At 47.8% G+C, this 225,475-nt stretch overlaps 10 protein-coding genes, 1 long non-coding RNA gene and 1 other non-coding gene across 26 annotated transcripts; 6 read left to right on the forward strand and 6 right to left on the reverse strand.

Moving 5' to 3' along the window:
• The first annotated feature begins 68,274 nt into the window (after nucleotides 1-68,274).
• Nucleotides 68,275-83,273, forward strand: LIG3 (DNA ligase 3). Of its 4 annotated transcripts, XM_052688615.1 has the most exons (20): nucleotides 68,282-68,352; nucleotides 68,571-69,120; nucleotides 69,781-69,918; nucleotides 70,902-71,099; nucleotides 71,538-71,689; nucleotides 72,571-72,737; nucleotides 73,342-73,419; nucleotides 73,534-73,702; nucleotides 74,269-74,424; nucleotides 74,838-74,969; nucleotides 75,699-75,778; nucleotides 76,236-76,323; nucleotides 77,047-77,124; nucleotides 77,742-77,865; nucleotides 78,255-78,397; nucleotides 79,199-79,273; nucleotides 79,863-80,009; nucleotides 81,067-81,241; nucleotides 81,900-81,991; nucleotides 82,705-83,273. In XM_052688615.1, the coding sequence occupies exons 2-20, from the start codon at nucleotides 68,589-68,591 to the stop codon at nucleotides 82,936-82,938; spliced, it is 2,958 nt and encodes a 985-aa protein (XP_052544575.1). In that variant the 5' UTR covers nucleotides 68,282-68,352; nucleotides 68,571-68,588; the 3' UTR covers nucleotides 82,939-83,273. The 4 variants fall into 4 exon arrangements, with proteins under 4 accessions (XP_052544579.1, XP_052544576.1, XP_052544578.1 ...); XM_052688616.1 differs by lacking the exons at nucleotides 81,067-81,241; nucleotides 81,900-81,991; nucleotides 82,705-83,273 and adding an exon at nucleotides 80,596-81,060 and having other exon boundaries at nucleotides 68,276-68,352; XM_052688618.1 differs by lacking the exons at nucleotides 81,067-81,241; nucleotides 81,900-81,991; nucleotides 82,705-83,273 and adding an exon at nucleotides 80,637-81,060 and having other exon boundaries at nucleotides 68,277-68,352.
• A 479-nt stretch (nucleotides 83,274-83,752) lies between these two features.
• On the reverse strand, nucleotides 83,753-108,304 carry RFFL (ring finger and FYVE like domain containing E3 ubiquitin protein ligase). 6 transcript variants are annotated; one of them, XM_052688625.1, is made up of 8 exons: nucleotides 106,455-106,583; nucleotides 98,207-98,340; nucleotides 93,445-93,629; nucleotides 89,345-89,749; nucleotides 87,973-88,056; nucleotides 87,433-87,640; nucleotides 86,504-86,527; nucleotides 83,753-86,252 (listed from the first exon to the last, which is right to left on the reverse strand). In XM_052688625.1, exons 3-8 carry the CDS (start codon nucleotides 93,622-93,624, stop codon nucleotides 86,071-86,073), a joined length of 1,083 nt encoding a protein of 360 aa, XP_052544585.1. In that variant the 5' UTR covers nucleotides 93,625-93,629; nucleotides 98,207-98,340; nucleotides 106,455-106,583; the 3' UTR covers nucleotides 83,753-86,070. The 6 variants fall into 6 exon arrangements, with proteins under 6 accessions (XP_052544585.1, XP_052544584.1, XP_052544583.1 ...); XM_052688624.1 differs by lacking the exons at nucleotides 98,207-98,340; nucleotides 106,455-106,583 and adding an exon at nucleotides 108,282-108,304; XM_052688623.1 differs by lacking the exons at nucleotides 98,207-98,340; nucleotides 106,455-106,583 and adding an exon at nucleotides 106,824-106,955.
• A 542-nt stretch (nucleotides 108,305-108,846) lies between these two features.
• On the reverse strand, nucleotides 108,847-112,838 carry RAD51D (RAD51 paralog D). Of its 3 annotated transcripts, XM_052688628.1 has the most exons (11): nucleotides 112,758-112,838; nucleotides 112,361-112,467; nucleotides 112,216-112,277; nucleotides 111,973-112,091; nucleotides 111,249-111,330; nucleotides 111,015-111,149; nucleotides 110,612-110,707; nucleotides 110,396-110,486; nucleotides 110,059-110,129; nucleotides 109,707-109,874; nucleotides 108,847-109,255 (listed from the first exon to the last, which is right to left on the reverse strand). In XM_052688628.1, exons 2-11 carry the CDS (start codon nucleotides 112,440-112,442, stop codon nucleotides 109,178-109,180), a joined length of 984 nt encoding a protein of 327 aa, XP_052544588.1. In that variant the 5' UTR covers nucleotides 112,443-112,467; nucleotides 112,758-112,838; the 3' UTR covers nucleotides 108,847-109,177. The 3 variants fall into 3 exon arrangements, with proteins under 3 accessions (XP_052544588.1, XP_052544586.1, XP_052544589.1); XM_052688626.1 differs by lacking the exon at nucleotides 112,758-112,838 and having other exon boundaries at nucleotides 112,361-112,731; XM_052688629.1 differs by lacking the exons at nucleotides 112,216-112,277; nucleotides 112,361-112,467; nucleotides 112,758-112,838 and having other exon boundaries at nucleotides 111,404-112,085.
• Nucleotides 112,839-114,011: 1,173 nt separating this feature from the next.
• On the forward strand, nucleotides 114,012-122,915 carry UNC45B (unc-45 myosin chaperone B). 2 transcript variants are annotated; one of them, XM_052688551.1, is made up of 21 exons: nucleotides 114,012-114,112; nucleotides 114,198-114,274; nucleotides 114,402-114,563; nucleotides 114,879-114,915; nucleotides 115,380-115,555; nucleotides 115,919-116,008; nucleotides 116,265-116,432; nucleotides 116,549-116,717; nucleotides 116,875-117,045; nucleotides 117,286-117,457; nucleotides 117,875-118,175; nucleotides 118,534-118,628; nucleotides 119,154-119,295; nucleotides 119,651-119,791; nucleotides 120,171-120,298; nucleotides 120,415-120,481; nucleotides 120,583-120,696; nucleotides 120,830-120,945; nucleotides 121,567-121,684; nucleotides 121,783-121,938; nucleotides 122,255-122,915. In XM_052688551.1, the coding sequence occupies exons 3-21, from the start codon at nucleotides 114,402-114,404 to the stop codon at nucleotides 122,519-122,521; spliced, it is 2,790 nt and encodes a 929-aa protein (XP_052544511.1). In that variant the 5' UTR covers nucleotides 114,012-114,112; nucleotides 114,198-114,274; the 3' UTR covers nucleotides 122,522-122,915. The 2 variants fall into 2 exon arrangements, with proteins under 2 accessions (XP_052544511.1, XP_052544510.1); XM_052688550.1 differs by lacking the exon at nucleotides 114,012-114,112 and having other exon boundaries at nucleotides 114,119-114,274.
• Nucleotides 122,916-123,178: 263 nt separating this feature from the next.
• LOC128083382 (schlafen family member 13-like) lies at nucleotides 123,179-129,806 on the reverse strand. The gene is made up of 5 exons (XM_052688549.1): nucleotides 129,694-129,806; nucleotides 127,189-128,300; nucleotides 126,623-126,751; nucleotides 125,201-125,924; nucleotides 123,179-124,911 (listed from the first exon to the last, which is right to left on the reverse strand). The coding sequence occupies exons 2-5, from the start codon at nucleotides 128,291-128,293 to the stop codon at nucleotides 124,017-124,019; spliced, it is 2,853 nt and encodes a 950-aa protein (XP_052544509.1). The 5' UTR covers nucleotides 128,294-128,300; nucleotides 129,694-129,806; the 3' UTR covers nucleotides 123,179-124,016.
• LOC128083385 (uncharacterized) lies at nucleotides 129,459-131,523 on the forward strand. Its single transcript, XR_008208057.1, has 2 exons — nucleotides 129,459-129,551; nucleotides 131,119-131,523. It is a non-coding gene; the product is annotated as an uncharacterized LOC128083385 (long non-coding RNA).
• Nucleotides 130,056-130,153, forward strand: LOC128083756 (Z30 small nucleolar RNA). The gene has a single exon (XR_008208174.1). It is a non-coding gene; the product is annotated as a Z30 small nucleolar RNA (small nucleolar RNA).
• A 688-nt stretch (nucleotides 131,524-132,211) lies between the features above and the next one.
• Nucleotides 132,212-134,691, reverse strand: PEX12 (peroxisomal biogenesis factor 12). Its single transcript, XM_052688552.1, has 3 exons — nucleotides 134,475-134,691; nucleotides 133,636-134,180; nucleotides 132,212-133,046 (listed from the first exon to the last, which is right to left on the reverse strand). The coding sequence occupies exons 1-3, from the start codon at nucleotides 134,598-134,600 to the stop codon at nucleotides 132,647-132,649; spliced, it is 1,071 nt and encodes a 356-aa protein (XP_052544512.1). The 5' UTR covers nucleotides 134,601-134,691; the 3' UTR covers nucleotides 132,212-132,646.
• Nucleotides 134,692-134,724: 33 nt separating this feature from the next.
• On the forward strand, nucleotides 134,725-199,279 carry AP2B1 (adaptor related protein complex 2 subunit beta 1). 3 transcript variants are annotated; one of them, XM_052688546.1, is made up of 22 exons: nucleotides 134,725-134,843; nucleotides 137,493-137,550; nucleotides 139,372-139,477; nucleotides 140,832-140,967; nucleotides 142,690-142,935; nucleotides 153,466-153,656; nucleotides 155,541-155,762; nucleotides 156,475-156,595; nucleotides 158,687-158,782; nucleotides 162,963-163,078; nucleotides 163,971-164,136; nucleotides 164,629-164,727; nucleotides 167,464-167,723; nucleotides 169,978-170,170; nucleotides 178,668-178,709; nucleotides 180,502-180,648; nucleotides 181,417-181,562; nucleotides 183,899-184,028; nucleotides 191,070-191,154; nucleotides 191,840-191,926; nucleotides 195,794-195,948; nucleotides 197,198-199,279. In XM_052688546.1, the coding sequence occupies exons 2-22, from the start codon at nucleotides 137,514-137,516 to the stop codon at nucleotides 197,270-197,272; spliced, it is 2,856 nt and encodes a 951-aa protein (XP_052544506.1). In that variant the 5' UTR covers nucleotides 134,725-134,843; nucleotides 137,493-137,513; the 3' UTR covers nucleotides 197,273-199,279. The 3 variants fall into 3 exon arrangements, with proteins under 3 accessions (XP_052544506.1, XP_052544508.1, XP_052544507.1); XM_052688547.1 differs by having other exon boundaries at nucleotides 134,775-134,885; nucleotides 137,492-137,550; XM_052688548.1 differs by lacking the exon at nucleotides 178,668-178,709.
• Nucleotides 199,280-200,692: 1,413 nt separating this feature from the next.
• RASL10B (RAS like family 10 member B) lies at nucleotides 200,693-206,887 on the forward strand. 2 transcript variants are annotated; one of them, XM_052689063.1, is made up of 4 exons: nucleotides 200,693-200,920; nucleotides 202,729-203,061; nucleotides 204,093-204,217; nucleotides 204,532-206,887. In XM_052689063.1, the coding sequence occupies exons 2-4, from the start codon at nucleotides 202,846-202,848 to the stop codon at nucleotides 204,800-204,802; spliced, it is 612 nt and encodes a 203-aa protein (XP_052545023.1). In that variant the 5' UTR covers nucleotides 200,693-200,920; nucleotides 202,729-202,845; the 3' UTR covers nucleotides 204,803-206,887. The 2 variants fall into 2 exon arrangements, with proteins under 2 accessions (XP_052545023.1, XP_052545022.1); XM_052689062.1 differs by lacking the exon at nucleotides 200,693-200,920 and adding an exon at nucleotides 201,049-201,385.
• GAS2L2 (growth arrest specific 2 like 2) lies at nucleotides 206,294-212,043 on the reverse strand. Its single transcript, XM_052689257.1, has 6 exons — nucleotides 211,296-212,043; nucleotides 210,386-210,624; nucleotides 209,638-209,745; nucleotides 209,269-209,365; nucleotides 208,561-208,798; nucleotides 206,294-208,434 (listed from the first exon to the last, which is right to left on the reverse strand). The coding sequence occupies exons 1-6, from the start codon at nucleotides 211,648-211,650 to the stop codon at nucleotides 207,351-207,353; spliced, it is 2,121 nt and encodes a 706-aa protein (XP_052545217.1). The 5' UTR covers nucleotides 211,651-212,043; the 3' UTR covers nucleotides 206,294-207,350.
• Nucleotides 212,044-212,985: 942 nt separating this feature from the next.
• MMP28 (matrix metallopeptidase 28) lies at nucleotides 212,986-222,740 on the reverse strand. The gene is made up of 8 exons (XM_052688726.1): nucleotides 222,654-222,740; nucleotides 219,556-219,635; nucleotides 219,051-219,193; nucleotides 217,406-217,627; nucleotides 216,336-216,581; nucleotides 215,981-216,130; nucleotides 215,558-215,725; nucleotides 212,986-214,324 (listed from the first exon to the last, which is right to left on the reverse strand). The coding sequence occupies exons 1-8, from the start codon at nucleotides 222,738-222,740 to the stop codon at nucleotides 213,930-213,932; spliced, it is 1,491 nt and encodes a 496-aa protein (XP_052544686.1). The 3' UTR covers nucleotides 212,986-213,929.
• Between the last annotated feature and the right edge of the window lie 2,735 nt (nucleotides 222,741-225,475).

The following is a 225,475-nucleotide window of genomic DNA, read 5'->3' on the forward strand; positions in this document are numbered from 1 at the left end:
GGGAAAGAGCTCATGTTACTCCATGATAAATGGAAGAAACTCATCAAGGCCCACAGTGCCAACCAAATGTGCTGAGCAGAGGCCCCATGCTGAGGGCGGAACGCTCTAAAGACAGCTGTTAGCTCACAGACACTGCCCACAGGCACGCAGTGAGCTCGGGTCACCAGTCACACCACTGCCAGGCACAGCTCAGCAGAAAACTTTGACAGAAAGCAGAACATGGCTTGTACTGAGCTCAGGGAGGAAGCTTCTGCTTTTATGTTTGCTTTTTAGCAACTGCAGCTCCCGAAGTTGTTGCTTTTCAACACCTGAAATGTCTCGATGAAAACACTTAGTGCTTTGTGCTGAGATCATTTGTTGCAATGAAAGCCTGCATTTTACTGAAAAGAGCAGACACTTTGCTGGCAGTTTTATTTCACTCCGACACTTAAAGCTCCCTGGCACTCGGTGGATACAGATCCTGTCTAGGTATGAATTAGAAGGCCAGGAACTCTATTCAAAAGGCTTAGAAGCCATCAGCAGGTGGATCGGAGTGCATTTCCTCTTGTTCAATGCATTTTTATTCTAATCCTGCTGTGTCTGTGAGTTTTTTTGTTGTGTTAGCTATAGTCAGATTTCCCCACGCCTATTTCAGCAGGAAACACTATTTCATCAAAATAAGCCAACTTGATTTTGATTAAATTTCCATGTTTTAAGAGAAGTCTGCTGATGGAAAGCATTTTGTAAAAATCAAAACAAATCTGGGAACTTTGAAGCTTGGCTTTTTTATTATGAATAATTTGGGGGGTGGGGAACCACACTCCTACTGCATTTTGAGAGCAAAGCACAGTCACCTGTAATTTCTGAACACGAAATGCTCTGAAATGCTGTGGCAGGGCGTTTTGATACAGCCCAATGATTGCTCCTAAAGGAAAGTGAGAGAAAACCACTCCAAGCCTCTAACTAGCTTTTAGCAGACCTGTTCCCCCTTGATCCAGGCAGCTCCTGGGCTCCCTTCAAGCGGTCAGATGAGATGAAACCTTCACTCACCAGCATTTTATGCTGCGCCACTGCTAGGATTGATTCTGTGGATGTGAAGTCAGAGTGAATTCCAAGTCACCAGAGCTCACAACATCTACCAAGGCATGAAGGAAGAAAGAAGACATTTGAATCAGATTCCAACAGCAAAACCTCCAGCAAGGGTCGAGCAAAGCAAGCTTTCTACAGCGAGTGCAACCAGCTTCTGTGCCTTCCCAGGTGGGTGTCAGTCCCACCTCCACTGCTCCATCCCAGCCCCTTTTCCTTCACACTGTGCCTCCATTCCCTCTCTGCAGGTCGCAGCTCACTGCCCTAAGAGCTGAGCACTGCCACAGCTCCGCGGTGCAGCTGAGCCAAACCATAAGCTCCAGGGGCTCCTTCCCCATCCCTCCGAAGCAGAGAGGTACGACAGGACACTGGGCAGGTTGCCGCGCTTCAGAGCTTCTGGAAGATTTTCTTGCCAGCCGAGGACAGGCTGTTGTCAGGAGCTGGTCGGGCCGGGTGATGGGGCCAACAGCTTTGCGAAGAACAAACAGGATAATAAACCCCTCTTAATGCTTACAGAGGAACTCGATCTGACCTTATCCATATGCAAATTGTGGTGCCGCCTTCTTCCCCTCTGAGGGCAGCTAAGTTGGCTATAAAGTGCCTGATAAGAGCAATGCATTTGCATCCCACCAGATGCTGTCAGGGGCTTCTCTCTGCTTTGTTCAGTAACTTAGATTTTATGTAAGTAAAATAAAATAGAGTCACGAAAAAAACCAACGGTCTCTTCTGATCAGAAAGCAGCTGTTTTGCTGACACCTGTTACAGAAGCTCAGTAAACTTTCAGACACCACCTCCCATACTCTTTGTCAGCAGCATTTGCCTCCTTGTTCTTTGCCATCAGGCTGTATTTGCATGGGAAGCAGCTGCTGGTGCTGAGGAATCCGTCTGTCCCAGCTGCTCCCTCCTCACCTGAACTCAGGCAGTCCTGCTTACAGTGTTTTGGGTGCCTGTGAGTTGAAAGCAGCTGAGAAATTTGAGATTGGAGAGAAAAAATAAAGGAAAAGTGAAAAACTGCGTTCTCCCATCATGCAGCCAGCTCAGAGCAGCTCCCTGCAGAAGGCTTCAGGAATCTGAGCGCAGTGTGCCACGCTACTTTTCTTTCCAAAATCAGAGGTGAAACACAGCCAGATCTGCCCACAGCAACTTCTGTGCTCTCCAGGGCCGTGCAGAGATTGCTGCATTCATGCAGGTGTATGCTTATCAACCCACACAAAAACTCCATACATCTGCACAGTTCCCCTGTCCATCACCCATTTCCTAAACTCTACCCAAGGTCCTACTGAGCACCCACTGCCCTGTCCCAAATGCCATCAAGGTGTAATGATGCTTGCTCCTATCTCAAGCAGTCAGCAGTCACACGAAGTTTGGAAGACCCAATCCATCGCATTCTGCTCCTACAGCATCTGATGTTCTCCTCAGAGGTGTGTTAGCCCACAGCTCTCAGGGGAAGAAATTGAAGAGTAAGTGCATTTTTAGGGTAAAAAATGAGCACGGTGTCTTTATGCAAATAGCCTTAAACTTTGGGGAGGGGCAAGAGGGAAAAAGAGGGAAGAAATCCATTTTAAAATCTTTCTGCTTCTGTTCTTTCTTCCTATTTATGTTTTCACTGTGGCTTTAGTGGCTCTTTAAAGATGTACTACAAAGCTTTTAATAAAAGCCAGAATGAAAGGCAGAATCCTCTTTAAGATCCTAAATCAGTCTTGCAATACGTGTCTAGACTCACAGGTTGCTAATACATTAACTTTTTAGAAGTGAGATATTGTAACACCCAGTAATCCCTTCAGCTGCTGCTGAATTCCCTGCCGAGGAGGCTGCGTGCTCCTGTTTGGATGGGAAGCAGCCACATTAACAATGACCCCTTTCAGAGCCATCTCACAGGCAAGTTGATCTCTCAAAGTACAGTTCATCGCTGTCTCTCGTTCATTTAGCCATCCTTTCCACCACTCTGTGAGCACTGACTGCTTTGCATCAAGCAACCACGGCACTCAACTGCACGAAACACACAGGAGTTCGGTCCTGAAGTTGGAAGCAACGTGCTGGATTTGGCACTGATCCCACCACAGCTTGGGTTACACAGCCATTCCATCTGCACTGAGCAGTAGTCACTCCTCTGGTCACAGCTACTCAGCTTCTCTTCCCATGGAATTCAATTTTCAGTGCTGCTGGCCTCAAAAACATGAGTCCAAACATGAGTCCAAACATGAGTTCAAACAAGCTTTTATTGGCCACGGCAAGCATATTCTGCTGTAATTGGCACATAGGAGACATACGATGGTTTCTAGGCCTAAATGTCATACCTATAAATTGTCTGCTGAGCAAAAGGAACAAGCAGCGTCTCAACAAAGTACGGATTTTATTCTTAAAAAGACCCAGAATTTCTCAGTCACAAGCAGCAGCCGGACGGCGCCTGTTTGCAGTAGAGACGCTAACCTGCCCACTGTTTGTCTGGAGAATGCCAAAGGCAAGAACAACAGGTCACTGAAAAATCACCTGGTTTCTCTGAACAGAAAGAAATTGGTTTTGAGCTCTCATCTCCTGAGACCCAGCTCCATGCTGCCTCTTCACCTCCTGCACGACCACAGGCAGCTCACTTCAGCTCAACCAACTCCTGTCACCAGCTGTGAAGTGAGGACAAGAAGAGCTTTGTTCATCCAGGCTTTTGTTTGACTTCTGCATGCAAACTGCAGACCCTGCAGGGCACACACTCTCTCTCTTTCCATGTATGTAGAACAGCCATTTTTTTCAATCACCAGCAAATGTTCCACAGCAGTCTGGAAGCCCCGAAGATGTAGGAGAGGTGTCTGGAAACACAAGAGAGCAGTACATTGCTCCCCTGTGCCGCCTGCAGCCTTCGGATGCAGATTCAGCTTCCTCGCTGCTCAACGCTGGGAGCAGCTGCCCCAGCAGCCACAAACCTCGGGAGCCCTGAGCAGACTGTGGTTAAATTTAGATTCTCTCTTCCCTGCTTCAGCTGGGCATTTCACAGACTGATTTCATTCCTCCCGTGCACTCAGTGCACTCAGAGGGATCCTTCATTCCTCTAGTCAGTTATTATCCTCCTGCAGGGAGAAGGGCCCTGTTTGTGCTGGGAACACCAGACAAGTTGTTCAGAGCAGAACGGTGAAAGCCGAGTCCCTTCATGGAAGCGTCAAGGCTGGGAACTGCTCTGCACGACACAGACTACCAGGAGCTGCATGCAGCACTCACTCCTGCTGCCAACCCTGCGACAAACCCTGCAGGGCAAGGGCCGGGCCCACAAGAGCCGCAGTCCCAATCCTGCAAGGGGAGAATTCCCCAGGAGGAAAAGCCAGCAGCCTGCCCTCTGCAGGGCCGCACCAGCCCTTCACAACCCCTGCGCAGCCCCATCTGCTCCTCGAGCTCTGCCTGCAGCTTTGCTTTCTGGAGGGCTCAGAATTATCAAACCAAAGCCTTCTTCCTTGCCAGATCAAGAAAAGCTCAACGAAACCAAAACATCTTTGCCCTGGGGCCACTTGACGCTTGCTTTAACTGTGCTACTCCATTAAGGATGATAGGATTTAAGTCTGACTGTCTGATTTGCATCAAGATTAATAGCAGCCGGTTAGCCATATTCCTTGGATATTAGCAGCAGAGCTTTTCTTCTGTGATTTCTCATTGTTCCTCACATGACAAACGACTCCGGTCTCAGCAAACAGAGAAGTTTGGCTATTACCAGCAATTGGATGGTCAAAAATAAAGAAGAGAACCCCATATCACTGCTGAGCAGCCAGACACCAATTAGATGCACTGCTTTTCAGGATCACCATGCACATCACTTTACCCAGGTTTCAACCTACGCTGTGAAGCAACATTTCAAAGACAATTAAAACATCATAAGCAATCATGTGTGAATACTTCTGAACGCAGCTACTAAATAAGAAACAATGACAGATTAGCAAAGGGAGAAATCATAGAGTTTAATCTAACCCTTAATGGGTGCTTATTATGTAAATGATTATCCCAATTTAGAACTAGCCACTTGTTACAGACTGGAACTATATCACAGCTTTTTCCACGCTGAATTCAAGGCTCAGTGGAGACGATGTTCAACAAGTTTATGGGCAGAGAATACAGAACCGAGACTGACCATTCCATGCCCACGTGGACAGAAAGTCACTGGAATATGCCAACAGCTGGTTAGCACCAGAACCCAGAGGTGGAAGAGTTTCACCTGGCCTCACAGCTGCTGCAGATCTGACGGGAGTATTTAGAGAAGCACTGCCTTGAGGGAGAAGAGCGGCTGTCTCTGACAACAGCAAAGGAGCCCAGGTCTTGGGGGATGCTGGCAATGGGCTCAAGCTACACAGATGAGAAGGCAGAGTTGGAGAGGAATTACTGGCATCACATTCACTGCGAGGAACAGGGAAAGACATTAACCAGGATGGTCAGGGTGCTGTCAGCACAAACTAGTTTTGCTGCTCCCTGCAGAATTTAACAAGGCTGGGCACCTTCCGTCAAGACTGCAGTTCCCAGGTGATGCTGCACATCCCCTTGGCCGGCTCAGCATCTCCCAGCCAGGCACTGCACCGAGGCAGCTGCCACTGCCCACCACGCTCCCAGCTGGCAGCTGCAAGGCCAGGAACCAGCTAACACCTCTGACCACAGTCTTACAGCCCCAGGACAAAAAGGGCCGTCTTCTCTGCACTCACACCTATAGCCCAAGGCCCTGCTAAAGGATGGAGTTCATTAGCTTCAAATTAGCTGCAGTGAAGCCAGAAGCAGAGGAGCACAGCGATGGCTCCAGCAGGTCTGGCCAGCTTTGGATCCTGCCCTCTAATTGTGGCCATGTGCACAAGCCTAGGAGAGGATATATGGCAGTGCTTAACTTTATATTAGAACGGGTAAGGGCTGAATAGCAAAGGGTCTAATTTTACATCCAAACCCTGCAGTGATAGAGGAGGAATTCAACGGAAGAGAAAGGGCAGTGTTCACCCACCTTTTACCCTCCTCTAATATTCTCTGTCTTCCCAGACAACTAATTCTGTTCTCTCAGGGATAAATCAACATCTTGCTCAGCTATTTTTCTCCTCCTCAGCTGCCAGGGTAGTCTCCTGTATTTGCAGCTAGTTCCCCTGACGGTCTGAAATTCACTCAATTACCCAATGCTTAGGTCTCGGACTCTGCTGCCTGCTTCTTCAGAGGGAACCCTGCCGTTCCTCCCTCAGGGCCTCTGACCTGACACACATTTCTTCTTAGTGAAGCTCACTTCATTAACCGAGCGCTACCTAACTCTCGCTTTATTGCTTCCGTCTTTGCTTTTTTGGCTTTAAGGTTTTCTAATGCAAAGGGTTTTATCAAAGCAGATAGTCTGCAGCTGATGCTAGTGCTGCAACAAAACGCTCTGCTAATTGCCAGCCATCTGGAATTAAGCTGTTGCTCTCTGAGTCCAAGAGTGGCTCTGCAAAAGGGGAAATCAGCTCCTGGGTGTCACTGCCTCACACTGGCCTGTGTCTGAGATGGAGGGGGCTCAGCCCTGGTGTCTGACATCGAAAAAAAAGGTAGAAAAGAGACAGCTCTCATTTGTATGAGCAACCACCCACCACGCCGGGCCAAATATTGCCACGGTTTTCAAAAAAAGGATTAATTTGTGCTTGGAAAGAGAAGATTAAAATGAGTAGAATTTACTGCACATACAGGGAACGAAGAAAATTAGAGCTGTTGTGTCTTCGGCAGTGGTTCTGCCTCCCCATTCCCAGTGGTACAACATTAACTCACACGCTTGGACACAAACAGGACACCCTGGGATAACAAACAGACCTGGACGGGCTGCCTCTGCAATACAGCTCACGTCTGAAGTTGAGAGATTGTTTTCCCCTCAGATTTGTCTCCCCAAAGGAAAATGGTTAATATTCTGGGGTGTTTTCTTTCTTTCAAGAGTATGTGATTTATATTAGTGGGAAAGGTCTGGAAGGGCACTGGTTTCTTTTTATGGTTGCATGTCCAGGCACTGATGATGGCAGTGGTGCTGGCAGTGGCTGAGGCAGTACGGCTGTCCCAGCTGCCGTCAGTCCTGCAGTGCAGCATCTTGCATCGTTCAGGGCAACCTCAGGAGGTCCTCAGTGCCTATAATCACCCACAAAACAGGGCAGAAACTTCAGTGTATGCTTGAGCCCCCTGAATTCCAAAAGCCCTTCATTCTAACTGACCAGCACTGCAAAAGTTTTCAGTCTCTGACTCCCTCCCACAGAAATGAGAGGTGATTTGTGCGTTTGTTTAAAGGCACAGCTAATTTTTGTCAGGTCCACCTGACAGCATCCATGAGACACTTCCACTACTCAGCACAGAAGGGGAAGAAATTTGCATCAGTCTTTGGTTGTGGGGGAGTTCATCATAAATCTCAGCTTACGGCATGAGCTACGAGCAGCTTCACCCCAAGGCCAGCCCTACATGTGGTACTCTGACCCTTAGCCTTAATGTGCTTATTAACACATCCTGCACTGCCTTCGTAAAAAGCTGCTAAAAACTAAAGGACATTTGAAACTGCTGTGCAGCAAGAAACACAAGTTTGCTGGTACGTGACTTGCAAAGAATTCTAATAATCACATAATTATAGCTACAACCATTCACTCTGATGCAGAAAGAGGTGAAATTGGATAAGAGAATTCTCTCCCTGAGGATCCTCGCAGCTTGCACACAGTGACACCACAGCACGGCTCCCATAGCCAGCAGAGGGATCTGGGGGCAATCACCAACAACCAGCCAACCACCAAGTGAGAGCAAGGGGCTGGCACCCAAGGATGGGATTTCTGCAGCAGCACTGGTCCGTCAGTGGAACATCTCTGAGCAGAGCCCTCAAGCCAAGTACCTCTTAGGAAGGCAGAAGGAAAATCAGAGCTTAATACGAGCCTCTAAGAGCCGGATGTCAGGTTTACTGCCAGTTGCTCAGTCTCATGTTTTCATTCCTGCTATGTTCCCAGTATTGCAGGGAGGCATACAACCCTTTGCTTCACTGGAAAAGGATGCTTTGGCATTTTTCCAGCAACCACAGCAAGCACAACGCAATGCAAAACACAAATAGCTTGAGACCATAACTTGAAGCTTCTACCCAAAGCCAGTTTGGGATGTTCAAGATTCTAAAGATGTTTTCCATGAAGAGAATAATGTCAAGTTGGAGATAGGCAGGATCAAAGATCAGGACATAGAGAGAAGTGACACATACCTATGTTTTGAAAGTATGAAGAACAACCACAGGCCAACATTTCTATTGGCAGAATGGACAGACAGACATTGCAGTGCAGTGTGAAATGGAAATGCTGAATGCTAACACAGGCATTGTCTGGACGCTGAGGGGACAAGCACTTCAGCATGTCTCATCAGAAAGCTCTTAAAAGTCAAAATCTGCTTTGCAAATGACACATGGATTTGAACTCTAGACAAGGTGCATATATTGAACAGAATTCTACAGTGCCAAAGGACCTCAGACACTTTAGGGCTTCCTGAACATGTCAGATGTGTTCTAGGTACCCCAGGCATGAGCTCTGACAACAGCAGGATCAGGACTGATCAGAACTTGCACTTGGTCCAAAATAGCATGGGAGGTCAGCCTGGAAAGTAGGGTGAGATAAAGCTGCAGAGCCAGCTGAGTAGCCTGTGTTGCTAAGGAGACACATTATAGCATCCTTTAGTTGGAATTTCCTAAGCAAAAAGGGCTCCATGCCCAGGAACATCACCGCAGCTCAGCCTAAAAGGGATGCAGACACCACTGGACCATCATCTGCCAGGCTGGAGCAGCGTCTCCCAGCCAACTGGACAAACAGAGCAAGCCTTCAGATGGCACCAAACCCACAGCCACACGTCTGCTGTCCCTCTGCGAGATGGCTTCAGAGCGGGGTTAGGGATGACATCTCCTGCAGTGCTGATGATCAGAAGTTCAACCCTGGCCCCTTGGTTATCGCACCGGAGACAGGAGAGAGGATGGAGGAGAAGGGCTGTGAAAAGGCCACCGCTGGCCAGATGGTGGGGTAGTTGTATGTGGCATTTCTGCTGGCATAGTAAACTGTGAGGTGTCTTCCACTTACTTCATGGCTGTTCATGGTGTTTGCTAATGATGCTGCCAGATCAGCTTCTCAGAGGATTTGCTGCAGAGGCTGCTTTGTGAAAGGCTGACGGCTTTCAGCATCGCTACTGGAGACTTCCTGGAGGAAGATGAGGTAGAATCAGGCTGAACTGTTTCCCTATTTATTACAGCAACTTCACATCGCCATCAGCAGTAACAAGTTAAGGAACGATGGACAACACCCTCAATCTCCATGGTGCCCCACAGGCAGCTCTCCCAGGGGACACAGCACACCTATGGCTTCATCCCTACCAACTCCAGCTCTTTCTCCTGTGCTTCAATCCCTGATTTGCACAAAATAAGAGAAGCCCACAAATCTATGGAACACAGGAGGCTGTAAAGAGCTCTGGAACTCAGCAGCTGCGGGGGCAGGAGGGTTCCCCTATAAATGTCTTTTAAAAATATTCTTAATGAGGACAGACACGCTCAGCGTTCACAAACTCCAGTATCTCAGTGTTATTGGTTACCATTTCATCTATTATTTACATGAAAAGATCTGAGAAAAAAAAGCGCTCTCTTCTGAACTCTTTCCATGACTGACTCAGCAGTTCAGTTTTTATGCTGGCTACTGTTTTGCTTCTCTTCTCCTTATTGCTAATTTCTTCAATTTTCCACTTAAAATCCTTACTTGCATGACAGCTCTGTCCAGCCTTAAGCAGATTTTCCTTGTCTTTCACTCCTATCTCATCCTTTCTTCACTCTTTTTTTTTTTTTAATTAAAACCAGCTTTGAATCAGGTCACTGAAACATTCCTTCCCCTGCCTTCTCCTCCTCCCCACGGAGCTCCTCCCACTGAAATCCTGCAGGACCCTTCTGCAACCTCGGCGCATCGCTGTCACAGCAGCAAGGCTTCAAGATGCAGACCATGATCCAGATCCACCCCTGGGTGCCAGCTGCTGTGCACATGGCTGTCTTACACTCCTCACTGCTTTGGCTATGAACCTGCTGCAGGGCTTACTCCAGATGGATGGTACTTGTGGTGTGTTAGTCTCAATCCCTTCGACATACAGCATTGTGAGTGCTTCACACTTGAAAGGCATTTTCACATCTGCAGAATTAGGATCAGACCCTTGTGGGAGAAACTGCCTGGTCTAAAGGCATGTCTGCACTTTGTGGAGGAACAGTTTTAACAGAAGTATGAGCCCTTCCATTTACACTACCCACTCTGCCCTGGCTTTCACTGAGAAAAGAGAAGAAAGCACTGTCAGGATGGCTCAGCTGGCATTTACCAAGATCCTAATGAGGCCCAGCTTTACACCTACCCTGACACAGCCTAAAGCACTGCTGCAGAGATTGTTAGCAGAACCGAGAGAGCAATGCCTCGTGAAAACATGTGCAAGTCAAGATGCCAGCAGCGACAAATCAAACTGGCACAAATCTGGGCAATGCTGCTGATTTCATGGGAGTCGCTCCCTGTTCACACGAATGAGTCAGCTCACTGTGTGGCCTTCTACATTTCCCAAGTCGTTCCAGAAAGATGGAGAAAGGATCCTTGCTATACTTTCTTTGCCTAATTCTGGACTGCTGTAGAGATCCGCTGAGGGTTGGGAAAGGGGGAAACAAAGGGTTACACAGCCCATTTATAAACTGAAGTATCAGTTGTGCTCATTCACTTGTTCCCACTCCTGAAATAGCTGTTTTGCAATATGACCAATATTTTTCAGCTCCATTTAATGCTTAGCAGGATCATGTTTGCATCGAGGTCACAAAAATGACTGCAGTGTGCTGGAGAGGGAGATCCATGCTAGCTTTTAGCTGTCTGTCATGTGTACTTGCACCATCCCAGCTGCAGCAGGGAAAGCCACACAGACTAAACTGATCTTGCTTTTCCCAGCTCCTCTGTAATCCTGATGCTGCTGTGGGAAGTCTGTTACCACTGGAATAATGGAACAGAAAAACATACAAGCATAAAGAGCACTTACGGCAGCATAAACATTTGTGTAGATATCTCTGACAGCAGCCCAAAATAGATACCTGGAAAAATTATAAGAATTAATAGCAAGCATATATAATCTTCCGCAAGCAGACTCCCTGTGGCTCAGGGACATTCAGAGCTGGACGCTGTATCCCTTGGCATTTCCTTTCCATTAATCAGACTAGAGTCCCTCAAAACTGCATAAACCACACTGCACGAAGGCATTCCTTACCAAACTACCAATGCAAGGAACAACCTCTCTTTGTCTCTTTTGGTCCTGGCACCCACAGCAGGAGGCTTCACTCGGTGCTTTTCAGTTCTGGTGCTGGAAGCTGCGGTGCTCATTCAGCCTCCCGCCCTCTCCAGACCACTCACGACTCTGCAAACCTTTCATAAACCACTGCCTTCAGTCCCCTTTCAGATGCAGGAGTCAGAGCTCCCCAGTCACTCCTTGTACTGAGGCCTCCGCAGACTTGTGATGACTTTCGTAGCCCTCCACTGAACCTCTCCCAGTTCTGCTAGATCCTTGATGAAATGAAAAGAACCAGAACACACAATAAGGTGGGCTGCCAAAATTAACTCGCTCAGCAGTAGTTCCCACATCCCTGCTGCATACTGCAACCACTTCTAGGGCACTGCAACAGCTCCTGACGTGCCTTTGCTGGGAAGAGAAGGGATGAAAGTGGAGGACGTATTTGATCTCTGCAATTGTTGCTATTCAGGAAAAGGGGCTGAACAAGTTCTTTCTAAGCAAAGGCTGAAAAATCAGTGCACCGCTCACAGAATGTCTCCCTGCAATCCTGGGCCTGTCCCCAGTCTCCATTATTTTGGGGAGGGAGAGAAAGCAGGAGACAGAAAAGGATTAGATACGCTCCACAGAGTAACCAGTGTGATCCAATTAGTGGCCCGAGCTAGGAACACGGCCACAGCTAAGAAGCAGCGAAGCCAATTGAACCCTGTCATCGTTCGCCTTTCACAACAGATGCCAGGTCTGGACTCCTCAGCACAGCTGTCCATCACTTAGCTCCCCACCGGGCACAACCGAGCGCAAAATCCTGGCCAGAGAGAGAAGCACAATCATTTACCGAGCACCACAAGCAGCAAGAAGCAGATGGACCAAACCAAACCTTTCCCCCCAACCCTTATCCACCAAAGACAACTGCTGACATCTTGCCAGGCGAACGAGAGGATCTCCAAAGAGCACCAGCTTTATCGGCTGACATCTGCAATCTTATCTGGTCTCTCTGAAAGCTCCTCAACTCGGGGCAACCTTCACCTTTTTGATTTCTAAAAGGCTTATGTTAAGTGATTGTTTCACTCTCCCTAGCATTTGTTCCCCTTTATCTTGGAGTCCCTGCTGCAGCTCACTGGCTTTTCTCTTTCTCTGTTCTACCGTGCATGCACTTGAAAACACTTTCATTGTAGGCAGAGATACTTGCTGCTAATTGATGCTTATTATTCCTTTTAAGCCTGTAATTGCTTTTTCTTGTCTAAATTTACTTCCTCTCTCCCCCCATTCCCTTCCTCAAACTGCTTTGGTTTTCTCCTCTAATCAGCCCAAATCCTGGTGTTGGAAAGATTATTTGAACAAGTGCCAAAGGTTTCGCTGTTGCTTTGACATGCTGGCTTTTCACATCTGTGGAGTTTACTTCAAATTCTTGAATATTTACAGCAAATTGGGTGGCCTGCCACCGGTAATCTCCCAGCTCTCTTAATGAGGGCAGATTTTAGGTGTCATCTCCATGCAGACTTTTGATTAGAAAGCTACAGAGGCTTCTTGGATTATCATTTCTCTCTTACACATCGAATCTCTGAGTCAGTTCTCTTGGTGGATAACGAAACAAATGAAACAAAATGCTGTTTTGTTTGTAACACACAGAGCATCAGGTCCTTCTGATGATCTGTTACTTCTTCCACGGGCTTTACTGGACTGACCAAAGGAGGAGGATAATGATCTTTCATGTTTTACAAACCCAGTGGAAGTCTCCAGCTCTCTTAACGCAGCCACCACGCTGTATCTACCCAGTGTTTAGGCCTGACCTCAACAGCTGCAGGGAGCCACACAAGCCATTCTTCCCAGCTTGTGCAACTCCCAGCAGACAGCATGAGAGCCACCCCAAGACATGAAGCAAAACCTTTCCAGCAATCGGTCTTCGCTCTTCATCTGATCTCGCCTCCAGCAACTGAAAGAGGAAGGGATGCAGAAGACCTGGAAGGAATGGTGGAGCTGATGAGCACAGGAATCTTTCCGCTGGCTTTGCAGGGCTGAGTAAGACAGAAACATCTTCCATGAGGAAGGAGGGTCAGAGCTGAACACAGACCCAGCTACAGAGGAGGATTAGGCTTGCTATTCGAATGCCTCACCAACCTGAAGAACTTGCATCCTGGAACCATAATCTTTCACCTACCTTATATCTATATTGCTGCATGAACACCACACAGCCCACTCCATGGGAGAAGCAGGGGAAACTGCCTGTGCCTGCACTTGGGAGTGCCTGGTGAGCAGCTCCATCTGTGCCATTTTAGACAGTCGGCCACCAGCAGCGACGCCACAGAAATATCTTCTGCACCTCAACGTGCCGAGCCAGAACAAGGAGGAACAAGAGCAATTACTGTCACACAAGAACGTTCACTGCTGGGAGTTCGCCGCACTTCATTTTAAACAAGTTTCTTTTGCAGCTCTAGTGACCTGAGGAGCCAGGAATATGAACACTGACAAAAGAAACAAATAAATAACGCATTCCAATTACAGCTTTAATAAGATGCTGGAAGTCCATGTGGATGCAACAGCAATTTCTAATTAAAAACATGCAATTAATTATTAACTTGAAAAAGTTCCAGTATTATTCCAGCTTGTTAAAATCAAGTGTGCTCTCACGTTGAATTCAAGATAATGATCGTTAATGCTCTGAGGTGTTTTTCTGTTTGTTTGTTACTAATCTTATCAAGGGAGAAGGTAATTTTTCAGAGAGCAAAACTGCTGCTGATAGGAGGCCATTAGGAGTTGCTCTATGGCTAATCACCCTCATTTGCTAAAATGACTGGCACAAGAGCCTCATCCTTCTTTAAAGGACTAGATCCTGCCTATTTTTCTGGATGATACTTTCTCTAAATCCTCTCAGATGCCCTTGTGGGCAGCAATCAACAAATCCAGGAAGGCCGTTCAGTCTGCAGCACCCACTGACCACAGCAGATGAGTCCAAGTGTGGCTTCGGGACTTGAGCTCTTCTATACAGGAAAATGTGGGTAGTGAAACCATATAGCACAGCCTAGGATGCAGCCTCAATCTGGGAGTCCAGGAGAAGAGCATGGCCAGAGAATACTGTGGGTACATTTTGCATCTCTGTGAGGAATCTCATTTTGGGAATTACTCAATAAACTCACTGCTAGAATGAGCTGAGCCCAAGCCCAGCATGAACCATGCCAAGAACTTGCTGTGTACCAGATAACTGCTCATGGAAAGGAAACATGAGACCAGGGGTAAGGAAGAGGGTTGATCATGTAATCAGTTAAAAAAAAAGTGATTTAGACACTTCCATGAAGCTCTGCCACCTGGCAGTCATTAGAATATTTGCCCTTGGATCATGAATCTGGCAGCAGAGAATCAAGTAGATCCTCCTGACACGTATAAAACGTGTGCAAAAAAAGTGGCGAAAGCAGTGGCTCTGGGCTGCTGGAATAGAAAGCACCCTCAGGAGAGGCCTGAGGCAGTGAAAGTTCGGAGTCAGACATCAAGAGCTTTACATTTTATTGCAGGGGGGCAGATCCAGCCCTCATGGAAGCGAGCAATTTCCAACTAACAGACAGCATAGCCTGGTGGATCAAAGATTGCGTTGGGGCTTAGGAAACCAAAGCTGATTTTTCAGCTCTCCCGAGTAATCTGGCTTCTCTCTATGCCTTAGCTTGAAGCGTAATGGAACAATAGTCTCCCTCTTTATGCACACAGCACAGCACCTGGCAGCTTGGTTCTACCATAATACAGTGGATATTAATAGAGGAGCTGCACTTCTGTATTTAGCTCCCTATTCTGGATGGAGATGAAAATGAGCTGAACTGTGAATCCAGCTAACAATGTCCAAAAACTCCCTGGGTGGAACACGGAGCGATGACAATCCTCAAAATGCCCGGAGAGATTTCCTGCCAGCTGAATGGCTTCTCTGAGAGAAAAAGGACGGCTTTAGGGGGGGGAAAGAAAAAAAAAGGACAGCTGGGAGTAGAGAAGCTGGAAAAATAGCCGAAGGGGTCTTTCCTCCCTTTCCCTATCATGCACACACCACTCAACAGCAACACAAAAACAACCACCACAGCAGCTTGTCTGGGCAAGATTATTTGGCATCGCAATTCTTGGGAAGCACTAAGAGCCTGTCAGCACTACACACAGTGAGAAAAGCAGGAAGAATACTCAGCGTGCCCTTTATTGATTAGAGTTCATTTCAGCCTGCATCTCTATCTTTGAGGTCAAGCGGTCACACAATCTGGAGAACTTCTGGAAATGCCTGAGTGTCTGAGCTTGAGGCATAAATGAGCCTTTCCTAACCTCCTTCCTTTCCTTCCACTACAAAGGAATAAAGAATCATCTGTTTCCCAGGGTTTGGGTCCGAGCCTCTGGGCTAGCGGTGATTTATTTATGGCAGTGTACATGACACCCCAAGTGCTAATGAGGAGGTGTTTTAATGAATTAGCCACCCTAACAAGCAAGAAGAGGAAAAGAAAAAAGGCAAATAGCAAGGAGACACCAGGTAAAACAATACAGTCTGTGAAGAATGCTTCCCTATCACCTTTCTTGTGCGCAGAAGAAGCACACAACTGGAGAGTTACCTGGCAGCACCCCAAAGGGATGTTATGTTAGATCAGGGCATCTTTCCCTGTAACTGTTCCACATGGAATTCAGAGAAATCAGAACATTTCACCCTCCCCAGCCAGTGCCCAACACACCCCACACAGCCAGAGGTTTCTGTGCATGCTCACAGACCTGGCTTTGGCAGCTGTCTGCAGGTGACAGAGGCTTTCTGGAAGCCGGCCCATAAAGTGATTTTGAAGCCCTGAGGTGTTTTCATGCCATGCGGTGTTGGGAGAAAAATACAGGACTCTTTCCTGCTCCCCAAAGAGAGCGAAGGCATGCCTCGCTGGTGGGGCTTGCTTACCTTATGTATGCACGTCTATTTGGGAACTTCCATTTGAGTCAGTCTGTGCAGGGTACAAAAATTATTCCTATATCTAGTAGAAATACCCACATTTCAAGAAGGAGAATAAAATCGGAAAGCTGCTCTTTTAGGTATGTAAGGGTGTTTACAGGCTTCCTGATTTCCCTGAGACAATCCAAAAACCATCAGAGCAGCACAGAACCTTGCAGAATCTCTAGCACATACTCCCTCTCTCCCCTACTCCTCTTCACTATGACCCATTTTCTTGATTTTCTCTTCTCAGATTGCAAGTCAAAGCATTTCGACACCCTGCCCTTTCCGAACACTGTGTGTCAGAAGATCTACAAGGATGGCAAATCACGTTTCCTTCTGTCTAATCCATGCAGGCAGCCGGACCACTTTCATCCACAACTGGGAGCCTCTGGGATAATGTCAGAACCAGGGTGTACCAGTGGTGGGGACCACGATGCGAACTAGCAGGCACACACAAGTGTGATACAGGAGGTGACCCAGACCTCTGTGTAAGTACACCTAAAAATAGGAAGAGATCATCCTGCAGGAGCTGAATTTAGCACTAGGAGAGGCAGAAAAAAAATCAGTTTGCTTTGAAGCCAGCAAGAGGAAGTCAGACTGACAAAGAAGATGCACAGAAACTGAGAGAGCAAGGCCAGATTTACACCAGAGAACAGCCAGGATCAGAGTCTGGGCCACAGTAATGGGTGTTTGCAGCACAGATGCCTTCAGCTTGGGTAAAAACCCTTAATAGCAACCAGGCTGATGTGCTTGTTAGTCTAAACCTGTATATAATCACTGACACCTCTGGTGCCCGGTAACCTGCCATTCTAATTTGGCAAATAAGACAAATACAGATGTTTCATCGTTGTAAAAAAGGAACGCATAAAGAGAACCATGCACTGGCATACATAAATACTTCTCTTAGATGCTTCAGATCTACTTGCTTTTTGTTTTTTTAAGATGCTTTATTGATTTCAAAAGCAAGATTCCTCCTTCCTGTATTCTTGCCACATGTGGCAACCACTCAAAACCACGAGGAAAACAAAGTGGGTTTGTTTAACACAAATCAAACAAGCATTTGCAGTTCCCAGTTCCCTTTGTGCAAACCAAGGGCTGTGTGGGATTTCAGGAAGGGGGGATTCAGGAGGCAGGCAGGCGCTCAGAGCAGCACTAACATGTTCTGACACCCTCACTCCTGTCTCCCATATGACAGCCTTGCACTATGCTGGAATTTAAACTGCTCAGGCCTTTTCCCATATGACACAAACGTGCACAGCTCCCAGGCTCTTCCACGGGCCCTGAGGCCCTGTGCAGAGGCACCTGAGTGCAGTCACTCAGGATGTACCCTCTTGACTGAGACAGAATGAGCTTCGGGGAAAGCATCCACATGTGTCCTGAGTGAGGCACAAACCGGGAGAGGTGAGTTCTGCTGGGGTCCCCTCCACCAGAAGAAGGAAAGACAAGGGAGATTTCTGCTCATCCCTCTTAACCCTGCCCCTGAGTAAGACTGGAGGGCTTTGAAGGAATCAGGAGGTGATCACAATATCCATGCAATACAGCAAGGATACAAGCTCAGGGTAAGTTCATTATAATAACCTGTACACAAGCAGTAGTAGAGTTTCTTACTGCAGGTACACAGATACATGAAGCAAAAGCCTTTCCTCATACCCATGGGCCTCACCATCCAAACAATCCCCCTTTTCTGAGTACAGTGTTCTTAAGACGGTTTAAACCCTTGTTATTTGTTATGCATCATTATAATCCCCTTCTTTAACTCTGCATTATTGGCAGGGATTTGAAGACTGAGCAGGCAGCAGACTTCGATCCCTCACTGAGAGATCTCGTGTCTCAGCAAAGCGGGCAGAGCCGTGGCTGCAGGGAGCCCAGGACAGCATGCAGAGAGCTGGCGCTGCGCGTGGTCCAAAAGAAGCAGCAGCCCTATGAGGCTGGAGCCAACCCTTCCCACAGCACCGCGTGTCACAGCTCCTGGGAGGCAGCATGGGACCAGCTTCTTCTAAAGTTCTCTTTGGTTATTTCTGAATTGGAGGAATTTTTCCCAAGAAAAAAGTAAGACAAGTCCCAGGAAGGAAACTGCTATTCTTTATAGAAAAACAACAAAGTGACTTAGCTAAAGCCAAGGAAAATTTAGCAGTATAAAAAGAAAAGCATCCTGTGAAATTCTAAAAACGTAGCGACAGATGTGAAATGACAGTATGTCTTCAACAAGTATATTTTTACAGCGGAATCTGAGAGGTCTCTGAACACATGAGCTTGTTCCCTCTCTGTTATCCAACACCAGAGCAGAAAACATTGGAAAGCCCTGTTGAGGCAGAGGAGGAAAGACACGCCAGTTTCTCAACGCAGCAATGAAGGCAGGGAAAAGTGAAGGAATCAGAGATCTGCTCCTCACTTTGTGCCCCTCAACCTGCCCAAATCACAGAGAATAGTTAAAGAAGCAAATCCTGAGATGGTTCAAAAAACAAGATAGAAGGGAGCTGCAAGCTCACTCAAGGGGGAAATCATAGCCCTGCTTCAGCTCCTATCAGTTGCTGGACAAGTCCTGAGGTAGAAGTGGAGCTCACAGCATGGACAAACCTGCTGCAGCCCTCCATGGCAGCAGGCAGCCCGAAATCCTTCAGAGAACCCTGGCTGAGCACCCGGCTGACCCCACAGGGGGGCAGCCACAAAGCGCCTGCTGGCCAGAGTTACTTGGCTGGTTTGTTTATGGTTTGCAGATAAAGGAGCAGGCGTTGAGGAAAGGTTTTCAAAGGCTAAATGCTTGATGCCCGAGCTTCTTTCCTGGCTGGCAAAACTATTAATTTATTTCCATCTTTTGAAGAGTACAGCCAGAACCCCAGCTGCTGAGCGTGACCAGAGAAGATGCGCACACAGAGAGAGCTGCAGCCATCACACACAAAACACACTGCAGAGAAAGAAGGGATAAAACAGTCTTAAGGGAAGGAAAAACAGGCTGGAGTTTTTCCCAGAGGGCTTCCTTGAGCTGCCCTCCCTCTGCGTGCTCAGTAACAGCTATAAGGTGATTTTGGACAAGATCCATCTTTGTGATGGCCGCTGACTTGTATGTCCCCACTGGCTCCCACTGTGGAAAGAGCCAAAGGGTGGAGAGGAGGAGAAAGGGCTGTAAGTTCCACATCCCCCTGCCACTTAAACACTGCTCTGCTCAGTACATGGGTGCTCTGGACTACAGTGATTAAGCAGCAGATGGTCAATCAGCAGCTGCATCAGGCTTTGGCTATTGGTGTTAATACACACTGAGGTTTCAGAAGGTCTCAGTAGAAAGAAAGGCAATAGATGTGCAGTGAGGCCACCTGGCACTCATCCATCTCCTCCCACCCCACATAAAGAAATGAGCAACAGAGATATAATCACTGCCAAAACAGGAGTTAGAGCCAGAAAATGTGCACCTCCCCTACCAAACTCATGACAAGACGCTGATCTCAACATGGAGTTCGAAGGATCAACTAGAAACCAGGCTCAAAGGCAATCAGTGCTCCAGAGCAAGGCTGGAGCTCGCTGACAGCAGTGCAGCATCCGTGCCTCACTGCTGAGCTTGAAGCAGGAAAGAAGGACAAATGCAAAGAGCATCTCTGTGCATTCCTGTCTATCCTGGTTTGACTTGGACACCAATCAAAGCCATTAAGAGAAAAAAGCAATACTTAGCCTACCTGTGCAACTCAGATAGGCACCTGCCAGAGATGAAAGAACACCACACAAAAGCCTGGACATGCAGCTAACATTGAATCTATGATGCTAAACAAATCAGCCCATGAGGTAATCCCTGACCTTCAGCTGCTGTAGTGTAAAGTCGCATTCCAGAACTATTCCCATCTGTACCTGACTGGTCATTCCTTACTACTGCATTCCATTGCTGAACCACTGCATCTCACAACCAGCTCTCCTTTAAGATTTACGGCTATGTGTAAGTTTCCATATCACACCATTTCTCAGTCTGGATTTTAGAAAACTATTCTGGCTTGTTCATGCCCTACCCTGCCGCATTATTCCTGTAAGTCTGTGCTTGGGGGCTTGCATTTTGGGTGATCCGTTATGGAGCCAGATGTTGGACTTGATGATGTTTGTGGATCCCTTCTGACTCAGGACAGTCTATGATTCTATACTGCTTGCTTCTTTTTATTAGATGGTGTAGGTTTTTCTCCTTTCAATGAAAGCAGATGTTCAATGCACATAAGCCCAAACTTCCCTTTGCAAACCAATGCAATGTCAGACTCTCTGAGCCTTTAGAGATGTGTACAGTTAGGCTCGCACTGTTAACAAAGCTATCGGAATAGGAGCTTCTAAACAAGCTGCACACGCTGTCTTTGATTTTGCATTTATGATCTGTACTTCAGTATTTGCTTTGTTGGAAGGAAAGAATTCAAGCAACACGACGGTGATCATTTCTTGTTACCCCAATACTGTGATATGAGTGGATCCGACTTCGTAATCTCAGCACTGTTAATACTGATTAAAACCAAATTATTTCACATTTGTATCAACCTTGGCAGCAGAGTCTCCCTTGTCCTTCAGTATTAGCAAACGAAGCTCTGAAGCAGCTGATGCCCAGAAAAGCGGACGATGCCCCCGGAGAAGGGAAAGCAAAGAGGCTTTGGGAGAAGGAGGTGCAGCAGGAGGTCAGAACTGCTCCTGAAGTCACTGATTTTTCACCGTGGCGGTGTCTGAACTTCTGCAGAGCTTATCTGTGCTTGTTGCTCACTTCCCTCCCAAGGTGCTTTATCCTTTGGATGCAGTCATTGCTGTAACACACCAGTATCACGCACAGCGGATTACGGTAATTAAAAAGCCTGCTGCACTCTTTGCTGGAGTAGGTAGCAACGCAGAGATGCTGTCACACACAATTCAGTCTAGAGCGAGGTGATTGCTGTCTACAAAACTAATACAACAAGATGAAAGGTGCTTTGTGCAGCCTAGGGATTATCTCCTACTACCCAAATCCAGCACAATTTGTTCAAATCCCCAGACCTCCTCCTTATAGCATATCCTGGGCTATTTACATTATATTTAGGAATAGAAACTGTTCCTGGGAAAGCCAAATAAAATCCAAACCCTAGTGTAACTACAAGACCAAGTTAAAAAGACAAAGAAGGTATTTAATAGCAGTACTGGTGTTTGCTGGCCACAACCACAGCCCTGTTGTGCTAGGTGCTGTGCACACGGGGAGTAAGACATCCCCTGCCTCATTGGCACAGACAGCTCTTAGATCCTCTAATCCTCGCTTTGACGAGACACGATGCAGCTCCTGGAAGCCCTGGGATTTAAAGTCCTGCAGAGGGGTCCAGGCAGCGAGAGCGGAGAAGGGCCCAGATGCTTCCTAAAAATAATCTATTACTGAGGAAATGCTGCTAAGCTGGGTTTTTTTGAATTGATTTATATTTCAAGTTTACGAGAGAAAAAAATAACCTTCAGTGAGTCAAACTGTTAGGAAGTCGCATCGTATTATTTCACCAACCAGCAAAAGCCCAGCAAAACATCCAGTCAAATGGATTCCTGTAGAAAAGGGTAATTTTTGCAGAACTGACATTGTTCTCCTTAGAAAAAAAGAGGATGGATGAAAAAGAAAAAAAAAGGCAAGCACATGTTTCTAATCAGATGAGAGAGGGAAAGGAACGCTTTTTACCACTCTGAAATTCAGTGTTCCTTGAGACTTCAGCATCTCCTGTCAGCAATGCTTCACCAACACGTGTCAGAGCTAACTGAAAGGTAAGAATTGTGTTTCTGAAAGAGCCACCTTTTCTCCAACTGAAATGTTTATTTTAAAAGATTCCATACATTTCAAAGCTGGGAGCAGTTCTAATAACTTTTGCCCTACTCTATCTCGTTAAGCAGATAATTCTTCAAGCCAGTGACTCTTGTCGTCCACGTACAGACTTTAGTAAAACAGAATCCCAATATCCAGTAGCAAATTAATGTTCTGGAAGTAATTAGAATCACAGAATGGCCCGGGTTGGAAGGGACCTCAAGGATCGTGAATCTCCAACCCCCTGCTTCACGCAGGGCCACCAACCTCCACATTCAATACCAGCCCAGGCTGCCCAGGGCCCCCTCCAACCTGGCCTTGAACACCTCCAGGGACAGGGCATCCACAGCCTCTGTGGGCAGCTGTTCCAGCTCCTCACCACGCAGACTGCATCTGGGGGCTGTCTTGTTTTTTTAAAATTCTGAATTAGGATTGCTAAGAGAAGTTTGAACACAGTTTGGAACAAACTCTGCATCTTATTCCCCCAAACAGCCCAACAGGAGAAGATTTGTCCAACCTAGGGCTGATGACCCTCTTACTACAAAAGAATATATCTATTAAAACCATCCAGAGGTACTGCTAACACGGCCATCACACCCTCACCTCGTAAAGCAGGTTTCTTCCCTGCTTTCTGTAGGCATGGAAGAAGAACTGAAATACAAAACACAGCTATCTGGAGGTACTGCTGTACCCCCAACACAAACATGAGACCTGCAGGACACACTGCTCTTTCCATGCCCATCTCATGCCTCTGGTTTCCCCCCTCAGAGAGTGCCCAGCTGCAATGAAATCCCAACCCCTCCTCCCAGACAGACAGGCTGCCCTGTGTGCAGCAGGGCACAGCCAGCCCCCAGGAGGCTGTGTGTAAGCAGGCCCTGTTATGTGGCTGGTTCCATAGGTTGCTGAGGAGCCTAAGATCCACGTGAGCAAGACAGACGAGCGAGCCAAATGCACAGAGCACTCTGAAGGAAATGGGAGCTGAAAGGATTCCATTGTCTCTTTGCTTCTTGTAGCGTCAGCTCAGCCTTGGTCTGGGGGTGGAGAGGAGGTCCCTCTGATCCACCAAATGGACTTTTGCCCACTCCCAGTGGAGCCTGCAGGTTCCAGCACGTGGCGCTCAGAGGCCGTCGCACCATCGGAAGCCAGAAGAAAGCGTAGCTCAAAGCCAGGGAAAAGGGCAGCAGAAATGAAGAGGTCTGATGAGGCGCAACATTATCAACTCCTGTTGTGACCACCGCAGACAGAACAGCCTTTGACACGCGATCTCTGGGCACCTCACTTGGTTGACTTTGACAAATGGCTCTCTCTGATTCTTAAAGGGGAAGAAAAATAATAAAACCCTACCCTTGGGTCATGCTAGCCATCCAACTTATAGATACCATTTATCACTCATCTGATAGCTTAAGCATATCTGCATAATAAGTTACACGCAACCAGAGAAGCTCTCTATATTTCACAAATCCTTAGCAATGCATTTTTTAATAGAAAACATCAATCCCAAGTAGCCCAAAGGAACAATCCTTCTTTAATCATCCACAATGCTAAGGACTAATTTCAGACAAAAGCTCGGCACTCCAAGTCACCCACACCATGTAATAATGCAGACGATTCCTAAACGCACAGGGAAAGGTTCAGTCGCCTTTTCAAAGCTGGATTGCAGATCCTGCGTTAATTACTACGGGAAATTACATCTCCAGTAATACTCAGCAAGGCTTTACAATAAATGCTGTCTGATCTATTCCTGCTCAGCCTTGAACTCTTTGTGGAATATTTGTAAATGTAATGGGTACTTCATTTCCACCGCTGCTCCTGAATAATTCATACAGTGGAAGATCCTTGCACGGCTCCGTGAATCGAGAGACTTGGGGTATTTTGTTCTCTATAGTTAATGGATTAAAACAGTTTTCTTCAGCTATGAAACCAGGTAATTTATCAGCACAGAAAGAAGCATGGTTCATACATCACTGGCTCAACCGAGAAACCCACCTGAGTGTAGGGATAGCGGAACTGAACAACTCACAAATTTTAAATTAAAAAACATTTTGAAGTGATTTTAAAATCTTGTCCGAAAATCCAAAGAAGTTGCAAAATTAAATGCTGAAGAACTGCTTTGGATCAGCCATTTTGGATCCAGGCATTTCATTCACACTCTGCTTTTTTTGTTAATTTCCTTCCCATGGAACAGTACATTTTGAAACATCATTTTGAAAAGAGAAAAAGAAATAAATCAAAACTCCTTTCCATTCAGAAAATGTCATAACTGGGAGCTCCAGCTCTTTCAAGATATTCCTCCCCAGCTCCCTTCCAAGCACAATTGTCAAAATCAGTAAGATTTCCTGAGCAATTTCTGTTTCATCAGAATGACATTTTTCAAGAGAAAACTGTTGTGACAAAAAAAAAAATCAAACCCCAAACCCAACAAAACTGAACATCTCTGATCCAATTGTCTTTGACAAAAGAAGATGTCTTGAAGACACAAAACCTTTCTTTGGGGGAGTCCCAGAACATCGGCGTGACACATCCAGGTTGTGCTTGTAAGTTCTTCTCAGGTAATCACAAAAGAGAAATGAAAACAGCCTGAAGCCCAGAGGCCAGAGATACTTCAAATATGTTCAGGGCCAAGCAGGGGCTTTCCCAGATCGCAGCTCTCACACCTTTTAACTAAGGAAATTGCGAGTTCCAACCTTAAAGCGCGTTGACAAGAATACTGATATCCTGTCAGTGTTCCTCTCTGGAGGTGTGCAATGGCTGCTCCAATGCAGGATTTGGTGTTGCAGCTCTTTCCATTTGTGTTTGTGCAATCTGCATTTAAATCTCTGGGTCCCTGCTCTCACGGCAGCACTTCTGCACCTCACCGACCTCTCAGTTCCCACCCGACCACTTCAGTTAGGACTGAGAGATGCTCAGCCTAGGAACAGCTGCACTGTCTCTGTACAATTAAGTTAATTTATCAGAAGAAAATTCAGAGCTGTCATACTTTGCTGGAGTCCTTAAAAGCTGTGTTTCCTAAGCTTCATTGTAGGGCACCACCTCCATTTTCTTAATGTCAGCAACAAATCTCAAATCACATGTTAAAAACGACTCTCCCTGCCTCTCTGCCAAGTGAAAAAGCCCATGAACTCACTTGGGGAGACCAAGTCATTTTCTGTTTGGCTCAGTCACCACCACTGGACACAAAAAAGATTCCCTGGAGCCAAATGTTGGTTTCTGTTGGACACCTCTACAACCCCTCCTCTGTGAAAGGACTGCACAGCTGTAACTCACAGCATGGGCACAAAGCCACTCAGGACAAGGAGACATTCCTCAGCTGGGGAAAGTTCACAGTTCTTTGGATTCACAAGGCAGAGGAGGAGGTTGTGCTCTCCCAGAGATTTGATTCTGCAGGGATAACAGTGGCAAACACAGTGCAAACTGCCTCTGTTTATTTCCTCCAGCAAAGCGGATGTGACTCCGATGCTCGGTGCCCACTTTCAGAGGAAGAAAGGGTCATTTCTGTGTAACCATTCTGCTGACCTTCATCTCTCAATTGGTGCAACCCAGGTTTGGGTTTTTGAAGCAATATGGTGTGTTTTGCTCCTTGCACCCATCTCTGAGCAAGGAGGGAGCTGAGCAATGCCTGGCAGACCACAGCAATGGTCTGTCCAACCAAAAGGTGCTACAGAGCTTATATTTTCCATGCTGAGCAGAGTTTAACCAAATTCAGAGCTCTGATCTTTGCCAGAAAAAAATGTCTTTTTTTGTCCCACATATTTGCAGAGTTCGGGGCAAAGACCGCCTAATGCAGCGTCAAACCTCATTGCTTCATATCACAGACACTGTGCTTTTCTTGCTAAGCCCTGCAGGAATGCTTCCCCAACCGATGCAGCAGGTCCTTAACCCACAACAGCCAACCTGAGCAGCCTCTGTGTGAGGCCGCCTCCCTAGCAGAAGATAACATACTTGCAAATCCCACAGCCTGTGAAGAAAACACCAAATTTTGCCGGTGATAAACAGCATAGCATCTGCCCAGCAGAAACAAGACAGTTGCTGAGACAGATAGCCCTACAAAACTGAGCACTCTGCTCCAATTTAATTAAAAAAGTATTTGGGAAAATGATAAGTGCATGATGGAGCTCGGAACTATCTAGAGTGGACATGAAGCTCTGCAAGCTTTAAAAAGCAATTAAGACAAAAATCACCATTAGTCTGGGGGCCAATACATGAAAAAGCACAACAGCCTCGAGGCATAACAAACAGGGGAGAAATGCCACCTCCCAGCCAGTGGTCAGCAGGGCTACTGGAGCATCTTCCTCTTTGAAGCCCAGGCTGAGCTGGTGTCCTGCAAGGCAGAGCTGTTCAACACACAGGAACACGAACAAGGACCAGATTTTTGATTGAGCTCAGTCATGTTCTGCTCTCTGTGGGCAGCTCAGTACAGTGTGTGACAGGACCATGATTTATTTACACGCTCTTGAAATTCTGGGGCCTGATATGAGAGAATGCAGGGAAAAGGATGCATGAAAGAAACAAAAGGGCCTCCTCCCTGTGCCAGGCTCATCAGACGTCTGCAGTTCTCTTATTCACCTACCACGAAGGGATGTGCATGAAGACAGACGTCAGCCCTGGCTCACAGGGGCCAAAGAGGACTTCTCTGTGACTCTGGTCCAGAATGAGGAATCAGTTGATACCTCTTCAGCCATTCCTTTTCTGCTTCCACTCACACCACTTCACCTTTGCTGCTCTTTTCCCCCCAGGGGGGAACTTCAAAGTAGGCAGAAGAATCATTAGGGCAGTCTGGAAATAGAGGTTTTCCAGGAGGCCTGTCCCACTTCCCCATCACCAACCCAGCAGTCCTGAGCACCAGCTCACAATCTGGGTACACCTCAAACAAGAGGCCACAAGGCTATTCTAAGTTCTGGCCACACAGTAAGCACATTTCTGCTCACCAAAAAAAAAAATATCCTTCAGCTGGTAAAGCGGGTCCCTCTCCAAGAAGGACACCAGAAGTACCACCTCTGCTGGAGCTGCTTTCCTAAACTGCTGTAGGGACCACAACCTGTTTTAGACAGTGAACAGTACAGCCTGGGATCCCAGACCACTGGACAGAATGGGAAACTGAGGCAAACGTCAGTGGGCGCAATCAGAGCAGATTCACCTAATAAACCAGTGGCAAAAAGAACAAAATACTCTCCACTTCCAATAAAGTGAATTTTGGCTTCTAGTTATCAATTGTACCACCATGACATATCATGAGAAGCCTAAAGCAGACTTCAGGCTTGTAAGATGACCCCTCCAAATGTCTGCATGATGCTATTGTGGCTGAAGACAACAGCTCAAGGACAGAGGAGAGAATCTGAAACACTGGATTTCCCACCTGCAGGTGGTTCTGGCTGTTCGTCCACATCCAATTTCACTGTGAACAAGAAATTGAACATCTTTGAATAGAAAAGCCAAGAATTCACTTTGGAAGCATGCAGTTCCTTGTTTCTGATAATTATCCAAAAAGGAAAGACATAAATAAATACGTGGTTAATGTGTTGTTTCTTTACTGCAATACAAAGTAAAAATTATAAGCGTCTCACTCAAATCAAAATAAAAGCATTTGTTTTGACACATTCCAGCTTGAAACGATGCTGGAAGAGATATATTTCCATTCAATGTTTTGATTTTGACAAAACTGTTTTCCAAAAAAAAAAACCCCATTTTCCTACGTATTTTCTGCCAGCTCCCAGAGGGATCAGTCAAAGCTTCCTGGAGCTCAGAGTCATTAGCAAGCTGTCACATAGCCGAGACCTTAAAATGCATTTGACACATCAGATCACAGTTCCATCAGACCTGGCAAGCGTGCCAGTGCTGGATCGTCACGTCTAACTCTTGGATCAGAGTCCATTAAGATTCATTTTCTTTCTTGACAGAGAAAGAGCAAGGAAATCAGTCTAGTTCATCCCACTCAGCCAAAACCATGGGCTCTTGTTCTCTGCAGAACTTCACAGAGGATCCAATGGCATTCCCATTGCACAAACAGCACAGTCACACCCAGACATTCAAGCCTTCAAGGTGAAGGAGAGCAGCAGTAGCCAAGACTTCAAAAGAAAAATCAAAAGAAAACAGCATGATATTTATAAAGAAACAGGCTCTTGGGGATGTAGAGAACACATCTCACTGCAGAGCCTCTGCCTGCTAATGTCCTGCTAGCGCATGCTGAAGACCCCATGTAAAGGCTGCAGAGGGCAGAGCATACCTGTGTTGGAAGAACAAAGGCTTGGAAGTGACCCATCTCCAAAGTGACCTCGTGTTTCCTACAGAGCTGAGTGGTTTTCACATTGGCTATTTAGATCACTGACCTCTCCAGCTGTTCTCTCTGAGTACTGAGATAATGACTTTCTGGGAAGAAGACTGCTCCTGCTCCATTAAGCAAACCTAAGGCCTTCACAACATGACCCTGCACCGAGTTCTCTTCTTGTAGTTGAAATAAACATATGTTCAAACAGCACTGATACAAGTCTGAGTCCAGGTGGTCACACAGGGCTGTTGTGCAGGCACATGTCCCCATTTATACACAGGTACTTTCAGTGCACGGCTTGCCTGCCTTTTTCAGAAAGGTAATCCCATTGGAGCTTTGTGGGCTTTTATTCTCCCCGCAAAATAGAGATAAGGTTGTCATCAGATAGAAAGCATCTCAAGGAGTGCAGTGTCCTGTACCTCAGAAATCAGACTAAGAACTCAGAGCTCCAGCTCCTCACACTAATCTTGCTTTCAGCAAACTGGAGAAACCTTGGCTGAGAAGCTTGTGAACTTCTGCATCCTCTCTGGGATCATCCAGCTTTCTCTTGTGTCCCAGACTCAGCTGAGACTGAAGTTTTATTAATACATAAGTGTCTCATTCCAGATATGGCTAAACCTTCTCTCTTTCCTCGCAATACAATTCACTGTTTTCTTTTCCTCACTATGAAGAAAACTTGCAATAAAAACAAACAAAAAGAGCAGGCATTTGTTAGTTTACCCAGCAATGCTGGAAATTACATCTGCACCACCCAGCTCCTCTGGATCATCATTACCTATCAGGGTATTTCAGTCAAGATTGCAGAACGCTTTATATCCATCAGGAAAGACTTACTGATCAACAGACACAGTTTAAAGCATTTTGGATGGGGAAGCACGTACATGGGAACACGAGCCTGAGCGCAGATGTATAAAATTGTAGGTGATCAAAGGTACTGCATCCAAGGCAGGATTAAAAGATGTTTAATACAGCTTTTCCCAATAAGCCTCCGAGATGAAAGAACTGCCACAAGGCCTTGCTGGAGGCTTAGAAATTGCTCTGTGAAATCAGCTGCAATTGGTAATTAAATGAAAACCTTGGGGGTGTTCTGAAGACTCTTTTTACAACATGGCATAAGGGAACTCATCTTTAAATTACGCAGACTTTTACCTTCCATGGAGAGCTGAAGGTAAAGCACCGCCCTGCTGTTGCCACACGTCTTGCCTCATAGCAGCTGGCTTCATTCATGAGCAGAGGTGGCTCCTCCGATCTCCCTGCGAGAGGGTCACAGCACACGGCCCAACAGGCTGAGCCTTCGGGACGTTCCTGCCTTACCAGTGTCTGCCCTCAATCAACCTAGCTGGAAAACAGATAACTTGAGAATCAGCTGTGCCATAGGGATCTGTCAGCGGGCCCCAGAGGAATTCTTCCTTCTTGGAAGCGCACAGAGCTGCTATTCAATTTGTTCTGCTACAGGAGGAGACAAGGGGAGGCAAAAGTTCCCTTCATTGACTGAGATGTTGAGCACAGTGGGGTGGGAAAGGAAAGTCCTGGTGCTGACAACAGAAAATGCCTGTGCTTTATTTAACTGAATATGATGGATGGGAAATTCTGAGCGTGCACAGGGAGATCAGAGAGGGAAAGCAGATCACAGCAGAAAGCACAGCCTTGGGGCTGCAGTACCCAACCGTACCTCAGGAGCCTGTGGCCTGCCTCCCAGCTCTGCCAACCACTTTCCTCAGTGGGCTGAGGCACAGCCCTCGACACGGCCCATTTCCCTTCTTTTTTCAATGAAAGCAATCAGTCTTTTTCTCTCTACTCACAAGAATGGATTATTTACTGTTCGTGCAGAGCTCCTAGGCTAATGAGGGCCATACACAAAGCAAACCTACTACTTTGCATTGCAGCTCTACATGTTTACATTGCTTGTTTGATGCAAAGTCCTTTGTTTCTTTTATTTCTGATGGCATGACACTACTACTTGGTGGGAAAATGCTCTTCCAGACAAAGCTGAATCTGCTGAAAAGTAATACTGGATACCCCATTTCCTGCAGAACAGATATGAGGAGGGCAGCCCAGCTCCTGGATAGCTCATCAGCTGCTGGAAAACAAAGACCACAAAAAAAAAAGAAAAAAAAAAAAAGAAAAAAAGAATTAAAAGAAGGCTCAATTAAAAAACAACAACAACAAAAAAGTGCTAAATCTCCACTGAATACGAGGCAGGTAGCCAGAAATAGCTGCCACTGGGAGAGATCGACAGCTGATATAAATAGTGGTGACTCATGGTGCAATGGGGATCCAGATCGGGAACAAATCTCTACCAGTTGCTCAGACAAAGCCTCCTACAGCCAATGCCTCTGAGTGGCACAGGCCGAAGTACCCTGAGGGATCTGCCAGTGCAGAAGCTGGGAGCATCTCACTGCTGGGGATGGCTTTGGTTTGTGGCTCCAGACAGAAGGATTTATGCAGAGCATGTGGGTACTTTCTTAGGCAGACGTCAGAAAAAATCTCCTCGCGTCAACTGCGCTGAACTGTGCTCCCTGCCAGGAGCCCCTCCTCGAGGGTCTCGTACCCACACACACATTCTTCTAGGTGAATGTGACCATACGTGTTTGCAGATTGGTGAAGCAGGTGAGTCTCCTTTAGTTTGCTGGTCTTACACCTCTTATCAATCAAACGTAACCACTACAAGGTTTTTCCAGCTGTCTCGGCCCTACAGACTCAGACTGAGGTTCTCCAGCACTGCAGGCACCAGCGCTCCAGTACTGCAAAACCCCGACCAGAGGACACGGCCATGCACACACCCCTGCTTCTGCCTGCAGTCAGGCACACAGGGCAAAGCCAAATCCATCAGAGAGGAAGGAGACAAGAGGGAGAGATGGAGTTCCTGAACATGAACAGACGTCCACTGGTGGCTCGAAGGCGTCCCTGGGATGGCAGGTGAAATGTTGACTCTCTGATGCTCGTAAATCCCTTCATTTCAGTTCTAAAGTCCTGGTAGCTATCCCAGGAGGAGATGCCAGCTCTTTGCATCCAGAACTTCCGGGCTCTGAAATTGCTTCCTGCCCTGTACTGATGCTGAAGTTAATCCCAGAGGCAGAGCAAGCCTGAGCAACAAAGAAGTGTGAGCCAGCGCAGGTAGGCCAGCAGCTGGGATATCACACAGGAATGGCAGTCTCCAACACAGGGACACTTTTCTCTTGACTGCTCTAATATTTTTGCCCCTCCATATAATTCTCTAATAATCACCCTATTAACAATGTTCCATTTGCCACGCAACTCAGGATATTAATCCTATTAGTTGGTACTAATCCTCTGCGAAACAAAATAGAAATATTCACTCTCTCATTTTCTCAGGGTAAAAAAAAAAAAAAGAAGAAAAAGAGAGAGAAAGAGTTGGGGAAAAGAGAAGACAAAGATGCTTTCAGAGGTTTGCTGTTTTGTAAGCTAATTGAATGGAACTGGGTCTCCTGTGGTCTCCATATAGGATTCTATTATCACGTAATGGGGTGTCACACACAGTCTGTTGATAAGAGACAAGCTGTCAGATTAAGCATTAACTATCATATTTGGAAACCATGCATTTTTCTACCTATTGGGGCATAAAAACACAATATCCTATTTCCCTTCTCTTCCCTATTACCTTCTTCCTTTACAACACACTAATTAAAGAGCAGGGAGGAGACGGGTTTGTGCTGCTGAGCCCAAGATAAACTTTGCTGAGTAGGGAAAAAGAAATGAAGTGAGCATCCCAGAGAACAGAGATCTCTCCTACAGGCTTTCATTTTTCTTCCCACCCCTTCTATTGCTGCATTTTTTTACTTCTGTGAAGAATTGCTAGCAGTTTCCATTTTCCCCTGCTGTACAAGGTGAGACTGGCACCTACTGGAACCCACCTGGAAAGGCTGAGACTGAGAAGGGTGAAAAAAACCCTTTTCTCAGCCTAGTTTAATCTCCAGCTTCACATCAGCTTATTTTTCCCACTTCATCAGACAAACAACCAAGCCAGCAGCCACAGCAACACTGATTTGAGACAGCAACACGCTGGAGTAAGGATTTGAGACTGCTTCATTTTTTAAAGATGCTCAATTTTTAAACTGTTATGTGGTAATTGAGAGTAACCATCATTACCACTTCATTTGTGTCAGTCTGTAAGGAGTGAACCGCAAGCACAGGTCCTGATAAAGCTCTGATGGTTATTCTGGGTCTCTGAGGCTCTTCACTCTTCTAATACAGCCAAGCACCTAATGGAAACAAGAGTAAACATCCCTCCAGGTACAACATCTATCTTCATTAGCTTTGTCTGCCCATCCCCCACACGCAGCAGGCTAGCACTGAGAACTTCCCCATGTGAAATGCTCATGTGCCAGTCTGGGATTTAGATTCAGACCCCCAGACTCTGCTCCTCCCATGACCACTGCCTTACTCTTTCCTGGCCCCCTGCAAAGCCCACTGTCTGGCCTCAACCTAGCAGCAGCTTGGCTTCATTGTGCCTCTCTCCCCTTCACAGCCCCTCTCCCCAACCCTAAACCAGCTGTCAGCACCTGCAGGCCAACTCCCACAGACCTGCAGTAAGACCCAGCCACGCACTGCTGGTCTCCAAGCTTGTGTGAGCCCTGGGGAGTACATCCCAAACTTGCCTGTCTCATCACCTTTTCACAAAGGTTCCCTGCTCTTTTTGCTGTGCAGCACACTGCATATTTTACCATTAAGTTCAACACACAGAGCAACAATCCTCCCAACTCAGAGGTCACCATGCCAAAAGCCACAAAATAGGCACTGCAGATTAAAGGCAAATAAAGGCAAAACAGGAGAGAGGAAGGGTTGCATGTCACAGTGAGATGTGCAAATATCAAGAAAGAATAAGAGAAGAAAAGGCAGAGAGCAGAGCAAACCCAGAAGAATTTTAGCCTAACAAAACACAGCTGGAGGGAGCCTCTCATGGACTGGAGGTGCCTGGATTGTAGGGCTGCAGCTCTTATTAAGGGAAAGTCCTCTCTCTATTTACACACTGCCTACCCTCGAGGCTGCTAACCTGAGCACATATGACTCATCATTACGAATAAAGCTGTCCCAACACAGGGCACCAGACACTGCTGATTAGCAAGTCTAATGCTCCCTCTCACTTAAAGAGCTGTGGTTGAATAGACTCCTGCTTGGTTTCAGAAACAGTGGCCTGTCAGAGACCTGTCAGCACCAGCAGACGAGGCCTGCTGGATGAGCTGACTCACGTCCCACATCTCCATTCTCAGGAGCAGCACGTCATGCTTCAAAAAATAGAGTTCAGTGCGTTGCAATTGCAGCGGCTGTACAAACATACAGACATTTGTTTGCACAACAGCTCTCCAGAGCAGCCTCGGCAGCTCAGCATGAGCCAGGTAGGGTGAGAAGTTCTTCTCTGCCTCCCAGATCAATCTGCCCTCAGCCAGGCTGGAATTGAAGGCACGGAGATGCTCAGAGTGCTGCCCCTGTGTCTGGGACTGCCAAAGGAAACTGAGACTCAGCGCTCCAACAGTGCTCCAAGGTGTCCTGCTGCCCTAAGGGACACATAGGTAGTGACCAGGAATGGGATTACACAGATGCAAGGGCTGTTACAGTATCTGAGAAGCTCCTCTGTGTTTACATCCAAGTACAATGGAGTCAACCGGGCTGACAGATAGCAGCCCTGCACTTTGATGGGAAGTGGGACAAGGAGAGACACTGGGTTTAGGGGAGTACATAAATGGACAGGCACCAGGAGCTCACTGCCTGGCAGCAATTCGTAGCCTGGCTCCGAAATCAATAGAGGCTGCGAGCACTCAGCAGTCAGACTAAGCCAGGTCTGTAATTTACTGTAATTCTGAGCTGCTAGATTACTTTCTTCAGGTTTTCCAAGAGGAATGGTTAGTCACAGCAGTGAGTTACCTCCTTTGAGTTACCCTCCTTTGCATACACCACTTTTTGTTTTTCTCCTTCTTAACTGCCACTCCAACTCCCCTTGTCCTCCCAGTGCTGAGGAGCAATGAGATTCTAGCCTTCCACCATGGTCTGGGCAACCTCAGTGCAGTTATCATGGGGTGGGGAAAGAAGATTTTGTTGGTTTTATGAACGTAACTTACACTCCAGTTTCATGGATGCCATTCCTGAGCTCTCCAGCAGTCACCTGAAAAGGAGAAAGCTCCACCGATGCTTCCAGGATCACCTTCAGCAGAACTGCCACCAGTCTTCTTGTGAGATCCCTATGGATTCAGTCAGTGAGGACCGAACACAAAAGTGTCCTGGATCAGCTTCTCACTCCTTTTTGACATCACACACTTGGGAGACCCACAAGCCTAAGATGAACTTCCTGAGACAGCGGTATCCTCCTCTATGATCCAGATTTGGGATTTATTGCTCCAAATATCAACATAGGCTACAGGCTCTCGCTTTTTGCAAAAGATGACGTATGGTTCTCCTGATGGTAGATGACTTTTCAGCCAGCTACCAGTACTGAGTTGTAGAGCCCGCCCAGCCTTCTTTTAGGAAGTAGAACTATCCCCAGTTCAGTTCTGTATTTGCACTGCCAGAAAACAGTAGCTGGCTATCTCACTGCTAGGAACAGCCTGAGAAAGAAAGATTTTGACCTCTTTCATCTTGACTGGGTCAAGGGAACACTGACTCTGGTGATGGATGGTTGACTGTAATTCCTGCCTACTCATTTAATCAGAGGGAACAGACAGAAGCATGAGCATGCTCAAAAGAGAGAGCAGCAGGCAGTGGTGGGAATCCCAGAGGCTCTACAGAGCAGGGAGGTGTGAAGGGAAGATGCTGGCAGGGGAAAGAGACACTGGGGGTATAGCTCTGTTATGAGGGTCCATGGGGAGAAACCTGGGGCTCATCCTTGGACGAGAGCTAAAAAACTAAAATCACCTCCGCCAGCTCTGCCATTTCAAGAGGCTGAAACAGTGCTGCAATGAAAAAACAGCCCCTAGAGTAGCATAAACCACAGCATGTGCCGCATCTTGCTTGCCTGCCCACGGGCAGCCTGCCTGCCATAAACACATAGGGGCATTCAGGCATGGAGGAGGAAGGAGGGGGTCCAGCCATACCCAAAGCTACTTTTGCAGTCTCGCAACATGAAAGCCAAATAAATCTGCTCTTACGGCAGTCTCCATCCATCAGCAGCCAACACAAGCACAGAGGTTTAAAGAGAGAATAGACTACATGGCTTCATTTCCTGCATAAAAAAGATGGCCAGTAAAATTTCCCCATTTCATCCCAATAATGTGCATCAATCAGAGCAGCACCCAAACTCTACCCTTAGGCTCAGCAGCCATCCTGTTTCCACAAGACCACATAGACATCACAGCATATTCCAATCAAAATCTGGTGAAGTGTTGAAGGCAGCTCTCCATACACCATCGTGGCATTAAGCTCAGCCACCCAGTCTGGGGACCAGTGGGTCAGAAAAACTATCCCAGCTAACAGAGGAGCAGAACACTGTATAGCTGACTGGGGGGGGGAACAGGAGAGGTCAAAATGGCAGTGCAGCATCTCTGGGCCCCTACACAGCCAGCATCGAGGCAGCTCCATGGCTGCTGTAGCAGGGAGGCAGCACGACTGAACGCATCCAGGCTGTGCTGTCAATGAACAGCCTGCTCCAAAGGAGACGGACGCATTGCGAACCAGGTTCAGGCCTGAAAGCTGATTTCTGATGTAGCAGGAGCACCCTCTAGTGGGAGAACAGCTTGCAGAAAGCCTTTAAAAGCACTACATCTATGCAGGCAAATGCAGTTTCAGATCTCCTAGAAAACGTACCGAAGGCGAGCATGAAACTGCTACAGAAAAGGCTTGAAAACACAGAGAATCATAACATTACAGAGAAATAGAGGAATAAAGTCTGATCATCACTTCCAGCGTTATTTTTTACTTTCCTGAGAAAGACATTAAAGGCACAGTGAAATCCACTGTTTCAAGCGTTTCTGTGCAGGCAGAGCGCTGGGTTGGAAATAAATAGAAGTCTACTCACAATCATGAAGCCAGGCCAAGACTGTTTAAATACCCAAAGGTCACAGAAAAGCCTACGGCTGTGTGTCTTAATCCTGCTTACTGCTTGAAAGCTTCTGGGTGTGGAAGTAGTCTGTACTCATGGAAAAAGCCCAACATATTTCCTGGGGCCATCAGAGCTGGTGAAACCATTTTCCTTTGGCTCATGGATGAAAGATTTTGCTGTTAGAGGAGGGGGGGGAGATGGGGCAAGGACTGCTGCATTGGACATAAGGGATGCTGAGGACGCTGTAAACTGTATACAGATGGGATCAATATGCTCTCCCAAGTGACCCACTCTAATATCACAGTGACACCGCAGTGACAGGTGCAGTATTAGAACCTCAATAGAGTGGAATTATGTAGTACTTTTGGGACCCCTCCGTGCAAAAGCCTATCTAACCTGAATGTTATATATAGATCCCTTCATCCACTATTGAAATGCACCTACCTCGAGGGAGGCATTTGTGGTGTCTATGCCTCCAACCCTTCCAATTTGGGTAAAGATAAATACAGTTGGAGAGTCTGAGCTCTTTTGTTTTGAGATTAAAGATCTAAGCACCGTTTCCTGCAAAAAAGCAATTGTAAAAGAGTGAGAGGATTTAAAGAAACACAGTCCAGTTTTATATCAAGGGATATGACGGAAACTAATAAATCCATGCCAGACTCAAGGTGATCTTTTCCACAGAAACGTAGCCCAATGAAGCATCTCACAACAATCATGCTGGTAGTCACACAATCAAAGTGAAGCAGCAATGAGAGTGGGAATGCTTTACAGTTCAGTTTAGAAATGGCAGAGGGGGAGACCAGCAGAGGTAATGGTGGGTTAAGCTCAGCATCCTTTGTGAGAGATGGCACTGCGTTCCCTCTAAGCAACTCTCAAGCTCCCTACTTTCTTCAGTGCTGACTGCACCTAGGATGTTTGGCCAGGGCCTCAGAGCTGTGGTTCCTCGTTAGAAGCATCAGATTCCCCTTTGACCCCACCTCCAGCACAGAGATCCTTCCTAGGAGGAGCTGTGGCTGCAGCAGACTCACTGACACCTGCCTGGGCTGGGCTCATTACCCACCTGGCTGCTGCAGCCTGCAGGGATTTCCCAGGCAAGCACTGACCCTGAAAGGCACAACATGAAATAACAGCAGGATAAGAGGATGACAGTCCTATGCACTGATTCCGCCCTAGATCCTGCTTATTTTACTGGGAAGCCTTCTGGAAAGAAATATTTACTCGTGATGCAGAAGGGAGCTGCCTGGCCCAAGGTGACTGGGTTGCAGAACTGGAGCAGAGCCCAAACCTCTCCCAGAGGTTTTCCTCCCCACAGAGGGGGGAGGGAGGATTTGGCTCTTTGGAGAGCAGAAGGCTGTGAATTCCTCATTTCCTACTCTGCACACTCAGTGAAGCTGACGGATGAGTGAATGTGTGCATGGGCCTCCATCACTGCCGAAAGGATGGTACAGCTGGTTTCTTGGAGAGAAAGAAGAAGAAAAAAAAGAATAGGAGGAGAGAAATTTGAAGTAAATGAGTAAGGAAAGAGGGAAAGATTCTCCTGATACGGAATGTGCCACTTGCAGAACCAGTGACATGCCTAGGGAAATAAAAAAAAGTTTAAAGGGAAAGCAAAGCACAAAAAAAAAAAAAAAAAAAAAAAAAGGATCCTATTAAGATTAATGCTTTTTGGCTTACCATCTCCCTCCAGCATGGCTCTTCCATTTCCATAAACCCATTATCCTCACTGCTGTTTCACTTAATTGGAAAATGTCTATTGCAACCTAGCATGTTCCAAGACAAACCTTGGATGTATATATAGCAGACACTTAAAAGCTTTCAGATATTTCAAATTTGCTCAACACAATTATGTTAACAAAAACCCTGTGGGACTTTTTTTTTCCCACAAAACAAAAAACACCAAAAAAACCAAAACCCACAATAGTCATAAAGCATGTGTTCACAGGGCTAGAAATGCTGTTACATTTATCCTGATTAGCATTCACTAAGCTTTTATGTGCACACACAGTTATTGCCAGGGTAGGGAAGAGGGGAGAGTGGGAAATGACAGTAAATTATTTGGCTGGTGAAGGTCGGGGAACTGAAACAAGGATATCGCTTTCACTGCAGTTGCACGGTGACTGCAGGCTGAAGAGGGCGTTGTGCTGTGAGCCCCAGTGAGCAGCAGCTGTGGGGAAGCCCCTGAGCTGTGCAGGGAGGGCAGGAGAGACAGGGGAGCAGAGCTCCAAGGCGGCCGTCAGGAGCTCACTCAGAGACATCGGAGTTCCTGGTGGTTGCTCTCAGTTCTACAACACTGAGCAGTAGAGAGGCTCCTTTGCACGGCTACTAAGAATGGCAAAAACTTCGGTGAGCTTTACAAAGCTCTTTGGGAATTAACCCAAAGGTGAGTTCCAGCCCTGGCCCTGAGAAGCCATGTCAGGACACAAATCTCCTAAATGTTTGCTCTGCTTTCCTTTCCAGCACATCCAGGCTGCTCTCCATCGACATCACTCTTCTGCTGACCTGCCCACTGTGTAATGATACCACATCACTTCTAAATATCAGATTTCCCTTTGCTATCCGTGCATCTGGCTCAGACCAGAAATGCTTCCCATCTGCAAGAAGTGCAGGAAATCCCCTTGATAGTATCTTAAATGCATTAAGAGATCTGCCAGCAGAGTTCCCGGCCCCGTGCCTTCACCCTGCTTGTTCTGTACAGGATAAAGAATGAAGAGAACACACTAAGACTTGTACCAAGTGTATCATAGCATCTTCCCCTCCAGCCTTCTCCTTCCTCCTCCTTACCAGCACCTCTCCTCAGACTTGTCTTTGCCTTTCTGAGGAAATCCTGAATATGCAATCTACAGCACAGGCTGAAATTAGAGGCAAACCATCCCCTGGCAGCAGCAGACAGGCAGCAGTAACCAAGCTGTCTCCTACAGAATGGCACTGCCTGTGCCAGGCTGGGCTCTGTGTCCTCAGCTGGACAGTTACTGAGATGGATAGCTAATCCTCTCCCAGCACTGTTCAGTAGGCATGAACCCTGCATGCAGAAAGTGCCTGCAATGCTTAGTGGGCTTTGCAACACACAGGGCAGCTACTACCTTTTAAAGACTTTCTGCATGAAACGTTATGAGGCCCGGTGAAGGAAAAAAACAGCAGCAGAGATGGCAAGGGTGGTGGATGGCGGCTGCTGCTTGCAAACAAATCTGGGCATCCAAAGCCATACCTCGACTTTGAGGATGGCTCCTGTGTGAAGATGAGTCTAACAACCACATGCCTCAGGATTGCTGCACTGCAAATGAGCGAGAAGACTGAGGTAGGGAGGTGGCTGCCCACACGTGGGGTGTCCTGCTGTAAGGCAACAAACAATGAGATCTGCCAGAGGCAGCTGCTGCTCGCACTATTTCCAAGGCTGAACAGCACCTACAGTCTGGTTTTGTACAGTACATATGGCAGCTAAATCTGAAAAACAAGTCTGTGCTGGAGTCAAAGGGTGAGAGAGAGGCAGTCCTAGAATTCAGGGCATCTGAGCACCAAGGGGGAGAGCCAGGGAGAAGGTGAAATGAGACTCCTGCCAGCCAGGCCAACCAAAAAGTCCTGTCAGACGGGAAGAAATTTACAGCATGTTTTGCTGATGAGTACAATTTGATTCCAAAGGTCCCATATCAGTTCTATCTCTGCTGCCTCCTCCATGAATACATTAAATTAAATGTTGAAGCTGCTTTTTCAACTAATCTGATACCATTGCTAGCATTCCCAGCTGCTTTAGATACAAGCATTACCAAAAGCCGTGATAGCTTGCATGTAAAAGGGACGAAGCTGCTAGAAGAGGCTCACTTCTGTTGTGGAGCAAGAGGCCATGGGAATACCAAACCATTCTGCAAAAGGAGCCAGGAGCTGAAATCTAAGGAAGAAGAATGAATGCCCTAGAGGATACAGACTTAGTACAGTTGCAATTTCTATTCAGCCACATCTATACAACTTTTTTTCTATAGCTTTTTTCTTGGCTAACACTAAAGCCTGACATGAATGGTAGAAAGGTCTCCAGTTAAGAAAAACTTCCTCTAACCTTCTGCAGAGGTTGCAAGGCCAGACTCCATGTGGGACAGCTAGCCAGCAGTCTGTTGCTCTGTACCAAAGGAAAGCATGCACGAGGTGTGGAAGGTACAGATCAGATGGATGTGCATGGCACAAGCAAATGCAGTGAGAACAGAGACTCAAGTGTAGTCTTTCCTTCTCCTCCCATGAATCAGGTGTGGGCTACAGCATCCCCAAGACAGCTGAAAAAGTCACTTTTGGTTTATTGATCACTCACACTGGGAAGAAGAGGCTAAGCCGTCCCAGTTATTACCCAAAAGCCAGGCAGGGGGATTTAGAGCAGAGCAAATCAGAAGACAAACAGAAATATATCTCCAGAAATCACAAACTTTTCCTTCCCTCTACACTGCAGTTCTGCTTAGCCCAAGAGACAAATTTACTGCTTGTCACTGATGCCCAGACAGTGCAATTCATTTTTTTAAGACAGAGGCCAAAGACTCAGGTCGGTACTCCTGGAATTTTTCAGCTGCCAGGTCAAAGGGTTACAATGTGGTCATAGTGGGTGCATGAGGAACTAATAGGAAGAGTCGGAAATTTCTGAACACAAGCAGAGAAAGAAGCAACTCAACTGACATCTGATTTGGTAGCACAAGTGCTTTGCAAAGCTTTGGCCCACAGAAGCAACTACTTTCCTCGTTTAAATCAGCTCTAACTTTAGTTATATCTTCTACTACTTTAAAATTAACGTCCCATCTAACTGGCTTTAAAACATCCACTATTCCAAATGCAAACCTAAGACTTCTAAAGTACTTTTAAGTTCAGAACTTTATGTTTCTGGGGGAGAGTGCATGTTCAGGAGTCCTATAAAATGATGAAACTGAAGGCTGCCCTGCCTTGCTGTACTGCTACACACCCATGGCGTGTGGGCATTCCAGCACAGCTGTATCTCTCAGCTTTTTTCCACTATCTGCTCTAAACCTGCTGGGCCACCATGCTGACAGAACAGCAACTCCAGTATCTATTGCCCTGGGACTGCTCTTCCCTATCCTGCTCTGGGTTCAAATACAATTTCCAAATTCCTATTTTCCAATTTCCTATCAAGAAAAGCAAAAAGCTTCTTTGCTTTCTCCTATAAAGGAGGCTGCACTTGAGGAAGCAGCACCATTATTAGGGAATGGACCGTTAACAGCATTTGGGCATTGCTTAGTAATGAGGGCAGCGAGATGGAAGGGAGGAAGTAATCAAAATGCACGTACCAGATGGACTGTTTCAGATACATTTTCTCCCTTAGCACCTGTGAAGGGCACTGGCTTTCAGCAGGGACACTTTTTGTAATGAAATTAAACTCACGGAGCATGGTGGGACAATTTGTATCTGCTCACAGACAGGAGAAGAGAGAAAAGCTTTGTGTTCAAAGGAGTTTTCTGGCACTCGAGCAATTCTGCCCTGCCTAGGCACAGCGGAGGGGGATGAGTGCTCACTTCGCTACCTGTCCCCACCACATGCAGAGATTGATTCAGACTCCTTGTCAATCCTTCCACTGTTACAGAGCAACAATAAAGTTGGACAGGGAACAGATGGACAACCTCGAGGCAGCTGCAACGGCAGTTAGCACAACACTGAGTCACGCTGTGTCTCAGGCTGGGATGCCAAAACCTGTACAGAACCCTAACACTGTGATGTTATCTGCTGCATTAGCTCAAACTCTGTTCCCTCAAACTTCATAGCAGTGAAGCAACCCTAGGATACAACAAGGACAACTCCATAGGGATTCAAAAGTGCCAAACACAGGCAGAGAAAACCTCTCTCCAGGTCTCTAGAAGCCCAACTACCGCCCCAGCAAAGCCGGGACTGCAATGTTTGCAGTGCAGCAGCTGCTCTCAGGAGGAGATGGGTAAAGGAGCTGCTTCAGGCAGGGAGAAAGGATGTCAGAACAGCACTGGGTGCCTCCAGGCGTGGAGAAGCCTTGCAGAAAGGTGCCCACTAAAGGATGAAAAGGTAAGTCTTGGCTGCGGGATGCTGGGCTGGGGGTTTGGAGAGTGCTGTGGATTTCCTCACTGAGTCAGTGCACCTTTGGGTAAAGCAGAATGCTCAGCCAAAGGCCACCGTGTAAACCAGTCTCACTAAAACTGACAGCAGCCACAGCAGTGCAGCACACCTCAGCGCCATATCTGTGTGCTGCAGAGATCAGGTAATTTTGTGTGCAGACTGAGCAAACCACCAGCACCAAGGCAGAAATTTCAACAAGTTCAATAATGTAGAATTTCTCCCAGCCAACCCGAAAATTTTTATACCCCTATTTTCCAGCTCTCCATTACTTGTTGAATTGAGTGCATCTTCGGCCTTGAAAAGAGAACAGCCAGAATTTCAACTCGTTGCTGAGAGCAAAGCATAATAAGATGGTAATCCTACCATTAGCATATGAACTTTATTTACCCAGCTGTTACCTGCAGATATGACAAGGAACTGAGGAGAGCACGGTGGAACAGGCAGAGCTCAGCGATGTCAGCATGCAAAGGTGTTTTATTATCTCCAAAGCTGACACAGTGAGGATGAAGCTTTACCATTTTTCTTCCGGACTGCTGCAGAGCCTATCTTAACACTGCAATCTGTTTGAAAAGCATCTCATAGACAATGGACATTCTAAAGTAGAATAACAAAATCCAGCTATCAACATGCTATTTGTATTACACAGGCAGCAGGAAACTGTGGGTAACACCTACCAGAGGCGTTTGGCTTTGCGTGATGGCAAAAAAGGAAACTTGCGTGCATTCAGAGAAAAGGACCTATAGCCACAGGGCTGCAAACAGCACAACAGATCACCGGAGGAATGTTCAGTGCTCAGCCTGTTTTGCATTTATAAGGTGATGAAGTAGCAGGAGTTCCTCAAGCAGGAAATGGCAGTATAAGCTTTAGCTTTTCTTAAAAGGGAATTTGAGGTGAGATCTCAGAAAAGGTTGATGTTTGCTTTATTTATTTCAATCTCCGTTCTGGTCCTGCTTGCTTTCTAGTCAAGAACTCTATGCTCCTTCAGTGTGCATTCACTATTAAATTGCCTCTTAATGTACTAACAGCCAGACTTCTCTTGAAGAATAAGCTCCTGCATAAAGAATTCACAGCATTTGTCAAGGAGAAAAGGATTAAGTGAATAGGGACTCCAGCCAAGTTTTCTTGGTATTTTTTTTTCCAGGTATTGGTACATAAAAAAAATTACAAAACTTCCTGGATTACTTATTTATTTTTCCTATGCCTACATAAGGACTATTTTGTTGATGGAAATGTCTGGAGCTCTCATCTCAGCCACCCCCACCACCAGCATCCAAGGTCACAGCCACTGGCAGGGCAGGGAACCAGGCTCAACTCCCAGATTTTAGCCTTACAACTCTGGCAGATTACCAGATTCTTTTTGTCAGAAATATTCTGAACTCGCTACCCCGCAGCTCACTTGGAAAAAGTCTGAAATGCCACCTTGGTGTTCAGAAAGAGCTCTGACCCTTGAATTTAGGTGCAAGCACGCTCCCTGAGGAGGGCTCTGGAAGGCAGCATTTCAGCCCCAGCATCTCCAGTGCTGAGCATGGCAAAGACATTTTTCATCGCGGAGGAAACGAAGAATCTCCCCATGGATTCTGATAGGGAACACTTTTCAAAGTCCACAAGGACTCTCATCTTCAGGCTCTTGTTGTGATAGAGGAGATATTTCCCTCCATGTATTCCAGAGACAGCAGTTGGAAAGAACTGCCTTTGAACAAAGTTCTTAGTCACACTTGAGCAGCAACCAGGGTGAGGGATAAAGTGCAGATTCAGTCATATGGCACATTCTCTGTAATCATTCTTCATGGCCTTGACTCTTCAGAACACGACAGGCTCCAGCGGCTTTTACAGACGGTTGGGCTGCTGTCATGTAGCACTGCCGCCCACTTCCTGAGTTACAGAGGGGCTCAGCAATATTTCTGCTGAGAACCACATTAGCCAGTGGAGCAAATGCTGCTATAACATTCCAAATTAATGCTGCTTTATTGCTGCAGAGGTCAAGATCCTCAGCTGAGGGCAGCAGAGCATGAATTTCTCTCTGAAACAAGCCACAGAGAGATCCCAAATAACTCAGTAGAAACGGTGGAAAGACCTCTTTGCTCTGGGTGGATGTGATGGAGGCCTTCTGCAAAGCTCCTGCTTCCAAACCATCATTAGAGCGAGTTAGAAAGGTTACCAAGAAGGGTTACCTGAAGGGCTACAGCCCTCGTCCAGATGCAGGAAAGGTTTGGAGAAGGAGGATGATTGGTGTTATGAATGCAAACCTCGTGGTTAAAGCAAACATCAGATACCCTGAACTCGATACCCTTTCACTGTAGGGACTGCTGCCTCCTCTTGACAGGGAAAAAAGATTGAAAGGACTCGGTGTGGAAACCCTAAAATGGCCTGGAGAGAAAAGTGGGGTTGGAGAAGTCCAGATATGTTTACCCTTTTGTGAGAGACAACAGCTAATCCTAGCTAATGAGTTCACCCATTCCACTGATCAAACAACACTGAGGCAAAAGCCTTCCCCCATTCCTATCCTCACAGGCAGGGAATCCTTAATCCTGTTTAAAAGCCCTTCAAGGCAGCCTGGCCTCCCACCCAGCATTTCCAGCAGCAAGGCAAATCCCAAGTGCTTTTAACTCCATTGCACTGCAAACATGTGAGCACCTGACTGTCCCTAGAAGCGTTTGTTTCTAAGTGAGCTTCTGGGACATTGGGCAAGGTAAATAAAGTAACAGAAAGCCCTTCTAGAGGCTTCAAGACTCACAAGTGCAGCTGCTGTCACTTAAGGCCCTCAGCAATTCACACATCCCAATCCAGCGCTTGCTGTTCAGTGTTTAGAGAAACATTCAAAGCCACCTCAATTTTTCTCCAGAGAAAATAAAGTTCAAAGCAGTATGACAAGAAAATTAGAGGCTGTAAAGTCTTGAGAACCAGCTGAAGGTAAATTGTCTTGCCCAGTGCAAGGTGCAGTAACCTACAGTCCCTTTTAAATCACTGCTCCCTTTCTAGAGCTTTTACTCAGACCAATGCGCTGCCCTCCAGGACACTCCAACAAGACATCAGACATCCAGCTGAGCAAATCAAACTGGACACTGATAGCCGGCAGCTGGACACTCAAAGGATGGAGCACTCGAGCAGCCCTCCCTGAGAGCTCTTCAGCCCTGGGAGAAGGAAGGCAGAGAGCAGAAACAATCCACTGATCCATCAGGTTTGATCATAGGAATGAAATATGGTTTGTTCAGGAATGGAAGTCAGGGGCAAAAGTGGGAGTGTGTGAAGGTGGAAGACAGGACAAAGGATGAGGACACGAGGTATTAGGTTGGCTCAGTGATACTACTAAGAGAATTAACAAAGTTCTCCATGTGATAGCAGTTTGCTGGTCAATTTTGAGTCCTAGGGAGAAACTAGATGGTATTGCAGGATAAGAGTACCAAATTTCTTCACTTCTTGTTGGGACACTTTGTTTGCTGTGATCTTGGGCAGTGGATGAAATTTGTTTATCAGGAAATCCAACCTGCCAGGCTATACAGCACTCTTCTTCTGGGGAAAAAAAAAAAAAAAAAGATGTAGATGATTAAAAAAAAAAGAGAGAAGGTAAATGTAGGCAAGAAACCAAAAGAAAAACACTATAAGGCATACAGTGGTGCAAGGCTGCAGCCCTGGGATTCCACAGTGAAAAATAGTAAGATTCTACAGTGCTGAGGGCAGAGATAGCTGTGTGATCTTGAACATCAGAGACATGGAAATAAGACTGAACGCCCTAGAACAGAAGAGCTTTTGTCATGCATTCACTGCCTGCAAACAACTGAGGACCTGGACAGAGTTTGGTGCCTCAGTCCTCCAAAGACCAGCTGCTAAATGATCTAGCTGTGACAGATGCAAGCGTGACCTCCAGAGAGCAGTGAGACATTGGACAGAGAATGGGCAGGAGAGAATCTGATCTCCCTCAGTTCGGTGGATGGACACAACCACACAGGCACAGAGGAACACCACGAGGATGTTCAAGAGAACAGAAGGTTTAATGACCGGAGGTTGAGATTTGCAACAAACCCTTGCAGACACACGCGGAGCTCCCGGCTTCTCTACTCTCTTCCCAGCAAGGCTGCCCAGAAGCTGGCAAGCTGCCCTGGCACAGCTCAAGGCCTGGCTTAACACATCTCCCCAGAAAATGGCCAAGAGGTTGAACTTGCTGTAACCTTGGCAAGAGAGCTCTGTCTTTAATCATACTTTGCAGATGAGCTTCTGGGCTTCTTCCCCGATGCAGAAACATGGCAGAAAAAAAAAAACAAAAAAAAACAAACAACCAAAAACCTGCAGTCCAAAAGTTAAGCTTTTAAAGAAAAAAGCTTTCTCTGCTATATACATCATTACTCAACAAAACAGAGTAGCTATTTAGAGTATCTTCTACATTCCTTGAATAAGAGACCTGATTTTAAAAGCCAGCAGCTTTATCCATAGTGTAATGTATCAAGTGCAGGCTGAATTGACACTTATGCAAGTCAAAGCAAATGTTTTTAAGATGTGACAGCAGAGCCATTACCAGCTTCATATATTTCATTCTACTTTTGTGCACACAACCAAGCATATTATTGGCTTTTTATTTCCCTTCGTGTTTGCTTCAGGATTCTGATTAAAGGAAGGAAATATTTCATGAACTGCCAGGTTGTGCTTAAGCCATTAGGTACATCTATGAGAAATATTTATTGCTTTAGGAAATAGGGGAAAAGGGAAATGGGAGCACTGGTGATACATCTCTTCCACTTAGAAAATCGAGCAAGTGCTTTTCACATTGTTGCTAGCCAGGGCTCTGATTGGTGAGAGGCTGAAGCTGGCTCTGCATCAAAAGCTGTAATGGCCAGATGATACAGAGCTCTGATCTGGTCTAAAGCTCCTGGATCTGTTCAGCTTTGTACTGAAAATGTTAATGATGGTAACAGAATTTATGCTTGGCTAATGTCTCATTGTACTCAAATCCCACAGGCCTTTGCAACAGTCCTTTTTTTGCACTTCCCCCCCCCCCCTTCCTAATGCTGTTTGCAATCACTGTGTGTGATTGCATGGCTTCCTTAGCCTTCAGACTGAAGCACTCCAACCTCCTTCTGCATGAGCCAGTGAGGTTTTATCGCTAGCACTCCTGAAAAAATGCTTACTTTACCTGACATGAGATGGCAGGAAGGCAGGATAGGTCTGAGAGCTGCTCATAGCACAAGCCCAAGCAGATTCGGGTACAAGTGCTTGACTTGGAATCACAGAACACCCCAAGTTGGAGGGACCCACAGGGATGACTACATCCATCTCCTGCCTCAACACAGGATCACCCAAAATCCAAATAATAGAATCACAGAATCACTGAATGGTTTGGGCTGGAAGGGACCCTTAAGATCATCTTTTTCCAACCCCTGCGACAGGCAGAAACACCTCCCTCTAGTCCAGGTTGCTCCAAGCTCAGCCTCGAACGTCTCCAGGGAGGGGGCATCCACAGCCTCTCTGCACAGAAATGGGACCCAAATCCTTGGGACCTATCACTGTTACCAAAAACTTGTAGGGTCTCCAGGGAAAAAATTGGATAGGAAGTCCAAGAGACCATGAAAGCAACAGGCAGGGCCAGCAGATACCAGACTGGTGAACTTCCTCTGGCAACAGTATCTGCAGCAAAATATACCACAGTGTGAGATGCTCACAGCAGCAGTCGCTACTGTACTGCTTTGCTGACTTGGGTGTGAACTGCTTTATTTGCACCCAGGTCCAGAGAAACTCTGTGAAATTACAACCTGAAAGACCTGTCCTCTAGACAACTTAGCTAAGTAGACGTGGGGGACGTGCACATTCTCTCATTACCAGATATGAAATGAAGCAGAGAAAGCAAGCACAGTGTTTCCAGACTTGTTTGGAATAACAAGACACTCTGGGGTAATTAGGGCACTTTTCCAGCCATGCTGGAATGAGAACCTGCACAGTTTCACTGCATCTTAAAGCTGGATGCAATCTAAAAGCCTGAATAGCTACAATTAACGTTACCAGCTCAAGGGCAGACAAAAGCTAACCTTCACAATAGAAACACATTGTCTTTCCTTTCCATTCTGCACTGAAACAGGCTCAGCAGGATCTGGGCTACAATGGAGCTACTAGACACCAGCACAAGAATTTTCTGCTGTTCAAGCTTGCACAGAGATGTGGGGTCATAGCTGCAAGATCACAGGGTTCAACGTCCCATTGCCTTCTTCAGGTGAGGTATACAGCTGAATGAGTAATGCACAGAGGGGGGGAGAAAAAGAGGTGATTTGCGAAGGCTGCTCTGGAAGTAATACCTCCTATTTTCTGACGTTGGCCCACGACATCAGAGACAGATGTTGGCGTAGAGGCAGAAGAGGTTGAACCTTCCCACCAATACTGTTGCATTTCATTGCTGTGCAACGGATGGCAGCAGAGCGGCAGCCTGACAGCACGGTGTCTGACATGGGAGTGTGTATGAAGCAAAGGTGTGTAACTGATCCTCCCTGCAGAAAAAATGGCACCCACTGGCATTCATCCATTGCTTGCTGAACAGAAATGGAGACTAACAGCGGATGTGAGCACAGTGAGGCTCGGGGTGGAGCGTTTAAGCGGTGACAGCAGCGACAGCAGGGCATGGGGCTCCTGTTCCAAGAGGGGACCTCTGCTGTGTGGCATGCAGGCTCCTGTTCATTGCTGGTGAAAATGCACAGCTGATAGTTGTGACTGTGTGGAAAAATACTGTCTTGTACCTGAGAATTTGCTCTATTCAAACAGTGTCATTGTGCTCTTTGCATCTGTTGTAGTTTCCATGGAAATAAACATGAGGCATTTCTTTAGGATCATCCTACATTTTTCAAAGGCTTCTAAATCAGTTCCCTGAGGCAGCTGACCTCTGACAGTAACTTAATCAGCACAAAACATTTTCTTGATTTGTCACCAGTGAATGGCAAAATGTTCTCGGAAGAGCTCCATCTTTTATCTTAAGAACTGTTTGCATCCAGGAGGTTGAGACACTGCCTTAAACACACGTATAGCATAACCTCTGCAGCACAATCACATTTGCTGTTCTTAAGAAAGATTGTTTGGGGACAGTCTTTCTTGTCTTCGCTTATATCTGCTTACCCACAAAAGAAGCAGCTCTGTGTAGCATCACTTCTATTTATGAAGATAAATCCATTGCGTATTATTCTAATGATCACTTAAGTCTGCAATTTGTGCCATTTTATAGCACTGAAAGTTAGAAACGTGGTAAGCCAGGTATTTAAGACAAGAAACTTAATGGGAATGGCATTAACTATTAGCTTAGATTTTTCGTTATGTCCCCCTCCTCATCCAGAGTAATTACCCTGTTACTTAACAGCAGCATCAGCAATTTTATTACATGCTTTTAGCACAGGCCACTCCTGGAGGACAAGTGTGCTGGAGCGTATTACGGACTCCTGAGTAAATTTTATTTCCTATTCTGATTTTTGAAATGTATGAGAGACTGATCACCTTTCCCCACCCTTCAATATCTGCATGCATCAGCAAGGCCTGCTTCACCAGCACTTTTAGGTAGCCAACTTTTAAAAGATAAAATGCAGCCCCCAAATCAGGACACATGATCCTGATAAACCACATTTTCCTCCCTCTAACAAGCCTAGATTTCTTGTTAATCCTGTATCCTTCTGGGGGTAAAGGGACAGGGGAACCCTGCAGCCCCATTGTTATCAAGCATTCTGCTTACTAAGAAACACCACGGCCTCAAAGAGCCAGCTGGGGTCAGCACTTCACAGCTCTCCTGCCCTGCTCTTCTTGCTCTCATCTTCACAAGGCTGCCTCACACACCAAACCATTCCACACCAGGCAGTATGCAGCCACTATCTTCATTACTGATTTTCTGTACATCCCCACAGCTGCTGAGGAGAATGAACACTCTTGTATCAGCTGTTATGTGACTGTTGATGGAGGCTGTATCCACTATTCCATTGTGCGCTTTGTCCTGTGCACATACACCACCAGAAGATGGAAGGTCTAACACAAAGCTTATCAGCGCATGACAGGCATGTTGAGCCATATAGCAAAGAAATGCTATGTTCTGTATGTAAGAGAAGGAAATCCCTAATTGGAAACGCTATTGTCTCATAAGGAAGGCAACAAAGCCAACAGACATTCTAATTTATATGGTGTTTTTTCAAGCCAAATAGCTCCCAGGAGTTTTGCAAGATGAAGATTCTAATAAGGCTTATAAAACTAACCCTCTGCAATAGAGACTAAGGCAAGGGAGAAAGCAAAAAGCCTTCACACATATAAACTGTAAAAGAAATATAAGCCCATCCACCTTTAGCTATGGAGGCTTGAAGAAGCTCAGAGGGGATCTGCAGGAGTTTCAAACCCAGAGGTCAGCAGGGAACAGGTAGAGCAGCCAGGGCAGGTCCTGCTGTGGAGCCAGGCACACTCTCAGCTCTGTGACATGTCACTCTTGGTCCATGGGACCCAACTCTGGTGGACCAGCTCAATGACCGCCCTGTCTCATCAACACCACACTTCCCCACGGTTTCCAAAGGAAAGCTGAGTGCTTCCATCCTAGCCATCGAGACACTGCATGGCAAAAAACATTTTAAGGCTTTTTGATTTCCTCTTTCCCCCTCCATCCAGGTAAGAAGAGAGAGATTGGAGGAAAAGCAGAAGGGCATTTTGATTCTAGCCTTTATGGTGCATCCAGAAGGCACTGAAATACCACAGCAGTGAGCATGTAATAAAGAACCTGAACAGGGAGGAAAACACTGGTTCTGAAATGTGCATCATCCACAGGAGCATGTCCTTTGGGTACCATCACTCTATCATCACTGTCCTACCCAAGTGATAATACACAAGTCAAGGAAAGCAAAACCAGACTGCATACTAGTCACACTTCACTGCACAGCTCTGCAAACTGTACTGAAAAACCCGCAGAGGAAAGAACCATTGCAACAATTAGTTTCAAGCCTACTCTGTTGAGCACTGAAGCTGTCAATACCTTGTTTCTGGCAGTTCCATAGTGGTTTTAAAAATACAGAAATTAACCATGGAAACTCTAAGATACAAATGTGTCGGAGTAAAACGCCTAAAATAGAGGAAGTGTTTTAATTAGGGTGACATTTTCTGGTTTGTGACATTTTGTGAGCAAGTCCGCAATGGCAGACCTGCGTTTTGTGGTGTGCTGCGAGGTGGAAGGCTGCACAGTCTTGTTTTTTAACCACCTTATGCATATCTATGAGTGAGGAAACATAGGAAGTGAGGCTGTTATGGGTTTCAGTGTCTTTATGTTCATCTTGCTGAAATCTGGGTTTAAAAAAATCTTTTTGAACATTTTCTTAGATTTCCATGTAAGTGTTACACAAAAGTCATAGCGGCTCCAAGGCTCCAAAGCCCCCTAGGAACAGGTGTGCAGTTTAGGACAAGCAGCTCTGTACCCAGAGGCACCATTGCGGACCTGCCCAGCAATTTCCAGGCCGTGGCTGACCCCGGCTGTGCTCTGGACCCGCTCCTGCACTGCCTGTGGGCAGGGCCACAGCCCCCGCTTGCAGAGCTGTCAGCGCTGACTCCTTGCTGCCGGCTGACAGCACGAGCCTACAATTACGCCTGGAGTTAGCAACCCCGGTGCTGCACAGAACAGAAGCTGCCAGGCAGGCAAGTAACCAGCCTAAATAAGAGACAGCTTCCTCTGAAAAACACAACTCAGGTATGACTAATGCGCCAGAAAGCTTACATCTCAAGTAATCCCCTGCTCAAGACTTTATCAATAATGCAAAATTGGATTGCGGAATACAAAACCTCTGAAACCTAATAAAAGAACTAGCTTAAGCACCACGTTAACATCATTGAAATTGATGAGTAAGGAAGGACAGTTTCAACCAAATTACACCTCGGAGCCAGATAAGGCCTATCTCTAGGAGGCTGGATGAAAGCCAGCAAGCTCTGAGCTGCTGTTCTCACACCCAGAGAGAAGAGGCTCTGAGTGGATAACAAAGGGTGCAAGAACTAAGCACATATTCCAGCCAGATTCTTCAGAATTGATGAGTCATAAATCAGGGCTGACCTCTGCCTGGGGGATCTGTCCAGTGTAACTTCAGACATCCCAGTACTTGGCAACAATTCACCCAAGTATGGTGACGGAGATGATGGGACTATGCTCACGTTCTGAAAATCACCCACAGGGTTACAAATCCAGATGTCTTACACCCAAATCGGTTTTCCCTTACATTCGTAGATGTTTGTGCTGAAGTCTTCCTGCCCAAGTGCCCCATGCCTCTTGCAGCACAGGCAAGTGCTCAGTGCCGTCCAGAAGACAATGGCAGTGCCAGACACAACCTGCATGCTGACCTCAAACAGATCTGGAACAAGAACCACTGGTCCAGGAGGGAAACGGTACGAGATCAGCACAGTGCAGCACACACAGAGGAAAGCAGAACCAGGAGACACGTGAGATGAGAGAACTGGGTACATGTGGAAGTGGAGCCTGGACCGCAGGAGGTAGTTTATGAAAACGTGAATGGTGCAGAAGGAAGGGAAGAAAAGTTTAGAGCAAAATAGCTACGAAAAGCTGAGACTTTTAGGTGAGCACATACCAACAAACCATTCCTTTACACAGACTGTGTACATATCAAACTGCAGAAAGAAAACATTCGTACCACACCTGCAAGAACTGACAACCAACATCCTGCTTGCTCCAACTTGTGGATAGTGCAGAGATTATGAGGTTTTTCTTTTGTATTAAGGCTGGGCAGGATCTCTACTACCAAGCTGTGAGAGGCTCCTTCCATGTTAATAACTGGCTAGCTGAAAACCAAGACTGTTATTTGAGTTTTATGCCCCTCACAGAACCCACCCCATACCATGCCTCCTGCCCACAGAGCCTATTCTGTGTTGCACTGTCCTGCAGTGCCCTCTGAACACAGAGAAGGCATCAGCACTTTGCATCCCATCAGTGTCCCCCATCTTGTGCTCAGCACCCGCCGTGCACACGCAGCAGGCTCCAGTGGGACAAGCATCAGCAGAGCCTGTTGAAGAATCAGCCCCATCCTCGTTCCCCCGATGCGAGCACAAGCTGACAGCAGCATAGCAGAGACGAGCCTGGTACTTCTCAAGAACATTACAGATGTTGCAATTCAGGGTAAAATAAAAGCTTCTAGTCTGCAGCGAGGCTCCAATCCGGCGCTGAGCACCAACTGCAGGGAGATAGCTAAAATGAGAGTAATGCAATTTCAATATCTTCACAAAGGTAAATGTGTTCTGTTGCCTTAAAGCTTCTGTAATCATTAATTATTAACTTAATGTCTGCTTTCCCTGAGGTATCCATTATCCTGTGTATTAATGGCCCTTTCAATAAAGCAGGGGGCAAACAGCTTGCAGATTACCTGATAGTATTAATGAAAGTTTGCAAATTGATTTGGTCAGATTAGAAAGCGCTTGGCAGTTAACTGATTTCAGAATTTGGAAAAACAGCAGAGTATGATGAAAGCTGTTTTCTTCCCTCACAGCTTTATCTGATCAGAAAAGAGAAGCCAAGCATGGTAGGGCAGGCTGCTCTTTTGGATGCTTTTTCCTGTCTCACATCCAAGGTGCAACTAAGGAAAGCCTCAGGAGGAAAAACACAGTTGTAGCATGAGGTAACATTAACACTGCCACATTCCAAATGGCCCTTCACAGAAGTTAAGCCCATTCCTTTTCTAAGACCTGGACGCTTTCTCCAGGCTTCCATGTTTTCACTGTCAAGCCACAGGATGGGCCTGAGGGGTCAGATTCACAGCCTGCCATGAAGATCCTCTGAGCTGCCTTCCTAATCCTTTAAATGCATGCTGATCCACACACACAGTGCTCTGAGGGAAGGACAGCCTGCGTGTACAGGCGTTTACAATCCACACTTTCTTCTCGCATAAGCTGCTGCTCAGCTTATTTTCTAACTTCCAGAAATCTGCTTTTATAACCTTCTGAAACATCTCATTTAACCGAAGGAGTGTTTGCTCATTAGCGTTCCTTGCAGCAGGATGCACATGTCAGCGTGGGAGTCTGATCCCCGAGGAAATGACAAGGCAGTTCATAGCACAACTCGCAGACTCTGGAGATGCCTCTGCTCCCAGTCTGCAGCTCAGCTCTTGCTCCAGCTCCACTGGCTGCCACCTCCACCCAGGCCAAAATAGTCAGTGCACGCAGGACAAGCACACCTCAGGCTGCTCAGGGTAAGACTGACCAGTATTAAAAGCCAGCATCTCTCTCTTCAAAAGACGAGGCGAACCAGAGCTGATTGTCATCGTTTTTCATCCAGAATGCTAAATGCTGTTAATAGCCACATGCACAATGAGCAGCAGTCACGTTTTCAATCTGCCATGCATTTTGCTGAGTCTCTTGTGCTTGAATAGAGATCTGTATTCTCTGATTCCATCTGAATGTCAGAGAGTGATTTAAGTGAAACCAAGTAACACTCTTGATAGATTTTTGGATACGTTGCAGTTTGCTGTTTAGTCAGGTAGCATCTGTTCTTAAGCAGAGCAACACGATATTGCTCTTTTATGTAAATTTATGGAAGAAGTTGTGATTTTACCCTATTTCCTAATAAGGACTCAAGCTCAGCTTTTAAAAGGAGAATCTTCCCTCTGCTGGAATTCTGTGCCTGTTATTTTATCATAATTTAAAATCTAACTAGTCAGACACCAAATTATTTCCTGCTGAGAAATGTGTAAATGCTGCCTTTATTCCTACATCCTCTTTACCGCTGGCATCTTGTATTTATAGAGTGCAGATGGAGAACTTAACATCCATGTTTTCTTCTTATGAAGTCTCTCCTTTGATCTAGTCCTCTATCCAGGAGATTGCTTTGATCCTTACAGTTTTACTAATTCTAAATATGCAATTATGCTTATCTAGTCCTGGAGGATCTGAATGTTTCGAGCTGTTCCTCATCCACTGCTGGTTTACCAACACACCACAACTTTAAACAAAAACAACTTGTTCTTGCCCAGAGCACTACAGGCTATGGATCCTCACCGGCCCAGGAAGGGACTAAAGCTAGTAGGGACGGCTGCAAAAATGGCACAGGACAGCCATATTCCCCTTCCCATCAACCACGAGGAGGGTGAGCTAAGGTGGATTCCAGGCCTGTTTGCTGCTTGTTTTTAAGCTTCTTTTCCATGAATAAAGGCTCTGGTTACTCAGAGCTTCCAGATGTCTCCTAGGGGAACACAGAAGGCAGAAGAGGAGGAAGAAAGGCACGATGCCATTATTTCATGATGGGATCTGACATGGTAGATTTCCTTCTGGGTTCTAGAGGACTGAAACAAATTGAGATGCACCATCCTAATGCTTCATTGCAAAGTATTTTGACACCACGTTATTGCTTAGCACCTGAAACTCATTTGATGGAGCGTGTCTTCCACACTGTTGTTTGCCTCCCCTCATCCCATTGTCAGAAAGAAATGAGAATGTTTTCTAGCATGTTGAAGAGTGACAGGAAAAAATAAAAAGGAGAAAGATAAGACAAGATGGTGAGACAGCAAGTAGCCACAACCATGGCAGAGCATTCAAATAACTTTCTGTTTATGTGAGCCCAGCCAAGCTTTCTACCCTCACAAGATGAGAACAGGTCCCCCTCCCTCCCTCCATGAAGGCTATACAACTTATGTTCTTGCAAACCGAAGGTCAAAGCAGCAGTTCCTGCACAAAAGCCTGTCCTGCCAATAGGACAAGGAAGAAAAATGACCTACTATGGCTTAGCTCCATGCTGGCACTACCAGCAGCTTTTCAAGTGGCAGATTACACGTGGAAGGTAGGGAGCCAAGCTGCCAAATCACCCTTCTCATCCAACAACCCTGTCAGCACCAAGGCAAAGCACATTTTTCATGTTTTGCATCACACTAGATTGACAGCACCAGAGCAGCCCCAACACCACCTCATTTTTAGTAAGTCAGCTGAGACATTAAACAACATTTAATGTTCCCAGTCTGCCCTAATAAGAACTACTTTTGAGGAGCTTTCAGTAGCTCTAATACACAACTGAGGCTCAGCATCTGCTGTAGCAGAGTGAATCCTGATGCCACAAGGAGAGGGCAAAACCAAGAGCTGCAGCTGGGCAAAGGCTACTGTTACATGATGTTGTGCACACAATCCCTGCACACTGCTTCAGTGAAAGCCCTTCCAGGAAGGTGGGCCATTGCAAAATGAAACGAGAAACCTGCTTTTATGAGTACAGCTTTTATGAAGCTGGCTTTCCTTGCCACACAGTAGAGCATTTTTGCAGGCAGGGTTTGTTTCCTACAGAAATTCAGTGGCCACCAATACTTCAAGTTGTAGCTAGGGTCAGTGACATCTCTCTGCAGAGCTGTGCTTTGCAGACTGACTCTGCTTCACAGCTGCTGCTTCTGAACCAGCTTTTCCAAGGTGAATTGCTAGATTCACCTTCACATTTGATAATCTCAATGAACTCATTCTCTTTGCAAGGGAGAGCCTCTGAAATTCATTCCTTTTTGTACTACAGAAATTTCCATCTAGTTCTCCTCCTGAAAAACTAGATTCATGCTCTGGTTGTGCTGCAACAGAACTTCCAGCCCCCGTGTCCTAGAAATGAGAAACTCCTCTTGCATTTTTCTTATCTTTACATATCACAAATGTGTTGCCTGAAAGAAGTTAATCTCAAGAGTATGTGGGAATTAAGGGAGTGAGAGGGGCTGAGACCCAGACATAAAGCTACACTTTCTGTGGCTGATAGTTTGAAAATTCCCTACACTGTTTCACTACTTGTACTTTCTATTTCAAAAATCACGGAACCCTTTGAGTTGGAAGGGACCTTTTAAGTCCATTTAGTCCAACTCCCTGCAATGCCCAGGGACACCCTCAGCTCCACCAGGTGCCCAGAGCCCCTGCTGGCTGGCCCTGAATGTCTCTGCTCTATCATATCTAAGTATATATAACAGTTATAACCTGGACTCAGTGGGTCTTTCTCCGAAAAAAAGATAACTCAAGAGGTATTTCAACAGATATTGACCTGAAACCTAATTTGGAATTACAGTCATTCACTTTTCTGCCCTCAAAGAAGCATTTCTCTGCATAGGTAGTGCAGCTTTGACAGCATGGGGTAAAAAGAGGGAAAGGGGAAACAGAGAGGTCGTGTGTGTCGGAAAGCAAACAGGGTGGAAAAGAATGAAAAAAAAAGTACTGTGGGAACACAGACTGTTCACATCTCATTCCTTTGCATAGAATACAAGCATCAGAAGCATGTAACATGGTCCCATCAAACATATGCACCTAACGCATACTGTCTACACAAGTAATAAACCCAAGCATATTTTGAATGACAGATGCAAGACAAGCAGATATTTATCACTTGTCTAGAGATTTTAACATCAGGTAAGTGAGGAAACTCTTACAAACCATCGGCCTCACAGCACAGAAATTTAGAAGCTCACACTCTTCAGGTTGTCTAGATTCAAAAACTGCTAGACTTGATTTCCACGCCTGCTTTCCTCACAAAAGATGGACGCTCAAAGTCACCTGACATTTGCACTAGTAAGCCAGATCAAACAGTCAAAGCTGGATAACTGCTTCTTTGCTACGTGTGCTAACAAAGAAATGGACAAATACATCGGGTCGAAAGCCAGGGACTCTAGGAAGCATGTTCAGTGGGGCTGCAGCTCTTAATAATCCAGAGAGAGCAGCTCTAATTGCTTCAGTGTGGATGGCAGCGCTGGCAGGAAAGCTAACTATCCCTGCGTGTGGCGGCGCAGCTGGCAGTGGTTTAAGAACCCTCCAGCCTGAGGGACTGCTCCAGGGGAAAAGGAAGGGACAGGAACAGAGGGAAATCCGGAAACTTGGCCTGCCAGAGCCTCTAACGGCCTCACAAAGATGTGATGTGACCTCCAGGGTCACTGCATGCATAGTTACCCTCTTAGCAAATCAGCAGCTTCCAAGCTTGATTAGACTGCAGGGCTAGATAGCACAGGTTCTGTATCAGAGAGCTGAGATGTCTTACAGCTTTTTTAAAGATGCAGTCCAACCACTGCTTGAAAGCACTTTATGTGTGTCCCAGGGCTTGAGAAAAAGGTAGAGCTATGAATTAAAATTGCATTAGCAGTTTCTTTGGTGGTCCAACTGAAAAGCAAGGAGAGGAGCAGGGATTTTTTTTTTTTTTTTTTTTTGCATTTATATGAAGTTGTGCCCCCAAACCACATACAGTGTTTTAGCATGAAAACACAGATCTACTAAAAAGAAAATCTGAGGACTGTATTACCCAACAAAGAGGGAACTTGGCACATTATTGCTGTTTCCAGCACTCTCATAATCCTGTATGTCTTTGTGATATCTACATGAGAGCATAAACTGCCTCCTGCATGCAGTTTCATACACGTGGAATGTATGAAACTGGGAGCTTTCACTCCCAGCTGGCACTATTTCCCGGTGATTTCTTGTAAGCACTTAGAGAACTTCGACTCCGTTTTACCTAAACATTGAGTTATATTCCCCATATTGGTTTTGCACTTAAAGGGTAGCCTGAAATTAATCCATAGTCATCCTGTTTTATTGCTTTTGCACTGTATTTCCTGTTTTAATGCTGGATCTTTTGATGGAAAGCAGCAATCATTTAAACATTAAGAACAGTCATCTTGGGGACATAGCTGTCAGATTTAAAGATCAGAAATTATACAGGCAGCTATAAAAGGGCAGGAAGTGAATAGATCAATATTATGAGGTCCAGTAACTCTTTGAAGTATTAAAATGAAACGGGAGAACTGTTTGCAAGAATAACTTGATGATTTAAGTTATGCAGCATCTCCAGAGGCAGGTTGCAAAGGAACCAGCAATCTCTGTACGGTGTCCTGAAAGAGTTAAGTACGTGTGTGTCAAAAAGGCTTTCACACTGCAGCAAAGGCAAGCCAAAGGGGCCTGGAGAACAGGAAGCCCAACCAATTTCAGTGCACAGAACAGCACTGGCACTCACCTCATCTGCAGGAGACTCGCTGGGGGCACTTCCACAGGAGATTTCTCTACATTACTCAATCCCTTTAGAATGGACTGTCAGCACCCTCCAGATCATTATTTACATGCAGAAAGCGAGCAAACATGCACTGAATTAACCATCCATTCCTGTTACACAGAAGGTTAAGCACTTTTATGAGCAAAGCCCTTAGAGCAGAGCAGTAAAACACTGCTTTGTAGCATCAATCCTAAAAAAAACTGGCAACACCCAGAGGCACTGGGTCACTGACTGTTTGGGGCTTATTTCAAAGCAGGAAGAAGGACTGTCCCATCATGTTAGCTAGGACAGGTGTTCCCTGTAAGGACGTGGGTATTTGAAAGCAAGCAGGATGCAGCAACCCCACCAGTATGAATATCTCTCAGCTTTCGCAGTAACTCATTGAGAGGCACACAGCTTACGTGAAAACGCCACAACTTGGAGCAAGGCTCAGCTATAAAAACTACACACAGGGTAGAATGCATTTGCTATCATATTCCACTCTGATTTTCAACCAGATGCACAAGTTTTACGTGTTGTGTGGGAAGAGTGATCCAAACCATGTCACCATCCATCCCCTCTGACTCCAAGCATGCAATAAAGGTGAGTTTAACTCTTAATCTAAGATGACTGTGCGTTTCAGTGGGACTTCAAACCTCAGCCAGCAGACCCAAGCACTTCAGACAGGCCCAAAAAGCAGTTACCTGCTTTAGTGAGTTTTCAAGACACAGATGTTTAATGTTTCAGCATGAATGTTTGGAACCTTGAATATTTTGGTACTTCTTTGAACACAACAAAGCAATTCCCCCCACTGTACAAGTCCAAACCAACAATGTGAGTTTTTATTCCCATTGTAGGATAAGTTTAGCTAGAAACCCCTTCTTATCTACCTTGTTAGATAACTTTCTATCAGCAAAAGAAACAGTAAGATTATTTAATTCATGAACAGCTGATCGTGGTTCACTGTCCTGCCTTTATTACTTCTTAACCCTTTTCAAATAAGCTTTGTCCATCTGAACAGCCCAATGCATTTGGGAGAGTATGGTGGGAGGAGAAAATCCTTCCAAGCAACACACTTGTAGCAGCGCAGTCGTCTTGGTCACCTCACCAGAGCTCAGGAGCCCTGAGGACAGCTGAGATTCAAATGGGAAGCCTCCGATATCAAAGTGCTGTCACTCTTGGTCTGATTCTCAGCAGTGCTAGCAGCCCATGCCATCTTTAAGCTAGCATTAGCAATTCCAAGAGTCTCAAAGCCAGGATATAATCCTTTCAGAGAACAAAAACCTTATTTTCCTATATTTTCTAGCAGCAAGAACACTACATTATACGAAACAGTGCAAGGTGCAGAAAGTTCCCACAGCAGAGGACTAACCCACTTGTTCCATCCACATTTCAGACAGGAGGTTTTGGAGCAGGGTAACCAACCCAGAGCCTGTACTCTCTCTGTAGCAAATGCAGCAGCTGTACCTCAGTGACCAGCTTACAGTAATAACGACTCACACATTGCATAATGAAGTCCCATCCATAGCCCAGAAGTTGTTTAACCCTCAAAAGTGACTTATTCCAGGCTACCAGCCAAGTGAATGCTTAAGTAGAATATATGTAGCTATGATCTTCATAGGCTGGTATTCATCTTGTCTCAGAAATTGTTTAGGGCAGAGAGGTTAAGAAGAATAGAGTGCAGGTTTAAAAAAGATTTGTTTCTAAGAGACACTTCACTAGATTCATTCAATTTAGGGAAGAAACTAAGGTTAGGAGAATGCCTTTTAGAAACTATTGTCTCATAGTAATTTAATACGTAGGTTTTCAAAAGAAGGCAGAAAGCTGTTAGGAAGTGTTGCACTTCAGTTAGATAAGAAGGTATCTCATTATTATGGATTAGAGCTGAACACCTTTAAACACCTTAAGAAGAGCTGCCAGCCTCCTCACAAGGCAGACCCTGCATCCCTTCCATGTGAGACTCTACAAGCCAAGCTTCCCAGAGCTTTCAAGTGTCCCTGGCGTATCACTGACTGGTTTAAAAATACTCCCTGAAAGTAAGGAGGAAGAGGCACTGATCCAGATAGGGTAATGATGAGCATCGTTCTCTTACACTGCTATTTAGCACCACATCTCCTATCTCATGGGGAGGGATCTTCATAAAGACACAAGAGAGCAAAGCCCTGGGCCTGAACCCAGCCCACACACCTCTCCACAAGCAAAGAACAAGAAGAGCTGCTGCTTGAGGTTTTTATAACAGCATGAGGCTGGTAATTGGGTTTCATCTTGCAGCAGGTGGGTGTTTCTAACACTGTCAGCATCTGCTCAAATAGTTAACGTGACCTTGTGCCTATCGGTAATGGTGTAACTGCATGCAGACCAGGTTTCTGCAATATAACAATGGGATGGAAAAGTTTTGTTTTTGGGGGTTTTTTTAAACGTTGTTCTTGCTTCAGTATGCAGGCATGTTCACTCATAAGTGTTTATTTCACCAGATCCCAGGTATGGGATGATGAAAGGGGGAGAATGGAGGCCAGAAAGAATGAGAGGACAGACAGACATGCTATACCTGGACTCCACCGAGAGCCCTCGACAGCCTGGAGAAAGGGGCCCACAGAAACCTCCAAGGTGGAAGCAAAGCCCCTCTGCCTGTGCAGCAGTGCAGGACCTGATGGTTCTGGGACAGCAAAGTCAGGGTGTAATTTTAGGCTGCAGATACGCAGCTGCTCTGCTCATCTTAAGCCACCTGCAGAACCCTGAGGATAGAAAAAGGAGTTGCATTCCTTTGAAAGCAGATCTATAACATATCCCAGGCAGGAATAAACCAGCATCCCCCCATATGCTCTAAGGATACACAGAAACAAAAAGCCCCAAATGCAAAGATTTTGCATTTGTTAGTTAGGTTTTTTGTTGTTTTTTTTTTTAATTTTTTAATCCTCTTCTCACTCCCTGGGGTTCTGAAAGCAAAGGCAGCAGTACTGTGACAATCATCCACACTCCAGAGAGGAGCACAAGGCATACAGCAGCTGTTCAAGCAGGAACCCAAACTGCCAGGCTGCAGCACTGGCATCTCAGTGCAGGTCTTTGAAGCATGAGCAGCAGCAAATGTCCATCTTTGCTGAGCTGTTCTCTGCATAAACAGCTGCATTAACAGCTCTGCAATGGAAGTCACTATCTGGCTTGATAGACTTCTATGCTTCTAATTTCCAAGATGAACAGTTTTTGTTGTTTTTTTTTCCTAACATCCCATCTCCCCAATAAAAGTAGTTTCAGTGTAGATCTGTGCAGTCTTCACATCACAAAGGCTTTCAAGAAATGTGGAATGATGACCAATGCAAAGGGTGGATTAAGGTTGAAGACTAACTTTTGGGAGCCATGAAGTCACTAATTACACACGCAGCAACTAGCACAGCAGTGTGTAACACTGCACACTACTTTGGGGAAGACTCAGAAAGAAAGAAATCAGACTGGCAGTGAAGGAAAGAAGTTCCCCATACCATGGGAGAGCAGAACATTCCCCAAGCAGGGCTCTGCCTCTCCTGCTTAGCAGGTGCCCTCCTGAGGGTGTGCTGATGAGAAGGGGCAAGTGCTGGGCTCTCCAGAAGACTCCTTGCACCTGAACTTCCACTTGCTTGCTAAAACATGGCCCGAGCTGTATGAAGTCTGAAGAATGCGAGTAGTTTGTACAGCTAAAGACACCTCACAGCCTACTTGGGCAGGGCTGAATAGAGCAGCTGCCATTGGGACTCAGGTATCACAGCGACAGCACTTGAATAGCGGCAGTTTGCAGGTCAGGCGCACCTCCACCCACAATCCATACTGCATTCATTGAGCAGCTGCTTTTATTCAGCTCTCTTTTCTTTGAGTGTACAGCAGCCATGCAGACCAGATGTGACAGATGAGGTTTGAAAGAACGTGGGAAAGCATGCAGCAGCCTCAGGACTACTGTGTATTAAAGCACAGAACACAGACTACTTGAGACAAAAAAAACTCAAATTGCCTTGGCCCTGTCTGCTCTCTATCAGCACCCAACTCCTACTTAGTGTAATGAAGAAATAGAGAAGAGGAATTGAGAACTTAAAGCCTGTAAGCTTTCCAGTTGTTGAGATAAAAGCTGCCCACCTTTAATTCGAGCCTTCCTTGTTTTCCAGAATAGGTGTCATCTTTCCAGCAGCACCAACACACGGCACGAGAGATCTGTGCTCACTGTGCTTGCATGTGTAATGATGCCAGGATAATTTGCAGCAGATGCACATTTGGGGAGAAATTATTTTCCTCAGAATCTATTTGTGTGGGAGGATGAAGTATGGATGTAATGAAGGTGCCGTGGGAGCTGAATGATTCTGCATCTCAAGTACAGGTGCATTTGGGTGTAACTTAAACATAGTTTGCAATCTCTCTAAATGGAGCATTTATAGCCAATTACACTTGTCATTCACCTTGCAAATACGTCTATCTAATTTAACAGCATACACAGTACGCAGAAAAATAAAGGATATTATGTTAGCTGACAGCAGAATAGAGGTGTGGATATCAGCATCTGTATCTGCTGCACATTTGGCAGAGTTCTGAACCGAAATACAATGAATTCCAACAGCAGCCCCCAATGCCCTTCTCTCCCCGCATCAGAAGCCTCCTGTCAAATGTAATTTCCTCCAGGAAGAAATGAATCTAGCTGAGGCTTTCCAAAACCCGTCCAAGTGATTTGGACGCTCACTTCTCATTAGCATTAACAACAAATGGGCATCAGCATCTCCTAAATGCCTTTGGAAATCTCTGACACATTTTTCACGGCCGTTAAATGATTCTTTGGGCAACCCATACCACAAATGACATATTTCACATTTGTTCGCCTTTACTCAAGTATTCCTAATGTCCCCGTACCAAACGTCAACATCTTCCCTCAAAAAGACAGCTGAGATGTGCTAAGGAGGAGAGACAGACTTCTGCCGCGCTTGGCTGAAAGGACAAAGTTCACATTGGACGCCGCCCCACGCAGAGGGCTGTGTGAATCAATTTGGGGTTACACCACGTTCGCTGTCATCTTTCTGTCACAGCCCCAGGCAGGCGTGTTGCTGCGACGGGAGCAGGACGCACAGCGGTGCCGTGGCTGCTTGTATCACGTGCACCGAATTACACAGGCACGGAGCGTGCCAACATGGAGGGAAGGGAAAGGTGAACTTGTGACCACAGAGCCGACAGCACCTTGGGCAGAAGAGTACGGCTCTTGTTTGGAGATCCAGATTTTCAGCATCTCATCTTACTCCGCGTTTAGTCCACTCGCTGTTCCAGAAAGCACACCACTGCAAAGGAGCAATCTCTATTGCAATACGTTACACTCTCTCCTCTCCCCACCCAACAGGGCCACAAAGACCTGAGAGGTGCCATCACTGCTGCACTCAGCCTCAGCTGCACTGCAGTGCTGTGCAAGCCCTGGGGCGCCTGAGTGCTCCATGGAAAACTGAATCCATGTGAATGTGGCCATGAAAAGATATCAGAAGCCATTCGGACCAAAACTTCCCACACCTTCCCAAGCCAGAAAGCCCTGTAACACTGCTCAAAGCTGGAGCACTGGGAATGCCTCCAGCCTGAACTGCCATCCACCACCTGTTTGCCTTTGCCATTACAATTGCAGCAACTTCTCCTTTTGAAGCCCGAACCAAACAAGTCTTGGCAACAAACACGTGCACTAATAAGTGGGTAACACTGAGATTTTTAACTTTCTCACATTTTTTGATCTGTTACTTAACTGACATCACTTCTCCTCTTTTAAAATACATTTCAAGTCCATGCCTGTTTTCTATAATCTTCTCCATTTCTTTTATCTCCCGTATTTCAATAAACACATCCAGATTCCCTATCTGCTTCAGCAGCCATACAGGGAGATGCATTTGTTCACTGCAGTTATTAAAATTCTAAACATCTTCCTCCCTTTATTTGATTTCAGTGAGATTCTGGACATTTTCTCAATACTAAGAAGATTGAATTCATTGGAATGTAACTCTGTAAGTCCTGCGCCAAGACTTTAATTTCAGCCCCAAACCCCATTCAAAACCAGAAGATCTGGACAAAGTGAACCCTTTTTCTTTATGAAGTACTTTCAACACTGGTATAAAATGAAATAACTACAATTATTTTTTTCTTCTCAACACTGGGGAAAAAGACATAAAGCAAAGCTGAAACTATTACTTCACTTTCACGTGCCTTTTAACTCCTGACAAGGCATCTCATCACCACTTTGCTTACGCAAGAATGGACTTAGACATTTAAATCTTGCCTTTATTGGCATTATCTTCCCTGTATTAATTGAATATAGTCATAGCAGAGTTCTGCTTTCCTAGAGCCCTCCCTGCTGGTCTGTTGTTTATGACTCACAAAGAGCTTTGCACGAAGAGGTTCATCTCAGCAATTCCACTGTTAGCTACCCACAGACAGTGGCTCCCTGCTGATCCTTTGGGAAACAGCAGTAATTTACCTCCTAGTTTTCTCTGGGCTTTCTGTGAAATCAGTTTCCTGCAGCATTGTGGAAAGCTGCTCACCAGATATGCAGTTCCATTCACAGGTGCTTAAAGGTGGCCAAACAGGGAGCTGGAGGAGTTTATTGAAATAAAAACATAAAACCCAAACCAATTTTAATTCCCCTCCTCGCAAAAGTGCTTTGCAACCCAGAATATGCAGTAGAATTAACAGCAGAGACCAATATCAGCACCACAGCAATTGAAACACCCACTCAGACCCACCGGCCACAAACAGCTCTGACAACGCAGCTTCAAATTTTCACCCCTTCTTTTGGTGCCACTGCAGATGAGCACCCAAATAAACTCTTCAGGATGAAGAGCTCCCAGCTGCTTTGTTCAGGGGGCAGGAACTAGGAGCGGCCCTGCTTTGCTGCTGCTACTTCCAGGCCTTTTAAAAGCATCCAAACAGCAGTTGTGTCAGCTTCCTGCTGAAGAAATTGATGTGAAAGCCAAACGCTTTGTCCCTGCAGCATTCTGCCTCCTGCCTGTGCTTACTGCTCTTCATTACCAGTCGGGGCATCCATCTCCTGCCCCCGGAGGGGAGCCCTCCTGCTTCACTTACCTGTCCAGGAGGCACCAAAACCCCCGCTGATCAAGAAAAGCCGGCAGGCAATTCATCTCGCCCTGCTCGAGCCTTTGAAATGCCCTCTGCAGGCTGCTATACTGATCACAGCCTATTTCAGATCACTGCCGACTTTCAGACACTAAAAGTTACAGAAGCGAATCCGACCACTGGGAGGTTGCTCAGTTGCCTCATTTAAACCAGATAAGGCACTGCAGCTCGTGTCAGCCCAAGTTCATCTTTCTACTTCATCTCTTTTACCAGGCAAAACACAATAAAAGAAAGATAACACCAAAAGAGATGCCACAAACACTGCACTGTGCTCTGTGCTCCCTGCAAGCTCTCTCTGAAGAATGCACCCACATCTGCTCCTGGGTGTCAGGATCATCTTCCCCTACAAGAGGCCACAGTTATGCTAAATGTTGCACAACCAACAGTTGCCTCTGTAAATAGTTTCTTAATGGTACATCCTTTCATGAAGTAATTGGCACAATAAAAAGCTTAACCACATTAAACTTCCATACCTTTAACCCTGGTCTGTCAAATGCGTGGTCCTGGAGCTGCTTCTCACAGTATCCAGTTCAGCATTCCAGCACTGAAGCACAGCACCGTACAGATGCCTTCCACGTACAGAAATTGTGAAGGACTTCCCCAGCACCCTGACCCTGCTGCAAATCATCATCAGGGGCTCAAAGCCATGCTGGGTTAGTCTAAGGAGCTCAGTTCTTCTCTTTCAGGATTCCCACCTCTTTGGCACCACAAAAGACCGGCAAATTTCTCTTCTGAATGGTATGCACTGTGCGAGAGCAAAGTCCTGCACTGTGAAGTACTGCAAATTAATGCAGACTTGCTGCTTTACAGCCATATTTACTAACAAGAAATGCTTCTCTAATGGACATCATCCCAGTTTTGCAAAGTTTTATCCTCATCCACAGCTCCAAACAGCCCAGTTTGTGTAGCTGGAGATTGGCGTGCAGCGAAAACAAGGAAGATGGCTGTAGTCCACCTTGTGCTTGCTGGAGGCCTGCAGCGCAGCAGTAACAAGCCTGGCGATGCGAATTCTGCACCCTGCCCCTCACAGACTGCCTCAGACATGCTGAGCAACAGCACAGCAGGTCAGGGAGGCCCAGAGTCCTTCTGGGTGACGGCAGGAACCATGCTGGTGGTGTGCGTGGCACCCTCACCCCAAATCCCTTGCAGCATCCCAGCTCCACCCAACAGATCCTTCGGCAGGGAAATGGAAAGCTGTTCCCAAAACCAGGCTCCAAGATCACTGAGAAGCTCTAGGAAGAACTGAGGTAACACTGCAGCACCTCAGGGCTGTGCAGATCCGTGAGGGCTCCTGGAGGGCCGGCATTTGGGCCAGGAGCAGAGCAGTGCCTCAGACCCACAGAACACACAGCAGTGCTCTGAGGGCTGATCTTGTGAGGCCGAGTGATACAGCAGTGCCCCAGGCCTGGGCAGGCAGAGTGCAGTGCTCCTGGAAGGCACGTTCTGAAGCCCAACTGACTGCCAGCACCTCACGCCTGCACAAACACAGCTCATGGAGGGCTAGGTTTGATACTGCAGCACCTGAGAGCTCTGCCGACATGGCACAGTACTCCTGGAGCACCCATTTGGTGGAGTCAGGAACAGGACATCCCCTCAGACCTTCACGAACGTGGCACAGTGCCCTCGGAAGGACGATTCTGGAGGCTGGGGACGAGGCACTGCCTCACCCTCGGACGCACACCGCAGCCACGCGCCATCGCCTCAGCGGCGCCACGAGCGGGAAAGTGCGCGCGCGGGAACGCGAGGCGGTACAAAAGGCGGGAATCGGCGCGAGGCGGCAGCACGCTCCGCTGTTGGGCGGAGCCTGACCTGGGGGGCGGGGCCTTCGGCGTCGGGATGGGGCACAACGCCCACTGCGTCGTTGTGCGCATAGCGCATGCTCTGACGTCACTTCCGGGCTGCTGGAAAGGGGGGGGCGGGGGGGGCCGCGGTGTCCTGCGCCTGCGCCTGCGCCCTGTTCTACGGTGGCCCAGAGGTGGCGGTGGGGTGAGGCCCAAAGCGAGGGGCGGTGAGAGCGGGAGCGATCGGGGGGGGTTTGCGGGTGAAAAGGCGAAGTGGCGGCGGCGGCGGGGCCGGAAGGGTTGGGGGCGGTGGGAAGCGTGGAACCGGTGGGCGGCGGGCGGCATCGGGGTGGTGGTGGAGGCTCTCTGCTGCCCAGCTGCAGCGTTGGCCTGCGGGGCGGCGCAGGCCCGGCTCAGCGTCCCCTCTCTCCTCTCTCGCTTACAGCGGCCCGAGGCGGGCTGGATGCCCGCGGGCAGCGCGGCGCTCACTCGGGCTGCTCGGGCGCTCGGGCTCGGCTGCCCCAGGGCGCTGCTCTCCTGGCCGAGGTCCTGGTCGCACTGCTCTGCCCTGCCCGGCTCCCGCTGCCCGCCGTCGGTGAGTGCGGCTGCCCGCTGTGTGCTCTGGAAGCCGGGCGGCGTCGCCGCGAGTCTCCTCGTCCCTCCACCCGTGCACGCGTGGCCGTGCCGGGCCTGCGCGGCGGCGGAGGACATGGCCGAACAGAGGTACTGCGTGGATTACGCCAAACGCGGCACGGCCGGCTGCAAGAAGTGCAAGGAGAAGATCGTGAAGGGGATGGTGCGCATCGGGAAGATCGTTCCCAACCCTTTCACGGAGTCTGGCGGGGATATGAAGGAATGGTACCACGTCAAGTGTATGTTTGAGAAGCTGGAGAAGGCCCGGGCAACCACCAAGAAAATTGAAGACATCACGGATTTGGAAGGGTGGGAAGAGCTGCAGGATGGGGAGAAAGAACTGATCACCAACCTCATCTCAGGTGAGATGCCAGGTGGGAGCTGGGCCGCTGCTGCACGGCTCCTTCTCTGGTTATGCCACCAATCACTGCACAGCCACGTGTTTACCTTGCAGTCGCAGAATCGTAGAATGGCTTGGGAGGGACCCTTTGGTTCCAGCCCCCTGCTGTGGGCTGGTTGCTCCCACCAGCTCAGGCTGCCCAGAGCCCATCCAGCCTGGCCTCGGGCACCTCCATGGATGGGGCACCCACGGCTCTCTGCAGGTGCCAGGGCCTCACTGCTGTGACTAACAGTCCTTGGCTGACTTGTTAGCATGATTTAATGAGAAGATGGATAGGGCTCAGACCTGTGCCTGAGCCTGATAGTAAAGGCAAGTAAGTGGGCACTTGTGGAATAGCACTCCTTACTTTGTTTGTCATGATTGACTGGAGAAGGTGATTTAATCCAGGCCTAGATGCTTAAAGTTCAGATTAATGCCCTGAGGAAGCATCATTTATTTTCCGTTTTCATCCTTTTTTGTGAACTTTGCTAAATCATGTAGTCTTTTACCTTTTGCTGTATGAGAAATGTGCCTTCATCCCCAGTTTTAGAACTTGTTTGCTGCAGTTTATCTTATGTACGTGCAGGGGTGTTGGAGATTATATCTGGCTACTGGTTTGTACCTTTGCTTTGCTGCTTTACAGAAGCTACATCCAAGGCTGCAAGTACACCGAAGAAAAAAGCAACAGTTCAGGCTAAGCTCACTGCCACTGGACAAATAAGCAGTCCCCAGAAAGATCCATTGGCTAATATCAATCCAAAGAAGTTCTCTGGCTTCACAGGTAAGTCTTAAAATGATTCTGGGAAATCCTTCTTTTCCAATACTGATGAGTTTTTTTTTACTTGACTCAGTTCAGTCATTTTTTTCTCTGTTTAAGGTGGTTTTGTTGTAACTATTTTACTTAATCTGGTTTGGTGAGAATGTGTGGTTGTGTTGGTGAGGAGTTGGGCAGAAGGACTGGGAGCACATAGAGTATGAACGTATGGGAAAGTAGGCTTAGCTCTGTTGCATACAGGTTACATTGTTTTATGATTGATTGCTTTGGTTAATGACCTTTCTCATTCTCTGAACGACACCATGTCTTGCTGAAAGGGAGGCTGCAAACATCAATTTCCTTCAAGTGCTAATCAAGTTTACTAATCAAGATTACTGTGGGATCTGAGAAATATTTAGTGCTACTTAGTAAAATAATCATGCCGTACAGCTTGCTCACACAACGACGCTGTGCTGCTCATCGGAGCAGCTTCATCAGCTTTGAAGGTAGCCCTCCTTTGTGCAGGAGGTTGGTCTAGCAGCTGCCAGAGCCCCTGTCCAACCCATTTGTTTCTCATTCTCTTATAGCTGAATAGTCAAATGCTCGACAGATGTAAATAAAAGCTAAGTGAGTTTCTCTTCAGTTTTTTTTCTCTCATTTTAGAAATGATGTTAGGAAAATGAGCTCCCGTGAAGGGAGAAGGCATGTGAAGCAGAAATAAAATAGAAGCATCTGCCAGCAGGAGTTTGTTTTCACCAAGGCTTAACTGTAATTGTCTGGTAGAGTCAAGGTAGAAAAATCCTGAACAAAACTAGCGGGGAAGAAAATACATTTTTTTAAATTTAACTGAAACTTAGTCACAGATTTTGGGGTAGCACATCGTTACTCAGTTCTGAAGCTTTGTCTCCACAGTGGGTTTGTTCTTCTCAGGTTACCTTAGAGGTGTTCTCATCTTCAAAGTCTGCCTATGCTGTACTTAATAAAAGAGCAACCTGTTGTCTTTCATTCAGCCAAGCCCAAGAATTCTGAAGAGGTGTCTGCAAACTCTTCCCACAACTCCAGCCTGTCTGCAAAGAATTGTGATCCGAAGCACAAAGACTGCTTGCTGCGAGAGTTCAGGAAGCTCTGTGCCATGGTTGCTGACAAGCCTAGTTACAATGTGAAAACACAGATCATCCAGGACTTCCTGAAGAAGGGAAGTGGAGGAGGTATTATTCCTGCTTTGCGTTTTCTGCATGTGAAAACCCTCTCAAACCTCCATGTTATTATATCAAAAGCAAGGGAGAGTTGAAATCGGATTGCTCTTTAGTTCAGGCTGTGAGGAGTGATGATTTCTGAATTATGTTGATAATGTCTGTGAAGTGAACTGCTATCCAAAGAACAAATGCAGGTAAGGGATGTCTTGGGCCAGAACTGCCTTGGGTGTCTGTAGATGCCACCAAAATCAGCACCAGAATCAGATTTGGAGAGAAATTGTGGATCCCCTGAAAAACGTCCTTCCACGTGAAGCAGAGCAGTTTGGTGGAATGAGGAAGACACAGCTGTGTTGGTTTTTTCCCCAGTCATGCTAATGAGTACAAACAGCCAGAGCCTGTAGATGAAAATAAATGGTGACAGTTTCTAATGGTGTGTGCTTTTTTTTCCAGATGGTTTTCATGGTGATGTATACCTGACCATTAAGCTACTCTTACCAGGCATCATTAAAATTGTTTACAACTTGAATGATAAGCAGATTGTGAAGCTGTTCAGTAGGATTTTTAACTGCAGCCAAGAAGAAATGGTCCGGGACCTGGAACAGGTGAGTACAGAAAGCAGCTCTCTTAATTTCTGCTGCTTAGTTTCTTGATAGGGAGATTCTTGATATTTCCCCCCCCACCCCATTATTTGAAAAGTTGTTAGCTTAACTGTTAAGGAGCTGGTAAATCTTTAGTTTGTTTGTTTTAGCAGATTTCATAGAGCTTTCTGCCATCTGGAACATCTAGAGAATAATGTTTGATGAGAAAGCAAGATGTGAACTTGTCTGCAAAACATTAGAAAATAAGACTAAAATACTTAGGCAAGCTGAGCTGCATCTGCTTTCTGTAAACCATTTTGTCTAGTGTGTTCCTATTCAACTGATTTATGTCACTTTTTTTGTTAATATCATGAATTAAGAACTAAATTAATAGGTCTGTCCCTATGAGCTTAAGTTGGCTTGTTAAGCTAGATTCATATAATTGCCATTTAATTCCTGTGTGTGCATTTAATTCCTGTGCACAGGAGTTGGTAACTGACTGAGCACGTGTCTGATTTCATTGCAAGATGAAGAAAACAGGTGAATTCTTTCACCTCTGTTGCCTAGGTATATACAACCTTCTAACGACACCACGAGGCAGAGATTCTTGGATTTACAAGTGGACTAATCCTAGGAAATATGGAGTCTGTGATGCTGCAGCAGTAACAAATGAAATACAGCAGTTGGGTGATAGTGGTACTTTTGCACACATTTTTGCAAGTGAAAGGGCTGAAAAGATGTACTGTGTGTAATGGCAGCTTTATTCTGATGTTTGGCTGCAGTTCCTTCATGCAATTGCAGCATTGTTCCTATGCTTGCTAGAATCATGTTGAATCTCCAGCAATAGCTTTCCCACTTGCTGGGCAGAGCTCTGACCAACAGCCTTGTTTTCTTCTTGGAGACAGGGAGACGTTTCTGAGACAGTTCGCCTCTTCTTTGAGCAGAGCAAATCTTGTCCTCCAGCAGCCAAAAGCCTCCTGACCATCCAGGAGGTCGATGAGTTTCTCATCCAGCTGTCCAAGCTTACTAAGGAAGATGACCAGCAAAGCGTGCTGCAAGATATCACTCGCAGGTAAGGGATTAAACAGCCTCTGAATCTGAAGGTTGACACTAAAAATAGGAGTGGGTATCCGCATTTCACAAGCTGGAACAGATGAGAAAGTAATCATAAGCTACAGAGACTGAACTTTATATCTGTAAGCTGCTGTCAGTGGCTTGATTGGCCCACATTCAAGTCAGGGAGAATCATCTTTGCCCATTAATTACTGTTGAATCTGTGCTAAACAAATGGTTTGCATAACTACCCTACTTACTTTTAAGTTCTTGCTGTAGGTAAGCTGGGCAAAGCCTTTAAGCCATGTAGACGTGCTGAAGAGTCTTTGTGTGGCTTGGCTTGTGATAGAGATTCACTCTAGATGCCCTACTTAACTGAATTTTGGAGGGCATCTCTATACAGAGGGAAAATTAATATTGGCATTCAAATATGAAGATGATCAAAAGCCTTTTGGATATTCTATTTCTGCTTCTGGGATATCACTAATAAAACCTTCTCTTAAGTTGAAACCCTGCAGAATGGGAAGACCTTTTTTGCAGAGGCCTTGACAAGTTTCCTTTTTTCAGCTGGAAAATAGTACAGATAAGTGTCTGCCATCTCTGAACCTTCTTTCACACTTCAGATGTACAGGCAACGACCTGAAATGCATCATCAGGCTAATTAAGCATGACTTGAAAATGAACGCCGGCGCAAAGCATGTGTAAGTATCGCCTTTGGTTACGAGCTAAAGGCAGAAGTGAGCATTACCTTCTTAAGGCACGAGCCGCAGACGTGAGGTCGATACGTTTTCCCTCCGTTCTCAATTCCAATCAAGGCTGGATGCTCTGGATCCAAACGCTTACGAGGCGTTCAAAGCGTCGCGCAACCTCCAGGACGTGGTGGAGCGAGTCCTGAGGAACCAGCAGGACGCTGAGAGGACGCCAGGTGTGAAGCGAGCGCTCAGCGTGCAGGCCTCTCTGATGACCCCAGTTCAGCCCATGCTGGTAATGTCGGCCCCCCTGCAGGGGGAACCTATAGCAGAGGAAGAAATGGAGTTCTCATTTGTACTGTCAGAAACCTTCACCTTTAGGAATCAGTAGACAGATAAGTGATACAGATTTATCATGTATAATGCCAGATAATTCATGTATAATCGTGGCTTGAATTCAGTCCAGACATGACTTTTTTTTTATTGGTTTCTTTGCTGTCATCTCAGAAGCTGATCCTTTATCTGGAAAAAGCATAAGCTTTTCTTGGACTGGAGACTGAAATCAGTTTATCTTTTGTTTGAATGCATCAGAGTTCAATATCTTACTTTTGAGCTCGGCACGCACCTACAAAAGTCACAATACTTACACCTCTACGTAGGTGGAGGAGATAAAAACTGAACAGCTGCAGTATTCTGACAACATTCAGGCAAATGAAACCAAAACTTGGACTGGGTATCAGACTCTGGACAGTGGGATCCACGAGAGAATGGATGGCTGTGTGTGAAATGAAGTAAAAGTAGCTTTATTTAAAAATTGCATCATCTGAATTTCTTTTGCTCTTTTCTCTCCACCTTTCTAAGGCTGAAGCCTGCAAGTCAATAGAGTATGCCATGAAGAAGTGCCCCAATGGCATGTATGCAGAGATCAAATACGATGGTGAGAGGGTGCAGGTCCATAAGAACGGGGATCACTTCAGCTACTTCAGCCGGAGCCTCAAACCTGTCCTGCCTCACAAAGTAAGCACCTGCAAATTGTTCTGTTACTCTGTAAACATGAGTGAATGTCACAAGTTCCTGTAGGCAGGGAAGATGCCTTCTGTTGTGCACTTTTTTGTTTAATTTCTGCACATATGTAAATCTAGAAAAGCAGCATTTAGTAGAACTGTAATCAGTTTGTTCTGGTGGCTTTTAAGACCTCGAAGCTACAGTTAACCTACCTGCTCACAAGTGCACTTTATATGTTGCAGTTGGCTTGGCTTGATGCTGGTTGAGTGATTTTGTTGTATTTGTTCTATTTGTGGATCATGCTGATGGTCTGTGCTGCAGCAGAAATGTGCACACGCATCTCTGAGACACTTCTGGAGAGAACGTCTGCACTGGGCTGAGTCCATCTCTTCAGTCACAGGTCTTTGTCTGTTTTTTCCCTCAAGGTAGCCCACTTTAAGGACTTCATCCCCCAGGCTTTCCCTGGTGGGCACAGTATGATCCTGGATTCAGAAGTTCTTCTAATTGATAATAAAACTGGCAAGCCACTTCCTTTTGGATCTCTTGGTGTACATAAGGTATAAAATATATATATGTATACTTAAAAAAGAAAACCTTTGGGTCAGAGGCTGTTACTCTGCTGACTTAAACACATCACAGAATAATTTGAGATCTGGTGCTTCCTCAAGAACTTGAAAAAAAAAATCTAAGATTCCTGAGAAGGCTGCTGTTAAAGAAAAGGTACCATTTTAATGCAGTAGATTTGATAATAACTTGATCACAAGCAGGATAATAAGAAAACTGCAGCTTAAAATATGTGTTCAAAAAAAAAAAAAGCCTTGGAAGAATTTGCAGTTCTGTAATTGCTTACAGTTGCCTATAAAAATGCATAGCAGATCAGAAGGCCAGAATGATGCATGGATGTAATCCATAAGAGCATTATGTAGACATTGTCTAGATTAAATGGTGGTAAGGAAGAGGACAGGAAAGGGCAAACTGTACTTGAACTTAAAGGAGCCATTAATCTGAAGTGTCTGGAACACTTCTTCTTGCTGCAGCAGTGATGGATTTCAAGTTGCTCAAAGTCATTGGCATTTATTATTTCCCTGTCACTAAGAAATTAACATGCTTTGTTTTTCTAGTTTGGGCTTTGACACATTCATTCTAAATGTGAATGCTAAGAATACTTACGTTCTAAGAGTATTTAAGTCTTATAGAAATAAGTGGTGTGGTTTTGGTGGTGTATTTTTAAGATTCCCTGCTGCTTGCTGCAAGATTTCTTTTAAACGATCTTCATTGTTTTGCAGAAAGCTGCTTTCCAAGATGCCAACGTTTGCTTGTTTGTGTTTGACTGCATCTATTTCAATGACGTCAGCCTGATGGACAGGTACGTGTGGCACAGTGTGAGAGCGGCCTGCCAGGTCTGTGAGCATGGACCTTCTGGATTGCAGTACCCCTGCACAGGGAGCAGTTCACTTTGGCTGCTAGGCTTGGCCATTTACTCCTGCAAAATCAAGAGAGCATAGGGGAATCTTTGATGTGCTAAAAGCATTGCTATGGTGCTCCATCCTGCTCTACAGCTCCAGAATATCAGAGTAACTGCATTTCAGCTGAACTCAGTGAGTTTCAGCGCTCCGCTCATCTCCTGTCTCTGAAGCGAAATATTCTTATCATAGATTTGTTTTACAGCTTCTTCCTGGAGGAACGTTAAAACAATTTATTATCTGCTCTGAAACTGCAGGATAAGTCATTTAACTACTTAAATGTATTTCCTGAAAGTTCACATGCCTGCTGCTTCGTGTCAGGAGTGGTTTGTAGCCTGAGTGTGTTGTGCTCTGCTTTAGGCCTCTGCGTGAGCGCCGTAAATTCCTGCACGATAACATGGTTGAAATCCCCAACCGGATCCTGTTCTCAGAGATGAAGCACGTCACAGTGAGTTGAGCACGCCTGCTGTTTGATTGAACGCTGCACTGTGGGCTCCTCTGTGGTCCTTGACTACGTGGCCCTCTGTAAATTAAGGCTAATTAAGGCTGCTTCCAGTCTCCAGACTGGCAACACCAAGTGCGTGACACCTCTATTTTTGTAGCACAGATATGTTCTGAGTTCTGAAAACTGCATTGAGACAGCAGTAGGCCCAACTTTCCCTTTGATTGTTAGGCACAAGCCTTATGTCCTGTCATTTTCCCCTATTGCTGTTGCTTTCTGGAGCACCTTGGTTCTGGTGGAGGATGCTCAGACATTTGGAGCAAATAAAGCATTCTGGGAAGAGAACAGCATAGGTCCCAGGCAGCTGGACAGAAAAGTAAACATGTTCTGCTGGCTGAGATGATCTCATCTTGTGCATAGGTACAGGCTCAGGACACAAAATCAGTCTCCCTCCTTTCTGAGGAGGCTTTTGTTCTTGTTTGGTGTTACGTTTTTCAACGTCCTGCTGCTCTCTTCTAAGCTTCTAAGACATTCCCAGCGTAGTTGCTGGATGTTCAGCAAAGAGAACAGGTGTGGAACTTTCATTGGAGAACTATTCTATGAAATAAATTACTTGTTCATCTCTGCAGTTGCCTTAGTTTTAGTGTACCACTGCTCCAAGTGGAAAGCATGAACACTACAGCCACTTGACAGTCTGGATGAGCTTACCTCAATGCCTTTCCTTTTCAGAAAGCTTCAGATCTGGCAGATATGATCACAAGAGTCATCCGTGAGGGATTGGAAGGACTGGTGTTGAAAGACATAAAGGTAAGTTTGTGTCTTATCTTCACTGGTGGATGCTGAGATTTAGGGACAAAAATCTCTCTACTTAATACTGAACTTCTTAATCTGAGTTGTAATTCTGCCCTGTTGTGCTTGAAGAGGTTTCTAACAGTGCCCAGAAGGGATGTACAGTAGCTTTACCCGAATCTCAGTTACTGTCACTTTTCTCATGGATTTTGGTATTGTTTTTTCTTCTCTTGCCTGTTTTTCTGCCATCTGGACAGAGCTCCACTTCTCTGAGCCTCATGTGCTTTTCACCAAGTCAGTTTATATCGCCTGTAGTGTGATGCAGTCCAGCAGGCAGATCACTGAGCTGGTAATCAGAACTGCATTTTAATCACAGCTCTGCTGCTAGTGCCTCGTGTGACTTTATTTTGCTTTGTGCTGTCACCTCTTGGAGGTCTGTGGGTGGAATACACTCAGCTGAGCAGTCCTGAAACATCTCTAGATTCTCGTAGATGCTGACATCCAATCCAGGTTCCTTCCTTTACATCTGAGCACCGCAGGCTCTGGTACTCATAAAGCAAGGGCTGTTTGAGGAGATAGCTGCCTACAAATCCATCTCCTTTCTGACTGGGACGTTCTTGCTTTGTTTTGCACAGGGTAATTACGAACCAGGAAAGCGGCACTGGCTGAAAGTGAAGAAGGATTACCTAAATGAGGGTGCAATGGCTGACACAGCAGACTTGGTGGTGCTGGGAGCTTTCTATGGGAAAGGCAGTAAAGGTAAGTCTGGCGTTAGCCTAAGTCAGATTGGTTGGTTCAGGAAAATCCCGAGCTTTTTCCTCTTCCAGGTTTTCTGTAGCATTTGTTTTCTTGCTGCAATGAGTGGCTCTCACAGTGACTGCCTGCTGTAGCCCATCACATCCCAGGCCACTGCAGGCTGCCTGGCTTTGCTGTGGCACAGCTGATGCGGGAAAGCATTAGGATTCGGGTTGGCCTTTCACGGAGCAACAAGGTTCAGCTTTGTGTATGAACTGATGCAGAGAAACCATCTCAAGCTTGTGGTCTTAGAACTCCCACAGATAAGGGATTTGGGTTCTTTACATTGATTTTTGAAATGCTGTAGGCTGTCCTGTAGAAGATATGAACTGCTGTGCTCTCCCCTCCCCCAGGTGGGATGATGTCCATCTTCCTCATGGGCTGCTATGACCCCAAGAGTGAGAAGTGGTGCACTGTGACCAAGTGTGCTGGTGGCCACGATGATGCCACCTTGGCCCGTCTGCAAACAGAGCTGGATATGGTGAAGATCAGCAAGGTGAGATGGGCAGGGAGGCAGAGGAATGCTCAGCACAGGACTTGTTAAAAGCTTCTTCCTGCTGAGCTGTGTGTTGGTTAAATACAGAATTCAAGTGCTCTGCCAGGAACAAACAGTAACTCAATTAGAGGTAAATCAGGTAAATTCTCCATTAACTTATCTCTGAGAACTGAGGGGCAGCGTGGGCATCTCCTAACAATGAGACACTGCTTGAGGTTTGTACTCAAAACACCGAGCAGGAAGCCGGGCACCATCTGGTTCCTGCTGAGAGTTTTATTGGGAGAAGCAGCACTTTTTTTTCTTGGCATGTTGCAGTTGGGGAAGGCAGTCACTAGATGGGGCCGTGGGAGAGAAATGCTTGTCAGGATGTGGTGGATAGCCTTGGTGCTGGATAGCCTGAAATGCTGAACTTCGTGGGGCATAAACAAAAGTGCAGAATGGTGTTTTTCCAGACCTAGCACACAAACAGCTGAACTTTAATATTTACTTGAGATCCTGAAGGCTGCTGGCATCTGGGTTATAGAATCTTAAAAATGTATGATTTCATATGAATTACAATTGGAGGAACATGGTGGTGTTATGTATGGCATGCCAACAGGTAACAGCTGTGCTGCAGGTAATCTTTTGTGATTCTCAAGAGGAGAAATCAGTGCTCTGCAGGTTACAGCAAGTTTAATCCATACAGAGGCAATTAAATACATGTTTGCCAATTTACTGCAACATTATCTTTCAGCAGCCTCCCTTGCAGGATTTGATTAGTGTATGATCATAAGTGTTACCTTGTTTTTGTGCTCTTAATAGGATCCTAGTAAAATTCCAAGCTGGCTGAAAATAAACAAAATCTACTACCCAGACTTCATTGTCCCAGATCCAAAGGTAAGTGATTAAAATCATTAAATGTTTTCCAGCCCCAGTACAGCAACCTCCTTCTTCTATAATTGTACAGCTTATCCCTGTTACAAAATCAGTCTTCATGCTTGGGAGAGGAATTGAAGCATGAGTTTTTATCTCTGAATCTTGGAGGTGCATTTGAGACTAAGAGCTTCATGAGGCAGTCACACCTGCAGTGCCTCTAGGAAATGTTTTTATACATTAAATCCTTCCCAGAAGTGAGCTTACTTAGAAGAAGCAGTTAGAGCATAGTTAAATCAGATGAAAGACAGCTGTAACCCAGAAGCTGCTATTGTTGTTATGCTGAATGTACCAGTATGATCTGTGCCATTTATGTGTGATAGGATACAAGGAAATTGGCAGTATATATTAATGGAAGATCTTTTGGTTCACTGGAATAAAAAATAAATAGAAGCTGTCCTAATTAAGGTGGCTGGGAGGTATCCATGGAACTCTGTGGTGCTGGGAGCGGGAGCAAGGTGCTGTAGAAGTAGAGGAACACAGATGCATTAAGGTCAGTTCACGAGAGAACACAACAGCGTGACGTGGCTTCCTTCCTCACTGCTGTGTTCAGAAAGCTCCAGTGTGGGAGATTACAGGGGCTGAGTTCTCCAAAGCTGAAGCCCACACTGCAGATGGGATCTCCATTCGCTTCCCTCGCTGCACTCGCATTCGAGATGACAAAGACTGGAAGTCAGCCACCAACCTCCCGCAGCTGAAGGTGAGTTAACATGGCCTGCTTCTCTGCAGCGCGCTTGCCACTAAGTTCTGACAGCAGCCTGTACTTAAAAAGACAAATTCTGATAGGATAAGCACTGAGGACACTTGCTGACCAGCACCTCCAGTGGCATGTTTTGTGCTCCATTTATTCTGGGCTCAGGCTGTTTCCTGGACTATTTTGATGTCAATCTTATTTTTTTTCATGGGTCTCTTTTTTTTTTCTTTCCTTGAGTCTCATGAGCTGCTGTTTTGTGCTTCCGGGAAAGTTTGTGCTGGCAGCCAGTTCTATCAGCTCTTGTAACTGCCTTCATGGTGAGCAGTTTCCTTCCTGAAAGATCTGACCTTAATTCTCTTAAGCGTTTATGGTCATTTGATTTCCCATTAATTGCTGCGATTGCGTGAGGCATCTGGGAAGTGACTAAGGGTAGCCTGGCCTGGTTCCATGACACAGAGGCCAAATGGCAGCTTGCCCAGCACCCAGGGCTGCACCACCCCACGCAGCTTCTATGCCTCCTTTAGTGATAGAAACCATTTGGCCTGTTGCCACCCCAAGCAGTAAGTCAGCTGTTGATGTGCTCTGTTCTCAGTCTAGTCATTGTCATTTGGGCTGTCTCCACGCTGCCTACAGGGATACTGACAGCAGATGTAAGTGCTTGTTATGCCATCGAAGAAAGGAGTGATTCAGTCCCTCTGCTGTCCATTCTTTTGGCTCGCTGTGCAGGTAGGGGAGAGAGAGGTAAAATACTCTCGTGCAGAATGTTGGGTGTTGGCCATTTTTCAGTCCAGAGAGCCAGACTCTGAGGAGTTAGTCTGGTTTGCTCACTGGTAGATGATGATAATGCGTGGCTTCCCTTAATGTCAAGCAGCTGGGTAGAAAGCAGAGAGCTTGAACACAGCTGACAGAAAAGTAGTGACAGAGAGGTGCAGGAAGAAGAAATGGAAGAGCAAACACTGCATGGGTTGGGGATACAAAATGAGAGGAGCACATGCGTTACTACTCCTGTCTCTTATCAGGTTTCACTGTGGCTAAAGAGAATGCTTTGTTTCTGCTCGGGCAGGAGCTGTACCAACTCTCCAAAGAAAAGGCTGAGTTCAGTGTTGTTGCTGGGGAGGAGGAAGAGTCCACAGCTGGCAGCAGTGGAGAGAATGAGGGAAATTCCAGGTCTTCCACACCACACAAGATGACTAAAACTCTCCCTAACAAGTCCCCTGCAAAAGCCAAGAAACCAGAAGGTAAGGCCCCCACCAGGGAGGAGAACCTCACGGTGTGTTCTTTGCCTTCTGTACATTGCTTTTACAAACATCTTATGGTTAATGGGCAAAGCTGTTTTCAACCCTTGCTTTGGCTTGTGTTGGTGTCTCAATTATGATGTAATTTCTCAGGGACTTGCAGTTCCTTTTTGTCTTTAATTGTGGTCCTTAACAGAATGTGTAAGACTGGTCTGAGCAGCAAACCTGCTGCTCCTGTTCCTGCAGCTGCATGCCCTTCAGTGAGATATTTTTGGCCACGAACCAGTATTTAATTTTATTTGGCTTAAGTTCACACATACAGGGTAAGGTACCTGGAGGGGATTTCCAGATAGTAGCTGCAAAGCCATGCACTGCAGAATGACTTGAAGCAAACTTCTGAGCAATCCCAGAAAGGTGGTAATGGTGACAGCTAGGAGGAAAGCTGTGCTGTGTAGCCAGCTGGAGAAAAGGCAGGAAGATGCCCTGGGCCATTAGTGGTAGAAAGCATCTTACCAGTTATGTTCTAATGCACAGACTTTTCAGAACAACTTTTTGAAAGGGAAAGCCTTTTACCTTTTCTTATCCTCACTTTTCTCTGACTGCTTTTAATATACAGCTGCTATGTAGACAGCAGCACAGTGAGACTCGTCTTTGTTTCTAGGCACCAAAGCAGTCGCTGAATCCCCTCAGAAGCCAGAGGAGAAACGAGGAGAGAAGCGAAAAGCATCTGAGATAGAAGACAATGGAAAGAAGGTATGGACAGTTAGGTAGCAACCATGCAGGAGGGGGAAAAAGTGGAGGCATTGTCCATTTCTGCTTTCTACATGGGAAGCCTTCAAAATGTTTCCACAGCAGCATCCGAAATTAAAAGGAAATCTAAGGGCAGAAATAGTGATGATGAGGCTCCTGTAGAGAAAGCAGATTTCTGCAGCACTTTTTTTATACCAGCAGCACTGACACTGCTAGGTTTGTCGTGCTAAAGGCTCTCTATTCAGCAACCAACAATGTCCTGCTCTTCAGAGGCAATGCATTGTGAGTGCTGAGTGGCTGCATATAGAAGAGATGAGAGCTGTAAAGGAAGAGAATTGTCCTTTCTAGCTCATTGTGCAGTAAAGTGTAGGAGTGGATTAAGAATCGCCGAGCTATAATTTACTGATAGGATTGCAGTACCTGTTTGCTACTTGATGTAAATAGCAAGTCCACTCCTGGGGCAATTGTAGTCTCCCACTTAAGACCATGTTCACCTGACCACGCCAGCACTAAAGGCAGCACTTGCTACTGATGAGGTAATAATTCCCTTGGCCGTGGCACTGCTGTTTTAGCTTCTGCTGTTCAAGGAAGCTGTATCAGTGTTACTCTTCAGTGTGATGTAATGCAGCCCGAAGTGCAGTTTTAGGGTATTTTATACATAGGATAATTTCTACTTTTCTTTTAACCAACCTTTGCTTCTCTCTCGCACTACACAGCTGCTGCTGGATATATTCACTGGTGTGAAGCTCTACTTGTCACCCTCTGTGAAGGACTTCAACAAACTCCGGCGCTACTTCATCGCATACGATGGCGACCTCGTGTCAGAGTATGACACAGCCTCAGCAACACACGTGATTGGGGACGTGGATGAGAACCCTGGTGCTAAGCAGGTGTCTCCCAAATGGATCTGGGAATGCATCCGGAAACGGAGACTGGTGGCCCCCTGCTAGCAGGCAGGGCAGCTGAGTGCTCTTAGCACTGCTACGCTTCAGGAACTCCCCGAGGGGAGCAGCTGGGAAGTGGGGAGGTGGAAGAAAAGGGTGAGAGTCCTTTGTGGGGATGTGGATAGAGAGGTCTTGCCCACGTCCATCAGAGGTAGTTACAACTGTCCATAGCAGCTATATGGAATGGAATGAATTAAAATAGCTCTCCGAAGGATGTCACTGCTGTCTGTCTTTCTGCCCATAGTGTAGACCAGCGCTCTTACCTCGGTGCTGGTTTCATGTCAATGGGTTTTTAAAGTTTGGGTATTTTTATAAATAAATAAAAAAATGGAAGCAGTTTCTCCTTTGCTGTCAGAACTTCATTTCCAAAGCTTATTTTCTGTCTGGACAGACTAACAGACCATCACATCTGGAACTACAGGCTGTAGTGCCAGTTGCTGCAGGCTAAGTCCTGCACCACTGCTGTGTCCTTGGGCAGGGCTGAGTTCTGTTTTTTCTCCTGTCTTTTTACAGACCTTTGAATGTTAACTAGCAGCAGTTTGCACATATGTGTAGGTTTCACATTAAGGGAAGGCACCAAGTAAGTTTCCATTACACTGCAGCAGTATCCCATCATCCATCCTCTTAAAGTGTGCTCTCCCTCTCTCCATAAAGTTAAGATACTGCTAAAAAGTCAGTATCCTCTTTTCCTTTGACCAGACTCTCCTTGCAGCTCACCTTGTGGTATGTAAGCACCTGATATCCCAAACCTTTGCTGGCTAAGTAGCTGTAGGCTCCCTGCTTTGTCCTGGGCTGCTGGCAACAGAGTCAGAAAACAAGGTTAACTAAATCACATTTTAACTTTATTATAAAATTATAAACCAAACTTCTGTACCAAAACTAGTGAGTTTAACTATCGTAGTACCGAGAGGAGCTGATAGAGAATAACATGCCATTTCAAGTAGAATATTAACTTTAAAATATTTAAACTATGTACAGTGTACATAAAGCACATAAATATCTCCATTTATTAGTTCAGATCACTATATTCCTTCGGATTATTAAGCAGTTCTTTCAGATTTTGATTTAACACAAGCAAAACAGCGTAGTCAGAAAAAGGTGCTTTTCCCTCCCGAAAGCACACCTCAGACTTCAGATGGGTACCTTTTCTCAGTCATAGAATTTCTGCCATCGATTTGCAGCTTGATGTATTTACCATAGAAAATAAATCTACCCTGTAAAAGCAGATCTGCCCCCGGGGGAATGATCTTGCTACATGCCCCCATCCTGAGTTATTGAAAAATGACATGAATTCTCACAGTGAATTTACCCATGAGACTGTTCAAAGCTTTGTTTGTGTATTCTCTGTATCTCTTAAAGATTTCCCTGTGAATCTCCTGAAGAGTAAATAGTTAATGCTTATCTGCACTTTTTGAACATGATGTGTTGAATTGCATCAGTTCTCATGCTGGAAGCTGTTAAACCTTAAGCCAAGTATTAGAGAACAACCTCAACAGGGGAAGAAAACTCAGTATTTTGAGTTGAATAAGCCTCAACAGCTGTCCTGTTTTTAGTCAGGAAGCTCAGAGGCCACCTCAGCAGTGTGAGGTTGTTAGCTGTGGCACGATGGATGTCTTCATCTTAAGTCCATAATTGCCACCTGTAAAGCAGAGCCCCTCTGCTCTGCGCCAGCTGAGGGTGTTGCCACTCATGCAGCATTAAAGATTGCACGTTAAATATTGCAAAGTTGATTTGCTGTTATCTAACATTGCTTCAATAGATAGTAAGATGGCTTGAATGATACTTCTGCAACTGCATTTCCACTACTCCAGAAGCTTTAAGCCAAGACTTGTTTCATCCTATTCCACTCTTGACACCCACACATAGATTTAGTTTGATCCACATGATAAAAGGGAAAGTTGGGCAGGAAAAACCTGCAGCAGAAGGTACTCAAGTTCAGAATCACTCAGAAAAAAATACGCAGTCCCACAGTGGCAAAAACTTAAGGCATCAAAACTCTGGAACTTTGAGCCCAACAGCCCAGCCCTCGCAGGCCTCTGTGCGCCCATCTGTTCTCTCTAGCAAGGCCTCCAAGAGAACAAACTCTTCACCAGGACGGCTCCAAAGGCTCGTGATTGTCACCATCACACCACAGACCCAGCCACCCTCACAGGCAGAGCAATCACCAAATACAGACTTGTGCTAAGCTGAGTGCAGCAGGGCTGGAGTAAACAAGCTTCTGCAATCACTTCTCATTTTATTGATTCAAGGGAGATAAAGTTTCTTTCCAGTCTCTCTAACATCACCTGTACTTAACTATGATTGTGTAGCAATAGAAATCTCACTCTAGCTCACAAAATCTAAAATGCTCAAGCTGTGAATTCTTAGCTCCTTAATCACATGAAGTGACTGCTGAGCTGCACTGTAAGGAAACCTACAAAGTCAAAGAAATCAACAGCAGCAGACTGTACATCCTTGTCCTGCTGGCACAATGAACTGCAGGCAGGCTAAAGCTGTATTTCACAGTCTTTCACTACCTATTATTTTTTTCAGTAATCCAAAGCCCATCTTCAAATAAAACAATACATTTTCTCCATAACCCTACTAGGCTAGAATTAAGCTTATTCTGAAGATGGAAATTGGAGGCAATCTGCCTGTCCTGCAAGCAAAAGCAGCTAATAAATTTAGGGGAAAATAAAAAAAATAGGATTTTATTCCTTGAAAACTAAGCTGTCAGTGGGAATGTTGCCCAACACAACAGAAGTAGAGTCAACATTCAATAGCAGCAAAATGTGTCACTTTGAGACCACAGTTTACTGTGTTTTTTACTCAGTGAAAAACAGGAACCTTCAGGATCTATGGTGGAAAGCTAGGCATCCATTTGTCCCACCTGTGGATCCAGTTACTCTAGAATGGAGGTTGCTAATTACTTGTCTGCTGCTGACAATAAGCTCCAGGGAGTCCAGGCACTGTGGTGTAAAACAATAGGGTGGAAAGAGCACAGGCAAACATGGCTTGAGTAGGCAGTTCCCCAGGCTTCATCCTTCCCTCGCTTCCAGCAGGGCCTGCATCTTAATCTCTAACTTTTTGTAGCAACTTCACCCCTTTCTCTAACAGCAGATGAGGCTTTAAGGCATCACCAGTCTCCCTTATGCACGCTTAGGACTTGAAGACATGGACAGCCCTTATCACATACTGCCTACATATGGGACACTCACTCATTCGCTTTCCACACTTGGTGCAGGTGACCATGTGGCCACACTCCAGCAGGACACAGTCTATGGGTAAGTCCATGCAGATTTTGCAGAGGTTGTCCTCCACACCAGGAAGCCCAGCAGCACCTGGGTAAACAAGGGAGACAAAGGAATGTCACTGCGCAGTCTGCGGGTCGTCTTCTGATGCATTCATGCATTGAAGCTTTGAAAAATCCCCTTTGCATCTACATTCACGTGGGTATATGGCTGCTCCCAGCAGCAGGGAAGCAGGAAGCTTTAGCTTTTGCAGAGTGTTTTCTGCACAATAGAAATGGATGGGGTAGCACTGAGGTTCTTAGAAATGACACAAACGCAGCAGCATGCAGAATATTACTTACCAGTCTGATCATCGGTGTCAGAAACTGCAACATAAAGAGAGAAAGTTACTTGGTGGGAATAAGAGAAACTGGGAAGAAAGTTCCTCAGCAGTACTACCACTGCACTTCCAGCAGCCCTTGTGCCAGTTTCTTTGATGTTAAACAATCTCACCTTTATGGCCAAACACAGCCGAGCACATGCACACAAACAGGTAAGCAGTAATCAAAGCCAAAGGATACGTTCCTTCAAAAGCACAAAACGCAGCAACATAACACTGCTATAAATTACGTGAAACAGAAGCATATAAGCATATTGTGGTTTTTGTTTCGTGGCTTTGGTTTTTTTAATTACCAGAAACTGCACACTGGGACCTGAAAGTCAAGTCAGATGCACTCTTATCAGCACACACCACTGTCTTCTCATCAGTCAGCTGTGCAGAGAGCTCAGGAAGATCCCTTTTGTGATAAAGTGAATGAGACCAAAGCACAGGTAACCACAGCAGTTCAGCAGTGGGAGCCAATTGCTGACCACATGCCTGCTCTCAACAGAGCAGCTGCATCTCAGTGGTTTATGGTGAGGCACTTTCCTGCTCACTCTGCCTGTTACCATGAGCCAAGTGATGAAAGCAGTTGCATTCATCTGTCTGTAGTTGCAATCAGCTGATCTGTGGGTGATGCAGCAACATGCACAACCTGCCACAGCATTATGAAATCCTGAGCTGGTTCTCCTTTACTGCTACTACAGGGAAGTCACTCTCCACAGCTAGCATAATGCTCTCCTCATTAACCTAAACCACTAATCCTTAGAAACGATTCATAGTTGAGCTCCTTTCACTATAATGCATATACTAGAACTTAAACCTCTATTCTAACCTGCAGGAAGAAACATCAGGTAGAATTTATTCCCTTCTGCAACTGAAGAAGAGGAAAACACACACAAAGTTTCTCACCTAGATGCTGAAGGTCTTTCTCTTTATAAAGCCGAGTCACCCTCTCCAACAGCTCCCACTTTTCACAGCAGCCTTTGTAGTTGACAAAGTTGCGAGCAAGAATTTCCTTCAGCTGTCGCACAGACAACTCACTGATGTCTCCAATGCTTGTTAGGTCAGAAAGAGAAGCCTTCCTCCCCTGCACCAGGTTATCTTCTGAGTCAGTAGACTGAAAGAGAAAAAAAAACTTGGAATGATTCTTGCTCTCAACTCATAGCATTATGATTTAAATGAACTTTCAGCATGCACATAGCGGGAATTTATCAGAAATACAAATCCTAGGATGGAAATGAATCTTTCCCATGGCAATACCATCCATAGGACACCAGTTCTGTAAGTGGAGGACAGGATGGTGCTAAAGAAGGGGACTGGGAGAGTCTGGAGGAGTTCAGTCCAAATTGCTGTTTTGCCACCCATCTCTGAAGCAGCAGTTCTGCAGTGGCAAATACAACCTGGGAAACCTGGTGTTCCTTGTTCTTTGTCTCCTTTTAAGACACAAACCTGTGTCTCCTCCTCTGTTGGTGCTTCTGCTGCATTCTCAACTCCTGTCATACCAACTTGGCTTGGAGGCACATACCCAATTCCCTAAAAGAGGAAATAAAGCTTTCACCAACACCATCTCTCTGCTTGTCCAGAGGGAAATTAGCTTCACAGTTCAGCATAACTGCAACACCCCCCACACACCCACTGGACTGACAAACGACAGCACAAATGGGAAACTGGGCATGCTGGCAGAAGTATCCCTGTGCAGCACATTGCACACCAGGTATCAGTGCAGGTCTCTTCTTAAGACCACGTCTGAAAAACTACTCAAAGACTACAGGTACAGAAATACCTCCTCAGCTTGTTCTGGATCAGATAAATAGGAGATATTAAGTGGAGGACCAGCAGAAACAGTACTGGAGAAAGAAATGGCAGTTGCTCTGATCATCTAATAAAGTGAAAGGAACTGCAGTGTAATTGCAGCTGGCTGCCCCTCAGCTGTCATTCCCCTCTGGTTTGCCTGCTGACAAATGAGGCTGTAATGTTACCATCCTACTTAGGGAAATGGTGACTTGCTAATGTTTACAAAACAAAATGAGTATCAACAAAAAGAGGACCTGAATTGTAGCAGGATGTCCTGTGAGTCAAGAAAGGAAGCTGAAATGTATCACAGGGCAGTAAGGGTACAGAGTACAAAGGTTAAAAAATGGGATTGGAAACATCCATGAATCTGGAAAATGAAAAGGCTCCTTAAATACATGTGGGGATTTTTTTTGTTGTTTTAAATTATTTGGGGATTTTTTTTTTGTACAAGACACCTGCTGAGGAAGCAGAAGGCAGATAGTACATCGACTTTCCCTGCTCTAGTCCACAGGAAGTAAATATGCCCATTAACTTATGTAACAGACCAGGAGCAGATGTCAAACACTGTGTAAACTTCCTAGGCCAGATAGCAGGAAGACAAACAAAGCAAAAATCAACTTTAAAAAAAAAAAAAAGAGCAAACTTTTACAAGGTTCATCAGAACAACAGCATTCATCATAAATGGGAGACTAGCAACAGAGCTGGGGCTCTGTCTTCTATTGATCTGGGTGCAGCTGACACTAAACACCCTGCCCATCTCACAGCACTCTTCTCCAGCACCTCCAGATGCAGGATGCTTTGGACTGTGCTTGCACTCAAAGAACAAAACAATTGTATGTAATATTAGATTAAATGGTTGTCAAAGTTGTCAACATCAGCACAGAGACAGACCCACGCATCTGCTTTGTACGCAGACATCTTTAACGTTAAACTTCCCCAGCACATTGCCTACTTGGAAAACCTCACGCAGCAACTGAAAGTAGAGGCGGACCATCCTGCAAAAGATGCTTCTGGTTGGAGACTGTACCTCGCGGTGTTCCTGAGCTAGAGAGCTTGAGATGGGATCTGCAGACACTGGGGACGTGTCGTGTGAGGTAGGGGAGGCTGCGCTGGGCGGTGGGAGAATCACAAAGTCTTGCTGTCCAGAGGCACCAGTGTGAAACGGGTTTGTTCTCATCTGCTCCTCCTGGCTCAGCGCCGGTCGGTGGCCAAGGACCAGGAACACCAGGTCCTCCTTCTCGCGGCACAGCTCGGTGGAGATCTCGCGGAGCGCCAGGTAATCCCGCAGATCCTTCACCTTCATCTTGATCAGCTCTTCCCGCTGGAAAGCCGTGGCTCGGACGCGCTGGCAGAGGTGGCAGAGCAGGGGGCCGCCTTCGGGCTGGCTGGAACAGGACGTGCAGAAGTTCTTCTTACAGTCCAGGCAGATATGCTGGCAAAGAGAAGGGAGCAGAATCAAACAAACCCGCCGTGCCCTGAGACGGCAGCACAGCAACTGCAGCGGTGGCGCCTGGAAGCCAAGGCAAGCTGTACCCCATCAGAGCACCAGCAAACCCTTCTTGCTGACAGGTGGCACCAAGTACGTATGGATGATCCCAAATGAGGAGAACTCTCCTAAGAGCAGACAGCTGGAATCCTCACAGTTCATAGAAAACCCTGCCCACAGAGAGACCTGCCCAGGAAGGAATTCATTCTGAAATTACTCTGCACCACGTTCATCCATTTTCATCCAGACCCGTTCATCCAGTTGCAGCCACAGATGAAATCTCAAGCTACCTGCAAGGCAGCTGCCTGCAGAGTAAAGCCCAGCCAGCTGTGCACTGCCTGTAAAACACCACTCTGTGCATTAGGAAAGCTGCAGCATGAGAGAGAACTGCTTAAAACACATCTCCATTTCTCACTACTTGCTATGGATGACTGCCTCCCCCCATCTTCCTGTCCATTTCACCACAGTCACCAAATGAAAGTAAGAGGAAAAGGAGACAGCAAGGCCTACACTGACAGACAACAGAATTCTACTCTTATGCAATGAAACCAACTTATTTTCTATGATATTCACAGTGTGTGGGAATCTGTGCCAGGCACTTGGAGCTTTTGGAAATATTAGGCCTCAGATGTTTAAAAGCTTTCCAGATCAAAGTTCTGTTGTTTAACGCATGCATCTCCCACTGCCCTGATGTCATCAGCCAGGGCTCAATTTCCAGGAGCTCCAAGCACTCACCATCCATGCTGACCTCTGAAAAAAACTGATCAACACTTGGGAAAGTCAAACCCTGCATTTTCCAATAGGAATTGCAAAAGTGCACTTCAGAGAGACCATCAGCCACACCACACGAGTTCTGGGCTTCATGATTTACACCCTTTATTTCTGCAGCTGCTTGGAATGGAGAAACAGCTTTCTCCCTCCTGCTTATGGCTCAGAGCATCCTCACCCTTTGGAGTGCTGCAGGAAAAATGCCCATGAACAGCTGGGGGGGAATGACAAATAGAAAAAAGTCTCATGAATTGCTCTTAGTGATTCAAGAACATCTCTAATGTCACAGTTTAAAGAAAGCAGACCTGTGCCCTGCGTTGCAGGGTGTAACACAGCTCCTGCTGACAGAAGCTCCTCCTGAGCCTCTCTGCAGCCCAGCAGCCCCACAGTGCCAACCCACAGATTTGCCACCAAAGGAAACTTCTGCACAGAGGGACTCTCTGGTCACACAAACCTGAAACTCATCTCAGAATTGCTTTTCCCTGGAGGAGTGCCATGCAAAAGGGCCCTTCATCAGTCACAAACAAGGCAGGAAGGGCAATCTCCGTTTACCATCCAGTTCTGAGAAGCGTTCTGTAGGCTGGTCATTATGAAAAATACATTTTGGAAGCTTTTAGCTGACTTTTTTTTTTTTTAAACCTTGGGATTGCAGGAGCAATGCAGTTACTTCGAGAAGTTTCAGGGGAGAGACAGAGCCTTGTGGTTGTGCTGGAGTGGGAGAACAAGCACTGCAGGAAGGCCAGCGATAGGAAAGTAAGCACACAACAGCACTTCCCTCTCCCAGCGACCCACCCTCTGCACGACAGCCATCAGGAGAACTGAGGGGAGGGAAAAAACAAAGAACCAAACACAAGAATACACAGCATGCTTGCTTCCAGCTGGAAGGAGCCTCCCCATGCTCTAACTCCCACACTGTCTTTTTCAAGCGAACACACTCTATGGCCAAGGACCTTCCAGCCCCAAACTGTGCCTCTGTGCCCAGATATCACAGCCACGAGTGCAGCAAAGGCTGTATTATGCAGTGTGCTTTCTCCAAACAGTGATGCCACAGCCAGCCCCACTTACCTATCATGCACTCAAGAAGTCAAAACACAGCCAGGTCCCTGACCATCAGCTCCCACTGCTCTCCATCTTCAGGGGAAGCCAATCATCCCAGTCTGTGCTTCCACAATTACATTTTACATCTTTTCATGATGCTCCAGTAGTTACTCATAAGCATCTTACAAGTACACGCTTTGCTCACATGTTCCCTACCCCACTCCTTTCAGTAGGTGCCACTCCACATGAAAATTTAAGACAATTATGATTCAAATTCAAGTTCTTGAAATACCATCATTCTGCCTTTTTAACTGAATTGAAGTCATTGTTTAAGTTATCCACATGGTCTGCAGTGCATAAGGAATTCATAGTTTACCCATCGTATTCCAGCACAAGGATTAGCTGGACCCTGGAGTTCAGAAGTACTGCCTCTCCTGGGACAAAACACAGTTTTCTGCAGTCTTGTTGCATCAGAGTGAGACTTCATACATAGCTTGGTCCACATCAACAGAATTAAAGAAACAAGACAGCTTACAGACATGTCAGTTTTTCCTCTAAGCTGTGTATACAGTTCTTTATGCCAAACCCCCATCTGGAGCAGCCTTCCTGCAGCTGCTCTGCATCACCACCTGCAGCCATCCAGCTCCAGTCAGCCCCTGAGATCCAGCCCAGTGACAGGGTGGCAGAAGTGGCCCATGGCTGAGGAGCCCCCTTCACAATGCAGGATGTAAGCCTCACACATTTCCATGGATTGCACAGAATGGGAGCAGCTGGGACAGAAGCACACACTGTACTGGGCTGTCCCACATACACAGCCAGCCAGCACCAGGGGAAGCACAGGACTCACTGGGGGCTGAAACATCTCATGTTGCTTCAGCAGATCCCAACAAGGACACCACAGGAACAGGGCAGCACACAGACAGCACTACGGCAGCCACGTGCAGTGCTTGCACTATTCCCAGCTGACTCAGAGACTGCCCAATGTCAGGGAAAAGCCTGAGAGCACAAAGAAGAGGAACACCCCCAGATTTCAAGCTGTAGTGATTCCTGGAGCATTTCCCAGTGCGAAAATTCATCAACATCCCTGTTGTTTTAAGAGTAGAAAGCAACAGCTGGACCAGGACTTACCACTTCTCTGCTGTTTGCCTATGTGAGCAAATAGATCACACAGTGAGGCAGCAGAGTTTGGACTCTGAACAGCTTTCTTTACTCAAAGCTTTTTCAAGCAGCACTATAGGAACCACCACACCCCAATAATATCAGTGGCAGCGTTTGCTGTCTAATTAAAAGACCTTGTGGCAACAATTATTTTGGCATCGGTATGCTCACAAATGAGGTTTACAAACAAGATTAAATGGATTAGGTTGTGGGGTTTTTTTTGGCACTAAGCTTCAGCAATGTAACATACAACTTCAAAAAACCCTTTATGACTTCTAGTTTGCAATAGCAGCTTGGAAGAAATACATGGAATTTCCTTTACTGAAAGCAGAGATAAACAACGATGCTTCTCAGTACAATGGGTTTTTTTCTTTTTAAGGGGTAAATTAAAGGCTAATGTTGAATGTAATTCTCCTCTAAGTGATTACAGCTAGGGAAGTCAAGATGGAGGTTACGGCATCTTTAACAGTGTCTGCTAATTGCCAAGGAATGACAACAAGACACAGAAGCAAAGACAAGCTGTCCTTTTCCATATGGTAACCTCAAATCAGATGCCCCCGGTGAACACTCATCTCTCTTCATGTTGGCTCTTTGTAGTGAAGGGGGAGGCACAGGGCACGCTGCAAACTGACCATTCCCTTAATCCAGTGGCACCGTGGAACACTCTCACAACTCACCTTCCTCGAGGAGCTGTCGAAGTGCAGCCCGCACGCTTTGCAGCTCTGCTCAGCAGCTGTGGGTGATGGGAAGGAGCTGTACCCAGGGTTGGAGTAGGCTTGGGCACGGGCTCCCTGCGGCGCCTGCATCTCCTCGGGTGAGCCATCCAGGCAGAACCAGTTACAGCAGCTTGCCCACATAGTAACTGAAAGGGAAAAAGCAAGTGAGCATCAGTAACTTGAGAAAAATCAGGGATTAACTTCCGCTAACTTATCTGGGAAAACAGTTGTACACATAATTACTTGTTTGTTCTCTTGCAAGCCAAATTCTGACATGTACACACAGCCTAAAATCCCAACAGCTCAGTACAAAATGCAGCTTTGCCTTCTTAGACCACCCATGGAGAAGTATTCCAGAAACACACTGCTGGGAATTTGCTTTGGGAGTTACAGAGGAATTAGAATCCATCTGGGCATTCTGTCACCACGTCCTGCTCAACAGAGCACAGACTGCCTCCTCTGCACTTCTGCTTTCGCCCTGCAGCCCCTGGCCTAACACTGCAGTGCTGGAAGATGAGCTTAAATGCAGTTGTTTATAACCATACACCAGAATGAATGAGAGCAGCGCAGGCTCTCAGTGCCACACGGCCCTGCAGGCACTGACAGCAATGCTGCAGTGTCAGCCTGGTGCTCATTTCCACATGCCACCACTGTCATCCTGGATAAGCAGAGGTAATTACTGTCTGATAAATACACAGAGAGACATTCCATGAACAGCAGTAACACATCACTCATTTGCACGAGCTCTGCACTGCAATCAAAACACATACTTCAGAAATCGTAAAGTTAGGTTCTACACACTGATATTCAAGCAATCACAAGCAGTAACACACACCAACACAATGCAAAAGCACTGAATTTGTGTTTTAAATGGTGCTGTTGGAGGCTCATTCCTAAGAACTGCAACTCTAAACCACAGGGGAGATTCCTGCACAGGGAAACGAGCATCCCCAGGTCCTGCAGCAGCACAGGCAAGCACTCCTCCTGCTTCAAAGCCCCCACAAACTGGAGGCCACCCACGAGAGCACAACACACAAGTGCTGCTGCCCACCCCCAGCACTTTGTTTTCCTAACAAGCCCACTAATTCACTCCGGAACACTGCAACACGTCAAACATCAGGAAGAAAAACAAGGGAGTGCACAAAGCAGGATGGAATAAGACAACTCCACATTCAGCTCATTTGTGTCATTGCTGGGAATCAGAAAGGCTGACCAGGCTGCCTCTGATCCATGGGTCTTTCCCTAAAGACACTTTCCATCATTATGGGAGCACGTGGAAGCACCACAGCTGCTCACACAGCACAGCAGGGTATGGCAGTTTTAATCACTTACAAAAACCTCTGTCAATAAGTCTGTCTGCAGGCAGGGCTTGCATTGACAGATGCTCCATTGAAATCACTTTGTGCTGATGTGTGACAGCCACACGGCCAATTCCCCAGCAACTGAAGGAAAGGATGTCCGCCGTGCCAGCAAGTCAACACTGCAGGCAGCACTGACAGCAGCAGTCTTCATTATTCCTCGATACAGCGCTTGCAGTGGCCAACAGCAGAAAACAGATGTTCCACCCATGCAGCTGCAGGATGGCAGCAGGTCGTGCCTTTGGGAAAGTGCAAGCTGAACTGCAGGCAAGCAGCAGGTAATTGCAAGCAGCCAGGCTGCCCTGCACCATGCACCTGCAGGACCTGTGAGAACCAAGGGTGGGGGTACAGGATTAAAATCAGCCCTGCCTGGACGTGCAGCCACAGCCACCCACAGCTCTACGCATCTGTGAGCTCTGTATGGACCTGCAAGCACTACTTCATCCCAGGGCAAACATCATTGGTATTCAAGTTTCCACCCCATACACTATCAGAGATGGTATTCATAATGCATGCCTGGGTTTTGATGCTTCCTACATTCACTTAAAAACTATTTTAAGTCAAGCTCTCACCATGTCTCTTACTCTATATACAGTATTAATGCAAACACCTTCCCGGCTGGAGCAGCAGTCTGTCCACATGCAGGATTTATTGCACATGCATCATGGATTTCTACCAGAAGGTGGGCTCTGGCTGCATGGCTTTATGTTTGAATAGGAAAAGAAAGGGAATTTTTACAAGAGTGCAAACCATAAGGGACCCGAGCAAACAAAGCCAACGTTTCTCACAGTCTTTGAGCTTTGGGCTCCATTTAATAAAGCTCTCTGTGAGTCTGCTTGGCTGCTCAGGAATGTAGGAAAAGGAGCACAGTGGCACCAAGGAAACACTTGAGTGAAGAGATCAAAAGGAACAGCACTCCCTCGGCAGCTGATTTTGCCCCACATGAGCAGAAGCTCCTCAGTAAGTTCTCCTCCTCCCAGGAGTCCTGCAGCCACCACCGACCCTTGAAGTTACTGCAAACAGAGAAGGGTGCCAAAAAGGGAGGGAGATGCAAAGCAAATTGCAGCTTGGCTGCTGAAACGTGTTCAGAAAGCCCAACAGGTCACTGTGACTTGGAAATACTCATCTCTTCCTCCAGCATTTTTCAACTGTGGTTTTTGTTATTATTCCATGCTGTATCCCCTGCAAAATTCAACAGATCCCGCTTTCATGAAGCCTGTTTTGCAATGGCTGAAGTTTAACGAGTTAACCAGTTGGTGCCTCATTAAAAGCAGACTATAATTGCGCATTAAAAAAACAAACAACACTGGCTAAACCTTCACTGATAACGTGCTGCTAAAATTAGCTCCACTAATAACCTACCACTTGAAAAGTGAAGTCACTGCTTCCTTGGGCACAAACTAGCATTTACTTGAGCAGGTCATTCTGCAGCCCTGTTATCAAGTGACATTTACTCAGTCTGTCAGTCTATGTCACAGGCACACAGACCTGGATTACAATGAATGGGAGAAAACATACGCTGGAACAGAAGGGAAAGTCAAAGGCAGCATTTACAAGAGGCAAGCAGGCAGGCTGTCCTCTGAGCACAGCATCTGTAGAAGTGCTGCACAGCATCCTGAAACAGCGTGGAGGAAACAGGAGAGCAGGAGCCAGCCCCATCCTGCTAGGGGGAAGCACAGCTACCTCATTCAGTGCTGGGACAACAGCTTTGGGCACATTCGTTTTGTTTCTGACCTACAAATGGAAAAGTTATATCTACGAGCAAAGGCACTGGTCCACGTGTGCCCAGCGTGACAACGTGCCTGTGTTACAAAACCACATAAATACCAGAACTGTATCACTGCTAGAAACACAGCTTGGATGAAGAGGCTGACATTTTGTCCCAGAAGGACTCAATATTGCTCATCTTGCTCATTCAAGTCTGCTATACTGACAGTCTTCATGAAGGCAAACATGATTGCTCTGATCGGCCACTTGAATGGCAGCCTAAGAAAGCCAGCAACAAAGAGGATGGAGCACTCCAGTCAGCCTGCAGTGAGCCCAGAGGAGCAAGCACCCAGGTCATTTCATGGCAGCTTCCACACAGAGGAGCAACGTCTGCTGTGCCTGCACACTGCCTACACCTTCCCCATGGGATGCAGAGGGCTCGTGGCTGGTAGCATAGCTTGTGCTTTTGGGTAATCCATCTTCAGTGCCTCCAACAGCCACAGTCCTGCAGCTCAGTGGAGCAGGTAGGAAGGCTGCTGCAGGGGGAGCAGGAGGCACTCATCTCATTGCACTCAGCTGAGGAAGGAGCACAGCTCAGGGCTGCTCCTCAGAGCACACGAGCCCATAGGAAGGCAGCTTGGCTGCACACCAGCATCTTAATCAAGGAAGTGACATCCATTCACCACAGAGCAGAAAGGAAACAGTGCAACCATAGGGGCAGGGCTGTGCAGGAAGGAGCCAGAGGCCCAGCACTGCTCCGTTGCTGAAATGTGGCTGTGCTCAGCCATCACTGCTTCCAACAGTAAAACAAAGTATTTCCTAGTTACACTGCACAGAGGTGTCCTCTGTGCAGACAGAAACCCTTTTATATTGCTATCCACTTAGTTTACAATGGAGTAGATCACCTGCAGTGTAAGCATTTAGAAAGACTGCTTGAAAAGAGAAAAAGTTAAAAGTTAGAGATCTCAAATCATAAAAAGATAGTTGGTAGTCCAAGAATACTTTGTAGCTTTAGTAGTGCTTATCAGCACTTGTGTTACAGTTTGCAAGCAGACTGCGCCCAATGCCTGCTGCTGTTCTGTTAGAAGTTGGAAGGGGAAATCAGTGCGAGCACCCAATACACATCAGCAAACCCCCAACACTGCTAGCAGCATGAGGACCTGCACTTCCTGCACCTCTGACACCTTTTCCTCGGGAAACTGGAAGGATGCTCTTAGCAAGCTGAGGGATTTCTGCAGCACTGCATGGAAAGATGGTTCCAAAGTCCCCAGCTCTGAGGCGTGCACCCAAGCTGCACAGCACCCACCTGCTGTCCTGCTCCACAGCACAGGTTGTGCCACATGACTTCACCCAATTCCCAAATGAGGGCTTTGGAAATCCTGTTTTGTTTTAAAAGGAGCTGATACCTGAGTTGAGCATTATTTCAGTGTATTTATTTTGACCTAAAGTCACACTGCACATACCGAAAACTATTTAGACAACAGTTCTCCTTGCTATTAACTCTAATTAGGTTTCCAGACATCTGCCAAGATGGCAGTGCAGTAACAGCCTGCCTTTTCCCTTTCACAAAATCAGTGACATTCTATCAGCAAGTCAGCACAAAACCCAGCACTGAACACCACCATGCGACTGACCACTTCTAGACCAGCTTGTCTTACCTATTTTGTCCTAAATTCCTTTGCCTCAAATTGTTTGGAGAGAGGAATGGATCTGACAGCCTGTCTCCCTTCCAACACAAAACCTGGTGCACTCCCTCACATCAGCTCAACACACACATCTGAGATGGGGCCAGCTGCAATAGACAGCACAGACCAAGTCAGAAAGAGATGAAAGGAAACTGGAAAAGCTATGATTCCAAAGCGTTCCATTTTGTTACCTTACCTTCCTGGCACCCTGTGTGTGTACCCTTGCCTGTAGTCTTTATCCTGCATGCAGAAGTGAAAGCAAAAGGGGAAGCTCTGCCAAAAGTGCAGCAGTCAACAGCCCAGAAACCCAAGATAGCTGCATACTATTTCAATCAATACTTTTTATGGTAGGACAAAATTGATGCTGGCTCGTGCTCTATTATTTTTTCCTCTTTTCATTCACAGCATCACAAGTCTTTCTTGGATTTCATTTCATGCAGCTGTTTTTCTCAGGCTGCCAAAACTGTAGCGACGACATATAGCAGTGAATTGCTAAATGAAAATTGAAAACTTCAAATAACCACATGGGTTTGAATGACCTCAGTTTCCAACAAGGAAAAAGCAAATCATCATTGCACAGCATCAGGGACGCTCCTCTGGGTGGGGGCAACACAGAGCTGGAGAAGAAAGGGGAGGAGAGGGCGGCACATTGTGTGCATCTTCATCATACTGCTGAAATCCCCACTTGAAATGAAAAGGCATCAAGCTGCATCTATTGAAACTCTCGGGCCAAGACTGCAGCACATCACCTTCCATTTTGACTCAGTGAGTGACGTGCTCCTAACAGTTGACCTTTGGAATGAAGCACAGCAGCACAGGGGAGACTGATGGGAGAACAAGGCATCACCCCAGGCAGAGCTCCTCCAGCTTACTTTAGGATGGGTGCACAGCAAGCAAGATGCATCTCACCATAAATCACCGTGAGGAGCACCAAACTCTGTCCCACTTAGAGCATCAGGTACAAGGATTTGGAGAACGAAGTACTCAGAGTAGCTGCTCCCAAAATAGAAAGCTTTAAGCACAATCTCAAGCCTTGCAGTTCTACTCAACCAACAGCAGAGCTTCTCTTGGAGGTGGTACTGTATCAACATTCAGGAATGCATCAAGTTTGTCTGAAATTGGGATTGTAATTGGCATCAGTCTCTCAAGACCTGCTACCTCCATCTCAGACACCCAGGATCAGGAGTGCTCACTGATGAGCTGCAGTGCCAGTTGGAAACCTCCTAAACCACCTCCAGGGGAAGCTTGAGATTTATTATTTAAGCAATGCACTTCACTTCTTTTTTTAGAAACCAGAAAACAGCCTCAGAACTCCCAACACACACAGCCCACTCCTTCCCCCTGCTCCACAAACCTGTAGTAGAAAAGATAAAAAAAAACCAAGGAACCCACACATGTGAGATGGATGATTGTGCAGTAAAATCGCAGCAGAGATCTGTGCAGACTGGCAGGGAACCTCTCACCTGTTCAGCTGCAGCCAGAAAAAAGATACTGTTTTTATTTGCCTAGGCTGAAAAAGATGAATGTATGTAATTTAGGCATCTCACAACAAGTACAAACATCACTTACTCATTTCTCAGCTATACTTATTCCAAATTAACCTGAATTCAAATCCGAACCAGGTGCTGAGATAGGAAAAACACCACATTTTCAGGTTGGATATTAGGAAAAACTCCTCCACAAGAGCAGCAGGCAGGGGCACAGGGGGGTGGTCACCAACCCTGGGGGTGTCCCAGAGCCATGGAGATGTGGCAGTGAGGGCTGTGGTCAGGGGGCACAGTGGGGTGAGGTGGGAGTTGAGAATTTGAGAGCTCCTTTCCAGCCTGAATGGTCCTGTGATCACAGCCAGCACAGTGTGGAAGCTCTGCCCTCTAGCTCACCAGAATATCTGAGTTTGCTGGCAATTAAAGAAAGGTGGGCACAGGGTATTCTGCAGCACTGAGAAGCAAGAAAATGAATACAAGTATTGCTATTGAGACAACAAAGGAAGTGTTGAAATCCAAAAAAATCAGTTCACTTATGGCTTAGTCACCTCATCTGCAGGCAATGAGAGAAATACCCACCCTCATTTGTGGTAAGCTGGTAAAGGTGAAAGCTTGAGAGATACTTTGAAGTTCCTCTCTTAAAGCATTTCCATAGATATTAACAATCATTCTTGTGCCAAACAGCCTTCATTTAGCACTGAAGCATTTGAAACTGAAACTTGCTTACATGCAACCCTGTATAAGAGCTTGAAAACTGAGGGAAAGTGCAAGCTTTAGAACCCATGTCTGCCAGCAGAACTAACAGGAGCTCCTTACAGCAGTCAACAGGAAGGATGATGTAAAGCAGCCCCTCTCCAACTGCCTGCAGGACCTGCTTCTAGGGCAGAAAGGATCCCAAGCTGGCAACTGAACAAGGGCAGAGACCAAGGAACTGTGCCTCTTCTTCATTCAGCCTCAATCTCTGCTGAACATTAAGGATTTGTAACCCCAAACCACTGGGATTGAAATCTTGCTTTGTTCAAACTGAAACACCTAAATAAACCCAGCAACTATACTGCCCACTATTTTTGGATAGCAAGTTGAAGGGTAACATCCCATGGAGATGCTGGCAGACCTCACGGGGAGCTCGCCTCTGCTGTCAGCACAGACCACTTGCATGCAAGAAATCATTTCTCTACCCTGCAGCTAAATTCATGACCAAAAAAAAAAAAAAAAAAAAGCTGTCTTCCTCTGTCACATCTCCACTTCTGTATTACAGCAGAATGTTAAAGCTCTGGGCCAAACACTTGAAGCATCTGTGCAAACTGCCAGCAGACACAGGGCAGCACACCAACACGGCGCAGCTGGAATTCACACTGACCAAAGCAGAGAGTCAGGACTGCTGAACACGAAGTGGTTGTTGGATCCTACCTGTAGAAAATACATAGAAAAGACTGAGAAGATATTAAGTAATAAAAGCTTCAATCGGCCTTTCAGAACTCACATCCTTCAGACCCCAAGCCTTTGTCACCACAAGGAAATCTCCCATATATGGCACCAGCAGACTCGATCCACATTTCAGCTCGTGGCTCTTGGCAAGCCCAGACATTCAGGCATCCTGAGTCAGTGCTCCAAAGATCACTCAGTTTTATAAGCCAACAAATCTGCTCCGCTCCAGCTGTGGGGCCTTTGTTTTGTTTTTAAGTTTACTTTGGTTTGGAGTTAGTTTTCTTGCATTCCCCCCCAGCCTTTGCAGCACAAACATCAGCCTGTTTTCATTTTGCTTCTCTGAAACTGGGAGAAGCATCTTTTTTCCATTCCAGGTTTGTTTGTAAAACGAGAGATCAGACTTTTGTATTAGACCAGAACCTGGTGTAGGTTAAGAAAACACCAACTATTATGGAAGTGAAGATATGCTGCCCTGTTCCACACTGCCCATTAACAAGGAGTGCTTGAAATAAACCCAAACATCCTCACTCCTGCTCCCAGATCTCAAGCACCATTCCCAGCATTCCAGCCCCAGCAGACATCTGCTCCCATCCTGAGCCCTTCTTTTGCTGCTGAACTTCTGGATTTGGGAACTGCCCCATTTTTTATTACATACACAGAACCAGACACCACTTATTGCTACTGAAGGAAAAATAGGACCTAAAGTTCAACAGCCGCCATTAGGAAACTGCTTTCAGATTAGTCACTGAATAAATAACAAGGGACAACCAGGGGTGAGGGTTCCTGCTTTCAGTTCCCAGCTCCATTGCAGGTGACCTTTGCATGTGGTCACTTCAGTGCTCTGTGCCCCAGTTTCCCCAACAATGCAGATAATAGAACCCAATTAACATTATTTCTTCAAGATGCTGCTATGCCCACAGTGTTGTTAGATCCTTTCAGAGAAGCACCACAGCTTGCAGAAGTAAGGCACTCCTGGAAAGAAATGCTGACAGTCAATACGTACTTAGGACCTTCCTACACTTTATTTATAGCTCAGAAGGTTTGCTAAATACTTGCATGCTATTTCCTCCATAACGAGGACTCAAGCTGACGGACCAAGCAGACAGGAAGAGCTGGTATCCTTTTCTTCATGTTTGTTTTTAATTGGCAGAAATTTAGGAGCTACAACCACGCATTCCAGATCTAATTTCAAGCTTGCATCTGTTATCCAGGCAGAGCAATAAAAGCCTTACCCTGTATTACCAAGACTCCCACCCCAAACCTAGGAACAAGCTCAGACTCCCATAGCGTTACCTTCCCAAGTTACACAGCTTGAAAACCCAGGGAGGAGACAGGGCTTGTTCCAAGGATGATCACCTTACCTCACTGCACAAAGCCAGGTTTTCACGAACCAGGCTTGGGTTTGGGTCTGTGTTTTGTGGGATGAAAAGGCTTCATTGTCCACTGCTGAATACACTGCTTAAAAGCATGACAGAAGTAACATCTAATGTAGCAAAAAGGTGAACTGAAACTAAAATCCATACAACCATATCAAGCTGTTATTTCATATCTCTAAAATACGCACTCTGAAGCTCTTTCAATAGGTTTTCACCAAGGAAAGGTTCAGAGATGGTATCAGCACCGCTATCAGATGAAGCTCTCTGCAGGTTGAAGCTGTCTCCCAGGGCAGACAAGAAATGCTGCAAGTGCTTTGCTTTAACTGCACTGCTTTGCTGTGTGCAAGCAGTCATTTACTGGTGCTTTGAATTCCAGCTGCATTTCCTATGCACGCTTTGTAGGCACTGCAATTCAGCGTGGAGACGCCAGCAGCAAGCTAAACAACATCTCAGTTCTTTTCAGGGATGTCATTCTGAGCAAAGTAGGAAACAACCAAAAGGAAAGCTTCAATTCCAAAAAAGCTGTCCTAAGCCCAGAGAAGCTGCTACCAAGAATGGTAAGGGAGCGAGGCACTGCACAGGCTGCTCTGACAGTGATGGTGCCCATCCCTGCACACCCCCAGGGTCAGGCTGGAGGGCTGTGGGTGTCCCTGTGCACTGCAGGCAGTGGGACCAGATGGCCCCCGGGGGTCCCTTCCAACTCCAACTGTTCTGTGATGCTGTGATAAGCACCAGGAAAAGAGCAAGAAGGCCAGTGAAAAGAAGGTAGCAGGCTTTGAGTCTATTTTCACCGACAGTGCATCACCTCCTTCTCACATTTCTCCTGCACAGGACATTACACATCTCACCTGGGAGGCTGTGCATGGAGAGCTACACAACCACAGGCTGCATCTGAGCAACCCACAAAGAAACACACACAGGAACCACTGAGCCCTGTGCTGAGAAACAGACAGTGTGAGCAACACGAGTGTCAGCTGGGAGCAACCCGAGTCCTGTGCTCCCTGAGCACCTTTATAAACACCGCCTTCAACTCCCATTTTTTTCTTTATTACACACTCGAAAGGGACCAGGAAATCCACACTTTACATGGAATCTGAAAAATAAACTGTTTCCAAACTATTTGGTAATGCCCGTGTGATGGCCGCAAGGCAGCCCGCAGTTTGGACAGCTGTGCGAGCGGCCACAGAAGCTGCATTTCAGCACAGCCCTGCCTGGAACAATTGAAACTTTCTCCAGGACGAAGTCCGCACACAGAGCACAGTGTTCCCCCGCGACAGCACAACAGTTTCATTATTGTTTAACTACTGAAAAACAGCTCTGATAATCTATCAAGCCTGACATCTCAGCCGCCTCAGCAGGCCAGGCGTGTATAGGAAGGGGCTCGAGGATCCAAGAAGGAAAATTATTTTGTTAATCTAAACAGAGGAAGCGTTTCTTTTGGGGGAATAATTTGCCATTTTGAAATCTGTTCTGGAAACCAAGGGCCTGTTTGTCCTCAGAGTTATCATGTGCAAGGATCTAGAAAGGAAAGCATTTCATCCGATGAATTTGCTCCTTTGAAATGGACCTCGTGAAACGCAGCCTGCAGTCCTACGGAGAGGGGATTGCCCTGCAGTACAGCAGCTCCCCAGCAGCTCCAGCCCCATGTGCTCCCTTAGCATCAGCCTGAAGAAAAAGATTCCACAAAGGCACTGCTTACCAGTGTTCTTCAAAGCATTTCCCACAGCATTCTGAATATGAAAAGGTGTCAGAGGAAAAGAAAATAATATTTGAGCCTACATGGAAGTGCAATATAAACAATCTTATTCTGAGGTTTTTTTTTGCTGGAGCACAAAGCTCACTTGAGGCTCAAGTGACATCAAGGACCACTAATGTGAAGAATTCAGAGCCGATACAGAGAAGGATAAGCAGCCCCTCAGAAAGCAACTCTTTCTTTAAAGCAAGCAGTACTTCATGGGAACACAGACCTAAAAAGCCAAGGAGGGCTTTAAGAAGTTGGAACGAGCTCTCAGCTCTGAGAAAGAAGGGAAAATAAAAATGTAAGATCCCAACCTGACAGCCATACTCTGCCTCTTACAGGAAACCGTGGTTTTTCAACCTGGCAGTGTTCTCTGAAGACTGAATAACCACCTTCAGAGGGATGCACCATCTGGTGACAGAACCCAGCCTGCAGACAAGTGCTGCTTCTGACATCAATTCAGGGCAGAGCAATTCTCCTACTCTAGCTCTCCCCCCACCTGTGAGATGGAGAGCACAGTTACTCACCCTGCAGAGCCTGCAGGCTCCTGAGTGCCAGCTGGTGTGAGCTCAAAGCACTAATCTCTGCCTTCTTGCCACGACCTTCACTGGGAAGCAGAGGAAAACCAGCACAGAATGGAGGATACAACCAGGTGCTAGGGTACAGGGGGTTGCAGGAAGCAAGGTCATGCCATGCTCTTGTCCCCAGCTCAGACTGCAGAGAAGCACCAGGTCCCCCCAAACTCATTACTACACACCTGCAGCTCCTCTCATCCAGCATAGGGGCAGTTCCTGACCAGATCACCTCACAAAGAGATGTGCACACACCTCACTGCCTCTCCTCCATCAGACATTAATCTCTCACCCCCTTCCACACCTAAGCAGCCAGTTCAAAGGCACAGGAGGTGCTCATTTCTGATCTTTGGAGCAGGCTCCACACTCCTCAGGGCCTTTGAAAGGCTTTAGAGAGCAGACTCTCCACAACACCCTGCATGCATACAACAGTGCACTTTAAGACAGAAAGGTAATCCATGCCTAACAAAAAGTTTCTTCTCCTCTATGTATTCCAGCAAAGCCAAGGGGCACAGCACAGGGACAGCATTTCCCCTTGGCTGAAGGTGAGGCTGCAGACCACAGCTGAGCATCAGGTGCAGCCCCAGGTGAGTCAGCAAGGACAGCAGGAACAGATCACTGCAACTGATGAGCAGCCTGCCCACTTCCCACAGCTGCTGCAAAGTCTGAAGCACCTCTTTTAATAACCCTACTACGTGTAGCACTGGAGATTCATGCTCTAGCCTGACTGAAGAGTTTGCATCTAAATTATGGCTTTAAAGCTATTCCAATTCAACAGAAACTTGAGCTGTTAAGCACTTATCCATGAACACCAATGTGATGGCAATCAGCTTTTAATTAAGCCCAATTGCTACCAGCCGGGGGACGCCCACACCACAGAGAGCTACAGCTGGGGAGCTGCAGCAGGGTTCATGTAAGCAGAGAGAATCATCCCCAATAGAAAACACAACAATAGCCTGAGCAAGTCACTTGGTTTCATTAGACCCAATTGTTCTACTGAACATAATTATGCTTACAGAAGCAAAGGTCCCTGACAGTGAAGAGACCTTCCTCCCAACCACTGTGAACACAAAATGGGTTAAAGAGATAGCACGGCGCAATGGAGCGTGACAGGATCTAGAAACCATAAGAACCAGCATTTGGAGCCAACAGCTTCATGTTCTCCTTCCCAGCTCTGCAAAAAGCAGGTGGCACTGGAAACGAGAACAAGGGGAAAATACTGTTTCTTCTTTCACATCACCACCTACGTGCCTTAAGCATCGCTTAAGTTAAAAATATGAGGCTCACAGCCTTTAAGCACACCTGCTACATTGTCACACACAACAACTCCTGCAGCACCTGCCGTTACATCCTAACCAAACGGAGAACCGAAAAAGAACCACACAGTGATGGAACAACTGGGCTGGAAGGCACCCATAACCACCCCTGAGCCCAACCGCGGCACTGCAGGACTGCTGCAAAAAAGGAGAGCACGGGAAGTTCCACACACAGCCTGGGAAAAAGGGAGAAGTGCTGTGAAAGCCCGCACTGCCCTCACACAGCACCGCAGCCGGGCCAGGAGGAGGAGACACACAAAGAAAACACGGCTGCGTCCCGGCAAGTCGCGCGTTGCCCCGGACGTACCTTAGGCAGAGAGCTCAGACATCGCGTCGGTGCCACAGCTACCTCTCTGATCGCAGCCCGTCGCGCACATCCCAACGGAGGGCCGGCAGGTGTCACCACCCCGCGGGCAGAACGGGCAGGAAGCAGCCCAGAGCCACCCTCAGCCCGCAGGAAGCGCCGCGGGCGGCTCGCAGGAAGGCGCCGCCCCCGGCAGCTCCCGGTCTCGAATCTCCCGGTGCCCGGCCCGCAGCCCTCGGGGGATCTCAGCGAGGGGATCCGCGCCCCACGGCCCCGAGCAGGGAAGCCGGACCGGCGCTCCGACACTCACGCGCAGGCCCACCGCGACTTCCCTCCCCGCTCCGAGCGGCCCCCCGAGCCTCGCCGCCTCACCTGTCCCTCGGCGCCCCGTTCCGCGCCGGGCCCCGTGCCGGCCCAGGCCGCGGCTCCTCCCCGAGCGCTGCGCTCCGCGCGGCGGCGGCGCTATGGCAACTGTGCGCCGCGGCCGACCATAGAGAGGACGGCCAGAGCGGCGGCCTTAAAGCGGCGGGCTGCGCGCCCCCGCACGGCCCGCCCCCCTGCGGAGCGGAGGTCTCCCTGGCGCCCTCAAGCGGCCGAGAGGGGATTGGTGACTGAAAGACCGCCGGTTCGAGACTCCAACCGGGCAACTCGGAGTTGGACGGGAACAGCGCGGGGACAGCGCGGTGTGACTGTGTGCTGCCTTGGAACCAGGTCCCCAGTGCCGTGATAACATATACTTACTCACAGGCTCGCAGAATGGCTTGGAAGGAACCTAAAGACCACCCAATTCCAACCCCTATCACAGAATCACAGAATGGCCAGGGTTGGAAGGGACCTCCAGGATCACGAAGCTCCAATCCCCCTGTCGCACACAGGGCCACCAACCTCCCCATTTAACTCTAGACCAGGCTGCCCAGGGCCCCACTCAACTTGGCCCTGAACACCTCCAGGGTCGGGGCATGCACAGCCTCTCTGGGCAGCTGTTCCAGCTCCTCTCTGCTCTCATAGGAAAGAACTTCCCCCTGACATCCAACCTCAATCTTCCCTCCCTCAACTTAAAACCATTTCCCCTTGTCCTGCTGCTACCTAGCATTTCCAAGAGTTGATTCCCCTCCTGTTTGTAGGCTCTCTTTAGGTACTAAAAGGCTGCAATCAGATCACCCTATAGACTTCTTTTCTCCAGGCTGAACAAGCCCAGCTCCCTCAGCCTGTCTTCATAGAGGAGCTGCTCCAGCCCCCTGATCATCTCTGTGGCTCTCCTCTGGACCCTCTCCAACAGCTCCCTGTCTTTCTTCTACTGAACAGGCATGGATGCTAACCACAGGATCAGGGTATACAAAAATGTACATGCATTTGTGTCCCTGTATGTGTGCAGACATGCACATACCCTAATAGATATATGCACACATATACAGATAGTACATATATACACACATAAATGTATCCAAACGTGTGTGTAATACACACATCTAGAGCAAACACTCCACCCTACAGCCCTGCAGCTAGTGCAGGTAACGAGGCTCAGAGCAGGGACATCCCCACCTGCAGTGGCACAGCCAAGTGCTGACCCCGGGACTGACTGCCTGCCTGAGCACAGGGAGAAAGGCTGAATTAGGATTTTTAGGTCAGAAACTCTTTTTGACCTACTTTTACTATGTAAATTTAGGGCAAAGCAGCTTGAGTGAGAAGCTGAGGTTTTCCAGTGCAGGTAACAGACTGCTGTCACCTGAAGCCATCATTGTGCCCATGCCAAAAGGTGCACAGAACCCACAGCATCATCACTAGGAATTCGGGACCGCAGCACCAAACCCCACACCCTGCACACCTTACCCCAGCAAGGCACAAAGCAGACTGCAAGCAGATGAAAGTCTCACAGCTGTGCCAGGAGCTTTGGAGCAGTGTGGCTTCGTCACCTTTCCCTGTTCCCTTCCCTTTCTCCTCCCTTTGAGTCACCGTCCCATGACAGCCCGCAGTGACAAAGTGCAGAAGGAGCATTTTCCGAACCCAGCATTACGTGGGGCTGATGACTGCAACCTCCCATGATTTAGGGGAAGGAGGCAGATGGAAAACCCCTCTGCTCCAGACAAAACCATGGCTCTGTACAGCCCTCTTGCCCATAAGGATCATTCTGTGAGTTCCTGCAGACAGGAAAACTGCCCCAACATAACCAGCTGCAGGCATGGAAATCCCAGAGCAGCACAAAAATTGTAACTTTAAAATGAATTTTAGTCTTACGCAGCACAGCAGTGCCCCAAAACGCTGCAGGGCTGTCAAAGTGCCACATCCAGTGCCCATTGCATCCCTGCTCACTAACTCACCCCACCTATGCTAAGGACTACTGAGAAATCTGAAGCTGAGCAGAAGTTGCCACGCATTGAATCGCAGCCTTGGACTGTAACAGTGTGCAACACCTTTATTTCTCAACCAAGACCACCATGGGCTGCCCAAGGCAGCAGTTATGAGGTGGGAACAAAACCACAAACCAATGCAATGCCAAGGATGGGACAGCCCCACTGGTGGCAGAGGAGGGGTCTTGCCTGCCCCATGCCAACCACACATGTGCCAAGAGAGCTCTCCAGGGAACCCCACACACGTTTTCTCACAAGGCAGAAGAACAGGAACTGTTCTGTGCTGTGGGACTCAGAGGCAGTCTGTGCTCAGCATCTGCATGGTTTTTTTTACAGCTCTCCCAGACCTTGACATTTGCTTTTCCGTCCCCATCAGGGTCATGGTGTGGGTGTCACTGGCCTCTGTTCCTGCACATAATCGTTGCCAATATCCAGCTGCACCTGCATCCCTGTTGGCTGCAGCAGGAAACAGAAGAGCTCAACTCTGCTAAGCCTGCATGAGCTGCACCTGCCCCAAGCCAAAGCCCCCAGCTCCATCCCCTTGAGGACTTTTTTCTGCCAATGCCCTCATTTTATCTGGGTCTGCTGAATGAATGCGGTTTAGCACACTTTGCTCTGAGAAGACCCCAGGTGCACCATTATTGCCATTACTCAGCACAGGATCACATCTCTGCAGGTGTTCGAGCACCGTGACAGTGAGACGGGCTTGGGGACACACTGACCCAGGTTGCAAGCAGTGCCCCTCATTTAACAGAATAAACCTGAGAGCTCGGGCTGCTGGCATCAGGTGCCTTTCTCAGTAGCACACATCTGCCACTCTCCCATTGCAGTGTGTCCCCCTGGGGGGGCTGACTCTGCATCCCACTGCTCCACACCCACACCTCCTTTTTCCATAGCCAGAACCCACCTGGCGCGGTGACTTGGCCAAGCAGGCAGTGTGTGGAGCAGTGCCCTCCTCCCACGGCGCTGCTCTGCCCTGCAGCAGCACACGGGTGCTGGGCACGAAGCTCCAGGAGCGGCCAAGTGCTGACTTGAGAGCGCCGGTGCTGCTGTCCCTTGTCACCTGGTTGGTCACCTGCCATGCACACACACAGGCTGTGAAACTCAGTGAAACTCCTGAGGTCACCAGGAGATGATGGCTAAGTTGTCACTTGATGAAGCTCTTTCCCTCCAACCAATCAGCCAAAGCAGCTGCACCAGGGGCTCCTAAACCTGGGCTCCCTGCCATGGCAGGAATGCTCACGGACAGCAGCACTCACCAGCACCGCCACGCTGAACTCCTTGGCCAATGTCTTCAGCTCCCGGGCCAGTTGCATCATGATGGCCAAGCCTGCAGGTGGAGCAGGTGTTGAGGGGTAGAGGGCTCAACCCAAACAGAGGGAGCAGCCCCCAGAGCTCACCCCAGAGGTAGAATCATAGAATCACTCAAGTTGGAAGACCTCTAAGAAGATCAAGTCCAACCACTGACCCACCCTCAGCAGCCCATTGCTGACGCTGGACTTGTGTGAGCCTTATATATGGTGCTCATAAGCACCTTCACACCATTTCCAGCATGTTGCCATCAGCCTCCTCCCCACAGAGCAGCTCAGGGCTCACCCTCTGACTGCCGGCCACCCAGCAGCGGGGACAGCACGGCTGACACGGAATCAATGAGCACTGCCTTGAGCGGCCCCGCCGAGCTCTCCACCTGCAGAACAAAATCAACCGTGCAACACTGAGCAACATTTTTTAGAGGTGTTACAGCTGCACTGAGGCTTGGATATCCCTGGGATGAAGTGACACTTGTCAAGGAGAGGAACTTGGAGGCCTTACCTGTTGGGAGAGGCAGTCCCGCACCTCATGCAGGGCACGCAGCATCTCGTAGATGTCAAACACGCGGATCACCTGCACCCGCTGCAGGGCCTCCAGCTGTGACACACAGCAGTGTCACCCTGCAACCTGCACTGCATGCACAGTACACCCATGCCCCTCCTGCCACAGAGCCAGGGGCCTTCATTTTTCCTGTATTTACCCCCACTCCATGAACACTGTTGTCCCCACAGCAATGATGGCAGCAGCACAGCAGAGCAAGCTCAAAGAGCAATGGGTGAGGGACTGAGTCAGGCTCTCCATTCTCCACTAACAGCACCCAGCCTCAGTAGGAATGGGCCCAGCAGAGTCCATGAGGATAACGGTGGGCTGATGCCCTCACAAGCAGGAAAAACACAGAACTCACCTGCTCCTCCTTGTCCTCCACCCGGGACTGGAGCATCTGGTAAAGGCGAGAAGCAGTGAACCCCCCCGTGGAGTCGAGGAAGACAACGTGCTGCCTGAGGCCGAGGGACACGCTGGCCGCGATGCTGAGGCACACCTGGAGCAGGATGGACCGGTCATCAGCTGCCCACCCATGGCACAACGAGAGCCTTTGGTGTCCCCGACCCCAGGCCAGGTCACCCCCTGCCCCACTCACCTGTGTTTTCCCACTGCCTGGTGCTCCTGCCAGCTCCGTCACCTCCCCGGTGTACAGCCCTGCGTCCAGCAGCTGGTCCAAGCTGTGGGGTGAGCACAAGGTAGGACGCTCAATATGCATCCCACAAAATGGGGAGTGCTCCCACATAGCAGTACCTATCATCCACTTCACAAAGGCAGAAGCCATGAGGCTCTGCTCCCACCCTCCAGCCCTGACTCTCCATACACCGTGGGCTGCAGCAGCTCTGCAGTGCAAGAGAATCATGCTGAGATGGGAAAGAGCCTGGGAGCCAGGTTTGAACATCTGGGGTTTCTCTGCATCCCCACTATAACAAGCCAACAAGGAGACTGGAGAAAGAGAAATAAGCCTGGGCAACAAAGAGCAAGTCATCTCTTTGCCCAGCCTTGGGAAATCATCACTCCAAACCCTCCCAGATCCATAACTCTCTTGTCAAGAGGAAGGCTGAGGGCAGCACATTCTCTAGTCTAGAACTGAGACATACAGCCAATTCCAAGAGATGTGCAGGCTCTTGCAAGGACAACAATGGCAGTGTCATCCCTCAAGGGACAGAGACCAGCTGACTTCACAGCCACAGGACATGAAAAGTCACCTCTGCTCTCAATGGGCACAGCCAGGCTGGGGTTGGTGACAACTGCTGGAGACAAATGGGACAACATCGAGCACACTGGGGGCATCACCACATCACAGCTCACTGGGCACCCACCTGGGGCTGCCGGTTGGCAGGATGGCAGTGGAGCTCTTGAGCTCCTCATAGAGGTCTGCTCCATTGGTAGGGAAGGCTGAGAACTGGGCCAGCAGCACACGGCGCACAGCCACCAGCGCCTGTTGGACAGTTTGTAAAGGGACTAAGAAAGCCCACAGCCACCAATGTGCCCTGCAGAAAAGCCCACCCAAGCAGGGAGCTGTGAGTGCCCAGCTTAGGGAGGATTCAGGGATAACCCGGTACCTTGTAAGACAGGGAACAGTTCTGGGCAACATCCTCCAGATCCGATGACACAAAGTCCACCACTACAAATGACACAGAAACAAGAAGGGTGGAACGTGTGCTGATACCCCAAAGGGGCAGGAACCAACATCCCCCACCAAGTTACCGGTCCTGATGTTGTTTGCCCTGAGGAGTTGGATCATCTCTTCAGTGAGACCAGGGCACAGCCCGGCCCGCAGGACCACCATGGCCCCGGCACGGCGGGACGGAGCGCTGCAGGGATGGAAGCAGAGACCTGTGGGGAGACAGGATGGGCACCCAAGGGGTACCGTAGTGTACACGGGGGTACCACTGTGTACCATGAGGACATGCATCCTGCAGCATCCCCAAGGGGCCACCCACACCGCAGTGATGCTGCGAGACCCCAAGTAGGTCCCTTTAGTGCCACCCGTCCCCAAACCACACACGCAGCCATCACCGTGCCCACGGGGCGAGCCCTCCCCAGCAGCCCCACGCGTGTCCGGGAACGCTCAGAGCCACGTGGAGCCACGCAGAGCCCGCACCTAAGGGTGGCCGAGGGGTCCCTAAAATGCCACCAGTACCGAACCTCATCCCATATCAGCCCCCTTCCTGCTTCCTGCCGGCTGCGGAAGGGCTGCCGGCCTCCGCACCCCCCCTAGCGGTCTGCTCACCCCGAAGGATGCTTCTAAAAACCGTGATCCTGCTTCTGGACAGCAATAGTAAGGGAATCACAGCTGAGAGCTGGTCTCTGTAGTGGATGCCACTCACCAGCTGGGTCTAAATGGCCATCCAGTGGTCCAGAGTCTATAAATACTGTAATCAAAAGTGTAGGGTAAGATAGGGTACGGTACAGTCGATGTTCTTCAGTAACCACAGAATTACAGCATAGCTCAGGTTCAAAAAGACCTTCAAGGTCATCAAGTCCAACCACAACCTAACCACACTACCCTAACTCTAACAACCCACCACTAAATCATGTCCCAGAGCAAAGCTGGAGCCTTAAGCATCGTGTGCCCAGCACAGCCCCTCTGAGCCACACCATTGCCCCAAGGCTGCTGGAGGGTGCCTTGATGCTCGCTGGGGGGTGATGGTCCCACAGAGCTGGCTGGCTCTTCCCAAGATCTGGTGTGAGCAAGTGGCTCGAAACACCAGAGATGATGACTGTCTGGGGCTGGCTTTTGAGCAGACCTACTGGGGTGTGCAGGTGGGTTTGTGTGGTGGAAGATGAGGGTGCACTGGGAGGCTCTTTGCTGTCCCCAGAGATGAGGGGCACATGGGGAAACACAAAGGCTGATTCTCTCCCCCTCTGCCAGACATTTGAATTTCCTCAGGAAAAATTTCCTTTTGCTTTCTCATCCTCCAGAGGGCCCCCAGCACCCACTGAGCTGCACGGAATGTATTGGTAGGAAACATGGCTTACTTAGCCATGGAAGCTGGGCTGTGGGCGCTGTCAGGGGGAAGCTGCCCCTACTGAAAGCAGTGTAGGGAAGGGGGTTCTGGTGCTTTCTCTCTACGGCTGTTCTAGAAGGTGCTGGCAGCTGCCAGACAGAGCCACTTGTCCCTGTGCAGCTGTCTCATGCCTCCCTAAATAGAAAGGGACAAGGCGCTGAGCACTAGGACGGGGGTCAGCCGTGTGAACTGATTTGTTTATGGCACAAAGCCCTCCCATTCCCACTCCATTCTCCATGCAGCTCTGCAGGTGATGGATAACAGGGATCCACCCAGTGGGTGGGAGAGCAGCATCCCCTCTTGGTGCCCAGGGCTCTGTGCCCTTACACACAGCATCCCCCCACACGGTGGCCCCCAGCCCTATATGGCACAGGGGACAGGCAGTGGTGACAGGTGACAGTGACACACAGCAGGAGCTGCCAGCTCTTGCCCAAACTTGGAGTGGGAGGTGAGCTCTTTCCCCAGCCGTTTGGACTCTCCAGACTTTCTGAGCTCTTTTTTGTTCTTTTATTTCTATTCACTGGTCACTACAGATCGACAGCTGTGGAGGTCTACTGCTGAGGAGCCGCAGCCTCAAGGAGCAGTTTGATTTTCTGAGCACTTCAGACTGGTAAGGTGCTTTTGTTCAGGGATATTCAACAGGCAGCCCAAACCAGAAGGGGCACAAATTTCATGTTTTTCCTCAAAACTCTCAAGCAGCCTAAAATGTGTGGGTTTTTTTTTCTTCTGCTCCCCAGATGGAGGATCCCATCCAACTGAAGGAGGAGGGCAACAAATATTTTCAAGCCAGCGACTATGAGAGAGCTGCTGAGAGCTACACGAAGGCCATGAAGCTCAACAAGGACAGGGCACTGCAGGCTGTGCTGTACCGCAACCGGGCAGCGTGCTTCCTGAAAAAGGTGAGGAAAGCTTTGGGTCCCATCCGCACAGCATGAGCATGCTGCTTTAGCTCAGCAATGGTCCCAACCCCAAATTGCTGCAGGCTTTTCCATTGCTGCCTGCAGGCTGTTGTTGTCTGACCCACACCAGACATGTTTGTTTCCTTCCATCACCAGTGAGATGGTACCCAAAGCTCCCTTCTTGCCTTCCATAGGCCCCTATTGCTTTCATCAGGGTGCTCTGTTAGTGGGAACAGAGCTTGAGTTGCACCAGCAATGGGGTCACGCTCCACTGTCTCACTGCTGATGAATTGCTCTGCTCCTCTGGTTTTGCAGGAGGAATATGCCAAAGCAGCCTCGGATGCATCTAGAGGTAAGGAGAGGCTGTGTTTCTGTTCATCTACTCCAGCCCATTCATGTCTGCTTTTGGGGCACTGTTCTCATGTCATTGTGTCCCCTAACACACAAGTGCTGGAGAAGGTATAAAAGGAGATGCAGCAGTTTGGTGCATCAGTGCTGGTTTGGTACCAGTTCACTCTGAGATAACAATACCTAGGAAATGTAGCCAATGTATATTATAGGATCTAAGATCACCCAGTCCAACCATCCACCCTTGGCTGTGATTGTTCTACACCATGCCCCTCAGTGTGACATTGACTCCTTTCTGGAACACCTCCAGGGACAGTGACCACTGGCACTCCCTGGGCAGCCTGTGCCAATGCATCACTGCTCTTCATGAGAAGAATTTGTTCCTAATATCCAACCTGAAGCAGATTTTACATGGGGGATTTTCAAGAAGCAGACTTTGATGCCCTGACCTTTGGATCCCTTTCCCAGCTATTGACATCAATTCTTCGGATATCAAAGCTTTGTACCGGCGCAGCCAAGCTCTAGAAAAATTGGGAAAATTGGACCAAGCATTCAAAGATGCTCAGAAATGTGCGACCATGGAGCCCCGCAACAAGAACTTCCAGGAGACCCTGAGGCGCCTGGGGGCTGACATCCAGGAGAAGGTGAGTCCTGGGGCTCATGGACCTGGAGATGTGGCACTGAGGGACATGGTGGGGATGGGTTGAGGTTGGGCTTTGTGATCTTAGAGGTCTTTTCCAACCTTAATGATTCCATGATTCAATGGCTTTGTAGACATAGTGGGAATGGGTTGGGGTTTGACTAGATGACCTGGAGGTCTTTTCCAGCCTTAATGAGTCACGATTGTATTGGGGTGAGCTGGGCAATCATACCTGCTTTCTGAGAAGCGATGCCCATGTTGTTATCCAGCTTGCTGTTCGCCATTTGGGGACCGTGGTTGTCTTGAAGTGCAAAAGGAAAATTGCTTTGTGGTTTTCTGATGCTGCACACACTTTATGTTGGCACAGCTGCGCATTCAGTTCTCCACGGACATGCGGGTGCAGAAGATGTTTGAAATCCTGCTGGATGAGAACAGCGAGAAGGAGAAGCGAGAGAGGGTGAGAATCTGGCATCGCTCCTGTACTCAGGGAAGGTGGGCCCCAAAGTACCCAAACTGGGATCCAACCTGCCCATCTCTGCCACCTTCCCTGCGTTTCTCTCCAGCTGCTGACTCATTTTTTTTATAGGGAGGATCAAGACTGACCTCCAGGTGCACCTGGAGAAGATGCTTGGGATCAGAGCTGAGGATCCCAAACATATCCCAGAGGTGTTCTGGAAGCTGTGCTCCTGACCTCTCCTCTCTCTCCCACCCAGGCTGCCAACAACCTCATAGTCCTGGGCAGGGAGGAAGCGGGCGCCGAGAGGATTTTCCAGAACAATGGGGTCAGCTTGCTGCTGCAGCTGATAGAAACCAAAAATGCTGAGCTGGTCCTAGCAGCCGTGAGGACGCTTTCGGGCATGTGCACAGGACATAAGGCTCGGGTGAGCAGTTTGGGACATTCACTGCTGTTGCCTTGAACCTGGAGAGCAAAAAATCACAGCTGTTCAATGCGCTCATGCCCTTTGCTAACAGCTCTGCTCTCTCCTTTCGGGTTCAGGCCACTGCCATCCTCCATTACGTGGGCATTGACAACATCTGCTCGTGGATGTCAGTGGACAATGAGGAGATCTCCCTGGCTGTCTGCAACCTCCTGCAGACCATCACTGACTGCTTGCTGGGGCAGGGCAAGGAGGAGCACCATGGCAAGGAGGAGGCTCTCGTGCTAGGTAATGGCAGTCCTTGTTGGAGAAGCAAGGGAGCTGGTTCTCTAACTTCAATACCAATGTTGCAGCCATGTGATGGCTTTGACTGGTTTTCTCTGAGTTCACCAGCTTTCAGAGAAAGCTTCTCCTGACTGGCTGCTGCTGCCTTGCTTCTGTATAGATACTAAAAAAGACTTGAAGATGATCACGATGCGTTTGCTGGATATGTTGGTCAGTAAGAACGTATCTGGGCAGGGACGAGACCGAGCTCTCAACCTCCTCAACAAGAACATACCAAGAAAGGACCCAAAGGACCATGACAACAGCAGGACCACTTTTGTCATTGACAATGGTGAGTCCTTCCTCTCATCCCTGCTCTAACCTGGGAGGTGCTCAATGCCACAAACCCATGAGCAGAACATTCTTTTCAGTAAATCTTTTGATAATTTCTTTGTGTAAAGATGATGTGATCAGGCTATAAAGTAACTGGCAACTCAGCTGGCTGTTTCACTGCAAAAACCCAGCAAACAGCATCCTGAGTTTTGGACAGGCCTTCTCTCCTCTAGCAGCCGTATCACTTCATTGTTTCCAGGATTAAAAAAGATACTGAAAGTGGTGGGTCAGATTCCTGAGATGCCTGGCTGCCTTCCGCTGACAGAGAACACCCAGCTGACTGCCTCCATCCTCCTCAATAAGCTCTACGATGACCTGCGCTGCGACCCCGAGCGCGACAACTACCGTGTGATCTGCGAGGAGTACATCAAGTGAGTGGGGTGGGCTCCCTGCAGGGCTAAAGAAAGCCGTGGGGCTTTCTTAGATGCCAAACTGAGGCCTTTGGAGTTAAGGATTTGCCTGAGATCCTGCAGGATCTTTGAGCATGGAGCCTCATGTACTCCTACCAGGTGGATTACAATCCTTGCATGAATTTGTGCTTGGCATGTCCCAGATACCTGTATATTTTGCTAATGGTGCTCAGCCCAGCAGAGAAATCATAGAATATCCCAAGTTGGAAGTGGGCCACAGGGATCACTGAGTTCACCTCCTGGCTCCACACCACCCAAAAATCAAGCCCTATCCTCTTGAAACAAAACTGCTCACTAATTCCTATCCCACAAGGAGCTACTCAAGGGAATGAGATCAGTGAGCAAAAACTGTATGCTGACTCTGTCTGCCCCATGCAGGAGCAAAATTGACCCACAGAACATGGACAAGACACTCCACGCCATCCAGATGGTGTCTGGAGTTCTGCAAGGGCCCTTTGACTTGGGCAACAAGCTGCTTGGCATGAAGGGGGTGATGGAGATGATGGTTGCCCTGTGTGGGTCCGAGAGGGAGATCGACCAGCTGGTGGCTGTGGAAGCCCTCATCCACGCTTCCACCAAGCTGAGCCGGGCCACTTTCATCATCTCTAATGGAATAACACTCCTGAAGGAGATCTACAAGAAGACCAAGAATGAGAAGATCAAAATCCGAGCCCTAGTGGTAAGGATGGCAGCCCCTTTGTCACCTCCTTAACCCTGGGTTTGGCAGAGGGAGGAGGTGCTGGGGACATGTTGGGATTGCTCACCACAGCTCAGGGATGGCTTCTGGTGCTTTCCTTACAAAGGAAGATGCAGACCAGAAAAAGCACAGGTATTACTGGTAACCTTGAGGGCAAAACTGCTTAATTTTCCACTAAAGACATCCAATAAGGGCACAACATCTGAATTTGCTGTGCGACAAGCTGAAAAGTCTATTGGGTTTTTGGATGTTTCCTCTTAGACTTGACTTCAAATACTGGTTTAGGCTGACTTTGGGCAGAAACACTAGAGGATTAATGAATTATTCAATTCCTCCTCAGGGTCTCTGCAAGCTGGGCTCAGCAGGAGGGACAGACTATGGGCTGCGGCAATTTGCTGAGGGCTCCACGGAGAAGCTTGCCAGGCAGTGCCGAAAGTGAGTTGTACCTTGGCTTTAGTTCTGTTATTCCCGACTTTGCAAAGCATAACTATGTGCTCCTCCCTGGCTTCATTCCCTGCTGCGGAAATGCCTGCAGGGAGAATCATAGAATCAAAGAATCATTAGGGTTGGAGAAGACCTCTAAGATCCCTACGTTCAAACCTAACCCACCATGCCCACTGACCACGTCCCTCAGTGCCACACCTCCACAGTTCTTGAATGCCTCCACGGATGGTGACTCCTCCACCCCTTTCCCAGGCAGCCTGTGCCACTGCATTACCACTCTTTTGAAGAAGTTTTCTCTAATATCCAACCTGAAAACCTCCCCTGGAGCAATATGAGGCCATTCCCTCTTGTCCTTTTGAAAGAAAAGTTCTTGTCCCGAGGCACCCATAGGGAGTTGTAGTAGAACTCAAGTGCAGGCTCAAGCCTGAAATGTTCTCAGCACATTTGTTCTTCCTTCCTTCTTTCCAAAGAAATCAGTCCTGGCTCCTGAGATAAACGTAGATTTCTCTCTTCCAGGTGGTTGTGCAACACCAGCATTGATGCCCGCACCAGGAAGTGGGCTGTGGAAGGACTGGCATATCTGACCCTGGATGCAGATGTGAAAGATGACTTTGTGGAAGATGAGCAAGCCCTGCAAGCTATGTTTGAGTTAGCCAAGGTTCTACCCCCTTACAGTGTTCTCTCATCCCTCTTGTAGCAGCTCTCTAGAGTAACACTATCACCCTAAGCAGGAGCAGTTCTGACTGCAAACCCTCACCTCTAGTTTAGAAGTTCAGTTTTGTATGTGCTGCTGAGATACCCAAAACTTGTTATCAACAGATAAGAGCAGAAGTTTGCTCTTAACCTTTACTGTCAGGGACTGTAATAGGTGTTACCACATGAAAACCAAAGGCATCAAGGTTCTGACACCATCTGATGGGACTGTGTCCTGTTTGACCATAAACTTCAGTTTTTCCCTCATCTGGGAGTAAGCCAGAGAGCACTTCAACTAGGACTTTTATTTCTCTGTGCAGACAAGTGACAAGACTATCCTGTATTCTGTGGCTTCTGCGCTGGTGAACTGCACCAACAGCTATGATACAAAGGAGCTGGTCCCAGAGCTGGTGCAACTGGCCAAATTCTCCAAGCAACATGTGCCTGAGGAGCATCCCAAGGTAGGCTGTGTGTGGCCAGGAGGGGCTCAGGTCTGAAGATTTTAAATGTTAGGTGAAAGTTCCTTACTCAGAGGGGGGCGATGCACTGAACAGGCTGTCCAGAGAGCTGTGGGTGCCCCATCCCAGGAGATGCTAAGGCCAGGCTGGATGCAGCTCTGGGCAGATGAGCTGGTAGGGGGCAGCGAGCCCACGGGGGATTGGAACTATGTGATATTGAAGGTCCCTTCCCAATCCATTCTGTGATGATTTTCTTTGGTGTATTCATCATCACAGCCACCAGGTCTCTTGGTTCCCAGCCTATCAGGCTGAAACTGCTTTGTTCCCCAGCAGGATGGCAGCTGCTAGAGGCTAATCCGTTCCCATGTCCTCCCCTCTGCAGGACAAGAAGGATTTTGTCGTGAAGCGAGTGAAGCGGCTGCTAAAAGCTGGCGTTGTCTCGGCCTTGGCCTGCATGGTGAAAGCTGACAGTGCCATACTGACAGACCAGAGCAAGGAGCTCATCGCCAGGTGCCTGCTGGGCTGCTGGGCTTTGCCTGGGATAGAGTTAATTGCAAAGCCTTTGTCCTGTCCCGTGAGGGAGGGGGGTTATTGCTGCTCCAGTGAGCGGTGCTGTGTTTTTGCAGGGTGTTCCTCGCGTTGTGTGATGACCCCAAGGACCGTGGGACCATCGTTGCTCAAGGTGGTGGAAAGGTGATTCCTCTTCTACCTGCAGCCCAGCCTGACGTGCAGTAAATGTCTGTTGGGATCCTGCAGTGAGGGGAGGTGGCATTTAATGCTATCCTGTGTGTTAGGCCCTGATACCTCTGGCTATGGAAGGCACAGATGTTGGCAAGATAAAAGCTTCTCATGCCCTGGCAAAAATTGCTGCTATCTCCAATCCAGACATAGCGTTCCCAGGAGAGAGGGTGAGTTTTAAAATAAAAAAGAGAGGTGAGAAACCACCTGTTTTGTTACTTTTCTTTTTTCAAATGAAAATCACCAATATCATTCAAATGAATATCACCAATATGGAAAAGTAGTGATACCTCTTGTTCTCAGGTGTACGAGGTGGTGAGACCCCTCGTCAGCTTGCTGAACACCGAGAGAGATGGCCTCCAGAACTATGAGGCTCTCCTGGGACTCACTAATTTTTCAGGAAGAAGTGATAAGCTTAGGTGAGTGCTGCTGCTTTTTGGGCTTCTTCCCCGCCCAGCTGCTTTATCAGGAGTGAATCTGAATTTTACTTCAATGATTTTCTCATAGATTTGGGAAGAGTGGTTAATTTGAGCTGCCTCTGCCTTTTTGTTCAGGTCTCTGAACAAAAAGATTCATAAAATACCCAGTAAGAAGTGTTTTTCCTCTGGAAAGGGGAAAAATAGCGTGAATTCAATTTGCATTAGGCAAGGAATAAACCACATATCATGAGTCCTTGTGCTGTGGGCAGACTTATTTTGAGCCCCCCACATCTCTCATCTGTCTGCAGTTAATGTTTTAGGTTGATTACAGGAAAAGAGAAAATGATTTCAAACTAACGTAGGGCAGATTTAGGTTGGATGTAATGAAGAAGTTTTTACAATGAAGGTGGTGAGGCACCACATCGGCTGCTGAGAGTAGGACTGATGCCAGTCCCTGCAGACCCCCAGGGTCAGGCTGGAGGGCTGTGAGCACTGATGGAGCTGTGGGTGTCCCTGTGCACTGCAGCAGTGGGACCAGATGGCCTCTGGGAGTCCATCTGAACTCCAACCATTCCATGATTATCCCATCTCATGATGTGGTTTGATTCCTCTTCAACACAGGATGAAAATAGTCAAAGAAAGGGCACTGCCAGACATTGAAAACTATATGTTTGAGAACCATGACCAGCTCCGACAGGCAGCCACGGAATGCATGTGCAACCTGGTGGTCAGCAAGGAGGTAACTGCATCTCAGGTCTGGCTGTGTGCAGCAGCTCCTGAGGCACCTCGATGATGCGTTCACACTGCGTTGTCTCTGGATTCTGTGACTTTTTCCAGGTTCAGGAGCGGTTCGTGGCTGATGGAAATGACCGGCTGAAGCTGGTGGTGTTACTGTGTGGTGAGGATGATGAGAAGGTCCAGAAAGCAGCAGCAGGAACCCTGGCCATGCTTACAGCAGCACAAAAGAAACTCTGCTCAAAGATGACTGAAGTGGTAAGACATAAGCCTAATTACCAACAGCGTAGGCATAACCTTGAATGCTTCTCTTAAGGAAGATGCAGTCCATCAGCTGTCCAGTGAGGAACTTAGTGTGCATGCTCCTTGTTCATCCCACGGAAAGTAAAGCAACTTTTCTTAAGCCAGCTTCCAAGGCTTCATCTTAGAGATGAAACCATTAATCTATAGCTGTTCTTCAAGTGAAGCCCAGCATATAAGCTGTCAGGCAAGGTTAGGAATGCAATATTACACCCTTAGAGTTTGGTGGAGGTATTCTTCAGACCAGTACTAACAATATTTCCCTTCCTCGAAGACCACCCAGTGGCTTGAAATCCTGCAGAGGCTCTGCTTGCATGACAACATGGAAGTGCAGCACCGTGGACTGGTCATCGCTTTCAATTTAATCAGTGCCAGCAAAGAGCTGGCAAAGAAATTGGTGGAGTCAGAGCTCCTGGAGATCCTGACGTTTGTTGGCAAGCAAGAAGATGACCCCAAGAAGCAGCATGTAATTAACGCAGCACGTGACTGTCTCACAAAGTGCATGGATTACGGGCTGATCAAACCTCTCTCTCGAGCGTGAGGAAATGGAAAGTACCAGAGAGGGTTGGATGGGGAAAAAAACTTACTGAGAAACGTGAAGAACAGAGCGATGAAGAAAACCCCATCGCCAAGGCAAGGAATAGAGCTTGGGGAGAGTTTTGAGGGATTGGTGTTTGGAAAAGGGGGCATTTGCATGAGAAATTTAGAAAGCATCCATCTGAGCTCAAGATGGTGTAAATCCATTCATGACCCCCAGTCAGTTCTGCAACCATTCACGGCTCCTAGTACCACGGTAGCACCAGGCTTAATTGCCTCCCATCCAGTGGTCAGAACATAAATTGCGTGCTTTTCTTTGTGTTTTTAAATGGCTTTAAGCAGTGTGTAAGAGTGGAGGATGAACTCTTAATAAAGTCACTACTTTGCTCCACGTAGAACCTCTGCTGCTTTGCTTTAATCAAGCAAATGAATGGTCGAGGGCAATACTCAGTTGCAAAGTTACAAAACACAGAGCAACCTAGAATAACCAGTTTGTGGCACAAGCTAATTCACACCAGTTTCAAAATATCAAATGTGCAAAGATGTGAAAATCAGCTAGATGAAGAGGCAGCACTGATGACATAAACTGAGGTTCACACCAGAAACACACAGAGGGCCCAACAGGGAATACTGAAAACATCTGATGAAGGAAGAACAAGCAGCCACCACGCTGCAATTTTATTGTATAAATATCTGCATTCCTATCAATAGATTCTCTATGCATGCTATGCATAACACAAATAAAAGACTTGCTTTAGTCTGCAGCAGAACAGAAATCTAAGTGCACAGGAAATATGATATTCTGCAGTGATCTGAAAGCGCATTAAAATATTTCCAATCGTAGTGAGTGTTAGTGACATTTCTGTGATCAGCAGGGCATGATTAAATGATTGATGTGTGGAGGAAACAAGAAGGGAATCGTGCAGATAGTCTTCCCTAGTTAATGACTACTAGTTAATGACTCAGGAAAGAAGGAAGATGCCTCCAGCTTCCAGAAGCAAGAGAAGCAAGAACGTTTGCGCTAACAGATTTGACAGTCTGAGGCAAGTTTACTCCAAGGCTGATCCAGAGGGGTACTATGTCTTATTTTAACTATATCCAGTATAATCATTGGTGTCTTGTAAGCATAAAGGGAGAGTATTAGATTCTTCTTCCAAACCAGCTGAGCCACAGGCCATTCTATAGTGGAAAACAACATAACAACATGGAGGTCCGTGGTTTGTTTTCAACCAGCCTTCAATTTTGGATATCCAGTTTTAGGAATTTTGGATCTGCTCTTTGAAAGGATTTTGCATTTAAGAGTTTTGCCTAACTGGCATGTCTGAAACCAAGAAGTGCTACTGATACCTAAGGTCAGTAATGCAAAGCTGATACAACTAGGTGGTTCTAACTCATAGTGATTTGCTGAAGTTGAGTGGGAAGCTCTCTCATAAATGCTATTTCTGTGTATAATAGTTAAAACATGGACAGAAGGCTTCATTTTCTACTCCATTAGGTAGCTAAGAAAGTACTTCCTTAGGTACCGAACAAATAAGGTTACAATTTTGAATTCCTGAGCTACGCAGTAGATTTTTTATCAGAGCAGTACTATAGTGAGCTTTTTCTGTGTAACCAAGCTCACATAACAAGTGCATATTTAAATTAGCTCTGGATGCTACAGATACTAATATATTATTTAAAACCTCATGATGGTTGGGAAGGGGACAAGGAATAATAGCAAACACAATCTTTCTTTCTAAGCCAGAGAAACGACGGAAGCTGTCTAGAACGGTGCACTCCTCAGGCCCTTCACCCATTTGTTTTGGTAATATTTTTGATTCCCTCAATGCTTCTCCCAGTATTTCACTGTACATCATTACTACGTTAGTGTTGTAGCACAGAATAGCTATATCTTTCTCAGAGTAACCACTTCTAAGATAATGATGACAATGCTTTGCCACATACTCTGCTATTTCATAGCAGTTTTTCTTAGGTACTATTTCAAAGTTGCCTTGGACACCATGAGCACATGTGGCTGTACGTACCAACCTCTGTAAACGTGCTTCCAGAATACCGATTGCAGGATTCTCTACAATCTTTTCCATTATGTTCTTTAGACTGCAATAGATACTGCTAGCATTACGAACCACCTTGTTCAGCATCTCCACAGGATCATGCTGTTTTGGTGGTGGAAGACCAGTGGAGAAGCAGTGAGTTGTCTGCAAGTAGTCCAAGAAAATCCACAGAAAGCCAGGCTCAGAGTGCTCTGGTGAAGTCAAAGCCAATGCCTTTCCATACCAATCACCATCCTCATCTCGGAAATTCTGTGCTTCATCAATTATTATGTGCTTCACGTAACTATAATCGTTCTTCAAAAAGGTTACTCTTGTCACAGCTTGGCAGATGTTCTTCTTTCTACAGAAGAAATGCAAGAGGATTTAAAACAGTCTCTGTGCATGGTAAACTACAAGTTATACTCGATCAGAACAAAATAATGCTCGTGGTATTTAAATCACATTTATCGGTAGATATTAGGGATGTCAAGGAAAAAAAATGAACCTTACTAAAAATACATTCCAAATACACATTTTGAAAACTGCAATGGTGATGGACACCTGGCACACCAAATCTAACCAGTGCTCAGCTATTTCAAAAAGTGTTGGTCAAAGAACATATTGAAAAAATAACAAGAGTAAAGACTTACCTCACAAAATCTTTCAGAGGTTTGTTCTCACAAATGTAAAGAACCTCCTGTTGTTTGCATTTAAACATATTTCTTATTTTCTCTATGAGTTTGAGGGCCACAATAGTTTTTCCTGTTCCTGGTAGACCATAAACATACAGCTTCTTAGTTTTGTGGAGATTTTCTGACAGTAGCTGGAATTGTTCAATGGTCAAGAGGTTCAAAATCTCAAAGCCAACAGAGTCACTCAAGAAAGATTTGAAATTCAGCAAAACTATGATGAGAGAATGCAAGAGGTTTTTCAAGCTGACGCTGTCGATTGAGGCGTAGTTTTGAGGATACAGTTTTTGAACATTCAGATCCCATTCTTCTCCATAGTTAGAGCTGAGAGGCAAAGTCAGTAGCTTTGGTATTACACACAATTTGTGAGTATAACCTCCAGTGTTGACTAATTTCTCCTTCAGCCTCCAGGCTGTGCGTCGTGAGTAGTGAAATAAACCCTCAGAGAGATGTTTACCTACTGTATAGAGGATAGGTGGCCTGCCGTTGGCTACGAGGAGAGCGTCACAGATTATGTCTTGGTTTTCTGACAGGCCAACCTCAACAGCCCAGCTTCTGGAAAATATCACAACTCCTTCAGAAACATCCTTCAACTGTTCATCCATTAAACTCTTCAGCCCCGGGTGCTCTTGGAAGAGATCTTTACTGAGTTTTTCTGGAGTATATATTAGGCTGTGGGATTTCACTATCAATGCAGAGCACAAGAAATAGTTGGTGTTAATATAAAGTATAAAAATCCAGCCCTCTAAAATGATGCTGAGAAGATTCATACTGGTGGAAGACCACAAATACTGATCCTAGCTGCCTGAAAGCCCTTTTCATGTGTTTCTAGATTTATGTTTTTTTTTAATGCTGAGTTATCTGATGATGCAGTATTTACATTTCCTACCCAGGTCACAGTTCTTTTACTAAAGATGCCTGCACAGGGCCACCTTATTCCTGCCATGCTTAGTAAAACCAGCCTAGCAGACAAATTAACAAACAGCTCAATAGAAAAGCCCCTGGACACTTGGCTGATCTTGCAGTGCCACAGAAATTCTGCTCTCTTCCAGGCCCTGTCTTTTTACATATTTTGGGCTGATTCCAAGTGAACTTATCCTACTATCTTTCCCACTTCTCAGTAGACTGTGAAAAATTGGCACAGCCATGCTCTGTCCCCAGAGATGTTCAGCTAGCTGAGCTCCATCATATATACATGTTAATATCTGGGAGATATCAGCCCTTGGGGAAGGGGCACCAACCTTTGGATGCAGTGTTGCCATCAGATCTGCAAACCATTTCCATCTCCCTCACCTGTTTAAATACTTTCTTCAAACTCCTTGATCACATCCTTGGGATTCATCTTTAGACCTATCAGTCAGTGAAAGCAATGCGTATACCTACCTGGAAACAGTTGCTCACAGAGATCATCCAGGCTGTTAAGGCCCCGGTGTGAGTAAACTGACTTGGCACAGGGCGGCCCCCCTGTCACACTGAGCTCCAGCTTAAAGTTCTCAGAAAGTTGTGACAGATCTGGAAAAGAGAAATGAAAACATACTATAGCATGAGCTGTTGCTGCCCCTTAGTGCAAGGTGTACAAACCATCCTCATGCTGGTTTTAAACTTTTTATTCTTATTTAAAATAACAAATGTGATAAATAAACAGAAGGAGTGGACAACAGCTGATTAGCAGTGAATAGACTCCAGTTACGGATCATAGAGTTATTCTTGGTCTTCTTATCTCTAACTACTGTTGTGATCTCCAGCTCTATTAGTGATATTCCTTTCATTGCCCAAGAACTGGCCAATTAATAATCTCTGTCTACACCTTTCTGCCTGCCAAGCTGGTAGCCACACTGGAGAAAGACCCTGAAAGGCAGGAGGACCAAGACAGTTTGGACCGAATCCAACCTACAGAAAACCAAAGGAAATACCAAAATCAGGAGTGGATTATTCTGAGTCTTATGGACCTGGATCAGCAGAGGTCATCCACGCAGCCCATTCATTTCCTTTCAGTCTCCTGATAGTGCCTCCGTCGAACAGCCATGACTGCGGATCTTCTGCAAACACTACACAAGTGAATGGTTCAACCTTCACAGCACAGACATAGCCATAGTGCTCTACAGCCTCATTATACACTCCGAACATTTTGTATTCACACCTTATCTGGTGTTCACATCCACTTTTGCAGAAATGGAAGATGGTTAATTTTTCCTGATAAACATAATCAATTAGGTTTCTTAAATTTTTGAGGCCCTCATCATCACTTTTGAATCCCTGTACGACCCTGTTATCATCCACACCAATCCACAAATACCCGCCATGTGCATTTGCAAATCCAGAGATGTACTGAGGCAATATCTCTTTAACACGAGTGAAAAACTTTTCAGTGGAAAAATGCTTAAATTCTATGTTCCCTGACTCTGTGAAATTCAATGTCTCTCCACACTGCAGTTGGTCCCTATTAAACAATTCATCAACAGTGTTATTTACAATATGCATGTCTTCATCAGCAGCCATTGTCTTCCTTTTTTTAGCAGGTGCTCCTGTGCTATATTCTGCCCTAGCTTTATTTTGCTTTTCTTCAAGGAAAAGCAAAGCTTCAGTAGGGGTCATGTGGGAAAGAGAAGCACCACTTCTTGTGTACAACCCAGTACTGAGGCTACAGATACGTGGCTTTGCAGAGCTAGAGATTGAGGATATCTTTTCGCTGTTCCATGTTTTAATAAAAATCAAAAGGTTGTTATCCTGCTGTTTAAAGTCCAGGTATTTTGTCAAATCCGGAAATAAAAGAAGAGAACGAAAAATGTCTTGTAAATCCAGCCCAATATCATCTCTCTGTAAGTCGTAGTTTTCATTTTCTATCTCTGCTTTTACCACACCTCCTCCACAGTTTAGCAAGGCACACACTGCAGAGGCAAGGGTGTGTTTTTGATCTTGTTTCGAATTTTTTGGCATCTTTTTTCTTGCTTTCTCACCAAAGGTTATTTTTCCAACACACAAAACTAGTTCAGGGTACTGTGTTGCTTCATCAACCCACACCAGCGGCTGCAGCTGCAGGTCCTCAAGAGCCATTTTGGGCCTGGAACAATTGTTAAAAAAAACTGCTTACCATTTATGTCAAAACATCGCACTTCCAGATGCTCCCCCTAAAAAACATTACCTTAGCAGCAGCTACTCTCCAAACAGCAAATACAGAGATGAGAGATTAAACGAATTGTAATAATTTGTTCCTCCAAATGGGTCCCAATCCTCTGGGAGTTTTTGTGCTTCCTCCATGCCACCTCCCCTATTCTGAGTACAGCAGCCTGCAACAAAGCAGAGCAGCAGCACCCACTGCACAGCAGCAGGAGCTCCTACCGCTTCCAGAACAGAGAGCGTGCCTGAAATCCACAGACCACCATCTCTCTCTTCCCTTACATCCAGTCTCAGCCTCCTCTCTGTTACCTGGAAGCCATTTCCCCTTGTCCCATCACACAGACTTTAAGAGCCCATCTCCTTTCTCACAGCCCCTTTAGATACTGGAAGAAATCACAAGCGAGCAACTGTTAGTATAACTATTGTATCAAATCATGGTCAGACTTTTCCTTTAAAAGCACTTTCTGTTGAGCTGATGGGATGATTTTTATTTTTTGCTGCTGTTAGTTCCCTGTTTTTATTCACAGGAATACAGAAGCTCATCGCTCCCATTTCGAAAGAAAAAGCCGCTACGCCTCACAAGCTGGGCTCGCTCCTCAACGACGCAAGGCGGGAAAAGCTCGCACCAGCCCCTCGCCTTCCTATTGGCGAGCTCCTGAGTCAGTAGAACCGCGTGTTGCCATTGGATGGAGCCGGGGAGGGGGCGGGACGAATTGGTGAGTTCTTGGCCGCGTCGCGTCTCGGTGAGCGGGGCGCTGAGGGGAGCAGGCCGGACTCTGAGGAGCGGGGAAATGGCGGGAGGGCTGCAGAGGGCGCGAGGCGTCGGTAGGCGATTGGGGACTCAGAGGATGGGACCAGGGCCTGGCTGGCAGGGATGAGTGCGTGGAGGAGATGGGTGGCTTGGGGGGGAGGGTCGGGTTAAGATAGGCCTGGGGGTCCTTGGAGGGCTGCTGCGGGGTTCTGTGCAAGGGTTTTCCTCCGCCTGGTGCTGGGCCTTCCTGGCACCTCAGCTTATGGTTGCTGTATCTTACATGCAAAGCGTGCTTTAGCCTCTTAGCTGTAACAGTAAGCACTGCTAAGAAGACAGAAAATGCTGCTCCTTTTCCTTCTCCATTTCTCATTCGTCTTTGTCACACATGCAGCTGAACACACAAGCTCTATGAAGGAGTGAAAGCCAGCACACAGGTGGCACCAAGTACCACCTCACAGCACTGCTCTGTCAGGGAGTTGAGTATAAATAACTTTGAGTTACTTATTTATTAAATAAAAGTTATTTATTTGCGTTGAGTATAAGCAGGTAGACCTACAGTTATATACAGAAGGAAAAGTCAACTCACCCAGCTAGTGGAGGGGCTCTCTGGCTGTGCAGCACTCCTTCTCAAACAGCAGTCTAAGTCCAAAGGATGTTCTCCTTTCTCTAGCTAGCTCCAATATGTGCTACTTCTGGGTCCACCCCTTCCGATTATGTTGGGAGGACGTATGTGGGGAGATGTAATTTTTGCTTCATGAGTCAGCCACAACCCTTCCTTCAGTGTTCAGTCATTACATCCAGCCTTGGATTGACACGGTGGTGTTTTGTTTTTGTTTGTTTTTCTTTCTTCTTTTCTAGAAGCAAGCAAGCATCTGGAACTAGAACTTTTTCTGTGCTATTTTCTGATCTGGGAGCAGATTTCTCGTTGAATGGAAACAGATTTGCCCAAAGCAATGATGAGTGAAGTATTCTCTGAACTGGTATTGCTGAGACTTTTTGTCTTTGCTCTGACCAGGGCATGATCACGTAATCTTCTCTCTGAGCTTATTTAGGCTAAACTCTTCTAGAGCAAACAACTTTGCTGCTGCTTGAAATCCAAAACAATAGGAAAAAAAATCGTAGTTTTTTTTTTTTTTTTAGCAGTAGAAAAAATATTGATTTGAAAACTGGGTTGTGCAAATAGCTGTTTGGGTTTGTGTATCTTGCTGCAATATCATTTAGTACAGAGCTTGCAGTGAGAGACGTTTCTTGGCTTTTCTCCTACGTGTGGCCTGGCTTTCAGACCTCCAGGTGCTACAGCCTCTGTATCCTCTGCACTTGTAAATGCAATGTAGACTCTGTAAAATGGAGTTTGACACTTTTTCTGGTAAAGTACTCATCAGCAGTTGTTATCATCTAGTGATTGTTAGCACTAATGCAGCGAAACAGCATTTCTAGTTGTGAGCTCTGTTGTCAGGAGTGGCTCTGGTGCTCTGTTCTCATGCTGTCTGTTGGGTGTGAGATGGAGAGGAGCAGGTGAAGAAGTCTGCTTCTCTTCTGGTAGGGCTGAGGATGTTGCAGCTATTATTGTTAATGCAGCTATTAGAGAAAGAATATGCCTAATGTAGGATTCCCCTAGGCTGTTCATTGGAGATGGTTTTTATTACGTGTTGATTTTCAGAAAGATAATTACTGACAAGGTTTCAAATGACTTCTCGATGTCATGAGACCCCTCTAAAAGATTACCTGGGTTCTTAGGTACCTATTGAGGTACCCAGAAAAAATGACACTCAGAATGCCTGGTAGGTGCTGAGGGGGTTTTAATTTCTATTTTTGAAAACACTTTTTGTAACTTTTCACTGACGCCTGATTCAGTGGTTAGGAATTAGTGATGGGCTGTAGTGATCTGAATCCATGGGGCTGCAGAGGGATGAAGTGCAGCCCTTTCAGGGAGGAGAAGAGGCTGAGCTAATCAAACAAGTACAAGAAAATATATGGGGCCACTGTAATGCAGTTTTTTATTCTCTTCCAGGTTTTGGTGCCAGCTTTATGTTCGTTTCTCTCTGCTTGTGGAAAAGGAAGCTTCTATGGGGGATGTATCCAGGAGTACAGTTACAGTGATTCTCTTCTGAGGACAAATCACGTTGTTTCTGATGAGGAAGAATGGAAGGCAACTCAATTGTTAGTGCTTTTTCTTTTTTCTTTCTTTGTCTGGATTTGCTCAGAACGTGGCTTAGCTTTGCTGGGTGTTCTAAAAAAGATTTGCAAAGTCAAATTCTGACAACGACGTGCTGTGCAACTCCAGTGCCGCTGTTAACGTTGATGTAATTGTATTAATAATACCATGCACTGAGGATACTTTGGTTGTGACCATAGACCTCAGTTAATATGTAAACTCCAAGGTTGGTTTAATAAAGCTGGTGGTCCTTTACAAATAGATTTCTCGTCTGTCGTTAGACCTTATGGCAATTGCAACACAGTGGAAAAGCAGATAAAATGTAATATTTATGTAATTCTCATTAGTTTCACAGCTTTGTTTTAAAGCAAGAAACCTGAACAGATATTAATTTGTCTGTTAAGGACAGGCCAGTCAGAAGCAGTCAAAGTCAGGTTGGTATTCTTCAGCGACCTGCAGGAATGTTAAACATCTACCAGGTAACTGCTAGCCTGTCACTGCTGTGGGCTTAATGCCTGTTAGCCAGATAGGCATTAAAGAGCTGTTTAACATTCAGAAGAGTAATTAGAGCTGTTCAGACCTGGGAGGCTCACATGTGGGTGATTCTGTGCAGGAAGGATGGTACAGAATTTGCCCACGTAATTTGTGCAGCAAGTTTTGCTTCACGTCACAGAATCACAGAATGGCCGGGTTGGAAGGGACCTCAAGGATCATGAATCTCCAACGCCCCACCATGGGCAGGGCCACCAACCTCCCATTTAATACCAGACCAGGCTGCCCAGGGCCCCCACTAACCTGGCCTTGAACACCTCCAGGGACGGGGCATCCAAAATGTCTTAAAACATTAAAGTAATAGTTAATTCAAACCTAGGCATTAAAGATTCCCAGCACATGAAACACTTATCTTGTACCCACAACCCTCATCTGCGAAGATGAACTGCCAGCAAGCTTTTTCCAATCGTCAAAAATTTATTTGGATTCTCGATCAAGAAAGAATTTTGCTTTATAAAAGCAGGTAACAACAGAATCAGAGACTTATTTAACAATTAATTAATTGGCACAGCTGCTGCTTTAAGTTGCTTTGTCATTTCTCTCCCTTGTGGAGAAAAGGTATCCTCCCTCTTCTATCCCTGCTTACATTTCAACTCTTATTTCTATAAAGAGTCAGAGGTTTTAATTTAGAACCGTTGGTGGGAATGAAGGACGTCATTCAGAGGTGCTTAGGAGCAGACCTCCACGAGCAGCTCGAACCTTGAGCCCCTTTCATCGTTACTTTCTCCCCTTTGAGGGAGTCACAGAGCGGCGTCCAGCTGCCCGCAGTGCAGCACCACCCCGAATGCCCAGCCGCTGTCCTCAGAGATCTCTGAAGCGCAGCGCAGCTCTTTCAGCTCTCAGGAGAGTACAGTTTGACGAGGTGCTGGAGCTCCGTGGCGTAGCCAGTGACTGGGCAGCGCTGGTGAGTCTTCACATAATTATACACACAACGGTAGCAAAACACAAAGCCGGACGTGGACAGGGCTGTGGCGTTGACTCGGACTTTGTGGCACAGAGGGCACACTGTCTTCAGTTTGGGTAAGAGAGCTGAGCCCACCCCCTGGTCGAGATGCACAGGGGGTGGAGGAGTAGGGAGCGCTGTCAGAGATTTGATAGTTTCTTGGTTTTCAGAGGAGTACCACCAGTCCAGGAACTGCAGGAAGAACACGCATACAGACAGGCCGGTGGACAGCGAGAAGGCGATGCCACCCAAAGCCTTCCTCACTGCTGACTGCACTTGTGTTTTAATGCTGCAGGAGGGAGAGAAGAAACGGAGAAGTAATTAGCACTGTGCATTAGTGCATCTGCAAACTAACAGAGCTGGGGAGAAAAGCACTGCTTTATACAGCTTAACACTAAGCAGTGACATCAGGGCGTCTGGTGTTGGTAACAAAGTATCTGCTAGGATGTTTTTCTCAGATCTTTGTACACTAAGAAAGCTTCAGGTCATGCGCCAACTAAATTAGAAGAGTTTGGATTGAAGGGGCTGGGATCACAGATCGTTTCACTCATGGATCACTGTTTTACAGAACATCAAGCATCCATTTATCTTAGTTGCAGCTCACAGAAATCGAGCAGCTCAGTTTCCATCCTTTTAGCAGAATTGCTGCAGTCAACTTTCCTTGTTAGAGACATGTAGGTAACAACAGAACAGGATGGAGGTTGGAATGTAAAAAAAAACAAAACAAAACAATTTCATTACCACTAAGTCCTGTGAAGCTAATCCCTGCTACCTGTTTCCATATTTTCACTACTTATATTCCTTCTAGAGCATGTTTTGAGAGAAGGAAGCTTAATCTTGAAGGTCAGTAACACTCTGGAATGCAACTGCTGACATACCTGTGTGGTTGACTCGAGGCTGCTACAGGCAGTTTCTTCTCCAGGGCCTGGATATCCTCTGCAGTCAGTCTCACCAGGCGAACGCCAGCCAGTCGCAGCAAGGGGGAATGATGCTGAGCCTTCCCGAGGATGTAGCACAACTGCTGGATCAGAAACCAGCCCTCCCAGGCCATGTTTACAAAGGGGTAGGCGGCTAGAAAGGCTCGGTAAAAACGCTTCCAGGAGGATGATGGAGGATGGATGGAGTACTCATCCTCTTCCCTAAGGCTGGACACAAGCTTCTCTAGCTTTCCTTTTAGGTAAGGAACGAGAATCAGCAACAGGAGAGACTTCCAGTGCTGCTTCTTCGGCAGGCCAGCAGTGGCCAAAGGTTGCTGTTTGCAATCTCCTGTCGGTATCCTCTTTAAGCTATAAAAGTTCTCAGAAAAGGAGGCACTGCACCTGGCCAGGTAGTGCTGCTGGAGCAGAAAATCCAGAAGGACGTAGATCTCATCAAACCTGCGCCAGAGGAGGCCGTACCGGCCTGGATTAGACTCAGCAAGCACCTGCAGTGAAAGAGACACAGCAGGGATGGATCTGGTTGTGCTGTGAGTTACGCCAAACTGCTCTGGTAGCTTATGAGAACCACAGAATCATTAAGGTTGTAAGAGGCCTTTCAGGTCCCCAAGTCCAACCCCAGCCCACCGTGCCCACTGACCACAGCCCTCAGTGCCACATCTCCATGGTTCTGGAACACCTGCAGGGTCGGACTCCCCCAAGGGTGGGCAGCTGTGCTGAGAGGCAGCGGAGGTGAGGCCCGGTGGGTTTCCTGCCCTGAACTCCTTCCTTCAGGCCCTTACCTTGACCAGGTGCAGCAGGGCGGGCTTCACGGCCGCCATCAGGCTGTCCTGAGCCACCGCCTCGAAGATGGAGGGCCGGTCATCACCGGCCGCCTCGGCCGTCAGGTGGGCGCCCAGCTCCGCCATGCCGCTCGCCCCGGTCCGCCGCAAGGGGGCGCTGCGACTCCCACTCCGTTGCGGAAGCCGAGCGGGCGGCGCTCCACCTCCTTCCCTCGCCCTTCTATGGTGGAGGGGCGAGGCCGCTCTAGGCGGGGAGAGTTTTCTTCTCGCTCCTCGCGAGTCCTCCTGGCTGCTCCCTTCGCTTCCGGTTCCGGTTCTGCCACCGCCCCCGCCCCGCAGCGGTGTGTCCGTCCGTTCGTCCGTCCCAGCGTGAGTGGTGCCGGGACGTGGGGAGAGGCTGGAGGGGGTACTGGGAGGAGTTGGGAATTGGGAGGCAGCGGTGAGGCCCTGGGAAGGGGGTTGGGGAGAGGGCGAGAGGCACTGGTGAGGTGCTGGGAGGGGATGTGAGAACCGGGTTCTGGGTTAAGGTACTGGGTTGGGGGAGTGATCGCTGGTGGGGTGCTGGGGGCAGCTGGGAGCAGATGAGGGTGTTACTGGTGGGGTACTGGGAGTGCGTGGGGGCACTGATGAGACACTGGAAAGGGGTTTGGGGAGAGGCCGGGGGCGCTGGAGGGATGCTGGGAGGGCGTGTTTGGATGGAGTGGGGAGGAAATGTTGGGAGGTGTTACTAGGAGGGGGTGGTGGCACTGGGAGACACTGGGATTGGGTTGTGATCACAGGTGGGGCACTGGGAGCAGGTGATGGTCACAGCAGAGCTGGGCAGGAGGCCTGGGAGGCTAAGGTACTGCGAGGGACCTTGAAGGGACTGATGAGTCCTGGGGGCACTTGGCAGGGGTCGAGGCTGTGGAACTGGGAAGGAAGCAGGAATGGGAATTAGCAGAGAGAACTGCTGGAAGGTCTAGGGCTGCTCCTGCAGCTGGAGGGCATTGGGAGAGCCGTGGGAGGTGCTGGGTGTGAGGACTGGGTTCCTGCTGCCCACAGAGATTGGTGCCAGATGGGCAGAGTGCTCAGTCAGTGCTGCCCCTGTGCTGCCAGTTTGTTTTTCACTGGTCTGTCATGTTTAAATGTCGCACTGGTGTGTGCAGCATTAAGCATTGCCAGAACTTCTGGAGAAGTTCCTCTGTGTCTCTTCTTGTTGGCGCAGGGGTAGGAACAGGGGCCTCTTGCAGCTCAAACGCCTTGTAGCTGTTTCTGCTTTAGCAGATGGCGGTTGGACATGGATCTAGTAAGGAAAGGGTGACCAGCTTTAGATTTTCCCTAAAAATACAGGGCTATTTGTGACATTGTTGTACGTTCTTTAGTCTTTCCAGATTTAGGTTTGTGTACAAGGAGCTGGCATTTTCTTGAGTTATTTAAAAACATGGCTATTTGTAATGCTGGGCTGTTTTGATTTGGCCTTCAGCTGAGATTTGCTGTAAACCATGTGGAGTTGCCTTGGTATATGAGACAGACTCAGCACTGCTAGCAAGCTGTCTCTTAACAACGTGTGAAGCAGCTCTGCCGTAGATGAGGCACAAAATCTGTGTTCTCTGCTGTAAGAGAGCTGTTTTTCTTGAGCGTGGCAGTTTGCTGCTTATTGAGCTGAGTCTGATTTCTGTCTGTTTGAACGGAGGTGGTGAAGGCAGGTGATGAAGGCAGGTGCTGTGCTTGGTCTTATCTGGGCCCGAGTGGTTTTATCATTCTTTGTGTTACCAAATGTGATCTGAGGTCAGAAAAAAACAGCTGAATGTCCTGCTTTGGGATTTAAAGGTCAGTATCAAAATCCAGTGAGGGTTTTTTCCTGTGTGTAGCTTTATATAACTGGGATGATGTATGTGGTGGTGGTGTGTTGTTTTTTTTTCTCCTCCTGGATTTTCTCTATAATCTGCTCTTTTGGTCACTGTTAAGGCAACGTTGGACCAGCTCAGCTGAGAGATGTGCCCCAGGTTGACAGATCCACATATAATGCAACCAAGAACAGCATGGTGATGCTCAGTGCATTCTGTGTGGCATCCTGCCAAGTGCCCTTGTAGAGGAAAAACACTTAAGTGCTCTTTAAAGTTGGGCTGCAGTCGCAGGGACTGTGTCAGCAACAGGGTTGCTGAGCCTGGGCTGGGTTTGTGGTTACAAGAGGTATTGAGATGGGGCAGCAGGTTGTTTATCTGCTTGAACGAGGTAATGACTGCTCTGCCTCACTGAGCTGTGTGGCATGTTAAGGGTGATGGCCGTTGTGGGTGGGGAAAAAAGAAGATGCTGGTGGTGATGGGATTGGTTAAGGGATGAGGAAGGAAAGTGTTAAGAAACAGCGAGCTGGTTGCAGGGCTGGGCAGGGTCTTGGGCTTGTCCTGGTGCTGAGCCAGCACTGTGTGAACACTATGGAAGCAGACGGGCTGTGTTCAGGAGAAAAATTACTTGCTGGCTTTGCTGGTCACATTTAAGGTCATAGAGGTACATTTAAGAGGAGAGGAATTGAACAATAGGTAGAAAAGGATGGGGGGTGAATAGGAGAAAGCATGTTTTGGTTGTTTCTAGGGTCATGGATTCTTAGCACCCATGCAGACTGTTTCATCAAAAGCAGTAGATCTGCCCACTCCTCTGCTTGTTTGTCAGCCTGTACTTGAGAACTGTTTGAGCCGTGTTTGTCACAGAGCTGGCAATTGCAGGAATGAAATGATGGATCTGCACATATGTTTGGGCGATCCCTGTAATGTAACGTATTGCTAATTTGGTTCTGAGGAGCAGGGAAGTGCTGGTGGGACCACTCTCTGTGAAGCACTTGCTGGCCCAGCAGCATTTTTAAGTCCGGTTCACAGACATGCACAGCACTGAAATAATAGCCTCACATGAGTGTCAGAGGTGGGAGATCTTGGCAGAGAAAGATAACAATTTCAAGCTTGAGAGAGCTGGAAGGTAGAGGCTTTTCTTTTCAGCCTGTTGTCAGCTCCCCGTCCTGTCTGATTCTTATATTATTCTTTTCAGGTGTCTTAAGGAACTGGAGCCATGACGGACTCCAAATACTTCACGACCAATAAAAAAGGTTGGTGTTATGTGGGCATGGTGGATTGGAGGTGGCGGGGGGCTGTTTTTATATGGCTTTTTTTACTGCATGCAGAAGAACTCGTGCTTTTCCTTTAGCTCTGTCCCCGTTTCCCATCTTAATCGTCCAGGGAAAAACTTCAGAAGTAGGTCACATGGTGACAAAAGACAAAACTGATGTGATAGACAGATCTGTAGTGTGTTAACTGACCCATATTGATGCTGTTTTGAGCACCAGAGAATGACACATTAGGATTTGAGTGCAGTTATGATCAAAACCAATGATTTAGTTATGTGCTAACAAGTTCAGGACTGAGGATGGTTGTTCAGTTGGGCATCACAGGATTATGGTGATTGAGAAAGATTAATATTTAACATGGGTGCATACTTCTCTGCCTTAAGCTGACACAAAGGTAATGGGGTTTCCCACTGCTGCATCCTCCAAACCTGCAGTGAAATACATCTGTTTTCCCTGTGCTGCTTTTGACATTCCCTTGGCTTTACCCTATGTGCTGTGGTCACCTCTCCTCAGGAGAAACAGCAGCAGCTGAAGACTGGGGCTGTTTTACCCATTTACCTCTTGCTTTGCTGGAACAACCCCAGACAGATTTCTTTTTTTCCCCTGAACTAGTTCTTAAACAAAGCACTGTTTATCCTAGCTCTTGCTGGCTGTGATTTAAGCCTGATGTTGCTCATCGCCTCTCCCGGAGATGTAGAAAATGGTTCATATCAATCTCTCCTTTTCAGGATGGCTGAATGTTTCTAATGAATGCTTGCCAGTGAAAAATCGACAGCGTCGATCTATTTATGAGCTCGTTCTGAAGCTTAATGAAACATAAATTAAGCAAATGCAGTTTGCTCCTTTGTGAGGAGCAGCTCTGCCTGTAAGTTCAGTCCTAAAGTGTCAGCCAAGTGTGTCTGAGATGGCTGCAGGAGGCCAAGCTGTACCGAGCTGTGGTGAGCGAGCTGCTGCTGGCTGAGCACCGCTTGGGGCATCAGCTGTGTGAGCCATGCCCACTTTGCTTCCTTGGACTGGAGGCAGTGGTCACTGCACTGTTCTTCAGAGCGGGAAGCTCTTTTCTTCTTGAAGTCCGTGTTAGTCATCTTCTGCAATGGAAGCTGCTGCTCTGACAAAGTGGTATCAGTGGGTAAGAATTGAGAGTTAGGGGACAGGATGTGTTTTATCGAAGACGTTTTGGTGTTTGTAAGGAGGGTGTCCTTCTCAGCCTTTGGTTTCTGGTGTCATGCTGCTCCTTCCTGGGGAGTTGTCTGTCACCAAGGAGCCTTATCCCTCCCGCAGCTCTTGCTGTGTCTGGTGGAGGCCTGATAAGCTCCTTCTGTACTTTGCAAACTTGCTTTGCTGTTCTTGTGATCCAGCCTGAACTGACTTTCCAGCACTATGTGGAGAAATTCTTATTGTGGAAAAGGCTGCTATGTTGACTGCAGAAGCTGTTGTTGCTTTTGTTAGTGGGAGTCTGGTGTCACCAGACATCTTTTCATCTTAGTTATATAATGGTTGCCTCTGAGAAACAGGTACTACAGGGATGTGATTTGATGCTCTGGAAGTGGCAGAGCTGCAACATGCAGCGTGATTCTTGTTAACTGCTTTCTGGTAGCAAGGCATTGCCCATATCACTCTGAATGTTGCAACTTTGCTGCTGCTTGGACAGTGTTTTCCATAAAATCTGACTATTTCTATGAGCTGCTGCACTGGTTTCAGTGGAATAACAGGCCAGAAGAATAACAAGTCACTTTCATGCTGCCCCTAAAGCCAGACCTTTTTCTTCTCCAAGAAAGCTCAATCCTTTCTGTTTTCTCCCAGGAGAGATTTTTGAACTGAAGGCTGAACTCAATAATGAAAAGAAGGAGAAAAGGAAAGAAGCTGTGAAGAAGGTTATTGCAGCCATGACTGTGGGGAAGGACGTCAGGTAAAAGCAAATTTCTTCCACTTACAGCACTTCTGATTCCGCTGGGCCTCCCTTGGGTGTGCTGGGCACACTCCTCTATCATTACTTGTCATAGCATAAATTTACAACACACTTTAAAATGAGTGTTTTTAAAAGAGGACCCTTGAGATTTCATCATGGTGGCTAAAAGGTGTAGAATCATAAATGGCTTCAGTTGGAAGAGAACTCTAAATATCATCTGGTCCGAACCCCAGCATAGGCATTTACCATCTGATGTGCTGATTCAGTGCTTCTCTCCCTTTTTGAAATAACCAGAGAGACTTGCTTGAGTTGAATGCTTTTTCTGGCTTCCCTCACTACTGGAATCTGCTGTAAAGTCGCAGTAGTCCTGGATTCGTGACAGTAGGATCTGTTGCCACGGAAATTGAGATAAGGTGGCAAATTTAGAATCATGACTTCATCATGGAATGGAGAAACACACAAACTGTAAGGGAGAAAAAGTAATGTTTTTGCCCACAGTGCTTGACCTTCAGCTTTAGATCTTTACAGCATACTGGAAAGCTGCGGATATCCTTGTGTAGTTTTCTGCTTTCCTGTGCAGGGCTGTTTAGAAATTGATGCTTGATATTTGGGTGACACTCAGCTTATCAGTGTTTAATCTCCTAATCATGTAAGGTTTTGCTAGGCTGAAATTTGTAAGGTTCTTTGTAAGTGCCCTACACTACCACAACATTTTTAAGCATCTGTTTTAGTTGTTGGTTAATTTCCAGGCCTGATATGGTGAAGTTTCTTATTGGTTGAACTCTCCAATTAAAATTCTTTAAAGAAATTGCATGAATTTTTACCTGTTCCAGGTGTGGTTAAGTGATTAAAGTGTTACAAAACTGATTGCAAACTGATTAGGAAGGTGTGTGGGGACTGCTGGGTCACGGCCTGAACCACTGATTGAGCACCTGGGGAAAAGACCTGGTCAGCCCTGGGAGCACAGGTGAAGGAAGTTCAGCTGTGAGACTGGAAGGAGTAGAGCCAGGCTGCAGTTCTGTTAGACCTCATGTAAGGGTTGATTGGCACTGGGGAAGGTTCTCTTTGTGGAGATTCCTCCTTGGTGAAGCCTTCCCCTGCTAGAATCTTCTGATACAGGTGAGCAATTTTCTTCCCTTCCTTTGTAGCATCTTTCTATTGTGCTGGTCCTTCTGTCATCACACCTTTGTCGTAACACCTTTCCCATCGTATCGAAGTGACCTGTCATTAGACTGCACAACAATTAGAATTGAACTCCAATTTTCTTGGCTTCTTTGATATTGTCACTATCCCTTTGTGTATCCAGTAATCTCACTGCCTTTTCTCAATTCTTGTTTCACACTTATCTGTCCAGCTCTCTCTTTCCTGATGTTGTGAACTGCATGCAGACTGACAACCTGGAGTTGAAGAAGCTGGTGTATCTGTACCTGATGAACTACGCCAAAAGCCAGCCAGACATGGCCATTATGGCTGTCAACAGCTTTGTGAAGGTAACTTGTTCCCATGAAAATGGCCCAGCAGAGAGATTGCCACCATGTTTCTTTGTCCATCAGTCTTTCTGAGCCGTTGTCTACCTCTGCTTTTGTACTGGAGTCTCTGGTTTGAAGTTGTGTGTATAGAGGAGCAGGAAATAAGGAGTTTGCAGGCTGAGTCCAGCAGATCTGGGTCCTGTTCCTGTCTTGCTGCCTCTACTTACTGCAGAGGAGATGACTTACATGTCCTGAAAGTGATTATGAGAGAGCAAGCTCCAGGAAAAGCTGCTTTTATCATTTTGCTAAGCATCGTTACAGGCCACCTTCTGTCACTGGTAACAGAACATTTATTTTTCATCTTCCAGCCTTTGTAGTAGCTCTGTCGTACATATACCTAGTTCTTTGAATGCCTCAGCAGTGTGCCTTGTGGAAATCTGTTCTCTGGTGAAAATGAGAGACAGTTCAGTGGAAAATAAGTGTGATTGCAGTGTTGCTTTTAATTCTGTTGTCAAGTCCTTATCTAGGAAGTGTTATTTCAGTCCCATGTTATGTAAGTTAAAACCTGGCACTTAGAAAAAAGTTTGAGACTCCTCTTAACGCATTACAAAATCCCAGAAACCAGGGAATGTGATCATATTGTGAGTTTCTGGTGTGGTGTGTGATGCTGGAAGAGGTGAGAAGAGCAAGGCTGAGAGCAGCTCTGTTCTGCCCAGGATGATGTCCCTGTCTCCACGTACAGGCTCTTGGAAAGAATTTTGTTGTCTGTCATCTCTGAAGTGTAATGCAGTTAGAACAGACTAACAAATATAGCCAACATTTCCCAGTGCTTTGCTGTTCCAGGCAGAGAAATGTAGAAATGTCTGATGTCCTTTTTGGCAAGCTGAGGGACAGGCATTAGTATAGTGAAAATGTTGGCACTTGTATACCTTAGCTCAGTGATTCACATGCAGTTCACAGTTCGAAGTGGTGAATGCTCTGGTGAGAGATGTCACTTTGAAGTGGATGTGGTCGGGTGTGTTTCAGCTGTAGGATGTGAAAACAGTGAAAGATAAGTGTGCAAAGTGCTTCTTGTAGATCATTTTGCATCCATCCTGTTATAACCTGACTGCGGAACAGGGTTGCTCAGAGATGTAGATAGAGTGGGGGAGTAGATGAAGAGTTCAGCTTTAAAACCTACTGAATTTTTAGAATGATTGTGTGGATAAATTATGTGGCTTTGAAGTATAATCATCTCATCAGAAAAACACCTCTGGTGTCACCTTTTGGTTCTTCCTGTACTGCTTGTGTGTAGACCTGTTGGCCTGTGAGAAATATAACTGTCACAGTTATATATATCACTGGATAGCTGTCACGTTGTGTAACTGGTTACTTCTGCCATTATATTCTTTGGTTCCTTTAGACTGGAAACTGTATTTTGCCTGCAAGCAGCCTGTGGCTAGCCTTTGGATGCTGAGAGGTTCCTTTCCAGCATAGCTGTGTTTTAGGTTTGGCCGTGATGAGGGAAGCTTTGTCTGGGGAGAACTAAGGGAAGCAGATCACAGTGTAATGTTCTGTGATGGTATAGAACATTTCTGTGAATCTGTTCTACCTTTTATCATCAATCTGAATTAATTGCCTTTTTGAACACATAATCCAAGAGGATGCCTTTTGTTTGAAATAAGAACGGCGTGATTCTGGCTGCGGGGAAGATATTAGCGATGATTGTCGCAGAATTGATGACTGTGTTCTTTCCCTTTGAAGGATTGTGAGGATCCAAACCCTCTCATCCGTGCTCTGGCCGTCCGCACCATGGGATGTATCAGGGTGGACAAGATCACAGAGTACTTGTGTGAGCCTCTTCGCAAGTGTCTGAAGGATGAAGACCCTTATGTTCGTAAGACTGCAGCTGTCTGCGTGGCGAAGCTGCATGACATCAATGCCCAGATGGTGGAGGACCAGGGATTTCTGGATTCTCTGCGTGACCTGATTGCAGACTCGAATCCTATGGTAATGTACATATCCTGGCAGTGCGCTGCCTGAATTGGAAACAGGCAATCAGGAATGTGAAGGCTTCTAATTGCAGTTGATGCATCGTGAGGAATGCATTGATTAGGGAATGCTTTCTGCTTGAGAAAATAGGAGATGCCCGTTTGGGCTTTTGCCTTTTTTGTCTATCTTGAGTGCTGCAGCAAAAGTTTAACTTATGGTCTGATGACTCAGAAGAGCAGGGTGAGAAATACTTTTTCTGATGTTCCTACCATGGCTACAGCTTGTAGCCATTGCCTGCTGAGGCAGGGCGGATGAATTCACTCGCTAATGCAGATAAATCTCCCAGCCTGTAATGAGGGGAGGAAATTGATGGTGTTTTTCATACAGTTTAGATGAGTTGTCAGAGCAGAGGTAGAGGTCAAGACCAAGAATTTCACAGGGTAACTTACCCACTAAATTGTGTTTTCACAGATGCTTGATGTGGAAATGGACCTTTTGTCATATGTCACTGTTACTTTCTAATCAAAATATAGTGGGTTTTTTTCTTGTTCAGCTCTTACAGAGCACAGATCTGACGGACCTATTCTGAAAGATGTCATGTTACGTGGTTATTATGGATATAACAACATATTCTATGGCACATGAATCAAACCACATAAAGCAAATTGCTGCCCTGGGGTAACTATCGTTGGGCAGCCCTGAATAAGTCAAGGGTGGGTGGTGAGGTACTGACCCTTTAGCAGGGAGTGAAGGCTGTGAGTACATTTCTTATGGCTTTTTAGTGGTGCTAAAACTGAAAGTACCTGGCTTTTACAGGCATAAAACAGGGAGCATTGGTGCCAACCAGAAGACAGAAGCACCTATTGCTGCAGTCTCTTTTCCAAGCTGTTCCCTTTTCTTCCCTCCTTGAATTTATCATGCGAGGCTTCTGTGTGCATACTCATGACTACTTGGAGGTGTTCCCTCTACCTGAGTAATTTTGAGGCACAAGGAGAACACCTGCTTTTTATAAATGGGATGTTGAGAGTGCCTTACAGCCTCTGAAGGTACTTGGTTGGGCTGCTTTAGTTCCACTTAAATACTGGCCTGACCTTCACTAGTTCGCTGCAGTGATGGAGTGTACTGTGAGCAGGGATATAACCTACTTCTCTTAGCCTGATTTCCAGCTCTCTGATTTTCTTCTGCTGATTCTAGCCTTGTGAATGTGAATTGAGGAGCTTAGGCTTGAATAGATGCAGTACTTCAGGAGAAATAAATAAGCTTTGTTTGCCCTTTCTGCGTTTTGATCTCTGTAGAGTGATCTGTTCTGGTAAGTAAACCATAGGCTGTTAGGAGAGAACCAGTATCTATTTTAAAAGCACATTAATACTGACTGAAATGAATGGAGAGAAGGGTAGAGATACCAAAGAGTAGTTCATGCTCCATTTGTGAAATAAGCCACCACAGTAGCACAGAGATGCCTAATAAAACATGATCAATTTAAACTTATGAGCTCTGTCTGGGTAACAAAGATGAGCTGGGTTGGAAAAGCCTTTGCAGCTCTACCTTGGCTGAAACCCTACAGGGTCACAGAACCTGCATTGTGTCACACTTACCTGCTCATCCTGAGGCTGTGTCCACATCAGGAGAATGCAGGGGTGATGGTGATGAAGAGGAGAGGCCTGTGGTGTGTTTTCAGATCTGCAGGCTTCAAGAGGATTCTTGCTTTTGAGGGTGCATACAGAGAGATTTTTGTCAGCTTTTGGACTCCTATAGGTGCTGACTTAATACACCATCTAAGCTGATTACAGAGCCTGAAAGTTCCCATTTAGTTTAAAAAAGCGAAAGTGTCAGATATCAAAAAGAAAGATCAGTTAAGAGTGGTATAGATACATCTATCCTCGTGGCACATTCCTCTGCAAATGGTGCATCTCATTCATTGCAGCTTACCTAAACTCATTCGTGGCTTTATTAATATAAATGCTTCTCTTCTTTTGATGACTTATGGAAATGGGCACATTAGGCATTCAGTGGAGCAGAATGGGTTTTAGGCAGGAAATCCACACTTGCTTCTGTTCTGAAAAATGATGATTTTGAGCAGGAGTTGAAAATTCCTCATGTTGAAAAATAGTCTTTGAGAAGGGTTTGGTGTGACTTTGTAATTGGCTGCCTGTAGCACGTGAGTAAGCACTATCTATTCAAGCTGGGTGCTGTGCTGAATAACAACTCCATCCATGGCTTGCTGATTGCCTTGTAATTGTGTGGAGATCAGGATGCATGCTTCTGTCTCTCACATCACCCTCATTGTAAAGGTGTCCAGTGTGAAGCTGGAAGTGACCTTGTCAGAGCTATTTTTCTCTGTATTTTTAGAACTGGTAACTTATTGCCATGATATCATTCCAAAAAGGGGGTGGGGGTTTTGAGGGCGTTGCTGTGGATTCTGTTCAAATGCTGAGGGTGTGTAGCCAGGGTGCATTTCTCCTTAACTGGGCTTATTGTTGTTAGGATCTGGCCTTTGTTCCTTGAGGATGTACAGGGTATGCTTCTGGATGGAGCTTTATCTGTGGTTAAAGGACCAGCACCTGAATGCAGTACAGTAGCTCTCCAGCTGCTTCTGTGGTCTCACTGTGGTACCTCTGCAGTTTCTCCTGGGTGAATTCAGCTTTCTAATTGCATCTAGGTGTCTATGAGTACATATGACAAGGTACTACTGGCTTACTGTGTTTCAGCTGATGTCTTTCTTTCCGTGGGCAGTGGGCCAATAGCACATATGAGGATTTGCTTCAGTTACCAGGTGGTTACACTGCAAAAGTTTGGTGGATGGAGACCTTAATCTCATTTTGCAGGTGGATCTAAATTGCTGTGAGTTGCCTTTTGTTGCTTGTGGTTCTGCTGAAGTTTCCTCTGTAGATAAACCCTCACTGCTTCCCAATATGTCCCACGACAAACACTTTGTCTTCAGCGCTCAGCATTTCTTTGTGAGAAGCTCAGCAGAACCAGGCCTGGATGAATATAAAGCTAGAGGCTGGCTGCAGGAGGTGAGAGATTGGTCTCCTATGTGTCTACTGATGGCTAAAGACACTCTGAAATCCTTCAGAGGACCACCACATTTCCTTTATCCTCATTCTGTGCTCTGACACTTGTGAATTGCATTCGATGACTGATTGCTATGAGAACATTGCACACTCCAAGCTCTGGTGATGGAGAACAAGGCCACGAGATGGCAGCAGCTCAAAGCAGAACCAAATCTGTTCATGGCTGCACACCTTGTTTTGTAACTTGTTTTGTAGTCCCCTTCTGGCTTTTATCACTGTGCTTCTTGGTTTTCCTCAGAAGTGTAAATGTTAGCAGAAAAGCATAAGGGGAAATCCATCATAAGCCTTACTGGTCTTTTAATATTTGAATGGAATAGCCTTTCTTTTTCTGAACACTTCTGATCCTTGACCTTCTAGGATAGCTCACAACCTGTGGGATCGTTTCCTTGTCAATCTGTGCTAGCCACAAGACTCCATTTTGGTTGGTGTCATCTTCTCTCAGTTCTCTTATAGGTGCTATTGGGTTTTTAATTCCTTGTAGCACTTCTTCCTCCTGTTCTGCTTTGTCACTGTGCTGCTCTGGATGACAGCTTCCAAGGTGTGACTGTTCTGCTCCTGTGTTTTCATGGGCTGTGTAGACATACCACTTATCTGCTGTTCAGCAGTGTCATGTTTAATGCCACCTATACATCCCAGTTTATTGGAAGGAGCACTGTTGGGAATCGATGTGGAGTAAACAGATCGTGTAACAAGATGATTAGCAAAGACACCAAGCGTATGGAACGGAGTTACTCTTTTGTTGTGCCTTTTTGCATCTGTTTTTAGTAAGCTGTGCTGAGAAGAGGGTCTCTTGAGCCTGGATAACGAGCAGATGTGAGGTTAATCTTGATTTAGTCAGAATCACCTCTAGCAGTATTGACTTTCCATAGCTCACAGGCTAGACTGAAAGCCCATTGATCTGTATCACAGTGCTTTCTTGACTCTCCTGCTGTGACTGCGAGCTCCACAGGTTCCTTCTCTGCCAAACAGAACCTGAAGTATACATTTGGGCTTCCAGTATGGCATTATGGATGAAGAAGTTCCTCGCTTTCTCTTTATTAGTTGCTGGCAAGCTGTTTGTCTGTCTGAGACTGTATACTGGGCTATGGGACTATTCAAAAGCAGCTTTACCTCCTGGGCTGCCCTCTGCTGTATGTTGTACAGGAATATTGCTCCTCCTTGTGTAATAACATCAAGAAACTGCTGGTGGTCCTTTCGAGTCCCGACAGGACTTTGTGGGTCTGGTCTTGTACAACATCATCTTCACAGGGCTCTTTGTAGGCCACTCCTGCCAGTTACCTTTCTATCTATCTGAGAAGCTGAGAACTTTCTTTGCAGAAGGGCTGTGGTTGCAGAGGAGCATGTATAAATAGGGGTATGTTAATGTGTGTGGAGGGATGCTTAAAAGAGGCAACGTGGGAGATGAGCAGGGAGTTCAGAAGCCTCTTTGCTTGTGTGGCTGCGTTGCAGCAGTCAGACTGCAAAGACTTAAACTGGGGGAGAAGGGAGGGCTGCCACCCCGCGCTGATGGCAGGGCTTTAGGTTGGGTTTTTGGGTTGGGTCAGGCTGGCTGAGCAGCTGGTTGTTTTCCAGGTTGTCACCTTGAAGAGATCTGAGGGAACTGTGGGCCTCTATGCAGGATTTGATTTTTGGGTAGGCCGAGGGATGCTGGTTTGGGGTGGATTCTGTGGAAGCTGTTTTTTCCCTTCTGAATGCTTTCAGTCTGGCAGAGATGCAGTGCGTTCATACAGTAATGCATGAATTTCCACAACTCCCAGGAGTCTGTCCTTACAAGACCCCTCATTTATAAACCTTAATTGACAAATTCATCCATCGGAGACCTGTTTCTTTCCAATTACTGCTGCCAGTGTGTGTCTAATTTCCCAAGTGTTAGTCTTGCCCAATAGATCCTCCCAGGATCTCTAATATCAATTTGAGTGCTGGGAAATTTTGTTGCCATGTGCCTAGATGTTACACTTTCAATCAGAACAGACACTTCTAGCTACTGACCAGCACTGTTTGTCTCAAAACTCTGTACCTGTGATGCTTTGCTACCCACCAGTCCTCCCACTGTCAGGGCTAAATAAGGTTTTGACTGGTGGGCTCTCTTCTAAAAAGGCTGCTGGGGTGAGAGAGCCCTGTTTGCCACTGGATGGTGCCAGGAAGAACCTCTGCAAGGGAAGTTGCAAAGGGCCTTAAAAAAAAGCCTTGTGAAAGAACTGTTCCTGGTATGTGATGGTGACCCTTGGGATTCTTGGGAAAGCATGGTTTCCTGTCTTACAGCCAATGGATCCTGATGCTGCAAGACCAGAGAGTAGGAGCAGTGTTCAGTCTGCTACAAAGTGCTCTTTTTCTGCAATGCCTCATAGGAGCAGTGAAGCATAAAAACCACTGAAGACGAGCTGATTGTGGGGAGCACAACACTTTGCCTTCCCTGCCATTGCCACCTCCAGAAAAATTCATCCCACTTGCAAAAAGCAAGCAGGAGGTCTTTCCCACGCCTCCCAGGCAATTTGCAGTTCTCTGGTTGGGAACTGATTACTTATCCAGCAGCTTATCAGAGCTTCAGGTACTGAAGTACAGTCTTGTAGAATGGAAGCAGTGGAAGATGAATGCCTACTCAGAGCCCCGTGCACGTGAGATGCTATTTTCTAAGACTGCGTGTGGACTGAGGATGTGTTAGTCTTCCAGGGTCTTAATGTGAAGTTATACACACGTGTGTTAATTATGTGAAATATTTAAATAGGCTTTCTGATTTATTTAGGCCATTTTTTATGGTCTTGGACCACTTCTAGGGATGCTAACTTAAAGGGGGCTTGTAGATGAAAAAACGTATAAACAGTGCTGGGGTGTCTAGCTTTTAGAGGAAAGAGCTTGTCTATGTTGGTACCCATTAAGGACCTTTCAGACTCACTGCATCACCTGTGCTATGCAGACAGGCAGCCCCATGAAATACACATCCATGCAGATGCCCCCACCACCCTGCTGGAAGGCCGTGCTCCGTGGCACGAGCACACCATGCAGGCTCAGTGTACTGCTGGAAAATGTCAGCATCTCTCTGTATTCTCAAAAACATCACGTGGTGCCTGGCTGTTTCGAGGCTGGGAGCCTCCAGCGAGGTGGCATCTTTTTTGAGCTTTTTGTTTTCCTCCTTTTCTTCATTTCTTCCTCGTTTTAATGGGATGGTGCGCCAGAGGTTCCCGTTAAGCAGCAGAATGTTGTATTTCATTAACTACATTACACACTTGGTTTGATTTCCAATTAGCCTGGGATGCCAGCACAATAATCTGATTGCTTTGACTCTTTGGCGTTCTAGATCCGCCTAGCTTCCCTCCTGTTCCCCCACCCCCTGCAAAGCTTTTCTGTGTGGGCTGGCAGGCAGACACTCGGGTTTTCACCCACCCCCTTCCCTCCTTGTTGATGTATTTTATACCATTTGCTCTGAGCTAAAGGTTTGAGCTGCCAGGAGGAATAACTGGCAAAGCAGAGCTCTGAGCTCTGCAGCTCCCTGCAAGTTGGAGCCAGACTCTGGGGCTACACAGGTGGGGGTTGTTTGTAGGTGGGTTTAAAAATGTGAAGTTCTCATTAAATCTGTAGCACGGTCTTAAGTGTAGGGTTTATTTTTTAATAAGAGCCTGTGAGATTTAGTTATCTTGGTACCAGTGACACTTCTCCAAGTCTAAATTTGTCAGGAAATTCCAGCCAGAAAGCAAATTTATTGTCATTCGGCTCAACTGTGCTCTGAAGGGATGTTGCTGTGACTGCATTTGAATAGTGTTGACATGTAGTGGATTGATTTTAAATTAGCAAGGCAGGGACCTCAGATGATGATGGTCATTACTGTTTAATCTCCAGTCTGCTCTTCATTTGTACTTTCTGGTTGATTTTTAGGCTGATTTTCATTGGTTGGGATCTGTGAGCTGTGGTTTTCGTTTTGCCAGGCACATCCTCACATATATGGCCTTATATAACACACAGCATATTTGTTCAGGCTTTTTTTTTTTTAACTTCTTGTTATTTTAGAAAATGGTGCTTTACAGTGCTTACACCATTAATCATTGTCTCAGATTTGTTATAACATATTTGCATACAAAAATGAAGTTAAATTACAAGTTAAAGCTTTGAAAAGCTATTTGTGTTCTTTGTTTGGATTCACCTGTCTGTGAGTAGCAAGCTATCCTTGCTTCTGAGAACCAAGAGCCCACACTAGATGTTAGTTTGGCCTTTTAGTTTGTTTTTAGTTGATGAAATAAGTCCTCCAGCTCTCAGCTGGTTTCCCATTCCTTGGAGCTGGCTATGTGTTTTTTAGAAGCAGAGAGCAGTGTCTTGCTGAAGAAGCCCATGGCTTGCTTTTGCTGCTCAGCTGGGCTGTGACATTTGCTGTGAAACATCTGTTGCTGATCTGATCTTACAGTTCTACACCACGTGTGAAGTTTTACCTTTACTTTCCGTATATTTCCCCCAATGCTGTCATTGCTACTTATTTTCAAGGTGAAGACACTGTTGTGTGATTTGTTTTATCACTTTGTACCTTGCACTTGTTCAGCAGACAGACTTGGTTATCTCATATTGCTGTGCCAAGGAAGAAGAATCAACCAAGTTGAACGCAAGTTCAGCCTTTAAGTTGTGGATTTCCTTTAGCCAAGTGCTGCTGAAGCTGATAGAGATCCATACCTCCCCAGTAATGGCCAGAACCCCATGCTGTGGGCAGTATTTCAGTTTAGGTGTACATGTTGCCTGAGCTGTCACTTGATGAGAGCTGTGGGCAAGATGGGAGCTGTACACTGGGATGGAACCGTGCTGTTCTGGCTTGCTTTGCTCTGAGTTCTTGTCTCATCGTGCATCCAGGGCAGCACCAATGAGGAGAGGTGAGCAGGCATACTTGAACCAGTGTTTATGTTGGACCCATTTCTGAAATCTGTTTTCATTTCAACTGTGCTGTGGCTGTGTAAAAAGCCTTGAAGATGCTAATTATTTTTGTTGGCATACTATAACACATCAATATGTTCAGTATGAATCGCCAGCAATTGCTTTTTTATTTTGAATCACTGTTGCTTAAAGTTTATTGAAAATATTCCCCATCCCCTTCCATCTCCTCTTTAGGTTCATTTATCTTTGTGTCACCAAGCTGACAGCAGCAGTGCTCTGCTCAGGTAGAAGGTGAGGACCAGCTGTAGTTGCACACTGTGATACTATATCCCAGCCAGCCTGGCAAAGCTGAGCTTCTGCCTGTGTTTCACAGCCCCTTCCAGTCCTTTTTGTGGTGCAAATCAGAACATGGGCAGCAGGCTCCTTAGGCATCATACCATCTCATGCTCACACGTATGGGTGCTTCTGATGAAAGCCTGACACGTTTCATCTGGTGGATTGCCATTTAGTGTCCCATCCTCAGCCTTCTGTAGATTACAGCGTTTATGCTGCCATGCTAGTTGCTCAAAAAAGCCCCAAAATCACTGTATGGCCTGGGTTGGAAGGGAGGATCCTTGAGGATCACGAATCTCCTGCCCCCTGCCCCATGCAGGGCCACCAACCTCCACATTTAATACCAGCCCAGGCTGCCCGGGGCCCCTTCCAACCTGGCCTTGAACACCTCCAGCGATGGGGCATCCACAGCCTCTGTGGGCAGCTGTTCCAGCACCTCACCACTCTCATAGGAAAGAACTTCCCTGACATCCAACCTAAATCCTTCCTCCCTCCACATAAAATCATTTCTCAAAAGATCCTAAAAGCAAGCAAGCCCTTGCTCACAGCACTTTCTGAGTTGGAGCCACTGCTTTTCTGGGTATCCTCTGCCTGTGGCAAACTCAGGGTGATGGACATGGCTTCCTCTGCAAGGGAGGAAGCTTCAGCACAGCTGCTTTCACTTGTTCTTGCCCCAGGGATGAGGATATCCACATGGACTAATTACTGCAAGAAGTCAATGCCTGGCAGCTTGAGTTCATTTGCCAAAGCACAGCCCTCTTCCATTGCACAGCTGACAGGTATCTTTCTGCAGTGCTTTGGTTCTGTCACTTCCTTTTTCTTTTTTTCCTCTGTTTCATTTTATAAGTGTTTTCTTGTAACAGTTTTGAACTTTTAAGTTGCTTTCATGATTCGTCTTCACTTGAAAATTTCCAAACTATAATGAAATTAAAATGGTCTTCTGCTTTGGTTTTATGCTGTGTCACATTAACCATTCAGGAATTAGGCAAATTAAATAATGTGACAAATAAGCAGCACATCTTAATAAGTAGCTCATTAAAGCAGCATAGGAAGGCAGCAGTTCTGATTGCTAATGGTTTTGGTGATGGAAGGCTCACTCAGCTAATGAAATTCATCAGACCTTGGATCGGAATCTCTGACCTCTAGGTGTGAAATGCAAAGCAATCAGCATTGCTTCAGCAGTGACTTTGGAATACATTGCTTTAATGACAAGCAGTGATGGGAGCAATGCACAGAATTTTGTGGTTGTGCTGTTCTTGTTTTCGGTGTACTGCATCAAAACCCTTTTTAATCATCTAAATGCAAGGGTTTTAATAAGATGCTTCTTTGACTTTAATCCCACAGGAAGTAATGTTATAAGGCCCTGTTTGAGCAGATTTGCTCAATGAGTTAGGGTGACATTGTATATGTTGCAGTATGTCCTCAAAGCACCTCTTCATAGGGCATTCTGATTTTGTGTCAAACTTGGGCTTAAATTTCTTTTGGTTTCACGTTAGATTTTGAAGGAAATAGAAGAGTCTTCCCATCTCTTGGATTGGGCTGAGCCATATGCCACAGGGCTGCCAAGGGGGTACTGGGCAAGAGGCATCCATTCCTGACTGAGTACAGTGATTAGAGGCTTTGAGACCCTGACTGTGTCATATAAAGAGAACGTCCTTAATTGGAAATGGACCCACTTGGATCATTGAATCCAACTCCAGCTGAGCACCTGATGGGAACAAGGGGAGGAGATGATGCTTATGGGGGGCTTGCTGCAGGAAAGCCTGTAGCCTGTAGGTGAGATGCTCTCGTTGATCCACTCAGATGCTCTCGTTGGGCACTCTCAGATGCCATTGCTGGCCCCCTCTAGAATAATGTCTCTGGTGAAGTTCTGGTCCCAGGTCCTCATTTTATCTAGAGACAACTTTAATTTCTGTCTATCATAGACAAAAACACTTTCAGGGTGTAATTTCTCTAGCAAAATGCTCTTTACGCCTGTGTTGACTTCTCATATATATCCTATATTTGTCATTAGCCCTTTCTGGCTGTGATGTTGTTCTTTCACTTCTTCCCCAAGAGACTCAAAATTTCAGCATAGTGTAAGGTTAAAGTTGGGCTTTGGATTCTCAGAGTTGTTTGTAAGGTTGTACTGGGTCCCTGAAGGCTGTGATGACTGTGGTGGCTGCAGCTGCTAACACATGCCAGGATCTCCAAGTGTCCCATGTGTAACCCGTGCTAAACCCAAGTTAATCCCCGTCGAGCTGCTGAAGACACAGTAGCAAAGAATGCATCTCCTTGTCTCCTCTTCTCCCAGGTGGTAGCAAATGCTGTTGCTGCTTTGTCAGAAATCAGCGAGTCGCATCCCAACAGCAACCTGCTGGACCTGAACCCTCAGAACATCAACAAGCTGCTGACAGCTTTAAATGAATGCACAGAGTGGGGGCAGATCTTCATTCTGGACTGCCTGTCCAACTACAACCCCAAGGATGATCGTGAAGCTCAAAGGTACGTTTGATCCTGCTCTCACATGGGCTGCTTGCATGATTTGGTAGCAGAGCACTTGCAGACTTCTGGCATTGTCACCTCTGTGAGAAAGGCTTGTAAATAAGAGGGCTGTGTGTTCTAGATCTCAAACAGTACAAAAAGTCTTGATGTAGAAGTTTAAAAGGGAGCTGAACTCGGGGGATTTGAGCTATTGCTGGTGAGCTGCCACTTCCCACTGCAGAGCCAGTTCCTATTTCTTACTGCTCTTTTGTGTTTTCCACATAGGTCTGAGGGCTTTCATAGTATTTTTTCCAATTAAAAGTTAGTCTGTGGTAGAATAAAAAAAAAAGTTAAGAAACAACTTTAAGTTCTCCTTTTTTCTTCTATTTTTAACTCCAATAACTAAGCTAAATGTGGAGACCTTAGGCGTATGTAGTGTGCTTCAAGCCTCTTTCTGGTCTATGTCTGAAATCACCAAGTCAGATTTCATGCCCAAGACAATAAGGAACCAGAAAGGACAATTACTTGGTGTAGGGGAATTCTGAGACTTGATGTATTGCATGTTAACAGTTGGGTGGAGGGGAAGGAAGGAGCACAAGCCCATAAACAAAATTTAGTCAGACCTGCTCTGATTTGCTGCATTTCTCTGTTGACTCTTCTTTTTGAAGCACAAGAGATAATCCAATAAAAAATTTCTGCCAGTAGTCTTGCTGCTTTTTTTCCACCTCCCTCTTCCTTGTGCTCTAAGATTTTGTGCCAGAAAGCAGATATTAATGAGTGCTAGCAACCTGCAGAGATCTCCAGAGTGTCAGGCCAGCATTATCCTGGCTTTGTAAGAGGCACCACTAGTTTGAGCAGCTCTGAATATCCCTGAGTTCCTTATCCTTAATTCTGCTGGAGCACTGTACAAAACTGTGTGGGCAGTAATGACTCCTTTTCTTTTGGAGCTTGACTCTTAGGGTCTGTCTTATTTCAGATTGAAGAGTGGCAGCACCTGCCTTTGTAGGGTTCTCCTTTACAGCAAGGCTGCTGTCACTCCCCTGCACATGGGGAAGCTGAGGCACAGTGAGCTGAAGAGGCTTCGGCTTTACAGGCCATCTTGGGCAGTGGCATCTAAGATCTGCTCTCGTTTTATTTCAGCCTCCTGTGCTCTTCCCTTAGCTTTACTGCCTCCCTTCCAGGGTGGCTGAAAGCAAATCTTTCAGAGAAAGAAACTTTAGGGAGGCACAGATGGGAATAAGGTTGTTCTGGGTTAGCAGTGTGCAGGAGGGGGTGGGAAGGAATGTAACAGATGCTGTCAGAAAGACCATATGAACCCAAACTTCCTTTCTGCTTGGGATGGGTTGTTTAGGATGCTGTTGAATATAGGATCCACTGAGGCAAGTGATGAAGTTGAGTCTTGGGAGGATATTTAGGTTGCTTTTTTCCTGTTTCTTCAGAGTATCAGAAACTGTTTTTTTAGAACCAAATTGTTGTAATGGCAGAAACTTGTCTAAAGGCAAGCAAGCCTGAAGCATGTATCACCTCTGAATGATTACATGGGGGCTAAGGTGTTTTTCTGGTAGTGGTTTTGTTAAAGTTGTTTCGTAAGTGACAGATGAGATTACAGAACTTGAAGAGAATACCAGGAGGCAGAAAAAGCCAATAACCAAACGTCCATTGCTGAGGGCTGGAAGAATTTGAGTAAAGTGTAGCAGGAGAGAAACTTGAAGCTGTGAAAGAAGTCATTCTTCGCTTCCTGCTGTGTTCAGGAAAGCAAGGCTGTCTGCCTGTTCTCTGTAAACAAAACCAAGTAGAAGTGTTTGAGGAAGGTGTCTTTAGCTGTGTGCATTCTCCAAAATTCAGGTAAGATCTGAAATATTTTGAGATTTCTGGATTAAATGTGAACCCCTCTTCTGTCCCCAGTATTTGTGAGCGGGTGACTCCTCGGCTGTCCCATGCCAACTCAGCAGTGGTTCTGTCAGCAGTGAAAGTTCTGATGAAGTTCCTGGAGCTTCTCCCCAAGGATTCAGATTATTACAACATGCTGCTGAAGAAGCTTGCTCCTCCACTGGTTACCTTGCTGTCCGGAGAACCTGAAGTCCAGTATGTTGCCCTGAGGAACATCAACTTGATTGTGCAGAAAAGGTAAAATCTTAGTTCCTGGATGTGGGAGGACATCTGCTTTCCTTCTGTTATTTTTATACATGTAGAACTGCCTTTAACTCAGGTTCAGCCTCCTCAAGGATTGGATTAAACAGTCTTGTGACTCTGGAAGCTTACATAAGTTGTGTCGTTGCAGAGACTCGTGATACCAGTGACACAGTACTTTGTTACCTGTCTTTTTCTCTTCACTGCATTTTAAGTGCACCAAGAAGTGCCCTCCCACCAGACTGTAAATCAGGTTGCATGCAGGGAGGAGAGTGTAACTGCATGGGTCATAATGACCTGTAGAAACTCAGTGTGCTTTATCCTATTATCTTTCAATGTGGAAGAACCAAGCTGATAACATACTGATGTTGTTTTTTCACCAATTTACTCCCACTTGCTTGAATACTGCCTATCCTTACTGGAAAGGTGGGACAGCACTTTGTGATTGTGTGTGCATGGCAGAGTTCCTCTGCAACGGCAGAAGTATTTGCAAGTGGAAGCAGGAAATGAATTTGTCAGTGGGATCTGCATAAAGATCTTTCACTGATGACAGTGATACAAACATCAGTGCATCATAGCACTGTGCACAGTGCTTGGCTCAGCAGTTCAAATGGAGGAGATGTGATGTAGATGTGGTTAGATAGACCAGTTAGAATGGAGCCTGTTGTTTTGACCAGTCTTGGGTGAAACGATGTTATGTTCCCTTCAGGCCTGAAATCCTGAAGCAGGAAATCAAGGTGTTCTTTGTGAAGTACAACGACCCTATCTACGTGAAGCTGGAGAAACTGGACATCATGATCCGCCTGGCTTCTCAAGCAAACATTGCCCAGGTCAGCTCAGCAAGTTCTAACAGACCCTGAATGTGTTCTGGGCATGGAAAAACCCTCTGATCCCTGAAAGAGACTGTGCAACTATCACTCATGTTGTTCTGCTGTTAGGCATCACTTTCCCTGTGCTCTTTGCAGGGAAGAATTGGAGTTTTCCCCATAATTTCAGAACCAAGATTGTGACAATTAGGTAGATCATTTTACAAATTATGATTCTGGGTGAAAAGCTCCTGTCAGTGAGTCACTGCTAGAGCTGAGGTTAGAATGAGAGGCTTGTTTCCAGTAAGAGAGGTGTGCCTTTAATGGAGGCATTAGGTCAAACATTACTGAAGTGTGAATTTCAAGTGTATTAGTTAAATAGTTACTCCCTTGTATAGGCACTCTTCAGAGCTAAAATAACCTTCATCTTGCTTAACTTGTTTGCAGAATGGGAACATCACAAAGCTAAAGCTAAGCTGAATTGAAACTACTTTCTAGTTTAGATTCTCTTTGAATGTAATATAGTCTAATCCAAAGCCCTTAAATAAAGTAAGTGTTCTTGAGTGCCACTCTGGTCACAAGGCCTAATGCTAATGCAGAATGATTAATGCCTCTGGTTAATGCTATTATTGTCCTATCCTAATTATCAAAGAGCAGCTTCATTTAATGTGACATTTTTAAGCAGCTGTCTCCACTGTGTGTTATCCTTGTCTGTTTGGTTTTTGTTTGGCTGGTGTTTGTTTGTTTGTTTTGAACAGAGCAAGGTAATTCCATGCCCCTCTTGTGCTGGCTATGTGGAAAACATTTTAAAAAGCAGTTTCCATGAGAATGTAGGCTCCACACCAGATTTAATGCCTAGTGTTTAGATAATGCAGGCTGTCTGGATGAAAGGCAGCGGTGTCTGGAGGACAGTGTCTCAATCTGGGATCTGCAGAGAAGTAAATAAATCCCTTCCTGGTTCTGAAGAGGCATTCCTAAAAACAGCTCAAGCTTTGTCAGAAATGCACGCTGAAATGAGACCCACTGAGAGCAACCTTCTGCTCCCTTCTTCCCCGTGCAGCTTGTTGAGACGCTCAGTCTCCATGCCTGCTGTATCAGGCAACAGATTGCTTGTATCTGAGGTTCTCAGATTCAGGCAATATTTGGAAAGCACAGACTACTAAACCTGAGTGCTAAGTGCTGCGCAACGTAGATCATCCAAGGAAATAATAGGACTTCAAAACACAGATGTCCTGTCTTCTTCTTGTAGATTTATTTGTCTGCAGTCTGGCCCTTCAAGGCTTCTTTATCTTGTCACTGTTCTGAGCAGTTGGCATTGACTACAGATTTTTCAAACAACCGTCTCGCTTTGTGCTGCCTCACTTCTCCTTTGTCATTTCTTTTTGACATCACCATGATGTCATGTGTGACATGAGCAACCGAAGTGTGAGATTTTGAGAGCAGATAGGTTGCATGGGGTATTTTTGTTAATGATTTCTTGTTTTAAGGTAAAGTCGCTTTTTGCTGTTAGATCCAAGTGGGTCCTGGTGTAAGCCCTTGTTCAGTTTCCATTAGCAAAATAACTGAAATAGAGGCCTAAATCTTTAGAGGAGGCAAATCTTTATATTGTTACTGGTCCTTGTATGAGTCTGTTCCATGATGCCTTTGAATCCCTTCCACTTCTTTGACCCAGTAAGGATGCATGGGTTCATCTCCATGCAGAAAAGCAGAGAGAAAAAGAGCTTTGCATGCAGTGAATGTAGCACAATAAGTACAACAAACTACATAAAATCTGTTTGTGAGGTGTGTCAACTCGGTGTCACTGTATCTTCAGTGTAAGAGGGATTGCAATGGTTAAGTTTAGCAGGGCTGATTTTGCCCCCAGTTGTTTGTCAGTGGGAACTTGGAGCCATCTTTTGGCTTCAGCCACCCTGAATCGAGTCTGCCTGCCTAATCCAAGCCGTATTTCCTCCCAACAGCACTGCCTTCAGAGGTAGAGATTGATATCAGGGTTTTGACAGTGTTAGCTTTGGATGTGCATGGTTGGCTGTGGAAGAATACATCCTGCTTGTGTTCTGGTGTTTGAGTGGCATCCCTCATCAGCCAGGTGTTCACTTTGACGTGCTTTCTTTGCAGGTCCTGGCAGAGCTGAAGGAATATGCTACTGAGGTGGATGTTGACTTTGTTCGCAAGGCTGTTCGAGCTATTGGACGCTGTGCCATCAAGGTTGAGGCAAGTACCTGAGGCTTCAGGTTTTCCATGCTTTTCTGACTCCAGAACCAATCTCGGGCTTCTTTGTCTCATTCTCAAGTCATGTGAGGCTTCTTTGCTCCTATGTTGGTGATTGAGTGATGTGGATCCACCATACCTGTGGGCACGGCCCCAGCAAAGCAGCAGGGTTATGAGCTCTGGGTGACTGTATCACAAGGGGGGTCTGCTTCTCTCAGTCCTCAGCCTGCAAGCAGAGCAAGGCAGCAAAATGGTCAGAGATGAAGTATGTTACTGTGCTGGCTTCAGTAGAACAATGACTGCTTATTCACAAGGTCCTCCTTTAATTGCTGTGACCTGATCTTTCAAAGGGGGTAGAAGAAGAGAGTGAATGCAGAGGAACTCAGTATTAAATGTTTTATGTTCCCCCCCCCCATTTCAGCTGAATAGAGCAGAGTTACAGAGTCTTGTTATGGAGTTAGCACTGAAGAACAGCTTGCACAAACATGGAGTTACTCTGTCTAGTTTGAAGGTCTCTGTAGTTGGTGGCTTCATCTGGAGTGTGCTCTCTAACCTAGCTGCTTACACAAATACTTCCCAAGAGTCTTTGCAGTTACCTGGAACAACACTTTGAAACATCCTCTGCCAGCTCAGCATTCACCAGAATGCTCATAATAGATTTTTTTTATTAATGCTGGTCCTGCTAATTGGCTGAATTTGTAAATAAATCTAGGATGCCTGACAGGAGCTCAGAATGGCTGTGAAGAGAGAGATGTCTTATGCTGTGGTGTTGATACTTTCCACTAAACTGATAAACGAGTGCCAAATGTCACATAAGGGGTCTAATTTCAGCTGAGCTCATTTAGCTCTTGCTAAAGCATGTTCCCATGAGCACTGAGCAGCAGCAGGTTTAAATAAAAACCTCATCATGCCTGGCTGAGTGCAGTGTCAGAGCACAGGTGTCCCTCATTTCAGTTAAATCACTGGTAACCTGCATAAAGAGGACACTGACTTTGTCCCTCTGAGAGATCTACTGCCTCTTCCCACTCAGCTTTCTCTTCTCCCCTTCAGCTCCTAGAGGTTTATCACTGCAGTGGCTGTTCTTTTAAGTGGGACCAACTGAGCTGGTGATCACAGGTTCAATTCTGCAGCTCAGAACACTGAGTGCTCCCTCTGTGTTGCCTGCAGCCAGGAAGCTGTCTGGAAAAAGCCACAGTAGTGACAGTAGGAAATGCTACTGAGAGGTTAAAAGGAGCTGGTGGCAGCCTTCCTGTTGGGGTGTTTGTGCAGGGCAGGGCAAGCTCACCTTACTTCTCAGTAGGGGTTTTCTCACTAGGGCTTGGTCCTGCTATGTCCTGGTTTCAGATGGAAGGCGATGTATTCTGACAACACTGTGATACTCGTAGAAGTTTTTACCCTTTCTCACTCTTGTCCTTGACGCTTTTTGTTTCCATCCCTGATGCCATGCATTCAATTTGTAAAGAGCCAATAATAACAATAATATTCCATGGATCAACAAATTGGCAGTGACCCTCCAACTATATAATTGTGAAGCTCTCAGCAAGTAATGTTAACCTTGTTGTTTTTTTAGCAGCAGTCCTTTGAAGTCACTAGTGCTAAAGATGAGGTCTGTTTACTCCTCTAACAAGAGCCAGACTTAAGAGGGCAAACACAGAACAACTCATTGCATGTCCTCATCTCTAGGTTAATCTCTGTCCTCGGTGCATCTGTGTTTACTAGAGGCTGTTTGTTCTGTGAGTTATGACTAATGGAAGAGCATTCTCTCAGCCATCGGTGTCCAAGCTCCCAAGGCTTAAAAGTCTGCTTTTTGACATAGGGCACAGGCAGCAGGAGCTGCTGATGAATGAGTTTTCACAGGGAACCTCAGCTCTGCCTTCAAGGATTCTATCTTTCGTCCAATTATCTCTCCTAGAAGAATAAGACAGTAAAATAAATTTGTCTGCTGAGCCGTTGAGCAAGTGTGGCAATACCTTTGTTGTGTAGCATAATGCTGTGAACAGAAGTAGTGTTTATTTTGGAAATGTAAGCAATACACATCCTGTACAGCAAGATTAAGGGATCTTGCCCTTAAGTCATCGTGCTGGTTTGGGGGATGTCAGAACAAACACGTTTTTTGTGGGTAGACCAGTTAGGGTCAGACTTAGCTTTGGGTGTACCTACAAGGTACGGTTGGCTAGCCAGACTTAGTAGTATGAGTTGAAGGTATCTGTGGTGTGCTCTGCTGACATCAGTGGATGAAGAAGCTGTCTGATCTTAGCTGGCTTGGAAATGCAGCACTGCTCCTCTTCTTCTCAGGCCTCTGAAGAAAAGGAACTGCTGTAGATGTTGTACAAAGGGTGAGCCCTGTGGAGCAACAGAGAAGCAGCAGGAGCTGTGTTAGAGGGGGATTTCTTGGTTCCAGGAGATTTTGCCAGCAGATGAGCTCTTGGAAATCTTTGAAGTTTATGACTGTAATCTGGTGGGCTTTTGGTTACCACAGCAAATTGGATGCTAGTTGGTTGTCCTTCCCTGTGCCAACTTGAGAATTGTTCTTTTCAGAGCACTCTTTCATCAGTTTGCAGAGCAGTGCAGTCCCTGGGAACATCCACCTTCACACAGCAGTGTGTTTACAAAGGATGGGGTGAGCAGGGCTGTGTTCTGTTATGGGGACTTGAGAGCTGCTCTGTGCATATGCCCACATGAGAGCTTCCTTTCTGAGGGACTCTTGGGCTAAAAATCAATAGTGTGCATTTCAAAGTGAATGTTATGCTCTTCCTAGAAAAACTTCATGCTTCGAAGCGTCTAAAGAGGAGAAAAACAAGCTATGATGTGCTTTTCCTTGAAATTTTTGACTCGTGGATCTGTGCTAGGTGTAGAACCAGACAGGGCTGCGCTGCTGAAATTGCAAACAGCAGCTGGTGCTGTAGGTACTGGAGAGGGGAGTTGGGTAAGAACAGGTTTACACCAAGTGCCCTTAAGATCAGCTGTCATCATGGCTAGTGATAGTTTTGGGGAAACTGGTAAGAGGTGAAATTGCAAGGTCTGTGCCATCCGGCTTGTAAGGAGTGGGGTTCCCATGAAGGCAGAGCGAATGCTGTTTTATAAGGTGTCTCCTTGGCTGATCCCCATGCTGACATTGTCACTGTTTGCACATGTTCACTGTATTTGTAAGATAGCATTGCTTTAGTCACAGGGCAAAAGATCACAATGAGGTTTTGGTCTTTGCTTGTCCTGAATTTAGCTGTACATGTTGTCAGGATTGTCCTTGATTGCCCATTCTCAAAAGCAACTTGCTTAAATGTCATTTTGCTTCTCCTTCTCTTGCCCAGCCTTCAAGTGCTGGAAAAGCAGGGGGGGCTATTAGATCACTTGAATTGAAAAATCCACCTGCGGTGCTGTTGTTTGTGCCCTATGATATTTGTCTCCATCCTGAATGCTTTATGAATGTTCTGATGGCAGCTGCCTAGGCGGTGTCATGAGCAGTCTGCTTCTCACATTAATCACCAGCTGTGTAATGAGGCTTCTGCTAATAGCCAAATCATTGTCCCTGTTTCAGACTCTCTGGTGCTGGAGTTTGTTGCTCCTGTGTTGTCCTGCCTGCTTGTGTTACCTGGGAGCAGACCTCCATGAATCGATTGCTTCTAATTCCAATCCTGACTCCTGGAGCGTGCCACTGACCAGTCCTTATTATCCTGTGGGGTCTGTGGCTGAGTGTTATGAACTGCTTAATATGAAGTCTGCTTTGGCAACAGCTGTATTTCTGTTTACAGCTGTCTCTTCACGAGGTGCTAGTGACTTCACCCCCAGAGCACAGCACCTGATGCTGATCTGAGCTGCTTTTTGCTGTTGATCTCGCAGTGTATTTGGTGCATGGTTTTATCCGTCACCCTCTAGCTTCTCCAGACATCTTCCAGCAATTCCTGTCAGAAGTCCTCCAGCCCTGATTGCTTTCTTAGCAAGTCAGGGCTTGCTAAGAACAGGAGCTCGAGTCGGTTGGTATCTCCACTGTTCAGCAACCTAAATTCCCTGGTTAATACACTGCTGTCACCTTGCAGGTTTTTTGGACACACATACTGAGTTGGTAGCTATAGCACTTTTATTTTTCCCCTATTGGCCCTTTTTCACATGCATTCCAGGTTTCTCAGCATGTGCTGTGAGAAATATTTCTTCATCTCGTTTTAATTGTCTTGTTCTGTTCATCCAGCAATCTGCAGAGCGCTGTGTGAGCACACTGCTAGACCTCATTCAGACCAAGGTCAACTACGTCGTCCAGGAGGCCATTGTGGTCATCAGGGACATCTTCCGCAAGTACCCCAACAAGTATGGAAGTATTGCAGGGCTTTTGGAAACCTTTGTCTGCTAGCACCACAGTACAGCAAGGCAGAACCCGCTCAGCAGAGCCTAGCAGAACACTGAGCCCGGGTGGCTGTCTTTCTGACAAGCAGTGTCTGTTCTTGTCCTAGCTGCTGATGTGATGCAGATGTCAGCTGTAGACAAGACACCAGCCTGACAGGTTGAAATTGAACTAGCTTTCTCCATCAGATGTTCTCTCTGGCTTGGGTAGCGCCCAGCTTATTTTATGCCTTCATGCAATAAGGTTTTGTTTCTTTAGCTGTAAAGCAGTGCGGCAGTGTCTTTCAGCAGAGGTTTTGTGATCACCTAAAAAGTAATACAAGACATCTGTGGGTCTTTCTGGCAATTTCTGCTGTCAGTTACAAGATAGATTGTGTACTTACAGCAGGGATACCCACGCATGGGAACAGGGGAAGCAAAATAATTAGTGTGGGGTATTGTCTGCTTTATAGCAAAGCCTTTGGGGAGTGTAATATCCAATTCTGGAGTTGCTAGTCTGAAGATAGTAGGAAGGCTGTAGGATCTGATACAGACTCATTTTGAACATTTGGACACTTGGATCAAATGTTCCCTTTAGCAAAATGGAAGGGGAGGCAGCTTTGTCTTGAGTACCACTTCTGGGTGGCCTTGCTGATTAAAGAAACTGCAAAGCCCTTGAGGATCCTGTGAGGTCCTGGCACTCGGATTGGAAAAAGCCTGGGAGTATCTTCAATTGATTGAAAATGCTGCTTGTTTCATGTTGTATAGAAATACAGAAAATTGTAATTCAGTACAGGATTCTCTGCAGAATTGTGGGCTGAAATGAAGTAAACGTAAGTCGAGTTCACCCCGGTAATTCACGTGTGCTCTGATAAATCAGGTATGAAAGCATCATTGCCACTCTGTGTGAGAATCTGGATTCCCTGGATGAACCAGATGCCAGAGCTGCCATGATCTGGATAGTGGGTGAATATGCAGAACGAATTGATAATGCAGATGAACTGTTGGAGAGTTTCCTGGAGGGCTTTCATGACGAAAGTACTCAGGTACAAATTGTGTTACATGTCTTATCTGTAGTGTTTCCTGTAATGTGTGTGTGGGACTGACTGCAAATGTTACTGCAGTGGTCAGAAAACAGCTTCCAATAAAAAGTTAAAGCTTTACCTAAAACAAAACCCTTAAGACAGAAAATCTGCAGAGTTCCCTAGATGTATTTTTTTTTTTTTATGGAAGGATAAGACTAAACTTCCTGCATGTTGGGTACTCCTTAAGGAATGGCCCTACTAAGGACCAGGATGTGCAGAAGAATAGTGATGAGATGCATCGAAGTGTGACATGAACCTCGGTGTTCTGATCAGGGTCTTGTTTGCAATGTGTTTTGCAATGGAGAAGAGTTTAAGTTTGATTTTACTGGATTTCCCTGACAGAAAATGATGTAATGTTGCAAAGCGTGGAATTTCATGCTAGCAAAGGATGTTGAGACCTGGGATGCTTTAAAGCAGGCTGACTGATCTTCCTTTTGTGTTCCTTTCTCCTAGGTGCAGCTCACCCTTCTGACTGCTATAGTGAAGCTGTTCTTAAAAAAGCCTTCTGAGACACAGGAGCTGGTTCAGCAGGTCCTCAGCCTAGCCACACAGGTGAGCCAAGATGCACAGTGAACCAAAGTCCTCCAGACCCTTTGCTGGTCTGCAATCCAGCGTATCCCATCTGCTAGACTGATCAGCTGGGCTGGTATATAGGGTTCAAGCATGTTCTCCTCTCTTCCCAAGGGGAGGGGCTTACCTCCATTTAAGAACTGCTCTGTGCCTGTTACCATGCCATCTGGCATCTTCTGTCTGCTTCTTAGCTCTTACTTCATCCTAAATCACTCTCCTTTCCCCAGCAAATGAAATGTTAGGGACAGGGTAGAGTTTTGAAAAAAACAGAATGCTTTCTTGAAGTTGGCTTGCAGTTAAAACATCTGCATCAATGACAGATGGAAAGGACCAGGCAAAGACTTTGTTCTGTGAACCACAGAGTTCAAGCAGTGCTGTAAAAAGAAAAGAAATAAGATTTAGGTTTTTTCTTTGTACTTGGATACCATCAGCCAATGTGGCAGCTTTGTTGGAGACTATAGCAGTGGGTTAAGATCCCAGATTCATTATGCATGAGGAGCTGTTTTGAGCACAGATCACTGCAGGTAGTTCTGGGCTTGAGCTGACAGACAGAAGTGCTGTGCAGTTCTGGAGGACAGAAGCAGAGAAACTCTGGTGGCAGAAGCAAGCAAAACTCAAAGAGAACTTTCTACACTCTGTGGCTGTAATGACTATGGCAGCACTGCAATGGAGTGCCCCCAAAAAATGATTTACTTTCCAGATCTACTGTACCAACCGATGAAAACTGTCCTCAACTGCTATGGATGAGTGACAACAGACTCCAGGTTTTCTGCTCCAGCGCATTCACCACTGGCCTTTCGGTTCTGTTTGTTGCAAGAGGTTATGGCCATAATTTACTTACACTTCTGTTTGTGCTTTTTGGGGTGCTGCATTTGGCAGGGATAAGAAATCCAGCCTGATCTTTTGCTTAACAGCATTCAAAATCTGCTGTAAGGAGACTCTGAGCTCTTCTTCGGGGAGGGATGGGCGAGGGGCCAGGTGTACCATTTGTCTAAGCCAACAGAAGAAAGGTACTAAGTGTTAAAACCCACTCTGCTGAGTCACAAAATACTTAATGGCACCCTAGGACTACAATAGGCGTCTGTTTTTTCTCTGTTTGTCACAAATGTTGATTCAGTCTGGCTTCTTGTATTTCATATGAATAATAAGTCAATGTAGGATAACTAGCTGTAAAACACTAAAAAGCCTTATGTTTCAGGGTCTCATTTCTAGGTAGAGATGCTGTTTTTTCACTTGAGTGGGAGAGTAATTACACGTGTGCTTCTTTCCCCAGCTTAGGTATTGTTGCACTTTGAGTGCCTCTCAGGGTATTGTCGGCACAGCAAACTGCAGGTGTGATTGTAGCAGAAGTCAGCATAATCCAGCCAACGCTGGCAAAAATAGCAATAAAGAAACTGGGGGATGGGAGAGAGATGTGTAGCAGTGATCAAGATCCCTAGCAAGTTCTTAATCTAACAGATGGCGCTGACCTTCTGTAGCATTATTGCTGTTGTCCATCTGACATAGGTGGGAACTAAGTGTGGGTTCGTTGGTATGCACTGCAGGTGTGCATGCAGACCCTGGAAAGGGGAGAATTGGAAAGGAACAATGAAAGGAAAAATTGAAGCCACTTGTTCCAATAGATTTATCAAAGATGCAGGTCTGTTTACCTGGCTATAGGGGAAGAAACAGTTGATCTTGAGTCTGTATGTGCCTGAGAGTCGATAGGAGCAAGTGGTCATCTTTCATGTCAGCCCTTGCAGAGGCCTTGTCTGATCTTGAGCTGCGTGCTGCAGGCAGGATGAGGACATTCCTGTAGGAGTTTGAAAGGACAGTAGGTGAAAGAGTTCATGACTCCACCGTCAAACTGAAAAACAGCACTGCAGAGAAATCTTTCAGTTGACCCAGACACTGCATCCAGGTCCTTGTGAGCCAGAGGAGTTTACCATGCTCAGCCTTATTACAAATAGAGGTTTTGCTGCGTGTCTGTGTATGCCTCGAGGCAGAGGGCAGAGGAGGAGGTTATAGCAGGTCTGAGTGAGATCACAGGAGAAGAAATAACAAGGAGGGAAGCTAATGAGCTGTAGGATATGTTAACAGAATTTTATAGGAATAAAAACCAGTTGCATTTATTCTGTTGTTCTACTGATATGGAGATTAAAAATCCCATCTCTTTCTTCAGTGAGCAGTTCAAACATTACACTGCAGCATAAACCCCATCATCTCCATATCCCTAGAACGTTAGCTACCAGCTGTCACCTCTTGCTGCTCTGGGCAAAACAATTTGTAAAGGAGAGCAATTAATTCATGCAAAGGCAGAATTATCTGCACTAAAACAAGGGTGTTATTGACAGCTAGAGAACTGATGTATCTTAACATTTATCATTATCTTCCCATATTCCAGTAGATAATTAAAAGGCAGGATAAGTAACATCTCTTTTGTTTTGGAGAACGCTGCTTATTAAGATCCATCCAGTAGCTCTGCTGTTTGTTTTTTTTCTCCAATGAATGCCCTTGGGTAAGTCGTATTTCTAGGAATCTTGAATCCTTGTGTTGCAATACAAAGTACAGAATATTTACTCTTAGGATGTGACAGTTGTTTCAATTCATTGGTGACTGTCACTACTAAAATGGATGCTTTTTTAATTCATGAGAATCACTAGGAAAAAAAAAAAAATGAAGTGATGGCAGGCATTAGTGCCCATTGGAGCTGTGACTGGATGCATTGCTTTGTCTCAGGATTCTGACAACCCAGACCTGCGGGACCGTGGCTACATCTATTGGCGCCTTCTTTCCACTGACCCAGTGACTGCCAAAGAGGTGGTCTTATCAGAAAAGCCACTGATCTCTGAGGAGACTGATCTGATTGAACCCACTCTGCTGGATGAGCTGATCTGCCATATTGGGTCTCTGGCTTCTGTGTACCACAAACCGCCCAATGCTTTTGTGGAAGGGAGCCATGGGATTCACCGCAAGCACTTGCCAATTCACCATGGAAGGTAAGCTGAGGTGCTAATGAGCAGGCTACTTGTTTCTTCCAAGCAAGCAGTCCAGAAGATATGAGGGTCTGCTAAAGAACTCCAGTTTTTATTGATTATATACTAGCTTATAATCTGGAGCTTTAATGCTTCCTTGTAATGACAGTCCTGAAAGTGGGTTACATCTGCAAGAGCAGCATTACAGCAGTCCCAGGCTGTGGGGGTGTTGCTGTTGACCCTGTTCCCATGGTTCCTTGTTCAGGTAAGCACTGCTATTTGCTAATGGTATTAATTACAAATCTAAGTGTGCTTTACAGCAGGAGACAGAGCATCCAAGCTTACCTTTTAATAATGTTCACAAAGTGACATTTGGAGTGCTATTTTTTGCTGTTTCACTGATAAATCAGTGTGCAGTGCTGCTCCTTTTCTATTTTCTGATCCCACTTCTCTGCTATTCTTAGCAACTAAAGCTATTTATGTAATATGATGAGCTTTGGGAAACAGAGTTGCTTTCTCCCTGCCTGTGAAATTGAGTCTGGCTGCACTGACCCAGGGCCAGCGAACAAAAGTCTACCAGTCATAAATGCAAATGGTGTTTCCTCTCTTACTTGATTTTCCCTAGTGGTAAAAATGAGCTGAGTGTGGGTGGCTTTAGTGTCCCTTGTTACCAGCATTTCTGCATGTTGTTCACTTGTCCACTAGAGATTGAGGTTCTCCTTCAGATTGAGCAGCTGCCTATGCAAACCTCTTTACAGAGATCCATTTTGTACAGAAAATAGAAGCTTGGGATTTTGCTTGTAATACACACAGCCTTAGCTTTGTCCTTTCCTAATTTTTTGTTGGGCGGTTGGGCAGCTGCAGTTAAATAAGACCTTGAAGGGATTGCTTTACTCCATTGGCAGAAGGATGAGTAAGTGTTGAAGAGGTGTAGTGCTAAAGAAATTACATACTGGGAACAAACCAAGTGTGTGTGCTGCCGGCTCGTAATGTGCCTCTGCTCATACATGCTGTTCTTTCCCGTTCTCTGTTTGGGGGTGGGAGTGGAGCACAGTAACCACTCTTCAGAACTGTTTTAGCTAGCTGCTCAGTGTACTCCACGTCCCTGTGATATTGGTACCATTAGGCATCTAAAGCTTCTAATGCAAAGAAGCTTTCAGCCCTCTCTGTCACTGCCTGGTGGGTCATTCATTCAGCACTCCTTATGCTGCATCTTTTTCTCCTGACGCTGGAGTTCGTAGAGGCTTAAACAAGCTAAAGCTTCCCCTCAGTAATGAACAGGGATAAGGAAGGGGATCGTGGCTTCTCAAAGTCAGGAGCTGCAGTCCTTACAGAAGAGCTGCAGTGTTCAGCACCTTGCCAGTGCATTAATTCCCACAGCGCTGCTGTGCAGTTACCTGCTGGCTGCATCCGCAGTGGTGCAAGCTGGCAGTAATGCTGTCAGTTACTGCTGGCAGCAGGACACAGTGGGTTTGAGATTATCTAGACTATTAGAGTCTCTGGGTTTAAAGAGAAATATGTTGCAGTGAGCTGTCTGGGAGCTGCCATGAGGCTTAGTATTTTTCCCCTCGTTAAATCCTGTGGCAAATGAATATAAAGTGTAGCCAGACTGCTTATGGTGAGAAACTTCAGAATCTGTGTAAGAGGCACTTCTAGTAATTAACATGTCTGCTAATGCAGAGAAAAAGAAATGGGTGGTGGAAGGGAAATACCAATTCTAGATTGAGATATTTAATTAGGAAACAGTGGAGCTTGGTGTTGGTCAGTGGAAGGAGATAAATCCAGATCTGTGGGGAGCGCCTGGATTAGCATTGGTTGAAGTAAGGGCATGAGGGTTTTATCAGTGTTAGGTCTCAGAAGAAACTGTGTTGTTTGTTTTTTTCCCCAGGTTTACATATAGTTCTCCAGGCCCACTGGGCTAAAAATCATCTCTGTGGGCTTTTTCTGAGTTGGGAAATAGTTGTTTTCAGTGCTATAGTGTGCATAGTATGTAAGGCTCATGATTTTAGAGAGGTCTGGGATTCTGTAGGTAGGCAGCATTTCACACTGAAATTCCCTTTTCTGAACTGAAATCCATGCACAATGCGTGGCAGGTCCTTGAGCTCAAGGACTTGATGTGCTAAATAACAACTTGCTGTAACACATCTTGTACATGGCAGCGGTTAGACGGATGGCCAGGATCATCCTTTAGCTGGCTTCTGCTTGTGAGCCCACCTCTAGATGTGTTTTCACCATGCTGGAAATTTAACATCCCTCTTCTTGTCCTTCCTGCCTGCAGCACTGATGCAGGAGACAGCCCTGTGGGGACAACAGCCACAACAAACCTGGAGCAGCCACAGGTCATCCCATCGCAAGGCGACCTGCTGGGTGACCTGCTCAACCTGGACCTGGGACCCCCTGTCAACGTTCCCCAGGTGTCCTCCATGCAGATGGGTGCCGTGGACCTCCTGGGAGGAGGGTTGGACAGCTTGGTAAGCAGCATGCTCTTTACATCCAGCCCGTGTGAAATAAATGGAGCTTGTGCTCATCTCTGCAAAGCTTCCATCACTTGTGCTTGTAATGCTTGGATCCTTAAGCTTCCAGTGCTGAGACCTGTAATTCCAAGAGAATTGAAGTGGTGCTCTTGTACCAACTTTCAGCAGGTTTTTCCTGCTGTAAAATGAATGTTGCTGCATGCAGTAGAATCTTCATGCCAGGAAATAAATTTGTTTCTCAAGCTTTTTCTGTCTGTAGAGAAAAACTGAAGTTGTTTTAAAGTTGTGAAGTGTCTCACTCTTTTGTAATTAATTTTGACTCCCTCTTGAAATCCACCCAGTTCCCAACTCCACTGAATTTCAGTGCCAAACTCCCAGGGCTGTCAGCCATAGCCCTTAGTCACCCCATTTGTATATCCTGTAGATTGTCGTGGCTCAGTATCAGTAACATCTTAATTGCAGTTAGATTGTAGGGCAGCACTCTGCCTAGCCCTCCCCCTTGCTACAGCAGCCATGAGGAGGTATTCAGATACCTAAAAGGGTCAGGTCTCAGAGTATAAATAATCGTGTTGTGTCTGCTTTGTGGTGTGAGTTGGGAATAAGCTGCAATGAGAGGATCTGTTAGCAGGTAACAGCTACGGTGCAGAGGAGATGAGTGGCAGCCAAGCAGGGGGAGGTGGTCAGTGTAATCACAGCCTGGGACAGTGGAGCACGGCTCCTGTAGCAGCCTGCTGGCTTACCAGTGTGGTGAGAAGCAGGCTAGCTGTATTTGCACCATGTAACCTTAGTAAAACTACCTCAGTGAGCACAGCTTTCAGACCTGCAGTGGATTTGTCTTGTGTGAGGTTTGGCTTCCAGTGGGCTGAGTTGGATTAACTATGCACTGGGTTCACGTGCACTTTCAGTTCTGAGTCAAGCTCTGTATAAGAAGTGGGAGACAGCTGGATGAACCCTGATGCAACAAATTCCTTTTTGCCCAAGATTTTTTTGTAATCTTCAGCAATCGGATTAAAGCAGACGTTAAGCACACCTCCAGCTCTGATGTTTCATGAGCTAATGAACTGGAAGCAATCTAACCCATAATGGCATTGGTGTTCACAGAGGTCAGATGTGCTTTGGTCCCTGTGCCATCTGCACAGCATCTTGGGGATGTTCTTTCCTCCTAGGGGTTGAAGATTAGGGAAGGAAACTTGCAGCTGATGTTGCTGGGAATGCAGGCAGCACAGGGCAGTGACTTTTGCAGCCCTTGCCCTGCACTGTGACAACTGCCACTAAGAAATTGTGGGATTTTTATTTGTATTAATGCATTGCAGAGAAGGACTAAGAGTTAAATTTGTCTGTGCTGTCCTCCAAGCCATCTCTTGTAACCCATTGTTTCTCAGTATCAGAGACAAATGAATGCAGCAGAAAGACTACAGCTTGGTTTTGAGAAAAGGTTTCTCTATCAGCTGGCATTAATGGGCTTAATTCAGTTGACCCACTTTGGCAGAGGAGCTGTTAGTTGATGTGATAGGCTTTTACTTCATGTTTTTCCCAGGCTTTAAGGAAATTGATGGGGCTGGGGGATGTGATCTACCAAAGTGACTGTTTCTGGACAATGCAGTGCCTGGGGTTGTGTCAGCACTCTCACAGCTGCGTTATTAGATGGGGACAGCAATGAAAAAATAAGTCTGAATGATGTTTTTTCCTCCAGAATGCTTTTTATTGCAGAGCTGTTGGATCACATGTCCTGTTTTCTCCTTATCCTTTGTGTGTGTAAGTGAATCCTGTCCTGATATATCTGTTTTTCTCTGGCTTTTTGTTCCCTAATAACCTTGGTTTGTGGGGAAGTGAATATAATCTGTCTTTGTTTATTGCTGTGGACATGTGTTTAAAAAACACCAAGCTGAGTTCTCCCAGCCCAGTGCTAACGAAATTGCTAGGCAGCATCTCTGTGCTGCTTGACTAGCCAAGGGAATCCACGCTTGGATCTTAGCCTGATATTAGACTGGGCTTGTACAGCCCCAAAAGAGGGCTCAGAATGCACGTAGGCACATGCCTGACATGTGCATGGGGTGTGAGTGGGTTGGGTGTCCTCAGGTGTTTCCTGGAAGAGAGCTGAGCTCTTTGTTCTTCTCTTGGAAATAAAAATGTCCAGGAGCCAGGGATGGTGGGTGCCTGAGCTGCTCGTGCAGTCAGTGAAGGGAGCTGGAGCCTGAAATAAGTTCTTCCATCTTCATCAGTGTTGCATTACTTCTGAAGATTTTTCCAGATGCGTTTCCTTTGTTGGAAGACCGAGCACAGCGCCCATTCCTTTGCATGGAGCAGTGTGAGCAGTCTCCTTGCCCAAACCAGAGTTTATTTCTATTTGGGTCCTTGTGCTGCAGCAGAGTAATCCCATTGCAGCTGCTGTCCTCTGTGTGTGCTCCTTTGGCCCTTCTTTTTTCATCCCTCTTATCACCTTAAAGAAGAGTTCTGGAACCAGGCATGGAAGGATGCTGAGCAAAACTATGATCAATCCCAACAGGATTGTGTGTAGAGTTGTTTTTAAGATTCCTGGTGATGGATTTTGTCACCTCTGCTATCAGTCTCGATTTTCTGCTCATCATGAGCTGATCCTTTTTGGATCTCAGGTGACCTGAGAGGAGATAAAGGAATACCATTGAATACAATGGTGTTCATACCATAGCCTGAGTTGGGGGTACGCATTGAGTGACACACAAGAGCAGAGCAATTCTCAGCCCTGCTTGTTCCTTGCAAGAAAGCCTAAATAAGCCACTGTGTTAGAGTGGCAGAAAAATGCTTGGGATGTGCATGAAATCATGGTCTGCTCCAGCGATGGTGAGATTGCGTCAGTACTGCGAGTGTCGCAAAGGCAGCTGAAGGTCTGGACGGGGCTGCAGGCTCACAGCCAGTTTGTCACATTCACTCAGTGTCATGTGTTGAACCCTTGGATACTTGTTGCAGATCTTGTGTATTTCATCATGCTTCCTTTTCTCCAGAGAAGGCGTCTGTCTTCAGATGCCGAAGTCCCAGCGAGGCTGACTCAGGAAGGTCAACAGAAGCATTAACTTCCACTGCAAATATCATTCTGCATTTCTGCTCCTCAAACTGTAGGGTTTTGTGTTGCAGGCATTTGAATGGAGACTGCATGCTGTAATACTGGGTAAACAGCAAGTTTGTATTGTTTGTTTTTTTTTTTTTTTTTAACTCAGGACTGCTAGGTTCTTGTCCCCATGACCAGCCAGCTGCTCGATAGGTTAGTTTCTTTAGTGAATACCTCATTCTTCATCTCCATAGTGAGTCCTGTAATTAAATGTGCATATTGTGCATGCACAGATGCTGAGCATGTGTTAACAATTTAAAAAAGAGGAAAAAATGTGCCTTTAGTACAAGAACAAGATATGCTTTGTTTATAACCAGACTGGCTACACAAATTTTGGAGAGGGAGTGCTGTTCTGTAGCAAGCAGAGCCAGCACTGAGTGTGTTCCAGGTTGTGCCCTTGTCAACCCTGCACAGTTCTTGTTTTTCCTCTGCTTTGCTTTCTTTCCTGCATAACATTGACCAAGCCCACTGTTGCAAAGCTGCTTGAGATCTCCAGCTCTTGGGCAGCAGACTGAAGGATGTGGAAGTATGGATTGTGATGCTCTGTCTCCTTGAAGCCCGTCCCGATGGCTGTGCTTCATGCAGGCTGCAGGCAGTGCTCCAGCTCCCAGTGTATTCTTGATGCAGCCCTTTATAGGATAGCACTGCAATGAGCCAAGGTCATTTTGTCTTCGAGCCTTTTCATGTGCTCATTTGCTCTGAAAACCAGTGGGCACGAGAGCTGTGCTGCGTGGCATGTCATGCAGTGAGCTGAGTACTTAGCAGGAGCTGCCACCATGGCAAGGAGCCAAAGGGGCTGGCTTGGAGCTCAGAGATGGAGCAGTAAATCTGTAGGAATGGACAGGATTGGATTGTCTGTTATGTAAGGATTTTATTTAATACTCTAACCGCTCATCTACAAGAATATTATTGATTCAAAGCTGGCAGCTCCTGAGATTGAGTTATGTCCTAAATTGTAAAGCTATTTGATAAACATTGGATAACCATAGGGTTTTTTTTCTGTAATACCTGGGCTGCCTCAATAATTTTGGGCCATTCTAGGTGGAGCTGTAACTCTCTGCAGTCAGGTTGGATATTGGAGGTGTGATCCCAGTTGTCCCTTCTGTGTGACTGTATCACTCTAAAACTGCCTGGAAGAGGTTGTGGTGAGGTGGGGGTTGGCCTCTACTCCTAGGTAACAGCAGCAGGATGTGAGGTGATGCTTTAAGTTATGTCAGGGGAGATTCAGGTCAGATATTAGGAACAATTTCTTCCCAGAAAGAGCAGTGATGCATTAATACAGGGAGGTGGTGGAGTCCCCATCCCTGGAGGTGTTTGAGAACTATAGAGATATGGCACTTGGGACATTGGCATAGGAGTGGATTGTTGTGGTACTTGGTGATCTTAGTGGTCTTTTCCAACCTTAATGATTCTATGGTCTATTGCTTCATTTACCTTCTCCTGGAACTACAGCATGGCCCTACCAGGTCAGACCCACTGTCTATCTCTATGCAGTGGATGCATTGCTTCCCCAGTGTGCTCCTCAGCCTCTCACAGTGGACTGAGCCTTTCATCCAGGCTGTTCTGGTTGGGTCAGCTCCAATGGACATCTGTGAGGATTTCTGAAAAAGGGCACGTGTCCCTTGCTGAAGCACTGCTAATATGGAAAAGGAGCTCTTCTGGTGGGTCGCTTATTCTAGTCTTACTGAAAGCTATTCAATTTGTTACTGCTAGACCTTTGGAGAGTTGCTTTTTTACATGTTAGAAAATATAAATGCTTAATACTTGGTTTTATTGTTGATGGAAGCCATTCTGCAAGGCAAGGCATTAGCAGTGAGTGCTACTGAGGCTGGTGGCTGAGATTGGCAGCATGGTTGGTGCTCCACCACCTTTGAGGCAGCTCGGTCCTGCTCTGCAAGAAAACAAACAGACAAGAAGCAGCATGCAAGATACTGAAAATGTCTGTGAATGAACCACAGCAGTGTGTGCAGTGAGATACCGACCTGCAGCCCACCAGCAGTTCAGAGGGTGCACTCCATGACTTATTTTTTGTTCAGTGAATGCTGTGTGTTCTTTGCTGTGATGTGACTGAGTGCACGCTCAGCTGCTGGAGTTTAACGCTTGGTTTGGAGTGCAGAGGAGCGAGGAGGCAGTGATTGTCTCCTTTTAACCCATGAATTATGGCTCCATGAAACACGTAGCTGCTCCCAAAGGTCTCTCTGCAGTGCGGATACACGCTGGTCCCTGTGCCATGGATGGTGCAATATCTGTGTGTGGCTCCACCCTCCCCCTATTATTTTTTTTGGAGCTTCAGATAGCTCACATCACGTTGCAGAAGTGATCACAACCCCTCTGGATCACATGAACACTTCAGCAGAGCCACTTCATTACAAGCTACTGTTAAGATGCAAATAAACCCTCCTGATGCAGTAACTCCAGCAGTGCTGCACTTCATAAGTCAGCATAACTGTCTGTATGAGCTGGAATTGCTGGGGTAGATGCTCTCTAACTGCAGAACAGCCACAGCACCATCTGAGTCAGCCAACGTGGAGCGAAGGTGCTGGTGCTGTCCTGGTGTTACGGGGTGGCCTGGCCCACGAGGCTGCTCGGATGCTGTTGTAGCACAATGGTTTGTGGAGTTGTGGTGGTACTACAGAAGATGCCCTCTTGGAAGGGCTTTGTGCGCCTGGTGACCAAGGCTCTGTGCTAGTCCCCTGCTTATTGTCACAAACAGAGGCGCTGTGCTCTTTAGCAGGAGGCAAGCTTGCCAACTTGGGCTTAAGGTTGGGGTTTTGTAGGGCTGCAGGCTCCCCACTGACTGCCATCCTGGCACGGAGCAGCAGTCCTCCTCCACCCTTCAGGGCTTACAGAAGCACTACTAATGCAGTCCTCTCCTCCTGGTGAATGGAAATGGTTAAGCAGAGCTGCCAGCCCTCGGGAATCAGTTCAGCAGTGCTTTTTGCCTGACTAATAGCTGCTCCTTCCCTTCTGCACCCTGCCTGTCACCACAGATGGGAGAGGACGCTCCGTGGGTAATTGGTTCCTGTTCCCTCTGTCCTCCTCCTTCCCTCTTACTCACGTCACTGTTATGGTCTTCACTATCGTTGGAGTCACTACCCCTTGTGAATGCAGTAGGAAGTGGTAGAACAGTGAACATCCTTCTCGATTATGCTGAATTATTCAGTCATTTCCATAATACCCTTTGTGAAATGCTTGCTGCTTGATAAACCAGTCTTTCTCCTGCCTCAAACAGTACCAGAAATCCTCCATGCATACAGTAATATCTGGAAATGAACTGGATTATTTACTTTTTTCCTCTGGACTTTGCTGCCTGTCAGCATAGAGTGTGAAGTTCATTGTGCTGAAGACTGAATAGAGATAAGGTGTAATCGTTGCATTTATTACTCCTCAGTGAGCCAGTAACAAGGTGTAAATGATCTGATCTATTCATCTACAACACAGCTTGGCTTAAGAGCAGCCTGCAGAATGTGGCTCTGCTCTGCCAGGCTGCTCCAGTAAGACCTGACAGTGTAATCAGTGCTGTTTTATAAGCTTGGTATTAATTGGATTTGAATCCTCTGGCTGGCTTTCTGTGCTTCTCTTGACTTTGGAATCGCTCGTTCTTATCTGTCATCCCTTAAGCAAGCAAAGGGACCTGGGACTTGTGCACCATGAGAGGATGGCTGTGGAGTTGTAAAAGATGAGGGACCTCTGATAAACTCCTGCTGTGACCCCAAGTAGGGATAAGCTGAGACTCGCAGGGGAAGGAAAGAAACTATTAAGACTTCTGAATAAAAGACAAACTGTGCATGATTTGTGCTTCTCTAGCACCTTACAGCTGTTAAAGTGCTTCATGTGGCTCCTATGGGGAGCAGGGGAAGGAGGGAGATGTCAGGGGGTGGAAAGGAATCCAGAACAGCGCAGGGATTCATCAGCTTTTATGTGTGTTTTGGTGCTGGTAATCTTTGCTGCTGCTCTCGGGGTGTTTTATCCATTTTATCTGTGCTCTGAGAAATAAGTACAAAGCTTTATGGTATCTCTTGACCAGTGTAAAATGCATTGCCATGAGATATCCTAGAGAACAGCCTGCAAAGCCCAGAGCAAAACTGAGTTTCCAGGTTTTTACTGAAGAAGGAAAAGGGTTGGGACCTTTTTGCCTCAAAGCACATTGATCCTGGAAGTTCCTGCTTTATGTTATTTGCACTTTTTTTCCCCTCAATCTTTTATGCCATCGGTGTATGTTTGAACAGCATACTGGAGCCCTTTGATGGCCCAGTTTGTCAAGTGCTCTTTTAAAACAAGCAGCCACCCCAAATCTCGGGGACACCCTGATGAAATGGAAGGGCAAAGCTACCTATGGGGCAAGCCATGCTGCTCTGGCTTCCAGTCCAACCCTCTCCCCCATCTCACTTCCCCTCTTCTTGCATGGTGTCAGAGCATGATCTGTGTCCAGATGTGACAAAAATTGTACTTGGTTTGTACTTGTGCTACCATGGTCTCATGCAAAATCCTTGGATGAGTCTGGAGATGCCTCTGTAGGGAACAACTGCTGCAGATCTGTGCATACAGTGGTGTGGATGTGTGAAAAATGGTGTTCTGAGAACGTGGCCCAGGTGTTTTTTTTGAAGTGTGTTCGTGGTAGGACAGCTGCAGGTTGGCCTGGAAGAAGGGCTTCAGAGAGGATATGGTGCTTATGGAGGATGTAAAGTAGCTATTTCAGTTGCCTCCAAATGTGTTTGCGCAGCTTGGCAGACAGCATTACCAAAATATCCCAGTGCACAGTAAGGTCTCTGTGCTATTCCAGTGGCCCATTAGATAGTGAAGCTGGTTTTGTCCTTTTCAAGGGAGGGACAGCAGTCTTCAAAGGGAAACTAAAGCCCATCGAGCTGGGCTTCTGTAATAGCAGCTACAGCCCTTTCTCTTTGTTCCCAGCTATTGGGAAAAAAAAGAAAAAGCAATTGAGGAGAGAGACATCCCTGAGACCTGTTGTGTTTTTTCTGTCATTTGTGGCTCTTGTCTAGAAAACCACAGCTTTCAGGAAGCAAGCTTCCTGTCAGTTTTATTTTTATTCCATTTCACAGTTACCCCACTGGGTTTTATAGAGCTGTGGGTTGAAGGGAAAGCATTGATGCACGAGAAGGGAAGAACTGTGCAGTTTGTTGCGTGGATGACAGGCGTGAGAGAGGATGAATTTTGGTTTTGTTAACCAGGAAAATGCTTCTTGCTGCAATATGTGTCTGGAGGTAGATTTCTAGCAAGCTCTGCTCGCAAAACAGCCCTGAAGCCCCTCTGTTCACTATGCTTTCCCAGCATTGCATTTCTGTCTGTCCTGTACGCAGCAACAGTGCGGGTGGGAGCTCTGCTCCGGCCCTCTGACACTGGCTCTACTGACCTCTGTCTGTCTCTCCTCTCTCTCCTTCTCTCTTTCAGCTTGGCAGTGACCTTGGCGGGGGCATTGGAGGAAGTCCGGCAGTAAGTGCCATTCCATTTTTTTCCCCTGTCTGAAAAAAAAAAAAAAGCTGCAGAAAGCCCAGGGGGTTTTTTAACTACACCCTTACCCACTGTGTGCAGGAAGATGCTTAAAGCCCTGAAGATGTATGCAAATGGAAACTGCAGCCAAACCTACAGGTCCCAACTGATGTTGCTGCCATCTGGGCTCTCCTGAGAGTCACTGGGGCCAGAGCTGCTGACTTTGCTTAGCTCTTCTTTCTCGGAGCTTTCGGCTTGAGCACCAGCATTAACATGGCAGTACCCTGTCCTTAAAGCTGGAAGGCTGAGGCTGCTTACTGCTCTGCTCACACAGCTCTAACCCTAACCCAGCGCACCACAGCCTTGTCTGACCCGAGCAGCTCCATGCTTTCCTCCTCCCAAAAGCCATGTATGACTTTTCTCAGAATATCAGGACTTGGTATGCTCTGAGCATACCACGTGTGGCCAGTGCTGTGCTCTGCCTGACACTGGCTTCCTTTTCTGTCCTAGTGCCTTGAGCCCAGGACGCTTCCAGGCTGCTTCAAAGCAATCTTAGTTTCAAATACATACCAGCTTCTTCTAGGAAAGCATGGGAAAACGACGCAAAATGACAAGAGAACACAGCAGGCAGGAGGGAGCGTTGGAGTGCCTCCAACCCATGGTCAAATGCAACCTCCTGGAGCAAGCTCCAGTCCCTCCTCCTAGCACTGCATAGAAAATGGGAAAAAATGTGCTCAGTTCTGGAAGGAGAGCCCTTGAGATACTGCTTGTGGCTGCAGTCATTCGCTCTCCTTCTTTCCCTGTGAATCTTGTGTTCCTGTCTAACTTCACCATGAGGGCAGAGGACAGCCTGTGCCATGGTTTGTGCTCTGGAACGTGGGGGCTATTTGCTCCGCAGAGATCACCCCTACAAAGCCAGGGCTCTGCCTTCCTGAGCCAGTACAAACCCATCACCCAGCTCCGTAAATCCATCCCTCCTCCCTGTCCAAAGCATTGGTTGAGAAGCCACATCTCAGGTAGGTTCCCAAGCACAGCACAGAAGTGAGATTTCAGACCCCTCATGAGTATCTCCTGCTGCATGCCTTGGTCATTCTGCTTGTTCCTAGGCTGATAACTGTGGTGAATCCTATCCTCAAGCATTTAATTCTTCTTTCTCTCAGTAAGATAACTTGGAAACTTGACTTGAGTGTGACTGTCCCTCTGGGAACTGGGACCTCCTGTTAAGTCCTGGGGGAAAGGATTGCCCTTCTTGTAGGCACGGTGTCCCTTGGTGGACAGAGAGCACTGATTCTGCTTCATATAGTGAATCTTTTGAACCACAGTGCTAAAAAAGCAGAGCTCTGGCTTTTGGTGGGAGTATGTAACGTGGTTTTGACTCCCTTTTTATCTCTGGATATGCAAAATCTTGCAGATTCCTGAGGAATGTTATAATTGGAGGAAGATTTGAAGCATCTTGTCTTTTTCCTGGGCTTGTGTAGGATAGATCTGTAAAGCTCACTGTCTTTTTAGGCTGGAGCAATGAGGAAGAAAGATTCCTTTATGTTGGGAGTAGATAACTGGAACTATAAAAATGATGTGAAAGCTATTGCGTGGTTGAGGTGACAGCTGGACATAAGGATTACTTGCTGAGAGCTTTGGAGTTCAAATGCATTATTTAGCACTGTTGATAATCCAGTGGGGAAGCTGCAAATGGCTTTAAAATATGTAGGATATTGCCCAAGTTCATGCTTTATTAAGTGGGTGGTGTTCTTTGTATGTGATGTTAATTATTGGCTGTTCTTTCTAACCCATCCAGGTGGGGCAGACCTACATTCCCTCTTCTGTGCCAGCCACTTTTGCCCCTTCACCCACCCCAGCCGTGGTGAGCAGTGGACTCAACGATCTCTTTGAGCTCTCATCTGGTATAGGCATGGCTCCCGGAGGATATGTGGCTCCCAAGTCTGTACGTAAGGAAAGAGAACAACCTCAGTATGTTGCCCTCCCTTAGGCAATAGGGACTGAGGCTGCTCGTGTCCCCTTTGTTGGTTTGTAGTGCTAGTAGAGCACCTTGGGTTCAATTTTGTCCCATTAGGGACAAAAATTCTTTGTTTTTCATGGGCAGAGCAGTGGTTTGTTGGAGATGACATTAGTCACAGAGCTCTAGTTTTTTATTCCTTCATCTTGCCTGTGACAGCATTACTCTAAAGATTGGCCCATAGAAACTGTGAGAATCCCAGTTTTGTTGGAGACCTACTTCCCAGCAAGCTTCCCCAGGAAAATGAGGGCAGGATACCATTTGCTACAATTTTCCTAGAAGACTCGTTTATTTGGAGGAATTGAACATGACACTGCAGATAAAAATCACATACTCGGGATGAGCACTCCACAGTGTAATGCAGATAAATGCTCTATTAGACAGAGATTGCAGATGCTTAGTCTGGAGAGTTCATTAGCTACAGAGCGTGGTTCTGGTAGCAGGCTGCAGAGCAGCCACAGGGAGCTCAGGGTTGGCCCTTTCATGCCTCAAAGGGATAAACAAACATTTGCACTCATTAAATAGCCAGTGGTTGAATAAACTAAAATTACCCTATGGGATCTAGAATCTTGGACTACTGCAAAGCATGTCGGTCCTGATCTGCTTGCAGGTTACATAGCATATAAGACCAGGTACAAAAAATCCCAGTAGTTTTGAGTGAAGTATTTCTTTTTGAACTGAAATCTCTTGTTTCAGGTTTGGTTGCCTGCAGTGAAAGCTAAAGGACTGGAGATCTCAGGCACATTCAGTCATAGGCAGGGACACATCTACATGGAGATGAACTTCACCAATAAGGCTTTGCAGCACATGACTGACTTTGCCATTCAGTTCAACAAGAACAGGTAAGAAACCAATATGCTTTATCTGCTATCTTAAAAAAAATAAAAACTGCATGTTCTTATGAAAGGAGTCTGTCTACTGGAGAGCTACTACTCTCCATTACACTGCCATAGTTGAGAGCTGAAAATACACACTGGTATGGTGGTGTTCAATTGTGCTGGCACTGCTGCCTCCTGCATCCATTAAGCAAACAAGCAGCAGACAGTCCCATCATTCTCCTGGCTTGAAGCAGCATCTGCCCTGTTTAATCTCTCCCGAGTTTTAAAGCCACCTTTTGTGTTGTTAGGCAGGTAAGTGGCTTTATAGCTACTAAGTGCCCCGAGGAAAGTGAGAGGATAAACAGACAAGCATCTGAGCTGCACAAATACTGATCCCTAATGCCTTTGCCTCCTGACTTAATTGCTATGCTGCCCCTCAGACTGTCTGGAAGTGCAGGTCTCATTAATAAAGCTATTTGTCAGTGGAGAAGTTGCAAAGTAAGAGCCTATGGCACGTGTTTTCCCTGTAATTGGCAGCGAAATGATTTTTGCTAGGAGCAGCCACTTGAGTGCTTAGAACATACAGATTGTTCTCAGAAATGCATCCCAGCCGAAAGACGTGACATGGTGGTGCCTCCCCACTGCCTTCCCAAAATACCTTTTCTGGTCACAGGGCACGCAGCTGCTTTCTTCTAGGTTGTGAGCAGCACATCAAGGCCCAGGATGGTTCTCATCAAGGCTGCAAAGAGAATCTTGTGACTGAGATGCTTTGCTGCTTCCTTAGGAGCCCTTCACAGGAAAAGGGTTTTCTATAACTAAGATCTGCTGGAACCATCTCTTTAATATCGTCGTTAGCCTGTCAAATTTAGGATTTCTTGGGACGAATAGTATTTACTTATAACAGACATTATGCTAAGTAAGTCAGTAAATGTTCTCCCTGGACTGCTATATTTTCCAGAGAGTTTTTGCTAAACTGCTATATGCAACTGTTTTGTGCAGATTGGTCTTTAAAAAAACAAAAAAGGATTTTGCTTTTGATTTTCCCTATACCTCAAGCTGTGCTCTAGCCACACCGACGTGGTGGTGCTTCTCAAGGATGTAAGAAATTTAAATACTGTACAGTAAAACAGCAGTTTCTCCTTTTGCATCTTATCAACACATGCTCTGTATGTTTTCTACTACTGTTTACTCTTCTACAAATGCTGTTCTCCTGTCACTGCTTTCCACTCTGCCTGGTGCATTGGAAATAACTGCAGTGAGCTGTCTCTTTGGGTATAAACGTTAAGGCTTGTGATTGGGAAGTTTCTATTGCATTTCTCCCTTTCCTGCTGCTACTAATTGCATTCACTGCAGTCCTGGGATAAAAGATAGGGGATAGAAACAAGCAGCTAGACCTCTGGTGTGCTATAATATCACAGCCACTTAGTAGGAAATGCAGCTTTCTTTCCTCTCAAAGAATAAGGGAAAACACCAGGGTTTATATCTCCTAAGGTGAAATGGCTGCAGATGGCAATTGTCATGGCTGAGTCCTCTCTGAAAGCGTTCTCTTCTCAGCTTCTTAGAGCTGAAAACTAAGGAAAACCAAGAACAGTGCATCTGCTGGTATCAGAAGGAGAAGCAAGCGTCCTGTATGTCTGCACTGCTGTTTGCCTTTGAAAAGAACCTGCACTGTCAGATTGTACAAATTCTTGTGTTAAATGTTAGCTGCTTTCCCTCTTCTGCTCTAAATTGAGGTGCCTGTGGAATTAAATGCAGCTTGGACTGAAGAGGCAAGTAAAGATTTGCTGTGTGGTGATGTGTGACCCCAGCTGAAGGAGCCTCAACTCAAACCAAGCATTAGAACCAGGATTAAGTCCAGATGCTGTCATTAGGGACCAAACAGCTGGCTGCATTGATTAATTTGTTCTACAGTGCTCTGTTGTAAACCACATGTTCCTCCTTGGTTATGTTATTTGTTTGGTATTGGCTTCAGTTCTTTCTTCTATAGCTTCCAATGGTTAACAGCCATACAGAGAGCCTGGAGGCCCGAGCCTGACGGATGCCATGCAGGTGGTAGAACTGTTTCCAGATGTGGATCCTCTGGGCCAGGTGCATGCTGTCAGGGAGACCACTAGATTGGTTTTCTTTTGCCTTGCACTGCTTTGAGTATCTGCCATGATGCTTGTTGTCAGCTGTGCTCCTTTTCCTGGAGCAACAGCAAGGGCAGCACAGGAAGAAGTGGGGCAGTCCAGGAAGAAGCGAGCCAGTTCATGCTTGGCAAAAAGGGAATAGGTGTTGGGACAGCACCTGGATTTCTTCCTCATAGACTCTCTCCAGCAGTGCAGTGCTGCTGTCATCATCTCTGTTTTTCTCTTGCCCAGCTTTGGGGTCATCCCAAGCACTCCACTGGCCATTCACACCCCTCTGATGCCAAACCAAAGTATTGATGTCTCTCTGCCCCTCAACACCCTGGGACCAGTCATGAAAATGGAGCCTCTGAACAACCTCCAGGTAAGGATTGTCTCCTGGGCAGGGGTGGATCTGCAGCTGCTGAGCCCTGATCTTTGGCCCAACACAGTGTGGTAACCAAGCCCCACATGTATAGGGCAACAAATAGAGCCAGAAGGTTGTGTGAATGTTGGCCACGAGCCTGGCCAAATCTTTTTTCCTATTCCTTCCTCTGAAAGAAAACTTCTGGGATTTTGCAACTTGCCTTTTCAGATGCCTCAGAGCCACTGCTTGCACTTTGTTCTGCTCCAGCAAGGCACTTGTGGGAACAGATTGCAAAGTTTGGTTGGGCTTAGAAACTGGAGCTGGTCTGAACAGAGAAAGCCTGGTCTGGACCTAAGGTTGTCTGCATCAGTTCTGGCATACCTGAGTGGTCTTGCCCGAGCTGCTGTAGCTGAAGCACTCGTTGAGCAGATGTGGTCCTCTCCTGGAAGGAGGCTGTTCCCCATTCCTATTGCATGCAGGCACCTGGCAGTCAGACTCCATGACCACTGTCCCTGTTTGTGGAGCTTGCTCCTCCAAGATGAATTTTCCTTGTATCCCAAGGGTGCAGTTAATTGCATTGTAGCATGTTTTGCTTATGTCATATCTACAAGACGTGGGAACTGGGTTGGGTTCCTGTAACGTAGCAATCCACAGAGGAGAGTATTTTAAAGTAGCTTATTCTCTTTATAGATTAAGAGAATGCAATGAAAGTTACTATTTATTCTGCCTGAGCAACTGTTTTTTCCTTTCCCTTGAATTTCTTTCTGGGGCTTATGATTTATTGATGAGTCTTTGGGCAAGCAGCTTGAAATAGCTTCTCTGGCACTCAAACGAGCAGTCCTACACTTGGGCTCTGAGCTCAGTCATGCGATTGGGGGGCATGTGGACAGTAAGTGACTTGCGTGTGCTTGCCTTACACAGAGGGCTCTTCTGCCCTGTGGAAGAGCTGGGTTCCCTCTGCATCTAGGTCACAGGTTGTTCCTCTGCATTTGGGTTGGATGGTGTGAAGTCACTGCCTGCTCTGAAGGCAGCTTGGAGCTCTAGGAGGTGATGATGGTCCTGATCTGCCTCTGTAGCACTGGAGATGCTCTCAGGGAGGCATTCTCAAGTTGCTGCTACTTTGATCAGCAAGGAAGTGAAGTATTCAGGTTATTAAACCTCTAAAGGAATCAGAATGCTGTTTCTTATATTCTCTTCTGCTAGAACAAAGCAAAGAGAAAACATGCAAGGAAACCTCCGACTGCCTTATATTGGGACAGCAGAGCTTCATCAGTGCCAGACTTAGATACTAATTTGCTAGCTCTCTCATTGCCATAGAAGTTGGCTGCCCTTTTACAATTGGGGAAGCTGCCATATGGAGTAATAGTATATTTCTCGGCAAGGAGTTGAATCATGATAGCAGATGCCAAGTTAAAAAGAGCACTCCCCTTACTTTCCTGACAGCAGTGGGTTTGATGGAGATCTGTCATTGCCCTGACAGCCAAGGCTCTGGTTTTGTTCTGTGAGTTCATGTAGAAATTATCTGTCTTGAAACGGTCCGAAATCATTTTGGTGACCTACTTAGGGAACAATTTATAGCACAACGTAGGGACGTTTGTATTCTCCAGTCCTGCATTCATTGAAGAACCAAAAACACTCATCAAGCTGAATTTGCTTAATGCAGGTTTGTTTGTTATTTTTTTTCCTGAGCTGTAGAATTCAGAGCTGGTTTGAACCTGAGGACCTTACCTTCAGTCCTGTTGTGGTGGGGATCTTTTTGTTTTACTACCAAAACAAATAACTCCTGAGCTAACCAAACTGATAGCTTTCAGCTTTTTGTTATGTTAATTAGGAACTTCAAAGGCTAGCTGTGCATTCCTTAGGCAACTATTTCAGAAGGAATGAATCCGAGTCTTGTTAAGGTTATTTTTATTACCATTTCTAATCCTTCAGCCGATGCAGCTGGTTTAATCTTAGCACTTGTAATCAAGGAAAGAAGCTGAAATATTTGACAAGTTAACAAAATGCCTTTTTTTACAAGAAGGCTAATATTTTCAGAGGCTTACTTAGGTAAAATATGATGACTCCCAACTGAACAGTCTGTTTGCTGGTTGTCTTCCAACATTGTGATAATGAATAGCACTGTGCTCCTCCTGTCCTGACTGAGCAGTGACAATTTTCTTGACCTGTAGAGTTGAAGCCTTAGATTCAACACTCAGTCAAGCAGTGAATTATTCAATGGATAAAGCCCAGGTTGGGCTGAACACAGCAGTAACACAAAAGGTGTGCAAGAGTTGATTGAGCCTCACCATGGTTGATTGCCTGGCTCCTTTGCCAGCTGGGCTGCCAGTGGTCATACAGACTTGCTGTGTAAACCTGAGCTCTCAAAGAGGACAGTGGGTTCTGAAGTGGGATTTTTTTCGTAGTGAGAAGCCTTTATTCTTTTCAGGTACTTCTTGAAGTAAAATTTGAAACAGGGAAATGAGAGCTTTCCAGTGTTATTGCAGTTCCTAATAAATGGCCATTGAGGGGCTGTGAAATGCTGTGAAATCATCAGAATATTCGATCTGATCATTTGGGTACACAAAAATTACTCCCCTAAGCCTGGAAATGGGTGAAATGGAGCCAGCCTGCTGAGTTTCAGGAACAAGCTTGGCCTGTCATGTTACAAACCTGATTGTTTCTTCTATGAGGTGGTAACTGTTTGCAGGAGTCAGAGCAATCAAAAACAAGCTGCATGAATTGAGAGTCTGAGCCTGGAGCACTGCCTTTCTCTTTGGGTAAGCATTCAGAATTGCCTGTCAGTGCATTGTGTTCCCCTACATCACCTGCTGTCAGCTGTCCGGGCTGTTTGTTGCAGCTGCTGAGCACACAACTGAAAAGCATGGCTTCTGTTTTCTGAAGTGCCCATAAAGTGATTTGGACTGGACTGACGAGCATGGGAAGGGAGGGATCTGCCAGCTCCATTTCTTCCTGGAAAGTGATAGTTGGAAATGCAGGCTTCTCCTGAGCGGTGTGAGGTGCAGAATATTTTTTAGCTGCAATGATTTTGGCAAAGCATTATTTCTGTACAGGCAGATGAAGGTGCAGCTTCCTTGTTGAGAAGAGATCAGGCAGGTTAATGCACCAGATCACACTTAAGCCCTTCCATGTACAGTTCTGCTCTAACTCATCACTGCTCCTCGCTTGCGTTGTAGAGCTGTTCAAGCTCATTCATGAGAAGTGATAATGCACCCTGGGTCACAAATGCAACACTTGGAAACAGATTTCACAGTTTCACCTCTCCTCTGAGAATTGGTGTGAGTCCAGGCAGTGGATGTTATTGATTTGGAGCCTGCTTATAAATTACGTATCTGCCTGGGAGATCTGTGTCAAGCCCACTGTCTCAACCACCATGTATGGCCTTGTGTGGTTGGAAGTGGAAGGTGGCTTTTTGGGCTTGTTGCCTGGATTTATTTACTCTTTTTCTGAATGGCCTTAACTGGTAAGAGTTGTATTCCAGCATGGAGGAGAGCCTCCAAAAGGGTTCTGCAGTAACACTCACATTGCAGCTCGATGTCTGCAGCCAGCTTCTAGCCTAGCTGTAGGTAGAGCATCCAGCCTGCTGCCAAGCTCCTCTAGATCCCAAGCAGCTGACCTGTCAAACACAATGAAGGGAAACAGCTCGCATTCCCTGAAGGCATCTGACAGCCAGAGCAGCAGGCTGTCAGAGAACACACCGTGACCTTGTGCTGGCAGAGGTAGAAGACTCTGCAGAGGAGAGTTCTCGCCTTAACAGTTTGGCTGTTACCAGGCTCTAAAGCAAAACCAAATTGGAAGGCAGTCCTTAATTTAGTGAAGCTGCTAATGGGATTCCAAGTGGGTATGTTGTGTACTTGCTGCTGATGGAAAGCATCTGTGTTACTTTCAGACTTGACGTGGAAAGTTGGTTCTTACGCTCAAGTCTGGAATTTAAAGCATCAGCAACCTACGCTACTGAAGCAGTGATGTAGCATTGTTCTTAGGAGGTGGCTCTTCCCCTCGCTGCCATATGTTGGCCATCAGAGGGTTGTGCTGCAGGGAAGGACGTCAGCAGTGTGCTCATGCTGCAAGGTGAGCAGTGCGTTCTGCAGGATACTTCTCCAATTAGGTGGTCTCAAACAAGACATAAGGAACTGGGAGCCCGCTACCCATCTTCAGCGGGTCAGACACTTTCAGCAATGAAGCATCACGTGAAAATCTGTCACCTTCTTGACTTCTATCCCTCTGAAGCTTTGCGGTCTGCTTGACTCAATTCACAAGCTGGTCATTTATTATTTTTTTTTCTCCTTTCAAAAAAGATGGCAGATGGAAAGCTGTTTTGATTTAAAATGCTTCTGTTTAAACTCTCAAATGTCTCAGGCTAGAGGTCTTGTTAAAGATTTAGTAGCTCATACGCAGACCGACAGGTTAAAGCTGCGGAGCCCCAGGCAGAGTTAGTCTGGACTGGAGAATGTATTGAAGGCAAGTGGAGGTTGCTTTCAAGCATGAAAAACCTGCAGAGATGTCTCAGCTGCTGGTATCACTTCAAATGTCAGTGATTGTCTCGGGCTCCCACCAAAGGAGCAAAGTGTACTGTGTTGTGTGATGGCAGCTAGGCTGGAAATGCTCCCCCATCTGTCCCAGTGCTGTGTCTGGGGACACTGCATTGTTTTCTGTCGTGCTTGCAAAAATGACACGTAACAGCTGATTTCTGCATCATTACAGATGCTTGCAGTGTGACGTGTGATGTCATTGCTGAGCCCAACGGAGCAGTTTGGGGGAAGGCTGAAGTGAGGTTTCTGTGCTTTGCTGGGAAAAATTACACTTCACAGTGTCTTAATTGTGCAGCTCTCCAGAGTATAGCAAAGCAGCTTACTCAATGTGTTTCTGCAGAGTTGAGAAGCAGGTCAGCAGATACCTTTTTATAGCATTTTTGGAGCTGCAGGGACAGGGTTAGCATATTAATTTGGTGCGTGCCTCCGGAACTGTGACTGGAGAGAAGGCGCTGCTTTCCAGCCCTTGTAAGAAACTGCTGTTGTATGGCAACAACAATTAGCTGCGAAGGCAAAGTAGTCTCTGTTGTTTTAAGACAAGGCAATTAATCATGAAGTCAGAGTTGGGAAGATCTTGGGTCACGCAGTGCAGACCCTGCTATGCCTTGTTGTTTCCCAGCACTGCCTCATAGAGCTGTGTTGAGGCTAATTTTAAATACTCGAGTGCTGAAGCTTTTGTCTTCCTCAGGAGGATTTAGTCCTGCTTCATCATTCTCTCTATCAGTTTTTCCCAGACATTAGCCTAAGTTTTCCCTCTTCTGGCTTATCTCTGGGGCTGCTCTGCCCAAGCGCAGTGTCTCCAATGGCCACGTGGTCCTTCCCCAGACTCCTTCCCACAATGAGGTGCATTTTTGGCTGCTCACCCTGTATTCCTAATTCCATTTTGCAGAGGTGAATCCCTGAGGTCTGTCCGCCAATCCTCCTCACTCCCTCCTGCTCTCAGTGCCTCCATCACCAGCATTAGATGCCCAAAATCCCAAGTATGACATCCTTCAATGTATTTTTATTTGAGATTGCACCATAATTTTAGTGGGCTTTAAACTAATCCCATATAAGCCAGCGTGTACTGTGGGAATTAAATATAAGCTACTACCTTTAATGATGGCTGCAAGTACAAACCCCCATGGAATCACATTCACATTCTTGCTTCTCTTTGCACTGCTGGGGACCCCAACTGCTGGATGATTCCATTGGGAATGCTCATTTCTGACCACCTGTGTCTGATTAGCTGACTTGTGTTGGAATTCTGTTTTATTCCCCTCCTCATCTACCTACAGCTGTTCTTGCAGAAATTTAAGGGTGCCTTTCTCGACCTACTACTACAGACAATAGATCTTCCCAGCAGAACACTGATGTCTGTAATTATTTAATGTGACTGGAGTTTATCTTGGCATAAGTCTGTATAGCAGCAAATTTATTTCTTTGGCTCGGCAGTCAGTGTGGATGGGCTTGTGTTTCAGCTGGGTGAAAAGCTGCAGAAACTTCTTTTTCAAAGGAAGCTGCTGCAAATCAGTGCTCACCACACAACCTCAATTCCAGGTCTCTGTCTGATGAGCTGTGCTCCTGTGACAAGCTATTGCAGTGCAGGATGTTGTGAGGATTGCATGAGAGGCATTGAAATCGGGCCCAGAGCTACATTTTCCATGTATATTATGACAGGGCACTTTCTCAGACCTCCCATTTGCTCCTGCTATACTGTCAGCCTGCCTGGAGAGAACTGGAAGTGGCGTTGCTCTTAAGTTGGCAGAGATTCATCAATGATGTGGCAACCTTGTGTGATAAGAGGCAACGTGGTGCATCTCCCTGACTGGTGGTGTTTAATGACATGAGAGTCAAGTCTTTTGTCAAGTTATCCTTTTTTTTTTTTTATCCACCTGCCCTGATTGCTCCATGTCAGAGTTTTCTTCCAGGAATGAATGCAGCACATTGTGTGCTTGGTGGGAGATGCTATGAGGAATATACAGAGCAGAGCAGCTTCAGGCTTAACGTGATTAAACAAGGAGCCTGCAAGCACTGACGTGGCTGAGAGTTGGGATTAAAGTTTAGGGGATACACAGGGCTTTGGAGATGGGGAATTGCAAAGGTGAGATGGAAAAAGAGGAGTGATGGAGAAGCTCACGTGTAACATGACAGACACAATAGTAGCTGTTTGTGGCCACTGTAGACAAACTTACACTGAGGATGGAAGAAGTGAGGGGAGGGGGTGGCTGAGCAAGAGTAGAGAAGAGCAGAGTTGCTGTCTGGGACCTGTCAGTGCAGTTGGCTCTGAAGCATTGTGGTGAAATGCCTGCAGAAGATTGAGCAGCTTTTAGTGAAAATGGAGAGGGATTGGAGGGGTGGGAATGATCTTTGTCTGAAATTCCCCAGCAGTACAGCAGCATCTCTCCAGGCAGTCTCATGCTCAGAGCTGACCTTTGCTAGGAGAGCAGTGAGAGCATGAGCAGGCGATGGACCTTGCAGAGCCGTGGGAACCCTCTGGACTTCCAGACAAATACTGATGCTTTAACCACCATTTCTTCTACAACAGGTAGCTGTGAAAAACAACATTGATGTCTTTTACTTCAGCTGCCTAATTCCTCTCAACGTGCTTTTTGTGGAGGATGGCAAAATGGGTGAGTGAGTGCTTTTAGGGCCGTGCTCGACCTTCCTGAGCCCTACAGCATCCAGCTGGGCACAGCTGTGCCATGGCTGAGATCCACGTGTGCCTGCCTGTGATCTTTGTGCCAGCGTATCCCAGCAGCCTGATTGATCAGCAATGGTTGGGTGGCTTGTCCCCATAGCCCTGCAGCTCAGTAGCTGCATCTCACATCTGCTCTGAGCCTCTGTCAGACGAGGAGTGGATCTGTTTGCTTTGAAACTGATTTCTGGTGGGTTTTTTTTGTTGTTGTTTTGATTCTTTGGGGTTTGGTTCACTCAAATGAGTGTGGGAATTGCCTCAATTTGAACTCTTACATTCCTCTTCCCTTGATTACATTGTTTGGGTTGGCTTGTAAAGTGCATCTTAACTTGCACTGTAATATCACTGTAATATGCACTGTAATATTAAATCCGTGGGTCTCCTTGTCAAATCCCACCTGCTCTTGGTTTGTGAGGCTGTCTTTGGTTTGGGGACATCCAAAAACCACCAACACCTTGCTGCTTTTGCAGTGAGACTGGGGTTATCATAGAAACAAACCCTGGATCTGACCACACCAGGTCCAAATGTGATCCAGAGGTCTCCTTTGTCTCTGCCTTGCATCGTTCTGTTCTAATTAATGCTATAATTCTGCATGTGCTGATGGTGTGTCTTGTTTGCAGAGCGCCAGGTCTTCCTCGCGACTTGGAAAGACATTCCAAATGAAAATGAGCTGCAGTTCCAGATTAAAGACTGCCACCTGAATGCTGGTGAGTAGGTTAACTGTGCCATGCTGAGAGCATTGAGCAGCACCTTTGGTGTTCAGTGGACATCACTTTACAAAGAGCAGTGTGTGTGAATAGCGCTTAAGAACGCAACAGCCTGTAAACCCTGGATCCTGGTCAAAAAGTTTAGCTGGATCCATAAAATTACATTTGAAATCTACAGTCTTCAATTTCACCTCTCTGCTTCTTCCTTTCATTCTGCATCTTGCGTTCTTGTTTTCTCTTTTTCAGCTTTGCTTCTCTGTAAAGCTGCTCCTGTAAATGAAGCCGAGCACCTTTTTGGGAGCTGCGCTTAATCTCATCCTGCTGCTGTACCAGGCAATGCCATACAGCCCTGCCTTTAATCCTGGGTTGGTCTCTTCACCTTTCAGCATCTTTCTACTTTCTGTTGTGAAAGAGTGATCTTACACACTGCTATAGAAATGGTTGGACATCTCTGGAGGGCAGGCCACGTGAGAGAAGAGCTGGTCTGCTGGAGCTAGTCTGCAGTAGGCAGACCTCATAGGTCTGACCTTACTACCACTGAAGGATGGACTGTAGCAGGTGGAATGTGGCTAGCTTGCAGCTTTGCACCCAGTCAAGAGGTTCTGGACAGGAGCCAAGTGGTTTTACCCAAAGCTGCTGTGTTTCACAGGAGAAAGTGTCCCTATTGATGCTAAACCCCATAACCTTTTTATTCTCTCATCTGCCATTACACAATGAGCACCCTCTTGCTTCAATTGCAGAAAGAAACCATGGATCTCTTTGTGCTCATAATTATTACTATTTCAGAATGTAAAAGATTGAGCATGCAAAAGGGGAAGAAAATAGCAGCTGTTGAACCTTCTGACTTGATTTCACTGTGGGGGTTTCAGCTGAGAACAACCTCTGCTCCTCCTCCAGCCCTCCCTCTGCTCCACTGTGCTTGGCACGGCCTCTCCTGCACTGCAGTGTTGCTTCTGCTGTGGCTGTGCCCTGCTCCTTGCATCTCAAATCTGAGATGGTAACTTCTGTCATTGACACTGGGGTGTTGCAGTCCTTGCAGGCTTGGTTCTCGTGGAGGAGAGTGGCTCATGTTCTAGGAAGTTCCTCATGGGAGGTGCTGAAGCAGAACACAGGCAGTCACCTGAGTTGCCACCAGGGTTTGGAGGCACGCTGTGCCATCCAGGGCCAGCTGTCACTGCACAGCAGGCACCTTACAGCCCCTCATGTGCAAAATGTAGGCTTCTCCCAGGTTTCTTCTTTTGTTCCTTCAAATAGAGATAGGCATAAGAGTGGAGATGCTCCTGTGTTTGTCTGCTCTGAGACCATTGTGGGTAAAAGACTCCTATGTCTGCAGTGCAAGCCAAGCAGGGCTGGCTGGAGCTTTGATGGTTTGCAGCAGGGATAGCAGGAAAGGCTGCATCTTTGGCAGCTCACCCCATGCCATGGCACAGAGCAGCTGGAAAACCTTGGTGGCAGCCCTCAGTGCCACCAGCTGAACCGAAGGTGAGGTGCCAGGCACCTGGATGAGAACAGCGTGCTGCTCCTATCCCCAGCATCAGGCTGGGTATTGGGAAAACTTTCTTCTCTGAAGGAGTGGTGATGCAGTGGCACAGCTGCACAGGGAGGTGGTGGTGGGGTCCCCATCCCTGTGGTGTTTCTAATCCGTGGAGATGTGATCAGTGGGCACAGTGGCAGTGGGCTGGAGTTGGACTTGGGGATCCAAGAGATCTTTTCCAACCATAGCGGTTCCTAGCAGTGAGAGCCAGCACAGCCCTGGGGCTGTCTTTGGGGCCTTATGGCCACAGAAGAGTGAGTGTCTTTGGAGCTGTGTCTCAGAGCTGGGCTGTACTTGTGATGCGCTGCACATCTTGAATTGATCAGAGCTGTGCTTCACACGTCTGCCTATTTAGGAGGAGGTTATGATAGTGCTGTGAAGAAAAGTATATTCTGAGATGCAGCTTGCAATGAAAACAGAAGGTCAATGGATACAGTGATGTGTTCTCAGCTCTTAGAACTCAGTGCTAACCTAATTGTTTTGTTTTAAATGAAATGGCAGGTACCCAGCACTAAAAGCTCCACGGTGCCCATGGAGTCTGCCACCAGAGTGTGTGGGGAGGGCCATGAGGGCTGCAAAGCCTTCCACCCCATTCTCACTACTGATCACTACCACATCCTGCATGCATTGTGCCAGATTTAATGGTGTTTGTGTCAGCCATGCTGGAAATAGACCCGGCAAACTGGGCGCTCTGGGCACAGCTGGACCCACTGAGGCTTCCCCTGCACCAGAGCTCCATTTGCTGCCTTTACGCTGCTTTTTGACATGCTGAGCTGGATGGAATGGTAAAGGACTGCCACATGAAGCTGGGCTGTGCCCGTCAGATTAGCTGGATGGTTTTCTTTTTTTAAAATTTGCTTACTCAAGCGCCGAGTGAAGGAGCAGAGGCTGACTTGCATGTGGAGAATGAATGCCATTAAACAGGGATAATTAGTTGCTGTGCTGTTCAGCAGTTCTGGTAACTTTGGTGTGAAATGAAATCTTCAGCGTTTGGAGCTGAACTTTATTGGTATGCAGCGGTCATCTCAGCTTTCCCCAAGTAATGTACTAATGCTGGAACTGAGAGAAATTGCATTTTCTTGTTGGAACAAACAGGGACACAATCACATGCAGGTTTGCCTGGTGTTTATTTCTGTATGCACAAACCTAACAGCCCGGTTGTCGTTTATTAAGGAGCCCGTGCTTGTGGCATGCAGTGGAAATGAATGGTGACACTGAGCTACGTGCTCTCCTCTGGATGCCATCCTGCATCACGGGGTGCTGGTTGGCAGTCGCTGGGCACTGCAGGAGCAGGGAGGGGTGTGTGTGGTTCCTGCCCATGCCAGGCACTGGCTGGGGCTCTGCTGAGTGCTGTGCTAGTGGTGGGAGCTCAGCGGCTCTGCTCCCAGCAGCTCCCTGCCTGTAAGGGCTGTGCTGTCAGATGGCATTAGCGGCCCTGCCTGCAGCCAGCACAGCCTGGCACTGTTGCTTAGCAACTTGCCTGATCTCCGAAATCCCAAATTCTCATGCTGGCCTAACACAGGAGGGATGGGGACCCGCAACCTGGGGGTGAGAAGAGTGGCTCCCAGCTCCCCCCAGATCAGGGCTGGAGGAGGGGGCAGGAGGTGCTGGGTGAGCACGTTGTTTCTCTGGGTGGCTGGATGAAATGGGATGACTTCTGGTAGGATTTCAGGCACTTTTTGGGGCGTATCTGAGGTCAGTGAGGGCAGCTCCACAGTGCCCCTGTGCCTGCTGAGGGTGAGTTTGTTGTAGAGAGCAGGAGCAGAGGATGGGAGAAGGCGATGGAAGGAATAAGGGTTTTTAAGCAAAGGATCTCATTAGGTACTTATATCTGGCAGTTTCCATAGTAACTGGGGAAGAGAGAGAACCTAAATCTGAATGTATCTGAGTAGCTGGATGCTGGAACCCTCCCTGACCTGCATGCAGCCACTCTGCAGCCAGTGGGCACAGGGGTGCAGCCTGGGGTATGGACACCACTCTGAGCCTTCCACCCCAGCATGCAGTCTGCTTCTCTTGCTGCCATCCAAGGGCTGAGGATCGCCGTGCCCTACACCAAGAAGCCCCTTGGCAGCCAGAAGCTGCTGCATTGGGTCTTCCTGTTCTGCATATTTTCTTCTGCTCTTGCTTCTCCAGAAGGTCCCATGGAAGTAACTTGCATCACAGTTGCCTCCATTCAGTTCTGCAGGTGAAATCTCACACCTCCCATCAGTGCCAAGGCCACGCAGTGTGTTAAAACTGTCACAGCCCTGTGCTGAAGAAGCTGCTCTGGGCTCTGCTGTCTCCACAGACATATCTGAGCTAACATGCGTTTTTCTTTCTTTTTTTCTCTGCAGACACTGTCTCCAGCAAACTGCAGAACAACAATGTCTACACCATTGCCAAGAGGAACGTGGAGGGTCAGGACATGCTGTACCAGTCCCTCAAGCTCACCAATGGCATCTGGATCCTGGCTGAGCTTCGCATCCAGCCAGGCAATCCCAATTACACGGTGAGACCACAGGGATGTGGCACATGCTGGGATCCTCCCAGCTCAGCTGGTATTGATGCAGATCCCATTCATTTGTGTAGGGGAACAGAATTCCCACTGAACTGCAGAAAGTGAGATACAACAGAATTGTGCTGCTCTGTTACCAGTGAGCTGGGATAATGCCCACTCAGCAATAACTGTTTATTTGCCAAGGTTACCCAGAGATAAAGCCAAGAGACATTAGCAAGAAAGCATTGCCAGGACACCCTCCCTCCTCCCACCTCCCCCAAGCAAACAAGCAGCAATTGATGCCTGGCTGGCTCCATAGCAGAGCTAGCTGTCTGGGCATTAGAGGCTCCAGGCTCCTGCTGGCATCAGCCTGTGGCTGGTGGGAATCATAGAATCATTAAGGCTGGAAAAGACCACTGATATCTAGTCCAACCACCAATCCATCACCACCATGAAATTGCTGGCTGCCCTGTGTCGTGTACCCCTGCGGCCGTTCCCTTTGACTGCTCCCATTCTCAGCATCCCATTGTTAGAACGTGTCTCTCCTGTTGGAAGGTGTCTGGGCTGGGGAGTTGTAGGATGAAAGCAAGTGATGGGAAATGCTTCAGGGAGAGGACTGACGCCATTCTGCTGATCTTGGCCCAGCCCTTGCTTCACAGATGGGCAGTGTCCAAGTTTCAGTCTGTAAGGACTGAGCATGCAGACATGCCCTCAGGCATAGGGCTGTGATTTGCAGTGTGACAGCAAATCGCTGTTACAGAGCTCAGACCAGCGTGTCCCCTTTGCTCATGCCTACAGTGCTGTGTTTGGTAAGGAACCCCACGTGGGCGTTTGCTTTCGTGTGCTTCCTCCTGCTTGTGACAAGCACTGAGAAAGCAGTTTGGTTTTGGTGGTGAAAGAAGCAAAATCCAGAACTATTCTGGATCTGAATAGAATGATTAAGCTTGGAAAAGACCTCTGAGACCCCCACATCCAACCCCCTGCACCCTACTATGCCCACTGATCACGTCCCTCAGTGCCACATCTCCATGGTTCTGGAACACCTCCAGGGATGGTGACCCCTGCTTCCCCTCCCTCCCATTCCACTCCCCTCATCTCTGGGCAGCTGTGCCACTGCATCTCCACTCTTTTGGAGAAGAAATGTTTCCTGATACCCTCCCTGGCTGCATAAAGCAGCAGAAACTTTGTCCACCCTGTGCTGTAGGTGTAGGTCAGGAGGTGCCATCACCACCACTAACCTCTGCTCTCCTCCTGCCCTCAGCTTTCTCTGAAATGCCGTGCCCCCGAGGTGTCCCAGTACATCTACCAGGCCTACGATGCCATCCTGAAGAACTGATGGAGCTCTGCCTGTGCCTCACCCTGCAGGAGGACAGAGAAACGGTCCCTGGGTCCTCCTCCGCTGCTGGTGTGGGGAAAAGCACCCTTAAACTGGAAGCAGCTGTATTCATGTGTAGGATTTCAGTCCGAGGCACTGATTAAACAAGGTAGCAATTAGTATCCACATGCTAACGATGATAGGGAACAAACCCCTTTGATATTTTTAGCGTCCATGGAGTTTGTAACCACTGCTTCAACTCCCCTTTCCCCCCCCCCTTCCATCCCCTTTGCCCCTCTCTTGTCCATTCTCGTGGGCTTCTCCATTTTGTGCCAATGTCAGTGTTTTCTAAATGGCTTTAGGTGTAGTTCTGATTTTGTAAAATACTGCTCACTGGAAAAGAAAAAAAAAAAAAAACCAACACAGAAAAACCCAACCCACAGCTTATTAAAACAAGGCAAAATGGTCGAAAACATACACTGCACTTTATATTTTTATACATTTTTTGTTTGTTTTTTTTTTCTTATCTGTGATTGGCTTTAAAGGGAAAGTGATTCCGTGGAAGTGGTGGGCACCCTGCAGGGCTGGCTGTGGGCTGACTGTGAGGAACAGAGCCATGTGCTGCACCTGTGGAGCTGAGGGGCTCTAAATGCAGTGAGGGGTTTTTATTGGGTTGTGCTGGTGGCCTCAGCTCTGCTCCCTGTGATGTTTAACTGCATCCATCATCTCCCTGCCCTGTGAGCTGCCGATTAAGGAAGGAAACTCCTCGCGCGTGGGGAAGGGCTGTGGGCAGATGGCTAATGGGACAGTGGAGGACAAAAGAGCTCACTGCTAGGGCAAAAGCACGGGCTGTGTTCTCTGTGTCCTCACCATCTGCAGCTCCTCCTCTTGCTCTCTCTGCCTTTCGCCCAACCCTTGAGCTGTGCCCCTGCACCCAGTGCTGTACGTCCCAGCAGGGCTGCAGGCATCTGATGTCCGTGGGCCCTGGCAGGATCCTGAGGCTCTGCAGTGGGGCCGAGTGGTTCTCCCCACTCCCAGTGGTGGCACAACAGACCAATTTGGGCTTGGCAGTGCTTGTGCTTGCTGAGCTGAGCACACCTCAAAAGCATTTCTTCTGTTAGCAGCCCCCAGGGCACGAGGCACTGAGGGTTTCTCAGTCCTTGCCTGCAGCCCCCGGCCCCTCTTCTCCTACCCAGCCTTTGGGCTGGGCGCCCTTCCCTTTCCCATTCACAGCTGTGCACTCACCATGTTGCAACCACTGAGTGCTGCAGCCCTAGCAGTGAATGCAAAGCCTTGTGCATGCCTTGCTCCATCCATTGCTTGCCCTGCTTCATTCAACAAAGCCTCTAACCAGGGCAGCTCTGCCCTCCCCAGCATGTTTTGATGCCAGCTCTTCCCCAGCAAGCAAAGCTCTGACGCATAGCAGCCCCCATGTTGTCATTTAGATGCCACGTTCAAGGTCAGTAAATGTTTTATGGTGAAGATGGTTCGTCAGGGCTCTGTCATCGCCTGCAGCCAAGAGGCCGATGCTGGGAAGAGGTCAGAAAGCCCCGTTTATCTCCCCCCACCCTGAGCCTCAGTGCAGAGAAGAGGAGCACCTGGCGGGGCCTGGAAGGCTCTGTCCCCGTGTTCTGGTTGGGGAAAAAGTGGGGCAGAGCTGGAGTAACACAGTGCCTGTGTGTGCTGGGAGGTGATTGCTCCAAGCCCTGCAGGGCCACGGCACAAATCATTATTAGAGCAATTAATGAAGCACCAGCAGTGCTGAGTGCTGGGGCAGGGAGAAGACAGCAGAGGGTGAGGAATGGGCTCAGCCTTACACCACGCAGCTGGAGGAGCTTTGATATGGGGAGGGGATGCTCAGCAACCCTTCCTGTGCCACATTTCTTCCCAGCATCTCGGGCACATGGGTGTCCCTGCGTTTCTGAGCCCTCCTCTCCTGCTGTGCCGCTCGGTTGCTTTGCTCACCATGTAGCTGTGTTGCTCTTCAGGCTTTACCTGGCGTCCGTGTCAATAAACTCATTTCCACAAGGCCGTGGCTGTGCTGTGGCTCTGTGGCTGTGGGGGCTGCTGGGCTTTGTGGGATTGGGCTGTGGGTGCTCCCCAGGGGTCCCTTTCCTGTACCAGCCACTTCTTTCCTACAGCAGAGATCTCTGAGGCTGTTCTAGGGCTGGCACAGAGTGTGGACCAAGCATCCCCAGGGCTGATCTTCCACTGTGTGTGACAGTGGCCCAGTGGAGGATGGGAGGAGGCTGGATGTCCCCATCTCACCCTCTCCGAGGGGCTGTGTGTGCCCTGACCTGCTTTTCCCACGTGCATCAGTGGTGCATTGGAGTGCTCTTAACCCGTGCTGGCATCTTGCAGAGGGTTTTATCTTGGAGCAGAGTGGGTTGCCAATCGTCTGTGCTGGCAGCCAGCGCCAGGTTGGAAGGATCAGGAACGACCTCAAGGAGCAGGAGGAGTGCTGCCCTGTGCTTCTCCTCTGCCCAGCTCTGGGTCAGCAGTTTCCATTTGTCCAGCAGGACCCGAAGTGGCTGTGAGATGTCCAGAGCTGCCCCAACCCCATTGCATCCTACCGCAGAGGGAAGGGCTCATCCCTCCCCATGGCTCTGCTGGGGGCTCCACAAGAAGTCGGTTCTTTTGCTCTGGATTTGCAGGCAGGCTCATGCCCCATAAGCAGGGACACACCAACCCTTGCCCGTGCTGATCCTTGCAAACTGGGTTTGTTCACTGCTCCTGATAGCGCGTGGCACTGGGATCACAGTGACATGGGTGGCTTCGGACTTGGAGCTGCTGCAGGGCCATAGGGTGGGTGCCCTATGAGAAGATGAGCCCAATCCCACCGTGCCCTTTGATGGCTGATTTTGGGTCTGCATCCCTCCCTGCAGCCAGGCCGGGGATAGATGCAGGGCCAACCCTACTTCCCTCCTCCCAACCCCCCCAAAGGCCACCGTATATTACATTTCACAAATAAAACCACGAGTGAAGAGCGCCGCGAAGGGAGCTGCTAAAAATATCCCCGAGGCTGAAGCCTGGATTGTGCGGGCGAGTTCATCGCAGCCGCGATCCCGGCCCCTTCCCAGCAGCGCTCTTTGCCGTGCCGGGAAGCGACGCCCGGGGGTGGCGGATGGGAGGTGGGCAGCGCCTGCAGAGGCACTGAGTGTTTCCCCGGCTGTGAGCATCAGGGAAACAAACCCCGAATCCCAAAAAGCTTGGGGGCAATGCGGGATGCGCTGGGCTCAGCGCAAAGGCCGTCCCTGTGTCCCCAGCTGTAGGGCTGTGGCCGGTATCCCGTTTTCTCCCCGTGAAGGAGGGGGGCTGCGATGGCCGAGTGCTTCCATTTATACCCAGCTCACCCCATCTGATGCTTTCCCAACCAGAGGTATAAGCGGGGCTGGGGGGGGGGGCCTTGGCCACGGCACGGTCGGTGTTTGAGCTCTGCCGACCTGCGGGGTGACAGCCAGACCCGTGGGGATGTCCCAGCCCTCCGTGGAGAGCGGAGAGAGGTTCGGGTTCCGCTTTGAGGTGTGCGGCTCCGACCCCGCTCCCTGGAGATGCAGCCGTCCTCTCCCTCGCCATCGATAAATGCTGGTTGCGGGGTGTCCCAAAGCCACAGCTCTGCGATGGAGACGTCCGACCCCGGGGGGATGCGGTGCGTCCGGGAGCAGCGTGGTGAGGCGAGCCGGGGTCCTACGGCTTGGGATGGGGACACGGGAGCGGGGAGGGCTGAGCCGCTGCCGCACCGGGGCACATGGGTGGGTCTTTTCCCATCAGCACCTCCCAGAGCCCCGGGAGAAGCCGCGTCCTTCCCGGCTCCCCGCAGCGCGCTCCGGGCATTCCCCGCATCGCCTCCCTGCGCTGCCTCCCACCCTCCCCGCATATCTCCGGGCGCTGCCGCCTCCTCATCTCTCGGGCATTCCTCGCATCGCTCCCCGCGCTCCATCCCCAGAGGAGGTTCTACCTCCCTCCATCCCTCCCTCCCTTCCTCATTCCAGCCCCGCTTCCCCCGCAGCCCCTCGCCGGGCGGGGGCCGTGCCGGGCACTCACTGCAGCGGGGCCGCCCGCCCCGCACCGGGTTCGCCGCATGGCTCCTCCGCCCGCCGGGACAACGCCGGCCCGGGGCACCGCCGCTGCGAGGTAACGGAGGGGAGCGGGGATGGGAAGGGGACGGGAGCGGTGCTGGTGGGAAGGGGGGGAAGTTCAACGAGGGGGTACCCGGCTGAAGTTGAGCGGCAGAGCTCGGCCGCTTCTCCCTCCCTTTTCCCCCAAGGCAGTGGATTTGCGCGGTGCCCGCATCCCCCGCCTCGGTACCCCCGCGCTGTGCTCCTTCCTCAGGTCGGCCCCGACCCCCGCGGTCTGGGGGTGGGGAGGGATGCGGTGCTGCCCCGGAGCATCGCCGCGGGGAGTGAGATGAGGCCCCCCGGGCAGCAAACTGGGGAGGGGGGCACAAGGTCACGATGCCCTGCAGCCTGCCCCGCACCGGGGGTCTCACCCTGCTATGTCCCCGTTCAAGCCTCAGTTTCCTTTTGTGTCCCCAAATGCTGCTGCTGCCATCAGGGCAGCTACTTGTGCTTTGGGGGCAACCTCATCCCTAGGGCCCACAGGACAGCGATCCCCATGCGTGGCTCCACCTGGGATGGGAATGTGGTTTGGGGGATGCTGAGGGTGGTGGCATGGCATTGCCCAGCAGTTTGGGGTAACCCGTGTCCCCATGGCACCCTATGGGGCTGCAGGACTCCACACCCCTGCCAGTGGGTGGAGAAAGGGGTACGGGGACAACGGGGTGGCCTGGCCATGACACTGCTTTCTGCTGTCAGAGCCAGGCCCCAGTGGGGTGTCCCTGTCCCTGCACTGCATCAGGCCCTGCTGGGTCCCTGCAATGGGGATGGCCATGGCCCTGGGGCAAATATCACCATCACTCAGGGTGAAATGGGGCTGCTGGAGCCTCTGACAGCCTGGGGACCGTGCCCTGTGCCTTGGGGATGTTTTTCAGGGAACGCAGAGAGAGCATCACCAACTGGGAAAAGCATCCATGCATTGAGATACAGCAGGAGCGGCTCCCAGGGATGGGAGATGCAGTGGGACCCGTCCCACTGACATTGCTATTCCCGTTGCAGCTGGTTGGGACCTCAGTGCCAGTGGGTGCTGGGAATCCTCTGCCCCCATTTCTGCCTTCCTGTGCCCAAACCATTGCCTTGGGACCCCCGCCACGTGTGCCCGCAGCTCGCCCTGTCAGCTGGCTGGGAAATTAGCCTCCATCAAGTTAATTGCTGAAGCGCTCAAAGCCTGAAATTAAACATTAAAGCTGTCACTTGCAGGCACTGAGCAATCCCCCCTTCAGCAAAAGGCAATTCCAGCTGTCCAAATCGGGGAGACGGATTCCCCAGCTCGGGGCGTAGAGCAGCCGGTGGCCATCCCCATCAGAAACGTCCCTTTGTCACAGGGGTTGGGACATGATAGCCTTCTCCTTGGCCCCGCAGTGATGTGCTGTCCCGGCGGGGAAATGCATCCTGAATGGGGCTGAGCCCCCCTGCACGGGAATATGCAGCGTCGGCTCCGCGGGAGCAGCACTGGGGCAGCGGCCGGCGGCCGGCGGTATGGTGGCAACCTTCAAGATCGCCGTGCTGGGAGCCCAGGGCGTGGGCAAGAGTGCCATAGTCAGGCAGTTCCTCTACAACGAGTTCAGCGAGGTCTGTGTGCCCACCACGGCCCGCCGCGTCTACCTGCCCGCCGTCGTCATGAACGGCCACGTGCACGACCTGCAGATCATGGATTTTCCGCCCATCCCCGCCTTCCCCGTCAACACCCTGCAGGTAGGGGCACGGAGTGGAGCCTCCTGCTACGGGGGTTCGCTTCCTGAAAGCTGAGGATCGTGTTGAGGTTGGGATAGAGTGTCGGTTCTTCGGTAATTTTTCAGCCCCAAAATGAAGGCCAATCCTGAAGGATGGGGTCCCACCTGTTGCCCCCGAGTGAAGGGCTGATGGAACCAACATGTCCAGCACCCGACGCACCGCGCACCCGTTGCCCAGTGCTGCCATGGGGTCAGGGTTGCGCTGTGCGTAACTGTGGTTCCTCTAAGCCTGGCCATACATCCCCTTTGGGAAAAAGCCATTTTCACAGAATCATAGAATCATTAAGGTTGGAAAAGTCCACTAAGATCATCGAGTCCAACCATCAACCCATCAGGTCCATTTTCCTCTCTAACCCTTGAGCTCGTGATTAACCCCAGTTCCATGCCAGCACAGCCCTTGCCACTGGGTTTGTCCTGGCGGTGCCCTGAGCTCAGCCATCAACACTGACCCATCCCTGAAGGTTAATATGAGAAAAAAGGGATTTGAAAGCTGTACCTCTGCCGGGGCCGGGCTGTTGGATTTTTAATTGGTATAATTACATCCCCATAGGTCACAAGTCCTTTTACTGCTGCTCCAAAGCTGTGGGGCGGGAGGTGAGGGGCTCGGGGAGGTTTAAAAATTACACATAATTTGCAGGCAATGGAAGGTCAGTGGGAGATGGACCAGAATAGAGGGTCATTGATCAACCTGGCAGATGATGCTCACGTACTCAATTGACCCTGCGGGCTGGCAAATCCCATTATCCTTCCTCTGGGTTAATGAAAAGGAATCACGGGGACATGGCAGGGCAGAGGTGAGACAGGGGGTGGGGATTTGGGGATGGAAAATGTGACATGCACAACACAACGCTCTTGGTCAGGAGTCCCACATACATGTAGAATGCCCAGTGGTGGATCCTATAAACTTCTTTCCTCCTGCAAACATGTCTGGTCCCAAAGTGATGCAGCATCCTGTGGGGCACGCCAGGATTGATCCCTCTCTGCACCTTGCAGGAGTGGGCAGACGTGTGTTGCAGGGGGCTCCGGAGCGTCCATGCCTACATCCTGGTCTATGACATCTGTTGCTTTGACAGCTTCGAGTACATCAAAACCATCCGCCAGCAGATCCTGGAAACAAGGTAGGGGCCATTTGCCGGCGGGTTGCATGCTGCTGGTGGGGCTGTAGGGATGGGACGCTGGAGAGCTGTGATACGACAGCAAGACAGACTCAAACGTGGATAGGGCTGGGAAAGCAGCTCGGGGTAGTGTGGGATAGAGTGGAAAAGCACTTGAGTGGTGGCCAAGAAGAGGGACAAGGGGACGTGGTGAGAGGCAGCCCGTGACGATGGACAGGGTGACGGTGGCACGTTGCTTTATTGGTGCCACTTTGGGACGGATGGGGTGGATGGGAGCAGCCCGTGGCTGCGTGGTGCTGCCCTCCCACCCAACCCAGGGTCATCGGCACCTCGGAGACTCCCATCATCATCGTGGGCAACAAGCGGGACCTGCAACGGGGCCGGGTGATCCCGCGCTGGAACGTCTCCAACCTGGTGAAGAAGACGTGGAAGTGCGGCTACATCGAGTGCTCGGCCAAGTACAACTGGCACATCCTGCTGCTCTTCAGCGAGCTCCTGAAGAGCGTGGGCTGTGCCCGCTGCAAGCACGTCCACACCACCATTCGCTTCCAGGGGGCCCTGCGCAGGAACCGATGCACCATCATGTGAGCCCCCCGTGCCACTGTGCCCCCACAGGACACCCGTTTCCATTGGGGTGACGCTGCACTGGGGACACCTCAGTCGTCTCTTCCCTGTGATGACTTCTGGGGAAGCAGTGACCGCTGTTGGGTTGGACCGGAGTGGGGATGCCACAGCTGTCCATTGAGTCCCAACGGGCTCTGCTTCTCTGCACAACAGAGCTGCTGGCGGGCAGCCACGCTGTCCCACAAACCTCACGTCCCCACATTAGGGTTTCTCACTGCATCGCCTCCATGGGCTCCTGCTGCTCTGTGCCCATCCTGGGCAGTCCAGTTTGATTCTCCTTCCCCAAAAGTGCTCTTTCCACTCCTACCAGCTTCCTTTCCTCCAAGCTCATCCTCTCCCCATATGTCCCAGCCCCACAGAGGCTGTGCTGGACATACCCTTGGTTTCAGGGGCAAAGCTGCTGCCGTGAATGCTGGGCACAGCTCAGCATCTCAAATACAGATCCAGGCTGGATTTGGCCCCAGCAGGGCCTCCCATAGGGGAAGGTGGCATCCATCCATCCATGCATCCATGCATCCATCCATCCATCCATCCATCCATCCATCCATCCATCCATCCACTCACCCATCCATCCAAATGGAGATGGTTCCCATGCAAAGGCAGTCTCTGAAGCAATAGGGAGCTGGAGGTGCATTTCCATCCTTCTTTTCCTTCGTTCTATGCACACTCCTAATGGGAAAGCGAGCCTCTTTGTTTTCTTTTCTTTCTTTATTTATTTAGAGTTAATCTTTTGGCTTGCTCCCACTGTCGGGTCATCTGCATCTGTCCTGGAGCCTGGCACAGTGGTTGCTGGGGCATAAATGGCACAGGGATCTGTGGGTTGTCCCTCTCTGGATTGGGGACACTAAAGCAGGAACCAACCAAAACCCACTATCTCCTCCCACTGACAGCTTTTACTTCCCAGGAGCTTCACTGCTATCCTGGTAACACTTTCTATTAAGAGTCCTCCTCACTGAGCTCCAATCCTTGGCATTCAGTGCAGCCCCGCATCTCTGCCATCGGCCCCCGCTCTGTCCCTGCCATTGGTCCCCATGTCCCCACCACTGGTTCCCACTCCTAGCAGCCACCTTGGGAACCAAAACCCATCCCCTTGCCTCCCAAAACAAAATACAAATAAACCAAAATCAGGAAAGTTGGCAGGAGGGAGCCTGTGGCCGAGAGCTGGGGGAGAGGATGAGTGTGGCCGAGGAAGGCAGCAGCTCCCATCACCCCCACAGCAAACCCTCTGTGCATCTCCTTGGGGTTTGTCAGTGCACACGACCTATATTTCGGCCTTTCACTGGCTTTACCCCTCCAAATGGTTTGAGAAGGAAACTCCTTGGTAAATGCCACTAATAAAGCATTTATACAGTGCTCCAACACACACATATCAGTGACCAAGCCAATACATTGTTTGTTACAACCCTGTAGCCTGCAGTTTATAGCACAATTAGTTACAGGTTTTTATAGCATCTATTTAGTATTTTGAAGAGAAAAAAAAAGTTATAAATATAATTGTTATATTATATTGTATTTTATAGACAGAAAAGCTGTATCAGTAATAATGACTCTCACCGCTTTGGCAGCATTACCCCGCTCCCCAAAAACACGGGCAGGGGGCTGGCAGCCAACAGGGGCCAGGACATCCCCATCCACAGCAGTAATGGAGCTCCATTGTCCTCCCCATAAACAAACCCTTAGTATGAAGTGTTACCACTCACCAGCCGTCGCCGTGGGTTTCCTACCTGGATCTATGCCTACTGCAGAAGCAACCCGCTCCCATCCCGGGGGCTGGGGATGTCCCCAGCCGTCCCCAAGGGAAGCAGGAAGGAAGATGCCATTTTCTGCCCCAGTACTTGGTGACCAAGTGGTGACATGGGGCTGGGTGCAGCGCTGATGAGAATGCTCCTCCTCTCCTCCTCTCCTCCCACTTCGGTGAGCATCGTGGTGCCTGGACATGGCATTCTCTTCCCCATGGACTTCTTATTGGAGATCCCCAGGTGTCCACACCACCCTGCGCCCCTTTATTTGGAACCTAATTAAAATCAGGTCTGTCCCCTTTGTTCTGTACTCGCCTCGCTGCTCCTTGCTCACAGTGCCGGACTCTGCAGCTCCACAACAGCCCCCAAACCCTCTGGGTCTTCTTCCATCGCCCACCCAGAAGAGCCACTGGTACAAAGGTTTGGGAGAGCTCAACTGTACGAGCACCAGTGGCCATTGCCTTGGTGAGGCAGCGATCAACTCTATGAGCTCCATCCTTGCTGGAACAGCCCCCAGCCATGGAAATGCCAACACAGAGGTTTGACAATGGCACAGACACGGTGCCCATGTGTCCCCCTGCCCTGCTCATGGGGTTGGGTGGGGCTTTGGGTGAGGCATGAGCAACGTTGGTTCCATTATGCAGATGGGGAAGACTGAAGAGCGGGGTAGTTGGCTTGGTTGAATGCCAGATAAGGGGATCAGCATCACAACTTTGGCATGGCAACTCCGACAACGCGTAGGTCCATCCCTGACCCAGACCGATGGGCATGGCTCAGACCCACGCCTCCTCGTCATCCTCAGTGAGCCACGCACCGCTGTCACTCAATGAGAGCTTGGCATCCCTGGGCTGTGGGGGCTTTGGGGGGGCTGTGGGGCGATGCTGGCCCCTGGTACGGCGCTGCCCCAGTGGGGTGGGGATGCGTGAAGGACCCTTCCCGGGCCGGTGGTCCCGACGGGGACGCACCTTGGGCCGCAGCTTCAGCTTGTAGATGGAGGGCACACGCTCGGGTTTCTTCAGGCACCGCCGGGCTTTGGGCACAGTGCTCCGCGGGGTCTGGTCCCCCACGACTGGCCCTTCCATGGACCCCCCGGCTGGGATATTGGCACACTGTGAGGTTGAGGGCTTTGAGGACACTCTGTTGCCCATTCCCACAGGACGCAGGGGCTGCCGGTTGTGGGTGAGCTCCTCCAGCACCTTCCCATAGTCAGGGGGCTGAGAGTGCCCCCAGTACCCCCGCAGCCCTGAAACATCCGTGTTGTGGCTGCAGACCTTCCCTGGCACTGTGGGGCTCTCAGTGTCCCTGGGTATTGGGCTTGGGGGGGGACACTGGGGACTCTCCCCAGCAGCACAGCTCTCACATCCATTTGCAAAATGGGTCAGAGGGGTGGGGGGCCGGCAGATGGCTGAGCTGGTTTTCGTCTGAGTTTTAATGTTGCTGGCCTGTTTTGGAGGCTGACTCGGGGAATCTGGGTGTGAAGATGGATGGCTACGTCCAAGGGCTCTCCAGTTCCCTTCCTTGGAGCTTTTCCTGCTCTGCACTGCTCTGTGGGCACTCTGCTGCAGACTGGGGGCACAGGTTTTGATGGGACTGTGGGTTCGGGGCGTCACAGTGGTGGGGACCCCTACATGCCTGGAAGCTGCCCCAGATGAGCCACCTCCTTGCTGAGTGCTCCTGGGACGTGGTGGTGCCAAGTGGGCACTGGAGGCTGTGCCCCTACTCTGTGCTGCTGACTTTGGGGGGTTCCCATGTGGCTTCTTGAGGGTCCCCACAGTGTCCTGGGATGGGGTGGGTGCCCGCTGTGCAGCCCCATGCCCGGGGGAGGTGGTTCGAGCAGGTGACCTCAGTGTCGGTGTCCTGCAATCAGAGAGAGCCCAGAAAGGAGACAGACCTCACATCCAGCCCCACACCAGGTACAGAGATGGGAGAAAAAAGCACTACAAAAAGAGGCAATTTAGGGTACGAAGCCACTCAGTGCCTCACCTGCACGAAGGAACCCTCCGGGGCTGTGCTGGTTCCTGGCGGGGGCTGGGGGTGGTGGGGGTCCGGGGGTGGTGGCGGTGGCCGTGGGGTGCCCAGGTGACGGGGGGCAGCGGGCTCTGTGAGCGGCTGACCAGCAGAGTGGGGTGAGTGCGGCCAGGGGCAGGAGGAGCTGCGCAGAGCTGCACCTCGTGCTGCACCGGCTGCTGGGAGGGTCTGGTCCTGGAGAGCTGTTTGTGGGCTGCGGGGAAGGACTGAGCTCAGTGGGGTCCCTCCCCATTGCAGACCGCAGCCCCACGGAGCCCAGAGCCTTCCTCCCTGTGCTGTTAGCACGGGACGCTCCTGCAGAGCTGAGTTCCATGCAAACGGAGTTTCGGCCTTGCAATGGACCCTATCCTCCCAAAAGTCTGCCATGACCTCTAGCGGCCGCTAGAGCCACCCAACAAGAGCCATGCACCCAAAGCAGAGATTTCTCAGTGAAGCATCAGGGTTACATCTCCTGCCCCTGCAAACACCCCAAAAGCAGCGACAAACACCCCAAAATAACCAACACCCCCAAGAGCACCGACAAATGCCCCAAAGGCACCGACAAAACCCCAGAAAGAACCAACAAATGCCCCGAAAGAATCGACAAAAGCCCCCAAAAGCAGAGACAATGCACCCTTCTCCCCTTCCACCATCACAGCCAGGGCTGGGGGTGCAGGCACTCACAGAGCGAGGTGCAGCGGCACGGGTCGTGCTTGTCCAAGTAGTGCTCCAGGGTGTCCCAGCCGCCCCCGACCCGCACCATGACGTGCTGCCTCAGGATCTGCACTCAAAGGCACGAGATGTCAGCCCTGCTTCACCCCCCGCCACTGAGGCACGGGGGTCTCAGATCCCACTGCTTGTTTTGTCACCCCAGGGAGAGCAAGGATGGCCTTAGGGAACCTCCCTTCCACTGATCCCATACTTCCATCGGGTAATGCTCAAAAACGACACGTTGGCCCCATTTGGCAGATGAATATAGGGAGGAGGCTCGATAGGAGCAAAGTAGGACTCCTGGTGCCTGCGCCCTGCGTGCATGAGATGCAGCAGACTCACCCGAACGAAGATGAGGGTGTCGGAGTCACCCACACGGTATTTCCCTTCTGATATTTTGATCATGGGGAACTGGACAGGACAGGTACAGCGGCTCACCAGGTGCTGGACCTGCGGGCAGTAGGGATGGGTTTGCACCAAGGCTCGTGGGAAGGGGCCTGGGGTGGTGTGTGGGAACTGCTGAATCACAGCCTGAACCTCTGATTGATCACCTGAGGTGAGCAACGAGTCAGCCCTGGGAGCACAGGTGAAGGCAATTCAACTGTGCTGGTGGAAGGGGTGAAGCCTGGCTCCACCTCTCCTAGAGCCATTTAAGAGCTGGCTACCAGTGGGGAAAGATCTCTTCTGGAGATCCCTCCTTGGGAGTTTTGCAGTGAGTCCAGGACAAGGGTAATCACTCCATCTATTCTCTTTTTGGTATAATAACCTGCCTAGCCAAACTCTCTTATTTATTTCCTAATTACAACATCTGTATATTCATTCATTATACAGGTGTCTATCCCCATTGTTCCTATCCCCATCATCACCATCGATCCCATCCCCAAATTTCCATCACCATCTTCATCACTATACCCCCATCACAACCTCCCTATCCTCATCATCCCCAATGTCCCCGTCTCCCCAAGATACACATCTTGATCATCCCCATTCCCATCACCCTAACCCCCCCCTCCCCCCCCACTGTCTCCATCAATCCCATCACCACCTCTCCATCATCTCCAACCCCATCCCCATTCCCACCCCCAAATACCATCTGGTCAAGGTTGTGAAGGTCCCGGGGTTTTCTGGGGGGACGGGGCAGGGGGTTGTCTGCAGGGGGCAGGTCCATCTCCTGGCGGAGCTCCTCCTCGATCTCCTCTTCCATCTGCACCAGGGTGGGGGCACGCATGCCAAAACGGGCAGCACGGCGTGCCAGCTCTAGCAGGCACAGCACAAAGTTCTTCTCGTTCTTCCTCAGCACCAGGTCCTCCGTCTCGAACATCAGGACGTCTGGGGCAGGGCAGGGGTGCAAAGAGGACGAGAGCACAGATGGAGATGAGTTGAAACATGTAGATGTGACACTGAGGGACGTGTTTAGTGGGCTGTATTGGTGGTAGGCAGGCAGCTGGACTGGGTGATCTTAGAGGTATTTTCCAACCTTAAAGATTTTGTGATTCTACAAAGGTCTTCCCAAGGGATGTTATTTCCCAGAGCACCATCTGTGCCAGCCCATAGAGTGTAGGAATATGGCAGGGCCCAAAAAACTGTTGGGTTAAATTCATAGAGGAAAAACCTCCCCCTTGATCATCTACATACAAAGATGTGTCCATGCTTACTGTGATGTTTCATGGTGTCCCAGAGCCCCACCCCATTGGCTGAGTGAACTGAGGGCATTTTTTTTTCCTTGCCTGTGGCACTGCTGTCAGTGGGGACAGGGGGACAGACCCTCTGCTCAAAGCCAGGACAACTCCTGGTGTCCTTATGGCCATGATGGCCACGCATGGCACATGCTCTTTTCAGTCCCAACCCCAACTGTTGTGCCCAGGGAAGCTTGTTCAAGCCCAGCTTGGTGCAGAGATACCAGTGCTGGGATGGCACCAGCTTTGGGGACAGAGGAAATCACCGACAGTGATGCCAGGATGCACATTGCAGCACGGTGCTGCTGGAGCATTGGGTCTTACCGTTGATATCCATCTCCTTCCTGCACCAGTGGATGAAGTTGGAGATGTTGTCCCTGGCCTGGAAGGTGCCTGGTTGTGCTGCTGGGTTGCAGCTGACACCGACAGTGGGCAGGTGGAGGTGCTGGGCTGCACTGGGACAGGTGTGGGCAAAGTCCTCAGCCACATGGGTGATGTGGTTGGCATGGGAGCAGAGCACAGCCCCCGTCTCCAGCACCTCCAGGAAGGTGCCCACCTCAATATCCAGCCCATAGAGCTCCTTCAGCCACTCGGCCAAGTCCTCCTTCATGGCATACAGGTACTGCTGGCTGGACCCATAGGGACGGATGCTCCGCACTGCAGCTCCAGGCGTCCCCATTGTGCCATAAGACCCCAAACTGGGAGGAGGCAAGGGGAAACGGGTGGTGGGATGTGAGAAGAAGCCCCAGCCCACCTCCCCACCCCACTCACCGCATGCTCTGTGCCCCTAGGAGGGTGAAAGCGGGGTGCCGGAGTGCTGCCGGGGTCCAGGGCTGTGGGGAAGCAGAAATTGCCCTCCTGGGCAGTGGGTGTTTTGTTTCCTTCCCAAGAGCTGTTCTCTTCTCCTTGGTGATAAGGGACCGGCTGCAAACACTCCCTGTTAACCCTTCAGCACCCACTCCTCCTCCAGGAGCACTGCTCCTCCTCTGTGCCCCATCGGGTGGATTTGTTCCCCCAGGGATGGAGGGCAGCCCCTCAGCACCCCGACTCACTCAGAACCCCAAAAGCAGAGGGGAGTTGCCCCCCTTCTCACCACCCTCACACCCACCTGTGCTGCAGGTGGTGACCCAAAGGCCCACCAGGAAATCACCCCAAGCCTCGTTCCGTAAAAAAAAAAAAAAAAGAAAATAATCATGAGGAGGGGTACATTTGCGTGTGTTCCTTTGGGGTTTTGTGCTCTGGGAGAAAGAAGCCAAGCTCCTCCACGAGTGGCACAGCTCCAAGAGTTGGGGCTGTAGGGAAACAACGACGGGTATGGCAGTGAGTGGGCATCACGGGAATCTGCTGCCCCTCATGGGCTTCAACAAAAGGAGGGTTTGCAAAAGGAAATCTGCCAGCAGTGTGCTTGCAGCATGGGGTTGGAAGAGGCCCCGGGAGGCCTGGGGGGTCCTTGCTACCAGGGGCAGTGTCTTCTCCCTGCTGATGTTCCCCTGGATGAGCCTGGTGTCATTTTGGGGGAGGAAATGCAAGAATCCCAGCTATTTCCCCGGGCTGTGGAATGCGTGGCAGGCGCCTGGCATGTCCTACAAGCAGCCCAGGAGGAGAAAAGGAGCCTCGTGTCGCTGAGGGGACGGTGACACAGATTGAGGTGCATGTCCAACCCCTCACCCCGCACCTTATGGGGTGCAGGAGCTGCAGCCAGAGTGACATACAGCTCTGCAAACATTGCAACACCACCACCATCCCCACAGACAAAACGACACTCGGCCACTGGGCAGCGTGTGTGGGATGCCTCAGCATGTCGTGGCATGAAGGAAAGCAAACAAGGGGAGCACACATCACTTGCTTTCTTCTAGGGGAGACTGATCCAGAAATCAGCCCCAACCCTCCTGCGTGGACAAACCAAGCAATGCCCACTCCATCCCCATTTTCAGTACAGACCTTTTGAAAATCACAGGCTAGGGTATTTTTAAAAAATACAATAGCCTGACATGAAAACAGAGGGGAATGCCAGCACTGTGAATCTGGATGTTCACTTTATTCACCTTCAGGTCTCCAGGCTCCTGGAAAGCCGCATGTTGCATTATTACCATCTTATTCAGAATGAAACACTGCAGCCTCGTCTCTTTGGCAACACCAAAAAATCCCCTGAGATGTTGAGCTGCGTGCGTGCCCCATGTCTGCGCAGGAAGGGTTCATTCACAAATATCACAGAAAATAAACCCAAAGGCTCCAAGATCTCAAATCAGAACAGGACTGAAGGGAGTACAGAACTCAATACTATTGCAGAGAGACAGAGAAGGGAACACTTGCCCTGCTCGTAGAGGGAGCATAACCCTTATAATACAGCAGAGAATCCACCCTGCCCAGCCCTGCTGCCCTCCAGCCCTTCTGCACTGTTTCACAGCTCCTCCTTTCCCCTGTTCCTTCACCAAAGATCTCTACTTCCTCCTCAAAACCACCCCATTTTGTTCAGAGTGCGCTCAGAGCTGGGCTTGTCCTGGGGTCTGCGTTCCATCAGCCCCAGGTATGGGGCAGCAAGGCCCCAGGTGCCACCTGAAAGACTGTAAACCCATGTTTATAGAGACATAAACCCACGGTTATGTCCAAAAATCTCTTCTTGTTTCAACCAAAAACAGTCTCAGTCGCTCATTTAAAACTACTGAAGCACCAGAGCACCCATCAGTAAGGCAGTTCTCTGCCTGATCATGAAAAAAAAACAAGAAAGGATTAACAAAAAACAGTCCTGGCTTGAAAAAAAATCCTTAAAGTTATCAGAAATGTTACATTTGCAGTCTCCGTGGCTTATCAGTGTTCTTATGGCCCATCTGTGGGACCCTCCATCCCAGCCTCATCGCTGTTGTCCATGGTGTTGAGCCTGGGGACCAGCGGACCCCTTGGGTCAGTCAGTGGGATGGGCTCAGCCAACATGTTGTCCCAGCGATGCTTAGTGTTGGCTCAGAAGAGGATGTGCCCACCATTGGCATCCCAGCAGCCCATCCACGGCAGCTCGGCAGCCCACTTGCCATTGGCCACCACCTGCAGCTTGGCTTGGTTGAACCGCCAGTAGCGGTCATCCCGAAAGAAGTAGAGGAAGCCATCGCGGTGCACCACGGCCCCTGCTGTGCCAGGGGGAACGCCGTCCCAGTCTCGCAGGCTGCGGGGGTAGTAGGGCTCCGGGGCGAGGGTCTCCTCGCTCAGCACGAAGTATTTGGCTCCTTTGAAGAGCACCAGGCGCCGGAGCTGTTGGAAGTAGAGGGCTGTGTCGGGGTGGCGGGGCAGGCCGTGGGCACTGCACTTCTGGGGGAAGCCAGACACCAAGGTGGAGCCACGGTATTTCCAGCATCGACCACCTGGGATGGAGAAGAGAGAGGCTCAGTGACCACATAAGCCCGGATCATAGATGCACTGAGGTTGGAAAGGACCCCTAAGGTCATCAAGGCCAACTGCTAACCTGGCACGGACAAGTCTACCACTAAACCACACCCCCAGGCACCACATCTACAGATTCCTTAATTACCTCCAGGAATGGGGACTCAAACACATTCCTGGACTGTCTGTTCCATTGCTGTACAACCCTCTCTGTGAATAAATTTTTCCTGATGCTGACCCTAAACCTTCCTTGGTGCAACTTGAGGCCATTATCTCCTGTATTATTGCTTGGTCCTCATAGCCTATGGATTCCAGCCATCCCAGAGATGACCTGGCCCTGGGCACGTCCCTATTGGGCTTTCCCACAGGTTGGGAAGGGAAGAAGCAGCTCCAGAGCATAGAGGCAAACTGGGCTCTCTTGGTGCCTATGCCATGCTTCTGCAAGAAGGGATGAGGACGAAAGGTTTTGTACAGCAGGACAGATATCGCTCACATCCCTCCTGTGCTGGGACAACCCAGACTACCACAGAAATTCACAGCAGCCCCAGATATCCCCGCTGCAGCTGGGCCATCCCTGCAGGCACATGCAGATAGACAAAAGCTCCTTTCTGCTCCTGGGTCTGGCCCTGCAGAGGGGCTTCTGGCTCTCCCCCAGCTGCAACAACAAAGCCCCTTTCTGGCAGGCTTGTGAGTGGTTTCCATCACAAGTTCAGGCTGACCTCAGTGTCCTGGCTGCCTGGCCTGACCTTTCTCTGCCCTGACAGCTGTGCCACAGGCAGCTTACAGATGGCAGCAAGGCACCAGGGACAGAGCACAAAACATGAGAATGCAGTGCTCAGATCATCTTCTTGCAGTTGCACATTTTTGAAGAATATTTTCTCCTAAAAATGCCTCTGCTTTAGTTTTCAAATCCAGGGAATGCTGCTCTCTGGACTGGGCTAAACGGGAAACTGAGGCATGGGGCAATGGGGGTTGATGCAAAGCTAATTTGTGACCACAGCATCCTGGAGCCTGCACCCATGGGTAGATGTCACACGAAGGGATATGATCTAGAGTGGTCACAGCCATGGGTCGATGGTTGGACTGGATGATCTTATTGGTCTTTCCAACTTTAATGATTTTGATTCTATGATTCACGGGACTCAGCGATGTCCCAGCCCCTTGGCACAGCATCAGGGTGACAGACCAATCAATACAACCTGCATCCCACCGACCTTTGAAGAAGTAGAAGCTGTGGCTGAATGGGGAGTAGGCACAGGCATCGATACCGGCAGGCAGCCCTGGCCAGCGCATGTGCAAGGGTTGAGGCTGGCTGGTGTTGCCACTGGCTGACACCACCCAGAAGTGGCTGCCCTTGAAGATATACAGGTTGTGTTCTGTGTCTGCAGGGCAGAAGAGATAATGAGGGTGAGAAGCTTGGTGCCACATCACAAACCCAGCATTGTCCCACTGATCATCACCTCTTATCCCTCCAACTCCTGTGAGATGTCCATATGGGGCTGAGGACATCCCAGCCCAGCCCAGCCCAGCCCAGCCCAGCCCAGCCACTCTTTCCATCATTCTGGGAATCTTATTGAGTGAGGAGAGGCTGCTGGACAGGTTGGGAATGTTTGGGGAGAGGGCTTGTGGCCACACACCAGCAGTTATGGCATCGAAGAAGGAGCTGCAGTAGTAGGTGCTGAGGCTCCGCCGTTGATGTTCCTCACCATACAGGTCCCCACTCCAGTCCTGGAAGTGAGTGAAGACCCTTCCTGGCAGCTGGATGGCCAAGCCCCTGGAGGGCTTTCCTGAGACAGAGCAAGGTGAGAGTCATGGAATAGGGCACTGAAGCAGGAGCACAAGGCTGGCAAGCCCTCAGAGGGCATCAAACAATTGGAGCACCCCAGTCTGGTTCCTATTGCCCTCAGTAACAGTGGCACGGACATACTGCCACCTCTGTTTCTCGCCCTCCACCCCAAAGACCATCTCAAGTAGCACCCAACAGATGCTCACCATACAAGTTCTGGATGGCCAAGATGTCATCCCAGTTGAGAACAAAGTCCTTGCCGAGCTTCTTGTAGTAGGGTGACATGAGGGCACTCTTGGTGGGCGAGTGCTCCAGCCCCAGTGTGTGCCCCACCTCGTGTGCAACGACCACAAAGAGGTTGCGGCCTTTGCCACTGTGCAGGGACCAGCGCTCGGCGCTGTCGAAGTGGGCTTCTCCACGTCGGGGGAAGAAGGCGTGGGCCAGGGCCCCCCCTGGGGACAAAACAGCTCTGGGTTGCTTCAATAGACTTCAATTTTAGGTCTTCGAGGGGCTTCCCAAAGGGAATTCCTTGAGAATTGGTCTCTACTACAAGAAAGACATTGATGCCAAAGATAGGCAGAAAGCTGGGAAGGCTCTGGAGCACAAATTGTATGGGGAGCGGCTGAGGCAATGGGAGGGTTCAATCTGGAGAAGAGAAGGCTCAGAAGGGACCTTTCCACTCTTTCCAATGCTCTGAAAGGTGCTTGAGGCAAGGTGGGAGTTGGCTTTGCTTCCAGGTAACAGTGATAGGATGAGAGGTGACGAACTCAAGTTGTGCCAGGGGATGTTCAGGTTGGGTGCTAGGAAACTTTTCTCCAAAGGAACTGCATTGCAATGGCACAGCTGCCCAGGGAGGTGGGGGAGTCACCATCCCTGGAGGTGTTCCAGAGCTGTGGAGATGTGGCATTGAGGGACGTGGGCTGTGGGCAGTGCTGGTGAGAGTGGGCTGGGGTTGGACGTGGGGATCTGAGAGGCCTTTTCCAACCTTAATGTTTCTATGATTTCATGCACTATGTGAAACCCAAACCATGTCTGAAAGGGATGTGGCAAGAGCATGGTGTGAGGGCTCCTTGAAGGCCATCACCATGCTTCAACCATGATCAACTCAACCACCTCCCAGGTAACCTACAGCTGCGGGACTGGGAACTCAGGACCCCAAACCACCTTCACTCAAGCTGCTGGGTACTGGGAAGACACCACCTCCACCCCAACAATCCCCAGCCAGGAAGAGCCCCCATTGTAGAAGAGAAGCTTACGAGGAGGGAGCGACCAGCACCTGGCCCATCGAAGGCATTGTTGATCCCATCGTTGTGGTCCCCGTGGAAGAAGGTCAGACGGATGTCAGCCGGGCCATCCCGTGCTTCCCAAAACACCAGCGAGGAGACGTTGCTCCAGAGCTCAAAGGCAGCCCTGACAGCCAGGCGCACCTCGTGCTGCGGCAGGTACGGGGGCCAGTTCACCACGCGGTACGTCAGGTGCCTCTTGTGCCACTTGCTGCCTGCAGGATGGGCACTGCACAGGATCTGAGCCGGCTCTGATGGAGCCACCACCAGATGGCTGCCCCAGGTACCAGGTCAGACCTTGCCTGGGACAGCAGCTGGGGCACCCAGTTGATGCTCTCCTTGCCTTGTTGCTCCTCCTGGGGTCAAATCCAGACCTCAACTTATTGGATCAGTGCCCACTCCAAGGTCTTGGCTTCCAGGGAGTGAAAGCAAAGGCACGAAGGGGAAAATAATTAGGGAGGATGCTCACATCTGGCCGGGGGCGAACAGGAGTGGGAAAGAAGCCATGGGGCTGCAGTGGGAATATGTGAGTGCTGGAGCCAGTGCTGAGGAGTGGGAACAGTGATGGAGCTGCAGCAGCTGCCCTGCTCCAGATGTGTGGGAAAGGGGAAGGATGGGGTTACACAGTGCTCTGCAGACACACAATAACTTCTTGCAGCAAATCAAGATGGTGCCAATATCCCCCTCTGTAGCCCAGGACAGCTGGGTGAGGTCTGGGGCAGGCTCAGTGCCCAGCTGCTCTGAGGCAGGGCAATAGGGCTAACCGTACACTGGTGCTGGTTTGGGTACATATAATGACCACCACCTCCTGTGCACCTGTCTCACAAAGTTGGGACAGAAAAACAAAGCCTGGGGAGAAATGCCTCTTTGCCATAATTTTTGGCTGTCCCAGCCAGATGTGACCCATGGGGCACGCAGAGTCCCTTGCTGCTCCTCGGTGCCTTGATGGGCACAGCTCTGAGATGACACCCAGCGTCCCACCTGACCCTGCACACAGAGCACTCCTGCAGCAGGACATACAGCATCCCAGGGACCAGGACTGACAGCTCCAGTGGATATTAAAGCCCAGCAAGGTGCCCAGAACAAAGCCCAGCTGGGGACATCCTGCTGTGCACATCCCAGTGCTGCAGCTGGGGCTGGTGACCTGGCTGAGGCATCCTGCAGCGGCTGGCAGCATGCTGGTTGACAAAAGCCTTTGCTGGCTCAGCTGTGGCTTCCTGCTCCAAGGCAGATAAACAGCCAGCTTAGCACAAAGCCATGCGCCTTCCTGCCCGGCGCCGGACACCCCGTCCCCCCCTTTGTCCTGTCAGCACTGCTCCAGGCCCCAGCCTGCTGCCATTCCTGCAGCAGTGAGCTGAGCAGCTGAATGCCTTTTGCTACCCCCGTGAAGGAACTTTTGGGGGCCACAAGCCGAGGACAGAAAGCACAGAACTGAGCTGCATCCCATCCCATCTCTTCTTGGCTTCATCCAGCCGTGCTATGAGCAAAGGAGCTGACAAGGCACAGAGCCCTGCCTTAGTCTCACCCTCATTTTCCCCATATCCCATACGCACGGCTGCTCCCAGCCCTCCTGCTCTCTAAGGAACCACGCTATCCATCCACCAGCCCAGCACCCCCAGCCCAGACCCCAGCGCTCACCGTGCTGCATGGAGCGCCTGCGGCGCGGGGCCGTGGGGCGGCTCTCCCCATCGCCCGTCCCGCAGCGAGGACGGCCCATCTGCCGCAGCGTGGGGACGTCCAGCACCCCGCTGGGAGGGAGGTGGCTCACACGCTGGAAATCCCTACAAAGGAAGGGAGATGTCAAAACCCTGCGTTTCCCGATAGCGATGCCTGGAGCCCAGCCAGGGCTTCCACTCTGTGCCAGTTCTGTGCCCCACTGGCAGGAGTGCATCCGAGAGATAATGCCAAATCCCAAACACTCTGAGATCTCCAAACCTCAGCCTCGCTGCCGGCATTATAATGGGGACAGCAGGCCATAAAAGGCAAATAATACTGCGCCAACAAGTCGTGTCTCTCTGCAGCTCGTGCTTCAGTATCTGGCAGTGAGAGAGCCCTGAGCTGCAAAACACATTGCCCGGGGCACACAGCTCCCACACAGCCTGGGGAGATGCATTGCTGCTGGTTTTAAAACAAAGGTTCCTACCTCAGTGCTGCTGTGAACTCCACAGGGCTGAGCTGGCCTGGCTGCGGCGCTCCCAAGTAGCCATATTTCTGCAGGAACAGCTGTGGGGACAGAAACGGGACAGGGGACAGACATGGGGTGGGTTCAGGGTGGGTTCACTTGTATAGGGATAAAGATGTGGTGGGAGAGAGCATAGCAAACCCAGAAATTCCTGTCTATTGCTTCATTATACCATGATGATTCCCATGATATGAGTCCATGCACTTGGACAGCTTCACGTGCCTTTTGCTCATTTTGACAGACCTTGGGTATTTGGCCACGGCCCCATGGAGGCAGACTGCACGATGCCATCCACACCAGGGGCTACCAGACCCATCTCCAACCACCAGCAACTCGATGCAATATTTGCAACAATGGCCACAATGCAGACTTCAGCAAGGCCAGGCTGGGCAGGGCCAGTCCCAAGGCTGCTGGCCATCCCCATCCCACCTCATCCCATTTCATCACTATCCCATCCCTATTCCACCAATAACCCATCCCCATCAACGTCTCATTCCTAATCCCATCCCATCTCATCGTCATCCCATCCCCATCCCCAACTCCATCCCATCCCCATCAACACCCCCATTGCCATCCCAACCCCAACCCATCCCCATCCCCAAGCAGGATGTGCAGCTGAGCAGGGACACACATGGGGCAGTCGGCTCTGCCAAGCCATTCTTCTCCTTATCGTCCATTGTAAAGGATGGAAATCGCCAGGCTGAACTTGCTCCAGCACATGAACTGCTTTTCAAAGAAAACAAGCATTTCCCCGTGCCCCGGCTGCCCCCAGCTTTCTGAGAGGTTTAGCAGTGATTTTTCCAGGAATGTTCCACACCCGTCTCCCCCATCCCACAGGGACGGCAGAGCCGCCTCCCCGCATCCTGTTAGTGAGAAGGCCCTGCATTAAGGGGATGGGGAATTAAAAGGGAAAGTGACTGCTTGGCCACGCACATCCCTGCACGTGGGGATGTGGAATGCACTGTGAGAACCCCGAGCAGAATGTTTTGGGACTCAAATGCCCTGCACTGCCCATGCCTTTCCTACCGCAACTTTTCACAGTCATTAAGATTAGAAAGGACCTCAAAGATCTCCAAGTCCAAGCCATCCCACCATGCCCACTGCCCACATCCCTCAGTGCCACATCCCCATGGTCCTGGGACACCTCCAGGGGCAGTGACCCCACCAGCTCTCTGTGCAGATGTGCCACTGCATCACCACACTAAAAATGACAACTGGAAGCCGGTTCCTGTCCCCTAATCCCATTCTTGAAGCATGAAAATGATTTTTCTCCACCATGAGCTCATGAATACATGAAAACCCATCTGGGTAAGGCTGAGTGCGTGGCAATAAGAGAACAGCCCACAGCAGCTGTTCCTAAGCATCACCAAAATGTTCACCGTCAAAATGTTCCCATGTTGCTCATTATTGTCACTCTCTATATTGCCTCTGGCTGTGACATTTGGACAGTTTGGGGACCATTCGATGCCCAGGACCTGCAGCATTCAGCCCCTCCTGCCCCCAACAGGGAATGGCTCTTTTCCATACAATGGGAAAAGAAAAACAGCAGGAAGCCAAGAGCCATGAAATATGCCCAGCTCCCCCTCCACACCAGGAGGGAAACAAGGAGAGGAAGGTCTGTCTGGCTGCAGGGGATGGAGGAGCCCTTCCAGGCACACAGCCCTCCCATACAGCCCTGGAAATCAGCTGAGAGCCACAGGCAAGGAAACACCTTGCCCTGACTGCAGGCATCCCGGGTGGCAGGCAGCCAGCGGCACGCAGCCAGGCCTCCCTCCTTGGGACTGGGACAACAACAGCCCCCAGACAGCCCCCCCCACCAGATGCTCCATTCCTGGCCCCTTTCCATCACTGAAGTACCAAGAACACTCAGACGAGCATCTTCCCCTGCCTGCAGGGCTGCTTGCAATGACTGTGGTCCCCCTGGGCACAGTGCAGCCAACAGCATCCCGTGAGCCAGCATGGGCTGAGCACCCCCAGCTCCATTCCACATCACTTTGGCACCAGCTGGAGCTGGGGCAGCTTCCCTGCTTGGTTCCCTGCAGATACAGTGAGAGCTGGAGCCAGCAAGCACCACGGAGTTTTGGCACCGTTGAGTGTTGGCACCTTGGGGTTATGGCACAAACATGCACAGATCACTGCCTGCCAGGATGGTGGGGATGTTAAAGGCTCTGAAGCCTCCACCTCCCTCTGCTCTCCTAAACGCATTCCTGTCTGCATTTGCAGCCCCTGAGGCACAATCCTCACGTCTCTTTGTTTGAGTGTGTGTGTGTAAATGTATATATAAAGTTACATACACATTCACAGAAATATACAAGAGGGGAGATAGATCCAGAGCTGGGCTGTCCTCCCAGTGGAAGAGTGGGGGCTGATCTCATGGGTTAGCACGGGCCTGATGGATTTGGGGATACCATCCTTGCCATCAGCAGGATGGGAGCAGGAACATCACACATAGAATCACGGAATGGTTGGAGTTGGAAGAGACCCCCAGAGGGCATCTGCTCCCACTGCCTGCAGAGCACTGGGACACCCACAGCTCCATCAGTGCTCACAGCCCTCCAGCCTGACCCTGGGGGTGTGCAGGGATGGAGCTGTGAGCAGTCTGTGCAGTGCCTCACTGCCTGTATTGGAAACAACTTCTTCCTTATACTCAGCCTAAATCCCCCTTTAAATCTGCCGGGCTGCGTGCTGCCGAGCGCCTGCAGATAACGAGATGATGAGCATAAATGTATTTCCAATTAAACACCCCAACTTCAGCTGCGATTGCAATGAAAACGAGCGCAATGAAAACACAACCCGAGTGGGCATTTTCACCTCTAGGCTTCCGCAGCCCTTTGTTGCTAACTTTGACCATACTAAAAGCAGTAATAATTTAAAAAAAACACTAACTCTGTGACATCACACAACGTCTGATGACAGTTTCAGCTCCCAAAAGGGACAGCCAGCCGACGTCCCGCTTAGAGAAAAGCCAAACCCCGCCACGTCCCAACACCCCAACCCCTCCACGCTCGCTCATCCCCGCTCCCCGCCCGCCCCATTCATTCCCCGCACCGCTCTCCTACCTCCGCCCGCCGCCGCTCGCCCCGCACCGCCGCGCCCCGCACGGCCGCCAACAGCAGCAGCAGTCCGAGCGCCGCCCGCAGCCCCATGGCCGCACCGCACCGCACCGCGCCGCTCCGCCGCTCCTCCCGCCGCCCCGCCCGGGGACTGAGCTCCGCCCGCGTGTGCTGAGCGTGCCCGGGGCTGCGGGGCGCAGAGGTGGGCGCAGGGTTGGCTGCCCCTCCGCCCCCAGATCGCGCACTGGGAGCTGCGTTTTCCTCCGGCTGTCCCCGACCGCTGTGCTTCTCCAATGGATTCGGCCCTTCTGCTTGCTCCCCGCGCTATTTTGTTCTCATTTAAGCAAAGCGAAAGGATGTTTGGTTCGGAAAAATAATAGGATGTGACTTAGGGCTGCTTTGTTTCCGTGCCAGCTCCGACCACACGCCTCTTGTAAAGCCCACAACTCTTCTTTCTGTCCAGCCCACAAAGCTCCAGGAGCAGTGGTACCCGCAGGGCCCTGGGCAACTTGGGGCAGCACAGGAGGGGCGGAGGGGATCCAAAACAAAGGAATTCGTGCAACGCAGGATGATAACGAATGGGGAGAGGCTGTCAATGGGATGGAAGAGGAGGGGGCTGAGTGATGGGGAGAGGGGCACAAACAGCAGGCGCAGGTCGGAGCTGCGCTTCCTTTCCAAACAAGAGCAGCACTGTCTGCAAATGCAGCCGTGTTTGGCTCGTCTCGAGGAAGCAACCGGTCCATCTGCTGTTCCCCTTAAGAATAGGGGTGAGGAGGAAGCCTGGCTCTGGCCCAGCAGCAGCAGGAAGTGCCGTGGCTGCTTGTAGTGCAGGGAAGGGCTGGGGGCACCTGGTGCTGCTGCATCAGTCCTCGCTCACGATGGCTGGTGGCACAGGGTGGGAAAAACTGGGGATTGGGGCCCAGCACACAGCACAGGGATGATGCCTGCTGTTAGTCCTCTCCCCACCCCTCGCTGGGTATCAGCAAGGCAGCAGCACTCACCTGGTCGTGGTGGGGAGCAGCGGATGTGCTTGGCACAGCACCAAGGCTGCGAAACTCAGCTGCAGTGCTGAGCCCCATGAATCACTGCCCATGAACCAGAGTTATGAAACAGTGCTGGAACGGCACCCATACAGCTGAGCAGCAACAGTGTTTACCCTAACTGATAAGTGAATAGCAACAGCGTTGCTCCTCTCCAACCGACACCAACACCGCGCACAAAAGCTGTAGGTGAAATTCCATCTGCCTCCCCTGCACCACAGCTCTTCTCCACAGCCTCCTCTTTGGGACCGGTGCACCACCCAAGTTCCAGCAGATGTCACATTAGACAACAGGCGTGGAAGGACGGCTCGCTCTTCCCAGCCCTTTTGCCAAAGCAATTTCCCCAGCAACACCATCTGCTAGGGGCAGCGTCCCACGAGCTCTGTGCTACCCTGGAAATGGGAATTCTCATTTCTAGGTTACACAGAGCAGCCCCGGCCCAAAACCCCGAGCTTATTGTGCTCTCCCTGATACAGCTTAGCTCCTTTTGTTGTTTTTCAGCTCTGTAACGACTGTATGCCTCTTCTGCATTGGCATCTTCCCACTAGGCTTTGCTCCATAAAGTCATTGTTGAGCTTGGCAAGGGTGAGATGTGTTTTTATAAATAAACTGCCAGCATTCCATACAGGACTGATTTCCAAAACTAAAACCTCACAGCATAAAAAAAATATACTGCAAGCTAGATCATAGACAGAGATGGAGGCAGCACGGAGCTGCTCCCAGCCCGACTGCTCCCGCGATGGGAATCACCTCTCACGTTTCTCCCAGCACCTTCTGGGGAGAAATTCATTGTAGCATTTGTGAGATGCGCCCTTCATTTTCAATCTGGCTGCTGGCATGCCAAAAAAGCAAAAGGGAGCTTGTTTACCTTACACTTACCCTGCTGAACTTTAGGTAGTTGATGAGAAAATCTGCAGTGCTGCAGGATTTAGCCAACAGCTGGCGGCAATGACACGGTTAAACCATCATCTGGGTTTATATCTTTACAGACCATGTCTTCCCAGGGCTCCCACATTAATTTCACTCTCTACACCAACTGAAAACCACAAGGGCCAGGAAACCAGCACCGCCCCTTCCCTGTCTGACTTGCAAGACAAAACAGCTGCTGGCAAAGATGTTTTCACGGTCTTAAAAAGCATGTAAGAACACAGGTTGTCTTGCCCCAGCATAGAACTGATCACAAACAAAGCAAACATTCAGCTTCAGTGCCAGGCTGGGAAGGTGGTGAGAGCTCCAGCAGTTTCTTACTTGAATGCTGATCTGCTGAGTAATCCAGCTGGTAATGACTGTGCTCTTAGCCTGGGGGAAAAAGCAAGTTTGGAGCTTTAGAAAGTCTTAAATAGAGCTAAAGCTGTTGAGAACTGCTGCCCCCAGTGTTAGAAGTGGCAGCTTTCCAACCACCATCACTTGCCCCCAGAGGAACGTGGGCCCATGCCATTCCTGCTGCAGGACAGTTACACTTATAGACTGTACCCCAAGCTAGGGAGCTGGGTCACAACATTAACAAAACCTATTTTTGTTCAGTTCTTAGTAAGCTCTGACCAAGATGGCTGGGAGGCCACTGAGATTGCACAGCAGTGTGCCCCATTATATGGATTACAGATACAGACCCTACAAATGTGCAGAGTGCAGAGTGAGAATCCTCTCTTCAAGCCCTGCTTTAATGCTGAATTCCAAACGTTTACAATGTGCCCACCTGGACGTCATCCACATCCTTTCTCAGAGATTAAACTGCAGCATGTAACACTTGTTTGCTATCATCCACATTTCAAAAACAGCAATTGAAAT

The sequence above is a fragment of the Tympanuchus pallidicinctus genome, unplaced genomic scaffold (assembly GCF_026119805.1).
Source record: "Tympanuchus pallidicinctus isolate F22 unplaced genomic scaffold, pur_lepc_1.0 scaffold24, whole genome shotgun sequence".
Classification (NCBI taxonomy): Eukaryota; Metazoa; Chordata; class Aves; order Galliformes; family Phasianidae; genus Tympanuchus; species Tympanuchus pallidicinctus.

What these genes read in the sequence shown, in the direction of transcription:
- LIG3 (XM_052688615.1), top strand. Translation starts at nt 68,589, where the DNA reads ATGCCCGCGGGCAGCGCGGCGCTCACTCGGGCTGCTCGGGCGCTCGGG. An exon ending in GAAGAAGGGAAGTGGAGGAG is followed by an intron (nt 71,100 to 71,537) that starts GTATTATTCCTG and finishes TTTTTTTTCCAG; the next exon opens with ATGGTTTTCATGGTGATGTA. An exon ending in CAGAGATGAAGCACGTCACA is followed by an intron (nt 76,324 to 77,046) that starts GTGAGTTGAGCA and finishes TTTCCTTTTCAG; the next exon opens with AAAGCTTCAGATCTGGCAGA.
- RFFL (XM_052688621.1), bottom strand. Translation starts at nt 94,873, where the DNA reads ATGGAGCATCTGTCAATGCAAGCCCTGCCTGCAGACAGACTTATTGAC. An exon ending in TCGACAGCTCCTCGAGGAAG is followed by an intron (nt 89,750 to 93,444) that starts GTGAGTTGTGAG and finishes TCTCTTTGCCAG; the next exon opens with CATATCTGCCTGGACTGTAA. An exon ending in CAACAGAGGAGGAGACACAG is followed by an intron (nt 87,641 to 87,972) that starts GTTTGTGTCTTA and finishes TTTCTCTTTCAG; the next exon opens with TCTACTGACTCAGAAGATAA.
- RAD51D (XM_052688626.1), bottom strand. Translation starts at nt 112,568, where the DNA reads ATGCATGTCCTCATGGTACACAGTGGTACCCCCGTGTACACTACGGTA. An exon ending in ACTGTTCCCTGTCTTACAAG is followed by an intron (nt 112,092 to 112,215) that starts GTACCGGGTTAT and finishes ACTGTCCAACAG; the next exon opens with GCGCTGGTGGCTGTGCGCCG. An exon ending in TGGCCAAGTCACCGCGCCAG is followed by an intron (nt 109,256 to 109,706) that starts GTGGGTTCTGGC and finishes TTCCTGCTGCAG; the next exon opens with CCAACAGGGATGCAGGTGCA.
- UNC45B (XM_052688551.1), top strand. Translation starts at nt 114,402, where the DNA reads ATGGAGGATCCCATCCAACTGAAGGAGGAGGGCAACAAATATTTTCAA. An exon ending in AGCCTCGGATGCATCTAGAG is followed by an intron (nt 114,916 to 115,379) that starts GTAAGGAGAGGC and finishes TCCCTTTCCCAG; the next exon opens with CTATTGACATCAATTCTTCG. An exon ending in TCAAAATCCGAGCCCTAGTG is followed by an intron (nt 118,176 to 118,533) that starts GTAAGGATGGCA and finishes ATTCCTCCTCAG; the next exon opens with GGTCTCTGCAAGCTGGGCTC.
- LOC128083382 (XM_052688549.1), bottom strand. Translation starts at nt 128,293, where the DNA reads ATGGCTCTTGAGGACCTGCAGCTGCAGCCGCTGGTGTGGGTTGATGAA. An exon ending in GATGACCTCTGCTGATCCAG is followed by an intron (nt 126,752 to 127,188) that starts GTCCATAAGACT and finishes TCTCTTTTCCAG; the next exon opens with ATCTGTCACAACTTTCTGAG. An exon ending in CCTCTGAAAGATTTTGTGAG is followed by an intron (nt 124,912 to 125,200) that starts GTAAGTCTTTAC and finishes TTTCTTCTGTAG; the next exon opens with AAAGAAGAACATCTGCCAAG.
- PEX12 (XM_052688552.1), bottom strand. Translation starts at nt 134,600, where the DNA reads ATGGCGGAGCTGGGCGCCCACCTGACGGCCGAGGCGGCCGGTGATGAC. An exon ending in CCCTGCTGCACCTGGTCAAG is followed by an intron (nt 134,181 to 134,474) that starts GTAAGGGCCTGA and finishes CTTTCACTGCAG; the next exon opens with GTGCTTGCTGAGTCTAATCC. An exon ending in GCCTCGAGTCAACCACACAG is followed by an intron (nt 133,047 to 133,635) that starts GTATGTCAGCAG and finishes TCCCTCCTGCAG; the next exon opens with CATTAAAACACAAGTGCAGT.
- AP2B1 (XM_052688546.1), top strand. Translation starts at nt 137,514, where the DNA reads ATGACGGACTCCAAATACTTCACGACCAATAAAAAAG. An exon ending in TTGCAGACTCGAATCCTATG is followed by an intron (nt 142,936 to 153,465) that starts GTAATGTACATA and finishes CTCTTCTCCCAG; the next exon opens with GTGGTAGCAAATGCTGTTGC. An exon ending in AGCCTCTGAACAACCTCCAG is followed by an intron (nt 184,029 to 191,069) that starts GTAAGGATTGTC and finishes CTTCTACAACAG; the next exon opens with GTAGCTGTGAAAAACAACAT.
- RASL10B (XM_052689063.1), top strand. Translation starts at nt 202,846, where the DNA reads ATGGTGGCAACCTTCAAGATCGCCGTGCTGGGAGCCCAGGGCGTGGGC. An exon ending in TCCCCGTCAACACCCTGCAG is followed by an intron (nt 203,062 to 204,092) that starts GTAGGGGCACGG and finishes TGCACCTTGCAG; the next exon opens with GAGTGGGCAGACGTGTGTTG. An exon ending in CAGCAGATCCTGGAAACAAG is followed by an intron (nt 204,218 to 204,531) that starts GTAGGGGCCATT and finishes CACCCAACCCAG; the next exon opens with GGTCATCGGCACCTCGGAGA.
- GAS2L2 (XM_052689257.1), bottom strand. Translation starts at nt 211,650, where the DNA reads ATGGGGACGCCTGGAGCTGCAGTGCGGAGCATCCGTCCCTATGGGTCC. An exon ending in GAAGGAGATGGATATCAACG is followed by an intron (nt 210,625 to 211,295) that starts GTAAGACCCAAT and finishes GCCCTGCCCCAG; the next exon opens with ACGTCCTGATGTTCGAGACG. An exon ending in GTGCCGCTGCACCTCGCTCT is followed by an intron (nt 208,799 to 209,268) that starts GTGAGTGCCTGC and finishes CCTTCCCCGCAG; the next exon opens with CCCACAAACAGCTCTCCAGG.
- MMP28 (XM_052688726.1), bottom strand. Translation starts at nt 222,740, where the DNA reads ATGGGGCTGCGGGCGGCGCTCGGACTGCTGCTGCTGTTGGCGGCCGTG. An exon ending in GGCCATCCAGAACTTGTATG is followed by an intron (nt 216,131 to 216,335) that starts GTGAGCATCTGT and finishes GCTCTGTCTCAG; the next exon opens with GAAAGCCCTCCAGGGGCTTG. An exon ending in CAGCTTCTACTTCTTCAAAG is followed by an intron (nt 214,325 to 215,557) that starts GTCGGTGGGATG and finishes TCTCCATCCCAG; the next exon opens with GTGGTCGATGCTGGAAATAC.